This window comes from Staurois parvus, unplaced genomic scaffold (genome assembly GCF_062004578.1).
Source record: "Staurois parvus isolate SC_StPar_1 unplaced genomic scaffold, SC_StPar_1.0 ptg000186l, whole genome shotgun sequence".
In the NCBI taxonomy this organism is placed as follows: Eukaryota; Metazoa; Chordata; class Amphibia; order Anura; family Ranidae; genus Staurois; species Staurois parvus.
The window spans coordinates 2,612,501-2,875,000 of NW_028317982.1; the positions used below are offsets into that span (position 1 = coordinate 2,612,501).

General features: G+C 42.2%; 3 protein-coding genes and 2 pseudogenes across 4 annotated transcripts in view; 4 read left to right on the plus strand and 1 right to left on the minus strand.

The window, feature by feature from the left end:
* LYAR (Ly1 antibody reactive) overlaps positions 1-30,330 on the plus strand; it is a 41,395-nt gene extending 11,065 nt beyond the window's left edge. The window contains exons 2-9 of the mRNA XM_089677402.1: positions 450-604; positions 3,490-3,604; positions 7,782-7,889; positions 12,410-12,493; positions 14,165-14,513; positions 17,165-17,227; positions 21,726-21,811; positions 27,040-30,330. Coding sequence (XP_089533528.1) covers positions 483-604; positions 3,490-3,604; positions 7,782-7,889; positions 12,410-12,493; positions 14,165-14,513; positions 17,165-17,227; positions 21,726-21,811; positions 27,040-27,174 — 1,062 coding nt within the window. The 5' untranslated portion in view covers positions 450-482 and the 3' untranslated portion in view covers positions 27,175-30,330. The remainder of the gene's footprint in view (positions 1-449; positions 605-3,489; positions 3,605-7,781; positions 7,890-12,409; positions 12,494-14,164; positions 14,514-17,164; positions 17,228-21,725; positions 21,812-27,039) is intronic.
* A 38,341-nt stretch (positions 30,331-68,671) lies between these two features.
* On the plus strand, positions 68,672-84,079 carry TMEM128 (transmembrane protein 128). Its single transcript, XM_089677403.1, has 5 exons — positions 68,672-68,823; positions 74,157-74,298; positions 77,341-77,502; positions 80,531-80,641; positions 82,845-84,079. Exons 1-4 carry the CDS (start codon positions 68,724-68,726, stop codon positions 80,628-80,630), a joined length of 504 nt encoding a protein of 167 aa, XP_089533529.1. The 5' UTR covers positions 68,672-68,723; the 3' UTR covers positions 80,631-80,641; positions 82,845-84,079.
* A 10,810-nt stretch (positions 84,080-94,889) lies between these two features.
* OTOP1 (otopetrin 1) lies at positions 94,890-167,057 on the plus strand. The gene is made up of 7 exons (XM_089677405.1): positions 94,890-94,975; positions 96,872-97,222; positions 107,233-107,369; positions 137,620-137,678; positions 151,367-151,497; positions 156,552-157,480; positions 162,597-167,057. Exons 2-7 carry the CDS (start codon positions 96,883-96,885, stop codon positions 162,765-162,767), a joined length of 1,767 nt encoding a protein of 588 aa, XP_089533531.1. The 5' UTR covers positions 94,890-94,975; positions 96,872-96,882; the 3' UTR covers positions 162,768-167,057.
* On the minus strand, positions 120,318-120,433 carry LOC149462082 (U2 spliceosomal RNA; annotated as a pseudogene).
* A 61,038-nt stretch (positions 167,058-228,095) lies between the features above and the next one.
* The window catches only part of LOC149462083 (proton channel OTOP1-like), a 65,418-nt pseudogene continuing 31,013 nt past the window's right edge, over positions 228,096-262,500 (plus strand). Inside the window, exons 1-2 of the transcript XR_016312718.1 lie at positions 228,096-228,519; positions 252,282-252,418. The product of XR_016312718.1 is annotated as a proton channel OTOP1-like (transcript). The remainder of the gene's footprint in view (positions 228,520-252,281; positions 252,419-262,500) is intronic.

Consider the following 262,500-nt stretch of genomic DNA (forward strand, 5'->3'; position numbering starts at 1 on the left):
TCGAACTTGTATTCTTTTGGACATCAGGCACTCCTTCTTTCCTATTATTCCAAGTCTACATAAGGGATCGACCTTAAGGCCATACCAGAAAGGCAGCAGCCCAAGCCCTAAGAGGGTTTACCACCAGTATCCACCATTGAGCTCAACCTACAGAAGGGAAATCTCCTTACTCACCCACACAGTTACCCCACCCACTACCAGTGACTGATCCGGTGAGTCCAGCGCAGTCTTCAGCACAAACAAGATGCAACTACTATAAGGATATTTCTAAATTATCCTTTCAATTTGTAGTCCGTTGGACAGACCTTCTTACTACATAGGTGTTGACAGTCATTACAGACAGTGTAGTTCCATCCAGCACTGACCTCCCCCTTTGCTGCAATGATTTTTAATTGAAAAAGCATTATTGGTATTGTCAGCTCTGAATAATGTTTCTCTATTTGTGATAGGCATTAGAATCCACTGTGTTTGCCGCAGTCACCATGGTGTTTTTCACCTGCAATGCTTGTGGAGAGTCCCTGAAGAAAGGACAAGTGGAGAAGCACGTGGCAGCTTGCAGAAACTGTCGATGCCTCTCTTGTATTGACTGTGGGAAGGACTTCTGGTGAGTTTATAGTTGAGTTCATTGCATCACATTGATATCACTGCATCATCTTTTTTTGGACATGTACTGATGCTGAATAGGTAGTGGTGTAAAAGCCAAAAGCCATGTGTTTATTGTTATTATATCATACTGGAAGACTTGTACATGTTACTGTGGATGAAACCAGTCCCCCTACCCTGTACTTCTTAAAGGAAAACTTCACTTTGATGAAATAGAGCTGTAATTGCTGAGTTGACTTTGTTCTCCAGTGTTGTGGCTGGGCTCTTAGGCTCCTTATCCATCTATCAGTGACTGCAAGAAAAGTCACATTCAGCAAATACCGCTCCTATTTCTATTAATAAAAAATTACAAAAGTAATAAATTAACTTTTCTTTTAAATTTGAATTAAACCTCTGCTTTAAAAAAAAAAAAAAAAAAAAAAAAGAAAAGAACCCAGTAGGGTTTTGCTGTAAAGTACTAGTATGCTAAACAATTCTCTCCAGTGCTGTGTTATTAGTTCTCTTGGCTATTACAGGCACGTCCATCTTCTTTCAGTCTACCTTTCGAGTTTGGACTCTTCATTCCATTGATTGGGCTCCGGAGACACCACTCCTGGACATGCGCATGGAGTTCACATCATGATGGCAGAGTGGTGCCGTACATGTATGCTTAGCTGCACATGTGTGGCTCAGCGTACATAAACACTGCCAAGCTGGGAGAAGAGTTTATGGCATAAGAGACCAATAGGGTGTTTTCTGTCATTAATATCCTACCTGACTGCATGCTTTTTTAAATAATGTTTTTTAGTTGATTACATCTTTAATCTGTTCCTAATGATGATTTGCCACAATGGTTCCATAGTATTATGTGTAACATCAAAGAACTGCTATTCCTATGTTCCATAATGGAAATTATTCATACAGTCGCATGACACAAGTGACACCATGCTGTTTGGGGTGGGGAAGGGAAGTCTTTTAGGCCAAATTCACATTATAGAGTTTTATGAACATTAGTGTCACATGTGTGGTGCTGTTCATTGTTCCTGGCACCCCAAATGTGGCAAGTTGACGTGCATTTTTTGTGTGGTTAAAAGAAAAAAGCTTGAAGCTCAAAAAGATGCGTGAGCTACTTTGCTGTGCATAAGGCAGCTCATTGAAATTAATTGGTTAATCTACAGTCAGGTCCATAAATATTGGGACATCGACACAATTCTAACATTTTTGGCTCTATACACCACCACAATGGATTTGAAATGAAACGAACAAGATGTGCTTTAACTTCAGACTGTCAGCTTTAATTTGAGGGTATTTACATCCAAATCAGGTGAACGGTGTAGGAATTACAACAGTTTGCATATGTGCCTCCCACTTGTCAAGGGACCAAAAGTAATGGGACAGAATAATAATCATAAATCAAACTTTCACTTTTTAATACTTGGTTGCAAATCCTTTGCAGTCAATTACAGCCTGAAGTCTGGAACGCATAGACATCACCAGACGTTGGGTTTCATCCCTGGTAAAGCTCTGCCAGGCCTCTACTGCACCTGTCTTCAGTTCCTGCTTGTTCTTGGGGCATTTTCCCTTCAGTTTTGTCTTCAGCAAGTGAAATGCATGCTCAATCAGATTCAGGTCAGGTGATTGACTTGGCCATTGCATAAAATTCCACTTCTTTCCCTTAAAAAACTCTTTGGTTGCTTTTGCAGTCTGCTTTGGGTCATTGTCCATCTGCACTGTGAAGCGGCGTCCAATGAGTTCTGAAGCATTTGGCTGAATATGAGCAGATAATATTGCCTGAAACACTTCAGAATTCATTCGGCTGCTTTTGTCAGCAGTCAAATCATCAATAAATACAAGAGAACCAGTTCCATTGGCAGCCATACATGCCCACGCCATGACACTACCACCACCATGCTTCACTGATGAGGTGGTATGCTTAGGATCATGAGCAGTTCCTTTCCTTCTCCATACTCTTCTCTTCCCATCACTCTGGTACAAGTTGATCTTGGTCTCATCTGTCCATAGGATGTTGTTCCAGAACTGTGAAGGCTTTTTTAGATGTCGTTTGGCAAACTCTAATCTGGCCTTCTTGTTTTTGAAGCTCACCAATGGTTTACATCTTGTGGTGAACCCTCTGTATTCACTCTGGTGAAGTCTTCTCTTGATTGGTGACTTTGACACACATACACCTACCTCCTGGAGAGTGTTCTTGATCTGGCCAACTGTTGTGAAGGGTGTTTTCTTCACCAGGGAAAGAATTCTTTGGTCATCCACCACAGTGGTCTTCCAGGTCTTTTGGTGTTGCTGAGCTCACCGGTGCGTTCCTTCTTTTTAAGAATGTTCCAAACAGTTGTTTTGGCCAAGCCTAATGTTTTTGCTATCTCTCTGATGGGTTTGTTTTGTTTTTTCAGCCTAATGATGGCTTGCTTCACTGATAGTGACAGCTCTTTGGATCTCATCTTGAGAGTTGACAGCAACAGATTCCAAATGCAAATAGCACACTTGAAATGAACTCTGGACCTTTTATCTGCTCATTGTAATTGGGATAATGAGGGAATAACACACACCTGGCCATGAAACAGCTGAGAAGCCAATTGTCCCATTACTTTTGGTCCCTTAACAAGTGGGAGGCACATATGCAAACTGTTGTAATTCCTACACCGTTCACCTGATTTGGATGTAAATACCCTCAAATTAAAGCTGACAGTCTGCAGTTAAAGCACATCTTGTTTGTTTCATTTCAAATCCATTGTGGTGGTGTATAGAGCCACAAATGTTAGAATTGTGTCGATGTCCCAATATTTATGGACCTGACTGTATGTACATGCTGCCTTAAGGGTGGACTCCTTACCTTTTCTTGCTGGCTATTTATACTCCGTTTTGTGTTTTTTATACTTTTGTTTATTCCAGGGGAGATGATTATAAAAGTCATCTGAAGTGTATAAGTGAAGATCAGAAATACGGGGGGAAGGCTTTTGAAGCAAAGGCCAACAAGGGAGATGTGAAGCAGCAGCAGTGGATTCAGGTATATATCTTTGCCACAGACTGACAATGGTAGCAGGTGTTTAGGTTAATAAAACACTATACTAAAGGGCACTGCATATACTATAGCCTATGAAACAGAGCTTTGTTTGGATAGAGCAGGGATCTCCAAACTTTCTAAACAAAGGGCCAGTTTACTGTACTTCAGACTTTATGGAGGCCGGGCCATGACCATTGGTGGCCAAAAAGTCCTGACCTCAGTTGGAAAAAACAATACCCTATTTTTGGTGTAATTGGAAGGGATTGTGCCTCAACATTGTTGTCACTGGGCCTCATTGTTAGGGTCACTGGGAGAAGGTGAGCCACATTGTCATTGTCAATGGGAGGAATTGTGTCCCATTGTTGGTGTCATTGGCAGGAATTGTGCCCTTTCATTGGTGTCAGTGGGGGGAATTATGCCCCATTGCTGGTATCAGTGGATAAAAGAAAGCAAAGGACGCATCTAGCCCTCAGACCGCAGTTTGGAGACCACTGGGATAGAGCATAAAGGTCACTTGCCACATATACTGACAGCTAAGCCAAATGTTAGTAACACCATAATATGTGAGCCGTGCTGACTTCAAAGCTACAAGAATACAGCATGCTGTTTTGAGATAGATGTGTTTATGATGTTCTCCATAAAGTACTGGAGAAAGAATCTAGAATCTACCAGTAATCAGATCTCTGATTTTCTAGATCAACCTTTTTCATCTAGGATCAATCAGCAGAGCTATTGACATAGACTCTGTAAAGCAGGGATAGGCATCCTAAGACGTACATATCAGAGCAAGCAATGTAATTTTCAGCTTTACCCAGAAGATTGTCATGTGGCCTATGAGCAGCCTCTGACTGGCCCACCACAGGTTCCTCCGATGGGCCTCTGCTCCCTACAAATACGTTCCTTCTGTTGTTGATTATAATTAACAGCTTACTAGGTGGTTAGTTACATAGCCTGGCCTGTCCCTCTGTGCCCATGTGCTCACCTTCACAATGTTTTAGGGAGGCCTGTCTGACAGCATTCCCATGATCAGTGTGGGTCTGTTTGTGGCCTGCCTGTCTATCTTCCTTTTGATGGCAATGCCAGCTGAAGGAATCCGGGCTTATCCGAGATGTAAAGGTACAGTGATTGGATCTGATCTGATGCCTGAAGGTGCAGGTAATTGAGGAGGATCTGAGGTCTGCTGCTGCAGAAATTCAGGCTGATCTGAGATTTGGAGGTGCAGGAATCAGGGCTGCACTGAAGTCTAAAGGTGCAGGAAATGGGGCTGATCTTAAGGTGCACAAATTGGGGCTGATCTGAGGTCTGAAGGTGTGGGAATTGGGGCTGATCTGAGATCTAAAGCTGTAGGAATTGGGGCTGATCTGAGGTCTGAAGGTGTGGGAATTGGGGCTGACCTGAGGTCTGAAGGTGTGGGAATTGGGGCTGCTCTGAGGTCTGAAGGTGTGGGAATTGTGGCTGATCTGAGGTCTGAAGGTGTGGAAATTGGGGCTGATCTGAGGTCTGAAGGTGTGGGAATTGGGGCTGATCTGAGGTCTGAAGGTGTGGGAATTTGGGCTGATCTTAGGTAAAAAGGTGCAGGAGAAGGGGCTGATCTGAGATCTGGAAGTGCAGAAATACAGCACAGTAATACTCACTGGCACTCAGGTTGTCCATTGCTTGTAATTTGGCACTTAATTATTCAATACGGGTTCACTGACCCTGCAGTAAAACCTCTCCCCACATCTTCCAAGTAAATGTCCTTGCCATTCTTACTATTTGTTTTTATTTTATTACCAAAAACAATTTTTTCATAGAGTTGGGATGTTCAAAATGATCTTCTCTAGCTGTCAAGTATGCTAGATTGTCAGAGTTCTTTATTTTATATCTACAACTTGTTGATCAAGCTAATGTATAAGGAGCTGTAAAAATAATTTTATCAGACTTTTTACCTGACACCTAAAAAATGATTTCACGGATTGTTCCAGGTTGGCTGCTAGTGCTGCTCCTCTCCCAGCCTGAGTACTGCTGTGCTGGGTATGACAGGAGATTGATGTCAGGACAAATTGATTTGCTTATACTAGTCGCATTTAGAGGGGGAGTGCTAAATCCGTGCCTTTAACCTTTAACAGATGTTTTTATTCAAAGGAAGTTTTATTTCTGTAGGCAAAGGTCCTCTAACCAAATAACTTACTGAAAAATTGTCAGTGCTACACACAACTTTTTAGATATTGCTTTAATTAATGGTCACCAGAAATCAATGTTTTAAACTTAAATCATATTTAAACCCAGGAACAAAAATGTATAAATATTGCAGCTCACCTGCCCATAGATGTGGTGGCTGCATTAGTTTTTTCCTTTATTTTCTTTTCCCTATTTTACCTGGCAGTCCTGCAGAAAACACATTTTATGGCCTGGGTGACCATGCTTGCATACTGTATTGAACTTCCTTTCCCCCCTCTCCTCCCGTCCATTACATTGTGGGACAGTATTCTGTAGTTCACAAAGAGAAAGTTGGGAACAATGTAAACTGATAACAGGAAAGGCAAGAGTGCACTGGCTACACATTGGATTTCTGGCAGGATCAACAGATACCTTTTGTGTCCTGTGTTCCTCATATATTGTTGAATATTTAAAGGATAAGTTCACCTTTTAGAAAAAAAAATAATAAATGCATATTTTTTTTTTTTTTTGCAGGTACAAAAATGTGCATTTATTATTTTTGTCTGCAGGAGCCTGTAAACCATTGCACCAGCAATCAGCAGATCGCTGGTGCCATGCAGATCTGGCAGTAAATCTGCTTGCTCATATGGGATGTCCGAGCAAGCATATATACTGACAGGAAGAATGAATTAACTACCACAGTGCTGTGATGCTCATTTCACTTTACATTGAGGGCTACAAACTGACAGCTGCTAAGGCTGTTGGGACTTGTAGTCTCTCATTCACAGATGACGGTGAATGAGTGACTCGGCCGTGTGCGCGTAGCCCCATGCTGCCCCTTTTTGGTAGTGGGGGCTGGTCTGATCGTAACATGTTACACCGTGAGTAAGGTGAACTTATCCTTTAAAGTAAACACAGACTCACTTACTATCATTCAAATTTCAAAAGAGAACAGCCTCTATTCCTATAGTATGTCAGCCCCAGTGTATGGTTAAAAAGAAACAGAAAATGGCCATAGGGTAGTAGTTAAATAATGATGGAGGTAATTTCATGACGTCAAAGTCATGTGTTGTCAGAAGCAAGAGTCCAAGTCACATAATTTCCATTCCTATAAATAACTTCTGCTTATAAAATGTTTTTCAGCTTAGTTCTTTGGAAGTGACTATAGGAACAGTCTGTATTTCCTGAGCTATAAGAGTTTCTTGTTTTGTTGGAATGTAAAAGTAGTAAAATTTTTCTATTGGTACACTCCACTCAGAACTAAATATGTAACCCATAACAAAAACATATTTATACATATTCAATAAATGCAAAAAAAAAGTTCTAGGAAAACACATTTACTGTACCTCCTGCCTCTACAGTACCTACCTCTATATTATGGCGAAAAGGAGAGGGGGAGGTGTTGTGTAGACCTAACACCAATGTCTAGATCTAAATACCGTTCTTGGCAAATCCTTTTAGCTTCATAAATCTGATAAATTCACCAAATGTGAGCGTGTATAAATGCAGGCCACGTGTTCCCAATTCTATGCACAACTTTGTGCCCATGGTTTAAATGCGAGTTAGCTGTGCTTTCCCATAAACTTCCATTATGTCCTGCGGCTTGAATGCAGGACTTTTGGTTCACTTTCAGAAACCGCACCACAACCGCAGGATAGGAGCAGTCTGTGAATGAAACTTGATTTCGCAGCTAACATACTGTGTGTTACTACACTGCAATTACTGCAGTTACTGCAATTAAACCATGGCAACATCTAATGTTTGTGTAGTATTATGTTCAGCAGACTGTGTTCTTCTATTGTGACTTAGATGACGTTCAGAGCACATTTTATGCCCAAATCATGCAAAACTCCACGTAATCCCAAGGGGTTCACATACTTTTTCTTGCAATTGTAGATACAAATCTGTTATTATCCATGTCACTGTTCTTACTGCTGTAAACTGGTGATAGTTAAAATAGTTTATTTCTAGTTTACTTCCCACACCTTCCAAGCCAGTAAGTACACATTTGGATTTAGTTTCCTTTTTCTTCCTATTACAGAGAATTCATGAAGTTATGAACAAACCTGGCATAACTCCAAACTTGAAGAACATCTTGAATCAGATAAGCACATATGATAACATCCCAAGAAAAAAATCCAAATTTCAGGTAAGTCTAAAGCTGTCCATACTCTAGTAGACTTTGTTGGAAAAGATTTTGTTTTTGGAATGTTCATTTGATTTTCTAGTGGTTTGTAAGGTCAGATTGATGCTTCTTTTTGTAGTGCTGAGAAAATTCAAAGGAGCGGAATAGGGAAGCTTCTCACAAATTTCTAACAGTGCATGTGGTTTCCATTCAGTAAATTGCATTCACACCGAAATTTGATAGCTGAAAGCAAAGAAAGTTTTAAAGTACTTTAAAACGACTTTCGTCATGTCTTCTTTGTCACATACTGCTGTGATTTTTCTACAATTGAACACAATCTACCAGTGTATGGCCAGCTTAAGTCCAGTTTACTGCCATTCAGATAACACTGCATGCAGTAAAACTCCTCCAGGCTAAACTCTGTTAATAGTGTAATGGGCGCATTCAAAAATAATATTAGCAGCAGTAAACCAAGCATTGAACAGGGACACCCAGGAACAATCCAAGCAGGCTTGTCCTGCTTTTTTATTCAATATAGGAGGGTCTTTTACAGCAAGTCCGAGGAATAAAACAAAATATCTGCACGTCTTCACCACTAACTAAGCTCAGGCCAGTTCCTGATTAATAGGGTGTTCACCAACACAAAAAGGCAGTTCTTACTCCTTCCATAGTGCTCTGTTAGCAGTCAGCCTTTTCACACAGAAGAGCGAGAACCTTGAGGATCAGTAAGCTCACATATAAAAAGGCCTATGGACAGCTGAGAGCAGTCACAAGGTCTTCTTCTAGATAAGGTGTTATTAAGGACTGGAGGCTTTATCCCACCCAAAGCACTACAAAGTCTCTTAGGCTCCAGGATGCAGAACAGGACTTAATATGGTTGTGAAGGCTCAAGGTTTCTTACCCACATGCATTTTATGCATGTAAGTAAAAAACCTTCTCTGTGCAGCAGTTACCTGATCCCCATCACGATCCAGCAATGTACAAGAGAGCCTCGGCACTCCAGTGACTCTCCCTCCTCCTTGGCTGAGACAGCAATTGCTGTCAATCACAGCCAATGAACCAGTTGTAGGGAGAGAGAGGGACTGGGGCCAAGCCACAGCTCCAGTGTGAATAGACATGCAGAGCAGTGTCTCGGGAGTGAGCCTATTTGGGTGTCCCCATAACAAGCTGCTTGCTCTGGAGACACTCAGCAAGAGCACCGGCGGGGGGACCTGAGAAGAGGAGGTACGGGGCTGCTCTGTGCAAAACCATTGTACAGAGCAGGTAAGTATAACATGTTTGTTATTTAACCTCTTCATGCCGGCCGCACACAAATGTGTGGCCTCCCGGCATCTGGGTCTAGGCGCCGAGCGGCCACACATTTGTGTTCTATAAAAAAAAAACATATGCGCTGAGAGCGCGTGCCCTGCTCCGCTACTCACGGAAAGGTCCCGGTCTTCTTTTTCGATCAGGACCTTTCCCGATCATGTGACATGATCCCTAAACCCCGTCCCGCTTCCCGGCTTCTGAAACTCTTAAAGGGGCGGGAGGCGCCAGCGTGAAGGGGTTAAAAAAAATGCTTTTTAATATAAGATTCTGAGAAAAAGTTTTTCTGCACATCAGTCATAAACCCTTGAGCCCCTTGCCATGACAGGTAGCAGGAGGAGAAGATGCTCCGCTAGCTGTCAAAGTGGGGGGAGCAGTCTGTTCGTAACAACATGTTACATGTAACACCCTGAATATGGGTGTAACATGTTATGAAAGGCGAACCTATCCTTTAATCCTTTAAAGAGTGAGATCTTGGTTTCCCCGTTAGCTGTCTATACACTGCTTTGTGCTACTTCAAATCAGGAAATAGAGGCATGTAGGGCTGCAAGTAACTATTTTTCAGAGTCGATTAGTTGGCTGATTATTGTTTCGATTAATCGGATAAAAACCTCAGAAAAAGTCTGGTGTATAATATAGTTAATACAGTATGTAAATTAATTTTTATTCTTGAATATCTATATGGAATGGTAAATATAAATAACCAGCGCTATGGTTAGGGAACAAAATATCTAATCCACTCTGAGAATAGCAGACAGAAGAGATGTACACTGCTTAAAAAAAAATTAAAGGAACACTTTAAAAACACATCAGATCTCAATGGGGAAAAATATGCTGGATATCTATACTGATATGGACTGACTAATGTGTTAGGAACATAAGGATGTCCCATCATTTGATGGAAATGAAAATGATCAACCTACAGAGGACTGAAATCAAAGACACCCTGAAAATCAAAGTGAAAAAATTAAGCAGCAGGCTAGTCCATTTTGCTGAACTTTCATTGCAGCAACTCAAAATGGTCCTCACTAGTTTTGTATGGCCCCTACATGCTTGAATGCATGCCTGACAATGTCAGGGCATGCTCGACAATGTCAGGGCATGCTCCTAATGAGACGACAGATGATGTCCTAGGGATGGTTTCCTCGCATATCTGGACCAGGACATCACTGAGCTCCCTGCCAGTCTGAGGTGCAACGTGGTGACGTTGGATGGACCAAAACATGATATCCCAGAGGTGTTCTATTGGATTTAGGTAAGGCGAGCATGGGGGCCATTCAATGGTATCAATTCCTTCATCCTCCAGCAACTTCCTGCATACCCTCGCCACATGAGGCCGGGCATTCTTGTGCACCAGGAGGAACCCAGGACCCACTGCACCAGCGTAGGGTCTGACAATGGGTCCAAGGATTTCATCCCGATACTTAATGGCAGTCATGGTGCCATTGTCTAGCCTGTAGAGGTTTGTGTGTCCCTCCATGGATATGCCTCCCCAGACCATCACTGACCCACCACCAAATGGTCATGCCGAATGATGTTACAGGCAGCATAACGTTTTCCACGGCTTCTCCAGACCCTTTTAGGTCTGTCACATGTGCTCAGGGTGAACCTGCTCTCATCTGTAAAAAGCACAGGGTTCCAGTTTGGTGGACCTACCAATTCTGGTGTTCAATGGCAATCAAGCTCTATGGTGCCGGGCAGTGAGCACAGGGCCCAGTAGAGGATGTCAGGCCCTCAAACCACCCTCATGAAGTCTGTTTCTGATTGTTTGGTCAGAGACATTCACACCAGTGGCCTGCTGGAGGTCATTTTGTAGGACTCTGGCAGCGCTCATCCTTTTCCTCTTTGCACAAAGGAGCAATTACTGGTCCTGCTTATGGTTTAAGGACCTTCTACGACCCTGCCCAGCTCTCCTAGAGTAACTGCCGGTCTCCTGGAATCTCCTCCATGCTCTTGAGACTGTGCTGGGAGACACAGCAAACCTTCTGGCAATGACACGTATTGATGTGCCATCCTGAAAGAGTTGGACTGCCTGTGCAACCTCTGTAGGGTCCAGTTATCACCTCATGCTACCAGTAGTGACACTGACCCTAGCCAAATGCAAAACTAGTGAAAAACAGAAAGATGAGTAGGGAAAAATGTCAGTGGCCTCCACCTGTAAAACCATTCCTGTTTTGGGGGGCGTCTCATTGTTGCCCATCTACTGCATTTGTTAGTGTCATTAACACCAAAGGAGCTGAAACTGATTAACAACCCCCTCTGCTATTTAACTGACCAGATCAATATCCCAGGAGTTTAATTGACTTGATGCTATACTCTGATTAAAATGTGTTCCTTTAATTTTTTTTTGATCCGTGTATATACTGTTAGGAGGTGGAATTTGGTACATACCATCTGACTTAGAGATCAAATTTGTTATTTAAAGAAAAAAAAAAAATACCTAAAATACATGTTTGCAGATTTACAGACAGGACTTTGATATAATATTATGTATGACAGACTCCCTTGGCATAGGCAGGTAGCTTGATACCTGCCCCTGCTATCACTTATGCTGGCCATACATGAACACATTTTTTGTTTGAAAATCTTTGTTTTAAGAATGCTCGTTCAATTTTCTAATCGTTAGTGGGGTCAAATTGGTGTTCATTTTCGACCACAGTGATGGGAAAATTCAAAGCAGGAGAATAGAAAACTTTCATTGCAATGCCTTATATTACTTCCAGTCTATCAGCTTCTCGGTTCAGATGCTGATCTTCCCTGTACAGAGCACTGTACTGAGATGTATGTGTGCTGCTTTGTATTTTCTGATATGTAAACAAATAATGCATTTTCTATGCATACTAACTAATCGGTTGTGAAAATAGTTGACAGCTATTTTGTTAATCGATTTGATTACATGTTTCAGTCCTAGAGGCATGTCCTGCATAGAATAGCCAGCCCAGGGAGAGCATCGCTGTGGATGGCTTCAGTTCTGCTTTATGTATACCTATTGTCACTAGTAACATGGACCCTAGAAATAGCATTCACCCATGTGTCAACTCAGCTGTCTCCCATACCGTCCCCGAAGCCTTGAAACTCAGTTTACTCTATTATGTAAATACAGACCAAATCTGAAAAAGTCAAACTCTGACCCACCCCTCCCACAATATTGACCAAAAGAGAGGTATAGGACAAGGTGAGTTAGAGCTTTTGTTTTTTTTAAGATTTTGGTTCAGTTTTTACTTTTTTTTTTTCTACAGAACTGGATGAAGAACAGCCTAAAAATTCACAATCAAGCTTTACAAGAACAAGTTTGGGAGATTTTCTCAGAAGCCACCAGCACAGTAAGTATTATTCAGGTACAGTGCCTTGAAAAAGTATTCATACCCTTTGAGATTTTCCACATTTTGTCATGTTACAACCAAAAACATAAATGTATTTTATTGGGATTTTATGTGACGGACCAACACAAAGTGGCACATAATTGTGAAGTGGAAGGAAAATGATAAATGGTTTTCAAAGTTTTTTACACATATCAGAAAAGTGATGTGCATTGGTATTCAGCCCCCCTTTACTCTGATAACCCTAACTAAAATCTAGTGGAACCAATTGCCTTCAGAAGTCACCTAATTAGAAAATAGTCCACCTGTGTGTAATGTAATCTCAGTATAAATACAGCTGTTCTGTGAAGCCCTAAGAGGTTTGTTAGAGAACATTAGTGAACAAACAGCATCATGAAGGCCAAGGAACACACCAGACAGGTCAGGGATAAAGTTGTGGATAAGTTTAAAGCAGGATTAGGTTATAAAAAAAATCCCAACCTTTGAACATCTCACAAAGCACTGTTCAATCCATCATCCGAAAATGGAAATAGTATGGCACAACCGCAAACCTTCCAAGACATGGCCGTCCACCTAAACTGACAGGCCGGGCAAGGAGAGCATTAATCAGAGAAGCAGCCAAGTGGCCCATGGTAACTCTGGAGGGGCTGCAGAGATCCACAGCTCAGGTGGGAGAATCTGTCCATGGGAAAACTATTAGTCGTGCACTCCACAAATCTGGCTTTTATGGAAAAGTGGCAAGAAGAAAGCCATTGTTGAAAGAAAGCCATAAGAAGTCCAGTTTGTGAGAAGCCATGTGGGGTACACAGCAAACATGTGGAAGAAGGTGCTCTGGTCAGATGAGACCAAAATTTAACTTTTTGGCCTAAAAGCAAAACACTAATGTGTGGCGGAAAACTAACACTGCACATCACCCTGAACACACCATCCCCACCGTGAAACATGATGGTGGCAGCATTATGTTGTGGGGATGCTTTTCTTCAGCAGAGACAGGGAAGCTGGTCAGAGATGATGGGAAGATGGATGGAGCCAAATACAAGGCAGTCTTAGAAGAAAACCTGTAAGTGTCTGCAAAAGACTTGAGACTGGGGAGGAGGTTCACCTTCCGCAGGACAACAACACTAAACACAGCCAGAGCTACAATGGAATGGTTTAGATCAAAGCATATTCATGTGTTAGAATGGCCCAGTCAAAGTCCAGACCTAAATCCAATTGAGAATCTGTGGCAAGACATGAAAATTGCTGTTCACAGACGCTCTCCATCCAATCTGACAGAGCTTGAGCTACTTTGCAAAGAAGAATGGGCACAAATGTCACTCTCTAGATGTGCAAAGCTCGTAGAGACATCCCCAAAAAGACTTGCAGCTGTAATTGCAGCGAAAGGTGGTTCTACAAAGTATTGACTCGGGGGTGGAATACAAATGCAGGAGACACTTTTCAGATTCAAATTTTGAAAACCATTTATCATTTTCCTTCCACTTCACAATTATGTGCCACTTTGTGTTGGTCTGTCTCATAAAATCCCAATAAAATATATTTAGGTTTTTCATTGTAACATGATCAAATGTGGAAAATTTCAAGGGGTATGAATACTTTTTCAAGGCAATGTAAATGCTAATGATCGGTACATATCCTACTCTGACATTTACTTACGAGTCCCGAATAATTTCACAGACAAAAGAAGCAGCTAGTAAAGAAACACCAAAAGCAGCTCACACAGCTGCTCCTGAAGAAACATCTCAATCTTCAGAAACCATGGAAGAAATGAAGAAGAAGAGCAAAAGGGAGCGCAAGGAGGAAAGGAAGAAAAAGAATAAAAAAGAAAAAAAGGAGCTGAATTCAGAGGAACACACAGAATATGAAACAAAGAAAAAGAGCAAGAAACGCAAAATGGAAGAGGAGATTCAGGAGAGCGATGATGAGGATAGAGCAGAGAAAAAGAAAAAAAAGAAAAAGAAACATGAAAATGATGAGGAGGTAGAAGAGTCAAGAACACAGAAGAGGAAACCTGAAGAATCACAAGGTATCCATCTGGTGCAGTTAGATATTTTTTGAAAACTGGCCGTAGTGTAGTTCGGTAAGGACCCTGTGGCAGTTGTGCCTCATTCTTCCCTGCCTCAGCCTTACTGCCTTGATGGAAGCTTAAAGTAGTGCAGAGAAGGTCAGTCAGGTTTCTGGATATAGAGCATCACGTGCAGGATCAACTCAGGGCACAGGGTAGCTGCCCTTTTTATCCTATTTGTTGGCTGTGTTATCTGATGTTGCATAACAAAGTATGCCTGTACCAGCTCTGCCTGTACCAGCTCTGCACTATAGTATATCATAGTAAAATTACAGCTGGGGTAGTAAAGGTAGCATAGGAACCAGTTTGCCCACCACCTAGAGTTAGCTCCTTTGCAGCTGTTTTGATTCAGATTCCTACATAATTGAAAAGGGGCATATGTCTGCACTACTGCTTCTCTATGGTGAATGGTGCTGTTTCCCAGTCAATGGTGAGTGGACACTGAACTAAACTTGTAGCCTTAGACTAGGCTATGGCCATTCAATTATTTACGTTCTTAAAAGTCTGTAATTTTAGATTTAACCATATGTCTTACAGATCTGTGTGGGGGGAGTTGCACACATTCATGGTGGCTGCAGTCACCAGGATTGTGTGTAAATCTGACAAGCAGACTCATGCCTGTTGAGTGGAAGCATTCGGGCAGCTACGCCACCCAATTTGCTTTCACACATCCCCAGTAACCCCCCCCCCCCACATGCACGTGTGCCTCTCAGGTCCGCCTCAGTGTCCGTGGCCATCATGGGAAAAAATGTAATGCAATGCGATCTAGATTGCATTGCATTAAGTAGAACAGGGGAGACATCCAGGGTCTCATTAACTGCCTCACGCCCGCCATATAAGGAAATGACGGACGCAAGGCGGTTCTTTCGTTCTGGGAGGACGCAACGGATCACCGATCTGCGGAAAGAGCCGATTTCTTCAGCTCTGTCGTGTGATCAGCTGTGTCCAATCACAGCTGATCACATGTAAATAAGGAAATGCCGGTTATCGGCATTTCTCTCCTCACGAGTTGTCACACTGACAGCTCGTGAGGAGAGGAGAGCCGGTAATCTGCATTCCTTAGAGGGGACATCTATACTGATCATCAGTGCCCTGATGATCAGTGTAGCCCCATCAGTGCCACCTGTCAGTGTCCATCAATGCCACCTGTCAGTGCCATCAGTGAACATCAATGCCACATATCAGTGCCTACCAGTGCTGCCAATCAGTGCCGTCTATCTGTACCACTTAACAGTGCCAGTCAGTGCCACCTAACAGTGCCAGTCAGTGCCATATATGAATACTGCCTTTCAGTGCCCATCCGTGATGTTTATGAATGCCCACCAGAGCCCATTTGTGCAGCCTCATTAGCGCACATCAGTGAAGGAGAAAAATTACTCATTTACAAAATTTTATAACAGAAACTAAGAATTGTTTTTCAAAATTTTTGGTTTATTAAAAAAAACCCAGAGGTGATTAAATACCACCAAAAGAAAGCTCTATCTGTCTCAAAAAAAATTATAAAGATTTAATATGGGTACAGTGTTGCATGACCACGCAATTGCCATTCAAAGTGCTGAAAATTGGCCTGGGCAGGAAGGGGGTGAAAGTGCCTGGTAGGCAAGTGGATAAAGAGAACTAGCCACTAAAAAAATCATCATAGTGTTGAAAAAAATATATTTTTTTAAATTGTAAAAAGCACATTACACCCCCCCCCCAAAATAAAATAAAAATAAAATGTGAAGGCCCCCCCCCCCCACATATATACGCACATAATATAAATACATGCAAAAGTTGATTGCAATACACATGTTACATATTACCATGCACATTGGGAGCAATATTTCTAGCACCAGACCTTCTCCTGTGTTGCCTATGAAAAATATAGGGTACTGAAGTTTGTCGCCATTGCAAGAGCGCACACAAATTTAAGGTTTCACGTGTTTGGTATCTATTTACTTGATACAACTTCATATTTTATATTTTACCAAAAAAATGGGTATTCTTTTTGTGTTTCTGTGCGCTAAAATTAACTATAGTGTGTTTTTTCTACTGAAAATTTTCATTGCATAGACCTTTTGCTGTAATATCGGGTGACATAAAAAAAAATGGAACTACCATTATTTTATTCTCTAGGGTTGCTGCTTTCAGAAAATATGTTATGTTTTGGGGATTTTATGTAATCTTCAGTTCCAAAATGATTTTTTTAAGCATGTGTGCATAAAAAAAATGGGAAACCGGCTCTGGCAGAGAAAGTGTTAAAGCAAGTCCTCACTGACCTCTGTAGCAGCAGATGCTGTGGAGCAATTAATTCACAAATTTTGCAACCTATCGGCCTATAAGTCTACAACTTTTTTTGTCGCAAAGCCTTGCATGCTTGTCTGAAATGAAACCTGCACCTCACCTATTCTGTTCAATCTAAATTAAATAGAACGCTTACTTAGAACTTGCGGTATGTGTTCGTTGAGGTTGAGAATGGTTCACTGAAAGTATTGAAGTCCTTGGTGAGCAGAACAGATAGAAAACTGCTATTTTTCAGAAAGAGGTCAGCAATAGTAGTCGTAATGTACCAGCATTTCAATTTGTTTCTGCATAAACTGTTCACTTTACTCATTTTTGTTTATGCTGTACAGAACAAGAAGATGTAGAAAACGATGAGGAGGAGGAAAATGATGAGGATAACAGCGCTAACAAAGGTAAAATGCATTTATTGCTGGCTAGGTTTGTATTTGTTTTTTTTCTTCGTATCTCTAGGAATAGACTTAAAGCCCAACTCCCAAGAATTGGAACCAATCTACATTGGTAGTGGTCCCACTGCGCTGCAAGGGTAAACGCTTGTTATGTCTAGAGGCTAACCTTGTGAACCAAAAAGAAAGACCTTGAGGCTCCATGCACACTAGCGGTTTTTTTAAGCTCCTAGAAGCTATTATCAACAGTTTTATTTTCTGCCCCTAAAAACTAATGTTATCCTATGTGTTCGTGCACATTTTTTATGCTAGAAGCATTTTCAAGCTTCAGCATTTAGGAGCAGAAAGGAAAAAATGTTTTTGTAGAGTTTTTGGGAGTGTTTTCCTGACAGAAATAAATGCTGAACGCTAGTAAACGCTCTTAACCACTTCCAGACCGGACACTTTTACCCCCTTCCTGACCAGGGCAATTTTCAGCTTTTAGCGCTATCACACTTTGAATGACAATTGCGCGGTCATGCAACACTGTACCCAAATGAATTTTTTGCCATTTTTTTGAGATAGATAAAGCTTTATTTTGGTGGTATTTATTCACCACTGGGATTTGTATTTTTTTTGCTATGTAAATGAAATGTCCAAAAATTTTGAAAAAAAGTGTTTTTTTAATAAAATTTTGCAAATAAATAATATTTCATCATAAATCTTAGCCAAAATTTATTCCGTTATCTTTTTAGTAAAAAAAAAAATCCAAATTAGTTTATAAGCAAAAATTATAATTTTTAAACATTTTTTTTACATTTTTATTTTATTTTTTTATATTATTATTTTTTATTTTTATTTTTTTTTTTACATACTGTTACCCTAGCAGTACAGTGTCACCATGGTGACACTGTACTACTTGTGAGGGGTGATGAAGATTTTTTTTTTTTTTTTTTACACTGATTGCTTTTACACCCATATAGGATGTAAAAGCAATCATTTCTCTTTCTCTCTGTGTGCATTCTTGCACTCATTGAGAAGAACTGAGTGAGCTGTGATTGGTCACAGCTTGTCACATGGTACAAGGCTTTTGTGAATAGCCTTGTACCATGTGACCTCTGTGATCATTTACAGATTTCACACATAGAAAGCATTGATGTCACAAGTGACATCTTGCTTACTACTTTGCATGTGATCACTGATTGGCCAATCAGTGATCACATGATCGGGACCTCGTACAGAGGTCCCGTCCGACGATCGGTGTTTCACTGTGTCCGGAGGACACAGCGGCCACCGGATCGCGGTGCTGCGCGCTCCCAGGGAGCGCGCACAAGCAGGGTGCGGGGTGGCCGTTTATAGACGGCCACCTGACCCTGCAGTGCCACCGTCCGGCCGTTTATATACAACGGCCGGTCGGGAAGTGGTTAACAGCTTTTCCAAGCATTGTTTTTCTCCTGTACTGTAAAAATGCTAATAAAACGCTAACGCTTCTAAAGACTACTAAATGCCAGCACAAAAACGCTATTAGCATTTTTCAAGCTTCTAAATGTGTGTGTATGGAGCCTAAAAATGCAGTATAATAAAAAAAACATGATACTGTTTTAAAGTAATTGTAAGGCTACGTTCACACTAGCCTTGTGTGCAGGCGGCAGAGAGGCGTTTGGGAAGCGTTTTTACCGCTTCCCAAACGCCTCTGCCAATTCTGCACATTACAGCACATGGTGCTGTTCTAACGGGAGCGTTTGCGTCGCGTTGCGTCGCGGCAAAACGGACGCCTCTGGACGAGTCAGGAGGCTTTGAAGCCTCCTATTCTCGTCTATGGTGCCGCTCCGCAAACGCCCGGCCGGCGTTTGCGGTGCGGTTGCGACGCGGTTGCGGGGCGTTTGCGGAGCGGTAACACCACTCAAACTGCATTATAGGCGTTTGTGGGGCGTTATTAACGCTCGGAAAACGCCTAGCAACCGCCGCTAAACCGCGCATGCGGCGTTTGCGGAGCGTTTGCCGAGCTTTAAAAAACGCTCCGCAAACGCCGGACCAACACTTGCCAAACGCTATAGGGGCGTTTGGCAAGCGTTGGCAAAACAGCCTAGTGTGAACGAGCCCTAAAGGTCAAGGTTTTTTACTGCATGAAGGTAAAAAACCTTCCCTGTCCAGCATCTCCCAAAGCCCCTCTAAGAGCTGATTCACACGTGTGCAGTGCGGATTGAAGCTCAGGTTTCACAGCTAATTGATACAGTAATTGTTCACAGGTTTACATCAAGTTTACATCAGGTTCAGGAAAGGATTAGCTCAGGATCTTATCTTTTTCACACATATGCAGTTTAGAAACAGTTCCCTTAGAAGTCAAAAGCCTGTAATCCACATCTGAACCTGACTGCACTGCTCAGAAATTCAACATGACTCTTTTTTTTTTTTTTTTTAAACCGAACTGAATCTGCACCACCAATGCATCGGATGTATGTGAACAGGCTCCATAAGAAGCAATTTTTTATTCACATGTCATGCGGATTGGATGCGGTTCAAACCGCATCCAATCCGCATATGTCTGAACAGGCACTTATACTCGCTTAATCTCCTTCTTCATCCATTGATGTGCACTGCAGTTTCGGCTATCCCAGGATTCCCTCTAATTGGCTGAGACAGTAATGGGAGACATTGGCTCCTGCTGCGATCAATCACAGCCAGTGAGCCAATGAGAAGAGAGAGGGGCGGGACACACGGAGCAGCGGCTTGGGAGTGCGCATGCTTGGGTGCCGCCATAGCAAGCTGCTTTCTGTGGAGGCACCCGACAGGAAGGCGGGGCCAGGAGCGCCCGCAGGGGGACCAAGAAAAGGAGGATACAGGCTGCTCTGTGCAAAACCAATGCACACAGCAGGTAAGTATAGACATGTTTGTTATTTCATAAAAAAAAAAAAAATTCAAGCCTTTAGAATCACTTTAACTTAACACTTGTCAATTTTGCCTTTTTCAGTAATACGTTGCCGCCAATCAGAAGCCAACTCCTAAGCAGTTTGTAGTGGAACTTTAATCAGTCCTGCTAGATCACTTCATGCTGGCCCCTTTTGCTATGTAATACAATAAACATAAGTGTCTATACTGTTTAAAAACCAGAAATACACTGTCTCACCCTGCTCTGCACATGCTCATTTGCTTTCTATATTTTGGCACTGTGTCGAAAATTAGAGCCACTAGAGGCTAATCTGCTGAGCAATTATGGAGGCACTTTTTACAGCACACACTAATTTTGGTATCAATAAATGTGGAATGTATGTTCCTTGCTAAAGAACATAATTTTTTATATAATTTAATGAGTAAAATTCTGCTTTTAACCACCTCCCGTCCGGCCGTTGTATATAAACGGCCGGACGGTGGCACTGCAGGGTCGGGTGGCCGTTTATAAACGGCCTGCCCCTACCCTGCTTGTGCGCACTCCCTGTGTCCTCCGGACACAGTGAAACACCGATCGTCGGATGGGACCTCTGTACGAGGTCCCGATCATGTGATCACTGATTGGCCAATCAGTGATCACATGCAAAGTAGTAAGCAAGATGTCGCTTGTGACATCATTGCTTACTACGTGTGAAATCTGTGAATGGTCACAGAGGTCACATGGTACAAGGCTATTCACAACAGCCTTGTACCATGTGATAAGCTGTGACCAATCACAGCTCACTCAGTAGTTCTCAATGGCTGCAAGAATGCAGACAGAGAGAAAGAGAAATGATTGCTTTTACATCCTATATGGGTGTAAAAGCAATCAGTGTAAAAAAAAAAAAATCTTCATCAACCCCCACAAGTAGTACAGTGTCACCATGGTGACACTGTACTGCTAGGGTGACAGTATGTAAAAAAAAAATAAAAAAAGTTTAAAAATTATAATTTTTGGTTATAAACTAATTTGGCTTATTTTTTATTTTTTTTTTACTAAAGAGATTAAGGATGAAATATTATTTATTTGTAAAATTTTATAAGAAAAACACTTTTTTTCAAAATTTTTGGACTTTCATTTACATAATAAAAAAAAATAAAAATCCCAGCGGTGAATAAATACCACCAAAATAAATCTTTATCTGTCTCAAACAAATGTAAAAAATTCATATGGGTACAGTGTTGCACGACCGTGCAATTGTCATTCAAAGTTTGATAGCGCTGAAAGCTGAAAATTGCCCTGGACAGGAAGGGGGTATAAGTGACCGGACAGGAAGTGGTTAAATTAGGCATGCTAGTAAAGGTTGATTTTTGATGGTTTCCTATTGGTTACTGCACACCACTTCTTTTCTCTTGCCTTCCTTTCTCTGGCAGTTTCTTAGTCATTACTTGACAGTTCTGTTGCATAATCTCCTGGCTATTAACATGGAAACTAGGAAAAACATTAATATGCACATGTAACCCTTAGTTTAGTTGGTATAAAAAAGGTTACAGAACAGATCTTTTCTTTCTTCCTTTGTTGTGTATATCACCAGACCTAGATTGGTAAGATGACAGAGTTGAATCAAGCCTGGATAAACTGTTCACCTATATTTTACAGGTAAATTTAACTGGAAGGGAACTATCACAGCTTTATTAAAGCAGGCTCCTGACAATGAACTTCCCATCAAGAAGCTGAGGAAGAAGGTAATTGTACAAATAAATATCTATTTATGGTCTTCATCTCAAATTTCGAACCTAAAATGCTTTTTCACATTTCCTGCCTAGAGCATATCTGCAATGCTTTCCTCATTTTCAAATGGACATGTATTTCCTATTATTATTACTACACTTTTGAGGATACTTGTTTTAGGCAGCCTGTGCTGAAGGGGGCTTCCTTTGTGTACAGGGGAAAAAAACACTGGTGGAATTACCCTAACCAAAATTAAAACTGAACTCTTTAAACCCAAAATCCCAGTTTGAACTGTGTGATGTGTAAAACCTTCCTCTTTGAAATTCCTCATTCAGACTAGGCCCTAAATTGAATTTGCGAAAGAGATACTAATGCTCTTTCTCATTCCAGTTTAGCTAAGGTCTACTTAGGAAATATGTGTAACATTTTATTGTTTCACAAGCCATTTTATAATTTTATTGTTATGGAAAAATCCTCTGTATTTCATTTTGAGGATGATTTTCTAATATTCATTAGACATTGATGTTTCCCCAGGCATCTTCCAGAACAGCAACTGTAGAGACCAGGCTTCTGCTACCTGAAATGGTTACTACAATCTAGTACCCGTAGCCACCAGGTTGCAGACCTCAATATTTGTTAAAACGGGATAAAACTTAAGCCTGGCCTTCTCTCTAAAATCAACAGCCTGCGAGTGTGCAAGCAGACTGTAACCAGACGTTCAGGGCAGTGACCCTTAAGTTACATATATAGGAGGTTCATTTCTCATTCATCTCCATACCTGATTGTGGCTTTAAATTCCAGTCTACTACTCATAGTAAAGTCAATTTGAAAAACCTTGTGAGCTAGGGTGTAGACAGCTGGGGCAATGGATGTCCTCAAACATACTGCGCATTAGGGAATTGCAAGTTGTCGCACACAGGGGATTCACAGGGCACCCCCACCTTCTCTGAATACCATAAGCTGCAATAAGATGTAATAGTGGCTTACAGCAGGGTGACTATATTAGCCTCTTTTGCAGTGGTACAAATTTTATTAAATAGTATACAAAGAATTTTACCACAGCGCAATAACGTTTTTTCTTGTTCAGATATATTATTAAAGGTAACATAGCAGAATTAGTGATTACAGATCTAGAGATTGCAAGTATATAAACTCAATGGGAGATAACCACAGTTAGAATGCCTAGGAGATGTTTGTATATGTTGGGGATGCAACCCCTAACATTGTGAACAAAAATATCAATATTCTTGAAGAGTACAATGCAGACAAGTTTATACATTGGTTGATATTTTAGAGAGCAACAGCATGTCAGGGTGTGGTTAATGTCATGTGATGAATAGTATAGCAATTTGGTTATGGGAAGGATTTCTGATGTATTTGTTTCCTTAACCGGGGGGATTGAACTGTAGGCATCTCAGTTATCATGGTTAAGGGTATGCCATTAGCGACCAATATGAGAATAACCATTCAGTAAAGAAAAGGGGGGGGGGGGGGGAGAAAAGGAGGGAGGGGTGAAGATAGAGGGGAAATGGGAATGAAGATTGCAGGAGGGGTACATGGGGGAGAAAGGAGGGGTGAGAAGGAGGTGCGGTGGGGGCGATCAGAGATGGCGATTAAAGTTTTTTTTATCGCAGCGAGGTATGTTACTCTTCTGTTTAACATCGTTTCCTTTTGTTAAGAATTCATTAGCGTAGATTTCATAATATCCTTGTAAGAGTATACAGGAAGCATGTTGCAACTAGATGATCATACTACCTCTGGTCTAGATGCAATGCCAAAGAAAAGGAGGTGCAGAATGATCCCAGGCCTATGACCCCTGTATAGTACAGACACAGACTTCAGTTTCTAAATTGCGATTACAAAAATGTTAAATGCTCACTCACCAAATTGGAGCACTCCCTTGATGCATCTGCACACCCTCCTGGCGCCCAGGAAATGTAGATGTTTATCAAGCAGCTGATGATATCACTTAAAATAATTAATTATACAAAAAGTATGGTATTTTTTATTTAAAGTGCAGTAAATGCACTTCAAAACAAATCCTGGCTTGCTTCTGTAGCTTTACACACATTTGTTTTTTCCTAATTGCTTTCTGTTGCTATGGAATCTTAGCAGCCTGTCAGCCCTATAGCATATAACACACAGAGGTATTTCTAAAGCTGGCCATACACTTTGCAAACTGATGGTAGATCCTGAGGAGATTGTACAATCAACCAACTATGTAGTTACAAGTAGATAAATGCAGGAGTTTTGAGGAAAAAATCTGCTTTATCATTGTAATGACATATTCAGTCATGAGTAAGCATTGAGATGCAGTTCTGGGCGCCGGGCAAAACGTTTTCTTTTTTTGTAAACTTTAGTCCTGCTGGGCAAGCAACAGGGCTCATCTGTCAGGTGGAAGCAGTCGCGCTGCAGCGCTGCTGCCAATTACTTCCACACAGTGCCAGCTTCTATTCCCCCCGTCCCCCCGAACCTCCCCCTGCTTGTGTTCTCCCGGGCTCCACTTGCCCACCTGTGGGCCCGGGATCGGCTCACCACAGTCGGCTAGAGGGGAATGAGGAGAGCGGACACATCTGCTCCCCTCCCCTTCTTGTCCTGACCTGGAAGTGACGTTATGATGTCACTTCTGGGTCCCCGTTGAGAGATTCCCGGCGATGGAGGCCGGGGGAGAATGTAATGTGGTGCGATGTGCACTGCATTACATCCAGGGGAGGCATCCTGGGTCTCTCAATAAAGAGAACCTGTCACCAAAAATTATCACATGATGTCCCCTATGTGATCAAAAAAAAAAAAGTTTTTTGTTTTTATTGTAAAAAATGAAAGTTACACCCAAAGAAATAATTTTATATAATAAAAAAAACAGTAGTGATCAAATACCACCAAAAGAAAGCTCTATTTGTGTGAAACAAATTACATAAATTTAATTTGGGTACAACGTTGCATGACCAAGCAATTACCAGTTAAAGTGGCGCAGTGTTAAACAGCAAAAATTTCCTGGTCAGTGGTTAAAGGTAAATCAGACAGATAAAAACAGCTGTAACTATAAAGTGCATACATGCAGGGGCATATTAGTAAAGCATTAAATGACATTCACCAAACATTTACTGAAGGTGAATGTTCCTGATGAATATAATATGCAGTGATTTCTCCACCACCAGTGAATGTGTATGGTTAGTGTCACATGTGCCTGTAGCAGCCTCTAAAACATTGCTGCTATGGTCAAAGTATGTCCTTCAGTTTCAGATTTAATCTCAGTCATGGTGGGGCCTTGGAACCTTCTTACTTCACGAGGGGCTTTTATTGTCCATATGGCACCTTGCTCTCATAAGGCAGCTCTCTGTTTCTGGGCTTTTTACTTTTTTTATTAGGTAATCGTACTATGCCAGTATTAGTCCTTGAACTTTTTTGTTATTGCATTGCACCAGGGCTCCTCGTAACAACCTTCCTTCCAGCCGGTTTCAGGTCTAAGCCTAGGGCTTCACAGGCCATTAAATGTCATTGCTACTTAACAGACTTAACAGCTCCTTGTCAGTAATCTCTTTAGAAAGCCATTGATTTCAGTCTGTTGTAAATGAAGAGATTACCAACCCTTTTTTTTTTTTCCAGAGCTGGGAAAAGTCAGGGTTTTTTTTTAGTGTCATCTATACCCCTTTAACCCTTTTGCTGCCAGGTCCATCATAAGGACCTGCCATTGGGGGGGGTGTAAATCTGACAAGCAGACTCCTGTCTGTCAGATGGAAGCGCAGCCACCTGATTCCACCACTGGTAATGGCGCCTCCACCTTATATTGCAGGCTCCGCTTTCCCATCTGCAGGCCTGGGACCAATCTAGAGGGTGCTGTTAGGTAGAGGGGAGTGAGGAGAGCAGACACACATCTGCTCTCCTCCCCTTCTTGTTGCTGACTCAGAAAGTGCCGTGTATGACATCACTTCTGTGTCACCCTCTCACTTTACTACCCGGGGAGGAATGTGTTGCAGTGTAATCGGCATTGCATTACAGTCAGTGGAGCACAAAGGAGACATGCAGGGTCTAAAAAAAATAAAATTATAAATTGCAAAAAGTTAGTCACACTCAAGCACATAACCCCACCCCTCCAAAAAAAATTAATTGGAGGCCCCCACCCCCATATATACACACGTACGAATGTAAACAAACTCCTCAGGTGCCTACACATGAAAATGTCAATAGTGATACACATGTTACATATCACCACACATGCTGGAGTGAGAGCAATAATTCTAGCACCAGATCCCCTCTATAACGCAAAACTGATGACCTATAGAGGCTTTTGAAGCCTTGCCTATAAAAAATATAGGGTACTGAAGTTTGTCGCCATTTCACAGACACACACAAATGTAAGACTAGGACATCTTTGGTATTCAACCTCATTTTTATATTTTACCAAAAATGTAGGTAAATTGTGTTTGCTTGCCCTCAAATTTACTTTAGTGTGTTTTCTAGACCTTTGCAGTAGTATCGTGTGACATAAAACATTGGAACTACCACTATTTTATTCTTTAGGGTGTCTGTTTTCAGAAGATATATAATGTTTGCTGGTTTTATTTATTTGCAGGCCCAAAATGATTTTTGTAAACGTGCAAAAAAAACGCAAAATCAGCTCTGGCAGCAAAAGGGTTCATGGAGATTTCCCCTCATTACCTGTCCTGGTAACAAGATGATTGAAAACTTGGGAATGTGAAAGTGTAACATCTGCCTTTATTGTTACTTTTTTCTGTCATTGTGACACCCTTTCCCTTGTTTCCTTGTCTTGGTGTCTGAGAGACAGAAAAGTGAGCAGAAAGAGAAGGGGTATAGAAAGACATACAACAAACTGAACAACAACAAAAAAGAATCCTATATTTACACAAACAAGATGGATGAAGAAATCCCTCCTACCAGGGCATTGTATTCTGACATCGGCACCCTCCGCTGTCAGAATACACTGCTCAGCAGCTACAGCCATGTCCCATCGATAGAAGTCAATTGTTTGATCGACTTCTGTTGAGCTGGAACTGCCAAATATTGATCAAAATTTGCTTGGTCCCCTCTAAAACTGCCAAAATTTGATCAGTATATGTCTAGCATTAGAGGAGGTTGTTCTCTTATCAAAACTAGAATTTATCTTAAGGCTTTTTGGGTATGTTGCTACTTGTGAAATATGATAAAAGTATGCCACCATGTAATTGTGTTTAATTGTACATTAACAAATGTAAAAATTTCTTTTTTTTTTATCTCCTCGTAGGTTGTCGCTCAGTATTACATAGTATCCTCTGCCCAGCACAAGTCTGAAGAAGATGTTTTTGCTACCTTCAACAAGAAAATACACCGCAATCCAAAGTTTAGAGTATTGAAAGAGAGAGTAAAACTAATTAAATAGAAAAAATATATTTATTGTTCACTCCACAGGTTAAAGAGAGCCTGTCATCTTACCCATGCAGAGCAAAGTTGCAGTGTCTTTATAAAGGCTTCTTCCCCCAGCCTGCTTTATCAGTGCTCTTTTGCTCCTCCAGCCTTCACCACAGCAGGGGACAATACCTTGTGCTTGCATGTATGGAGGGGGAGCATGTGACCTGCTCGGGTCTAGCAGCCAATCGTTAGGCCTGAGCACTGTCACATGAGGAAGACATCACCACTTCGTATACTCGTCAACATTCGAGATTTTGGTGTCGGGTGCAAGGGAACATTGTGAAAGGTTAGTTTTAGGGGAAAGTGGGGGGCCTCTGAAAAGACGATGCAAATTTTTCCTGCATGGGTAAATGACAGTATTGTATAGCTTTTTCAATGGTATGTCATATTTACACAGCTGGTTCCATCTAAACTTGTGGCTATTGTAATTGTAATATTGTGTTCACATAAAGATACTGAATTGTGGACTGGCATGAAATACTGGCATCTAAATGTCCTTGTATGTTTACAAACCTGGCTGAGTGCTGTAAAAGCCTTGAAACCCCCAGGTGTTCTAATATGCAAATAGTGACTTCAGTCTATACAGTCATACTTGGAGCCTAGTCACTATGTTCATATTAAATCTCAGGGCACTCCATGTGAACATAGGCACTTTTCATGCCTGCTTCTCATTTTTGAGTGGTAAAGTTAGCATAGGTTTACTTATTTTTTTTTTTTTCTTTAACAATGTAGGCTTTCAGGCTTAGTCCTGCTGAAATGTTTCAGCTATGGATGGGTTTTAGTAGGCACACACCATCTTCTTAAACTCTAGTGTACAGATCTTCTCCATAGTGCAGTATAAGAAATCAGAGCAAGTTTTTCTAATAGTAGCTGTTTCAGGTTGTCAGATCTGGAAATTCGGGTGAATAAATTCAGCAGGTCTCCGTTGCAGTAGCCTTATAATTTGCTTACCTGAGCCAATTTCTTCTCAAAAGCCTTTGTGTGCAGAGCCATATTTATGGCATTTAAATAGCACAGTTCTCTGCATTTGCATTCCTGATTAGATGCTCTGTGAAGAGTAATAAGTATGTACAGAATATGTAGGGCTTACATATTGACAAACTTTCTGGGACTATTTCAGTTCAGCTGGAAAAGGTAGCTGTATTGTTAAACGTGGACTGTCACTGAGACAATTGTAAAATCCTAATAAAAAGGACATTTCTTAAGATTTACTATGTACATACTGTAAGTGCAGTGAAGTTATATGTAATATTTACATTGGTCACTGGACTAGATTCATAGTTTATAGTCTACTGATTTGGTGTATGGCTCGAGTGACTGCTTTTCATGTTAAATGTGTACAATAGGACTGCATGTACGCTAGAGAATTGCAGCAAGATAAACTACATGGTGTTTCCCAGGCTTAGTATTTTATCATAATTCTATTTTTTACTAAGGGGGGGGGCTCTTTTAAAGACAGATATTCATTGACAACTTCCAGCACATGCTCCAGTTTATACTCAGACATTTACTAAATACGAACTGACCGATTTTGTTGTTCGCATCTATTGTAAGGTAGAAGATGCAAGTTTCGTGCCATAGTGCTACCATATACAAAGTTTTAGTGGTCTATAAAGACTGCCTAGACTAGTTATCTAATCTGCATCCTCGTTCAATAAAAAGTTTTTATTTTTAAGTGCAATACCCATTAACCAATTAGACTTCACTGCAGAAGAGTGATCAGTACAAAGTGTCTGATAGTTGTTATGGGATATTGCACTGTTTGTTGAATAGGTCCACTTGTGTGTTATGGTGTCCTTCAACATTCTACAAAATCTGAGAGTTTTATAAAGAAAAATAGCTGGGTGTGAGCAAGCTCCAGCACTGACCGTACACAAGAATAAATGATTGTTCTGTGTAACTATCTCAAGAAGGTTGTTCTGGTGGAAAGTCTAAAGTGAATCTGGCCAAATTCTTTTATGTGCTGTGTTGAGCAGCTAAGTAAACTCTTAGTTTTTTTTAATTAGTTGCATTTATTGCCAGCGTTGGGCTTTATAGAATAAGACTAAGCCCCCGGTCACATCGGGTGTGATTTGCATGCCAGGCGACTTGAAAATCATATGCCAAGTCGCGCCTTATTGTCCACTATTAGAGCAGTCATATTGATGCGGTTCCAACTTGGTTGAAGCCGCACCGATTTCTAAAGTAGAACATGCACTACTTTTGTTGTGATTTGCATAGACATCTGTGTCAGATGTCTTGCAAATCGCAATGAAATCGGCAGGTCACCCAATTTTGAAATCGTGCGACTTCAATGTACGTCGCACGATTTCAAAATCAGCTTTGATGTGACCGGGGTGTAAGTAACGTGTAGCTAGTGATGTGCAGAAAACCACATTGGTCAAATATCAGTTTTCAGTTATTGCGCTAGAAAAAACCTAGTTTTGTTGTCATGGATGGATTCATATTGTTGTTTATTAGTAATAAGATAAATTGATAAAATTAGCCTCAAAATGAAAACTCGGTTTTGCTTGTTGAGAAAAAATTAAATTGAGTCCCTGTTTCACTAACATTAATTCCTGTTCACACTAGTGCGATTTAATCTGCATCTGCTGTTGTGCTGCACTGCACAACAATGGAGGTCACCTTAATTCTCTATGGTGTCCATTCAGATCAGTGCAACATCGTGCAGTGTCATTTTTTAAAAAGGTGCTTCTTTTGGTGTAACATAGTGTGATTTTTGTCCCCATAGACCTTAATGCAAACGCATGAAAAGCACATGTATTTGTTTGGCAGGGTTTTGTGTTTTTACAACCAGTCTCCTCCTACAAAAACATGCATGAAGCATAAAAAAGTGGTACAAAACCGCTCTGAAAAAGCAACATTATGCAGTAGCATTAGTTTGAACCTAGGCTTAGGTGAAATTTTTTTTTTTTTTAACTGAAATCACTTAATTTACCTCCATTTATGATGCCAGGAAGTTTACAGTACCAAAAGACGTGTTAGAAGCCTGGATGGTAATTTGAATGTATGTTCCTAGGGCTGTTCGGTGACTCTTGGATGCATTGTTTTCATGTAAAATAAGACAAAATAGTAACATTTTGATTATAAGTGATACTGTTTTTAAATAAAACAAGTTAAAGTTTGGCATCTAGAGTTTTATTTTAAGCTATTGATCAAATAATTTTTGCTTTTTTGTATGTATGCCAAAATCCAAATGACCTTTCCTCATCTGCTTTTCATGTATTTCAAAGCTAGAGACAAGTGAGCTTTTTAAATTCCATTCTAACAATGTCTGAACTGAGCTGGCTGCAGTATTTGTAGAGCAGGAAACCACTTAAACCGCGTTTGGAGGATTTTTAGCCTCTAAAGCAGATGGTTGCCTTTTATTTCTTTCTCGTCCATTGAGTGGTGCCTTAAGTAGCAAACCTTAGGGCAGGAGTAGGCAACCTTAAAGAGGTGGAGATCTAGTTGAATAACATGGGAAAAATCAATGATCACCAGGCACAATGTCACCTCCCCGCACCTGATTTAAACCACTAATTGTTGTTCTACCATATCGCAAGCACTGCAATCATGGGTTTAAATCAGGTGGTGAGGAGGCAACATATCACCTCCTCACCACCTGTCAAACACACTTAGATCGCTTTTCACAAGAGGTTTTTTTTTGCAGATTTTATTATTTTTTGAAAACTTGGGGGCAAAGTTGAGCCCAAATCCATTTCTTCTATGAGTTTGGAAAGTATTGTGTTTAGTGGAGGGCTCCTTTGCCTGGTTGACATTTTATGGGTAATAATAGACCTGGTAGGATGAGAGAGAGACCTTTTTTTTGCATCTCAGATGCTTTGGTGTGGGGGGGTCGTATCCCAGGGCTTCAAGCTGTCAGTTTCTAACTTCCACCCATCTGGTGCCACAGCACAAGTTAGCAGACCTCAATTGAGCACGCTCAATTCTGAGTGTCATCCGTTTTCCAGGGGTGCAAGCCAGATGTTCTCTTCAAATGTTCTTGAAGTTCTATCAAGCTGATGTTGCAGCCTCATGTGATGTCAACTTTGGGCTCAAGGTTCTTCAGGCACCCTTTGAGCTGCAGGCAGTCCACAGTTTTCTTTTGTTCCTTGAGCTTGTTAGTGAATGTTTGCTGTGTTGCTCACCCCTCAGTTGGGCTGCTTTTTGGATGTCACAAAGCCTTAAAATGATATTAGTTATACCTAACTGTTCTGTGCAGTGGTTTTGCACAGCGCAGCCCCGATCCTCTACTCGGGTTTCTCGCCAGCGCTTCTTGACCCTCCTTCCTGCCGAGTGTCCCCAGAGCAAGCGTTTACTATGGGGGCACCCAAGCAGGTTCACTCCTGAGCCACTGCTCTGTGTGTCCATTTGCATACACACAGCCATGGCTTGGGCTCACCCCCCCTCTGTCTCACTGGCTGTAATTGATGTAAAAGACTTTGTATTCGCTGTCTTAACACAACACGTTAATACACAACTTAATTCACTCCATTAAGAGTGTTAAAAAGGTCAGCTCCTTAGGGCTCGTTTACAGTTGCATTGGCCTTCTGAAAAGTTATCTGCATCACTTTTCAGAGAACTCTTGACAGGTGGTGAGGAGGCATTGTCGCTTCCTCATGGCTGTTTTAACCCCTAAAAGCCTGTGCCACACACTGCAACCATATGCATTGCATGCGGTTGTGGCATGGCCCTATTCACATGAAGGGGTCATGTTTAGCAGGCGGCAGAACGAGGATAATGTTTGCTGGTCCACAATGCAAAGTGTTCTGGAGGCGGTATCTGTTCTCGCTTGTACTGCTGCCTTTGCAGCTTGGGAAGTGGTAAAAACATGGCTCAACCATCCCCTTCCCCTTTTCAAATTGCAAGTTTAAACTAAGCCTTTGTAAATCAGCCCAAATGTCTTAAAACAAACATGGCCGTATAAATTGTAAGCTCATACGTGCTTTGGGTCAGGAGTTACTGCATTAATCATGTTTACATTGAACAGAAACACAATTTTGAATTGTGGACCTGGTCATAGTTTACATTACTTTGATGTCTATATTCCATTCGGTTTTATAATCTGTTAGATCTGATGAAGGAACATTGAGAACATGTTATAACCACTGTGCTATGTATCATTGGCAGTAGACAATTACAAATGATGCATCGTAGTTACAAGACTTAATACTTGGCAAACAATGATATAATCAGTGAAAGTAATGGAATCTCTGTACACATTTACTGTAACTGTTGACAGGGATCAGGCTGAGTTTCCAGGAACTTTTTACACAGAAATGTTGTTCTTATGCACCTGAGCACAGGTAGGAAATATTGCGAATAATTATTTACTTGTAACCTGAGAACATTTGGTGTGTTGAATTACCTCTGCAATCATCCTTGTACTAAGCTCAGGGAACAGATTCTGTTTCCATCTATTTTAGGCTGCTACTTGCGAAATTTTTAGTTGCACTTTTGAGTGAATAATAAATCCAGCTTTCAGCTTGGTCCATTTTTCTCTCCAAAGCTTTGCCTGAAAAGTAGGAAGAAGCTATCAGTCCTTCTCAACCCTAGGGTTCCTCCAAAGGTTTCTAGGGGTTCCTTGAGCAATGTTGGATTGATTTCCCAGTTTACGGTTTCTTCATAGTTCTAATACTGATGTCAATTGCCAGTGGTCCAACAATCTGTAGGGGCATTGTCTGACACAAGAGGACACCTTTCCCACTACAAATGTAAAAGGAAACTTCTCCACTGACCACTAATGTAAGAGGACACCTCTCCTACTGACCACCAACATAAAAATAAACTTCTGCACTGATTGCCATTGTAAGAGGACACCTTCTCCTACTGACCACCAATGTAAAAGGAAATGTTTCTGCTGGCCACCAGTGTAAGAGGACACCTCTCCTACTGACCACCAATGTAAAAGGAAATGTTTCTGCTGGCCACCAGTGTAAGAGGACACCTCTCCTACTGACCACCAACATAAAAATAAACTTCTGCACTGATTGCCATTGTAAGAGGACACCTTCTCCTACTGACCACCAATGTAAAGGGAAATGTTTCTGCTGGCCACCAGTGTAAGAGGACACCTCTCCTACTGACCACCAATATAAAGGGAAATGTTTCTGCTGGCCACCAGTGTAAGAGGACACCTCTCCTACTGACCACCAATATAAAGGGAAATGTTTCTGCTGGCCACCAGTGTAAGAGGACACCTCTCCTAGTGAGCACTAGTGTAAAGGGGTCACTTTTTCCACAGACCACCAACATAAATATACGCTTCAATTTTGTGATTATTACCGTATTTTCCGGCGTATAAGACGACTTTTCAACCCCTGAAAATCTTCTGAAAAGTCGGGGGTCGTCTTATACGCCGGTGCGAGCCGGGGTGTCAGGGCGGCACTTTTTCGAGGGGCGGCGTGGCGCCGCCCCCCCTTCCTCCAAAGGACACCAAGTACAGGGGTGGGCAGAGGGGCTGCTGTACCTTACCTGGCTCCGGTCCCACGACGATCCGGTCCAGGAAGCGCGGCTGCTCCTTCTTTCAGTTCGGCCGCTCCATGGTCACGCGGCCGCTCGGCTCCGCCTCCTCACCGGTGATTGGGCGCCAGCACTGGAAAGGCACACAGGCGACCAATCACCGGTGAGGAGGCGGAGCCGAGCGGCGCCGCGAAAATCGAGCGGCCGCACTGGAAGAAGGAGCAGCCGATCCTCTCCCCCACTGTCACTAACGATGGGGCACTGTTCCTCCCCCACTGCCACCAACGATGAGGCACTGTTCTGACACCAACGATGAGGCCTTGTTCCTCCCCCACTGCCACCAACGATGAGGCACTGTTCCTTCCCCACTGACACCAACGATGGGGCACTATTCCTCCTCCCACTGACACCAACGATGGGGCACTATTCTCCCCACTGATACCAACAATGGGGCGCAATTCCTCCCACTGACACCAATGATGGGGCGCAATTCCTCCCACTGACACTAATGATGGGGCGCAATTCCTCCCACTGAAACCAATGATGGGACGCAATTCCTGCCACTGACACCAATGATGGGGCGCTATTCCTCCCACTGACACCAATGATGGGGCGCAATTCCTGCCACTGATACCAATGATGGGGCACTATTCCTCACACTGACACCAATGATGGGGCGCTATTCCTCCCACTGACACCAATGATGGGGCGCTATTCCTCCCACTGACACCAATGATGGGGTGCTATTCCTCCCACTGACACCAATGATGGGCCACTATTCCTCCCACTGACACTAATGATGGCACCATCATTGGTGTCAGTGGGAGAAATAGTGTCCCATCATTGGTGTCAGTGGGAGGAATAGTGCCCCATCATTGGTGTCAGTGGATGAAATAGTGCCCCATCATTGGTGTCAGTGGGAGGAGTAGTGCCTCATCATTGGTGTCAGTGGGAGGAATAGCACCCCATCATTGGAATACCATACTGAAGTAGCATACCATATTGAAATCAAATCTGATGTTTTTTCATTTTTATTTGGTGTGTGTTGGAAGAGGGGTAGTCTTATACGGCGAGTATAGCTCAAACCCTATATTTTAACAGGAAAAGTAGGGGGTCGTCTTATACGCCGGAAAATACGGTACTTAATTTTGGGATACTGAAATATCACACCACTAGATGGTAAAGCCATATTCCGCCTTTTATTAAAAAATGAATGCACCCATATTGAAAAAAGTGTATTTTAAAGGATAAATTCACCTTTTGAGAAAAAATATTAAATGCCCATTTTTTTTTGGTAAAAAAAATATGGATTTATTATTTTTTTAGCGCCGCACCTTTTTGTTTTATATATTTATTATTTTTTGTTGCAGGAGCCTGTAAAGCAGGGGTCCTCAAACTTTTTAAACGGGGCCAGTTCACTGTCCCTCAGACCGTTGGAGGGCCGGACTATAGTTTTAAAAAAAAAAAAAAAAAAACTATGAACAAATGCGGACACAGCACAGGAGATGACCAGAGACTGCGGACATACAACGGCGGCGGGAATACTTGGCCAGCCACTCCATAAGACGCACAGACATTTCCCCCCCAAGTGTGTCTTATGGAGCGAAATAGTGCCCCATCATTGGTGTCAGTGGGAGGTATAGTGCCCCATCATTGGTATCAGTGGGAAAAATTGTGCCCCATCATTAGTGTCAGTGGGAGGAATAGTGCCCCATCGTTGGTCAGAGGGAAGAAATGTGCCCCATCATTGGTGTCAGTGGGAAGAAGCGTGCCCCATCATTGGTGTCAGTGGGAGGAATAGTGCCCCATCATTGGTGTCAGTGGGAAGAAGCGTGCCCCATCATTGGTGTCAGTGGGAGGAATAGTGCCCCATCATTGGTGTTAGTTCAAGGAATAGTGCCACATCAATGGTGTCAGTTCAAGGAATAGTGCCCCATCATTAGTGTCAGTGGGGGGAGGAATAGTGCCCCATTATTGGTGTCAGTGGGGGAGGAATAGTGTCCCATCGTTGGTGTCAGTGTGGGGGAGGGGGAATAGTGCCCCGTCAGTGGGGGAAGGGGATAGTGTCCCAACATTGGTGTCAGTGGGAGGAATAGTGCCCCATCTTTGGTGTCAGTGGGAGGAATAGTATGTCATTGGTGTCAGTGGGGGGGAATAGTGCTCCATCACTGGTGTCAGTGGGAGGAATAGTACGTCATTGGTGTCAGTGGGGGGGAATAGTGCCCCATCATTGGTGTCAGTGGGAGGAATAGTGTACCGTCATTGGTGTCAGTGGGAAGAATAGTGCCCTATCTTTGGTGTCAGTGGGAGGAATAGTATGTCATTGTGTCAGTGGAGGGGAATAGTGCCATCATTAGTGTCAGTGGGGGGGATAGTGTCCCAACATTGGTGTCAGTGGGAGGAATAGTGTTCTATCGTTGGTGTCAGTGGGGGGGATAGTGTCCCATCATTGGAGTCAGTGGGGGGAGGAATAGTGCCCCATCATTGGTGTCAGTGGGAGGAATAATGCCCCATCATTAGTATCAGTGACACCAATGATGGGGCACTATTCCTCCCACTGACACCAATGACACGTAACTTGCTGACCCCTGCTCCAGCCTAGGTGCTACTGCAGCCAGCATACCTGCTAGCAGCAGCACCATCAGCATGGCACACTTACCTGTCAGCTGTCCTTCTTCACTCTGGCCTCTCTCTCACTCGATGTTTGCGGGGCCACTCGGCTCCGCCTCCTCGCAGGTGATTGGCCGCCTGTGTGCCTTTGCGGAGCTACAGTTCTGGCGCCCAATCACTGGTGAGGAGGAGCAGCCGAGCGGCAGGAGTGAGGGAGTGGCCGGAGTGAATGAAGGAGCAGCGCTTCCTGGACTGGATCGTCGTGGGACTGGGACCGGAGCCAGGTAAGGTACAGCAGCCCCCTGCCCGCCCCTGTACTTAGTGTCCCTTCCTGTCCTGCCCCTGCCGGTGGGCCGGATAAATGGCCTCGGCGGGCCGTAGTTTGAGGACCCCTGCTGTAAAGCATTGCACCAGCGATCAGAAGATCGCTGTTACCATGCATGTCTCCTGCAGATATTATATCTGCTTGCCCATACATCCTGTACGAACAAGCAGATACACTGACAGGAAGAATGAATGAACTACAAGGTGCTCTACAGCACCGTGTTAGTTTGAGAACCACAAGGCGACACCCGCAGAAGGATGTTTGTACTTGTAGTACATTTATTCACAGAACTCCTCCCAGGCACGATGATCGGTGGTGAGCTGTGTCCCACATAACATGGTAAAGAGCCAATGACGTTGGATCTTTACCATGTGATCATCTGTGTTTAATCACAGCTGATCACACGTAAACAAATGCCAGTTACGGCATTTCCTTCCCTCAATGCTGTCACAGCGTGAGGAAAGGAAAGCCGATAACTTGCTTTCCTGTGAATGGGCACATTTACATGGATAATCAGGGCACTTATCATCAGTGCCCTCATTATCATTGTAGCTCCATCAGTGAAGCAAGTCAGTGCCACCTCATCAAAGCCCATTAATGCAGCCTATCAGTTCCCACCAGTGCAGCCTCATCAGCGCACATCAGTGAAGAAGAAAATGTGCTTATTTGCACATTTTTATAACAGAAACTAAGAAAATGTTTTTTCATTTGTTTAGCAAACAATAAAAAACCCAGTGGTGATTATATGCCACCAAAAGAAAGCTCTGTTTAAAAAATTCTAAAAATATTAGATGCGTATAATGTTGCGTGATGGCGCAATTGTCATTCAAAGTGCGACAGTGCTGAAAGTTGGCCTGGGCACAAAGGGGGTGAAAGTGCCCGGTATTGAAGAAAAAGCTGCACGTTCCACTATGTCCTTAGAATACTGATTCCTGAATGGGAGTGTTTGTGTTCAAGTTAAGCAGCTGATACACTCTAAGAGCTCTAATGAGAAAAGTTGCAGTGTCTGAATCCCTTTATTGCCGAGGATGTTTAAAATTCTACTTGTGCCCTAGTGCAGACTTTTAGGAAAATCAGTGAGGCAATCACTTAAATAGGAAATTACATTTCGAGGGGGGGGGGGCATTGATTTTACAGTGCTGCAGATTGGAAAGGAAAGGCATTTTAAAAATAATATTCAACTATGATATGGCCTGTGTATCAAATGTATAGTTATATTATATATATATATAATTTTGTGTTTTTAATTTGCTATATTTTTTTCACAAGTGGAGTTACCCTTTAAGTAATTCAAAATATATGCTCATGAAAAATTTCACAATACTACACTGCTCAAAATTAAATCAGATCTCAATGGGGAAAACTATGCTGGATATCTATACTGATATGGACTGGGTAATGTGTTAGGAATTTAAAGATGCCCCATCGTTTGATGGAAATGAAAATTATCAACCTAGACCCCAAGCTCCTAATGAGATGATGGATGGTGTCCTGGGGTATTTCCTGCCAGATCTGGACCAGGGCATCACTGAGCTGGACAGTCTGAGGTGCAACCTGAAGGCGTTGGATGGAATGAAACATGATATCCCTCCATGGATATGTTTCCCCAGACCATCACTGACCCAGCACCAAAAGGGTCATGCTGAATAATGTTACAGGCAGCATAACATTCTCCACGGCTTCTCCAGACCCTTTCCTGTCTGTCACATGTTCTCAGGGTGAACCTGCTCTCATCTGTGAAAAGCACAGGGTGCCAGTGGCAGACCTGCCAATTCTGGTGTTCAGTGGCAAAAGGCTCTATGGCCAATCGAGCTCTATGGTGCCGGGCTGTGAGCACAGAGCCCACTAGAGGATGTCGGGCCTTCAGGCCACCCTCATGAAGTCTGTTTGTGATGGGTTAAGGACCTTCTATGGCCCTGTCCACCTCTCCTAGAGTAACTGCCTCTTTCCTGGTATCTCCTTCATGCTTTTGAGACTGTGCTGGGAGACACAGCAAACCTTCTGGCAATGGCACGTATTGATGTGCCATCCTGGAAGAGTTGGACTGCCTGTGCACCCTCTATAGGGTCCAGGAATCACCTCATGCTACCGGTAGGGACATTGACACTAGCCAAATGCAAAACTAGTGAAAAACAGTCAGAAAGATGAGTAGGGAAAAAAGTCAGTGACCTCCACCTGTAAAACCATTCCTGTTGTGAGGGTTGTCTCATTGTTGCCCATCGAGTGCACCTGTTGTTAATTTCATTAACACCAAAGCAGCTGAAACTGATTAACAACCCCCTCTGCTACTTAATTGACCAGATCAATATCCCAGGAGTTTAATTGACTTGACACTATACTCTGATTAAAAAGTGTTCCTTTAATTTTTTGAGCAGTGTAGGAAATAGTAGAATCTAATAAAATAGGAAATAATAGAATAATTTTTTTGAGTAGTGTACAATATATTCCCTTTTTATGTATACATCTAGAAATGTCACAGAACTCCTAATATCCTTATGGTATACTTATCCATTTTATTATATATATATATATATACACACATACACACACACATTATTGTCTACATCTGCTTGAAAGCATTGACTTATCCCGTTCCTGTAAAACCTTTCCCCTTCTTTCCTTCTCCCTCTCTTCTTCCCAGCACTCATGTGACCCTCCTCAGTTCCCTCTCTCCCCCCTCCAACTTCTTCCCATACAACCATTTCTTGTTCCCGAATTTATTTCCCTTCTGAGAACTCTGTGAAAACGATGTCACACTCTGGCTCTTTGTCCTGCAGGGAAAATGATCCTGTAACCTGTAGTTGTAGTCCCATAGCATCAGGACAATGAGTTTAAACCCCAACATGTCTGGGGGAATGAGATCCCATGACCGGTGAATGGAGGAAGGCAATGCATCATTTCATTCAGACTCTTGTTGAGCTGAAACACTCTCCCCTACAAAGGAAATTAGAGATCAAATATTAAACTTAGTGCAAGATAAGCAAAGAAGGCATATTGTTCCATACGTTGAGCGCTAGCCGCAGGTTACCAGATCTCACAATCAATATATTCAACATTTCTCCCTTGCTTCTCCCAATTAAGCATTCAAGAAATGACAAGAATAAGTCCCCTTAAGTTCTTTTTTCTGCTCGGCCAGTCAAGAAGAGAGTATTGTGTTTCCCATTAGTACTTACATGGAAGTTCACCTTATACGACATTGTAAACTTCTGTGGGTTCCATGACATTGTAGCAAGGAACATTTCCTCTTAGCTGTTTTAAGCTGTTAAAAATGTTATCTTTAATCGCTATCTTTTATCCATTTAAAATCCATGTCAGTTGCGGTCTTATTACACCAGAAAACATGTAGTGGTATTGTTATAAGATGTCTGATACAAAATAATTAAAAATTATGTGGTTGGTAAATAGGTTTATATATTTTTTTACTTTATCTTAGATGTTAGGAATATCACACAAAATATAATTAAAGTAGATGTAAGCCCTTTCTGAATAACATTGAGAGGATTTACTCAAACTGGTGCAGCTGTGCTTAGTAACCAACGTGCAACAAAATCAATTAGTGCAAGGAATATAATAAAATATATTCCTTAGTGTAAAAAAATGTTGCCAGTTAACATAAATTAAGTGAATTCACAACACTCAATAATATATTACCTTTATAGGTAAAGTTGATCCAGGGAATATCCGACTGCCTCTCGGGGGATCAGGAAGGAATTTTTTCCCCTGCAGGAGCAAATTGAATCATGCTTTGCTGGGGTTTTTTTTTGCCTTCCTCTGGATCAACTGTGGGTATAGGATTATAACTTTTTTTTTTATGGTTGAACTGGATGAACTTTTGTCTTTTTCAGCCAGACTATGTATATAAATACCAAACAGTGCAGCACAACAAAACACCTTAAATGCTTACATAAAAGTGACCAAACTATAGATATTTATCAAATATTAATGGGTATATTACAACAATAAACGTGTATAGTCCAAAACATGAGATTATAATCGTCCAATCCGTGATTGAATCACCAACGTGTTACTGCAATCCAAATAACATGCTCCATGTTCTCCGCTACACATATTTGTGAGCCGCTCACCTCAACGCCGTGACACCTACATTACTAGTAAGGTGCAGGCAAGCAGTATTCCTCTCGGAGAAGGACTCAGACCACCACTAGACAGATTCTTACTCCTTCCTCCTCCAGACTATCCACCGGGCCTCATAGATTCAGGCATGCCAAATATATGGGAGGGAGAGGGAAGCACACATCTAATGCTCTCTGTTTAAAAAAGGTTTATTCATAAAAGACATCAGTATTGCACTTACATATTCCATCACTGCCGCTAGTGCTAGCTAAAATGCACGTGTCAAAACAGTTTTTGGTGTCCGAATTAAGATGGCTGCGGGATGACGTCACACCCAAGGCTCTGCCACCCCTGTACACGTTACGTCTAAGGCAGGGACTACTGAAGAAGTAGTCCCTAAGGGGGCTCAGGAGCGAGCCAAGTTTAGGTACCCCCAGATCAAACTGTTTGCCAGGGGCACCGGCAGGGGATCTGAGAAGAAGAGGATCCGGGCTGCTCTGCGCAAAACAGAGCAGGTAAGTATAACATGTATGTTATTTTTTTTATTTAAAAAATGCATTTAATATCACTTTAATCCAGTGTTTCTCAATTCCAGTCCTCATGGACCCCCAACAGGTCATGTTTTCAGGATTTCCATTATTTTGCACAGGTGATTTGATCAGTTTCACTGCCTTAGTAATTACCACAGCTGTTTCATCTGAGGGAAATCCTGAAAACATGACCTGTTGGGGGTCCATGAGGACTGGAGTTGAGAAACACTGCTTTAATCAAATGGGAGTAGGGCTATAGGAGGGATAAACCTGGAGTTAAAATAACACTCAAAAATAAATTAAATGGGAAGTAAAATATATATTTTTTAAAGTGCTTCACAATCTGAATACCCATGTCCAAAAAAAAAGAAAATGGTAGCTCTCATCTATGTATCCTTTTAGTGGTTTCTAAAACCACCTAAAGATTTCTCATATGTGTTTAAAATATGAAATTTATTGAGTGGGGTTGGGTGTGGAGGGGTTGAATACAGAAAAGACTGGCCAGGAAGATCCAGTTTGGCTGATTTGGTTCTTCACCTGAGAATGATCAGCCAAGAAATTCTTATAGAGGTCAGAATGAGGACAGAATCATAGTTTCCAAAAACAGATTTTACTAAATAATTATTTAAAAGTGGAGTTCCACTCATTTGTGCACCCATAGTTTAATGTTTGGATATTTATATGACAAACAATTCAGTACTGTCCGTGATACTTTTTTTTATTTGCACTAACATACAATTTTGAGGACAAGCTTTCGGGGAATGTCTCCTTCTTCAGGTCCAAGCAGTACTGATCACAAAGTTTAGCAGAATGTTGGAAGAGATGTAGGGGATGGAAAAAAAAAGAGAACAGAGATAAGACACAGCAAAAGCAAAGTCTGGGGGGGGAGACAACACTCACAGAGGCAGTCATGCTTGAGGTGATAGTCATAAAACTGTTGGATAATGATTGAGGAATCCCATGTCCAAATTCAGGCCGTTATCTCTTGTGTCAAATAGAATTATCATTCTTAGTTCAAACGTTTTTCTTTCCTGAATGGATTTGAAATTTCCTTTAAGAACTAAAATATTAAGGTCTCCCAAAGTGTGGTCTGGTTGTGCGAAATGGTGTCCCACAGGTGTGCAAAAGTCATCTTCTTTATGTTCCTTGATGGTATGTCTGTGCAGATTCATCCTTGTTTGCAACTTCTGTCCTGTTTCGCCAACATATGATCCTTTGCTACATTTTCAATATTTATATGGAGAGATTTCAAAGAAAGTACCTTTTTCTCAGTAGTCTTCCCCGCAACCACCAGTCACGGCCGTCTAGGCGACCCTGTCATCAGCCCAGCCCATTTACTCCTGGGATATCTGTCATCAATCTCAAATCTTGGGGCATCTAATGCAAGTACATCATGAGATTTCCTGACCAGAAGGGACACAATCGGTGTCATTTTTCAAGAAGACCATCATGGGAGTATCAACAGGTATACAGTGCTGGCATGTTCATCGTGAGACCGGCTGCAAGCAGGTGTGAGATCAGGAGGTGCATGCTGGGTAGCTAGTTGCACAAAATCCAGAAAATGAAGCCAGGCTGGCTTCAGTTGCCTACATCCTGCATAGCTGCAGCCAGAATGAAGGGAGACAAAAGAGAAGTTATCAGTTTGTAAGTAATTATAATGTGCACATGGGCAGCAAAATCCATTGTACTTCTGGTGAATTACAACAATCTCTATAATGTTATTAGTGTAATGTTCGCTAGGAGACTGGAATTCTGCTTTAATCTACAAATTACCTTTTTAATAAATTGGATTTGACCTCCTTTATTTTCTCTATTGTATCAAATTTCCAAACAAAAGATCATTTAAAACGGTCATATCTGTGATTGATTGGTTATCTGCATGACCAGCATTAAGCTGGACATACATGGATTGAAATTCAGCCAGTTCAGCAGAGACCAGCCAGATTTCCATCCATGTATGGGCATCCTGGTTGTACACAAGTTGATCTATCAATTGGCTTGTGTACATCCGGCCTGCTGGGTTTTTCCTGAACAATTAGTACCCTGGCTGTAGCCAGCAACGCTGACATTGTGTTCTGCCAGCAGGGGAGGCTTCAAAAGCTGCTGGATGAATACAATAGCACTGTGGGAGAGATTCCCCCATCAACACTGACTGTGTGTATGTGGGTATCAAGCCTGCCTTGGTTTTTCAAGTTGTCTTCCAGGCATCCATGTGATAAGGGTCCTTTCTTCTTCATCATCGGGTAGTCCTCACTGCTGTACAGACTGGCTCTCACGTTGTGATGTGTGGGGGCCTTTCTGTTCTTAGAACACTGTGAGCCCAGGCTGTCATGAAGCCCCCAGGGTAGTGTGTACAAGATTACCTGGGCTCACAAGAAGTAAGTTGAATGTCATTGGGCGTCATTCAACCTGAAAGAGTAGCAGCAGTGTAGGATATAGTGAAGTGGCTGCGTTGAACATCAACTTGGAGGAAAATTCTTTCGCCTTTGGTCATTTGGCAGGCTCTCTTTTTTTAGTGTTTGTACAGACATTTTTGTGGGTATCTAAAGCTTGAGCTTTTTTCTTTTTTTTTTCAAGTTCTGGAAGGTTTTACCCTCTTTCTGACCAGGCCATTTTTTGCTATTTAGCACTGCACTACTGTAACTGGTAATTGTGCAGTCATGCAACAATGTGTCTAAATTAAATAAGTTCACCTTTTAACAAAAATATTGCACTTTTTTTACAGGTAAAAAAATGTGAATTTATTATTTTCTGTTTCTGGAGCCTCTAAAGCATTGCACCAGCGATCAGCAGATCGCTGGTGCCATGCAGGTCTCCCCCCTGACCTGTACATATACAGTGGGGCAAAAAAGTATTTAGTCAGCCACCAATTGTGCAAGTTCTCCCACTTAAAAAGAAGAGAGAGGCCTGTAATTGGCATCATAGGTAGACCTCAACTATGAGAGACAAAATGAGAAAAAAAATCCAGACAATCACATTGGCTGATTTGGAAAGAATTTATTTGCAAATTATGGTGGAAAATAAGTATTTGGTCAATATCAAAAGTTCATCTCAATACTTTGTTATATATCCTTTGTTGGCAATGACAGAGGTCAAACGTTTCCTGTAAGTCTTCACAAGGTTGGCACACACTGTTGCTGGTATGTTGGCCCATTCCTCCATGCAGATCTCCTCTAGAGCACTGATGTTTTGGGGCTGTCCCTGGGCAAAATGGACTTTCAACTCCCTCCAAAGGTTTTCTATGGGGTTGAGATCTGGAGACTGGCTAGGCCACTCCAGGACCTTGAAATGCTTCTTACGAAGCCACTCCTTCGTTGCCCGGGTGGTATGTTTGGGATCATTGTCATATTGGAAGACCCAGCCACGTTTCATCTTCAATGCCCTTGCTGATGGAAGGAGGTTTGCACTCAAAATCTCACGATACATGGCCCCATTCATTCTGTCCTGTACATGGATCAGTCATCCTGGTCCCTTTTGGCGGAGAAACAGCCCCAAAGCATGATGTTGCCACCCCCATGCTTCACAGTAGGTATGGTGTTTTTTGGATGCAACTCAGCATTCTCTCTCCTCCAAACACGACGAGTTGTGTTTCTACCAAACAGTTCTATTTTCGTTTCATCTGACCATATGACATTCTCCCAATCCTCTTCTGGATTATCCAAATGCTTTCTAGCAAACTTCAGACGGGCCCGGACATGTACTGGCTTAAGCAGGGGGACACGTCTGGGACTGCAGGATCGGAGTCCTTGGCGGCGTAGTGTGTTACTGATGGTAGCCTTTGTTACCTTGGTCCCAGCTCTCTGCAGGTCATTCACTAGGTCCCCCCGTGTGGTCCTGGGATTTTTGCTCACCGTTCTTGTGATCATTTTGACCCCGCGGGGTGAGATCTTGCATGGAGCCCCAGATCGAGGGAGATTATCAGTGGTCTTGTATGTCTTCCATTTTCTAATTATTGCTCCCACAGTTGATTTGTTCACACCAAGCTGCTTGCCTATTGCAGATTCAGTCTTCCCAGCCTGGTGCAGGTCTACAATTTTGTTTCTGGTGTCCTTCAACAGCTCTTTAGTCTTCACCATAGTGGAGTTTGGAGTGTGACTGTTTGAGGTTGTGGACAGGTGTCTTTTATACTGATAACAAGTTCAAACAGGTGCCATTGATACAGGTAATGAGTGCAGGACAGAGGAGCCTCTTAAAGAAGAAGGTACAGGTCTGTGAGAGCCAGAAATCATGCTTGTTCGTAGGTGACCAAATACTTATATTCCACCATAATTTGCAAATACATTCTTTCCAAATCAGCCAATGTGATTGTCTGGATTTTTTTTCTCATTTTGTCTCTCATAGTTGAGGTCTACCTATGATGCCAATTACAGGCCTCTCTCATCTTTTTAAGTGGGAGAACTTGCACAATTGGTGACTGACTAAATACTTTTTTGCCCCACTGTATCTGCTCACTCGTACATCCCATACGAGCAAGCAGATAATACTGACAGGAAGGCTGAATGAACTACCATGGCGCTGTCGAGCACCATGGTAGTTCATTGAAAACTACAAGCCAACAGACGCAAAGGCTTGTAGGTTTCCCATTCACAGAATACTATGAATGAATGATGCAACAGTCACACTTTTTTTAAATTATGACAGTAGGCATTGGGGGGGGGGGGGGACTGGTCAGATCGTAACATTACACCCTGAATATGGTGAAAGATTAACTTTATCCTTTAAATTTCTATAATCTTTTTACACATATAGAGCTTTCTTTTGGTAATAATTGATTACCGCTAGGATTTTTGTTATTATATAAAGGAAAAAAGACCACAATTATGGGAAAAAAGTTTTTTACTTTCTGCTATGAGACATATCCTATAAAAAAAAAAAAAAAATTTCTTCATAAATTTAGGTAAAAATGTATTCTGCTACATGTCTTTGGTAAAAAAAAAACATCCTAAAGTGTATATTGATTGGTTTGTGTGAAAGTTATAGCTGCTGCAAACTATGGTATATATTGGAATTTTTTTTTTAAATACTCGTAATGATGGCGATAGTGCGGTGGGCAATCTGACATTAACAGACGCTGGCTGGGTGGTACACTAACTGACACAGCCGATCAGCAGGTCTCCGCCATGAATCATTGGCTGAAACCTCTTGTCAAAATCCCAGAACCCACTGCCGATGTACAGTTACGTGATTGTGCCTGTATGGGCTGCCCATCTGCAGTAACCACTTGTTGTGGGCAAGTGGTTCATTTTATTTGTAGCCAATAGAAAATTTGTTTTTCAGGTACTGCCATTGAAGTCTTTTGAGGCCAAAAACAGTTTGAGGTCCGTAGTTCTAAAGAAGCTTGTGTACTTTTCCAGCTAAAAGATTCAAGTTACACTACACTCAGGTGTGAACAAGCACAGTTTAACACCATGGGATTTAGGATGTTGAGCCTTTTAAAGATTTGACACTTAGGTGTGAATGAGGCCTTAGACAGTTGTTGCCAAACCAAGCTAATCCTTATTATTCCTATACAAGTGCCAATTCAATATTTTGGGGGTTTACTCACTTTCTACCCTGGTGACAACACTCACCAGGTGAAATATAGAAACAGAATTGGGGCACAGACAACAATAAAAACAAAAAATGGCTTTATATATACAGTATTTAAAAAAAATGTCTTGCCCTTTTTAGAACTATTAGAGAAACAAATACCTTCTTAGGCCAATTACTTAGGTCACAAAGGCAAGATTCTCTAAATAATGTTTTTTTAAGCCATGATCCATTTATATTAATTTTATAATTCCCTTTAAATAAGGAGATTAACATAACAATATAATATGTTTCTATTGCAAAGTTAGATCCCAAAAAGTGAAACATAAGCTTAGCTGCTTTTCCTTTGATAGGAAGATGCTTTCTTTGTTCATGTTAGATTGAATTGGTTTATGGCTAAAGTAAAATTAGAAGATAGTCTAATAATTAGCTATCTCATTTTTTATTAAACTTTAAAGATATGTTCATTGAAGATCCAAGATTATCTTTTCTAAGCTGATTTACGCATATGATGCATTCTTTTCGGCCTGTCAGATTAACCATAGCTTGATGAAGGAAAGGCGATTTGCACATAATGAAATTAAAGGTCATTCAAAATTGGACACAGGCCCATATGTACGCATACTAATAAAATGATTAGTTAAGAATTTCATTTAATTTGTGATAGAATCATGACTATGAGTTAGCAGGTCAAAAAATGTGCACTATGTAGGACTTCCAAAGGACATAGTGATTGTGGCTGCTTTTTTGAGCCTGACATTCTAACGTGATTACTCTGTATGCTATGCCAAAGATGTGTCGTGAGCTAGGAAACAAAACCAAGTTTAGTATAGCAAAGGAACAACATGAACAGCATGAGTTTATAGAAATTAATTAAAGTCAAATGATATACAAACTCAGGAGTAATATATAATATCACTGGCCATAAACTACATAAATTCTTCTATGTGTGTGACCCTGACCCCACCCTCCCGCCTGACATCCTTCAACTGAAAAATCATAGGAGCCAGATGGAAACTGGTTGAAGAGCAGCTGAACCAATCAGATGCAGCTGCTGTATGGGTATTCTTACAGCTGCTGGTACTGACTGTCGGAATACAATAGCCAGGAGATTTTTGTATCCGTGCTGTATAGATTATTTTTGTTCAGCCCATATACAATCTAAAGGGAAAATTGCTGTTGAAATAAATGCAACGGTGACATGGAAAAATTGTCTTTGACTTTATAATTCTTTTTTAACGTTTATGCTTATTTATCTTCAATATTATCTAATTCTGGGAGTGTAGGGCTCTTTCACACTGAGCGGGGTCTGCTTCAATCAGCAGGGAATCTGTGAGCAGATCCTCTGCTGAGTTGGGGCAGAATTGGATAGATGGCAGTTTTTTTTTTTGTTTTTTTTTCATATCTGTGCCCATTCAGTTTGTGTTCAGCAGACACGGGCAGACCCATGGCAGCTCTTTGGTCAGCCAGATGTAAACAGACTTTGGTGTCTGTTTACATCAGGCTGCCTCTGATCTGTAATGTTTAAGTCTTAAAAAATGGAAAAGGATGCAGTCCTTTTATGTTTTTTTTTCTAGACCTCGAAGGACTCGAGGTAGGTGGGTGCAAACAGACACAAGTCCGTTTATATCCTTGTCCATAAAGTTGCCTGGAGCTTCCAATCAGGTCCACCTGAAAAACTGACAAATGTCCCTAAATGGTGTATATTGTGAAGCTTTTTTAACATCCTTTTCTTTTTATGAAGAAGTCACTTCACTTTACTAGAAAACGTTTGGACAAATGTATGGTAGATGACAGAATAAAAAGATGTCCAAAATGTTATTTGCAAATATAAAAATATAATTACAGTAGATAAGTTTAATTTGTGTTCACAATAGAAACGAGATTAATTTTGTAAACAAGACAAGCCCACCTTTACTGCATTTCCTGAGATTTCTTTCATCAGGGTAGAATTAACTTGCGTCTGCCATTCCTCAAATGTGGAGGGCAAGTGTGCAAGTCACTTCAGCAATATACATTTAGGTGCCAAAAACATAAGTGGAGTGATGGCTATTCTGGCCTGAGGTGTATATAATTCTTCATCTAGGGAGAATAGTATGCAGGTCAAAGGATCGTTACTTAAGTTCACTTGAAATATCTGATTAATAGTATTCCAGTAATGCACCAGTATGCAAGAACTACATTTTAATACAGGACAGACAAATAAACATTAAATATATTAAAGTGGAGTTCCACTCACCCTGTCAAAAAATAAAAGTCAGCAGCTACAAAAACTCTAGCTGCTGACTTTCAAAAAACAGCCACTTACCTGTCCCTCGGTCCCGTGGTGTGTCCCCCACAGCCCGTTTCACCGGCCATCTTGTGTTCCAGGCGCTGGCATCTTCAGTGTGGGCACCCGGCTGTGACAGCTTGCGGCTTCACAGCCAGGTACCCACTGCACATATGCGAGTAGCGCTGCGCTTCATGAATGGTCCTGTAGTCTTCTGGGACCTGTCATGTGTCCCAAAAGACTATAGGGAGGGAGGACACCTTCCGCTTTCGGACCTGTCAAATTCGGGTACCCGCTTCCCCCCGCCCCCCAAAGGTGCCAATCCTTAATGGGGAGCGGGGGAGCAGTCCTTAAAGCGGAACTTTCCCTTTTGGGTAGAGCTCCTCTTTAAATGCACTGCAGAAATACGTTGGTGGAAGTTGAAGAAAGCTAATATGCAAAGCCAGTTGATTTCAATTCACTATTTAATTGGACAACTATGTGGCAAATGAGGTTTAATGTTGATATATGTAAAGGTATGCACTTGGGGGCTAAGAATATGCACGCATCATACATACTAAAATGAATACAACTGGGGGAATCAATGGTGGGGAAGGATCTGGGTGTTCTGGTAGATCATATCCTAATAATAAAATGCTGCAGTTAAGAGAGAGAGAGATCAAGAGAGAGAGAGACACACGCACACCCTGTACAAATCATTAGTAAGACCTCATCTAGAATATTCAGTTCTGTTTTGGGCACCAATTCACAAAAAGGATATCAGGATAAAGGATAAGAGGCATGGAGGAGCTCAGCTATGAGGAAAGATTAGAGGAAATTAATGTATTCTCTCTTGCGAAGAGCGGATTAAAGGGGATATGATCAACATGTATACAGTTCCTTGAAAAAGTATTCATATCCCTTGAAATTTTCCATAGTTTGTCATGTTACAACCAAAAAAAGGTAAATGTTTTTTATTGGAATTTTATATGATAAACGAACACAAAGTACCACATAATTGTGAAGTGGAAGGAAAGTAATAAATGGTTTTCAATTTTTTTTACAAATAAATATCTGAAAAGTGTGATGTGCATTTGTATTCAGCCCCATTTACTCTGATACCCCTAACTAAAATCTAGTGGAACCAATTGCCTTTAGAAGTCACCTAATTAGTAAGTAGAGTCCACCTGTGTATAATTTATTCTCAGTATAAATACATCTGTTCTGTAAAGCCCTCAGCGGTTTGTTAGAGAACATTAGTGAACAAACAGCATCATAAAGGTCAAGGAACACACCAGACAGGTCAGGTATAAAGTTGTGGAATCGTTTAAAGCAGGGTTAGGTTATAAAAAAAAGTATCCAAAGCTTTGAACATCTCTCGAAGCACTATTCAATCCATCATCCAAAAATACAAAAGAGTATGGCACAACTGCAAACTTACCAAGACATGGCTGTCCACCTAAACTGACAGGCCAGGCAAGGAGAGCATTAATCAGAGAAGCAGCCAAGAAGCCCATGGTAACTCTAGAGAAGCTGCAGAGATCCACAGCTCAGGTGGGAGAATCTGTCCCCTCTCTGTGGGGGAAAGTCCTGTTTGCAATTTGCTAGAAGCCATGTGGGGGACACAGCAAACGTGGAAAAAGGTGCTCTGGTCAGATGAGACCAAAATTTAACTTTTTTTGGCCTAAAAGCAAAACGTTATGTGTGGTAGAAAACTAACACTGCACATCATCCTGAACACACCATCCCCACCGTGAAACATGGTGGTAGCAGCATGTTGTGGGGATGCTTTTCTTCAGCAGAGACAGGGAAGCAGGTGAGAGTTGATGGGAAGATGGATGGAGCCAAACACAGGGCAATCTTAGAAGAAAATCTGTTAGAGTCTGACTTGAGACTGGGGTGGAGGTTCACCTTCCAGCAGGACAAACACCCTAAACATACAGCCAGAGCTACAATGGAATGGTTTAGATCAAAGCATATTCATGTGTTAGAATGGCCCAGTCAAAGTCCAGACCTAAATCCAATTGAGAATCTGTGGTAAGACTTGAAAATTGCTATTCACAGCTCTCCATCCAATCTGACAGAGCTTGAGCTATTTTTCAAAGAAGAATGGGCAAGAATTCCACTTGCTAGATGTGCAAAGCTGGCAGAGACATCCCCAAAAAGACTTGCAGCTGTAATTGCAGCGAAAGGTGGTTCTACAAAGTATTGACTCCGGGGGGCTGAATACAAATGCACGCCACACATTTCACATATTTATTTGTAAAATATTTTGAAAACCATTTATCATTTTCCTTCCACGTCACAATTATGTGCCACTTTGTGTTGGTCTATCACATAAAATCCCAATAAAATACATTTACGTTTTTGGTTGTAATATGAAAAAATTTGGAAAATTTCAAGGGGAATGAATACTTTTTCAAGACACTGGAAACACATGAGTGATCCATATAGTGAACTTGATGTAGAGTTATTCCCTTTCAGATCATTAGAGGACGAGGGGACACTCTTTACATCTGGAGGAAAAAATATTTAACTTCACAGATGGAAATTCACAAAATACTGTATATCTGTCTATATTTTTCCCAGTTGATCCAGGGAATATCCGATTGCCTCTCAGGGGATCAGGAAGAAATTTTTTCCCCTACTTGAGCAAATAAGATCATGTTTAATTGGGGTTTTTTGCCTTCCTCTGGATCAACTGTGGGTATAGGGGGTGCATATGGGGAGGGGGTCAATATCTTTTTTTTTTCTTTCTCTCTATTGGTTGAATTAGATGGACTAGTGTCTCTTTTCAGCCTCAATATGTAACTATGTAACGTCAACAAGAAAGCTTATCACATAATCCTCACATAATCCATTATAACCTATAACCCTGTAATTGTAGAATCAGGAACGCACATGAGGTCAAAAGGCTTGATTATAGAAAACTGAAGCAATTAGTGATGGTAATTTCTTAAATCCAAAAAAATCTGTTGTCTATCACGAATGTCAACACAGCGCACACATGGTGTTAAACTGGATTGTCATTATGTCACATTAATTTAGGATAAATAGAAAATATCACTAAGGAGAATTGTCAAAACCCATAAATCAAGCAAGAGACTGGTGAGAGCAGACACATTACAATAGCAAGATCTTCACAGAATACCCTGATCTTGGAAACGTCAACAGTCTCAAATTAATGTGATTGTAAATGCTCTGATTTTTTTTTTTTTTTTTTTTATTAAAATAACAAACATGTTATACTTACCTGAGCAGCCTCAATCCTCCTCTTCTGGGGTCCCCTGCCAGTGCTTCTGGCTCCTCCCCTCTGCTGATTCGCTTGCTAGGTGTGCACTTGTGGGTGCTCACTCCCAAGCCTAGCCCCCCACTCCCTCCTCATTGGCGCTGAATGACAGCAGCAGAAGCTATAGTATTCAAAACTGTGGTTGGTTCAGAAGGAGATCTGCTCCAATATCTGGAGGAAATAGCAACTCGTGATTCAGTGCAAAGGATTCAGGAATATGTACAGAACCATGCTCCAGACCAAGTTATGACAGCGTATGCTTCTGTCATCTCCAACACATTCTTGGAGTTTCCTGACTTGACATACCAATAGCCCTCTCGAAATATGTCTGTACTGTCCCATGCTTTTCTCATTAACTCTACAACTGTTCCAGCACCCAGGGTACACGTTCAAGAAAGCAAAGACAATGTTAACCCCAGGGGTGGACTGACAACTCATGGGGCCCCCAGGCAATTGGGGATCATGGGGCCCCTATGTCCTTGCCCAAACTCAAAAAAGCCTATGAAAAAGGTACCAGGGGCATCTCATGGGGCCCCCTACTGGCCCCAGGTCCTCGGGCAGTGCCCGAGTTTCCAATTGGTCAGTCCGCCCCTGGTTAACTCTCAACATTGCAACATGGGTTATTATGTAACCTCCTTTGGAAAAGGCCGTTAGGATCTTCAGGGACAACTGATCAAGCAAAGCACCTAATTCAGCGAGAATGAGTTGGCACCAGGCTACTAACATTTGATGATTGCCCAAAAACTACTGGGCATGGAAGACAGCTTTCCAAGGCATCATCAGAGATCTCAGTCTTACGGCTCCGACTAGAGTCATCTCGACAGGCATTTCCCTCATCTGCAATCCTTAACAGATAGGATCCCTGTAATTGACCCTAATGCCCAAATACTCCTCTTCCTAGGGAGAGATATTCTCAGGGTGCACAAGGTGCGTGAGCCGATTAACGGACCCGGACCCCATAATGCTCCTTATGCACAAGGTTTTGATTTAGGATGGGTCATAGTTGAAGAAGAATGCTTAGGTAGGGCTAACACACCAGCAGACATGAACTCATCTGCCAGCTTGGCCCAAACAGACTATATAAAGTGAAAGGAAACCTGGACTTTAGCTTTAACTTGTTAAGAAGCAATGTTCTCCATGGAGCACCTTTCTGTGAGAAACTTCCAAATAAATGGGGACATGCAATTGAAATAACATACGATTTAAAATGTTTACATAATCTCAGTTATGACTGGTCTTCTATGAAGCACCATATAATGATATGATTACATTAATCATAAATCATCATTAAATACCTTTATCAATAATAAATGTATAAAATGGATAATTAGTAAAAATTGGTCAGTTTACTCAACAAACACTAATGTGCAAAAGTTTTAGGCAGGTGTGAAAAAATGCTGTAAAAGAGAATGCTTACAGAAATTTGAAGTGGTAATAGGTTATTTTTATCAATTAACAAAATGGAACGTTATTGAATAGAAGAGAAATACAAATGTATATGTGGTGTGACCACCCTTCCCTTCAAAGCAGCATCAATTATTCAATTCTTCTAGGTACAAAGGTACATCTTGGAGAACTAACCACAGATCTTCTGTAGATGTAGGCTGCCCAGACATTTTGAGATCAGGGCTCTGTAGGGGCCAAACCATCACTTTCAGGGCCCCTTTTTCTTCTTTACACTGAAGATAGTTCTTAATGATATTGGTTATATGTTTAGGATCCTTCCTGCTGCAGAATAAATTTGGAGCCAATCACGCATCTCCCCGATGGTATGGCATGATGGATAAGTATCTGCCTCTATTACTCAGCATTGAAGACACCATTGATTCTGACTAAATCTCCAACTTCATTTACAGAAATGCAGCCCCAAACTTCCAAGGAACCTCCACCATGCTTCACTGTTTCCTGCAGACACTCATTATTGTATGGATCTCCAGCCCTTCAGCAAACAAACTGCCCACTGCTATAGCCAAATATTTCAAATTTTGGCTCATCAGTCAAGACCACCTGCTGTCACTTTCCGCACCCCAGTTTCTATGTTTTTTTGCATAGTTTATTATTTATTTATTACAGGTACTTATATAGCGCTGTCAATTTATGTAGCGCTTCACATATATATTGTACATTCACATTAGCCCCTGCCCTCAAGAAGCTTACAATCTAAGGTCCCTAACTCACATTCATACATACACATACCAGAGCCAATTTAGAGAGGATCGAATTAACATACCAGCATGTCCTTAGAGTTAGGGAGGAAACCCATGTAGGCACAGGGAGAACACAAAAACTGCAGGCAGGTAGTATCATGGTTGGGATTCAAACCGGCGACCCTAGTGATGCTAGATGGAAGTTCTAACCACTTAACCACTGGCAGCTGTGTCACTGGCTGTGATTGATAGCAGCAGTTGAGCCATTGGCTCCTGCTGCTGTCAATCACAGCCAGTGAGCCAATGAGTAGAGAGCTGGGGGGGGTTTGAGCTACAGTTCTAATAGTGTCTTTTAAAAGCATAGAGCAGTGCCTCGGGGACGAGCATGTGGTGCCCCATTGCCCCCACTGGAGGGGGGAACCCAAAAAGAAGAGGATTGGAGCTGCTCTGTGCAAAAACCAATGCACAGAGCCATTAAGTATAGACATTGTTTTGTTTTTTAACAAAGCTTTAGTGTCACTTTAAGTTGGCTGACCACTGCATCTACAGTCCTCAACATTACCCATTTCTTTGTCCTTCTTCAAAACAGCTTGAACAGCACATCTTGAAGCCCCAGTCTGCTTTGAAATCTGTGAGTGGAAGTGACCTTGCTGATGCAGTATAATTATCTTGTGTCTTGTTGCTTTGCTCAGTCTTGCCATGGTGTATGACCTGTGATGTGACAACCTCACCTTAATAGCTGAGTGTGGCTGTTCCTCACCCAGTTTTAAGCCTCCTACACAGCTGATTCTGTTTTAGTTAATGACTGTGTTTCAACCTACATATGAAATTGTTGATCATTAGGACCTGCTTGATATAATTGGTTAGTCATACACCTGACTCTAATCCTACAAAAGTGTAATTGATGGTGGGTTGAAGACAAAGGGTAGTCACACCAAATATTGATTTGATGTAGATTTTTCTTATATTTTCATTGCTTTGCATTTTGTAAATTGATAAGAATAAACAATTAATATATATATTTTATGAAAGCATTCTTATTTTACACTTCCTGGCTTCCTGCCTTCATTAAAGGGAGATTGTAAACTTGTATTACCTACTGCCAGCCCATTTTTTCAAAGAAGGATTTCATATGGATTTGAGCCTATTATGAGCCTTTTAACCTCCCTAGCGGTATGATTATTTCAGATTTTTGGTGCTGAAAGCGGTACCATTATTTTGCATGGAAATATGTAGTTTTTTTATTGTAGGCTGTAATTTTTAGGAATAACTCACTGAAATCTGTCCGAACAAGAGTCTAGTAAACATTCCGGATATGATAAAATTTTAAACACGAAATCATAAATTATAATTTAATAAATAATCATAAAAATAATAATAATACATTTAATTCAATAATAAAATCAAACCAAAAACACTGAAATTTGAAATAGAGCGCCAAGTTCGCACATTGCTGAGCAAAGTCGCAAAAACGTTTTCAGTGTCTGATGACGAATTTCCCCACGAATCATTATCACTCAATTCTGCAAGTGGTTCTGATTTACTATCGCTGTTCTCTAGCTGATCTAAACCCGCTTTTGACCTAAAGGGACGCTTTTTGGACGCCATGGACTTTTCTAAGTTTCCAGGCAGAAAGAACAGTCAAAATGCAGGCAGGGCACAGGACAAAGCAGTAGGGACAAAATGTATGTGAAATGGGTTGAAACAGCAATGTTTTACTATGTAAAATTTGTTTGGAAAAAAATGACATTTTTTTAAATATTCCGCCGGTGGCGCCCGTACATCCCAATGTCACAGGGACCGGAACACAGAAGCCGGATGCCGGCATCGGCCGGAGGAGATGGCCGGGGACGCTGCAGGGGACACATCACGGGAGTGAAGGACAACGTAAGCTCTGCAGGGACTCCCTATGAAGCGCCACATGGTAAGCCCGAGTGTAGCTCGGGGTTACCGCTTTTGGTACTGACATTTTACCCCGAGCTACACTCGGGAATACCGCTAGGGAGGTTAAGCGTGAATATAATGTTTATCATGTGAGTGCATTAAGGACAGCATTTTTCATTGCCATCTAATCGTGGGAATCGTTTTTGGAGGATATCAAGTGCAGATGTATCTGGGGAGGATATACCCCGTCTTTAAAGCTTGTTTGACTCTTTAGCCATATCTGGTGAGTGGGGATAGGATTATTAATCACGGATGGTGTGAGCACACTTTTTTTTAAAGACTTTGTTGAGCACTATTTCTGGGATTGGAGCACATTCTTATATATTTTTGTGACTTTTGTTTGGACTTTTCACACATTTAATATATTTTTTTTCACTATGGAGTGTTTATATTTATATGTGATTGTTTTTTTCTTTCATGACCAGCAGCATTTAGGTTTGGATTATATTATATATTTTTTCTTTCTTTGGCGCAGGTTTATTTTATTATTTAACAGCATTTCTTCACACCTGCATAAAACTTTTTCACAGTACTGTACATGCAAAAAAAAAAAAAAAAGCACTACAGTAAGTGCGGATGTGCAGAAAACCACAAGTATCAATATTTGGAGGCCAGACCAGTTCAATATGGATTTTACTGGTTCCTGAGGGTTCTTTACTTACTTCTGTACTTAGTCCTTTGCTGATTTTCTGAAAAAAGCCTCATAATGTTTAGAGATAGAGAGTGCTAATTTCCCTGACCAACTTCCATCCTTACAGCACTAACTGAGCTTTCCTGGCCATAAAGCAGGAGGCAGACAGCAATAGATGGGCCAGTCAATGGGTTAATTGCACAGAGCCCTGTGAACAGCAGGCTGCATTCACATTCCTTTCAGAATCCTTAGCCCCTCTGAAACACACTCCTGTATCAAATGGTCGCCTTGAAAGTTATTGTTTCCTTTCTAAAGGTTCAAAGTCAGGTTGCTCTGTGATTTGATATGCACCTGAGACCAGTGACATGAAAAAAGTTCGGGGAGTAGGTTACCTCCAGCACATTCTTTGCTTATTGATAAACTGTTTAATACATGCTGGTTAACTTGCACATATTCTCTGTGTGACATTAGGAACTCAACCAAGCTCACATTAAACCCAGCTGAATTTACAACCTTGAATTAACCATGTTTATATTAAGACAGCTTTGAAAACACATTTCAGAATATAAAAGAAAGAATAAAAGAAAATAATTTGCTCACAGTATGTACATATGTATTTATGCAGTGCTGTACCCTAATAAATAAAGCAGCGAACATTACACCTATTCCCTGGGCTTTTATCCCAGGGAATAGGTGCAGGAACTCCTCCCTTCTGAGTCACCCCTGTCTCCTCCCACTACCCACCTCCGAGCACTGTCCCTTGGTTCCACCTCCTACCCACCTCCCAGTACTACCCCTTTTAGAGAATGCAGAACCAAGTATCATATTGTTGTGCTTAGTAATTTGGAGTTTGTTAATTATAACAAGAAAAGCAGTAAAATAGATCCCCTGCAGCCAGCAACAATAGACCCCCCTGGGAACAATAGATCCTCCCAGTAACAATGGATCCCCAAGCAACAATAGACCCCCTGGCAACAATAGATCCCAGCAGCAACAATACAAACCCCCTGCCAGCAATAGATCCCCCAGCAACAATAGACCCCTGGCAGCAAAAACAGATCTCTAAACCCTCCAGGATCCAGCAATACTAGACCCCCACTCTCAACAGTAGTTCTTTCCCAGCAACAAATGACCCGCCCCAGAAAAATAAGACCCCCCTAGTAACAACAGATGCCCAACCAGCAACACTAGAGCCTTCACTCAAAAACAGATCCACTCCAGCAAAAATAGATCCCAAAGCAGCAAGCATCAATAGACCCTCCAGCACCCCTTGCCATTACATACATCCAGTGCTGGAGGTGCGTTTCTTCATGATCCTGCTGAAAAAAAGCCCTGAGTGTAAGTACAAAAACAAGGGGGAGAAAAGGACCCTGTCTGAATGGTTTTACAATTTAAGAGGTAGGAGAACAGTAGATACAGTGGGTAAGGGATTCAGCAAACTGGTGTTTTCCTGCATTTGAGATCCATACCAAATGCAGGTTAGCAGATCCCCAGTTAATTTTGTGGTCTAGTGTCAGGAATGGACTCAGCACTGGTGGTGGGACTCACCTGCCATGTGGGCTGCAGTACCAGGGCTGACCAGCGGGTGCTCTCAGCAGCCAGAAGCTCACTCCTGCAATCAGCCAACACCTGGGGCTGATTGCAGAAGGTGTATTTAAGGAATGGCCAGACCTGCAGTCAGGGCCTTGGTGTATGTTTCCCATGAGCCCCTGTACCTGCATCCTATCTGCTTCCTGCCTGATTCCTGATTCTGCTTGATCCTGACTCTGAATGAACTCCGCCTGTCCTGACCTCGGCTATTCCTGACTACTCTTCCGCCTGCTCCTTGTACCTTGCCTGCCCATTTGCTACCGACCCGGCCTGCCCGACTACGTTTAGTATTGTTCTTATTGTTATCTGTTGGAGGTTTGGTTGCACTGTGTTTATGTTTAGTCTTGCACTGCATTTATGTATTGTTTAGTCTTTAATAAATTGTATTGTTTATACTATACCTGGAGCCTGTGTTTCCCTGTGTCAGTCCACACATCTCTGGTCTTACCTGGAGCCTGACATCTAGATTGGATGGTAGCTTTGAGGCTACATTTGACCTGCTTTACGTTGATTTTTTTAAACACATTGGGGTTGATTTACTACAGGAAAATAAAAACTGTTTGCTTTGCAAGGGAAGTTGCATTTTGTAAGGGAATTTTCCCCACAGCTTAGCAAATGTGGTGAAATGTCACTTTGTAAAGAATAGCCAATCACATGCAAGGAAAATGTAAACAGCATTTTTGCTTGCATGTGATTGGATGATGGAACTTGACAGAGCTTCATCTCATTCACTAAGCACTGTGGAAAAATTCCCTTGCAAAGTGAACAGTCTATTGGCATTTAGTAAATCAATGCAGAGAGCATAGCATGTATTCAAACAGTGTTGCGTTCAAATGCATAAAAAAAAAATCAATGTTTGACAGCAATGGTGTTGTTTTGCTAAAGGAATTTTTCCTTAGATTAGTGAATAGGATAAAGCATTGCTGACTTCCATCATCCAATCACGTGCAAGTAAAAATACAACTTTTGTAAAAATTTGCAAGCAAATGATTGGGTATTCTTTGCATAGTGATTTTCATCACACTCACTAAAGGAAAATTCTTCTGTAAAGTGGACAGCCTGCTTGCTCATAGTATGTGAACCCCAAATGTCTGCCTAGATTAGCCCCAAGGGGTCGTCCTCACATGTGGCTGGGGGTGGTAAAAGTAGGCAGTTAAGCTGCACCTTCTTTAACATAACACAGCAGCTGGAGGGGGTTGTACACCATGGCAAAACCCCCATTGTGCTTGGTGTGCAGTACTGCCGCTGAACATGACCCATTCAAGTCCTTGCAATCATGGTGGTGCAAGTTTTCAGGGTAAAAACAGGCAGCGGGGAGGTGACAGGTGCTGGCCAGAATTGTAAATGAGCCCTTGGTAGGTGGGGAGGTTGTGGGTGGAGGTAATAGTAGTTGGATACCTGCTTACAAGTGACTTGTATTCAGCATTCATATGGAAAAAGATATTTCAGTATTACAGGGGATTATTCATTTACTCCAAAGTTCTGTTCTTGAAATTCCCAAGTAATTTCAATTTTGCATAATGTAACCGAGGGACTGCTGTACGTGATCCAGCATTTTTGGGTAGGAGGCGCACACACGTCACCCCGATTGTGCTGTCATTTACTATAGCATAAGCTGATCAGCGGCTCCTGGCCAATGATTTATGACCAGGAACCTCAGATTGGTTGAGTGAATGACAGAAGAGAGCCCTGTGTTGGTTAAGAACACAGGGCTCTCTACAGAGTGCAGCGATATGACTGTTTTTTTTCTCCCTGCACAGCAGGGAGATAAAACAGTCATGTTGCTTAGTAAAAGCAGCACAGTTTACAATTGTTAGGCACACAATTAAACCTTTGATTGCCCCTATACGTTAACCCTTCCCAACCAGTGTCATTAGTACAGTGACAATGTATATTATTACTGACCTGGTCCGGCTAGCTTGACTCTTGTGATCACCTTGCTTCACCATCCATTCCGGGGCGGGGACTCAGGTGAGCGGATATTCTATCATGGCCACACATTGGGTTCACCACTGTCATTGGAGGATTATATGCTTCTTTCAATGATTCTTTTTATGGAATAAATGTATACCCCTTTTGAAGTATCTTGTGGGATTATTATTTACCACAAGCCTACGTCACCTCAGTGCTGATCTTTTGGATTTTATTTATCACTTCTTTCAGTGCGGCATTAGCAGCTGAGGATCAATTGGCATCCAACAATCAGGGGTTTCAGTGCTTGGACTTTTTTGTTTATATTATTAGCACTGAGTTAGTGTCACTGGTGATGGCAGTGTCAGATTGCCTGCCGCACTATCACAGTCCCAATATAAGTCACTGATCACTGCCATTACTAGTATAAAAAATAAATAATTAAACATCCCAGTACATAAACCATTGTTTGTAGACGCTATAACTTTCACGTAAACCATTTACTATACGCTTATTAGGATTTTTTTTACCAAAGACATGTAGCAAAATATGTTTGGCCTACATTAAGAAATTCGATTTTTAAAATTTTTTTTATTGGACGTGTTTCATGGAAGTAAAAATTTTTTTATTTTTTTTCCAAATCTTCAGTCGATTTTCGTGTGTGTGTAAAACCAGTGGTGCTCAAATACCATCAAAAGAAAGCTTTATTTATGTAAAAAAATAATATAAATTTATTTTGAGTACAGTGTTGCATGACTGTGCAATTACCAGTTAAAACAGCGTAGTGCTAAATAGTAAAAAATGGCCTGTTCATGAAGGGGATAAAACCTTTCAGAGCTTAAGTGGTTAAACAGTGTTGAAAAATGTAAAAGTTGCATTCCACTAAGCTGATTTATGCGTAACTGATATCTTATATTTGTGAATTATGTGACTTAAAAGGAATACATTCAATACTTATATGTGTAATCAAAATTAAAATACAGCAGTTGATGTTTTCAGCACAGGCTATATAGCGCACGTATTGCGCCCTGTACTTGTTAGGTACTTGCCAGTGATGCCCAATATGGTGAGGGTGACCTTTTGCACAATTCTCATCCAATCACTTCTGGGAGTGGAGACAGGGGCTATCAGGGCAGCAGAAGGGCGCAGACGCCAGGTAGCTGGAACAGCAAACTTGAGCTTGGAATTAGTGATGTTAAGTTAGCAGCAGGGGCGGACTGACAACTCATGGGGCCCCCAGGCAATAGGGGATCATAGGGACCCTGCGTCCTTGCCCAAACTCAAAAAAGCCTATGAAAAAGGTACCAGGGGCATCTCATGGGGCCCTCTACTGACCCTGGGCCCTCGGGCAGTGCCCGAGTTTCCAAATAGTCAGTCCGCCCCTGGTTAGCAGGAACATAGAGTCAGGTCATGAGCTGATTTCCTTAGCAGTCTGGAAAAGAAGCATCAAATCGCTAGCAGGGTTCAGGTCAGAAACAAGCAAGGGTCAGCAATGGGTTGGCAATGAAGTACAGGAAGTGGAAACTTGGTCGAAAGTCTAAGGCTGGCCATACACTATACAATTTTCTGTCCAATTTCCTTTAGAAATACCTTCAACTATATAGTGCAAGGGCCTGCCTGATTGGATACAATTGAAAGTGTTGTGTAGGTTTGACCTCATATTATATGGTTTTTGGTAAATTAAAGCAACAATCTCAAGAAAATTGTATAATGTATGGCCAGCCTAACACAAGGTCGGTAACATGAATAAGCAGCAGACATCAACAGGCAGTAATCCAGGGAAGGGTCTGATGAAGCTGGGCCAAGAATGAAGTCCATCAGGATTCAACATCCCAGGCAACTACCATACTTTATGTGCAGAACTGTACAACACACTTCAAACATATCAGAAAGACTGATGTGCTTTACAGACAATTACAGCCACTAGCCCTACTGCTGCAAATCAGACACAAGCTGCTATGACTGTTGAGTAGGAGATGGGGCAGGAGACGGAATCACATCTACAGAGTAGACATTTGCAATTTTTTTATTACGAATCAAAAGTTGGACAAAATGTATCCAAATTTCCAAATCACAACAGTAACAAATTTCAACAAATTCGAATTGGAAACTTACAGCAATAAATACAGTAAGGTTTAAAGGTGAAATAAGATGATGATTCCTACTTGAGTGCTTTATAGAATAGAAAAGAATAGAGTAGAAAATAAAAGAATAGATTATAAAGGAATAGAATAGAAAATAAAAGAATATAATAGCATCAAATCGAAGAGAATAGAAAATAAAGGAACAGAATGGAAAAGAATGTAATTGCACAGAATAGAATAAAATACAATACAATTGAATAGAAAATAAGGACACTGAAAACACATCAGATCTCAATGGGGAAAAATATCATGTTGGATATCTATACTGATATGGACTGGGTAATGTGTTAGGAACGTAAGGATGCCCCATCGTTTGATGGAAATGAATATTATCAACCTACAGAGGACTGAATTCAAAGACACCTAGAAAATCAAAGTGAAAAAATGATGCAGCAGGCTAGTCCATTTTACTGAAATTTCATTGCAGCAACTCAAACTTGTACTCAGTAGTTTGTATGGCCCCCATGTGCTTGTATGCATGCCTGACAACGTCGGGGGCATGCTCCTAATGAGACAAGTGTCCTGGGGTATTTCCTCCCAGATCTGGACCAGGGCATCACTGAGCTCCTGGACAGTCTGAGGTGCAACCTGGCAGCATTGGATGGAGTGAGACATGATATCCCAGAGGTGTTCTATTGGATTTAGGTCAAGCGAGAGTGGAAGCCATTCAATGGTATCAATTCCTTCATCCTCCTGGAACTGCCTGCATACTTTCGCCACACGAGGCCAGGCATTGTCGTGCACCAGGAGGAACCCAGGACCCACTGCACCAGCATAGAGTCTGACAATGGGTCCAAGGATTTCATCCTGATACCTAATGGCAGTCAGGGTGCCATTGTCTAGCCTGTAGAGGTCTGTGTGTCCCGCCATGGATAAGCCAATAGAGCTCTATGGTGCTGGAAGTGAGCACAGGGCCCACTAGAGGACATCGGACCCTCAGGTCACCCTCATGAAGTCTGTTTCTGATTGTTTGGACAGAGATATTCACACCAGTGGCCTGCTGGAGGTCATTTTGTAGGGCTCTGGCAGTGCTCATCGTGTTCCTCCTTGCACAAAGGAGCAGATACCGGTCCTGCTGATGGGTTGAGGACCTTCTACGGCCCTGTCCAGCTCTCCTAGAGTAACTGCCTGTCTCCTGGAATCTCCTCCATGCTCTTGAGACTGCTGGGAGACACAGCAAACCTTCTGGTTATGACACGTATTGATGTGCCTTCCTGGAGGAGTTGGACTGTCTGTGCAACCTCTGTAGGGTCCAGGTATCGCCTCATGCAACCAGTAGTGACACTGACCCTAGCCAAATGCAAAACTAGTGAAAATCAGTCAGAAAGATGAGTAGGGAAACAAATGTCAGTGGCCTCCACCTGTACACCATTCCTGTTATGGGAGTCATCTCATTGTTACCCATCTAGTTCACCTGTAGTTAATTTCATTAACAACAAAGCAGCTGAAACTGATTAACAACCCCCTCTGCTACTTAACTGATCAGATAAATATCCCAGGAGTTTAATTGACTTGATGCTGTACTCTGATTAAAATGTGTTCCTTTAATTTTTATGAGCAGTGTAGAAAATAATAGAATCTAATAGAATAGGAAATAAAATAATAGAATAGAAAATAAAATAATAGAATAAAGTAGAATAGAAAATAATAGAATAGAAAAGCATTAAACAGAATGAATATAGTCATCTTCTGAAATTCGAAACTGAAATAGATTTGAAAAATAATATATGAAACAAATCTGAACATATGTAGCACCTTCCTAGATTGCTAGGGGGAGCTAGAGTTCTAATTGTTAGTCAGAGGCTGAGTTAGTCTAAGAGGTACAATTTCAGTAAGGATCTGAGAGGCTCTGCAGATCAGCACTTTAGGATTTCTCCCTGCACTAGAGCTTTGGAGAAAGTTCTAGAAGCAGTGGGAGAGAGTGAGGCGTGTCTGGTTTGCACTGTGTAAAAGGATCCTGGCCAATCCCCAACAGAAGGCTTGGCTTGGGGCCAGGACAGCCCTTAAGAGTGACTGAGCATGCTCAGCTAGGGGGAGAAGAAGGGAGAGTTTGGGTGGAAGATAAGAGCAGGAGGCGAATGTGGAGCCTGGGAGGGGGCCCATTGGGAGGGGGCCTGCCTCCAGGTGGGAACTGGACAGGAGGAAAGCTGAACCTCACTGGCTTCCTGGGAGAGGACCATCTGTGGAGTTAGGGAAGGAGCTAGCCCAGCGAAAGGCCTGAAGGAAGCTACTAACCTCGAGCTTGCAGGAAGGGAACAGTGAGTACTTCTACACCCCCTACACCGGAGAGAAGGGAGAGGGCATTTGGGTGGGAAACCTTACTAGCCCTTACTGTGCTCTTGAGGTGGCAGTTAATGGAATCCTTTATCCCAGGAAAGGACTCAGATTGCTGGATAGAGATGGACTATTTGGGGTTTTGGGTGGTACACCAGGAGAGGCTGGATAGCTCTCCAAGAAGAGAAATCCTTCTATGGACTTGTACAAAGTTGCTAAGGAGTTTGTCCTCAATTTTACAGTTCCTTGGGCATCCCATGTATCCCTTAACCCCATCCAAGTTATTATCCCCTAATGAAATCCAAAAAAAAAAAAAAACAAAGTTCAAGGACTGTTTACTGTCTCAAAGGAAATGCGTGTTGGCTGGCTGTGCAGAACTATAGGGGGACCCAAATCTTTAGCGACTCCTAAAGGGGGTAGTGCTACATATACAAAACAAATTCAGAAAATTAATTGATCTAACATAATGAAACAAAATGATTAACTTAACAAAATGAATCTAAAACGAAACAAATGTTTCCGCTGTGCACATCTCTACTACAGAGTCATCATAGCACCACCTCCTGTTTCCTCCTCCTATGGGCACAATTTCCTATATTTTAAGCAGACCATAAATGTACATAGGGATGATTGCATTATTCCTAAATTGCAGAAATAAAATCAGGTAAAATAAGATTTGCCTACAGATTGAAACTTACAAATATTTATGGACTGGGTTCAGCCTTTCAGTCAAATTTTAGCCACAGATTCAAATAAAATAGTTACCATTGCAAATGAATTACCATTAAAATGAATTGGTTTGTTTGGATGTGATCGAATGACTTTTTTTTTGTTAAACCAGAGATATCCATCTAAAATAAATCAAATAGATTACCATGCGTAGTTAGTATTTAGTCACATTACAATAGACTGACTCTGTAATGTTGAAGAAGTGTTATAGCATATCCAAGCTGCTTCTTCAATTCTAATGAATATCAGGAACATATCCCAGCATTAGGCCCCATTCACACTTGAGCGGTTTGTAGGTCAAAGCTCCATAACGCTTGAGTAGAAAAAAAATCAATTATTCTCAATGGAGATGGTTCTCCACTTCAAGTCGCCTGAAGTCAAATGCCTGAAGCGCAAACAGGTTCTGGAGCTTTTGTTGTTGTTCAAATCAGGCACATATGAATGTTTTTGAGCATTCTTAGTTCCATAGAAATGAATGTAAATGCGTGATTTACGCGTATCAGCGTGTTTTTCCGCTCAAATTAAAAAATGTAAAAAAAATAAATTAGTAGTAATATATGAATAAGTACATATAAAATAAATACATAAATTAATAAAAATAATTATAAATAAATAATAAAAATAACATGTAATAAATAAATACATAAATAATAATTAGCTTCTAACCTTAACCCAACCCTATTAAAAAATTAAATAATTATTATTTTATTAATATTATTGTCATACATAAACAACCAAACCTGAATCAAAAAAAAAATAATATTAATTTATTTTGTGTTAGGGTGTTTTTTTTATTATTATTACAAATTATTAAATTATATTATTTATAAATTTTTAAGGGTTAGGGGGTTAAGGTTAGGGGTAAATTTTTATATATTATTCCTTTATTTATGATTATTTTTATTTGTGTATTTATTTTACATTTATTTATTCGCTTATTAGTAGTATTATTAACACCCTAACCCTTACAAAAAATAAATAATCAGTAGACAATAAATTAAATATTAATCCCTAACCTTAACTCTAACCTCCTACCCTAACAAGAAAAGATAATACATGAATAAAAAAAAAAAAAAAATTAAAAGCTGATGGAAAAGCTAAAAAAGCGGACAAACCTAGCAACAAATGATATTTTTCTCTATTGGCTAATAAAAAATGCCACAGCTCAAAAATGCCTAAAAAACACTGCATGAAAATGCATCTAAAAGTACAAAAAGTGTGTAAAAAAAAAAGTGCAAAAATGCTATGCTCAAGTGTGAATCCAGCCTTAAAGGCAGTGTTCTGGCTCGCTTGACTATCCACATCCCAGAAGTGTAATACTGGTGAGTGGACTTCTTGGGTCAATGCCTAGACCAGTGTCAGGTGTCTGTGGTAGTGAGCCCTTGGAGATCCCCAGCGGCTGAGTTTCAGCCCCAGCCTGCTTCTTCATCAGGGCCCCTAATGGTGGGGATGAATTTGCAGCAAGTTGAAATCAGGTTGTGGCCCCCAGGTACACCTAGCTAAGAACTGGGAGATCATGAAATGGCAGAAGAGAGAGGGAAATCCATGAAACAAGCTGAGGCCAGGACAGGCTGCGGATAAGCACAAGCGGTTGACAAAGCCAGGATCGGCGCACAGGCGGTAGACAAAGCCAGGATCGGCGCACAGGCGGTAGACAAAGCCAGGATCGGCGCACAGGCGGTAGACAAAGCCAGGATCGGCGCACAGGCGGTAGACAAAGCCAGGATCGGCGCACAAGAGGTAGACAAAGCCAGGATCGGCGCACAAGAGGTAGACAAAGCCAGGATCGGCGCACAAGAGGTAGACAAAGCCAGGATCGGCGCACAAGAGGTAGACAAAGCCAGGATCGGCGCACAAGAGGTAGACAAAGCCAGGATCGGCACACAGGCAGTAGACAAAGCCAGGATCGGCACACAGGCCGTAGACAAAGCCAGGATCGGCACACAGGCGGTAGACAACGCCAGGATCGGCACACAGGCGGTAGACAACGCCAGGATCGGCACACAGGCGGTAGACAACGCCAGGATCGGCACACAGGCGGTAGACAACGCCAGGATCGGCACACAGGCAGTAGACAACGCCAGGATCGGCACACAGGCGGTAGACAACGCCAGGATCGGCACACAGGCGGTAGACAACGCCAGGATCGGCACACAGGCAGTAGACAACGCCAGGATCGGCACACAGGCGGCAGACAAAGCCAGGATCGACGCACAGGCGGCAGACAAAGCCAGGATGGGCGCGCAGGCGGCAGACAAAGCCAGGATGGGCGCGCAGGCGGCAGACAAAGCCAGGATGGGCGCACAGGCGGCAAAGCCAGGATGGGCGCGCAGGCGGCAGACAAAGCCAGGATGGGCGCGCAGGCGGCAGACAAAGCCAGGATGGGCGCGCAGGCGGCAGACAAAGCCAGGATGGGCGCGCAGGCGGCAGACAAAGCCAGGATGGGCGCACAGGCGGCAGACAAAGCCTGGATGGGCACACAGGCGATAGACAAAGCCAGGATCTGCTCACAAGAGGTAGACAAAGCCAGGATCAGCACACAGGTGGTCAGACGCTGACTACAAATAATAGGTACCCAGGAGAACTGGGAAACACCCATCAGAAAACTGGGAAGATGCTCAGGCAACACAGACTGCGCTGAGCATGTCTTATATAGGGAAGTAAACTGGAGGCAGGCCAGGAAATATGGAAATGCTGGAAGGGCAGGAAATAAAAAGCAGCAGGATAGCAGGCGCCGCACATAGGTGAGCACAGAATCCACGCTGCATGGGGCCCGTGATTTCCAACAGCAGCCATCCAAAGTCTATAGGTGTTGGTTTTATCTCAGCAGTGTTCAGCCATTATGATAACTGTATCCCTGACATGCTCATAGTCAGGAGTCCGATGAATCCACTATAGATGGTTCCATGTGGCGTCAGCTGCCATAGATGTCCTGTAATTGGGACGATCAGTGACTCCCTCGCCTCTGATCACCGTCCCACGCCCTCTGACACCTGTACACAGCACAGAAAGCTCCTCCCACCGCTCCAGCGTCTGGTTTCCATGGGGACCCTCGCCGGGCTCACCCACGCGTCACTTCCGGGGAACTTACGCCCCAAAAGATGGCGGCCTTGTTGGAGGACAGGAATCTTCAGAATGTGCGGCGCCGGTTTGAGCAGCAGGCTGAGTCCTTCCTGAGGGAGGCCGAGGTGGCAGAGGCCGGTGTGTACCCCTTCGGTCGGGGCTGTGACACTGCTGGGGGCACGGCTCAGAGTTAGGAGCATGGCTGACACCCTGCCAGTTCTGTAATTACTGCGATGGGGAGGTTCCTGCAGATATGTGTCTGTTAGAATTAAAGAGAACCTGTTCTCCTCTATATTGCTGCATTACATTGCAGCCTGGGTAAAGTCTCCGTGTAAGGTCTCTTTCACATGGACATTCCTGCCTGTTTGTCAGGTGGACTCGATAGGAACCTCCATTCTCCTCTATGGAGTGGTGGGTGTAAACAGACATGTGTCCGTTTACACCCGGCGTCCGATCCACAAAAAAGGGCCAGATGAGGATCCCAATTCCCCTTCCGTCTGTCTGATCGGGTCGGATGGAAATGGATAGGTGGTCCTGATTGGAACCTCCATTCTCCTCTATGGGCAGCAGGTGTAAACGGATGTCTGTTTACATCCGACATCCAATCCGATCCGAAAAAAGGGACAGATGGGGATCCAATTCACCTTCTGTTCGTCAGATTACGTCGGATGGAAATGGAGAGGTGGTCCTGATCAGAACCTCCATTCTCTATGGAGCAGCGGGTGTAACCAGATGTGTCCGTGTACACCCACCTACATCCAGTGGGATCCGATCTGCAAGAAAGGGCCTGATGGGGATCCAGTTCCCCTTCCGTCAGTCAGATTGGGTCGGATGGAATTGACAGGTGGTCCTGATCAGAACCTATATTCTCCTCTATGGAGTGGCAGGTGTAAACGGACATGTCGTTTACACCTGCCAACATTCAATTCAATCCGACCCGACCTGCAAACAAGGGATGGATGGGGATCAAGTTTCCCTTCCATCTCTAGGACTGGATCGGATGGAAATAGACAGGCAGTCCTGATCAGAACCTCAATTCTCCTCTATGGGGCGGTGGGTGTAAATAAATGTGTGTCTGTTTACACCTGCCGACATCCAATCTGATCCAACTCGCAAAAAAGGGACGAATGAGGATCCAATTCCTCTTCCGTCTGTCAGATCGGGTCAGATGGAAACAGACAGGCGGTCCTGATCGGAAACCTCCATTCTCCTCTACGGAGTGGTGGGTGTAAACAGATGTGTCCGTTTACACCTGCTGTCATCCAATCTGATCCGACCCGCAAAAAATGGACAGAAGGGGATCCAATTTTCCTTCTGGGTCAGATGGAATTCTGCAACCCCAGTACAATAACATACTGCTTACATGTGGTGCCACCAAACAAGCCCACTTACATGTAACCCCACAGGGTTAAAACAAAAAACAAAAACCTGCATTTTTAGTTTGGTTTCTATCAAAACAAATGATGCCAGTAATACAGGATTGATTCATTTGGTGATCCTGTGTTAGTGATGTCATAGCACCTGTCTGCCATCTGGGAGTTGTGGCCTGTTCCTTTCTGCAGAACATCTCCATCCCTGTGATGTCATGTGGGTTATATGGCTCAGGGAGGCAGAGTAGAGGAAAAGTCACTTAAAGTGATACGTTCAATGTGTAATTGCTATCATTCCTTCTAATTATATATAGGGGTCATTCCATTCTATTTAATATAAAACAATCATCTGATTACCTTTAATCATTGCTGTTCAGAGGTCACATGGCATTTCCCAGGTTTTACCTGTGCTCAAAGAAAGTTCTTAGGAGGTTTCTAGTGCAGGGGTTTCCAAACGAAGGGCCAGTTTATGGTCCTTCAGACTTTAGGGGGGCTGGATTGTGGCCAGTCTGGGTACAAAAAGTCTCAGGCCCAGCATCAGTGAGCGTAAACAAGGTCTTAGGTGTGGTGTTCAGTCGCATAGTGCCTGTGGTTAGTAGGAGGAGGAGTAGTGCCCCATCATTGCTGTCAGTGGAAGGAATATTGGCCCATCACTGCTATCGGTGGAATTGATTATTGGCTCATCATCGGTGTCAGTGGGAGGAGTAGTGCTCCATCATTACTATCTGTGGAAAGTATGCTGGCCCATCCTTGGTGTTTGTGGATGGAACAGTGCCCCATCTTTGCTATCAGTGGAAGGAATATTGGCCCAACATTGGTGTCAATGGGAGGAGTAATGCCCCATCAGTGCTATTATTAGAAGGAATATTGGCCCATCATTGGTGTTTGTGGATGGAATAGTGCCCCATCCTTGCTATCAGTGGAAGGAATATTGGCCTATCATTTGTGTCAATGGGAGGAGTAATGCCCCATCAGCGCCATTACTAGAAGGAATATTGGCCCATCATTGGTGTTTGAAGATGAATAATGCCCCATCATTGACATTAAGGGGAGGGACCCTGCCCCATCATTGGTGTCATTTGGGGAACTAAGCCCCACTTTTGGTGTCAGTGTTAGGAATAGTGCCAAAAGGGATGGATAAAGGTTAGCAAACAGCCACAGTTTGGAGAACACTGATCTAGTGCTGTGCCAGTCACATGATATAAAAAAAAGGCTTTCCAAATAGAGATTAAAAATAAATAATAGCAACAAAGTGTTTTAAAACTTGATACAAATATGTATTTCAAAACAAATGTTTATTTGATTAACTTGTGTACAACCACCTAGACCATACATGGATTGAAAGTTGGCTGGTCCCTACTGAACCTGCCAAATTTCAATCCATGTATGGCCTGCTTAATTGTATTGTTACTAAACTTGCGTTTTTAGGAGGCTAGCGATGGCAGCTGACATAAAAGCTCTTAACGCAGATAAAGTCCAAGGAGTTCAGTTTTGGTCTTGGACCAGATCACGTCTGCACATATCTGCTGTGCCAAATGACTTATATCAAATCCACATTTGGAGTTTGTCTAGACTGTTTTTCAGAAGTGGGTTTCTTCTCATCATTCTTCCACAAAAGCTTGGTACGTGCTGTGCTCAGGTTTTACCTGTCCCATGGATGCTTTCTCCCATATTAACTTTGGATATCGGCAACTGCTTCAGCGCTATTGGTAGCCTCTTGGTTGCTCCTCAGACTTGTTTAGTTGGCTTCTGAATATCTCCAGAATGTGGAGGCTGTTTCTTGTATCTGCTCCTGTGTAAACATAATGTTGCATTAGTACAGTCCGGTCCATAAATATTGGGACATCGACACAATTCTAACATTTTTGGCTCTATACACCACCACAATGGATTTGAAATGAAACGAACAAGATGTGCTTTAATTGCAGACTGTCAGCTTTAATTTGAGGGTATTTACATCCAAATCAGGTGAACGGTGTAGGAATTACAACAGTTTGCATATGTGCCTCCCACTTGTTAAGGGACCAAAAGTAATGGGGCAATTGGCTTCTCAGCTGTTCCATGGCCAGGTGTGTGTCATTCCCTTATTATCCCAATTACAATAAGCAGATAAAAGGTCCAGAGTTCATTTCAAGTGTGCTATTTGCATTTGGAATCTGTTGCTGTCAACTCTCAAGATGAGATCCAAAGAGCTGTCACTATCAGTGAAGCAAGCCATCATTAGGCTGAAAAAACAAAACAAACCCATCAGAGAGATAGCAAAAACATTAGGCTTGGCCAAAACAACTGTTTGGAACATTCTTAAAAAGAAGGAACGCACCGGTGAGCTCAGCAACACCAAAAGACCTGGAAGACCACGGAAAACAACTGTGGTGGATGACCAAAGAATTCTTTCCCTGGTGAAGAAAACACCCTTCACAACAGTTGGCCAGATCAAGAACACTCTCCAGGAGGTAGGTGTATGTGTGTCAAAGTCAACAATCAAGAGAAGACTTCACCAGAGTGAATACAGAGGGTTCACCACAAGATGTAAACCATTGGTGAGCCTCAAAAACAGGAAGGCCAGATTAGAGTTTGCCAAACGACATCTTAAAAAGCCTTCACAGTTCTGGAACAACATCCTATGGCCAGATGAGACCAAGATCAACTTGTACCAGAGTGATGGGAAGAGAAGAGTATGGAGGAGGAAAGGAACTGCTCATGATCCTAAGCATACCACCTCATCAGTGAAGCATGGTGGTGGTAGTGTCATGGCGTGGGCATGTATGGCTGCCAATGGAACTGGTTCTCTTGTATTTATTGATGATGTGACTGCTGACAAAAGCAGCAGGATGAATTCTGAAGTGTTTCGGGCAATATTATCTGCTCATATTCAGCCAAATGCTTCAGAACTCATTGGACGCCGCTTCACAGTGCGGATGGACAATGACCCAAAGCAGACTGCAAAAGCAACCAAAGAGTTTTTTAAGGGAAAGAAGTGGAATGTTATGCAATGGCCAAGTCAATCACCTGACCTGAATCCGACTGAGCATGCATTTCACTTGCTGAAGACAAAACTGAAGGGAAAATGCCCCAAGAACAAGCAGAAACTGAAGAGAGTTGCAGTAGAGGCCTGGCAGAGCATCACCAGGGATGAAACCCAGCGTCTGGTGATGTCTATGCGTTCCAGACTTCAGGCTGTAATTGACTGCAAAGAATTTGCAACCAAGTATTAAAAAGTGAAAGTTTGATTTATGATTATTATTCTGTCCCATTACTTTTGATCCCTTAACAAGTGATAAGCACATATGCAAACTGTTGTAATTCCTACACCGTTCACCTGATTTGGATGTAAATACCCTCAAATTAATGCTGACAGTCTGCACTTAAAGCACATCTTGTTCGTTTAATTTCAAATCCATTGTGGTGGTGTATAGAGCCAAAAATGTTAGAATTGTGTTGATGTCCCAATATTTATGGACCTGACTGTATGTGGATTGTTTGTTTTATTTTCAGGGGTAAAGTTCAGGAGAACCATTGATTTGGGCATATTCTGTAATACAGTCACTCACCTGCATTGGCTGCTCATTGCCTTTTATTTAAAGTGGTTGTCAACCCTTATATACAGTAAACCCAGTGAAGTGACTGGCCTCGGGTAATACACAGAGGTGAAAAAAATCCTCCTACAAAAGTTGTACCTGTCTATCTGCAGTCTTCTCTTCTCTATAAAGTTTGTCAGAGTTCAGAAAAAAGGGGGCGGAGTGCTGACGTTACACTCTGCATAGCTCTGTGAGGGGAGCTCTGAAAGTTGAATGATGGGAAGAGACACACACCCTTCACACAGCTCACAGGGACAGAGCTGAGGCTGTCAATCTGCTGGAGGTCCCTCCTCTGTCACCATTTTTCTCTTGGTGTCAGGAAAACCTTCCAGAAGTGATTCATGGTACACACTATAAAGGGATATACTTTGTTAATTTTCCATGTCTGAGGTTTACAACCAATTTAATGAAACTGAGAAGCACAAATTGAAATTTACACTGTAGGGATGCTGTTGGGTTGTACTAAAAATTTTTAGATTTTTTTTAATCAAAAGATTGTGGTTTTTATTTGTTTAATTTATAGATGGTGATGAAGATGAAAGGAAAAAACAAAAGCCTCTTCCTAGAGTAAACATCCATTCAGCGTTTTGGATATTGGCGGCAGTTGCTGTCACACACTACGTTGACTTCCTGCCGGTTGTCCTACTAAACTTACAAGAAGGATGGTGAGTGTGTGCAGCGTGCGCTCTCTCTCATTTATATATATATATATATATATATATATATATATATATATATATATCATGCCTGTCTATTTCTGTTATGTGTTGGTGATAAAAATGAATATTTGGATTAAACAACAAGGAAAGTCATGTACTATGCTATGCGTATTAAAATAATTTAGCCTTTTGCATCTGGCAATACATGCATTTCTGGTACTACAGGGTCTCATATCCCTGATTTACTGCTGTGTTCTTCAGACACAAATACCAGGATCTAAACCCGGACCTTAAAGTGTTACTAAACCCCAGACCCTGCATTCACTATATCTGGTCTCCCACAGTACACACATGGAAATGCAATTATTTTAGTAAATATAAACTGCTAAATACCTTTTCTCATCAGCAGTTAGAGCAGTCTTGTGACTTCTATCAGTGTCCAGCAGAGCATTGATTAAAGCTTTTTGGAGTAGTTTTCATTCTCCTCTGATTGTCCTATGAGGCTACAGGACCCCTGACCCTCTTGTCTGGACAGTGCTGATTGGCCCTGTGCTGATCACATGCACCCTCCCAAGAAAACAAAACCCAACAAAACACTCTAGCGATACACACCAAACTGAGCATGTGCAGCTTACTCCCAAGGCTCTGTTCTATCAGGAGATTAGTTGGGGACAGTGGAAGAAGGGGGGGATCAGAGAAGTTAGGATCAAACCGCATTTTTACACAGTGTAGAGGATTAACCCCTTAATTTCCACCGTCGGTATAGCAAGCATGCTTTACTGTATATACAGAGCGATTTTACTGCTGTGGATTTAGTAACACTTTAGGTTAGGCATAAGGAGAGGCACTGCCTCCTCCTCTCGTAAAGAGTGCAGTCTAGATCTTCTTTTTAGTTTTGCATAGAGTAGGGAAGGGCTACAACCTCTAAAAGTTTTGAACTGAAGATTTCCCCTTACTTCCTCTTCTCTCTGATACCCATTTCTAACTATTCCCGACTCTGGTGGAAAAAATGTACTGACGTCTGACCTCGTCAGGGAGATTTACCCTCCCTTCTGTCTTACATTTTTCAAATAGATAGGGGAAATCTCCCAGACAGGGACACAGAGCACAGTTTTAAAAAAGAAATACATATATGAGAGGCACTAGATCTCCTACCATTAATGTCCATCATAATGAACAGCCATTTCCTTTATTATTCAGCATAATTGATTTGATGAGGCTGCTCCCACCAAGCAAGGAGTATCCCTGAAAAGGAGGGCTTGTGGAAGATTCAGATATGCAGAATGCAGCTAGGGTAGCACATCAGTGGTGACAGAGTCCAGAAAAAGACTTTAGTGAATATTTAGCAATACAAAGCAATGCTTTTCAGGGGCTTGCACCTTCCTCAAGACAGGGTTATGTTGGGTGACAGGTCCGAGCTTGAGCAGACTTAACCACTTCCCGACCGGCCGTTGCATATAAACGGCCGGACGGTGGCAGTGCAGGGTCGGGTGGCCGTCTATAAACGGCCTCCCCGCACCCTGCTTGTGCGCTGTCCCTGGGAGCGCGCAGCACCGCGATCCGGTGCCCGCTGTGTCCTCCGGACACAGTGAAACACCGATCGTCGGACGGGACCTCTATACGAGGTCCCGATCATGTGATCACTGATTGGCCAATCAGTGATCACATGCAAAGTAGTAAGCAAGATGTCACTTGTGACATCATTGCTTACTACGTGTGATATCTGTGAATGATCACAGAGGTCACATGGTACAAGCCTATTCACAACAGGCTTGTACCATGTGACAAGCTGTGATCAATCACAGCTCAGTCAGTACTTCTCAATGAGTGCATGAATGCACACAGAAAGAGAAATGATTGCGTTTACATCCTATATAGGTGTAAAAGCAATGTGTAAACACACTAACAATACTCGCCATTAGCTGGCCGACAGAACGTGGTGACTTCAGAGCCCCTCCCCTGTCCTGTCAGGACAAAAAGTGTTTTTTGCCTATTTATATATTAGGCAAAAATTGGAGGTGAGCGCAATATATATTAATATTCATCTGTGTTTTTTCTCATTTGGTGACACGAGTTTTTGGATTTATCAAGAGGACTGTTCATTTAACACAGAAATTGTTTGCATCAAGGCTATTATATTGTTTTTGTTATTTTAATATGTTTTTGAGTATATAGTTTGATTATGAACTGATAATCACTGTTGCAAGTTTTTTTATATAATTAATTTAGCACGGGAGTGCAGCACTAAATATTATTATTCATTACTAATAGAATTTTTATTTTGTATGCTGTGGCACTATTTATGAGTTGGTGTAAGGAGCTAGCGAACCACATGTGCATGTATTAGTATATTATTTGATTAACTGATCACTTATATTTCACCATATTAGCTCACAAGTATTAATATCACTTGATTTCTGTCATAATGTACCAGTATGCAGTACATACTAGTACATTATGACGTAAACTTACTGGGGGGGGGGGGGGGCCTGTTTTTTTTCTTTTTTTTTTTCCCTTTATTATATAGACTTTATTGCTGTTTTTAAAGTGGACATAAGTCCTAACCTTTCCCCACTCAATTCACAACTAAAAAGAAAATAAGGTTTTGGCTGGAGTTGTGCTCACAGAGCAGAGTGCAGCTGCTTGGCTAGTACGGGGTTTTCTTATTACTTGCAAGGGATACACTAAAGAATGCAGGCAATCTGTAATAAATATTTGTAAAATAAGAATTTTATACAAGCAAAATTATAACACAAAATATATAAAATGTTTCTGTACTTACAATATACTGTAGAAATGACATAAAACCAATTTCAAAGTGTGAAGGATACAACTTTTATGTAAGAAAATCTTTGTGTAATTGAAAGGTTTTAGAGAGGTTTTAGCATCTCACAGTATCCACATAAAGAGCTAATGGCAACTAATGAAGAAGGCCTCACTTGAACATAGAAATGCTGTCTTACTCTGCAGGAAGACATTTGTGAATTAGATCTTTAAAATGTTTTTTACATATCTTCAATTGAATAATAACTGTCCTTTGTCTTGTAGTACATGGCTTCTGGTGGGCACAGTGTCTCTGGCTGTCAGTATGTCCATTGCTCTCTATTGCATCATTTATTTGGAATGGTATCGTGGGATTTGTGATTATGATGCCAAGTATCCGGGGCTTGTACCTGTTGCAATTCTAACTTTCCTAGTAGCTGCAGTATGGTGAGTTTCTATGCATATGTATTACTTAACCACTTGCCCTACAGAGGGTTTAACTCCCACCCCCCTTCCTGACAAGGCCAATTTTTGCAATACGGCGCTGCCGTACTTTAACTGACAATTGCGCAGTCATGCAATGCTGTACATAAATTAAATGTATGTCCTTTTTTTCCCACAAATAGAGCTTTCTTTCGGTGGTATTTGATCACTTGTGCATTTTTATATTTTGCGCTATAAACTAAAAAAATTCTGACAACTTTGGAAAACAAAACCCCAATATTTTTTACTTTTTTTCTATAAAACATTTCCAGTAAAACATTTTAAAAAATCTAATTTCTTCATAAATTTAGGCCAAAATGTATTCTGCTACATGTCTTTGCTAAAAAAAAAATCCCAATACGTGTAAATGAATTGGTTTACATGAAAGTTTTATAGTGTCTACAAATGGCGGTATATATACTGGAATTTTTTTATTTTTATGATTTTTTTTATACTAGTAATGGCTGCGATCAGCGACTTAAAGTGAGACTGCGGCAGGCATTCTGACACTGGGTGGGAGATGACTAACTGCCACTGACATCCTAATGACATTAATACAGTGATCAGTGCTAATAAAAAGCAAAGACACTGTACTAATGACACTGGGCAGAAAGGGGTTAACATCTGGGCGATCAAAGGGTTAACTGTGTGCTGTTTTACATGATGTGCTGTGTGTGTTTTACTAGTGAGACATGCTGCTGTGCATTTCTTTGCAAATCACATGTATATATACGTGATTTTGCGCAGCCCTGCCACCCTGTAGCAGTAGTTTTACTATAGAGCAGCGGGAAAGCGGTTAAAGTGGTTCTAAAGGCTGAAGTGTTTTTACCTTTATGCATTCAAACCTTTTGTGTGCTGCTCCCCCCACAGCCCCCCCAATACTTATTTGAGTCCCCTCTCGATCCAGCAATGTGCAGGGGAGCCCTGGGTCTCCCTCTCCTCATTGGCTTAGACACAGTAACGGGAGCCATTGCTACCACTGCTGTAAATCACAGCCAGTGAGGAAAGAGCGTGCAGCGGGGCCGAGCATGCACCAGCAAGTGGCTTACTGTTAAGGTCACTGGTCAAGGGAGAGGAGCCCGGAGTGCTGGTGGGGGACCTGGAAAGAAGACGATCAGGGCTGCAAAACCACTGTACAGGGCAGGTAAGTATACCATCTTTGTTATTTTTAAAAAGAAAAAAAATGAACCGTTACCATCACTAAGATTAGTTATTGCTACATATAGCAGGTTTTAGAATGCACCCTAGCCTGAAAATAAACTATGAATACATAAATCCTTCTAGCTTACAGCTAGCTAGTTTGCTGATTAGGTCATCCATGTGTACTCTCCTTCTGTACGTAAGCAGAGCAATTAAGCCATAATTGGTTCTAATTCCTGCTGCTGCTGTACATAAAACATAAAAGCAAACACTGGATTAGACCTCTAGCACACAAACAAAATAATTTACTGATGTTTATACGCATGATATGCAGGATCTTGCTGGCAGATAGATCTTGAGTAAAACGTGCAAGTTGTTACAAAACTACCTTGCATGTACATCTATATGGACATGTAAAAATGTGTGTCCATATATACCTGTAAAAAATCCATCTTCATCCTCTGCAAGCTGCCAGTGTTTAAATTGACATGGATATGCTGGTGTGTACTTCCGTGGACGTGTATATTTGTAAATTACTGCATGCAAACTTAAAATTTCATAGGGATGTTGGGGATCTTAGGGATACACAGCTGTGTGCATTGTCCAATATTATTATTATACAGTATTTATATAGCACCAACAGTTTGCTCAGCTCTGTACATTACAATGGGAGCCAGTACACGAGACAGTACAGTAACAATACAATACACGAGGGGTTCGAGGGCCCTGCTCCTTGGAGCTTACAATCTAGGAGGGAGGGGATGGTGGTACAGGAGGAAATAGCTGTGGGGGATGGAGTGGTAGGAAGAGTGGAGGAGATCAGCAATTAGCTGAGGACGGGGTAGGCTTCCCTGAAGAGGTGGGTTTTCAGGATGCGCCTAAAGGTGAGGAGAGTAGGTGATAGTCTGAGGGATTGGGGTAGTGAGTTCCAGAGGATGGGGGAAGCCCTGGAGAAGTCCTGGAGACGGGCATGGGAGGAGGAGACCAGGTAACTAGAGAGTAGGAGGTCTTGTGAGGAGCGGAGTGTACGTTTTGGGTGGTATATGGATATTGGGGCAGTATGGTGGACAGCTTTGTACCTCAGTGTTAGGATTTTGAATTTGATCCATTGCGCAATCGGAAGCCAGTGTTGGGATTGGCAGAGGGGGGTGGCGGAGATGGAGTGGTTGGAAAGGTGAATGAGTCTGGCAGTCGTATTCAGGATCGACTGAAGCGGGGATAGCCAGCGGCGAGGCAGGCCAGTGAGGAGGGAGTTGCAGTAGTCGAGTCGTGATATGATGAGGGAGTGGATGAGCTGTTTAGGGGTTTCCGGGGTTAGGAACGTGCGGATTTTGGCGATGTTGCGGAGGTGGAGTCTGCACGAGTTTGTTAAAGATTGGACTTGGGGCTGGAAGGATAGGTTGGAGTCCAGAATGACACCTAGTACTCTGGCTTGCAGGGTGGGACTGATGGTGGCGTTGTTGGTCGTGATGGAGAAGTCAGGGGGGGGCCCCTGACCACAATGCACCTGTGTTTTATATCTGTGAAAAAAATTAAATAAATAAAAAACACCTGTTTCACGGCTACAATTCAAGAGGCCATAAATAGTGCCTTTTGTTATATCTGGAGGAAGTAGGGTTTTATATTTTCAGAAATACATAAATGTTGAGTTATAAACTGACATATGTAAAAGAATAAACTGTAATAACCTTTACAGCTGAAAAACCTTGTATGTGATCACAATTGGAGCCTAATTACAGTTCACTATAATATCCATCTTTTTGCTTTAGGCAAAGGCTGTTTAGATGAGTAGTTACACTTTTCAGCATTTGTGGCAAATGTCGCGAATAGTTCTTTTTGTTTTTTATTTCAGTTTCAATGTTTCCTTATGGCCGGTGTGGTCCTTTTTTACACCACTGATACTGTTTACACAGTTTATGGGTTTTGTCATGCTGGTCTCACTGCTTGGATGAGTACGCAGAAGGTAAGAAAATAATGTATATATACTGTATATTATAACAGAACTCTAGTTTGCAGCAACCTATATTTTTGTACTCCATTCCCAGCCTTCTGTGCAGCTTTCTGTCCTTATTTTACTGTATCTTAGGCTTTCTGCCTTTTAAAAGGATAAGTTCACCTTTGGGAACATGTTACACCCATTTTTAGGATGGAACACGTAACATGCTCCTGCAGTTCCCAACCCAGATTCTCCCCTCCCTGTGACAGCAGGTCCGGGAACTTCTCCCCGCACCCGCAGTCACAAAAAAAAAAAAAAAAACCTGCTGGCGTGTGGGGCTCCACCCACTGGCTGCATTGGCTGCATCAGTCATTCACAGAGTTCTGTGACTGGGAGAACAATAACTATTGTCAGCCTTTGCGGCTGACGGCTTGTAGTTTTCAATCGGTGCTGGCGAGCTCTCTAGGTAGTTCATTGACTATTACTGTCCTTGTGTAACTGCCTGTTGCCAGTACAAGGTACGAGCAAACCGCTTACACTGACAGTGTGCAGGAGTCCTGCTGGTCGCTGCTGTAATGCTCTGCAGGCCCCTAATAAATAAAAGAATAAATGCACATTTTTTTTTTATCCGCAAAAAGATGTGCATTTTATTTTTTTTAAAGCTGACCTTCTCCTTTAAGGCTAGAGAGACAAAAGGGTGCATGCTTTTTTTTTTTTCTGTGCTTTGGTCTGTAAGAGGATTGAGGTGGAGCCGACATATCACTGCAGTAACACTCACAGGGGTTGGCATTTTGCAGGCATCATGTCTTTCCTGCGTAATACCCACAGCTTTTCCTAATAGTGAATATGAGATAATAAACCAGATGCTGCGTGTCACATGTGTTTGCAGTCCATATCACACTGCACAGCAAAGAAATCACATAGGCTGAGCAAAATACCAAATGATGCAAGAAAATTCCTGGGTCTCCTCACTCATAACTTTCTTGCACTGAAGGATCTGGCCCAGAGGGTATGGGTCTTGTGGTAGGCTTGGCGTCACACATGCAGGAAATGTGCCTGAAATAAAGTGGAACTAAACTGCAAGTTTCATTCAACAATCTGACATCACTCAGCGGCGTAGGCATCTTCTACCTGGCTATTTCTGGGTGCTGGGCTTCAGCCATCTTTATTGCCCGGCATGGGATGACGTCACTTCTGTGCATGTACAGGAGTGCATTCATCCAAGTACACAGGCACTCCACTAGTGCAGCTCCGTGTACAATCCAAAGACAACTGCAAGCAGGCAGGTAGTACATTTCCTTTAAGGTAGAAGAAACTGCACTTCTTTTCTGCTATAAAGATCCTGCCTGCTCACAGTTTTTAAAAGTGGGTTATAGTTCCTTTTAAAGACATTACAGAGGCAATCAATGGGTAGGAAAGGACAATTAAAGAGCAGCTCAGATGCTATACTTTGAAGATGGACAATCACTACCTACTCGCTTAGGATGGGATGTCATCAAAATAGGTTTTTTTGTTGTGTGTGTGTGTGCAAGACACAGAACTGCCAGGAATGAGTGCTGAGGAGAAGAGGAAACCATACATGGTTGCTAGATTTTTTTTTAATATCTCTGTATTGCAAGCATGTGGACCCCACAAACATTAAATGTTTTAGTTGTTTGTCTCTGTATTAAGGCCTAAAAACCATAGTGTCCTTCTTTTTTTTTTTTTTTATATCCTACCTAAAACATACTGACACTGATACTAATTGAAAAAAATGCTTTTTAAAAAAATATCCTGCCCAAAATATACTGACCCTGACCTTTCACCCTTACTTCACTGAAGCACTAACCCTGGCACTGTCCTAAATCAAACCTTCATCTAGCTATTTTTTCTTTCTTTTATTCTTTTTTATTTATTTTTACACTTTTTTGTTTATTTACACCTTTGTCAATACAAGGAAAGAGAGTAGCAATGTGTCTCTCCCTTCCTTCATTCAGAGAGAAAGTGAGTGTGTTGGAAGCACACTATGCGGCATATTTCAGCACGAATACAGATATGCGTATATGTGGCCCCACCTATAAAGGCCCACTTCCGTCGGCGGGAAGGGGTTAAATCTTGTGTTTTTAAAAACTATCCATGGTTTGCTCAGAAAATTCAGTAATAGCTGGATGATCTCATCATTTCATAATCAATTATAACTTGTCACTTACATTTACAGTTTATAATTGTGTTTTTTTTTCTCATTTTGTAGCTGTATCTAGAAGTTAAGGTGGACTTGGAATTTTGATGCTCTGACCTTGCACGTGCAGTAATCCTCTATTTTTCTGATGATGTTTTGGCTGTTGGCATCTGACGTATGAAGCAGATGATTCAGAAAAGCAATCCAAGATATATCTACAATGGTGGGACAAGTCCCTTTAGCATCCAAGGCGTACAAACAAAAATGTGCTTCCAATCGAATGAGCTGTAAACTATTCCAGCAGCCTAGGTTACAGATCCTGTCCTTTGAGTGCCCCACTTCCTGCTAAAAGGCCCAAGGTAGTTGCCGCTTCTGCCTATCCCTTAGCTCAGCCCTGCTCAGATATACTAAAGTACTTATTTAATAGAATATTACAGGTCTTGAATTTGGAGTGGAGATGACGCTTCTAAGGAAAGATTACTAAATTGAACTCCAAAATTAACAGACATGTGAAATATAGGAATGGGAAGCTTACTAAAAATTTCCAATTCTGTTCAACTAGTCTTGTAATCCAAGAAACCTTGCTAGACAGTACATCCAGGTCCTGTACTCTTTGCAGACTAAACTGCAGTTGAGCAAAGCAGCTTGACCAGAACCCAGACCAGCCTGTGACTGAACAATGAGGAATCAACATACTGATGCTCTTACCACCTCTCATGATGTTCTTGCTGGGTGTCATTCAACCTAGAGGACTGAGGGCATCTAGGTGTGGAAAGGAATTACTGTGGGGGATAGTGCCAGAGAAGAGGTGAGTTTTGCAGCCACAGCTGCTTTTTTTTAATTCAACATCCTAAAGGCTAAACCACATGAAGGAATTTAATATTTTCTACTACTGGATTAAACCTCACGATGGCAATTACCCCTTTTATTATCAACAAGGTAATTGCCGCTTAATATTGTAAGATTTGCAGTTGCATTTATAATTTATTCTGAAGCAAGCTGTCACTATGAACAGTCCAACTTGTTAAAATCCATCAGAGATTACCTTTAACTACAACTGCCTGCATCTTGGGTTGATCCAAATTAATAAATACATACTGAAAGCTGAAGCGTTAATGGGCATTTCATGATTTATATTCTGTTTACTTCATTGTGTTTTTACAATAAAATTTTGAAATGTTGGTTATAGTTAATTGTCATTATAAATGCTAGTAATGTTTTTGAAGATAAGAATGTATTTGCTATAAAAGGTTTTCTCAGATTAAATATTTTTATTTCGTTAATAAAAGTTGCAATGTATATGTTAACTGTCAGTTTTAATTATCGTGTTACATTGTTGACAGAACTTGTCTCAAGAGACATGCCAAAAGCATGGTTCAATCACTGTGCGTGCGTGCGTGCGTGTATTATTTTGAAATGCATGTAAAATACATAGGCTTTTGGATAATGGGAGGATTCATAGATTGTGTTCCATTCATAGAACCTATAGTATGGTTTCCTTGAATGGAGGAGCTGAGTGGAAAGGGCGGGCATAGTTGGGCTCTCTTGATGAGGGCCTGTGACTGCCTATTAGTTGTACTAACCCCCGCCCCCTGGGAAGTTTATTGCTGCAGGGTTGGGCGGGACAGGACAGAGTAAAGATTTTTACTAATAATAATACTAATACTGAGAGGAATCGACACAAGGGACACATTCTACTTGACTGTAAGTTATGTCCCTTGTGCTGATTTTTCTGTTTGTAATCTTGGATGCACTTGGGTTTTAAATTTATAAAAAAATTTGTAAAAAATTCACAAAAATCAAAAGGAATGTTCAGACGATATCGACTGAGTTATACTAGAACCAGGAATCTGCAATTTTTATAAAGAAATACACATCAGTTGACTGGATGAAATGATTTACCCCTTTTGAGATTAAAAAAGTATCCTGAATCTGAATGGCTGAGAAACAGCCTGTCTCCTTTTATTTCGGCAGCAGACAGGAATCTGTCCACACTGCAGGAACACAGCAACACTCACTGCTACTACAGTCTATTACCACACACAAACACAGCGATCCCATCCCATTGGAATGGAAATTGTTTGGGCCATCTTGGCTATTATATTATACATAGGAATCCTACAGAGTTTCCTTTGGCTTCCCTATTATTTATTATATGCATTGTGCCCTTGACCGTTTTTTTTTTTTTTTAGCTATATTTTCTTTTTATGTTTGTTTAATGACTATAAATATTGCTCTGGTGATGCCTGGCAAGTGTTATACCTTCTGTCTTTCCTACCTCACAATCATTTAAAAACCAGAGTGACAGAAGTGAGTAGTAAATCATGAACTGCAAAAACCACATTTCAATTCTGGGATGACGGCGGCAGGTTGAATCACGCACCAGCTTCTTATGCCTTCCAAAAACACCAATGGTGAGATTTCCTGCTCTAATTTGTGTCTCTCTCCTATTAAGAAGACCATAATGTAAGTTGCTTTTTTACTTTATTTTATATTTATTTTTCATTTTTGTTTAGTCTGCAAATTCTGATAAAGGAGAATTCATCAGAGAGGTGTGAGAAAGGGGATTCTGCTGAGGATATCCCATTACTGGAATCACTAAAATAGGATTAGACTGCATGTGACGCAAATTGCCAGCCGTGGCACAAAATCAAAATATCACGTGTGGGTGGAGCTGACCTTAAGAATACTAGTATAGTATTCTTAGTATAGTATTAGAATACAATGGTATGGTCTGTTTTAGACTTCTGAATAGCAGCATAGTTGTTATTGGCACAGGCGTATAGACACTTTTCATCACATAGTGTGTGTATGTTTTATATAGGTGAGTCATTCCTTCTGTGCCCAAGTTCAAATCCAATATGTGGAGATTGTATCGATAGTGGGCTCCCAATCATTCACCAATTCAACCTCGAAGTGGTTGGCCACGTAAAATGACAGAGCGGGGTCATCACATGCTAAAGTGCACAGTGTGCAGAAGTCGCCAACTGTCTGCAGAGTCAATAGCTAAAGACCTCCAAACTTTGTGTGGCCTTCAGATTAGCACAACAACTGTGCATAGAGAGCTTCATGGAATGGGTTTTCATAATTAAGCAGCTGCATCCAAGCCTTACATCACCAATTGCAATGTAAAGTGTCGGAGGCAGTGGCGTAAAGCACACTGCCACTGGACTCTAGAGCAGTGAAGACCTGTTCTCTGGAGTGACGAATCATGTTTCTCTGTCTGGCAATCCAATGGATGTATCTGGGTTTGGCGGTTGCCAGGAGCACGGTACTTGCTTGACTACATTGTGCAAAGTGTAAAGTTTGATGGAGGTGGGTTTATGGCGTGGGATTGTTTTTCAGGGTTTTCCAGTGAAAGGAAGTCTTAAGGCATCAGCATACCAAGACATTTTTGACAATTTCATGCTCCCAACTTTGTGGGAACAGTTTGGGGATGGCCCCTTCCTGTTCCAACATGACTGCTCACTAGTGCAGAAAGCAAGGTCCATAAAGACATGGATGAGCGAGTCTGGGGTGGAGGAACTTGACTGGCCTGCACAGAGTCCTGACCTCAACCCAATAGAACACCTTTGGGGTGAATTAGAGCAGCGACTACGAGCCAGGCCTTCTCGTCCAACATCAGTGCCTGACCTCACAAATGTGCTTCTGGAACAATGGTCAAAAATTTCCATAGACACCCTCTTAAACCTTGTGGACAGCATTCCCAGAAGAGTTGAGGCTGTTGTAGTTACAAAAAAAATACACTTTTTTTAATTACTATTTGTTTTATGCTGTCTGACACTGACAGTCATCCCATGCTGACAGGCATCACAATAAAAACTGATTTATCACCTGATCATTTCCAAGTTGCAATCCAGCCTTACCTTCCATCTTGTGCAGTTGTACAAGCTCTTCTTTTGTACTGAAAATGCTTAATCTGATCCTATTGCATACTCTGAGCTTCTCCACCTCCTTTTTTTTTAAATCACAAACCTGTCATGCATACCTGCTCTGTGCAGAGGTTTTGCACGATTCTCCTCTTCTCAGGTCCCCTATCGGTGCTCCTGGATCTTCTCTTCTGCAGAGTGCCTCCAGAGCAAGCAGTTTGCTACAGGGGCACCTAAGCAGGCTTGCTCCTGAGCCACTGCTTTGTGTCCATTCACACACAGCCATGACTTGGCCTCACCCACTCTCTCTCCTCATTGACCCACTGGCTGTGATTGACAGTGATGGGAGCCACTGGCTCCTGTTTTCTCAGTCAATGAGGAGGGAGAGTTCCCGGAGAGCTGAGGTTCTCCTGCACACAGCTGGATCACGACGGGGCTCAGGTTAGTATTAGGGGAGTCTGCTGCACACAGTTTTTTGCCTTCATACATAGAATGCATGAAGGTAAAATATCTTGATCCTTTACAACCGCTTTAACCACAAGGAAAAAGCTTGGCTTGCGGTTGCGATTCTGTCCTGCAATGTAAATTTGCAGTTTGGCAATTAAAAAAAAAAAAAAAATCAGTAGGCGACAGTAGCACCTCCTGAACACCTGCTATACCACCCACTGAAAAGTGATCCACTGTGAACTTCTTTTTAGTGGATGGTAAGCATTTACCACCAGTGTGAAAGAGGCCTAAGTCTTTTGTAATAATGAGGAGCTCTGCACACTGGGGGACATTTATCAAGCAAATTCACTATAAAATTATACACCGTTTGAGCTGCCAGAATTGTTTGCATTCTATCCTCCATCCTTGCTTCCTTTTTGTGAACAGGAAGGCATCCTAGACTAGCTCTTCCTAAGTTGCAACTTCCCATTGATGAAGCTGGCTTAACTCTGCTCAAATTGCATTTCTACTATTTGGCCTTTCTCATAGTTACTCTACACTTGTGGTTCACCCTTCCTGAAGGGAGCCCTGCCCTAGACTTTGAGTCATTCATAATTGGATCTTCATAGCTGTTTTAATACTTAGCCAAAAAGCTGAGAAGCCTTTTCTGTGTACGAAGATCAAGTGTATTTGTTCTTATCAGTTTTTGGGAACAGTGGGAGGGACCCTTTTCCTCTGGGGCTGAAGTTCTAATGCCTTTCTGGTAGAAATGGGGATGCGCTGGTCTGGCCTAGAGCCCTGCTGAGAAAAGGCTGTGATTTATGCGCCTCGGGGGTGACAGTTCAGGGGTCACGTAAATCCTCATGGTAGGGTAACTCATTATGAGTGTTTTGGCACCATGGTCACTGCCTCTAGGGCCGGGCTTTTTGGCAAGGACCTAAGGAAATGTTTCCTCTGGCTGAAAGGTCTACCATGGTCTAGCACTTTGGCAATGAAAGCACTTATCCACTTCCCCTTTCCCTTTTTTTAAATTTGTGTGTGTTTGTCACTGCATTTTTTGCACAGCACTGTATGTACATTATCACTTCTCCAGTTAGTAGGGTGTAGGTCCTCAGGCTGTCCTGAAAGTCTTGGGGAAGGGGGGCGTGTGGCCTTTTGGTCAGGTTCTTCCCCTCCCATGAGGTCTCCCTTCAGAGAAGCCCCACTTAGTACTTGGGATGGCCTTTCTTTGGCAGGCTTACTGGAGAAAGGGTCCACCTGGTCTGAGCGGGATGGACCAGTGAGTGTCCCAGTCAGGAGCCTTGGGCCCAGGAGGATCAGGGTTAGGGCCTTTTCTCTTCAGAGGAGGGCTATACGTATACCCTATGCTTTTTTGTTTTGTGTGCTCACTTTTGCTCTGCACCAGGTGTTAAGTTTTTTTTAATGCGTTTCACTGCACAAAAAAAATCCTTAGTACACAGGGACTCCTGCTCCTCCTTGGCCTGTACCTTACCACTGTAGGGTCTGGACAACCATTCTGAAGTGGTACCCTACTCCTCTACCCTGGTTTCCAAATCCCCCTTTTCTAGCATCCCTGATCTCTTGATTTGGAAAAGAGCAGGTATCCATACTCTTGGTCATATTTTATAGAGTGGAGAACTTCGTTCCTTTGATTTATTAAATACAGAATTTGATCTCCTAACCACTATTTTTTAGGTACCTTCATTTACAGCATTCCAGTAGGGCCTAATTCCCCCAAGCTCCTTATCTTCAGCAGAGCTCTTTGAAATCTGTCTTGAGGACCTCTGATCTTGACAAACCCCTCTCCTAAACCTATGCTTACCTCATAACTTACCATGGTGTTAAGACCTATTTGCTCTTCCTAAAATGGCAATTTGACATCCCTGCTCGCTCTGAGGAGGAGTGGTAAAATGTGGTGGCCCAATACACAAAATTGACGATATCTGCTATGGATAAATTTGCGCAATTGAAATTTTTGCATAGGATTTATTAACCCCCCCGAGCCTGCATGACAGTGATCCCACTCTTTCTCCACTGTCTTACAAGTGTCAGAATCCAAATGGCACTTTCTGCCATATAGTGTGGAGCTGCCCTAAGATTTTTGAATATTGGAAACCGGTAACATCTAGATTTACTAAGGTGCTCAAGGTATCCTTGACCCTGGATCCTTTTGTTCTGTTGTTGGGGCTTTATGACTCCATGTCTAAAACTTCCTAAACTACTGTAGTTTTACACATCCTACTATGCCAGGAGGGAAATCCTACTCAAATGGAAACTTGCTTCCCCACCCTCTTCCATTAGTTGTTGTTCAGCTGTTAGAGCTGCACTTTCTCTATTCCAGTTGACCTATATGTGTAGAGGCTGCCTAGCCAAATATGGTCTACCATGCAAAATCTAGACTGCATGGTTGGATTCCATTTGACCCCCCTCCTTCTCCTACCCTGGTTTTTCTCTCATGAAACTTAAAAACCAGTGTCCTGTAATTGTACCTACTGGGACTTTATTTTCCCTGACATTTTGTTTCTGCCTTAAATTTTTGTAAGATTTATACAGACTGTACACTCTATATCTATAATGTGCTTATCTATGATACTTGAACTGTAGCAGTAGTTTTGACATGTTATGGTACATTATACTTTAAAAAAAAGGTAGTAAAGTTTTCTACTGTTAAAGAGACCTTGGAGATGGATACTCCACCTTTATCTCTAGCACTGCATGTGTTCTGAACTCCACATCAAATGTCCTCTAACTGTGTTACTTGCCACCACCTGCAAAAAAGGCTTCCCCATGAGATGGGATGGACCTCAAATGATAAAAGCCAGATGCGCATTTTCACTAATGTCACCAGATCTCTTATAGGGAAAATAATATCCTGATAGGAATACCCAATTAAATCATAAAGAGTCTCTTTTTCACCATTCCAGCTCCATCTCCATACATTCTCACAATGTTTGAAAAATATAAGCATAAAATACAATCTAATAGTTTAATACAGCTTTATGTAAAAAAAATAATAAGCAACATGGAAATGCAGAAAGGCTGTCACTTACATTGGGTCCCACCCCAAAACAATAGCTCTTGGAACCTTGAGTTTACAGTCTCATCATTACACTCAGTGTAAGGCTGTCCATGACGAATTGTTGGCCGCTAAACGAAAAATCGGTCGTTGCTTTCACCGATGCTGCCACCAATGTCTACAAAAAAACGGACGTTTTTCGTGGATTTTCCAGCATGACCAATAAAAAGAAATGAGAAGATCTGCGAAAAACGGCCGACGGCATTGCCCCACTAACGGCGTGCATATTCGTGCAGACGAAAATTCAGCCTATAAATGACCCGTCTATGGCCTGCATAAGTACCATAACCCAGCACAATGACATCACTTGCTTCAGAAGAATCTCAATTAAGATGCCGCCAATTAAAACATCCAAAGAAAAGCATAACATAATGTCATTGGGACAGAAGGGGAAGGGTATCACCCAACTAAAATGGAGAGCGCAATGAAAACATGACAGGGTTTAACTCTTTCAATTCCTAAAAGCCAAAGGGGAGATTTACTAAAATTGGAGCACTCCGAATCCAGTGCAGCTGTGCATGGTAGCCAATCAGCTTCTACATTCAGCTCGTTCAGTCAAGCTTTGCATAGAAAACAATCAGCTTCCAGGTTTTATTGTCAGAGTTTTAGTAAATCCCCCCCAAAATGTTTTGGCTGAAGTTGAGCCAGCCAAAATGTCATGTATCCATAAGTCAAGTCCAAACATATATATTTTTTTTTTGCCTAGTCTGCAGGGACTATACAAAAATACTTGACTACTGCTAGGTATAGAAAAAAAGAAAATACAAAAAACCCAAATGTTAAAGAGAAGGGGGCTGACTCGATGGATCTCTTTTTGTGCCATCACATTTTTTATGTTTCTGTGCGATAGCAGCATGGATCTGAAAATCAAGGGCACAACAAGTTTCGATTCAACATATAGTTTTCTTTACTAATCTGAATGTAGCATCATTGTATATTATGGGCCCACGTACACAGTTCTTTGTATTCAGTAATCTTGTGCTATGCTCAGCTGCATAAAATCAAAGTAGAAAACTAAATTGTGCACCTGCAGTCAGTATATCCCCATAACTCTTAGATTGTAAGCTCCAAGGAACAGGGCCCTCCTAACCCTCTTGTATTGTTGCTGTATTGTCTCTCGTTATATTGTAAAGCGCGGAGCAAACTGTTGGAGCTATATAAATCCTGTATAATAATAATTTCTGCATGTACTGAGTAAACTTTTGTACGTATACGGATCAAATTCAAAATCCTAACACTGACGTACAAAGCCGTCCACCATACTGCCCCGAACTACATCACTGACCTAATATCCAAGTACCGCCCAGCACGCACACTCCGCTCCTCACAAGATCTCCTTCTCTCTAGTTCCCTGGTCTCCTCCCATGCCCGCCTCCAGGACTTCTCCAGGGTGTCACCCATCCTATGGAACTCCCTACCCCAACCCATCAGATTATCACCTACACTCCTCTCCTTTAGGCGCACCCTGAAAACCCATCTCTTCAGGGAAGCCTACCCCACCCCCTGCTAACTTGCCGACCTCCTCCACTCTTCCTACCACTCCATCCCCCACAGCTATCTCCTCCTGTACCACTATCCCCTCCCTCCTAGATTGTAAACTCGAAAGAGCAGGGCCCTCAATCCCCTCATGTTTTGCACTGTATTGGTATTGTTCTGTCACATGTTCTGTCCCCCTTTGTAATGTACAGCGCTGAGCGAACTATTGGCGCTTTATAAATACTGTATAATAATAATAATAATATATGTGCTAGAATTGAAAACTGAGCAAGAGGAATGGACAAAGAATTTTTCAATGTGTGTGTTGCTTTACATATGTCTACGTCTACAGGTCTAAACGCTTGTGAATAGAAGCACTTTACGGACCATTAGGATATATTTACATGACTGAATAATAGTGGCCAGGAGTGACTATTGACAAGTAGTTGACAAGTAGATGAGTATGTAAACACTGCCTGTACACACTGGGGTTGATTGAAATAGGCTGTTCACTTTTCAAGGGAAGTTGCACTTGGCAAGGGGATGTGTCCCAGAGCTTTGTGAATGAGGTGAAGCTGATTTCTATCATTCAATTATGTGCAAGCAATAATGCAGTTTTTTTTTAATTTTCCTCAAACGTGACTGGGTATTATTTGCATTATATATAATCATAATTGGAGCACTGACACCATATTATTACCCTGAAAGGAATTGGTAAACAAACAACCCCACCAATTGTAGATTTGGAAATGTGCAAACACACACAATCGCATCAAATAATAAGTCCTTGCAAAATCCTCATAAGTCTGCAGGTGCTGGTGCTTGGAAGATGAAGCACAGACAGAAATATCCTCCACTGTCAAACCAATCATACAGCTTCTTACTAAAGGATTTGGCCACCCTGTGGATTATTTATTTATTTCAGGTACTTATATAGCACCGTCAATTTACGCAGTGCTTTACATACATATATTGTACATTCACATCAGTCCCTAACCCTCAAGGGGTGTACAATCTAAGGTCCCTAACTTACATTCATACATACACATACTAGGGCCAATTTAGACAGGAGCCAATTAACCTACCAGCATATCTTTGGAGTGTGGGAGGAAACCGGAGTACCGGGAGGAAACACACACAGGCACAGGGAGAACATTGGTCAAATAGTGCAGTTTTCAAGCCTAAAAGGCGGTAATCAGTCTTCCAAATATGAGTTATCAATCAGTTCTCTCTATGTGCAGCACCCCTCCCAATTACAATCTCAAATAGGCCAGATATCTCTCAAAGCAACAAACATCAAAGAAAACAAGGCTATCACATGCAGTAAAACCACAAAAAGTAATTTATTCAAATTATTACACTTACATTCTTTGATATAAAAGCAAAACAGAGTTTCCAACCAATAAGATGGCTACGGTCTGTGCCGCTGCACAATGATGTCACATGCCAAGACTCCATCCTGGTGTCACGCTGTCACAACGTGTGACGTCATCGTGCATCGGCATGGACCACGGCCACCTCTGTAAGTTCAATCCTATGAATATGTTATTTTTTGCGGTTTTACTACACTATGAGTTGGCCTTGTTCTCTTCTTTAATGTTTGTTGATTTAAGAGAGATCTGGGCTGTTTGAGATTGGAATTGGGAGGAGTGCAGCACATACAGAGAACCGATTGAAGACTCATATTTGGAAGGCTGATTACCTTCTTTTGGGCCTGAAAACTGTGCTATTTGACCAATCCACAGGGTGATCAAATCTTTGGTAAAAGGTTGTGTGATTGATTTGACGGTGGAGGATTTCTCTGTCTATGCTTTATCTTCTAAGCAGCAACACCTGCAGACTTATGAGGATTTTGCATGGATTTATTATTTGATGCATTTGTGTGTTTGCACCTTTCTGAATCCACTATTGGTGGGGTTGTTTGTTTACCAATTCCACCAAAATCATATGGTGTTAGCGCTGCACTTATAATATTCTACATGATGTGTCCTGCCTACTATGTGCTAGCTGCTCTTTTTATTTTTATTTTTCATTTTCTTTTTGCTCATCTGTTGTACTTAAAGCGGAGCTCCATCCAAAAGGGGAAGTTCCACTTTAAGGACTGTTTCCCATTAAGGATTTGCACCTTTGGGGCGGGGGGGAGCGGTTACCCGAATTTGACATGTACCCGCCCCCACTTCTGCGATCGCCAAGTGGAAGGTGTCCTCCCTCCCTGTAGTCTTCTGGGACACATGACAGGTCCCAGAAGACTACAGGACCATTCATGAAGCGCAGCACTACACGCGCATGCGCAGTGGGTACCCAGCTGTGAAGCCACAAGCTATCACAGCCGGGTGCCCACACTGAAGATGCCGGCCTCCTGAAATCCAGGATGGCCGGTGAAACAGGCTGTGGGGGACACACCGCGGGACCAAGGGACAGGTAAGTGGCTGTTTTTTAAAAGTCAGCAGCTACAGTTCTTGTAACTGCCGACTTTTATTTTTCGGCCGGTGAGTGGAACTCCGCTTTAAGCAAAAGTCTTTTGTTTCTATACTTTTTGCAATGTGAAACTTCAACATATTAACTAAGCTCTGGGGCAAATTCTCTTGCAAAGTGCAACTGGACTTGCAAAATGAACAGCCTATTTGCCTTTCGTAAATATTCCCTAATTAGTATAAATCAATGGCTAGCATGGCCGCTGTTTCCATGTAGCTGGTCATTCGAATGGTTACAATCAAATGGAATCTCCTACTAACCTTGGGCTCAGTGTGCATCTAGGGTTGGTATTCCTGCAGAGTTTTAGACGCAGCTAGTCAGCCAGCTTACATGCGGCCATAGCACGGAATATCGCTGCATTCGTCTCTTAATGCAGCAATCTATCTGCATCCAATTGCCCCTGTGAATGTAGCCTTACATGCGTTTATATACAGGATCTTTCTGCCTGCATAGATATCAGTATTTTATTGCCCTCTTGTGCATGAGCCCTAAATGTGAGTCCTACTCTCGGCTCTATGACACTATGATTTTGTCTTACATGTGACAGCATTGCTTTGATGGACGTTTTTCTGTGCACCTCTCCTTATGCTACATCTGTGCCCCGTGTGACAGTGAGAAGGTTTGCACAATGTGACTTTCTGTGGTGTCCAGCTGAGAGGGATAGAGGACTACCTCTGCTGTCTATGCTGCACTAAGGTGTTACAGGTGAAATTCTATCTGCCTGCAGGCTGGATCCCTCTGACGTCTACAGCAAAACCATCCCTATAAGAGGGATCAAAGCTTGAGCCTGGGACAAAATATCCCATCTGAGAAAATTAGACTCAGTCCTTGAGCTTCCTTCTGCGCTGAGAGAAGTCATTGTTGAGGAACTAATAGATGTGGTAAGACGCAGTCACGGCTTTTAACCTGTTTGTATTCTTAATGCCTTCCACTTTTAAACATCTTTAAAAAATGCTTAAGGTATACATCAATTTTTGCAACCTTGATGTCAAAGATTTTAATAGCGTAGCATTTCTTGCGGTGAATAAAAGCTTTGTATGTGAACTAACCAACCCAAAACAATAGATTAGTGATAAATAATAGATGAAATTACAACTCTTGCAGGATTTGATGGATCCCAGGACAGATCGTTTTCAAAACACCAAATGGAACTTTAAGCTTTTGTTTTCTTCTGGCTGTTTTAAGGGGATAGTAGTACAATCGTCAATCTTCAAAATCTATTAACACAATATTACTTGACTAAATTGTAAACTCTTAATATGATCCTTTTCTATGGAATCTTCTTTGTTGTGTTATAATTTTTTTTTTTTTTTTTACAAATTTTGTGAAGTGCGCACTTAGCATCTGTGAAAAGAAATAATTATTACTTGAAAAGGCAAAACTTGAATTTAAATGTCCTTTTTATATAACAGCAATTATCAGTATTCAGTAAGGGGAATATCAGGGTTTTGATGCCTTATATTTAAGTGTCTTAAACTGTGGCATAAAGCTTTGAAAAATAAATATATATATATGTATATATATATACGTTAGAATATGTATAATATATATGTAAAGTGTTGCGTAAATTGATGGCACTATATAAGTAACTGTAATAAATAAAATAAATAGATAAAGCTTAAGCACTATTCTGTGCACAGGCACTGAAGGTAATTTTTCAACATGATGACATGCACTGTAAATCTTGCATTATGTTGTTACATTACATTTTTTAAATGTCTTTAAGGAATTGTGTATCTGGTTGCAACCATTGAGTTTTAAGGTTCATGCAGTCTGGCTTAGAGTTTTGCCTGTAGAATTAACTAATGTTATCTTGTGTGTTCATGCATTTTAAGTAATTTAAAGGCATATTTTATGCTCAGCATTTAGAGGCAGAAAGAAAGAAACCCTTCTGTTTTGCATTTTTGAGAGCTGTTTTGTGACAGAAAAAAATACTAAGCACTCCTAAATGTTATTTAAAAAAAAAACTGCTCAATTAGCGTTTTTTTCTGCCAAGAGCACTGGCATTTTTTTTAAGCCAGTGTCCATGGACCCTTATAAGATACCTTTCCTGGCAGTCTAGTAATTATATTATACTTGATTTATCTTTTGTAGTCTAATAAGTACAAACCCGTAATGTATTGCAGCTTACAGCAACCAATCAAAAAATAGCATTCAATAACTCAACTATAACACTTCTAAAAACTGATCTCCTGTTTGCTTTGCTCTGTACATAAGTTGCCCATCTGCAGTTGAAATTATGAGAAAGTCCCACCTTTTCATTTATTTTTATATAAAATGACGCAGGAGGAGTGAGATTTAGGGCAGGGCAAGGGATTTTAACAAGAGATTTTAATAATAGAAGACTTAAATAGTCTATAAGTGATTGATGGCCACCAGCATCCACCCATAATCAAAACCAAACTTTTTCCTGGAATGGCTCTTTAATAAAAACCTGTTTTAAGAGAAAACACAATTGCTTCCCAAGTGCTGAGCTGTCCTTCTGAAAATACTGTTTGCCTGGCTATTATACTGCCACATTCTTTAATGCTCTAAATGACTAATCTGAAACAAATATACAAATAAGGACTTCTCCAACATTCCTGATTTGCACACTTGTTCCTAGTCAGATACTCAAAAAGCTAGTTAGTCGGGGCAGCCAAGAAATTAGTATTTTTCAGAAGGAGGAAATAAATGTCAGGCTCTGTTTTTACAGTATCTAATGGAAACTTTACTTCACTACTTAATCTTAATAGTCTTCCCTGATTTTTCTAGCTGTCTCCCTTCTTGCATTGCAGAAAAGAAAAGGATGGCCGAAGAGCAGGGATTAGACATATTGTCTTCTCCAGATGAAACCCAGAAGGTGGAGGGGAAGAAATTACACTTTAATTTGATTCGGAACTATCCACAGAAGAACGCAGAGATCCTCAGCAGCCAGTATGGCTTCAATATCTTCCTCGCGGGGCTGTTGCTGATGTTTGCATGGGCTATCCATGCTGTTGGGATAACAGACAGAGATCTCCTCTCCTATCTGATAACACTAATGCTCATTCAGTTGGTATGGATGCTCTGGTACATATTTGGGAGCTATACTCAGAGAAGGACAATTATAGAGAAGGATACGGATGCTGGAGCCAGGTGGCTACGATGTAAGTGAGTGATGTGCCTAATTTTTTCTTTAAGGGATCTAAGGATCATTAAAATTTCCTCTAATTCCACGTAGATGTGTTTACAAAAGGGTGCAGGAGAAAAAAGCAAATATTTAAATTTGGGTAAAATATATAAACCCACAACCCACATTAAAGTCTTGTTGTCCTGTGAGTCCTTGGGGAAAAAAGCACATTGCATTAAGTCTATGATAGTTAATCAATATAGAAGCTAATAGTACTTATTGGAGTTTATTTTCTAAGCAAATTTGTTGGAAACAAGACAAGTCCATTGACTTCAACTAATAACACCTTACATTTTCCAATGTCTAAATCTCCATATGATCCAGAGGAAAGTAAAGAACCCTTGAATCAAGTTTGCTCTAGGAGGTAAACAATTCCTTCCCAATCCCTTAAGGCATTCAGATAACTTCTTTACTCATCCCTCCATGAAGCCATCCCTTGTAAGTATTGTAAGAGAGGTAAAAAAGTGGAGTAGTTTTCCAATGGAACTTGTTCTAGACAATCTTAGATTGTTTCAAAAAGGGACTCTTTCCATATGCTTTTTTTTCTCCGGTCGAAAAAAAATACTCTTGTCTCTTTTGCACATATCAAGCAAAATCATATTGCTTAAAAAGAATTAAGCACTGCAAAAAATTACCTCTACAGCTGCATTTTCAAGCACATTTTTATTGGAGCAGATTGCCATTAATAGAACAAAATAAAAATATGTACCTTTTTTGGTTGCTGAATGATGATTTTATTGGATTCTGGAGCCTTTATCCATGTGGACTGACCGGGATGCTATCACAGAAATGGCTTTCCTATAGGAAAAAGTTTGTTGTTAAATATAGTAAATATACTAGAGAAAACATAGAGACCCCATTCTAAAATTACTAGTTTTTAGCAGTCATGCTGGCACTTTCTTTGTTACTTTGAATAACTGATCTAGAACAAGTATACAATTAAGGACTTCTCCAACTTTCCTGATTTTTACACATTACTGTTTATTTATATAGTTCCCACAATTATACAGCGCGTTTTTTTGTATACTGTACATTCAGATCAGCCCCTGTTCTCAAGGAGCTTACAATCTAAGGTCCCTATTTCACATGTATACATACACATACTAGGGCCAATTAACCCACTAGCAAGTGTTTAGGGTGTGGGAGAAAACAGGAGTACCAGGAGGAAACTTACACAAGCGCAGAGAGACCATGCAAATTCCATGCAGGTGTTCATGGATCCAATCCCAGAAGTAGCTGTGCTATATGAAAGAGTGTTTGTTGCTTATTAAAATATATGTGTGTATATATACACTAGATTGCCAAAAGTATAGGGACACCCTCCAAATCATTAGATTCAGGTGTTTCAATCACCTCAATGGCCACAGGTGTATAACATCAAGCACCTAGGTATGCAGACTGCTTCTACAAACATTTGTGAAAGAATGGGTCACTCTCAGGAGCTCAGTGAATTCAGGCGTTGCCACCTGTGCTTATTGCTTAGGTCCATCCATGAAATTTCCTTGCTACTAAATACTCTATGGTCAACTGTTAGTGGTAATATAACAAAGTGGAAGCAACTGGGAACAACAGCAACTCAGCCACGAAGTGGTAGGCCACATAAAATGACAGAGTGGGGTCAGCACATGCTAAAGCACACAGTGCACAGAGATTGCCAACTGTCTGCAGAGTCAACAGCTAAAGACCTCCAAACTTTGTGTGGCCCTCAGATTAGCACAACAACAGTGCGTAGAGAGCTTCATGGAATGGGTTTCCATGGCCGAGCAACTGCGTCCAAGCCTTCCATCACCAACTGCAATGCAAAGCGTCAGATGCAGTGGTGTAAAGCACGCTGCTACTGGACTCTAGAACAGTTGAGATGTTTTCTCTGGAGTGACCAATCACGCCTCTGTGTGGCAATCCAATGGATGTGTCTGGGATTGGTGATTGCCAGGAGAATAGTACTTGCCTGACTGCATTGAGCTAAGTGTAAAGTTTGGTGGAGGGGAGATTATGGTGTGGGTCTGTTTTTTATGGGTTGGGCTTGGCCCCTTAGTTCCAGTGAAGGGAACTCTTAAGGTGTCAGTTTACCAAGACATTTTGGACAATTTCATGCTCCCAACTTGTGGAAACAGTTTGGAGATGGCCCCTTCCTGTTCCAACATGACTGCGCACTATTACAGAAAGCAAGGTCCATAAAGATGAGCGATTTTTGGGTGGTGGAACTTGTCTGGCCTGCACAACCAACCAATTCCTGACCCCGACCAAATAGAACACCTTTTGGATGAATTAGAGCAGATACTGCGAGCCAGGCCTTCTCATCTGACTGGGATGTCATTAAAGTTCATGTGCGAGTAAAGGCAGGCATCCCAATACTTTTGGCAATATAGTGTGTGTGTATATATATATATATATATATATATATATATATATATATATATACATACATACATACACACAGTGAAGGAAATAAGTATCTGATCCCCTGCTGATTTTGAATGTTTGCCCACTCACAAAGAAATGATCAGTCTAAAAATCGAATGGTAGTTGTATTTGATCCCCTATCATTCAGCACGATTTCTGGCTACCAGGTGTCTTTCATACAGGTAACAAGCTGAGATTAGAAGCAGTCTCTTAAAGGGAGTGCTGCTAATCTCATTATGTTACCTGTATAAAAGACACCTGTCCACAGGAGCAATCATACAATCAGATTCCAAACTCTCCACCATGGCAAAGACAAAAGAGCTGTCCAAGGATATCAGGGACAAGATTGTAGACCTACACAAAGCTGGACTGGGCTACCAAACTATCGCCAAGCAGCTTGATGAGAAGGTGCAATCATTCGCAAATGGAAGAAACACAAAACAACTGTCAGTCTTCCTAGGTCTGGTGCACCATGCAAGATCTCACCTTGTGGCGAGTCAATGGTCATGAGAACAGTGAGGAATCATCCCAGAACTACACATAAGGATCTTGTCAATGATCTCCAGGCAGATGGGACCACAGTCACCAAGAAAACAATTGGTAACACACTACGCCAACAAGGATTGAAATCCTGCAGTGCCCACAAGGTCCCTCTGCTCAAGAAAGCACATATCCAGGCCCGTCTGAAGTTTGCCACTGAACATCTGAATGATGCAGAGGAGGACTGATTGAAAGTGTTGTGGTCAGATGAGACCAAAATCGAGCTTTTTGGCATCAACTCAACTCACCGTGCTTGGAGGAGGAGGAATGCTGCCTATGACCCCAAGAACACCATCCCAACTGTCAAACATGGTGGTGGAAACATTCTGCTTTGGGGGTGTTTTTCTGCTAAGGGGACAGGGCAACTGCACTGCATCAAAAGGACGATGGACGGGGCAATGTACCATCAAATCTTGGGTGAGAACCTTCTTCCCTCAGCCAGGGCATTGAAAATGGGTTGTGGATTGGGTGTTCTGATTGAAACACTGTGGAGGGAGCTGAAAGTTTGAGTTGCCAGATGTCAGCCACCAAACCTTATTGACTTGGAGTGGATCTGCCAAGAGGAGTGGGCCAAAATTCCTCCTGAGATGTGTGCAAACCTGGTGGCCATCTACAGGAAACGTCTGACCTCTGTGATTGCCAACAAGGGATTTGCCACCAAGTACTAAGTCATGTTTTGTGAAGGAGATCAAATACTTATTTCTCTCATGAACATGCAAATCAGTGCATCATTTGTTAGACATGCATATCTTTTGAATTTGTTGTTGCTATTCTGTCTCTCAGTGTTACAATACACCTACCTTTTGATCTTTAGACTGATCATTTCTTTGTGAGTGGGAAAACATTCAAAATCAGCAGGGGATCAAATACTTATTTCCTTCACTGTGTGTATATATATATATATATATATATATATATATATATATACACACACACACACACACACACACACACTCACCAGCCACTTTATTAGGTTCACCTGTTCAATTGCTTGGTAACACAAATTGCTAATCAGCCATTCACATGGCAGCAACTCATTTAGGCATCTAGACGTGGTAAAAACGACTTGAAGTTCAAACTGAGCATCAGAATGGGGAAGAAATGAGAATTTAAATGACTTTGACAGTGGCATGGTTGTTGGTGCCATATGTACTGGTCTGAGTATTTAAAAAACTGCTGATCTACTGGGATTTTTACTTACAACCATCTCTAGGGTTTACAGAGAAAGAGTAAATATCAAGTGAGTGGCAGTTGTGTTGACGAAAATGCCTTGTTGATGTAAGAGGTCAGAGGAGAATGGGCAGTATGGTTGCTGCGACATTAAGATGGTAGGGTCAAAATTTGTCATAAACATCATGCTTGAGGTGATTGTAGCCGTATTAGTGCATTTGCGACAGAAACAATTGAGTACTGTCCATGATACTTTTTTTATTTGCACTAACATACAATTTTGAGGACAAGCTTTCGGGGAGTGTTGAGTTTAGCTCTGAGGAGGGGGGTGCATCCCCCAAACCACATTAGCTTGCCAATATTGTGGTGCAGTGGATTGGGTAACACTTCACCAATGCTGGATTTGTTATCGATGTGATGCAATGCTTAAATTTTCTCCTCTTACGTGAGTATGCATTTGGCTTTTCTGTTTATTTAACAATAAATGCTTTGGTAATACACTAGGGGTTTGCACCCTCCTGTTTGTTTTTTTCTAAAGCTTTTTGCTAGATATCCCTATGTGAGGTGGAGTGCACCAGCTGAGCATGCCAGTTAAAGAATTCCCATTCACTATTTGCATAATTTTGGGTTGTGTAGAAGTCCTCTGAGCGTTGGGGGTGTCTATGGGTTTTTTGCAATTAAGAAATTTTACCTTAACTTTTCATGTACCAAGCTAAAAGCAATATGAAATGATGACATTTTAGGTACATTAGTACACTATTGTAACAACACAGTTGCGTAATTTTCTTGACACTTCTTTTATTTGGATTAATAGTTAAATTTTTTAGGACAAGCTTTTGGAGATTACCTCCTTTTTTCTAAGGTCCAAGCAGTACTAATACTCAAAGGTTTTAGCATATGTTAAGAAGAAGGGGAGATTACAGATTCTCCTTAACATTTTTCTAAACCTGTATCAATCCTGTATAGACCAATGTTTCCCAACCAGGGTTCCATGGATCCCCAGGGTTGCTCTAGAGATTGCTAGGGGTTCCTTGAACAATGACCAATTTATGCCTCTCAGATAACTTCCCACTGACACCATTGATCTGTTTAGCTATCTGTAAGGGGGTCATTCTTCCCTATGGCCACAAGTGTAAGGAGCATTCTTCCCACTGACCATCACATTAATGTATCATGAGTTGTAGATATAGTACATTTTAGCAGGGGTTCCCTGTAACCACAAAGTTATAAAAAGGGTTGCTCAATATTGAAAAGGTTGAGAAAGGCTGGTCTGGACCTCAGAAGGAGACAGGCCTTGAAAGCTTGTCCTGAAAATTGAACTGTTTGTGCAAATAAAAAAATAAGATCATGAACAGTACTTAACCGCTTTCCTGCCACCCTATAGCAGATATAATTCTACATGGCGGTAGGGGTGCGCAAAATCATGTATATATACGTGATTTTGCATTTCTGGCTATTCGCGGCCTCGGCTGTCAATCACTGGGTCCTGGCCGGTGATTACTCGCCGGCACCAGGTGATCGAGGAGCATTACAGACGGAGGGAGAGAACTGTGAGTAAACAATACAGTTATCTGCCTCTCAGCTCCTGCACACTGGTATGCATGGTTTTGCATAGCAGAGCCACGCAAAGCAGTATGCTTACAGTGAAGCACAGACACAGTAAAACAGCAAACAGCACACAGTTAACCCTTTGATCGCCCCACATGTTAACCCTTTCCTGTCCATTCCCATTAGTACAGTGTCAGTGCTTTTTATTAGCACTGATCACTGTATTGGTGTCACTGGGGGTGTCAGTGACACCAAGTCAGTTCCCCCCCAGTGTCAGAATGACCGCCGCAGTCCCGCCATAAGTCGCTGATTGCCACCATTACTAGTAAAAATAAAAAAAAAATCCCAGTATATATACCGTCATTTGTAAACGCTATAACTTTCACATAAACCAATTAATTTACATGTATTGTGATTTTTTTTTAGCAAAGACATGTAGCAGAATACATTTTGAACTAAATTTATGACAAAGTTTAATTTTTTTAAATTTTTTTACTGGACATGTTTACTAGCAAAAAGTCAAAAATATAATTTTTTTTCTCAAAATTGTCTTTTTGTTTCAAAAAATAACAAATGCACAGGTGATCAAATACCAAAGAAAGAAAGCTCTCTTCGTGGGAAACAAAGGACTTAAATTTCATTTGGGTGCAGCATTGCATGACCGTGAAATTTTCAGTTAAATTAACTCAGCACCATAACGCAAAAAATGGCCTGGTCAGGAAGGGGGGTAAATCCCCTGGAGGGCAAGTGGTTACTGGTGTTGTTGAATATGAATAAGCAAATGGACAATGGGCAAAATTCTTTCAGTGTATGCTCTACAGAAAAAGGTGATGCCTGTTTGATGAGGTGGAGCTTATAGTGGTAATAGTTATATATATATATATATATATATATATATTCTGTCTCCTAGATTGTAAGCTCCAAGGAGCAGGGCCCTCCTAACCCTCTTGTATTGAACTGTATTGTTGCTGTATTGTCTCCCGTTATATTGTAAAGCGCTGAGCAAACTGTTGGCGCTATATAAATCCTGTATAAAAATAATTATATATATATATATATATATATATATATATATATATATATACAGCTCTTTGGACTCCTTTCTTAGCTCTCTCCTTTTAATTTCTTAGACAACAAAGCGTTTATGGGTGGCTTACTGCAAGACTATGCCTTCCAAAACAAATGGCGGGCACATGATGCCCAAAAATTTGTGGATGCTCTCAGGCTGTCCTGTCTGTGTGCTCCTAGACAGATCAAGAGAACATTCTTGTTTATTCAAAGTGCAGGGAAAGAGGCAAGCAGCTGCTGGTTGTGGGTTGTATCATTACCAAGTATGGCAGAAAAATGGGTGAATCAGATTTCTCTTACCTCATGTTTATGAGTATTGTAAAGCTGGCTATTCCCAGCCAAATGGTAAATTCTCTTGATCTGACAAACCAACAACTACTGTACTACTGTATGTAATGTGAGGGCCTACCCAATCAGTGCAGATTAGATCCAGTCATGAGATTTTCATTCATACTACACAGTTGTTTTTCAGTTTTGTTGATCTGACAAATCATACCCTAAGTGTTTGTCAGATTTATACCTTAGAATGTACCAATGAAAACTAAAGTTCTGAAGTAAAGTGAATGTAAAGGCAATTTTACCTTTGTTAGTTTTGGATAGAGTAGGGAAGGATTAAGCTGTTTCTTGTCAAGTTTTTTTCTGCTAGTATATTAGTCCTGATGACCATTGTCCCCAAGACAGAAATTGAATGGAAAACAAAAAATGTTGCATTGTCCCTAAGAGCAAGAGGGGAGGGAAGGCCCTTAACTGGGGTTACCTGTTCCTATTACAAAACTATACGGGCAAGGGTTGACAGGTTTTGGCTTGAATTGATTGCGCCAGTTTGACATCAGTATGAGATGCTTCTGATCATTCCGATCATTTGACCTTTTTAGATAGGTTTTGCATTTCTATAGACTTGTATGGGAATAAGAAAAACATCTTTATGTACTTGGTTAGAGGCCGAAGTGAGGGAAAGGGCTTACATTGTGGCTGTGGTCCAGACACCACTGGAGGTGGTGACAGGGAGTGCAAGGCACAAAGTGGCATGGATAACAAAGGTCCAGTTTGCTGGTGGCTGCTCCTGGAAGTGGTCATCAGGGTTACTCGCTAGCAGGGAGATGAGGGTCTCAGAGGGATCACAGAGAAACACTGAAGTAGAGCAGGTCAGGTCCAACAGTCGGTAGGATGTTGACACCCACAGTAGTCAGAGATGATGCAAGATAGGATCTGCAAGGAAGAACTATAGGGTAGCAGTGTCGAGGTCAAGGGTCAAACTGAGTTCACACACAGAAGATAAGTAGGATGTAGATGAGAGAGACAAGTTTGGAAGCCAGGTCAAGGTCATACATGTGTGGTCAGCAGGATTGGAGATAATGAAGTGATCAGGAGGCAACACCAAGTTATACATGGTTAAGCAGTACAGACTAAGTCCTTAGGCGAGCTTAGGACACAACCAAGAATCAGACAGAGGCAGATCCAAGGACAGACTGAGTCAGTAACAGGAAGTCAAGATAAGCTCAAGATCAAGGACCATGGAAGTAGGGTTTGTAGATAAGCTGAAGATCATCCAGCAACTATCTGTCATTACTCCTTCCTATAAAAAGGGTGTTTGACACTAGCTCTAGAATTGGATGTGTGTGCACATGTCCATGCAACACACCAACCTGTGTTTTTGCTCAAGTTAACATGCCCACGCAGGATACTGGTAGAAGTTCCTAGCCTGCGTATTGGCACATGCACATCCAAAGTAGTCACATCCCCAAAGCACCACAAAAGACTTGCATTTCAGCACAACATGATACACTGATGTGAGCCATCTGTACACTGGTGCACTAGAAAAATGTGCAGGTGCATTAAAAGGTCAGTTGTGGTGCAATAGCAACCCATTCATTTGTGACATTGCATGCATCAATGTGCTTGCAGTAATGCACCACAAATATGTGAATCCTACGCAGGAGGGATGGATGACATTCAGTTGTTTCTTCCATAGGGAACTGCGTGCCTAATTTAAGAGATAGGCATAGGATGAATTAGGGACTTTAACTCCCCAATTTAGTTAATTAACTAAATCTGCAATTTATTGAACCACTCTCTAAGTAAGGTGAAACAGTTTGACTCTTTTCTAAAGAATCTCTTTAATGAAATTAACAGTTCTTTATATTACAAGTTACCAACTTCTGAACTCTCTGTCAAAGGATACTGTTTGTGTCAAATGGATTTTACATTTTCATACAGGTCTATGGGAGTGCAAAACCATCTTAAACTTATGTCACATTGATGCCATCAACACAGTATAAAGCCCACATAGGCCCTTATCAAGTTTGGCTCAGGAAATTTCACAAATATGGGAGTAAAAATCTTAAGACTGGTTAGCTGATGAAAACCTCCTTATGGTAAACTACCACTCTTCCAATAGAGTCTAATACTTATCTAGTCAAGGGAGTTATAAGACAGGGAATACATACCTTATTCCTTCTTCCCCCAGCAGACAATGCTCTTCTCCTCTCAGGCCCAGGAATGTGGGAAGGCCCTTGATGTCCTCACAATGCAGGAACACTGTTGTACCAGTGAGAAAATGTATTTTCACTTTCTGTCCCAGAGACATCAAAAGAAGTGAGAGAAAATCTTTCTAAGGTAAGTTTTCACCGAACAAGTGTCCCCATTAGAAGATGTCCCCTTTTATTCATGTTCCATTCACAGCTGTAAATTTTGGATTTCATATCACTTTCTGTCCTGATCACAGCAACAAAAAAAAGAGGGTGAATCTTCCTATTGATGACACAGACAGCAGTTAAAACATCCAAACAAAAGTAAAAATGAGTAGCTGGAAAAGTTTGGAAATTACCACTGGGTACCTTAGGTCCAGTTTCTCCAGGAAAGGAGGAGACCTCATAAAATTCAGTGGAAAATCCAGAGATGAGAATTCAAAAATACAGTCCAATAAATAAAAAATAAAAATAAAAGTTATACTTTACTTCCATATTTGTTTTTATTTATGACTTTTTATCTTTATATGTAGGACTTTTATATCTGCATTTGTTTTGTAGCCCTGATGAAGGGGGAGTCTGTTTGGCCCTTGAAACCTGGTGTCTTTTTTCTGTTATGAAACTATTTTATTATTAAAAACTTTGGAAACTTGATTGTTTGTCTGGTACTCTCATGAGCAAACAAAACCTGACAAGAGTTTTAACACTATCCAAAATCAGAAAAAAAGTTTTGCCTTTAGATAATGTAGTGTACCGTTATATAAAGTCAACTTTTTTTTTTCACTTGCAGGTGGTATCACACTATTTGCAGTTATTACTCTTATTTTGGATTCATTCAAAATTGGCTACTACATTGGGTTCTCTGAATGTTTATCTATAACCGAGGGGATATTTCCAGTGACTCACACCATCCACACACTTTTACAGGTAGGAGGATTCCTATATGATTACCAATTAACACTAAAGTCTGCAAGAGGTATGTGGAGATTTTTGTGTAGGTATCCTTTTTAATCTTCAGAAAGAATCATGTCTGATTGTCTCTACTCCATACAATGAATTGCCAATTGTTCTTGTAATTGAACCTTAATTGTTAGGTAGGCTATATTCCTAAAACGTTGTCCTGTTATTAGGCTATTTTATTTTCACATGTTATTACTGCTCAGTGGTTACTCATACTGTGTAATTATTTCTACTACATTTAGAGTATGAGAAGGGTTATGTCTCTGAGTACTTCTTAAATATTATTATACAAGATTTATATAGCGCCAAAAGTTTGTTCAGTGCTTTACAATATAAAGGGAGACGATACAGCAATGATACAGTTCAATACAAGCGGGTTAGGAGGGCCCTGCTCCTTGGAACTTAATTAGATCTTGTAGCCAAACATACCCACTGACTTTTGATTTGTGGTTTCCAATCTGCAGGTTTGTAGCCCTTGCTGTGTGCCTCTTGTACCTAGCATTGCCATCCTCTTTTGACAAAATAAAGGAAAGAGTGTGGAGTGGCACGTGGAGACCACGGTCATAAATGGTATTATTTAGGCTGAAGGACATCCACACTGGAAGATGATGTCACCCTCTCCTAAGTGCCACGGGGGAGCCCCCTTCACAACAGAAAAAGTATTGGAATGCAAAATATGAATGTATTAATTCACATACTTTAAATGTATGAGTATTAAGTTGTTGTATTTTTGTCTGCCTAGTGCCTGCTATGTATGTCTATTGATCAACCTTGCAGTCATGCAATAATATGCCTGCAAGGTAGATCAACAGACATACATAGGCACTAGGCAGGTGACACACCTGTCTATCCCATGCAGTGCTAGGTGTGCGTTATTCAGTCATATAGGTCTCTTCTACTCACCATGTTGCCGCTGTCTGCCCAGTCTCTGTGCATCTGTAATCTGAGCGATTGCTCTACTGCTGCAGGTGGGGAGTGGACATTGGTGCCTCCTGACAGTCCAAAACCCAGCTTCTGGGACATCGCAAGCATGGAGCCTCCAGCACCAGGGTCACCTCTACTCTCCTTTTTCAACACTGCTTAATCCTGCACCCCCTGCCACCCTCTTCAAACACTGCTCACTTCTGCAACACTCTTTCAACACTGCTCACTTTTACACCCTTGGCCATCTTCTTCCAATGCTGCTCATCTCTGCACCTCATGTCTCCTTCTTCCAACACTGTTTGCTTCTACCCCTATTCACCCTCTTCCAACACTGTTCACCTCTGTACCCCATACCACCCTCTTCCAATGCCGCTCACCTCCGCATCCTCTGCCACTCTGTTCCAACACTGCTCACCTCTGCATCCCCTGCCTCCCTCTGCTAAAACTACATGACTACTATCTACTGACACCCTCTTCCAACACTTCTCATCTCTTCATCCCCTGCCAAAACTGCTCACATCTGCATCCCCTGCCACTCTGTTCCAACACTGCTCACTTCTGCATCCCCTGCCACTCTGTTCCAACACTGCTCACCTCTGCAACCCCTGTCTCCCTCTGACAAAACTACATGACTACTATCTACTGACACCCTCTTCCAACACTTCTCATCTCTGCATCCCCTGCCAAAACTGCTCACCTCTGCATCCCCTGCCACTCTCTTCCAACAGTTCTCACCTCTGCATCCCCTACCTCCAGCTGCCAAAACTCCTCACCTTTGAACCCCCTGCATATTGTTTTGATACAGGACACAGCATTTCTGGATGCTCAGGATGATCTCCTAGATTGTAAGCTCCAAGGAGCAGGGCCCTCAAATCCCTCTTCTATTGAACTGTATTGTTACTGTATTGTCACCCGTTACATTGTACAGCGCTGAGCAAACTGTTGGCGCTATATAAATCCTGTATAATAATAATAATAATCCCTATATATAACTAGAAGGGAAGATGAGTATCTTTAAAAGAAACCTGTCATGAGAAAAGGTTGCCATATCTGACCTCTCCTTTTAAAAATGCTAGTTCTTTGACTAACATACACTTGCTTTGCTTTCAATGCTTTTAAAGTCTCTGGTCCTGAACTAGTATAAAGATAGAGTTTGAACTGTTCTCTGACTTTCATTTTCTTCATGCTTATTCCAAGTCTGTGATGTAGTAGTGCATCAACTAACATTTTCAAAAGGCAGACATTTGCAGCCAATTTACATATATGGAGAGTTCTTTAAAGTTGGCTATACAATCTGATTGTTCAATCTCATTACAATAACGCTTTGATTTACATGTGACAACTAAAGTGATATTGACCTGAGCAATTTGTTTAATTTGTGTACAATCTGACAGGCCCTGCATTGCAAATTTGTAGATAGATGTACAAGAGATGGCACACTCAGATTGTAGAATTGTATTCACATCAGTACTGCATTGAAGAGGGATTGTTTTGGAAGTGTGCCATTCCCGTTGTGGATATAACCATTTCCTGTCTTAACAAGACTCTGGCTTTCCCTTTCAAGGACTCTTTTAAAGATTCTGCGGATAAAAGACTGGAAGCCCCTTTCAAGGCCCTGTTCTTCTTAGCATGTCCTGCCATGCAACCTGTCGCTTCTGTCATGCTGTCATGTCAATCTGGCAGATCCTGGGTGTATGATCCAAGGACATGTCTAGAGATCCCAGATCAATTCTCAGTGATCTTCTGATCTCCAACAGTTGGAACCTACGAGTGTTGCTCTACACTACTGTGTTGATGGACTTGTAGAAATCATACACCAAATATCTAGCATGAGGGAAGTGCACTGTTTGACCCAGCAAAAGAAGGCTAACACTTCAAGTGGGGAAAAATTTTACCTCCGTAGATAGGAAGAGTTCCTTTTTGTTTCTTCCAGTTATCTAGAGCCAAAGCTAAGCCAGGTTCTATCACAGGCCTTGCAATTCAAAACCTTCTATCAAACGAGTAAGTCCTTGCAATGAGGAGATGCCCCCGCTCCTTAATGTGAAGGGTCATATCTTAGCCTTTGTTATCACCTGGACCAAATATATGTTGGACGCATAAGTAAAGGACATAGTGTCCTGGGGTTACAAGCTAGCATTGTAAGCTCTACCACTTTCCAGATTCCTTTTGTGGGACACTATAAGGATAAGGAAACATTCTAATAGCTGCACACATGCCAGAAGGTATAACAGACAAGTAATAGCAACCTCAGCTCGCTCCATCTAAGCCCACACCCTCAACGCATTTGGACCATGCTTAAGCCCCGGGGTGAAACACATTGGGGGTGTGTCTTAGACAGAGGTTACTATTACTTGTCTTGCAGCTATTGAAATATTTCCTTATCCTTACAGTGCGTTAGGACAAACTTCAGACTGCACCCTATAGCGGACTCAGCTAAATAGAACCACGGTAGCCTGAGTGGGGATCTAAAGCTGCAGTCAGGTTCCCTTTTTGGGTGTCATAGCAATGGTCTTGAAATAAAAACAGGGTTTCTATTTGAACTTGGTCCTGAAGCAAAGTGGTGCCTGCTCAGTTTTGCAGCTAAAGGAACTCAATGCCTTAATTTAAGTGCAAACATTCCACATGGAATCTATCTGGTTAGGCATTGATTTCCTCCATTCAGGTGACTTTCTAGCCTATGTGGATATAAAGGCTACCTGCTGGCATATCTCTAGCTTTCAAGTACATCAACCCTACCTGCATTTTACTGAGGGCATGCATCCCTATCAGTTCATTGCCCATCCCTTTGATCTGTCTACTGCACCTTAAGCCTTCACTAAGGTGCTAGTACCTGTACTTGTGCTGCTTTGTTCACATGGCATACCCATAATGAGATACTTTAACACTCTTCTCCTGAGGAAACAGTGAGCACAGGGATTGCCTGCCAATATCGATCAAACTGTTCAGAATATGCAGAGATCCAGTTGGGTCCTGAGATGTGACTGCTGTGGATTGTCTGCTATGTTGACTGAATGTTGTCAAGTGACCCCGGATAGTATGTATATGTCATGTGACTGTAAATGCCATCTTAAAGTAACATTAGCCGAGTTCAGCAATTCTATATGTGTGGACATTCCTGCCTTGGGATATAAAGTAAGCTGTCTGTATCCAGCTCACTGCTCCTTCCAGGTAGTCTCATAAGACAGTATCACTGTTGTCATCTCTGGGGTTCTCCCAGATCCTCCATGGGGATAACCTCACTCCAGGGAACACAATAGGCCTGGCCTTCAAGGCCTATTGCAACTTGCTCTAGCCTCCACCACCATAAGAGACAGGATGGCTACAGCCGGCTCTTCTGGGTGCAGGTCCACCTCTCCCTGTCCTCCAGACCTGTCCAGGGCTTTCACTTAGCTGCAGGGGTGGGCTGACAACTCATGGGGCCCCTGTGTCCTGACCCACACTCAAACGACACCCAAAAAAGCCTATGAAAGGTACCAGGGGCATCTCACGGGGCACCCTACTGACCCCGTCAGTACCCAAGTGCCTGAATGGTCAGTCTGCCCCTGCTTAGCTGACCACATCTGCGTATTGGTTCGGTCTCTGGCTTCCATGCCGTGACTGCACTAGGGCTCCTCCCAACCTGGCTTATATATGGGCACTGACCACGACATCACTACAGGAGGGCTGTAACTAAAATGAACCTAGCACCTGATTACTTTATTCTCGTGGCAAACAAGCAAACTGCAACAGCTTATAAGCCTTCCAAATCAATTTGGCCTCTCTGGAAATTATGTGTTCAATTTCATTGGGATGCATGGAAGTGAGATCTAGATGTATGCAACCATAGTCTGCTAGAAACACTTTATTTACTACCTTATTCTACAAATCTCCAGATTTCCAGAAACCAGATTTTTTTTAGACTTTTTTCAGATTTTTTTATAGGTGTACACAGCAGTTTAGTTGCTTTTTGTAAACCAGTGACCATGGTATTCTGTAAGCACTCAGGAAAATGTTCCCTACCGTCATTTTGTTTTTTTATATCTTGTCCAGAGTATCAGCTGATTAATCACTTGACCCCCAGACCAATTCTGACATTCCTCTCTTACATGTAAAAATTTGAATTTTTTTTTTGCTAGAAAATTACTTAGAACCCCCAAACATATATTTTTTAGGCAGAAGTCCTAGAATATAAAATGGTGGATGTTGCAATATTTTATGTCACACAGTATTTTTCAAATGCAATTTTTTGGAATAAATACACTTTAATGAAATTGAATGCACAATGTAATACCAAATAGTTTGGTAAAATATAAAAGATGATGTTACACTGAATAAATAGATACCTAATGTGTCTGGCTTTAAAATTGTGTACGCTCCTGGAATTGCGACAAACTACGGTACTTATTTTTTTTTTCACCATCTGTGTCCCGTTGCAGAGATTTCCCTTCACTTTCTGTCCCATAGCCAAACAGTAAGCAAGAGGAAATCCCTGCAAATTAAAGGAATTCCTTGGGGACCCCCAGGTCACCAGAACTAGTGTCCCCATTGGAAGATTTCCCCTCTATTACATGTCTGGGGACAACACAAAATTAGGGATTTTCTTTAACTTTCACTTTGATGATGATATGTTGAATGATAATGGTAAACAGGACAAATAGAGAGGGTGAATTGCCCTAACAGGGATACAGACAGCAATAAAACATGAAAGGGGTTCTAATCCTTCTCCACTCTATTCACAAGTAAAAAAAAAAAGGTTTAGTTGTTAGTTATACTCAGAATGAGCAAGTGATCAACATGTGTCTGTGCTCTCCCAGGTTAGTGACATTTTGTTTCTCTGTCTTCAGTTTTGTGTTTGTTCATTTGGAGGGATATTTGAACTGGCCAAACTTTATTCTTAACTATCAAACTATCTAAAACAAAAAAAGTGTTAAATTAATACTATATAAAATGTATCAACAAAATATTCACTTTCAAAATATTGTGCAACTCATGTTGCATCTAAATGACGACATATGTCGAAACATGTTAGGTAGAGCCACGCTCTGAATGAAGTTCCCGCAGCCTGTGTTTGCGACTGGAGCCGGTGGCTTTACTTGTATATGCTCTTGCCTCCTTAGTGTTGGGCATGACACATGGCAATTGAGGTGTATCTCTGATGATTTTTATTAATAAATAATAGATTGTTTTACGCTATGAAGCCGTCCCTTCTGTTTTTTAACATGTTGGCAAATGGTCTGGAACTGTGAGAGTCTTGCAAGTCGGTTAATGAAGAGAGTGGATCTATTAACTCACCGTTGGTTGTTAAAGATTGCATAGTGCTCCAACAAGATCTGAAGTGGATTGCATTGTGTATGATGCCTTTTAAAGGAACAAATTTTACTTTGTATTTTAAGTTGTGTTGAAAGAAGTGAGCCATTTACTTGAAGAGGTGAAGGACACTGGATGCTTTGACATCACACCTTTAAGCAAAGTGTTTTTTGTACAAATATATATATATATATATATATATATATATATATATATGCCGTATTTTCCGGCGTATAAGACGACTGGGCGTATAAGACGACCCCCTACTTTTCCTGTTTAAAATGTAGAGTTTGGGCTATACTCGCCGTATAAGACTACCCCTCTTCCCTTGGTGTCAGTGGGAGGATTAGTGTCCCATTATTGGTATCAGTGGGAAGAATCGTGCCCCATCATTGGTGTCAGTGGGAGGAATAGTGCCCCATCATTGGTATCAGTGGGAGGAATAGTACCCCATCATTGATATCAGTGGGAGGAATAGTGCCCCATCATTGGTGTCAGTTGGAGGATTAGTGCCCCATCATTGGTGTCAGTTGGAGGATTAGTGTCCCATCATTGGTGTCAGTGGGAGGAATAGTGCCCCATTATTGGTATCAGTGGCAGGAATAGTGCCCCATCATTAGTATCATTGGGGGGAATAGCACCCCATCATTGGTGTCAGTGGAATAGTGCCCCATCTTTGGTGTCAGTGGGAGGAATAGTATCCCATCATTGGTGTCAGTGGGGGGGGGAATAGTGCCCCATCGTTAGTGTCAGTGGGGGGGAGGAATAGTATCCCATCATTGGTGTCAGTGGGGGGGGGGGAGGAATAGTGCCCAATCGTTGGTGTCAGTGGGGGGGGGGGGAGGAATAGTGCCCCATCGTTGGTGTCAGTGGGGGGGAGGAAAAGTGCCCCATCGTTGGTGTCAGTGGGAGGAATAGTGCCCCATCATTGGTATCAGTGACAGCAACGATGGGGCACTATTCCTCCCACTGACACTTGCTGACCCCTGTTCCAGTACGGTGCTGCTGCAGCCAGCATATGTGGTTGCAGCAGCACCTAAGCACGGCACACTTACCTGCATCTCCACTCGATTTTCGCGGGGCCGCTCAGCTCCGCCTCCTCGCCGGTGATTGGCCGCCTGTGTGCCTTTCCTGAGCTACAGTTCTGGCGGCCAATCACCGGTGAGGAGGCGGAGCCGAGCAGCCGCGCGAACATCCAGTGGACGAACCGAAGGAAGGAGCAGCCGCGCTTCCTGGACCGGATCGTCGTGGGACCGGAGCCAGGTAAGAGATAGCAGCCCCTGCCCACCCCTGTACTTAGTTTCCCTTCTGTTGGAAGAAGGGGGGGGGGGGCGGCGGCACCGTGCCGCCCCCCCTAAAAAGTGTCAGCATGCCGTTAACGGCGTATAAGACGACCCCCGACATTTGAGAAGATTTTCAAGGGGTAAAAAGTCGTCTTATACGCCGGAAAATACGGTACATATATACACTATATTACCAAAAATATTGGGACGCCTGTCTTTACATTCACATGAACTTTAATGGCATCCCAGTCTTAGTCTTAGTCTGTAGGGTTCAATATTGAGTTGGCCCACCCTTTGCAGCTATAACAGCTTCAACTCTTCTTGGAAGGCTGTCCACAAGGTTTAGGAGGGTGTCTATGGGAATGTTTGACCATTCTTCCAGAAGCGCATTTGTGAGGTCAGGCACTGATGTTGGACGAGAAGGCCTGGCTCGCAGTCTCTGCTCTAATTCATCCCAAAGGTGTTCTGTCGGGGTGAGGTCAGGAATCTGTGCAGGCCAGTCAAGTTCCTTCATCTCAAACTTGCTCATCCACGTCTTTATGCACTGGTGCGCAGTCATGTAGGAATAGGAAGGGGACATCCCAAAACTATTCCCACAAAGTTTAGAGCATGAAATTGTCCGAAATGTCTTGGCATGCTGACACCTTAAGAGTTCCCTTTAGTGGAACTAAGAGGCCAAGCCCAACCCCTGAAAAACAACCTCACACCATAATCCCCCATAATCTTCCACCAAACTTTACACTTGGCACAATGCAGTCAGGCAAGTACCGTTCTCCTGGCAACCGCCAAACCCAGACACGTCCATCAGATTGCTAAACAGAGAAGTGTGATTGGTCTCTCTAGAGAACCTATCTCCACTGCTCTAGAGTCCAGTGGCGTCGTGCTTTACACAACTGCATCTGACACTTTGCATTGCACTAGCCTTAAATGCAGCTTCTCAGTCATGGAAACCCATTCCATGAAGCTCTCTACGCACTGTTGTTGTGCTAATCTGAAGGCCACACGAAGTTTGGAGGTCTTTAGCTATTGACTCTGCAGACAGTTGGTGACTTCTGCGCACTGTGTGCTTCAGCATGCGCTGACCCCGCTCTGTCATTTTATGTGGCCTACCACTTCATGGCTCAGTTGCTGTTGTTCCCAGTTGCTTCCACTTTGTTATAATACCACTAACAGTTGACCATGGAATACTTAGTAGAAATTAAATTTCACGTATGGGCTTATTGCACAGGTGGCAACCTATCACTGTACCACGCTTGAATTCACTGAGCTCCTGAGAGAGACCCATTCTTTCACAAATGTTGTAGACGCAGTCTGCATGCCTAGGTGCTTGATTTTATACACCTGTGGCCATGGAGATGGTTGGAACACCTGAATCCAATGATTTGGAGGTGTGTCCCAATTTTTTAGGCTATATAGCGTGTGTGTGTTTATATATATATATATATATATATATATATATATATATATAATTAAAAAAAAATTTCTACATTTATTACATCTGATGGTGGACATTAGGGACTTTGTTTATTTGGATTTAATAATAATTATTAAGGACACACTGTGAACTGAGTTGCACAATATTTTGAAAGTGAATATTTTGTTGATACATTTTATATAGTATTATTTTAACACTTTTTCTTGTATTGGATAGTTTAGCATGAGATTTTGAGTGCGGCCGTACACATACCTGTATTTGTTTATTTGCACACTCCACAGTGGGATTTATTTACTAAAGCTGGTACACTCAGAATCTGGTGCAGCTTTGCATGGTAGCCAATCAGCTTCTAACCTCAGCTTGTTCAGTTTAAGCTATAGCAATAAACCCTGGAAGCTGATTGGTTTCTATGCATAAGTGCACAAGATTCTGAGTGAACCAGCTTTAGTAAATAAACCCCAATGAGTTTAGTGACTGCAGCTGCATAATTATTTATTAAATCTTTGGCGCAGAGCTTTTCACTTTTATTCTTAACTAGCCAACATATCTCTTCTCAGAGTCCATACAAGCTATGTGTTTCATTAATGTCACATGCTATTGTGCACACTGGGTCAATGCCGACCGTTCATTTTGAATGGGCTGGCAGTGCAACTTAAAACATGAAAAACTGGATGTGGCCCTTTTTTCTGGGGAAATGACACCGTGGAATACCAGCAACATACAAAATTACACTGCATAAAACAATTGCATTATTTTATTGTGCTGGGGCAAAATAACATGATTAAATAGTTCCATATTATTTGAATAATCTTTGGAAGTGAATTCATACAAAACCTAAATTCATATGCAGGGTTTGAATTCACTTCTAAAAATGTTTGGGGGTTGTTTAATGCAGCAGTTTATATTTAGTTTGTATTGACAGGTAATTTTTCACTTACGGTAGTTAGATTAGCCCGGAGTAGGGGTTATTTTTATTATTTGAATAATCTATAAAATATGTCATCCTTGATTTTCAAGTAATGTAACGCTAATAATACTACCAGTTTGATTTATGATCTATTTTTCTGAATATTCTATTGTTTGGTCAATGTTCATATTTCTTGTCTGCATGCTACTACATTGTGTTCATCTCAGAATGTTCCCCTTGGGGATTCCAGCTAGACTAGTGGGCGTGGGATCGCAGTAGATGGCATTTTTATGCACTTTTTATTCTTGGCTTACAACAACATGAGTGATACTGTTTTTCTAGCACATATAGTCCATGTCATTTCTTTTCTGGATTATTTTCTGGAGTGTGGACAGCATTATGATTACATTTTCTATTCAGCTATTTTGCCACTTGACAAAGTGCAAAAAATGACAAAGTACAAAAATGTTCTCAGAAAGGGCACATTTCTCTGCATGCTGTTTTCTGAGAACAAAATGGAGCAGTTCTTCCACACCATTGTTCTTGCTGTTCTTCAATCATGAAAACCTCCATAGCAAAAAGCAAGCAGAAAGGGAAGTGCCCTGAGGACCCATTCACATCACACCCATTCTGCCCACAACCATGCCATTTTTCATAATTTTTTATTTCTCCATAAAACACCTCTGTAGCAAAATGGAAACTTAAATGTAAGATTTGTGTATCAAAGCATACCACGTCCACCTGTTCACAGCCACACTGAGGCATTGTGGTCAACACTTTGTATAACTTTGCATAACCCTTTGGACTCAATGGACACTTTTATGTTAAAATTAATTTTTTGGGATAATTTTAACATTACAAATTCAGGTATTCATAAAAGTTAAAAGATACATTTTAGACAACAAAATCCTAATTAACCTCTTGGCGCTGGCCGCACGCAAATGTGCGGCCTCTCAGCGTCTGGGCCTTGACGCCGAGCAGCCACACATTTGCGTGCAATTAAGAAAAACATAAGTGCTGAGAGCGTGCGCCCTGCACACTCCCAGCACACATGTCCGGTACTCGCGGAAAGATCCCAATCTCCTCTTTCGGTCGGGACTTTTCCCGATCATGTGACTACCGTGCCAGCAAATCATGGCAGTCACATGACCCTAAAACCCCGCCCCGCCTCCCAGCTTCTGAAACCCTTAAAGGGCTGGGAGGCACTGATGCCAAGGGGTTAACAAGAATTCAACTACAGGTGAGTCTAATTATTCATTAAATAGGTGTCCAGCAGACAGTTGATTATAAAAGGCGTTACTTAGCAAAGTAAAGCCCTTCCCATTTCATGCTGTCAGTAATGGCACCACATGGAATAGAAATGTCATAAGTCCTGAGAAACAAAATAATGTCTTTACATAAGAAAGGTGAAGGCTACAAGAAGATCAGCAAAGCTTTACTTATCCGTCAGAAAATTGTAGCACAAGTGATACAAAAATATAACAAAGATGGATCTGCAACCATCTCAAGAGACATCCATGTCATCCAAGAATGTTAACACCTCGACATGAGCCTCTGATGAGAAGGGTTGAAGAAAGTCACCATGCAAGTTCACTGCAGTTAGCTAAAGAAGTAGAAAGCTAAACTGGGGTGATTGTTTCCCATGACACAATACCCATGACACTGCAGAGGAATGGCATGCATGGGTGTCATCCACGAAGGAAGCCTCTTCTAAAGCCCATGCTCAAAAATGCCCACCTAGAATTTGGTAGGGCCCATGCTGAAAAAGAAGAAGACTCCTGGGACTCTGTACTCTGGAGTTATGAGACCAAGATAAATGTTTTTGGAACTGATGGCTTCAAAATTGTATGGTGTTGCAAAGGTGAGGAGTACAAAAAAAAAATGCATGATGCCTACAGTCAAACATGGTGGTGGCAGTGTCCTCCTGTGGGCCTGCATGAGTGCTGCTGGTGTTGAGGAGCTGTATTTCATTGATGGTATCATAAATTCACAGATGTACTGCTCTATATTGCAAAAGAAGATGCTACCGTCACTCTGTGCCCTTGGTCGCCGTACACTTTTCCAACATGACAGTGATCCAAGACACACATCTAAGGCCACTGTTGCATTTCTGAAGAACAGGGTGAAAGTGATTCAGTGGCCAAGTATGTCTCCTGATTTGAACACCTATGTGGACTTCTGAAAAGACAAGTTGAGCATCACTCTCCATCCAGCATTCAGGCTCTAGAAAGAGATCTTTTTTTTTTTTAGTCCGCAAACGTGCAACTATAACGAAAAAACCCGTAAGTGTTCACAAAAAAAGTGCAAGTGCAAAACACCACACGAAAAAGTGCACTTAGGGGTGTGCTTTTGTCCTACCCCTAAAGGGGCTGGACTGCTACCCTGATCCCCCGGGGCACGAAGCTCCTGACAGGGACAAGGTTCCCATTTGGTCCTCCTGGCCAAAAGGCCTGGTGGACCACCGTTCCTTGTGTCCAGCCGAAGCCGGACACCCAGTACTTGGTCAGGGGGCTCTCCCGAAGAGAAAACCCCCTAGGGATCAGGGGAGGAAGGAACCAAAAGGCCACACATCCTCCCCCTAGACTTCAGGGCAGGCCCGAGGACCCACACCCTCCATCCTGTGGAAAACACACACAAAAGTAAGAAAAAGTGACAAAACGTGGGAGTGATAATAAATTAAATAAATAGAAAATAAAAAGGTGGACCATGCCAAATTGTGCACAGACCAGGCCCTGAGGCCTGTAGCAAAAATTGCCCTGGTCCTAGCCAAAAGGCCTGGTCCTAAGGGCGCTTGTGCAAAAAGAGTGAAAGACAGTGACCTTGTGCCATCTTCACACTGTGGGGTCCAACACCCAGGTGTTACTAGTGGCACCCCTGAGGGCGTCTACTCAGGGGGCACTGAGTTTGAGGACTTTCTGCCTTCCCAGCCCCTGGCCAGACAAGGTAGATCTGTCCAAATCAGGAGGTACTGGGTCCTTCAGGTCTTCTCGGGGGAATTACTCACGGGCCCCAGCTTCTACTCGTGGGCACCACGCTTTCTGTCCCCCCGGTACTAGCCTTCCAGACCCCCATCATACCAGTGAGGGTACTATACAACAGCCATCCCCGCAAAGCTAGAATGGCCGGGAGCACCTCCACTGGACACTGATAAGAACAGATACTACACTTGATCTTAGCCAAAAGGCCGAGAAGCGAGGCTCTAGAAAGAGATAGTTCTTGAAGAATGGAAAAAGATAAATGTTGCCATGTGTCGCCAACTTGTTCATTCCATGCCTATAAGACTTGGTGCTGTCCTTACAAATTATGGAGATCATACAAAATACTAAATGTAGCAGTTTTTGTTGTGGCGTGTATCAGGGGCGGACTGACAACTCATGGGGCCCCAAACTCAAAAAAGCATATGAAAAAGGTACCAGGGGCATCTCATGGGGCCCCCTACTGACCCCGGGCCCTCAGGCAGTGCCCCAGTTTCCAAATGGTCAGTCTGCCCCTGGGGTGTATTCAATTATGCATCAACTAATTTGAGTAAAACGGAAGATTTTGTAATCTAAGTTATATTATTAACCTTACTTTCATGTAATGAGCTAAGCAAATGTTCTATTAAACTCAGTTTTGTCAAAATTTTGGAAATTGTTCTTGTGTTCATTGAGATATTGATTAAAATCGTACTTTTCAAAAGGGGTGTACTAATTTATACTGAGCACTGTATATAATTGATCATAGACCAACCATTAAGGTCTGTACTTGCATATAGGTGTATCCAATACTCACTCAGATTGTAGGACAGATAGATAAACTGTGATCACTCAGTTAGACCCAGATATGGTAAAAGAAGGGAAGAGCAAACACATTCCCAATAGGAACATATATCTGTGAATTAAAGAGAGGATAAACAATAAGATCCAAAGAAAGCAAACTACAAGCTATCCAGCTTAATGGGAGAGAGCAAAGGCTATACACCAAAAGGTAGTACCAAAATACTTACATTGGCTAGTAAATGGGTGGCCAGACAATATAATGGATCCAGTGAAAATAACAGTACCCTTAAATTACCCGAACAAGAGAACAACCAACAGCCACAAAAAAACAAGGGATCAAACCATCTGCATAAATAAACATAGCAAAAAATAGTATGTCCCCTTATGAGTAATATCAGAATTATACTGGTAAAAATTACATAGGATACCACTGCCAAAATGGTAACATAAGTTACTCACAAAGCATATTCTATACGTATCACCATGTATGACACAAAAAAGCCATATTCTCAAAGAGAGAGCTCACCAGATTGCTCTATGAATCACCACACCGTCCACCATAATGCACACCCCACGAAGGAGGACAAACCCTAATATACCCCCACTGTGCGCCTTGGCCACACACAAGTGCATGATAACGGGCACTGCGAAGATAACACCGTACAATGTGCACCCTACAAATGCATGTGCGCACAAACTTGGTTATCGTGATGGTGTTCCGTCCTTGTTGCAGATTTCTACATTTTGTTATTCTGAAGAAATTCCTGTTTGTCTGTGTCCATGTGCAAACTGAATCTGTATGGGAGTGGTTTTATAATTATCAATCAGCTGCTGCACGTGCAGGACTCTAATGAGGAAAATTGCAAGGCCTGCATCCCTTTAGATGTGATTTCCCTTTTAGAGTATTTCACCAAAAAGGATATTTTTGTTGCAGGGGATGCCTAAAATATGACTTGTATTTTAGTGTAAAATTCTGGGACAATCAGTGAGCCAATCACACAAGCAGGAAATTGCTGGGGGGTGTTCTGTGTTCTTAAATGACAGCTCAGTTTGGTTTTAATTTTACAAGGTGAACTAGCAGGGAACAGTTTCTGCAGCAAGGGGTAGCACAGTCTGTTTGCTTGGTGCAAGAAGGAGCAGGGAAGTGCCTTGTCTTCTTAGTGGCTGTGTATTTGTATAGATACACACAGTATATGGAGTCACAACTCTCGTTCTGGCTAGGAATGTGCATGCAAGGGTTGCCCCAATACACCCTTCTAGGGAGTACAGCTACCCTAACACAGGAAAGGTTATGAAGCAATCAGCTAAAACAGAAACAAAGGGAAGGCTTAAAACTAATGAGGCTGCATAATAAGCAAATCTTTAAATCAGCTGCTGAAATTGTTTAGAAATATTAAAGGTTTAAACCACTTTAAGGCAAGTCTGGAAGTAAACATAGGAGTAAATTTACTAAAACCGACACACTCGGGATCTGGTGCAGCTGTGTATTGTAGCCAATCAGCTTCTAACTTCAGCTTGTTCAATTAAAGGATAAGTTCACCTCTAAACAAAAAATAAGAAATGCACATTTTTTTGCAGGTTATTATTTGTTTCTGGAGCCTCTAAAGCAGCAGTCGCCAACCGATGGTCCATGGACCACTGATGGTCCGCAAGAAAATTTTGGTGGTCCTCAGAAAAATCTGGACATTATTTGCACTTTTAATGTTTTATTAATAATAAAACTAAAATAATATTCAAAGAAATTCATATATTCTGAATGACAATTTTCGCCTTTATATTACGATATATTCACAAACTGTACTAGAGAGGGGGAAACAAGAGAGGCGCAGCGGGACGTCAGGGTAGTCTTAAGTTGTATGAGGCCACCGTTGCCAAGCCGTACGCTGCAGTATTGTTGGTACCAGTCTTGGCTTGAAATAAAAACGGCTCTCTGTCTTGCAGTAACGTTATTGGTGCCAAAAATAAATAAATCTATTTCAAACAAGCAGGAACAAATATCACATTAAAAATGTGTAATACTTAAATAAGCTTCAATTATTTTGTAATAATTAAACTAACTTTAATAATTTTGTTACAATTAAACAACCTTTTAGAGATTTTGTTATGATTAAATAAGCATTTACGATGTCGTTATAATTAAATAAGCATTTATAATTTTGTTATATTAAATAGGTGCATTTCATATTAATAAAATTGAAGTTTTCTGATCATTATTTTACAAATGTATTTATCTTTTTAAAAAATTCACATTAGTGGTCCACGGGATTTCAAATTATGAATTTAATGGTCCGTGAGGTCCGAAAGGTTGACGACCGCTGCTCTAAAGCATTGCACTAGCGATTAGCAGATCGTTGGTCCCATGCAGGTCTCCCTCTGACCTGTCAGTATATCTGCTTGCTTGTACATCCTCTACAGGAAAGCAGATACTTTTGACAGGACCACAGTGCTGTGGAGCGCCGTGGTAGTTCATTGAGAACTACAAGAAACTATGGAACTTGTAATTTTCCCATTCACAGAATGCTGTGAATTTTTTTAAAAATTGTGACAGCTAGAAGAAGATCCCCCACTAGCTGTCACAATGGGGATTGGGGGGGGTGCGAGGGCAGGTCTGTTTGTAACATGTTACACCATGAATATGAAAGGTGGACTTATCCTTTAAGCTGTGACAAAGCCGGGAAGCTGATTGGTTTCTATGTAGGGTTGCACCAGAGTTTGCACTCTTCAGTTTTAGTGAATAACCCCATAGTGTGTAGACAGGTGCCTACTTTGGGGTACACACTTTGCCAGGTTCTACCTCCTATTATATTTCTGCTTAGTTTTATTGAATATAATATGTTCTAGTGGGTTATTGTCTACTAGACCCCATGCACACCAGGGTGTTTTGAATCTGCTTGCAATTTCAAAACGCTCTGCTAAAATGACAAATCATGGAACTGTGTGTTCAGGTGCTATTCATTTTAATGGTACCTGAAAATGTGGTGTGGTTCTGCCGTGGTTGTCATGTGATAAAACACGATGCAATTGCAGCAAACCACATTGCATGACATATGTCACCCAAGAGAAATTGAGGAAGTTCTTTTGGGTGACACACATCGTGCAATGCAGTCTACTGCATTTGCAGTTAGATTTGTCATGCACGAATTGCGGCAGAACCGCACTGCTTTTTCAGGTGCCATGCACTGTTCCCGCAATTGTCATTTTAGCAGAGCGTTTTGAAATCGCGGGCAGAATTCCTGACAATTCTGTCTGTGATTCAAAATGCTATAGTGTGAATGGAGCCTTAGGCTACTTGGACATTAGGAAGGGCTTAAAGCTGTGAGCTCCCTGGTGTTCATTGCTCTGCCACCTTGAGGTAAGCTATAAGTGCAAAGGGAGGCAACATAGCGGGTCTTAGGTCCTTGGATGGGAAAGTGCAAGGAGGACTGCAGCCACATGTAATGGGACTCTATTCCTTGAGGGCTTCCTCTTGGTGGGTATCCAGTCAGGGTATCGAAGATGGCTTATGGACTTTATTGACATGACTTTATGTTATTTCTGAGGTATGAACTGGGCAGCCTGAAATTAGGATTCACTAGGATTGTGAATGGAAGAATGTTTCATATTGCTCTGTATTTATAAGAGTTTAAGGTAAAAGTACTAAGAAAGTGTCTGGTCTGAAGTTCCTTGGAAAGGGGTGCATTCATGGTGTACCAAAAGAACAGGGCTTAGTATGGGGATGAAGAGAAGTGATGAAGGAACATTACAAAGGTTTAATCTACAGTGGAGTTGGAGAAAAAGAGGTGATATTGCCGTTTTTAAGGGTAACCAGTGTGATGTTGGGTGCTAAAGCAAATAGCCAGTGGGAAACTGTGGTGAATTGGCATGGATGATGGTGGACCCTGATGCTGAGGGGGTTTGCGAGCTTATCCCCCTTCGTAGTGATTGGTGCCCCACATACTTTGGGACCAAAATTACGGCATGGGATAGCCTATGTTTAAAGCCTGTAGGTCAGGAAGAAGCCTGTAGGTAGGAAGAAGAAGAGAAAAGCAAGGGAGAGAGTATCCTCAGAATTGCAAACGCTTGGAAATATGTAAAGAGTGTGCCGCTAAGTGTCAGTGAGAAATCTCATATTGTGATGGGAGACTGGTGACATGGTGTGCTTTGCTGGTGGAGTGGGATACAGACTCCACAGTATCTCTTCGGAAATGCTGAGTCTAGTTAGAGAAGTCGGAGTACAGTTAACAGAGGTGGAAATCACTGAGAAGTGCATTGTGCACAAAGAGTTAACTGCAAAATTATTGTTGCTTACTCCTAAGTCAGAAGTGTTGCCTTATTGCAGAATTCACATCACTGCAACTTCCACTTGCCATTGCAGGCATCAGTGAGCGCTTCTTCACAGTATCCCTGATCAGGTGCTTTAATCCCTACCCACAACTTGGCATAATCGGCAGGATACACCCCCTGCATGCACCTGAAGCCCTGTATGCAAAGAGACCATAGCTGATAGAGAGACTTGTCTGGACATGTCAAGCTTGATCAGCTCATGATCGCTGACATCAGAGCGCATGTTGTTCCATTGTTGGCTGCTGCAACATTGAGGGGGAGATAAATTAGGTCCCTGGGCTGACTGCTGTATCACTGCATGGGGCGTTGTTGTCAAAAGTGCTGTCAGCATGGATCCTTACATTGGAGCCTCCTACCTTGAACCTGCGGTTTTAACCCTGCCTGGGACTGACTCATTGTCATACTGGGAAGAAGGACACCCTTCAAGCCATCTGCCCTAACTGCTCCAAACATTCTGCTGATTTCACCCCTTGGGCTCACTGCTTGACATGTTGTGCATCGCTCTTCTGCATGTTATCAACTGTCGAAGAGATTATGGAGATCGAACCCGATGGCCTACCAAGGCCTTTGAAGTTGGATTTCGGCTGAGAGACTGAGCACGAAGGACATGTGAATATCGCTTCCCATGGCCCCAACCAGGATGGGTCAACACAGCCGTGCCTGGATTCCCTTATATTACCAGGGGCTGAGTCCACTCCTGGGAATACCAACACCTGAAAGGTCCCTGCTCTAGAAAAGGGTGATGAAGCAGCACCCCCTATTGCAGATGGGGCCGGTCCTACTCCGAAAGTGTCTGGACTCTCACCAAGACTGTTTCTTTTATCTTCTGCACCTTTTGCTGTGGAGTCAGTGCTTCCACCTGTTGCCTAACTCATTGACTCCACCACCCCTATTGCACAGGAACCCATGCTGTGTCGGGATGCCGGTACCTCTCTGGAAGATGCCACCGCCACCACCCCTGTGGAAGAATCATCGTCTGGTGACCAGCTCCCGTTAATGGAGAGCAGCAACAATGAGACGCTTCAGTCACTCTCTTCACAATATACCCCAGAACATTTGGCTGCTTAGACTGGAGTCTTTGTGGAGCAGAACCACTATTACAGTGACTAGTGTTTGACAACATCAGCCGTTCCCGTGTTTGCCGAACACATGAATGGTAAGGGTATTTGCCCTCTGAGAGCCCCACGATGCACTGCACTCTCACCGTGCATTGTGAGAGCCATGATTGGCCAAAACAATGCACCTGAGCACAGTTCAGGTACAATGCTTTGGCCAATCACAGCACAATGCACTTTGACTAATCATGGCTCATGGTTAAATCATGCCCCACACTATATAAGGCTACTTACACAGCAACCTTGTGTAGTGCCTGCTGGAGTTTAGTGGAGTGTTAGTGTAGTGTAGTGTAGTGTAGTGTGGAACTGTGAAGAGCAGTGCAGTGGTGTCAGTGAAGTGTCAGTGTGTTTTACAGCACTTCTGCATCACCGCTGTTCCCATTTTTTTTTCTTTGTTACATTTTTTTTTGTGTTTTGCTTTCTTAGTTTTTTTTAAATGGTATTATATATTTTTTTTTTGCTGCAGCAGCAAAAATATTTAGGGTATGTTTGTTGTTCCCCCTTCTGTGTAGCGGATATTCCTCTTTCTGCATCAGCAGTGGTTCCCTTTTTTATATATATTTTTTTCCAGCAGCAGCAGCAGCAAAACAATTTTCTCCATATTTGCTGTTCCTCCCTTTGAGTCACATGTGTTCTTCCTTCTGTGGCACAGGTGTTTTTTTGGGGGGGGTTTGGCTTTCTTAATTTTTTTACATTTATTTTATTTTCATTTTATTTGCAGCAATTGTAAAAAAAAATCTCCATAATTGCTCTACCCCCTATTTTCTTCATTAAAAAAAAAACAATAATAAAATGGTTTATATTGTACGAAGCACCCAAGCACCAAATCCCATCCCACACTCTAAAATAAAAAGCTATAAAAATACTGAACAAATCTCCATCTTGTCCGAAAAGCCAGCAAGGAAAAGCAGATGCTCACAGGCAGCTAAAAGAGGGCAAGCAGGCTCTGTGCCCACAGTGAAAAGTGGTGGTCATGGACATGGTGTATCCTCTGCAGGCCAGGCACGCTTGTTTTTTTTTCTGGTGCTGGCCATGTTATTGAGCCACAACATGCAGAAGAGGTGGTGGAGTGGATAACTAAGCCATCCTCATCCTCCTCATCCTCTGTCAGGCTCATACTAGTTCCACCGCAGCTGCCAAAGTGGTCTATTCCACAGGCTCCTTGTCCACAGCTACTCCTTCTGTAGCCCCACCATTATGCACGGAGGAGTCAGCTGAATTATTTGAACATAGTGTCAGTCCCATGCTGCTGGAGGATGCGCAGCAATTTTAATGCTTCAATGTTGGTTCTTAGGTTGAGGAAGGGAGTGATGTGAGCCTAGAGAGAGGGGGTGCTAATGATGGACAAGAAATTGGCAGTCATGTTCCCCCAGCCACAGCATACTGCCAAGTTGGCTCCAGTGACGAGGAGGGAGGGGATGATGAGGTCATTGACTGTACTTGGGTGCCTGAGAGAACAGAGGAGGAAAGTGAGGAGGAGGCACAACTTCAATGAAGTAGGATGTCCTCCAGGGCAGGTGTAAGGGCAGCCACCCTATTGCATCACACAACAGTACTCCACAGGTGCAGGGTGCTGCTAACTCCCTACTGATTTCCAAAAGTTCATTGGTGTGGGCTTTTTTCAACACATACAGCAGACCGCAGCATTGCTGTTTGCAGTCTCTGTGTGAAGAGGATCAAATGTGGCCAAAACACCAGCTGCTTGGGCACCTCATGCTTGACAAGACATATAACATCCTGCCATGAAGCCCGTTGGCAACAGCGCCTGAAAGACCCACATCATAAAAACCATATACAAAAATTACTGTCCCACCCATCCACATGCTCAGCGTCTAAATGCTAGCTTGACCAAAATGTTACAACTCCTGCCTTTCCATCTGGTGGACTTTGCCCCCTTCCGTGAATTTGGGGAATGTGCTTTGCCACAGTAGCAGGTTACGAAAAGAAATTTCTTTTCAAGTAAGGCCATTCCAGCTCTGTGGAAGGCATGTCATCATGTGGAAGGTAATGTTTTGGCCTTGTTGGACAGGGAGGTCAGCAGCAAGGTCCACATTACTGCTGCTACGTGATCCAGCAGGCATGGTCAGGGGTATTACATTTCCTTCATGGCGCACTGGGCAACTCTGCTAACAGCTGGGAAGGAAGTAGGACAGGGTTCGGTGCTGGAGTTTGTTCCGCCACCATGCCTTCAAAAACTGGTGATGATTCTGCCACATCTGTCTGCTCCACCCCCTCCTTTTCCTCTTCCTTTTTGGCCTATTTTGAATTGTACTCTGAACCAGCAGTGCTCCCTAGGCTAAAAGATGCCGTACCATACGGTGCTTCAGCTGGTCTGTCTAGGGGACAGGAGCCACACCAGGACAGAGATTCTGTCAGCTCTGCAAGGGTAGGCTCAGAGGTGGTTGATGCCATGGCAGCTTGAGCCAAGAATGGTTGTATGTGACAATGGCACCAACCTTCTCACCGCCCTCCAACAGGGACACTTGACACATATTCCATCCTTGGCACACGTCCTGAATTTGGTGGTGCAACGTTTCTTGAACAGGTACCCAGGCTTACAAGATCTTCTGAGGCAGGCTAAAAAAGTCCGTTGCCATTTCTGGTGATCATACATAGCCAGTGTTTGGCTGGCTGACATTCAATAAGAATTCAACCTGCCTACCAACCACCTCATTTTTCACATGCCCACCAGGTGGAACTCAAGATTGGCAATGCTGCACCGGCTGCACATGCAGCAGAGGGCCATCAATGAGTACCTGTGTGAGTATGGCACAAGGACAGGCTCAAGGGAGGTTGGCTTCTTTTTGCCACGCCAGTGGTTGCTGATAAAGGATGCATGCACTGTCCTGTCACCATTTGAGAAGGCCACAAGGATGGTGAGCCACAACAATGCATGCATCAGGGACGCTATCCCTTTAGTCTTGCTGTTGGAGCACACACTGCATGAAATCATGGACAGAGTACTTGAGGCAGAACAGCAGGAGAAAGAGGAGGACTTCCTTTTCTTTCAAGGCCCCCTTTATGCAGATACCATTCCTGCGGGGTCGCAGAACACACAGGAGGAGGAGCAAGAGGAGGATTATGACAGCATGGAAGTAGAGGATAATATATGGCAGTTTTCAAGGGATGGTTTTCAGTCCCCAGAAACCCAGCCAAGAGTAGTACATGGCTGGGAGGAGGTAGTTTCTGACAGTGTCATCCTCAGTGACCCAGAGGACTCAGAATCTCATGCTTCCTCAATCTCACGCTGCATGGGCTCCCTGATTCTGCAAAGCGTGTGAAAGGACCCGAGGATTCATGGTATCAAGGAGAGGTATCATTACTGTTGGCAACCCTTCTTGATCCATGCTACAAGGGTAAAGTTGCAGAGCTCATCCTGCCTTCGCAGAGGGCGCAGAGGATGAAACATCTTCAGGACGCCTTAAAGAAAAATTTGTGTAACACCTTTCCAGACACTGGGAGGTTGCCATTTCCTGGACCATGTGTTTCTGAGGCTTTGTTTGGTCAAAGGAAGAGTGGTGGAGAAGGCGGCTGGCTGACCGATGCCTTTAAACAATTTTTTAGTACTCAGCGCCCAGGGCCCATCGGCAGCATCTACATTATATGTGCAGGATTATCTAGGGGCAAGAGCAGACTTGGAGATCTTTCCAACTGTGGATCCACTGGGTTACTGGGTCTTGAAGATTGATCACTGGCCAGAACTTGCTCAATATGGCCTGTCCTGCATCCAATGTGCTTTCTGAATGGACATTCGGTGCTGCTGGAGGTTTTGTGACGGATAAAAGAGTGTGCCTGTCCACAGACTCCATTGACCTGCTGACATTTATCAAAATGAATCAGTCCTGGATCAACAGCAGCTATCAAGCCCCTGATGCTCATGTAACTGATTACATTTGTAAGTGATCTGGGATCCCTTGAAGACTGCCTATGCTACCTATCCTACTCCTGAATATGCTAGCTTCCAACAATGTTTTTGGTTCAGGGCTTCACCAACACCCAAGGTCCAGATTTTTCTGCACCTATTTGACAGATGCATGTAATTTCAGTTTTGTACAATTATTTTCTAATTTTTCCAACTTTTAACAGCAGGGCCCATTCTTGCGCTCAGCAAGAGTAACTGTGAGAAGTTAAAGTGTTCAGACACCACCAACACCCAAGGCCATTTTTTACGCACCTGTGGGACAGGTACATATAATTTAAAATTTTTAGAGCAGTGCCAATTCCTGCACTCATGAAGAGTAACTGTAAGGGGTTACAGTGCAGAGCACCAACACCCATGGCCCATATTTTCAACACAGGTGCATATAATTTGAATTTTTAGAGCAAAATCCAATCCTGCACTCGTCAAGAATAATGAAGAATTACGGTGTGAAGGCACCACCAACTGTTTGCCTGCCAAACACCCCACAATTCACTGCATTCTCACAGTGCACAGTCCCCACCACACACTATATAATGCTGCTTACACTGCAGCCTTACGCAGTGTGTTGCTGGACACTGCCCGAAAACCCCCCAAAAATTAAACAAAAAATACATTAAAAAAAAGAAAGCGTGGATTCCCCCCGTAATCCCTACCAGGCCCTTTAGGTCTGGTAGGAAGGTTAGGAGGGACACCACAGTAAAAAAAAAGTATGTGGGGTTCCCCCTAAAAGCCATACCAAGCACTTTAGGCCTGGTAGGACTTTTAAGGGGAACCCAACCTCCAAAAAATGGGGGGAGGAAGGGCCATACTAGGCCCTTTTAAGGGGACCCTACCCCAAAAAATGGGGGGGAAAAACGTGGGGTCCCCCCTAAATTCCTACCAGACCCTTGATCCGAGCACAGGCCTGGCAGGGCAGGAAAGGGGTGGGGAGTCGATCGAGCACCCCCCCCCCCGTGGCTTAACAGGCCACATGCTAATGGGGACAAGGGCATTTTTCCCACAACCCTGCCTGGTGGTTGTAGGGGGTCTGCAGGCAGGGGAGCTCATTAGCATCAGGCTCCCCCTTTAATCAGGATACCCTGATGCTAATGAGCCTCTCTGCCTGCAGACCCCCACAACCACCTGGCCAGGGTTGTGGGGAAGAGGCCCTTGTCCCCATCGGGATGGGGACACCGTCTCCATGCATGCTGAGGGCACGTGGGTGAGGGCAAGGCGGGGGGGTGCGCTTGATTGCCCCTTCCTTTCATGCCCTGCCAGTCCTGTGCGTGGATTAAGGGTCTGGTAGGAATTTAGGGGGACCCCCCATTTTTGGGGATTGGGATTCCTCTTAAAAGTCCTACTAGGCCTGAAGGGCCTGGTAGGGCTTTTAGGGAGAGCCCCACACACTTAAAAAAAAAAAATATTGTGGGGTCCCTCCTATCCTTCCTACCAGACCTAAAGGGTCTGGTATGGATTGGGGGCACACTGTTTTATTTATTTATTTATTTAATGTAATAAAAATGTCAGCCCTGCTGCAGCAGGTTCTATACAGATGTACAACTTTGCAGGTAGCATAAAGGGACCCCAGGCATGATAGATAGGAATTTTTTTTTTTTCTTGAAGCAATGAAAAATTACTGCCCCTTTAAAAAGGGTACTTTTTGAAATTTTTTTTCACTGATTTAAGTCTCTCTGGACAGTACCCAAGTCCCCATACCCCTTTTATGGCCAATAACGTGCATATAAGGCTTAAAATAGGCACTTTTGAATGTACAAGTTCAAGTCCCATAGACTTGTATTGAGTTCGAAGTTCACGGTCGAACGTTCATTAGGTTCGAACATTCGACTGTGAACCGAACACAGGGGTGTTCGTTCCATCATTAACAGTGACTATATATATATATATATATTTATATATATATATATATATAAATTTTTAAGAATGAGTTAAAACATAGACAAACCCTTGTCTATGGACCTGTCAACTTAGGTACAAGTACATAGTTTTCACACATTTTAATCTAGTCACTACAGATGTAAGTCTAGTCAAAAGCTCAGCTTCAAATGTAAATTTTCTCAATTATGAAATAATACACACGTTTCTAAAGTCTAACAACTATTGCTTAATATTGAATTAATAATAATAATAATAATAATAATAATGATGATCCTAATAATATTAATAATAATAATAATCATATCAATAATAATAGTAACAGTATATTATTAACACCACATGCAAATTAATATGAATAATATGAAATACTGTACATGGGTTTATATGAAATCCTACTACAGTACCCTGTTGGGGTACTGAAGGACTTTATTGAAAGGACTTTACATTATTTATGAGGTATGAACTGGGCAGCCTGAAGATAGGACTAATTTAGGACTAACTAGAGTTGTATGGATGATGGAGGACCCTGGTAGTGAGGTGGTGCGCCAGTTTAACCCCCTCCATAGCGATTAGTATTCCACATACTTTGGGACCGAAATCGTGGCACGGGTATCCTATGTATCAAGCCTGTGGGTCATGGGGAAGAAGAAGAGCAGAGAGAGGGAGAGAGATTCCTCGGAAGTGCAGAAGTGCAGAAGCTCAGAAATATGTAAAGAGCTTGTCGCTAAATGTCAATCGGTGTCCCCTGCATTTACTAAGTCAAAGTACAGTTAAGAGAAGTGGGAGTCACTGAGAAGTGCATTGAAACACAAAGAGCTAAAGCATAGCATAGCAGATACAAGCAAAAGTGGGTGATTTTTTTTATCTTTATCTTTTTAAAAAAAAAAAAGATAAATGCAACCATATTTTACATATTTTACATATGTTAAAACCTTGCCTCTTATGTGTTTTCTTCCTGTAAAATGAAGGTCACAAGATCGCTCTATGTTCCCGAGTGATTCACAAACCTGCTGGTGGGTGTCTATGCTTTGGGGCAGCTACATCACATGAGGAAATGAGGTTGGCTGCCGGGTGCCTGTATTTCTAAGTCAATGAAACCGAAGCATACTCGGCAGTTACACAATAGGGGAGAAGCAGTCAGGATATATAGGTAGGGGGATGCGGCTTCCAACTGACCACACAAGGTACAAACAGTAAGATGACACAAGACATAAACTGACCACACTAGCATGGACCGACAGTCATCCAAGCGTAGTCAGTTTACGTACAGGAGGGACACAGGTGGGATCAACCAGAAATTATTCAACACAGGCAGCACTGAATTAAATAGGAACATTACAAAGCATATAATTTTGCCTCAAAAAGGCAGTAATAAATATATATATTTTTTTATTTAGGTTTACAAACGCTTCAACTGTGAAGGTGTTTGTTGCTCACTTCTTAGTAATGAGTGCAGGTGCTGCAGGCATTGGTGAGTGCTGTTCCACAGTGTCCCCAATGGGGTGTGTTAAGCCCCACCCACATGTGCCTTTGCTGCCAAGCCAACATTTCTATTCTCAGATTTGTTCCTAGTTAGAGATGTCATCTACCTTTAAAAACAAATTTCTAGTAAACAAAGTCTAATGCTGAATAGAATGAGCTGATATAAGTCAGGATTTCCAAATAGAAAAGGAACACCACAGCTTAGAGCAATGTGTAACAAAAAAGTTCCATTAAACCTACAATAAGCAGACATTTTTATTGCACACAGGGTACTAGTTGGCTGCCTTTTGTAGAGCATTTTTTTTTTTTGCTTTTAGCTGCTATGCTAAGAACAATCCCACTCACATCTTTTATTGTAAATTGAAGCCTATAGGCAGGGAGGATCTTAGTATTTTTGCATCTAAGGCAGACTCAAAGCAACATGCCCACCACCCTACAAAAAGTGAGGTGTGCTTACATTGCCCATTCTGCTTTTCTGGGTGTAGTCTATACAGTATATATAACATGTAAAGCATAACATAAAGCTGGCTAGAGATGGAACAAAATTTGCTAAGATCAGCAGGGACTGGCTGGATTTCTGTGTTAAAGGGTAATTCCACTGTTTGGGAAAAAAAATATAGTAAATAAAAATAATATAGCATATACAATTGCTTCACAAGCCGCATTGTAATTTAATGTAATTTAAAATGACCTTTCAATATGCAGCTGCTGTAATATGTAAAATTCAATACAGTATGGCAAACTGGAGGCATTCTGTGAACATTTAGCACACAGACTGCCTCTGAAACTATCATTTCCTGCTTGTGTGATTGGTACACTGATTTTTCTAGAAGTCTGCACTAAGATACAAGTTAATTTTTATGATTCCCCTGCAATATGGATTTCAGTTTTGGTGAGATACTCCCCAAGGGTTAAATACATTTAAGGCAGCTTTTACACTTATCGGTTTTTCTATCATTTTTGTGTTAACAAAGCAGAAGAAAAATGCATGATCATTAAATCCTATGAAACTCTTCACATCTACACACCTCCTGATTGAAATGAATGGAAAAAGGATCAAAAATGCAGAAAAATGCATCGCGGTTGCATTTTTGGTGAGTTTTTTTAGTCACATGTCCTTTTTTGCAAAACACACAGCAAACATGGTTAAAATGCAGCAGTGTTTTTAGCGTGTTTTTGCAACAAATCAGCGGGAAAGTAGCCTAAAGGGATGCAGACCCTGCAGCTTTACTCATTAAAACACCAGGTGATTAAAATGAACCCTATCATTCAGAATCAATCTCCAAAGGACATGATGAAACAAAAAGCTATTTTTTAAGATAATTAAAATGTAGGAATCTGCTAAAATGTATGCCAAAGATCTCTGCACTGAACATTGATCACTGATGGGATGGGAATTTTTTTTCTCAACAATTGTGAAGTCACTCTTTAAAGTGGAACTGCACTGCATCTGAGCACCACAAACCAAAAATGCTATTTAATTCATTTTTAATATTCAAAGCAAACTCCCCCATTCATCCACGTCTACATGCTTTACTTTGCTGAGAAATTATTTTGAAAAACACCCCTTGGCATTTCTGGCAGTGGCCATCTTGAGTAAGGGCAGATAATTTATGTAGCATTTACAGTTGGGCAAAAAAGTATTTAGTCAGTCACCAATTGTGCAAGTTCTCCCACTTAAAAAGATGAGAGAGGCCTGTAATTGGCATCATAGGTAGACCTCAACTATGAGAGACAAAATGAGAAAACAAATCCAGACAATCACATTGGCTGATTTGGAAAGAATTTATTTGCAAATTATGGTGGAAAATAAGTATTTGGTCACCTACAAACAAGCAAGATTTCTGGCTCTCACAGACCTGTACCTTCTTCTTTAAGAGGCTCCTCTGTCCTGCACTCATTACCTGTATCAATGGCACCTGTTTGAACTTGTTATCAGTATAAAAGACACCTGTCCACAACCTCAAACAGTCACACTCCAAACTCCACTATGGTGAAGACTAAAGAGCTGTCGAAGGACACCAGAATGCAATAGGCAAGCAGCTTGGTGTGAACAAATCAACTGTGGGAGCAATAATTAGAAAATGGAAGACATACAAGACCACTGATAATCTCCCTCAATCTGGGGCTCCACGCAAGATCTCATTCCGTGGGGTCAAAATGATCACAAGAACGGTGAGCAAAAATCCCAGGACCACACGGGGGGACCTAGTGAATGACCTCAAGAGAGCTGGGACCAATGTAACAAAGGCTACCATCAGTAACACACTACGCCACCAGAGACTCAGATCCTGCAGCACCAGACGTGTTCCCCTGCTTAAGCCAGTACATGTCCGGGCCCGTCTGAAGTTTGCTAGAGAGCATTTGGATGATCCAGAAGAGGATTGGGAGAATGTCATATGGTCAGATGAAACCAAAATAGAACTGTTTGGTAGAAACACAACGCGTCGTGTTTGGAGGAGAGAGAATGCTGAGTTGCATCCAAAGAACACCATACCTACTGTGAAGCATGTGGGTGGCAACATCATGCTTTGGGGCTGTTTCTCCGCAAAGGGACCAGGATGACTGATCCATGTACAGGACAGAATGAATGGGGCCACGTATCTTGAGATTTTGAGTGCAAACCGCCTTCCATCAGCAAGGGCATTGAAGATGAAACGTGGCTGGGTCTTCCAACATGACAATGATCCCAAACATACCGCCCGGGCAATGAAGGAGTGGCTTCGTAAGAAGCATTTCAAGGTCCTGGAGTGACCTAGCCAGTCTCCAGATCTCAACCCCATAGAAAACCTTTGGAGGGAGTTGAAAGTCTGTGTTGCCCAGCGACAGCCCCAAAACATCACTGCTCTAGAGGTAATCTGCATGGAGGAATGGGCCAACATACCAGCAACAGTGTGTGCCAACCTTGTGAAGACTTACAGGAAACGTTTGACCTCTGTCATTGCCAACAAAGGATATATAATAAAGTATTGAGATGAACTTTTGATATTGAGCAAATATTTATTTTCCACCATAATTTGCAAATAAACTCTTTCCAAATCAGCCAATGTGATTGTCTGGATTTGTTTTCTCATTTTGTCTCTCATAGTTGAGGTCAACCTATGATGACAATTACAGGCCTCTCTCATCTTTTTAAGTGGGAGAACTTGCCCAATTGGTGGCTGACTAAATACTTTTTTGCCCCACTGTACTTCCTCAAATCCATCTGCCCTTAGCGCAGCAATAGGCTGATCTGAGAACCCTCCCTCCCCTCCTGAAGACTCCTGGGATAATTGCCTAGGCATGGTAATGAAGAAGTGTAAAAAAAAGTTTAAAACAAGTAACCATGATATACTTTCCTATTTATTTACTAATATTTGATAGGAACAATTTCTGTCCGTAGCCTAAACTTGTCCTTGATAATTTTTGACCACAAGGCCCGGGAAAAATAAAGCTCCAGACACCGAAGTGTAAAAGCGAAATCTCTGAAAGGTTAATACGTGCAAGCAGTATTATACAAGAATTCTACAGATGTTACTAGACCAGAATAACCAATGAAATATTATGCTCTTATCAAAGAAGATAGAAACTACAAATGGCTGATGAGTACCATATAAGGTGATTCTGTTTACGGAGAAAAAGAAATAAGACTCAGGAAACGAGAGAGAAGTTACAAACTGAAACTAACTGTTTACACTAGAAATGAAGGCATTATGCAAAATGAATGCCAGTTAAAAAGACATATTTCCTTACAATGCTAGCCAGCATAAGAATTAAAAATAGTCCATGTCGATTGAGAGAGTGAAGTTCCACTTTAAGTAAACATTGTTGTTTGAGGTGTTTACTGAAATCTAGATTTCTTTGATCTTTTAACTGCTTTTAAAGTTGTAATTGTAAATATGAAAGACTGTGCTCTGCTTTCTCCTAGGTATACTTTTTATGGTTCCATGCAAAAGATATCATACAGTCCTTTAAAACTCTTGAAAGGTAATGATCATTTGGCTGTATTTGTGTTCTAAAGTCTCGTAAAGTTTGTATGGTCTTCTGCACATGAACGTAACAATTTATTGATGTTAATACGGAGGATCTTGCTGGCAGAATGATCTTGAGCAAAAAACGCAAGTACTGTCCCTTAAGAACCTCGTATATACATGTATGTACGCATATACATGGGCAGAGTTCTTCTTCATCCTCTTCTAGCTTGCCAGTGTTTCAATGTATTTGTATATGCTCATATGTACTTGTCTATACATGCATACAGTACTGCATTCTAATGTAAAATCTTCTATTTTTTTATGGCTGTGAATGCATCGCTACATTATGCATCTTTACACAGCTGTGTGCATTATTCCATAGACATCAATACACCTGTGTTCAGATCTGCAAAAAAAGTCAAACTACTACATTGCTACAAACTTGTTTTGTACACGAGGCCTAATGGTTTTTGATAAGTGTTTTGATAATCTTTGACTGAAACTTTGTGCAGAGCTGTCTATAGAGAAGGAGGGGGGAGTAGTCATTACTCTGGCTCATTTAGCCCCCCGTTCATACCAATTCGATTTGTCAGTTCAGAATCTGGTGACAAGTCACACCCTATTTGTGCCTATGGAACCATACATATTAGTGCGACTTAGTGTAAACCAGGGCTTATATGTACTGTATGTAATTTTCAGCTTGAGCTCTATTTAGTTGAAAATACAAAATACTTACCATATACTTATAATATTTCATATTTATTTATACATGTTTTTGTCTTGACCATAATAAACAAAATAAGAAAATATATGTAGTGCAGCGCACCCGCCAGAGGAGCCACTAAGGTTTAACTAGTTCTTTTCCAAAGGTTGATGCAGAGGCAGCCAGACATGCAGCATTTTCCTCACTGTAAAGCTCAATGAACAGTCTAGGGGATGTAATTTATGTATTTTTTGGATGTAGGAGGAGGAAGCATGGACACCCCAAGAACATTAAAACGAGTACACCCTATCCTTTTTTTTAAACAGTCTCTGTTCATTAGGGCAAGAGTTGTAACTGAAACAAGTCGTCGTGAAAGGCCTCTTAAACTGACCAATACAAGGGTCCTGTGAAAGAAAAGAGATCTGCACACAATCACTAGTACTCTGAGTCTGGTCAGTACTTACAATACCACAGGATCATAGGCTGCCTCCTTCATTTTTCCACAGGGCACTTTTCAGTGAGGAAGAACCAGCTCATAAGTCTACAGGACAGCTGGGTATCCTCCTCCAACTTCCACCAGGTACTCTTCAGTGAGCTCTCCAGACCAAAATCCCAGGCAAAAAGCTCTGCTGTAGCCCCCCAGCTATACTGCAGGTAGGACCTGGATGAACTTCTAGCAGTGCTTCAGCAAATAGCCCTTAGGGGCAGAGCCCACCCAGGCTGGGGACACCTCCTGCAGGACTGGACTCAGGACCAGCTCACTCCTGCTCCAGGCCATTTATGGGTTCTCCAGCCACCTACTGGGCATATCTCCCCAGGGATTGGCTGGGTCTCTGTGAATATTCAGACTGCCCTTCTGCATTTCCTCCCACTGTGATTACAGAACCCTCTAGAATGCAGGGGGGAATAAGCACACCAGCAGGCTAAAGCGTTCCAACAGTTGCTCCACTGACTACAGAGGAGCCAAACTAAATTTACCTTGCAGCCTATACTATACCTAGGAGGGTGCTACATAACACTACTGTATAGTACATTCCTTTTAATTTCTATATTTCTTTCATAAGTGCAAAGATCTCATATGATCCTGGCACTTTTCATATTAGCAATGCCCAGTAATACTTGGCAGCATTCATTCACACATTGCATTGACACACATTCTTATGCATTTTCCCATATGTATTTGCGTTTGTTTCTTTTAAAGCATTTTGTATTTTCAAGCATTTTTTTGCAAAATTACTACCCATCGGCGCATGTAACAAGCATGACCATGAATAGGAACCCCCAGTACAATTATTTGATCTGAATAGCTCCTATTAAAACAATATGCTTTTTTCATGTTTCTTATTTCTTCACATCTATGTGAGAGCTGCAAAGACATTTCTACTTGCATCTGATTGGGTTTTTTTTTTACAAAGTGAAGCTTTATCACATATACATTTACCAAGGAAAATGAGTGCAACTGCTCTTACAAAGTGCATAGTCTATTTGCCTTTAAAAAATGTACCCCAAAGTATATATGATACATGTAGTGTCTGTAGGTCTGTGTGTAGGCAGGTGGATGTTAAATGTTTTTGTTTTCTTAAAATGCAAAGCAACTCCCTACAATATAATTGGTGAGACAAATACCAGTATGATAAGACAAGATGGAATAGTCTCAGATGGTTAGTTTTGCTAGCTTAGTTGGGGCCCTTTTCAGCAGGTTGACTTGCCATAGGTGATGGATGGCCCTGGTAGTAAAGGAGCTTCTATGCTTAAGCTCTTTCCCTAGCGATTGGAACCCCAATACTGGGTCTGACTCGCAGCACGGGACGTTCTACGGACCCAGGCTGAGATTCACAGAAGATGGGAGTGAGGCCTCGGGAAAGAATAAGTATGGTTTATGTGTAAGAGTTCAGATTCCTAGTATTAAAGTGAAACATACAAATCAATTTCACTGGGAGTGAGGTGATTAGTTACTGAGCTGGTGGAGTCTGGTACAGGATTCATGGTACTGGTTCTGAAATGCTGCACAATACAGAAAGAAGAGTTATGAAGCCTATTGAAGAACTGTTATCCCTGTCATCATTGTGTATAGAGTGTAATGAGGAACTGATGTCCAGAGTGAACAAGGTGAAGTGCTACACAATTTGAGCCTTAGAATACAAGGAGTTAATTGTGTTCTTCTGGAAAAGCATCACTTTTAAGTTGGAGTGCTGCCTTAACTCCCACCTTGCTTTAAATGGCAGCCTTTACTAGTGAGCGATTTCTCTTGGTCCCTACTTGGGTGCAGTAAGCTCCGCCCACATATAATTAAAGAATAAAGGATTATTTGGTCATACACAAACTGACCCCACAATGAAACTGATCTTGCTTGGAGGTGTGCTTTTCTGATGTCTTTATCCCGGGACCTTTCTGAATATTTATGTTTTGATTTAACAATACTTGTTTCTCAGTAAAAAGATGGTATGAAACATTCTGATTTTATTAAAAATATATTGCACTTACTTAAGGTAAGTGCAATATATTTTTAATAAAAATCGGAATGTTGTAGCCTCCCTGGCGGTATTCCCGAGTGTAGCTCGGGGTAAAGTTTCAGTACCACAAGCGGTAACCCCGAGCTACACTCACGCTTACCATGCGGCGCTGCTCCGTGATCCCTCTTGCACTTACCTTGTCCTGCGCTCCCGCGATGTCCCTCCTGCAGTGTCCCCAGCAATGTAATCTGGCGGATGCCGGCATCTCTCATCTGGGTTCCGTCCCGTGCGAGCATCGGGACATACGGGGACGGAACGGCGGGAAATTTGAAAATAACAAAAAGTGACATTCACTAAAATCACTAAAATCACATAGTAAAACATTACTGTATCAAACCATTTCACATACATTTTGTCCTGAGTGCTTTGTCCTGTGCCCTGCCTGCATTTTTACTGTTCTTTCTGCCTGGAAACTAAGAAACGTCCATGGCGTCCAAAAAGCGTCCCTTTAGGTCAAAAGCAGTTTTAGACCAGCTAGAGAACAGTGATAGTAAATCAGAACCACTTGCAAAATTGAGTGATAATGATTCGTGGGGAAATTCATCATCAGACACTGAAAACGATTTTGCAACTTTGCTCAGTGATGTGCGAACTTGGCGCTATATTTCAAATTTCAGTGTTTTTGGTTTGATTATATTATTGAATTAAATGTATTATTATTATATTATTATTTTTATGATTATTTATTAAATTATAATTTATGATTTCGTGTTTCAAGTTTTATCCTACCTGGGATGTTTACTAGACTCTTGTTCGGAGAGATTTCAGTGAGTTATTCCTAAAAATTACAGGCCTACAATATAAAACGCCAAATTTCCATGCAAAATAATGGTACCGCTTTCAGCACCAAAAATCTGAAATAATCATACCACCAGGGAGGTTAACATACTACACCATAAGAGGTGCAATTCTATCCCCACATACGGGTAAGCTGACAATGACTTTTGGAGTCCATGAGGGACTTAAAGGCACCATACCATCCTCTCATTGGCTCCAAGTAAGAAGAGCCGCTGGTGGGCTAGAGGAGAAGGAGGCATAAAGAATTGGTGGAATCTGGATGGAATATCATATACATGCAATACGATATATCTGAAGGTGAGAGTTCTGTGAGCACAGAGGTGACACTCTATGTGCAAAGTAAATAAGGAGCACATGTACTACATTGGTGTTGGGAAATCACGCACATTTATGTGGACTTCATGAACTGCCATAATTATTAAGTCTGCATATGTTTGAAATGCACTAGATTTTATGTGATTGTTTATTTAAGTATGTTAATTTAATTATTTGTTTCATAAGGATTACATGTGTAATTTTATATCACGTTCATTCACTAATATTCACAGCAGCGAAGCATCACCTATCACAGTATTGCATCTCATTTAATTTGGGAACACGTTTGGATGCTATCAGCAGCAATAGATATTTAAAGGGCAACTCCCCTGATTCACTAGTATTTACATCACCAGTTGAAGGTAGCGCAGGAGTATCCACTATACGGTAATAAGAACATGGCAGAGGTCCCACTCTATCCAAAGCTAAAATAAAAAGTTTTGGCTATTCATAAACTTTAACTTTGGCAGATTTTGGTGCCAATGCTAGATATCTGACCATTTTGGTAAGGCTTAGGAGGACCTGTTCACACTTTTGAATTACTGTTACCAAAAATATTACAACAGCCCATAAGTGTTCGGCCCCTTTGACACGGGGAAGACCCCATTGAGGTCAGTAGGGAATCTGTTTGTTGATCCCCTGCTGATCAGAGCAGAGTGGATAACAGGTCTGTGTCTGCTCAGTTTATGCAGAGTGAACATGGACAGAGCCTCTGGTCTATGAGTGGCTTTGGTGTAAATGGACTTCGCTGCCTATTTACACCCGACTGCCCTCTGATCTGATCCACCTAGATGGAGGAAGACGGGTTCCCTTCCGTTTTTTTTAGCGGTCTGGATTGGATTGTAGGTAGGCCGGTGTAAACGGACACAAGTCCGTTTACATTTGCCGGTCCATGGGGTGACCGCCTGATCAGATCTGTCTGAAAAACTGACTGGTGGACCTGATCGGACCCTTCATGTGAAAGGGGCCTTATACACAGCACGAAAAGGTTTCTTCACAGTAATAGCTGTGTAAATGTGGAGTAGACTCCCTCAAAAGTTGGTTCTGGCCAGCTCAGTGGATTGCTTTAAAAAAAGGCCTGGATCCTTTCTTGGATACACAGACTATAACTGGATACTAACATTTATAGGTAAAGTTGACCAGTGAATATCCAATTGCCTCTTGGGGGATCAGGAAGGAATTTTTTTCCCTGCAGGAGCAAATTGGATCATGCTTTGCTGGGTTTTTATGCCTTCCTCTGGATTAATTGTGGGTGTAGCATTACAACATTTTTTTTTTTAATGGTTGAACTGGATGGACTTTTGTCTTTTTTCAGCCAGACTAACTATGTAACTATGTAACAGCATGTATGTAGAGAAAAAACAAAACAAATTATTGTCATATCTACCAACACGTACAGTTAGGATCCACAGCTATATCAGTAAAAAATATTTTTTTTTTATAATCCTCTATGACTCACTGATTGCAAAGACTTTATAATATAGCAATTATTATAAACAATGTATATTTATCTTTCTCTGTGACATGACATATGCACTAATACTTACAGATTAGATGATAATCCTGAAAACTGGTTTGGTTACAAAGCTATTCCACAAACAAACCAAGATTATAACAGACATTGTAGAGAAGTTGATCATAATAACCTATGTGCTCATTACATGCAGTAAAGGATTTTGGGTAACAGCTGCCTTTAGCTACAGGTTGTAACAGAACTGGACCCCGACTGCACTTGGATTTTTCCGTTAGACTCCCGCTTCCCCGTCCGAACACCATCCACGGACACCACCGCTGACCATACGAGACTAGACAAGACCAGTCTTGAAATAAATCATGAAATAGACTGCTTTATTTTAATACAGACACAAGATATATACATTCAAGGGAACAATTCCCCCCTCCCAGCATAAGGACACAGGGCGGGGCAAACCAAATCTAGCAACAAGAGACACATCAGCAGACACCCCCCACCAAGCCAATACACAAACACATACATCCCATAATAGTTTGCTGCCAAGCAAGACACACAATAGAATAATGGGATACAACCACATGGCATTAAACAATGAACAACCCCCCACCCCACCTATACATGTCTACACAATATTATGACATATCACCCTGCACCCCTAACAGGCACAGGGTGACATACACATAAGAGGGATATGGGGAGCTGAGACAGGGGTTTCTTCACCTCTCCAAAGTGAGCTGTGTTCCATGGGCCCCCCACCCAAAGTGACTCCCGTCACACAGGTTTTCCTTTTTTTCTTGGAATTCAGCAGGATGGATGCCAGAAAGACAGAGAGATGTCACCTATAACTGCAATTTCACCTTTGGGCAGACTGAAGACTAGGGATGAACTTTGGGTTCAAGTAGACCATAAATTTGATCTGAGCCCGAGTTGTCCTCAGTTAAATAATCCAGTTACCAATAACGCAATTCCTGGCTTTTGAACTGTGGTCAGGTGGCTTGGAAGGGGCAATAATGTATTTTTTTTTTAATGTGCCCCTTCCCTATAAAAGTTAGTGTTTTCAGTAGCCTATACACAGTTGTTCAGAGATCTAAAATAGGTAAGGAGAGCTGGGAGATGGTATGCGGGGAGATATAGGTGCTGCCATACTATTCAGTGTCGTTGACTGCTATATACAGTGTATGTTGGAGACTTGGAGTAAAAACAATAGAGTACTGTCCGTGATACTTTTTTTATTTGCATTAATATACAATTTTGAGGACAAGCTTTCAGGGTATGCCCCTTCTTCATGGTCCAAGCAGTACTTGAAGAAGGGGACATACCCCGAAAGCTTGTCCTCAAAATTGTATGTTAGTGTAAATGAAAAAAGTATCACGTCAGTACTCAATTGTTTCTGTCGCAAATGCACTAATACGGCTACAATCACATCAAGCAGACTTGGAGTAGAAAGGGAGAGCTGACAGAATGTTTGCAGGATAATATAGCTGCTGCTGTACTGAACATGGCTATACCTAGTACTGTATTGCACCACATTATAGTGTATTGCAGTGTGGTGGGCCTTCTCTGTCCAATAGCTGCAGGATTTCCTTTGAGAGGGTGGAAAGGCCAGCTGCTTGCAGATAGTTTGCATGTTGTAGACTTGTCAAGAGATTCCTATGGAGATCTTACTTGATATAGAGGGCTGTAGCAGTCTTGAAAAGCCATAGCAATTTCAGTGGTGGAATGCACCCTCATACCTTTTCTGTCTTTAAAGTGTTACTAAACCCAGGACCCTGCATTCACTATATCCGGTCTCCCACAGTACACAGAACATGGAAATGCAATTATTTTAGTAAATATAAACTGCTAAATACCTTTTCTCATCAACAGTTAGAGCAGTCTTGTGACTTCTATTAGTGTCCAGCACATGTTAAAGCTTGTAGGAGGAGTTTTCATTTTGCTCTAGAAGGATGCAGAACCCCTGACCTCTGTCTGGTCAGTGCTGATTGGCCCTGTGCTGATCACATGCAGTCTCCCAAGAAAAAAAAAACCTCTCTATCAATATACACCAAATTGAGCATGTGCAGAGTGACTCCACACCAGGGGCGGACTGACCATTTGGAAACTCGGGCACTGCCCGAGGGCCCGGGGTCAGTAGGGGGCCCCATGAGATGCCCCTGGTACCTTTTTCATAGGCTTTTTTGAGTTTGGGCAAGGGCACAGGGGCCCCATGATCCCCTATTGCCCGGGGGCCCCATGAGTTGTCAGTCCGCCCCTGCTCCACACATTATGTCTTATCAGGAGATAAGAGGGGGACACTGGAAGAAGTGGAGGATCAGAGAAGACAGGATCAAACAGCCTTTTTATACAATGCAGAGGATTAACCCCTTAGGTTCCACAGTGAGTATAACAAGCATGCTTTACTGCATATACAGACTGATTTTACTGTTCTGGGTTTAGAAACACTTTAATTTTAGCAATGTAATTAGCTGACTTTTGACCTGCAGTGCCCTTGCCAAGATTTATCCTAGTTATTGCTCCATTGGTAGTCATTTCTGGCCACCATGTTGAAGGAAAGGGTTGCCTCTTGCTCTAAAAGTGATTCAATTCATCTCATTTGAAAACTAAAGCTTTGAATGTTTAGGAATCCGCTGTGAGTTTTTGAGATTATTCTAGGTCATGCATAGTATATCGTAGAGTAACAAGTGGATTCGTGCTGTGCGTTCTTTTTTTAATTAAATCCAATGGCTAATAATATGTCTCTGATATAGACTCCCAAACAGTGTTGGGAAAGTGTGGGGGTGTAATTTTGGTCAAGAAGGTAGTAGCGTGATTTTGTCAGGAGCGTGTAGCACTCCTGATCCTTGATAGCTGCCAATTCCAGCATCCTGGTTTTGGTTGGGATACATTCCCCCTGTGGATTCCCTCATTGATGACCTCGGATATCGACTACTGTCTGAACTCTGACTGCCTTTTGACTATGGATTTGACCCCGACTATACTGAACCTTGCTTGCCTTGTACCTGGACTGCCATTGAACCTCTCTGCCTGTCTGCCAAGTACATGTTTGCTATGCTCAATTCGTGCCTGCCTTGGTATGGTAGCCAGACACTATAGCATTGTGTATTGGTCCTTGGGGCAACCGAGTACTGGTAGGCCTACTTGCCTTATGGGAAAGGGGGCTGTTATAGGTGAAGAACACAAAAACCAGCTATGGTGTCTGACCACCTGTGTTAGGGGTAAGCGTGACATATTTTTGATAGGTATACAATAATGGCTATTGGGGCATGATCCAAAAGCATGATCTTTTTTGATAAATGTAGAGGTAAGGGGTTCTAGTAGCTTATGTTGTAACAATGTAACATTTGAGAAAAATAGTAGTAATCTTTCGTTTTCAGATGTTGTACAGGCTATACGTCTACTAGTTGGGCCTGATGTTATAATTGTTTGATAGAGGTTTGGAGTTAGGTGTTTAGGGAGATTTTTGAAGTTGTGTCAAATTCAGGATCTAAATAAAAATTTAAACCTCTCGCTACAATCAATTTGCTTTCCTTAAACTCCAGAATTTTCTTTAGAACCTTTTTTTTAGGAAGGAAGATCTACCATAAACTATGTAGTGCAAGGGCCTACCTGATTGGATACAGAGTGATTGGATAGATAGGAGTGTCCTCTTATTATATAGTTTTGGGAAATCTAAAGGAAATTGTACAAAGATTGTACCCCATACAGTATGCAATCTGATTGTACATTCTCTATACAATTTCCTTTAGATTTACCAAAACTATGTAATAGGAGGACCCACCTGAACAATCCATTCAATTTCTATCAAATCAGACTTGCCCATACATTATATAGTTAATTGTAGATCTAAAGGAGATTGTAAAATTTAGATTGTGCAATGCATGGACACCTTATATGTAGGAAAGTGTGTGGAAACAAAAAAAAAAGTTGGTATAGTAATGAGGGAGGTGTGATTCAGAGAAGTAAAACACTCCCTATTCTGTGATGCGGTAAGTCAATGCATGATGTTTCCTGGAATGCCACATGATACTACAAGAAATCAGAGCTCAGAATCAATTTTTTTACATGCAGAAGAGAGGTGAAGATTCAAAACTGCCATGGTAAGTAAGAAATAAGTACACTCGGATGGGTTGGCAGAAAAGACATTAGAAAAGGCTTTGATTTATTTTGAAAAGTGAAATTCTGCCTGAAAAGGTGAACTTAGCCTTTAAATAATAGCCCTTTGAATTACAGGAAATATCTATCTCAGTCACCTGTGCTTTTAAAGTAAATACCTCTATCCACGTGGCCTTTCTTTTACAATCCCTTGGCTATTAGCCCTAAATCTTCAATGGTGTTTCTCAATTTTTGGACTTTACTATGGGTTTGACAGGTGGCTCACAAACCAAACCCAGAGTAAATAATTCATTCCCACAGATGAGTGGTCCTCCAAATCTTCTATGTGGCTACCTTCTATAGACTCCTTTCGTCTCTGGCCCCTATGTTGCACAGCAGCATGTCCTAGACGTCTAGCTTTTGGGTTTCCATTATTATTATTATTATACAGTGTTTATATTGCGCCAAAGGGTTTGCTCAGCGCTGTACATTAGCGAGGGGGACAGAACATGAGACAATACAGTACAATACAATACACGAGGGGTTCGAGGGCCCTGCTCTTTCGAGCTTACAATCTAGGAGGGAGGGGATAGTGGTACAGGAGGAAGTGGCTGTGGGGGATGGAGTGGTAGGAGGAGTGGAGGAGATCGGTTGTTAGGTGAGGGTGGTGTAGGCTTCCCTGAAGAGATGGGTTTTCAGGGTGCGCCTGAAGGTGAGGAGGGTAGGTGACAGTCTGATGGATTGGGGTAGGGAGTTCCAGAGGATGGGGGAAGTCCCGGAGAAGTCCTGCAGTCGGGCGTGGGAGGAGGAGACCAGGGAGCTAGAGAGTAGGAGGTCTTGTGAGGAGTGAAGGGCACGGGTAGGGTGGTATTTGGGTATCAGGTCAGTGAGGTAGTTTGGGGCAGCGTTGTGAATGGCTTTGTATGTCAGAGTTAGTAATTTGAATTTAATGCATTGGACAATCGGGAGCCAGTGAAGGGATTGGCAGAGGGGGCTGGCAGATGTGGAGCGGTTGGTAAGGTGGATGAGTCTAGCCGCTGAGTTCAGGATAGACTGGAGTGGGGATAGCATTTGTTTGGGTTTGGGTAGGCCAGTGAGAAGGGAGCTGCAGTAGTCCGGGCGTGAGATAATGAGGGAGTGTACGAGTTGTTTAGTAGTGTCTGGGGTGAGGAACGTACGTATCTTGGAGATGTTGCGGAGGTGGAGCCTGCATGACTTTGATAGTGATTGGACATGGGGTTGGAAGGAAAGGTTTAAGTCCAGGGTGACACCGAGGACTTTGGCGTGTAGGGTGGGATTGATGGTGGCGTTGCTGGAGAGGATGGGGGGGGGGGGGCGCGGGCTGGGGGGAAAACTAGGAGCTTGGTTTTGGACAGGTTTAACTTGAGGAAATGGAGCGACATCCAGTCTGATATGTCGTTCAGGAAGTGGGTGATGCGGGCGGAGAGAGAGGGGGTGAGGTGAGGGGTTTGTGTGTCGTCGGCATAGAGGTGATAGTTGAAGCCGTGGGAGTGTATCAGTTTGCCAAGGGAGGAGGTGTAGATGGAGAAGAGGAGGGGTCCGAGGACAGAGCCTTGGGGGACTCCAACAGGGAGGGGGAGAGAAAGGGAGGTGGCAGAGTTATAGGTAAATTGTGTTTGATTTTTTTATTCTATTGTTAGTATATTAAAAACTTCAATCTTATAAAACTGCTTTGCAAAGAAAATATTTATTTTTTTAATATAATAGTGCTACAGATCTTCAATAAACACTACTGTTGTCCTTATGTCAGGACTGGGCTCTGAACCCACAACCTGTGCTGTGTCCAGCAGTTACTCTTCTAGCTGAGCCACCTGAGATGCTGGACAGCATCCTGTCTGATCCCTCGGGCAATCTTGCTCTATATCTTGTTTCTGGTGAACTTTGAACTCTTTGAACTTCCTATTTAAGGCATGACTTGGCACTTCCTATTTGCCAGATCATTGTGCTCTCTCTAGCCATTATCTTGCTCCTTTGCGTACTTTCAGCTGTCCTTATCTCCACTTTTGCTTGTTCCTCAGCTACGCTTCAACTTGATCCCAACCTGCAACCATTTGTTATCAACCTTTGGCTGATTCCTCGACTATGCTTCTGCATGATTCCAACCTGCAACCACTTGTTACCGACCTTTGGCTTGCTTACTGACTATGTATCTACTTGATCATTACCTGCTTTTTCTGCTACTGGACCCAGGCTTGCTCATTTCCTGGTGAGGCTATCCTGAGGACCATGACCTTGTACTAACACAGCAAAACCCATCTCCACAATCAGGAGCTCTGGCGAATACCAGTTAGTGCTTAGATCCTGCACCTCGGGTGAGCTTGCGAGTAGGTGGGAGGAGGCCAGGTGACACTGCCCTTACTAAAGATGACCATGGGGGTCACTTGGGGCAGCCTTGTCCAATCGGACAGCAGCTTACTCGATGACATGTATGGAGGCCTAGGAGGAATGTGTATTCCTCCTGTCCTCCATTCTTCCTGCATGACTGTTGTGACAGCTCCACCTGTGGAGGGAGGTCAACTTACACTTGCCTACATGCGTCATCCGGCAGGGTGATCTGCTTGTGTACTTATCCTGCTGGTTGGTGGTAGCCTCTCTACTGCTATAGGTACTAGTCTCCAAGCCTGACCCCTGACCATGACACCTTGGTAATATTGAAGTGCTGTTGAAAATGTGTTATTGTGCACATGCTTAAAGGCTGGGTATAGAAAGGCAGAGCTTTTATTTATAACATACTAAACATGATGGCTTACTTAGCACTATGGTTTTGAATTCTCATCCATAACTCTATTTGCATTGAGATTCTATATTTCTGTATGGATTTTCTCCAGCTACTCCAGTTTTATCCCAAAACTTTGACAGTAGCTTCACTACTTTCAGAGTAAAATTGTGCTTCATCTGCAGTGCATCAGTGACTACAATGATCTCTTTTTTATCCTTTTATTATTCTGTATTGTTTACAATGTATGGAGGCATAATGTAATCAATACAACAAAATGCTTGGATTAATTATAAAACATGGTTGTATTGGAATGCTTTCCAGTTTCCTCTGAACTACCGCTCTTACCTTGCTCAGTGACCTCATATTTCACACTGAATGGTGGTCTGGTCTGGGGGATTTCTTCTTCAGTGATTTTGTTTGCGTGAGGGAAAGGGTGACTGCTTTTAACCTTGCCTTTACCCTTCCTTTTCTCCCGTTCCCTCTCTTTTTTCCACTGTCTCCTCCATGCCCTGCTTTTTTTTTTCTTCTTCTTTCCCTCTTTTAGTTGCAAGCAGATTTGTTCTACACATACACAAAAAATACTGTCTTTTTACATAATCAAACTTCAGGTTGCTTAGATGTGTACTATGTCCCTGAATTTTACAGGGTACTTTTCTGTATCCCTTAGGTACTGTGTGTTGCTACACAATGGGGATATACTGTTGATTCTTTTTGTTTTTTCATGTTACTGGCGATGATTTGATTCTTGATATCTGATTTTATGTCTGTACATAGTACAATGCTGTGGAAGGACCCAATAAAAACTTAAAGGTAAAAAAATAATAACACCATATTAATATAAGTTGGCATTCAATTGTAAGTTTTCTGGATCAGGGTCAGATTTAAAGATCTCTACATATATTATTTAAGGTGCTTCTTAACACATCCGCGTTACATAAATACACATATAAACAATGTCCTGAAAAAAAAGTATAAATTCTTCTTTATGGTCAGGGAAGGAATGCGCTTACTGATTATTTGGGTGTGGGTTTCTAAGTTGTTTTATTGGTTTTTTTTTTCCTTTTAGGTTTGGTTTGATCCATGCTGTGTTTACTAACCTTCTTCTCTGGGCTAATGGCATACTAACGGAATCAAAGCACCAACTGAATGAGCACAAGGAAAGGCTCATTACTCTTGGCTTTTCCAACATTACAATGGGTAAGAATAGTGCTTTTTAAAAAAAATCACCTTTACAGTAAAGCTATTTATAGTCTAATTATTATTCTTAATATATGTAGTGTGGGAACTCGCTTCCAGTGGTAGAGCTTTTCCTTTCAAAAGCACAGAGCAACTCGCTTCTTTTTAAGGGCCTTTTTGCCCAATTTATTTAAAAGAACGTCCCGTAACATAAAGCTTCCCACGCAGGGGTATCCACCATCAAGCAAAAACAACAAAGATTCAGCCTCCTGGCTTGTACTCAGTTTGATGTCTGTCTCCTGCAGACTCTTCCCAAATTATGGCTCTCGCACACAGCTGGCCACTAGCACACAGCTAGTCTGGCTTCCGCCTCTCCTTGGTGGAGCCCTCCTGACTCCTGTCTTCTGGGGTGGAGCCCTCCTGACTCCGTCTGCTGGGGTGGAGCCCAGAACCCTGGTCCTGACCCTAGAAGATTGCCCTGCACACCTGAGCAATCAGTATCCTGGCCATTTCCGAAACCTGGTCCCAGGATTGGAGATTTCATCCCTCCCAAATCGCTTTGAAATCTTCAGGCTCCAGGTCCCAAAATGGACCTTACAAACAAAGGAGGAAAGTGAAAAGCCACTTTCCTCCATATCAAACACTTACCCTGGAGCCCCTCAACCTGCCTTGTTGAGAATTCTGGGTGACAGATCGCCACACTGTCACAGTAGTTGCTGCTTCCTCTATTTGAAAAGTCAGTTTGGTATTATATTTGGATGCTGTTTGGTGGGCTTCTACTGAAGACATAGCCAGCTAGGAGTAAACTCTGGGGTAGACTCAGAATACACTATTATTAGCCAAATAGCCTAAAAGGACTAATAATTCAGCAAAAAGAGCTTGAGTCCATTGTCAAGTAATGGGAAGTCTAAGTTTACCCTGCATCCCAACACACTTGAATGACCAGAAATGTAATCCTACACTTGAAAACTCAGCTGATCTATTCAATGTTTTGTTTAGTAATAGAGTGTTGTACCATTTTAAGCAGCAATTATTTTGAAGTTTAGGTAATACCCTTTGTTGGCTTATCCTAAGTTGTTAAAGATGTGAGCTTTTTGGGATAACTTCATGATTCTTCATCCTGAAGGCATGGGGTATCTCAGATCTGGTATATTTTTTAAGTTGGACCCCGTGCAAAAAAACCCAAAAAAACAACTAAAACAAAACCCCCCTTCCCCAGAAGGCATCATGGTGATGAGGACAAGGGCCTCTTCTCCACAAGTCCTAAATTATTGGAATATTTAAGCCCCCTTTAACAATAAAGGATGACAGTGAATATATACAAAGGTGCAGGGTCTCCCACATGATGCCACTGACTATATATGGACATGACCATGTATGGTCAATGACGTCACTGGAATCCATAGTACCCTTACTCTTTCACAAAAAAAAGTTACGTTTAAATAAATACACAGACAGTTTTTGACAAGTTCTTTATTAAATAAAAAAAGAAAAATGTAAAAAGTCCCATGAGATAGATCCACATGAGTCACGATGCTCAATGTCCACAGAAAGAAAATACCCGACAACCAAAAGGGGCTAGTTCCCGAGCTGTCATCAGCAATATAAAGGACAGGACGAGGTAACATCATTGCCCAAATATAGCTATGTGATCATATTTAGGCAATGATGTCACCCCCTAACTCCGCCCCTTTGTTATGGAGTCTCAGATTCTAGGCCATATAAATGAATAGGCTGGGTGACATTAGTGGTTTGTAAGGCTGCGACGGATGCAGGCACCCGCTGCTTCCTTAGCAACCATTGATAGCAGGAAGTTGTTATGTTTGTTTTAGGCTGAATGCCCTAAATGTTCACTCTGAATACTCAGCTCATCTCTACTGGGGTCCACCAATTCCAGAACTGACCAGCTATTACACTCTTTTGATTCCCAGGACTAAAATGCTCCTGCTGAGGTAGAATTAATTATTCTGACCACTCACATATTGTTAATGACCTTTATCCCCCAGACCTTTATCCCCAGAGTCTAGTCCCTCCAGAGAAAGAACCAAACTTCTATGTTGGGCCCACGACTCCAAGTTCTCTGGCCTTTCGGTTGTCTAAAGAACTCCTACATATATTTCCCACTTGTACTGGTTGCCTAATAGGCAAAAGAATGTAGGGGACTACATTAAGGCTTGTGAGATTTGTGCCTAGACCAAGTCACCTGAAGGACATCTTCTACTCCTACCTTTTCCCACAGAACCATGGCACCACCTGTCTATGGACAATATTACTAACCTCCCTCCTTCTGAGGGTAGTACAGTTATTTGGATAGCGGTGCCCCTCTTTTCCAAGATGGCAGCAGCTTTGGTGCCTGTCTTCATCTGGGAAATCTTGGCATGCCATCCCACCTTGTCTCCAACTGCAGGGTTCAACTTATCTTTAGATTTAGCTTTTGGAAAAAACCTCTGCAAGGCTCTGCATATTTCTTAGCAGTTTTGGCCTATCAATGACAGACAATATCTTCATTCCCTAGTGTATGTCCTTCATAATGATTGGGTTGTCATCCTGCCTTGGGCAAAATTTGTTCACAATAATCATCTTATGTCATCACTAAGGAGTCCCCATTCTTCATTATCTATATCAAGCATCCATGTCTTAATTTGCTTATAGTGTGTTCTCCAGAGATCCCTGTGCTGTGTGCTACATGGAAAGACCTTACCCAAATTTTGTCCCAAATCCAAAACTGGCTCCAGCACTTTGTCCTCAGATTCAAGAAATTTGCAGATCTGCACTGTCAAGCTCCACTTCTCCAACCTGTGGACAAAGCCTAGCTTGCAATCATAAACATTCCTCTCCAGGTTCCCTCCAAGAAATTTGCCCCACATTTTAAACCAGACTGTTTTTAATCACTGCAAAGATTAATCCAGTCTACTACAAACATTGTCTTCCTCTGGATCTTAAGTTGGATCTCTCATGTTTCCCTGCTTAAAACTTCGGCCCTGAATATGTTCTAGCGCCCTTCATTCATCTCAGCCAATTCATCCCAAAAATATTAGATTCACCAAATCCTGGACTCTAAGATTTCATGTGGAAAACTTTTGCAAACAAATGATTGAAAGAGCTTGAACCTTGAAGAAGATCATGGGTCCCCTGATCTCATGGGCAAGGGATAGACTTCCTGATTGCCCCTGGTGTGAATAGTAAGGGGAGATGCAGTGTATGAGCTTACAATCCTTTGGTCCCTCCCTGCCTTCTAAGTCCTAATGTCCTGCAGTATCCCTGTCCCTCAAGTGTCTTCCGTGCCTCCTGAGTCTCTGTCTCTTCCATACCTCTTGAGTACCGGTGTTCTTCTTGACTCCTGAGTTTTAATCTCCTACATGCCTGCTAAGTCCCAGTGTTTCCCATGCCTCATCAGTTGTCTGATGATTCCAGATGCCTCTAGTGCACCTGTATGCCACTGTGTGCATCTGTGTCTCCAACTGCTTCCTTTGTGCCCCCGTATCTCCAGTGCACCCTTGTGTGCCTCTGTGTCAAATGCATCCTGATGTCTCCAGTGTGCATCAATGGCTCCATGTGCTCCCTTGTGTATCCAGGCCTCTTCTGTGCTTTTCTGTGCCTCAATAATGCCTGTCAACCTATGCAGCCTCCATGGCTCCAAGTGCACCCATCTGCACCCTGGTTTCTCATGTACCTTACTGTGTACCCCTGTGCTTCCAGAAGGCTCTTGTGCACCCCCATGACACTTTTGTGCGCACTCAGTCTCCATTATGCTCCACAATTTCCTGACCTGTTATACCTCACCACTTGCTGCCTTTCTAACCTCAGGTACAGTTTTGTACCTTGCATCTTCTGGACTGGGGATCAGATGAGTGGATTGTGGTTGTAACACTCACCTCACCTCAAGATCCAGCACCAGGGCTCCTTTCCACTGCATGTCCACCAGCACTTCTGAGTTCCACCTTGAGGCCAAGGAACTCACAGAGATAGCTCTCCTTATTGCCAATGGTGTAAATGAAGAGGCATGGCACAGAGTTCAAGCAACACATCGCTACATTTAAGTTGAGCCCCTGTGCTTCCAAGTGTTCTCCAGAATCCTTGTATTCTTGTAGCTTTGGTCTCCTCCCTGCCTTCCCAGTGTTCTGAAATATCTTGTCCCTCCAGTGTCCTCCGTGCCTTCTGAGTTCCATTCTCCTACCTGGGGTCTGAGTTTTAGTGTTCTCAGTGCCTCTTCAGCTGCCTGTACCTCTAGTGTACTTGCAAGCCCCTGTGTACCTCTGTGCTTCCCACTGTGCTATGTGTGCCTCTCATGTCTTCAAGTGCATGGTGTTGTGTCCTAGTGTCTCCAGTGCACATCTGTGTGCCTTCATATGTCCAAGTGTTCCCTCAGGTACCATTGTGCCTATAGCACACTCCTGTGTGCATCCATGATTCCAAGTTCTCCCTTGGGCACCCTCCATTGTATCCCTGAGCACCCCTGTGCCTCCAGCACTCTTCTGTGTGCCTCAGTGACTGCTGTGGTCCCATTTAGCCTCTATGACTCCAAGTGCACCCTTCAACACCCTGGTTCCTCCTATATGCCCCAGTGCACCTGCTAATTTAATTTGTAAAAATACTCTACGTTCTTGCCAGTGATTTATTAATTTAAACCTGTACTAAGAAATAATGATGCTGCCATTGCTCACTTTACCTTCTAAAATGCTAACTGCCTGACTTACATGTTGATCCAGTGGCTTCATTACTTTTTGTGTCATTGGTCTGACCAAAGAGTGTATGTTGTTTTGGTAACTTAAACAAGAACAATCTGGATATTTATTGTAGAAGTCAGAGATGCCTTGCTGCTTATTTATTTATGTTACACAAAATTTTGCTGCATGCTAGTTATTGGCCATAGCTCAGTTGTACCTAACAATGGAACTAAAGTTGTTTTATATCCATTGGCCTTCTTTATCAACACATCTCAGCATGGCTAACTTGATGATTCTGAATCTGATTAGCAGCCCTAGTACAGCCTGTTCTGAATAAGTGAATATTGATAAATTCAAACAGAAGTTCACTTTTGAAGCTTAGATTTAATTTTTTTATCTGCTTTACAGATCACCATACACCAGAATGCAACTGCACATCAAATGTGTGTTCCATGTTTTCACAAGGAATATACTACTTATATCCATTCACTATTGAGTATCATATATTAGCCTCTACAATGCTTTATGTCCTATGGAAAAATATTGGGCGCCATGTAAAACACCAACAACAGCAGAAGATTCACTTCAAGTTCCATGGTATAACAGCCGGTACCATACTGGGGCTGATAGTTCTTACAACCACTATCGCTGTCCTGGTTGTGTATCTCATCCAGATTGGACGTTCAAAGAGCAAAAGTGAACTTGCCCTAACCATGTTTTATTTATTTGCCATCACAGTGTTGACACTCATGTGTACATCTGGGATTATTGGACTTATCATATACAGAATGGAGAATAAGTCATTGGATGATGCTGAAAGCCCAGCCAAGAAGTTGGACTCTGATCTTCTGGTTGGTTCATCGTGTGGGTCATGGTTAATCTCATGGGGATCTATCTTGGCTATTATTTGTGCAGAGAACCGTCCTGAATACTCATGGTACAACTTGCCCTATTCCATCCTGGTAATTATTGAAAAATACATACAGAACCTTTTCATCATTGAGTGTATACACCGAAAAGAAGAAGAGCCGATAGATGGTCGAACTCTTGAAAGAATCTTCTCCATGTCCAGCAGGAGTACTTTGTCCCTGACACCTTCATATGAAGTTTGCAATGAGTCAGTCACCATCTGCAACAAGGAATTTCCTTACATGTCCAATTCAGAACTATCATTAGGAGAAGCTTCAACAGAAGATAAAAAGTGTCCTGAAAACAATAATTCCATTAGACTTTCTCCTTCAGCTATTGCTATGCAGGCAGCAAGATCAGAGAAACTTAACAAAAAAAGAAGAATCCTCAAGAACATTGCAGCCTTTCTCTTCCTTTGTAATATTTCGGTAAGATAGTTTTATGTATATTTATTTAACTTGCTTGCAGTGCATGTTTAGTATTTAGTACAGTATGCCTACCTACAGTCATTACACAGTATATGTAGGCAGCAAATGGAGGTTGAACATTAGAAAATCAGAGAGTGAGGAAATTACCTTAGTGAACTTTATTTGGTCCATAAAACAATCACTTGTCCATGAGCAAAAAGGTCTCTGAGCACTGCAAAAAACCTGCAGCACACTGAGAGTAACCACATGCTATCATCAGTAGATTTACTGCCATGGAAAGTCTGTAAAGAGTTTGTAGTCAGGTATGCGGTAGTATTAACCACTTGAGAACTGCCCTATAGCAGTTTTTTAGCAGATAGTTTCTGCTGTGAACTGTCACAGAAGAAGCCGATCTGCGATTCCCGCAGATCGTCAGGCAGGGAAGAACAACAGAGCTCTGCCTATGTTTACAAAGGCAGAGCTCTGTTGTGACTGGGGGAGTGATTGACCGTGTGTCAGAACAGAGCTGGGAACACGATCCATGACTTTCCCTTGCACCAGCACCACCTAGTGTACACCAAGTACATAGCTAGGCACACACTTAGCCCTTTGATCACCCTAGATCGGATGTCGGCAACCCGCGGCTCTTTTTCACCTTGGCTGTGGCTCCGGAGCACACTGCCCACCAGGTGACAGGCAATAGGGCAGCAATGGGCAAACTACGGCCCGGCGGACCTTTTAATCCGGCCCGCGGAGCTAGGCTCCCGCTAGGCTCCTCTCACAGTCCGCCCTGAAGACCGGTGTAGCATGAAAATCTGTCTCCTATGAAGATCTGTCCCCCTCGACGTATCTGCGCATGTGCCGGAGATCGCCGATCGGCTGCTAATGCCTGAAACTGGCACATGCGCAGATACGTCGAGGGGGACAGATCCTCATAGGAGACAGATTTTCATGCTACACCGGAACGGCGCGGGAACATGGCGAGAGGAACGCGCGGAGCAAAGGTAAGTGAATTGACACAGGGGGGACTTGGGGACTTAATATGGGGGATGAATGAATATGGGGGATGAATGAATATGGGGGATGAATTACTATATGGGGGATGAATTACTATGGGGGATGAATTACTATGGGGGATGAATTACTATGGGGGATTAATTACTATATGGGGGATTAATTACTATATGGGGGATGAATTACTATATGGGGGATGAATTACTATGGGGGATGAATTACTATATGGGGGATGAATTACTATGGGGGATGAATTACTATATGGGGGATGAATTACTATGGGGGATGAATTACTATATGGGGGATGAATTACTATATGGGGGATGAATTACTATGGGGGATGAAGTACTATATGGGGGATGAATTACTATGGGGGATGAAGTACTATATGGGGGATGAATTACTATGGGGGATTAATTACTATATGGGGGATGAATTACTATATGGGGGATGAATTACTATGGGGGATGAATTACTATATGGGGGATGAATTACTATGGGGGATGAATTACTATGGGGGATGAATTACTATATGGGGGATGTATTTTCAGTTTTAAAAATGTGGCTCTCAAAATAAATTTCAATCGTGGTTTTGGCGAGATTTGGCTCAGTTGAAAAAAAAGGTTGCCCACCACTTGATTGTGATTATGATGATACACTGTGGCCCTGATTAACCCTTTGCTTACTGGGCCCTTAAACCCCCTTCATGACAAGAGCGCTTTTTGCAATATATGCAGTGTCGGATTTGTTTTAAATGTTGCAATGGTTTTGCGGCTCCCAGTCTTTTTTTCCCTCTCGGAAACGGGTCCAAGTGGCTCTTTATGTCTTAAAGGTTGCAGACCCCTGCCCTAGATGTTAACCCCTTCCCAACCAGTGTCATCAGTACAGTGATCAGTGTATATTTTTAGCAGTGATCAGTGTATATATTTAGCACTGATCACTGTATTAGTGTCACTGGTTCCCACAAAGTGTTAGTGTAAAAAAAAAGTGCAAACTAATCAAAATACGCTTATTGGGATTTTCTTTACCAAAAATATGTAGCAGAATACATTTTGGCCCAAATTTATGAAGAAATTAGATTTTTTAAATTTTTTTTACTGGTATACGTTTTTTTGTTTATAATGCAGAAAATAAAAACCGCAGAGGTGATAAAATATCATCAAACAAAATCTCTATATGTGGGGGGAAAGAGGACATAAATTTAATTTGGGTACAGCTTTTCATGACTGCGCAATTGTCAGTTAAAGTAATGCAGTGCTGTATCGCAAAAAATGGACTGGGCAGGAAGGGGGGTAAGTCTCCTGGAGCTGAAGTGGTTGAAATGTGGTGAATAAACTTTGCCGTAGACCATTTCTTAGTTTTCTTGTTACAAAATCACTCTACCTAGCATTTTTGTTGTTAGGAAAAAAATAACTTTAGTCAATGAAATGTCAATAAGCATGTTGTAGCTCATTCACTAAGCAATTGACTTTCTGTATCATTTGAAGCTAGCCACACAATCAATTGTTTCAGTAGCTACTTATGTTATCCAATGCAGCCACCAATGTCCATGGCACACCACCAGTTTTTAACTTTATAGTTAAGCATTGTAGTCCGTTACAGCCGTAACTCTGTAGCTAGGTACATATTACCTGAGAATGAAAGAAAGCTGCTACAAATCTCTGCTACAAATTTGTTAGTATGGCATCATGGTCCTTATCTAGGAAAACAACTGTCTTATTGACTTGACAACTTGCTGCTGCTTCCTATGGTTTGGAACCTTTACATTATTAGGCATTTAATACTTTGTTCTGTATTGCTTCTCACCTTTCCAATCAATACTTTTCTTTCATTTTATTTGTAGCAATTGTTCTGACTGTTGTTTTTTTTGTTTACACTATACAAAATAAAATCCCAATAACTGCTGTTTCTTCAAACCTCTCCTTCTTCTTCTCAGATGTAATTTTTTAAATTCCGACAAAGACCTTGGGATTTGAACATTTGAAATTCTCGGGTGTGGACCCCTAGGAGTGTATTTATTAATGTTTTCATACAAGATTTGCACAGTTTCTAACTGAAACCTATTTACAAAACCTTTGAAAACTCTTGGGTAAAATTTAAATGAAACACGGATTAAAACTTAATAAAAAGACACCTTAATGACCATTATGTGCAATAAATATCACACTTAGCCCAGTAGGCTTTGGCAGAAGCTAAGCTTATAATGTCCACAGCCATGATACCAGAAAGCTTCAAAGACCCCATTACTTTTTCAATCTTGTGAGAAGCAAGTTGTTGATTGTGTTCAGCCAACACACTATACAGCCATTAGTTTGAAACAGTGTCTCATGCTGTGTGCATTTAATGGCATTTTGACCAGTGTGATAATCCCTAACAGATTCAATTGCAGAGGCGATATATCATTAAGGTGCTTCTAAAGCCTAAACATTTTTCACCTTAATGTATTACCTGCAATGAGATAAAAAGCATTTTACAGCTTGCTCCCCCCCAAGTATTTACCATAGTCATCAATGGATCCAGTGTTGTGCATGGCTGGATTTCTTCTCTGCTCTCTTCTTCTTTACACTCGGGCAGCAGCAGGAGACATTGGCTCCTGCTGTTGTCAATCAAATGCAGTGTGGAGGAAGTGGGGGACAGGGCCAAGCCGCGGTGAGTGTGTCTATGGAGCATGGCTCCATAGACAAACACAGCTCAGGAGGGAGCAATGTGTGCCCCCATAGCAAGCGAGAAGAGGAGGTACCAAAATCGTCAGCGAGGGACCCCAGTAGAGGAAGTTCAGGGCCACTCTATGCAATAATATGTTTATTATATATATTTAAAAAAAGATGTATTTAGTAACACTTTAATTAAGGCCTGTTCACCTATTGGTTAGCAGGAATGCAAGTTCCTGCAAGAGATTTGAAAAGCGTGATTCACACACGTTTCAACATGTCAGGCATAGGGCAGCCCAGTCATTTGAATGGGCTGCCATGTGCACATTTGTTATGTCAAATAAGCTCAGGGACCAAATTCTAGTCCTGAAACAAGCTTGATTTTACACACGTTCTGCCACTGGCATTTTTGGCAAAATCGCACTGGCACCCAAATATGTATTGCGTGTTTGGGCGTGACTTGAAATCAAAGGCAGAATTGCACAGATTCTGGCCTCGATTCCTTATCATCCAAGTGTCCATGTGCCTTCACTGGCAAAGCACAGGTTACAGCACAGTGTACACAGCAGTATGGTTTGTCAAAACTATAAGGGTCCATTTATCCATATCTGCAGTTTGGACTGTGGTTGTTTTTTTTGTGACTTTTCTGTACCTCAAAAATTTGGAGATAAGAAAGAGGGATACCCTCTAGTACAGTAGTGTTGATTTACTAACGGCAAATAGTCTGTACACTTTGTAAAGTGCGGTTGCAGTCTGCAATTGCATTTGCGCCAGTAAATAAGGTAAAGCTTCACTTTGCGAATAATATAAGATCACATGCAAGGAAAATAAACAGCATTTTTGATTGCACATTATTGGATGATGTAAGTCAGCAGAGCGTCTGATTATTTACTAATCTCTAGAGCAAATGCTCTTGCAGAGTGCAGCTGCGCTTTGCAAAGTGCACAGTCTATTTGCCTTTAGTAAGTCAACCCCAATGTATTTAGGTAATGGACACACCCATGCCATGACCTCAGTTATGCAGACCATTAAGAATGTATATGCCAAAAATACCTAGAATAGTTTTTTTGCCCCCATTACGTTTCTTTTATACTGGCTTTTCAAAATTGCAAACAAGATAATGAAGAGGTAAGATGAAGGCTTGGTGCACAATAACAATTGGTAGTTGAATAGTACATTTTCATAGACATCTACATCAGACCAAAAAGAGGGACCATTGAAGAGGAAAGAGGAATTGGTGTGCAGTTTAAGAGATGGAATAGGCCAATTTCTGTCATACATCTATTGCACAGGTATTTGGATACAAGAAAAGGATTCCTTTTGGTATACTGATTATATTTAACTATACAAGAGTCTACATTCTAATTGTATTAGTACTGATTATATCTGTTTGCATAGCCTCATGAGTTCACTTAGAATTTGGAAATCTGTAAAGAAACATTATTTAATTCACTTTGCTTTTTGCGTTATAGCTTTGGATCCCACCCGCCTTTGGCTGCCGTCCTCAGTATGACAATGGCTTGGAGGAAATCGTGTTTGGTTTTGAACCTTGGATAACAGTGGTTAACCTCGCCATGCCATTCTCCATTTTTTATCGGATGCATTCAGCCTCTTCATTATTTGAAGTCTATTGTAAGACATAAGACATGCAACACATGGAAAGGACAATCTGTGTCACATTGTTGCCAGGAAGTGGCCCACTCCTTGTGGGTGGTGCCCTTCTATGCTTGGGACTTTTAAATGGGACTGATGACTTTGATTTTTCCTGGAAACATAAAGCCACATGAAAATCAATTATTTTGCACAACATTTTTAAACCATCATTTTGTTATATATAATGTGTAGAAAATAGTGGTGCTTCTAAAATTTTCTTATTGTTACTGTCTACTTGCTTTTATGGAGAAACAACAAGGGCATGCCAACTGGAGTGTGCAGACTTTAAAGTATATTTGTCACACAGTTCTAGGGAAAGTAGCCATTTTGTGACAGAATCCAATGTTTCAGAGCTTGCATATTCATTAGTGTCTATCGATATTCTGTTGACCTGAGGTGCAGTGGATCTCACATACTACCAATTCAGTACTTTAGAGCAAACCTTACACCTAAAAAGCAATATCCGCTGTTTACATTTGCCTTCTCGTTCTCATTCTTCTCATCCTTGTGTAAAAAAATACTTATTCCCCCCAACACCTGGTGTACCTAGGCAGGGGTGATGTTATCCTAGAGTACTTCAGATCTTACTTAGAAGACGCTCCCAGCAATATGCTGAAGATTTGGAGAATTCCCCAGGACCTGGTTGAAACAAGACAATGTCACCTCATTCACAGCAGCAGCAGCAGCCAGAGGGAAGGTAAATATAATATATTATTCCTCCCACAGGTCTTGATTATACCTTTATTTCAAGCATTTAGGAAAGTGTAAGAGGGGCCAAATGTAAACAGTGTAAGGTCCACTTTAAGATGTTTTTAGTGGTCCACAAACATCAATCATATGCCAAATGTTATTTTTCAGGGCTGATGTTAATCTAATTTGTGGTTGTAGAACAACACTAACAATTCTGGTTAACACAAACAACTAAGTTCACCATACCGCAGTACTGTCCATAGTGAATTTTTCTTCTGAGCTAGTACAAGTATGTCTGTTGATTTTTGTAAAGATATAAGGAAAACAAAATGTACTTGCGTGTGGGAAATGCCCCTGCTCTCCATCCCTGGATCAGCAACAAACTCTATATAAAAGCCTTTTTTGTCCCCATCCAGTGCCAGGACAAGGTCATCCTGTGCCCAGGGCAAAAATGCCAAGCTCCCCCTTTCCCCCACATTTATTATGAATTAAAACATAAATAAATTTGGTTTAATAATTTCAAACAGTATTTTCTTACATATTTTACCAATATTCATTTTAGTTGTTACAGAATTCTCATGGTTTTCTTTTAAGCCTTTTCTTCTTGTGGATTAATAATATGCTGTAAAATGTTGGCTCTGCTGTATTTCTTACTGCATGACACACTTAAGAAAAAGTAGGAGTAAAATAAGCCCCAGTGTTGCAGTAATAGTGACCCCCAGCCATTGCTAGTTTCCACAATAATAACCTGCAGCACTGGTGCAGGTTTCTGCAGTAATAACCCCCAGCCTTGGTGCCAGTTTCTACAATAATAACCCACAAACTTTGTGCCAGTTTCTGCAATAATAACCCCCAGCCTTGGTGCCAGTTTCTGCAATAATAACCCCCAGCCTTGGTGCCAGTTTCTGCAATAATAACCCTCACCCTTGGTGCCAGTTTCTGCAATAATAACCCCCAGCCTTGGTGCCAGTTTCTGCAATAATAACCCCCAGCCTTGGTGCCAGTTTCTGCAATAATAACCCACAACCTTGGTGCCAGTTTCTGCAATAATAACCCCCAGCCTTGGTGCCAGTTTCTGCAATAATAACCCTCACCCTTGGTGCCAGTTTCTGCAATAATAACGCACAACCTTGGTGCCAGTTTCTGCAATAATAACCCTCACCCTTGGTGCCAGTTTCTGCAGTAATAACCCCCAGCCTTGGTGCCAGTTTCTGCAATAATAACCCTCACCCTTGGTGCCAGTTTCTGCAATAATAACCCCCAGCCTTGGTGCCAGTTTCTGCAATAATAACCCCCAGCCTTGGTGCCAGTTTCTGCAATAATAACCCCCAGCCTTGGTGCCAGTTCCTGCAATAATAACCCCCAGCCTTGGTGCCAGTTTCTGCAATAATAACCCCCAGCCTTGGTGCCAGTTTCTGCAATAATAACCCCCAGCCTTGGTGCCAGTTTCTGCAATAATAACCCTTACCCTTGGTGCCAGTTTCTGCAATAATAACCCCCAGCCTTGGTGCCAGTTTCTGCAATAATAACCCCCAGCCTTGGTGCCAGTTTCTGCAATAATAACCCACAGCCTTGGTGCCAGTTTCTGCAATAATAACCCCCAGCCTTGGTGCCAGTTTCTGCAATAATAGCCCACAAACTTGGTGCCAGTTTCTGCAATAATAACCCTCACCCTTGGTGCCAGTTTCTGCAATAATAACCCCCAGTCTTGGTGCCAGTTTCTGCAATAATAACCCCCAGCCTTGGTGCCAGTTTTTGCAATAATAACCCACAACCTTGGTGCCAGTTTCTGCAATAATAACCCCCAGCCTTGGTGCCAGTTTCTGCAATAATAACCCACAATCTTGGTGCCAGTTTCTGCAATAATAACCCTCACCCTTGGTGCCAGTTCCTGCAATAATAACCCCCAGCCTTGGTGCCAGTTTCTGCAATAATAACCCCCAGCCTTGGTGCCAGTTTCTGCAATAATAACCCCCAGCCTTGGTGCCAGTTTTTGCAATAATAACCCTCACCCTTGGTGCCAGTTTCTGCAATAATAACCCTCACCCTTGGTGCCAGTTTTTGCAATAATAACCTTCAGTGTTGGTGCCATTTTCTGCAATAATAATCCGCAGCATTGGTGCCAGTTTTCGCAGTAATAACCCCCAGCAGTGGTACCAGTTTCTGCAATAACAACATCTACATTGGTGGTCGGTGGTGTTATGCTATTTAAACCCCCTTCACTAGTAGCCTTTTAACCTTCTTCCTACATTGATGGTCAGTGAAAGTACTATTTGAAACATATCTCCCCATTGGTGGTCAGTAGCAGTGTTTATTAACCCCTTCATAATGCTGCATGAAGGGGATAATTACCACTGCCACTGGCCACTAATTCAGCATTGTCTAGTGTCTGTGTTAATGAACCTGTCTTCATGCAACTCTAGTGTTAGAGTTTATTAACCCCTTCATAGAGTGCTACTGACCATTGGCAGTATTGATTAACTCCTTCACTCCTCCAAGGAGTTATTCAGTTCACTGTAAAAAGCTGCATATCAGTAAATGATGCTCTGAGTCTGACTACATTGATTTAAATGCTATCTCCAGTCTGCTGCTATAACAGACATGTAAGAGTTGAGTGGAAATATGGTATCTTAGCCATAGCAGGTTAAGTAGATTAAATTAACTCAGGCCCTTTTATTGCAAAGGTGTGTGCAGGAACAGTCTGGTAATTAAGGATGTATATTGAGCCCTTGGGCAGTAGGTAAATGAATAGATGGTACAAACAATTGATCTGGGATACAGATGTGTACATATACACACTTACTCAATAGGCCTTGCAGACTCAATCAATTAGCATTAATTAGTCTAAAGCCAGGTTCCTGGATGTGACACCTTTTGTGTCTCAATCAGGTTATCACCTTCTGGGAAAACAAATGACAGAAGACAGACCATCTGCCTTATGTGGAAAGCTCTATAGGTAATATTCACATAAAAGCAGTATGTTTAATCTCTTATAAAAGCCAAAATATTAGTTGCAGAGATATGAACATGCTTCCTTCTTGTAGGCCATTCTATACACTGCATTTACATATGAAAATCATATTTGTGGCTTGGGGAGAAAGCCAGGAAAATGCATGGAATGATTAGATGACGCGGGGGTGCGACAGTCTGATGGTGTTTGGTACTGTTACGATCGGGCTGACGCCCTGGTGTCAGAAATCCAATCCCCGACTTGGTGTTCAGGCCAGTCTTGGCCCAATTGAACTTGGGCAGGTCTACTCACAGTACCTCTTGTGGGCAGGTCAGGACCACCTCCCCCAGGGTCAATTGGTCGAAGACTAACGTCCCGCCCATGTCCTAATCCCAATAAATTGGGTACACAGACATTTGTGATCTGTACGGAGCTGGTTTGATTAACCAATGGATTGCTAAGTTTCTGGCTTGCTCCAACTGCAGGGTAAAGTGTTATTCTGTCTTTTTATTCCCTTTTTATTTCATAGTAATTAGTCATTTGTGTGTCTTCTTATATCTTTTGTATTTTCTGTAACTTTTTATATTTTGTACATATTTTATGCACTGCCCACTTCGGGGAAATTAAATCTTAAAATTAATTAGTGAACTTCTGTGTATTTAAGCACGTGCTCATATCTTTGGAAAGATTAGATTGGAGAGATTAGATTGTATTGTATTTTAGTGCCTTTAAAACGCTCGGTTAAGCTCATTGCCAATCTGTATGCAACTGCACTGTGAGTGGGCAGATTGCAAAGGTAACAGATCTGCCAGACGGAGATCTGTGTGTGTGTGGTGTCTCAACAGACCGTTCTGCGGATAAACTGTTGGGTGGGGGCAGGCTACCATTGTGGTGTGTCTGGTGTGGGGGTGTGTGGACAGTGAAAGGGTTATCAACACTGGGGTTCAAGCTAGGATAGCTGAAGTGACCTTAGAAGGGTGTGTGATTACTAAGCTGGTACTCAACTCTAATCAGGGCACCAGGTTGTATGTAAGATCGTATCTGCCAGTGTGTGGTCGACCAGCTGGATTGGAGTGGAGTCTCCATCCGGTGGTGGCCAGAGGTAGTGCGGGCTGTGAAAAGGTATCACGGCTGATCTTATATACGGGTTGAGATATTCAAGTGTAAATCCCCTTTATTCCCCCTCTTTACCACCCTGTCACGGCCGCACGTGCGCGTCTCGGTTAGCTATTCGCTGTGGGCGCTGCGTGTGGTGGACACGGGACAGGGTGATCGTTCACAGATCCTTGACAGTTGCCCTCAAATATGTGTTTAATTACCTACCGTACATGCATCCTGCTCTTGTGCAGTGTGGCCCTCTCTTCCTGGCCTGAAAATTATATCATGATGTCAGAGGAGCAGGCTGGGACTATCCTTCACCTGTTGGGAGATCATACTTTTCCACTTCTTGTAATAGTGTGACAACGCTGTCTGTGAAAATTGCAAAGTGGTCTTGTCATCCTGTCGAACACATTAGTCTTAGATGGACATAATTTTGAACAGACTTTAAAGTTAAATTTAAGGAAAAAACATTTTTTGGAAAGCCCGCAAATAAAATAACTTATCCCTATTAAAGGGTATGCTAGGACCACAGTGCTGATTGTTACTGTAGAAATAAGTTTCATTCATATCTTTTAGGAAAAAATGTCTAAGCCACATGAAGGACAACTGACCATTGTTTGCACTCCTGTCAACATTCAATCATTTTTTGACCTTTTCTTTTAAATTAGACTGTGCAACTTCCTCCCTACACACTGAAGTTCATACCAGGAACACTGTAGACATGTGCTGTCTGAAGGAGAAATAAAGAAAATGGAAGCTGAACTTTAGCTAAAAAAAAAAATTCCTTACTGCTTAGTCACATCGCTTACCTGTAATGAAGTATGTCCCATGCTATTCAGACAGCTGGATCCTGTAGAACTCTTCACTGCAGGGATGCTCTGTCCTCTTCCAGTTCCTGAACATCTGGCAGTTAACAGCTTCAAGTCTACAGGCGGAACAGTGGTACAGATGGTCTGATTGGGACATGCCCATCATTCTTTCTCCTCCAAGTACTTTCACTAATTACTGTACACTGCCTGTAACATGATCTGTGAATGGGGGAGAGATTCCTGTGGTTAATCAGACCCTCCACATTCACAAACTGTGTTACAAGCCAGTATAAGAAGTGAAAGAACTTTTCTCAATGAAGGAGGAGCAAGGAGGGGGCTTGTCCTCATCAGACTATCTGTACTGCTGTTTTTCCTAAAGTTATAATCTTAACATCTATAATAATGCACCACAACCCCAACAATATGATATATATTCTTTTCTTCTAAATCATACCATAGGATCTTGTATTGTGAAAATTATTACAGCTGTTTGGGTTAAACAGTAAAGCTCTTGCAATAGATACTGGGGGGAATTTATAGACACCCCTTAGAATTAATTGAACCTCCAAATGGAAGTTGTCGGTGTTTGCTGCAGATTCATGTACCTGTCATAAAAATTGTCAGGTGCGGGCAGGAATTATCACGTACTAGAGAGTCTTTTCCCAGTGCTCTCCTTCCCTTGCCATTGCACCCATCACACAGAAAGATGCATGGCAGAAGAGTTTTCCAGTGGGGTGGATGGAACCTAATGGAGAACTGAGAGACTAGTTACCCAACAAATTCACCTTGCCTGTATTTGACATAGCACTTGGCAGTGGGTGGACCCATTGCCGATATACATTTCAATAATGGCTTTCAAATCCATCCACTGCTATCTGCTGGCAATCAAAAGCAAGGCAGACCTGCTGAAAAACTAGGCTTTCAGTTTCCCATCAGGCTCCACTCACCCATCAGGTGCTGCGGCCATGGGGACTGGTTCCTCATCAGGTCCCCCAGCGGAGAAATTATATCAGCACTATCCCTGGGCTCGTTTATTTTCCTAATAGCTTTCGGCCAGGATATAAGAGCTAAGGATAGAGACCTGTGCAAAAGTTGTCACATTCATGAAAGCTTCCTAGCAGCACAGATATGCCTCCCTTTGAGTACTAAATAAATACAAAATGAATGTGCTGTGCCAAAATATTAATAATTAAATAATTGGCAGCTACCTCATAAATAATAAACATGCAATGTCAAATCACGTTGCAAAGGTGCACTTATTTAAACTCGTGCAAATATAAATATATGAATATCCTATCAAAAAATATACAAAATATCTATCATAAATAAAATATAGTCCATAAAAGATCTATAAGTTGATTAGACCCCCAAGATGCCAATGAAGATCTTCCTGCCACCGTTGTGCTGATAAAGTGGAATCAAAGCACCCTTTGATTAATCCCATAAAGCAGCAGCTCACCGCCACATTGACTCCCAAGATTAATGGAAGGTCTGAAGTGCTTTTGTATAATCTACTCTGGAATGCTGTCCTCATATATGAATGTGGATTACAGATGGATACATCAAGTACCGCTTAAAAAAAAATAATTAAAAACTAAAAGGTTACACTCACATAGACAGAAATAGTGTCAGCATGTCATAAATCCCACAAAACAGCTACAGACTCACTCTCTGGCACCACAAACAAGACACTCCCATAGTTTAAAAGTATTTAAGCGTGATGACACCCTCCCGGTGGTGTCACTGGTAACTTATCTGAAAGGCAGAAGTTGCCCATCCTTCAAGGAATGCCCAGCACACACTGGAGGAATCTTAGGGTTCCACAGAACTCTGGCTGTCTTTGATAATAGCACTTGAATAAATGTATTTCATGGCATGATACAATTCATAAATTTGATTCAAGAAAAATACTGCTATTATTTCTCAGCTTCCAGAGATTTCTCAAATCTTAATAGGCTTAATGAATTATACCATACATTATGCTATTGTAAATCTAACCCTCCAGATTATTTATTTGTAAACATCCATTTAAATATTAGATTCATCAAAAATCACAAGGAGGCTTTCATTTCTTAGATCATTAAATACTGCTTAGCAGCCCACTTATGCCACCTAAATTCATGCTCTGTGCTTCACTATCCTAACTGATGGTCAGAAATAGAAGGTCTTGCCTCTATCTATACTAACTCTTTAATATGGTCCCCTAATCCCAGTATTAACCCACCTGCTAACCTCTATGATTCACACTAAAAACATATGGTTTTATTGTAAATCAAAATATCAGTAGTCAGATCATGCATCCCTAATGACGTCTTTCCTATACAACCCATCTCTCCCATCCAGTCTCCAACATCAGGCTGCCTGCCCATGGTTGGACATCTCCTTTTTCCAACTTTTTTCTTTTCCTCCCTTCCATGCCTGCTGCCTCCCACTCTATTCAAATACACTTGTCATAGCTAAGCTTTGCATTGGTCTTTGAATGTTGTGCCCTGAAGGTGGTTACATTGGACCTCCATCTAAGGTCCATAGCTGTGTTTAGGGTGTAATTCCAGTAACATGGCTCTGTTGGGTACATTGAGGTATGCTTAGTAAAGACTGGAGACAGGATATAATCTGTACATAAATCTAAACCTTTTTTATTTTTAATTGTGGAGAGATTATGGGAGGGATATAACCCTTGACAGTTCTCTTGTATCTTATTAAGAAGATTTTTCTTCCACTTCCTGTCTCAAAGCCACAACAGGAACAGAGAGAAAATCTTTTTAGATCTGTAGAAGGGTAAAGATAAGTCTCCTATGTTTTTCAGTTTATGTATATTTTATCTTATGTAGATCCATGTATAAAAGAAGTTATAAGTACATATTATATTTTTGTCAGTTTATACATTATGTTACTTTTTTTTACAATTATTTTCAAGAAACAAAACTGACATTTTTTCCTATTGCAGTCAGGGCCAGATCAACCCTGTCTGATGTGGGGATGCAGTAAAAAACGTTAGGGGGCAGAGGATGTGAGGTCAGCAGGGAAGTGTATAGAAGTCACTAGGAAAGTGTACAGGAGGGCCAGCAGGGCAGAGAGATAGGGTCAGTAGTTTGTAGGGCAGAGTACAGAGGCCATTAGTTTGTAGGACAGATTACAACGGGTTATTAAGGCAGTGTAAGGGGGTTAGCAGGGCAGTATACAGGGGGTCAGCAGGACAGTAGATGAGAGGTCAGCATGGGGAGTGTATAAGAGTCAGTAGGGCAGTTGACAGATGGTCGGTAGGGCACAAAATAGGGGTCAGCAGAGCAGAGGATGGGAGGTCAGCAGGTAAGTATACAAGTGTTAGTAGGGCAGTATACAGGGGTTCAGTAGGGCAGAAGATTGGGGTCAACAGGACAAAGGACAGGGTCAACTGGGGAGATGAAGATGAAAGAAAGAGCGCACAAACCTTGCGCATTACCTCAATAAATAGTGACTAATTTTATTATTAAGGAAATATACTCACAGTTATGGTATAACAGGCATAAATAACCATAATCCAAGCAGGATTCTAGGTAAATCCAAAAGGGGGGGGAATGAAGGCTAACACGTTTCGAGGGGTGCTCCCTTCTTCATCAGAGCTGGGTTGAGCAGATAGAGACTTCAGTATGGCAGAGTTCCCATGGCAAGGAGATATTCAGCCACTGAGTGTCAGTATTACAGCAGTTCAGCCTGTACTGACACTCAGTGGCTGAATATCTCCTTGCCATGGGAACTCTGCCATACTGAAGTCTCTATCTGCTCAATCCAGCTCTGATGAAGAAGGCAGCACCCTTCGAAATGCGTTGGCCTTCATCCCCCCCCCTTTGGATTTACCTGGAACCCTGCTTGGATTATGGTTACTTATGCCTGTTATACCATCACTTTGTGAGTATATTTCCTTATTAATAAAATTAGTCACTATTTATTGAGGTAATGCACAAGGTTTGTGCGCTCTTTCTTTCATCTTCTACAGTTTTATCAAGCTTCCCCAGCTTCATGATAGAGCTGCACAACCTCTGATCACCAACGGATGAACACACAACACGCTGCTTGTTACTAACGCCCATTTGATCTGAGTCTTTGAGCGCAGGAGATAATGGATCTTTGGTGATTGCTTTCAACTGGGGAGATGACAGGGGTCAGCAGGGTGGAGAACAGGGGTCATAGCACAGTAGGGCAGAAGAAAGGGGGTCAGTAGGGCAGAGGGCAGTGTACAGGGGTCAGCAGGACAGGGTACAGAGGGTCAACAGGGTAGAGGAGAGGGGTCAGCAGAGAAGAGGACAGGGTCAGAACTGCAACACAGCAGCCAGCTATACACTGCAGATTGAAGCTGTGTCTGTAAGGGAATCTGATCTCAGCTATGTGCTGTGTGGGGAGGAGGAGATCTATTGACTGCCCTGTGTGTGGTGTGGGCAATGCCAGAACAAGGTCATCTATCTCCCAGGGCGAAACAGGACAAACTAATCCCTCCCATGTGTGATCACCCTGTCTCAGCATAAATCCCTCCCCCTCCAAAATCAAACCCCCCAAAAAACATCACTAATCAGCAGCCCCCCAGCATAAATTCTGTGTGCAAGCTGAAATTCTCCCCAAACATTTCAAAAATCCCCCCTCCTTCCAGTATAAACCTGCCTCCCAGCACAAATCTTTGCCCCCCTAATCCTGCCTCCAATGCTCCTAATTCTACCCCCCTAGCATAAATGTCCCTCACCAAACAACAATCACCCCTCCATGCACACATCTCCTTTCCCCTCCTAGCACTAATTCCTCCCCAGTCCCCCCTCTTAGCCCAACTTACCTCACCCCCTCCTAGCACAAATTCCCCCATCCCCTCTCTTAGCACAAATCCCCCCAATCCCTCCTAGCACAAATCCCCCCAATCCCTCCTAGCACAAATTGCCCCACTAATCCTCCCTCCAAGCACAAATACCCCTGCTAATTCCCCCTCCTAGCACAAATTCCCCCTTCTAGCACAAATTCCCTGGTAATCCCCCCTCTTAGCACACATCGGCCCCAATTTCTTCTTCAAGCACAAATACCCTGCTAATCCCAACCTTCTAGCACAAATCCCCCCCCCCCAAATTCCTCATCCTCCAATCCCCTTCCTACGACAAATTCCCCTAAATTCCTCCTCCTAGCACAACCCCCTCCAAATCACTTTTCCCAGCACAGATCCTATTCGTTTCAAAATCCCTCGCCCCCTCTCAGTCCAAATCCCCTGCCCCCTCTTAGCACAAATAGGCACAAAAATTCCCCCCAAGCCCCCTCCTGGCTCAAATCCCCCTATTCCTCCTCCCAGCAGAAATCGTCCCCACCCCCATTACCCTTTCCAGCACAAATAGCCCCTTCTTATCCCAAGCACAAATTACTATCCCCCCCACATCTCCCCCTTCATCACCTGTAAGATCCCCCGACCCCATCCTCCCAATTTACAGTCCCGAGGTTCCTGCTGTGCTGTGCTCTGCCCCCTCCTCCTGGTCAGAACAGTGCTGCTCCATATAGCTGATGACACAGGATCACTCCAACCATCGGGCTGTACACAGTTTCATTACCCACATTTCCTGCTGCCAGGAGATGGACAGTCCTTGGAGGAGATAGGGTTGGGTAAAGGAACTGTGTACAGTCTGATGGTTGGAGTGATCCTGTGTCATCAGCTATTTACAACAGCAATGTTCTGACAGGAGGAGGGGCAAAGTACAGCACCACTTCTCTGGGCTCTCCCTTCTTTATCACTTTCTGGACTTTACTGCTCCAGGCTCCCTTTTCCTTGACCCACTCTGAGTGTTGGGATGGCGGGGAAGGAGCTCAGTGGCCTGGGGGGTGGGGGATCAACTGAAATCTGGGGGGCTTAGCCAAACCCAGCATCCCTCTAGATCTGGCCATGATTGGAGTTCAAAGACCACTTTTACATAACACTTAAATAAACAGATTTCCCTTGGTATCGCTAAAGTCTTGGGTATTTTGCAGAAGTGTTCACTGTTAAAATATATGTGATTTAAAGTATATCTCACATTTTTTTCTACTTTAAATAAAGTTAAAAATGGTTGAAGTGGAACTTTGGTCAGAAAATGAAGTCCTGATAGATAACTTCAGACTGGCCCCTTTTGCAGGTATAGCTATTGTGATATTCTGGGGGATTACACTCACACTGGCGCCATGTGAAATCAAGGTCAGTCTTTATTGGGCAGCACAGTGGCTAAACGGTTAGCACTTCCACCTGGCAGTACTAGGGTTGTTGGTTCAAATCCCAGCCACAGCATCACCTGCCTGGAGTTTGCATGTTCTCTCTGTGCTTGCATGGGTTTCCTGCGGGTACTCCAGTTTCCTCCCACACTCCAAAAACATGCTGGTAGGTTAATTGGATCCTGTCTAAATTGGCCCAAGTATGTGTATGTATGAATGTAAATTAGGCACCTTAGATTGTATGCCCCTTGAGGGTTAGGGACTGATGGGAATGTACAATATATATGTGTAAAGCGCTGCGTAAATTGACGGCGCTATATAAGTACCTGAAATAAATATTCTTCAAATAATGATAACAAAAACAGTTTTCTGGCAGCAAAAAGAAATAAAATTGTTCCAGCAGCGGGATAATAGTCCTTCACACAAAATATAACCTTTGTGGCTTTCTGCCATGCACAGAGTAGGTCATTCCACAGCATTGTCACTCCAGGGCTGTGTGCTCACCTTCCTCTGAGGGTCAAACACAGCGATTAGCCACTCCAGCAAAAATGGCTCAGCAGACGCTTTTCCTCAGCCATGTGTGTCTTCCTACATACAGGCCCCCCCCCCTGAGGGCTAGACTCTTAACATACCTCTCCTCCCAGATGAGGCCATTAACCCTTTGTCTCCCAGAGTGAGAGGTTGGAGAGTCATCCCTCTCATTAACTCTTCAAGTCTCCAGACTCCAGGGACCCACAACAAACTAAAAACACTGCTAACCAACTTCCATTCTTGTTGGCATTTCCCTGAATTCTCACAGCTAGGGCTGAGAACCTCTCAAAAGGGACAAAAATAATGCCCCACCACGACGTATCCTTGGCGCCTTCTACGCCATGTAAACCATTAAAAATAACTGTCTATACTGTTTAACCACTTCAAGTCCGGACACTTTTACCCCCTTCCTGTCCAGACCAATTTTGACAATTACACGGTCGTGCAACACTGTACCCATATGAATTTTTTAGCATTTTTTGAAACAGATAAAACTTTATTTTGGTGGTATTTATTCACCACTGGGATTTTTATTTTTTTTGCTGTATAAATCAAAAAGTCCAAAAATTTCAATTGACTCTGTTGCAAGTGCACTAATACAGCTACAATCACCTCAAGCATTTATTGGAGAAAAAAATGCCCATACTGGTCCTTTAAATTTTCTTGTCCCTACAGTCAAAAACCAACATTGATTTGGGACTCCACTAACCATTAGAAAACTGTACTAATATTCCAAAAACAAAACTTTTAAAATGAAATTCTGCTGGAGTATGGTCAATTTAAGATAAGCCAGTACCAGAGGAATGTGGTAGAAGAATTGTGCTCCCTCCTCACAAGGCATAAACATTTGTAAACTAATGCTGGCCAATGCTGGACAGATATCTCCTCAAGAATTATGGTTGGAGACCTTCTCTATTCTATTTAATGCACCAGCTACTGCTTCCTGTACAACTTGGCCAAAATAAAGAAGCATGCCATTCTCCTCATTGAACACAAAGAAGGATTGTCTCAATCATGACAGATTAATCAAGAAAAAGCACTTTGTTACTTCATTATTGTCCAAAGATTTGAATCCATAAAAACATCTAAAGCCTCACCCTGCCACAACAATGACTCCTAAACACATCACTTGGCATGAAAGCTATTATAGAGCAAAACTGGTGTAAACACAAAAATCAATCAGTAAAAACAAGTGCAGAATCTACAAGCAATCACTCTTGCTAGGCGACCCTGGTCTTCAATGTAACATCCATCATTATTAGCAATTTAACCCTTAAAAAAAATGAAAAGAAGCTCTCTAGAATTAAAAATTAGCGACTATGTAATTCATTTTCTTTCTGCTGCTTCATTTTGTTGTTTTGAATCTAGAGTTTCGTGTTTCTGTGTGCACAAAAACAACATTCTTATAGAACCATGTAATAGGTTCTTTTTAATATAAGCTATATGTAGGGATGATTTAATGCTTCTTGGAGGCTACCGCTTCTATTCTAATGTTGTATTGGATGTACTGTATATTTTTACAACTTTTGAGAGGATGCACTAATATTTTGACACCACTAGATGTCACTCTTGCATAGGAAATGATGTGTTTGGGTGTTTGGTTGTTGGCTACTCCATGCCATATGAAAAGGGTTTAGGTACAGAACTCCATATTTGACTTGTTTATTTTTGAAGCTGAAATACAGTTTTGCACAGCTAAACAGGCTCCTCTTTTGTATTGAAAATGCTTAGTCTGGTTTTATCATCTAGCTCCTTCCTCTCCAACTGGACTGTCCGTGCTTTAATTAGTTTGATTTCAGTTGTTTCAATGATGGAGGCTCAGCATCATATGTTGGCCAAGGTATCCTGTGAGCAAATGTTGTTAGTGTCATTTGTTTTTGTTTTTTTTTGTTTTTTTGCTTTGTGCAAAGTCTTTCCATATCTACTTTATTCTAAATACTAAGGCAGTATACTCAGGCTGGATACTGTGATGCTTTCTTGATGCTATGTAAAATAGTGTCCCATCACCTGTGATCTGCCTGCAGTGCATAGAGAAGTACAGAGACCCAGTAATAAGGTTTGTAATAAAACAAAAACATTTTATTTAACTATTTCATTAGCATGAAGGGAAAGGGAGTGGGGGGAGGCATAGAAAGCAAAACACAGGCAGAATAAACTTCAGCTTTAAAGCACCACAGAGTTTCTTTGTATCATGACTGAATGTTAATTATTCAATAGATAACATAATACTTTATACACAACAGACAGGTACAAAATGATAGTGATAATCCTTACATGCTAATCCCTAATACAAATAAAGGATGTGGTGAAAGCTTTCTAATGTGAAATAGAAGATAGGAGATTGAACCAGCATACCAAAGCTGAGAGGAAGAAAGGTATTGCTTTATGTATATACTGTATCACGGGAGTCAGCCAATTATGTAGGAGATTGTCCTACCAAACAAAAATCAACAGTCCGGGGGCAGCCCTAGATAGCTCAAGTGTTTCATTGAACAGTTAAATGGGGGTGTGAATGGTTCCCATGGCCTACAACATTTCTTTGTTTATGCTCCAGATCTGCCTTTCTCATCCTTCTTACCCCAAAGAAGCCCCTAAAATAATTTTCAGGTCTCGGGGAACCATTCTTTATCGGAGATCATTGGCAAAATTGCTCCTTACATTGGTCAGTAGGAAGAATGTGACCCTTGGATTCACACATGGGAGCTTCTCCATTTTCACAGCTAATTGACAAAGTAGTTGCTGAGCAATTCAGGTCAGGTTTACGTCAGGATCAGGTCAGGATTTTCACAACTAATGACATATATGTTACAGAAGAGCTCCCATAGAAGTCAATGAGCCTGAATTTGCACTGACTGGACTCTTTTTCAAGAGGAACTGGCACAATAGATGGCAATGTTCTTTCACATGTCACGTGAATTGGATTCAATTCAAATTCATCCAATTTGCATATATGTGATCCAGCTTTAGTGGTGGTCAGATTTCCACCCTTGTAAACAGATACAGGTACTGTCTAATGGGAGGTCAATCAGCTACATCTCAAGGAACCCCTAGCAACCTCTGGAGGAACCTTAGATCTCTGATTGAGAATGGCTGCCCTAGATTGTTAAAAAAGAGCTCTCCCAACAGTTCAATCATGCCTGCACATTTGGCTGTAGTCTTAAAGTGTTACTAAACTCAAGTCTGTATATGCAGCAAAGCATGCTTGTTATACTCACTGTGGAACCTAAAGGGTTAATCCTCTGCATTGTGTAAAAACGCTGTTTGATCCTGACTTTCCTGATCCTCCCCTTCTGTCAGTGTCCCTCTCTTATCTCCTGATAGGACGTACCATGTGGAGTCACTCTGCACATGCTCAGTTTGGTGTGTATAGCTAGAGAGGTTTTTTTTTTGGGGGGGGGGGGAGAGTACATGTGATCAGCACAGGGCCAATCAGAACTGTCCAGACAGTGGTCAGGGGTCCTGTAGTTGGGATGTCTACTTCAGTGATTGCCACCTTCTAGAGCAGTGGTTCTCAACCTTCCTAATGACGCGACCCTTTAATACAGTTCCTCAAGTTGTGGTGACCCCCCAACCATAAAATTATTTTCGTTGCTACTTCATAACTGTAGTTTTGCTACAATTATGAATCGTAATGTAAATATCTGATATGCAGGATATATTTTCATTGTTACAAATTGAACATATTTTTTTTTTGCAGCAGTTGATGATTTTACAGCACATGATTTTACATTTACCCAGTAATTATAATTCATGAAGTGTTGTTTTACCTCCAATACTGCTGCTTTCAACACAGCAGTTGCTTTCTACACAGTAGCTGCTCTTTACACATGTGGGACTGGTCCACATAAGTACATTATGGCGCCATCCATGTCACATACACCTGTATTTGTACGGGGTGTATGTGATGGGGTTGGTGTGATGATGTCATCACGCCGGGTACTCGTATGTGAGCGTATCTGCATGTGGGCGGACCTGCCTGGAGACGGATAGAGGAGCGGTGTCTCGGTTCCTAAGACCATCAGAAATATGTGTTTTCCGATGGTCTTAGGCGACCCCTGTGAAAGGGTTGTTTGACCCCCAAAGGGGTCATGACCCACAGGTTGAGAACTGCTGTTCTAGAGGGATCCCACAGGTATGATATATTTATAGTTACATTGGTCTAAGTGGGACCAATGTAACTATGTAAAATATATCATACCTGAAACAGTTCTTTATGATAGCCATTAGCATTGGCATATCATCCAAGGGTGCAAGGTGTTCACTGTACACGGGCACCAAGGGGGGGCCCACTGTGCTCTGACCCACATTGCACCCATGGATGAAACAAGTCTTAGGCACTGAAGCACAGACATCACTGCCTGCATACTGGCTCCTTTCACTGCCTGCCAAATGTCATACTCCAGGCCACCCACTGTCACTCTCCAAGGCCCGCCTGCTGATACCTCCAGGAGCCTTCTCCTGTCAAAAAAGATCTGTGAAGTGTATGGAGCCCCTACAACCAGTGGTCTGCACTCAGAATTCTGGGAACACCCCTTGAACACGGAAATAACGGCAGCTTATGTTCAGAGATGTTCAAAGTTTATTAGACATTACTAAGATTATATAGGATACAGAAATAATAAGGTAGGGAACCATGACCAAACCTTATTGCCTGTAGAGAATAGATCTATCTTTTCTTGTTTGGTTTCCCTTCTCTGTCTCAGAGTTAGTTGGTGTTTTGGGTATGTACTGGCTTTTACCTGGTGTTCCTTTTGGTCTATAGCTGCCATGATTGGCAATAATTGGGCTACATAGCACCAGCCCTGGACATTACTCAGTATCCAAGGGTAACAGATCTTACCACAACAGATACAGGTATTGTTTCCCAAGGAAAATGGCAATTTTTGTATTGCAGAATGAAATTCAGGGGTGACAACAAGTGTAAAATAAAAAAGAAGTTTTCCAAACATAGTTTTCCCCACATTATCTTGTATCCCTTCTAAACTTTCATTCAGGGTTTTACCATTTACTTGCCAGAGTTTCACAGAAGAAGTTCCATCCCTCCTTCCAGAATCAGATACATTTAATATGGACTGAGAGCACATTCCCTTTCCCTTGTGGCAGACCTCAGAGTGTGATCATAGACTGAACAATCAGGTATCCATTGGCAGCAGTATCCAATCATACCAAGAAAAGTTAGCATGTCCTTTTTTGTTTGTGGGTGGGGCAGACCCACGAGAGCCGCAGCTCTTTTGTGACTGACATTCCTCTCACCATGACTTAGAATAAAACCAAGGTACTCAACCTGTTTTTGGCACCATTGCAATTTCTTTTTAGATGCTTTGTGACCATTCCCTGACAACCATTCTAACAGAGACCAACTATCCTCCTGACTGGCCGCCTGACTTGAACTACAAATCAATAGGTCATCCACATATATAATGAGGACCGAACCATTGGGAGGGGTCCAGGACCTCAGTGTGGTCTGGAGGGCAAGTGAGTAGACTGCATGCGAATCTACATAGCCCTGGGGCATTCTACACCAGGTCATCTGGCGATTGCGGAACGTAAATGCAAATAGCGCCCTCGTCTGGTGGTCCACAGGAACCGAAAAAAATACATTTGTTAAATCAATCACTGTAAAATATTCTGCATCGGACGGAATGGAGGTGAGGAGTGATGGCACATCAGGCACTATTGGGGCTATTGGAACCACCAAATTATTTATGGCCCTCAAATCTTGTACAAACCTGTAAGAGCCATCCGGCTTCTTAACAGGATTGATAGGTGTGTTGTAAGGAGAAACAGTTTCTTCTAAAATACCTGTTTCTAAAAATCTTTCCACTAGAGGAGCAATCCCTTCCTCCTTTTCTGGCATCAATTTGTATTGCCTCTGTTTGTAGGGCAATGCCCCTTCCTTGAGTGTGACTGTGTATGGTGTACATGAAATTAATCCTACATCCATAGAATTTGTGGCCCAAACTGGATGTGTATCAGGAGGGGGTGTAATGTGTGAGGGATGACTCTCATCATTGAAATAGGTGGGTATAATGGGTACTTTGGAGGATCTGGCAACAATACCTCCTTCTGATGTTACTCTCAGAGAAATCCCTAAAATTCCCATAAGATCTCTTCCCAACAAATTTACAGGGCAATTTGGAATGATTCTGAAACTGTGACAAGTGATGGCCTCATCCCATGTGAATGTGTGAGGGCTGAAACGGGCAAGGGGGGAGTCTTGAGGGTTTTTGTTCGTATCCCATTTATTCCCATAGAAGGTTCAGCATTTGTAGTTTCTCCATGATACATTTCCTCACTCAGGCTGCTGCATGTCGCGCCTGAGTCAATTAAAAATGGAACTTCAGCGCCCCCTACTTGTAAAGAAATGAGGGGCTGCTGCCTGTATGATGAAGAAACCAAGGGAAATGCCAGGACCCCATCTTCTGGGCATCCCTATTGTCTCTGGTTCTGCTGTGGCCCCCACTAAATTGGATATTTAATATCTTGGGGTTGTGCCTGTGCCTGTGGTGTTTGGGGGGTGGTGGTGGCATTAGGTGGTTGGTATCTCTGTTTGCGCTGTTGTGGCTGTCCCTGGGAGGAGGAAGGTTCATACGGACAGTTATATCTCCAGTGATCCTGTCCTCCACAGTTGAAACATCCAGTTCTTCCAGGGATTTGGCGGGGTTCAGAGTTACTTCTTCCCCTGCCAAATCCTCCTTTACCTCTGCCTCTATACCACGCTCTTCCCCTTTGTCCTTGCCCTTGATTTCCCTGTTGTGAGTCACTTTGGAAATTACTACTATTAACCTTCTCTTTTCTTACAATATTTAAACATCCCGCTGCCTCCTTCTCGTGAAGGGAGGTCTGAAACTCAACAACAGTTTTAGTTGCCCAGTCAGAGACCTGCTGCTTCACGGCTAATCCTGCTTCTGGCTTAAGGCCTGTTATGAATGTCTGAATCATCAATGGACTTAACTCTCCAGTTAGAGCCAGTCCTGCTTCTTGTGTCCAGACATCCTTCAACCTTTTCCAGAATTCTAATACAGTTTCTCCTACCTTCTGTTTACATGCTGTAGCAATAGGGAGGGAAGCCTTATTCTTGAAAACCCTTTTTAATTCTGTGTCAAGCTCCTCCCACATAGTTTCTCTCCCTTCTGTGGTATTTAGTTTATAGGCAGTAGCCTGTGTATTACTTGGTTCTATATGACTAATGCTTTTTACATTTATCCAATCCCAAACTGGATTATTTCCCAGAATACCATCAATGATCAATCTCATATCTTCCTGCGTGTAATTTCTTCCCAAACATGCCTTTTTTAAATAAGCAAGTGTACCTCCAGGAGATACTGTAGGCTTGGGACAATGTTTAACAATCTTCTTAATATCTTCTAATTCTATGGGTTTTTTTAGAATTAGTTCTCCTGCTGTGAGAAAAGGTAGTGTCAATATAGCCAACTCCTTTCCTCCTACGGCCCCCTCATCTTTTCTTTTTCCCTCTTGTTTCTTATCCATGGATCTAAGCTGCATTCTAAATTCCTCCACATCTCTGCCCTTTCTATGACTGGTGTCACTTCTTCTCCATTGACCATCCTTTTTCTGTAATTTTATTACATTTACCTGTCCCTGTTCTTCGTATTCCAACTCTCCTTCGTCGTCATTATTTTCCGTAAGGATGCCTTGAACTTGGCTACCCTCTTTGCCTGGTGATTTTATACTAATGATCTGTTTGGGTCTAGTGGAGGGGCCTGGCTGTATTGGTTGTAGATCCGGGACGGGAAGTGGCGCAGGGACAGGGACAGGGGCTGGAGGGGCATTAGGCTGGGGAGTAGTCATCCCCAAACTGATCAAAAAATCATCATCATCAGCATTTTTAAAACCGCTTAATGAAGGATATATATTATACGGAGGGGGTGGGGTTGGGGTCTGAACTGTTTTCAGTCCAATCTTGGGTCTGCATGTCTTTTCAGATTGATGCTTTTCCTGGCATATTTTTAATGTATCCAATTTCAACTTCCTCTTTTGTTTTAAAGAGAAGATCAAATTGAACTTTCCCTTGCTATTATCGGTGACCATTTTAACCAGTTTTCTCCCCCTTTCTTCATATAAACTTGGTCCCATTGTGGGTCCCCCTCATACCAAGGAAAGGCTTGTTTGTCCCCCAAACATAATCCCATAACCATGTCTGTATGAAAAGGATCATTTGCCCCCTTTCTTGGGAATGGGTCTATACTTCCCATAGCTTCTGTCCAGCCTGCCATACAATCCACCCAGGGATTTATTAAATAATAGTCCGTTCCACAAACTCTAGCAACATAATCCTTACAATTTTCTCCCTTTTCTGGGGGACCTGGTGAGTAACTGCCTCCTTGACCCATATTTAGACAGTGGATAAGACAATTTTACATTAAAATCTTATTTTGTTCCACACAACAAATTATCTTATACTTCTACGCAACAGAAAGAAAAAGCAAAAGACAGATAAACCAGAATCTGCTCCACAGACTTATTAACCTTTTGATAACTTCCCAAAAGTTATCTCTTCACTGTTCTACCAAAAAAACAGTGTGTTCTACCAAAGAACAAACTTATTTATGTTCTGCCAAAGAACATACTGTGTTTTACCAAAAAACACTCTTTTTTTATAGTGCACTATTTTGTAACTCTACCAAAGAGTTAAGTCTGCTTACCAAAAGCAGCTACAGGTTATCACGGGTCTATATAGACAATACAGAATGATTCAAGACCTTCCCTCAACACAGGGCAAGAAAGAGCTTTTAGTCATAAAAAGACAAAAGGTTTACTTGCCAAGTGAGGTGGGTGGTCATCCCGGACGAGCCCCCAGCTGAAAGGATGATTTTCTTTATCCCCTCAGAGACCACCGGTCTGTGGAGAGATTCCTGGTTTATCATCAGAATTCTGGGAACACCCCTTGAACACGGAAATAACGGCAGCTTATGTTCAGAGATGTTCAAAGTTTATTAGACATTACTAAGATTATATAGGATACAGAAATAATAAGGGAGGGGGGGAGCGAGTTTCAAAACTGTAACTTGTAAATTTCCATCATGAGCTAACTACATGAAACATGACATATACATTTCTTGGTACAAATTGTTTTGACTAGCTTTCTGAGAAACAACCAGACAAAGACATTGTCAGGGTCATGTTAGCTTCTGTTGATACATCCTTGAACAACTAAAACAGTTTCATTAAGCTTCTAATATATCTGCAAAAAGCTAACTTAATACTTAAAATGGCGTACATCAACAAAATGGAGGTTATCTAGATCCTTTTACCAATCATCAGCATTGTCCAGGGTGCCTGCACTGACATCTAACAGTCAAGCACTGAAAAGCTACACAGGTGGAGTTGGCTCCATTTTTAAATCTGTGGCCGTGTGCCTATTGGCAGCAGTAAGTCCCGGGTGTTGTGAAAACTGGGGGTCCCTCTTTGACACAGGTTACATTACCAGCAGGCAACAGCTTACACACCCGACCTTCCCATCCCATCATGAGCCCATCATGAGCCCACAGTGTACTGTGGAGTATTATGGAGTCCACAAAGTAAAAGTCCCCAACCCCCATGAGGAGTGAAGGGGTGAGGAGTAGGTTGGTGAAGAACACAGATCACAATGGTGTACGGGAGAAGGAACAGAACATGACAGGAAATGATTCAGGAAACTACCATTTCACCTCTATCCAGAAATACTTCAATTCCTACACTAAATGGCGGGAGAAATTGTGTGCTAGCCACATATGGAGCAATAGCTGTCATTGTCCTTTACCTTCACAGCTCTCAGTTTACCTTCACAGCTCTCAAATGCTGAGCTCAGAGCTACAGTGTCTGCAGAGAGAAAGACCATGTGAGGGGGTTGAAATCAGAGAAAGAGTTCGCTCCTGTGATGGTGAAGGTGAGAAGTAAAAGCTTCTCTGAGCAACGTTCTGGGATTTTTCCAGTCATGCTTCATTGTGGGCAGCGCAATGGGGCTTTGTGTAGGTGTGGATTGAATGTGCCCCATGATCCCCTAAGCACTGACTAACCTGGGGGTGGGGGGTATTGTACTGGGGATGAGCACAGGCTGACCTGAGGATGGGTACAGACTGACCTGGGGATGGGGGGGGGGCTATTTTACTGGGGGTGAGCACAGACTGACCTGTGGATGGGGGGTATTGTACTGGGGATGAGCGCAGACTGACTTGAGGGGAAAGTATTGTACTGGGCACACACTGACCTGGGGGATATTGTACTGGGAATGAGCACAGAGAGGTACATGGATGAATAGGATAGTATATAAGAGAGGTACACGGATTAATAGGATGGTATAAAAGAGAGGTACACGGATTAATAGGATGGTATAAAAGAGAGGAACATGGATGAATAGGATGGTATATAAGTGAGGTACACGGACGAATAGGATGGTATATAAGAGAGGAACATGGATGAATAGGATGGTATATAAGAGAGGAACATGGACGAATAGGATGGTATATAAGAGAGGTACACGGATGAATTGGATGGTATATAAGAGAGGTATATGGATGAATAGGATGGTAGAGAGGTACACGGATGAATAGGATGGTATATAAGAGAGGTTTATGGATGAATAGGATGGTATATAAGAGGTACACAGATGAATAGGATGGTATATAAGAGAGGAACATGGATGAATAGGATGGTATATAAGAGAGGAACATGGATGAATAGGATGGTATATAAGAGAGGTACACGGATGAATAGGATGGTATATAAAAGAGGTATATGGATGAATAGGATGGTATATAAGAGAAGAACATGGATGAATAGGATGGTATATAAAAGAGGTATATGTATGAATAGGATGGTATATAAGAGGTACATGGATGAATAGGATGGTATCTAAGAGAGGTATATGGATGAATAGGATGGTAGAGAGGTACATAGATATATAGGATGGTATATAAGAGAGGTTTATGGATGAATAGGATGGTATATAAGAGAGGTATGTGGATGAATAGGATGGTATATAAGAGAGGTATATGGATGAATAGGATGGTAGAGAGGTACACGGACGAATAGGATGGTATATAAGAGAGGTTTATGGATGAATAGGATGGTATATAAGAGAGGTACATGTATAATAGGATGGTATATAAGAGAGGTATATGGATGAATAGGATGGTATATAAGAGAGGTATATGGATGAATAGGATGGTATATAAGAGAGGTATATGGATGAATAGGATGCTATATAAGAGAGGTATATGGATGAATAGGATGCTATATAAGAGAGGTATATGGATGAATAGGATGCTATATAAGAGAGGTATATGGATGAATAGGATGCTATATAAGAGAGGTATATGGATGAATAGGATGCTATATAAGAGAGGTATATGGATGAATAGGATGCTATATAAGAGAGGTATATGGATGAATAGGATGCTATATAAGAGAGGTATATGGATGAATAGAATGGTAGAGAGGTACATAAATAAATAGGATGGTATATAAGAGAGGACTATGGATATAGCTCCTTAACACCATAAATCTGAAAGTATACTGTATATATAATTGTAGTCACATTTCAGAATTACATCTGTACAATTGAGTTATAAGCTACCTTGTTTCCCAGATAGAAATTTTGAAGACTGATTCTGTTTTATCATTCTTATGACTACGTTGCATAAGTGAAACACCCCTCCTTATCCTGTTCATTTTTCAATGGTGGTAATATCTTACGGCTCTCACTTTGGTCCACTATGCCAACCCAGCCACTCTATGCACTCTTCATCTTTTTTGGTATGAGAGGAAGGTTCATACTTGGCATCTTTGCCCCCTCGTTCTGCACTGTACATTTCCTATTAAACACTACCACATTCTGCATGTAAATCACCACACCCGCTTTTCGCTTTGCGTTCCACATTTTAATTTTTCTCAATGCCTAGGGCCCACTTTTGATCTTGCACACGGGCCCATTGATTTCATGATACACTCATGGCCATTAGGAAATATTTTCATGGGTGTTGCTGGATGCTTACAAATCAGAGCAAACACTCTCTCCTATTCCTAATATTGAAATGATTTTAACATTTTTTTTTTTTTAAATAACAAACAAGTCATACGTGCCTGCTCTGTACAATGGTTTTGTACAGAGCAGCCTCAAACCTCTTCTTCTGGGGTCCCCTGCCGACACTCTGGACTCCTCCGCTTCTCCTTGTGCCACCATAGGTAGCCTCTTCTTATGGTCATACAAGTGTGGGCTCGATCCTGAGCCGGGCTCTGTGTGTCCATTGACAAACATAGTGAAGCTCGGCTCTGCCCCCCATCCCCCCCCCTGTTCCCTCGTCACTGAATTTGATTGAGAGTAGCAGGAGCCAATGACGACCACTGCTCTCACTGAGTCCAGAGAGTAGGGAGAGAGAGAGCAACGCTGCCTCTCTCTGGCACAGCGCTGGATCAAGATCAGGCTCAGGTATATGGGGGAGGATGGGAGCTGACAATAGAAGGTTAATGCAGAGAATGCCTTTACAACCACTTTAGCTGTTATCCTGGTCTATTTTAGTAGCCTGTTGACAGACTTTATTCCTGCTTAGTGCTGCTGTTTGTTAGCTGTATATTTGCATGACTATGGTAACTGGAGGCTGTAGTTTACATGGTGTTCCCTTAATTCTGGCATAAGGTTTTATCATGCACAGTTATTGGTTACGTATTCGTTTACAATAAACAAATTAATTGCGACGGCTTTTGGAAACAATGATAATATTGTGTATTGTATGTGTTTGAAACCGTGGAAAGAGAAGGTGCTGCACACACCACTTGGTGGCAATGTATGCCTTGAAATGAAGGCTTTTTCTTTCTTACTGAAGTCTTTTACATCCAACGACCTTCAGGAACATTCTCCTCCATGAGCAATATCAAGAACTATAGAGTTCAAAGTTTTCTTTTACTAATGTACTCAAAGGCCAACTCCAAGCACATGAAAGTAAAGCGTTGTAATATTAAAGCCCCCTGCGTCATGGTGTTTATTATTATTCACAGCATGTGCTAAATGCTTTATTCTGAACTAAAACCCCCATAATATCTGCTAATGGCATCCTAGTAGTTAATTATACCCATAAACAATGGTTGCCGAGTGACATCCATACATCTTATTCTCCTTCAATACATTATTTTTGTATATTTCAGTTCTGTTTAGCGCTAAAATTGAAAAAAAAAAAAATCATGCAAATTATCATGAAAAAAGTACAAATTACTTCACATTCACCCATCATGAAATGTTTATGGTCAAAAAATCTTCGGGTGTCCATGTTGCTGCTTGTTGACATGGCCACTTTCTAATGGTCGAAATGTCTAGGTCCTCACAGGGTCCTAAAGACTCCAGTAATGGTATGGTGATATCAGCACCAACGGCAGTGACAAGATTTTACTGCAGTGGTGGATCACCAGTCTTCAGTCCAGGAAGAGGCAACACATCAATGAGAGAGTCTGGCATTTTTACTGCTTTATGTATTCAACACACAACATTTCATTATAAATGTCCGAGGGTGCCAGGGGTCTTTTATGACTGATACTGCTGTTTGCCTTTTAACCACAAGTCCGGACCAGGGGCAGACTGACAACTCATGGGGCCCCTGGGACAATAGGGGATCATGGGGCCCCTGTGTCCTTGCCCAAACACAAAAAAGCCTATGAAAAAGGTACCAGGGGCATCTCATGGGGCCCCCTACTGACCCCGGGCCCGAGTTTCCAAATGGTCAGTCCGGACACTTTCACCCCCTTCCTGTCCAGGCCAATTTTCAGCTTTCAGTGCTATCACATTTGAATGACAATTGCGCGGTCATGCAACACTGTAATCATATGAATTTTTTAGCTTTTTCTTTTTAGACAAATAAAGCTTTATTTTGGTGGTATTTATTCAGCACTGGGATTTTTTTTTTTTTGCTATGTAAATGAAAATGTCCAAAAATTTTGAAAAAAGTGTTTTTCTTATAAAACTTTGCAAATAAATAGTATTTCATAAGTCTTGGCCAACATTTATTCCGTTATCTTTTTAGTAAAAAAAAAAAAAATAAGCCAAATTAGTTTATAACCAAAAATTATAATTTTGAAACTTTTTTTTTACATTTTAATTTTTTTTTAGATTATTATGTGTTTTCTTTTACATACTGTCACCCTAGCAGTACAGTGTCACCATGGTGACACTGTACTACTTGTGGGGGGTGATGAATATTTTTAATTTTTTTTACATACTGTCACCCTAGCAGTACAGTGTCACCATGGTGACACTGTACTACTTGTGGGGGTGATGAATATTTTTATTTTTTTTTACACTGATTGCTTTTACACCCATAAAGGCTGTAAAAGCAATAATTTCTCCTTCTCTCTGGCTGCATTCTTGCAGCCATTGAGAAATACTGTGTGAGCTGTGATTGGTCACAGCTCGTCACATGGTACAAGGCTGTTGTGAATAGTCTTGTACCATGTGATCTCTGTGATCAGTCACAGATTTTACACGTAGTACTCTACTCTGCATGTGATCACTGATTGGCCAATCAGTGATCACATGATCGGGACCTCGCACAGATCGGTGTCGCAGTGCTGCGCGCTCCCAGGGAACGCGCACAAGCAGGGTGCGAGGAGGCCGTTTATAAACGGCCACCTGACCCTGCACTGCCACCGTCTGGCCGTTTATATACAACGGCTGGACGGGAAGTGGTTAAAGAACTTTTTCCCTTTTAAGACTGCATGTTGTCAGAAAGGGTTTGGTTGGCTCATCTCTCAGCAGTACTGGAGTGTTAGTGGGAGTTGCAGTTCATCACAGAGGCAGACAATGTAACTTGATATTGCACAGGACTACAGGACCAGGATGCTTTACAAGGAGGAGGTGGAGGAGAGCCACGTGTGCAGGGGACATGTGGGATCTAGTCTGCAGCCCTTACTGTTGAAGTACACTGACACTGTTACCAGATCAGCAACCGTTGCTAAGGACAACGGTTATCTACAGAACCTGAAGTCAGCATCAACTGTGATCATTGGTACCAGTCACCCGCGACGACAGTTACCGACAGCAACGACATCTCCCACCGCAGAGAGAGAGGTCAGAGTGTTGGAAATCGCAGAGGAGGCGTGTGGCCATCCCAGGTGAGGCACCTGACAACAGGAACAATAGTCAGAGAGAGAGAGAGCCCCATCCATCATCTCCTGGAGACTGTTCTTAGATGTGCAGAGCAACTGCTAACCAGTGACATGTCCGCGCTTAAGTGCTCTCCACCGATTCACTGACACGGGCCTGTGCAACACATAGACTCACACAGTGTTACAACCCCACAGTATACAAGTCAATTGGGGACTGAGCCTAAAGAGATGTCAGTTTAGCTGGGGACTTATAACTATAGTTGCAGGGGGTTAATTCTGATCTATACCGATATAGACATATACATGAATATTGTGTTTACTGATGTTATTGTGCCGATTCTAGAAGGTATGTGTATTCAGTGTATTTAACTGCTATTTTCCAAGTTATGAGAACAAGTGCAGACCTGCCAAAAAGTGGTTTATAATAAATCAAATGCCTGAGTAATAATCACTAAATTAGTGAATGCAAAATTGTATTTGTTAGATCACATAGATCATGAAAAAAGGTAGACATTTTATCATGGTGAACAGTGTGCAATGATAAAAATAAAATCAAAAGAATAATAAAAACAAAAAACAAAAAAATGTTCTGCGTCTTCCACTTAGCTGCATGTGTAATAGTGAATCAGATAAAAGAGACAAAGACTTATTCTGTATTCAACAGATGAAGAGTTCACATAAAGAATCCAGATATAGGTACAATTTCTTCTTTATCAGTTCCTTATTTTGAGTAGTCAAAGAATGTATAATGAACTTCCTGGAAATTAAATGATTAAATTCACAATGAATACATGAAGATTTGAAGTAGGCAATGTCACTGTTATTGAACCTTTTACTATATGGCTGCTAGAGTAGAGATCAGTAAACAAACCAAACAGCATCTTATTACCTTCTTCGTGGATGTTCAACATCATATGAGTGATTAGCTGTGGTCCCCCACTATGTGGCCAAGACCAGTGAGCCAGTATCCAAAAAAGTGTTCTCATAAGCTTTTTGGTTTAAAATCCACACTCTATATATGAAGTGAGACGGGGATATTGAAGAATCAGGTGATTGCACCTAAGTATGATGGCAACTTCTTTTCTTTATATTATTTTCCAAGTTAATTTGCAGTCTATTTGCAGAGTTTTACCTGTCTTATTAAACCTGTTATAAAACTTCCCACAAAGTGTACTGGTGTGCTGTGGATCCAATATATACAGTATATGGTTCATCACTGAAGCAAGGACAGAAGTGCCGTTAATTTCTGCGGCTCCTTCGGGGGTGAGCGCTACACAAAATTTTTCATTTTTTGTTAAAAAAAGCCCCACAATGTAAATCCATCATCAGTCATGTTGCCAAGCGATACAAATCACTGTCTTGAAAAACAAAAATAATCTGGGTCTGGGTCCCTGAGCGCAGGAGACGTTGTATTTGTTTCCACATATCACTGCCTATCATGGTGAACAACGCCACTGAAAGAAGAAAATCCAGTCAACCGATGGTCACATCCAACCACACCACTGACTGATGCTGAATGATATCTCCCGGGCTCCACCACTAAGAGTAAAGAAAGGGGTGGGTCTCTGAGGTGATGGTATTGACCAAATATGGTGGCCACAGACATAGGACACTGTTTGTCAGGCTAAGCTAAAGTAATTCTTTGTGTACTGTACTGTTTATTAGAGTAGTGATTTTTATTTTTGGTCTTTGTTACTATAGAGAAGCAATTTTCAACCAGGATTCATCCAGAGGTTGGTGGGAGTTTCTTGAACTGTGGCTAATTGACTTCCCATTGGCTGGGTCCTGCATGATTAGATCAACACCACTTGGCAACAGTGTTAATTTTGACTTCAGATTTCAATTTAGTTTTAGTCTTTTGACTAAAATGAAAACACAACAAACTCTGTACTCCTGCGCTTTGGAATGGACTTGACTAGGGTTATGGTAACATCACAAATATCCTGAAAATGCACTCAATGGATCTGGGCAGCCCAATGTCACTGGATACAAAGAAAAACAAAGTGCATCATTGGAAAAAATTTATTGGAAGGATAAAGAGTAAGTATTGTACTCGCAATAGGCAAACAGGTCAAAGAGCTCTGAGGAAGAGGTTGAGACCTCAAAATGGGTTCCATTTTTTGGACTTGTATGCAATGTGGATTGGACACCGCTGTTTTTAATGTGATGTGCCTTTGACCTGTTTGCCTATTGTGAGTACGATACTTACTTTATATCCTTCCAATACATTTTTATGATAATGCATCTTTTGACTAAAATTCCATTTTAGTTTTAGTCATATTTTAGTCATCTGAATTGTTTTAGTTGTATTCGTATTTTAGTAGGCTAAAATCTCCAGTACATTTTAGTCAGCAAAAATGGAATGGGTTTAGTTAAATTTGAATTCATTATTTAAAGTAGAAGTACAGCCAAAACTCATTTGGGTGTACTTCTCCTGTGGATCACAAGGGTGTAGTTCTATCTGTACTCCTGTGACCTGTTTTCATCCGACACCAAGCTGAAGTCTGCTGTCGGCTAGGTAAAGATCCCAACCATGGGATCCACCCAGGAGCCTGGACTGACACCCAGCTCAGCCTCTCAACGAGCTGCTGAAAGCCTGAGCCAGCTGCTCTCGCCCCCTCAACAGCCCAGCACCCTAGTGAGCTCTGGATAGGCTGAGCAGAGAGCAGAATGCTTTCTGCTCAGAGTGGCAGGGAGAACTGAATGATCAGCAGTGCCTGATCAGTCAGTTCTCACCCCTAATGCCAGCGGGGGACAGATGCAGCATCAGGTCAATGCTGCATCCATCTAGGTAGGTATTATTAAAAAAAAAATCTTACTTCTCTTAAGCATTTCTTTCGAATTTCCAAACTCATTATATACTCCTGAACATGTTATTATTTATGGTATTAAGGTTTGAACATACACTACAGACACAGGCTGCAAGTGGGGATGGGGAAGTAAATGGGTGTGAAGGAGTGCACAGGGCAGAGAACTGGACGGTCTGGGGAGGCTGTTATTTTACACAGTGCTAAGCACTATTCTTTAGGGATGTTGGCACCCTGTGTATCATATCCCTTTCCCCTTTCAGTGCTAAGCACTACTACCTTTCTGAGAGGGGAAATACTCACCACATCACATCCAGACGGACACAAACAAATCTGATGGAGGAATTCCTCTTCTTTGGTTTGCAGGGCATTGTTACAGAACTCCCAGGCAGCAGGCAGACAGAGGGAGCCTGCATCCAGGGCTACTGTTAGAAACAATGGGGCCCCTTCTAATTTCAAGATAGTGGGCTAAGGCTAGCCATAGATTATACAATTTTCTTTCCTTCCACCACCTCCTGCGTTTCTAATGTGTTCTGCTCGGCAGGGAGCCTACCCTGCCTGCAGAACACAATGATCAGTATTGCTAGCTTTAGACGGAGGAGGAGTGGAGGTACACCATCTGTATGACTAGAGCGCAGTAGTTCTGTGGTTCTGGTGAGTTAAGGCTGTCCAAAGGGTCTTCTGAGGTTCCTTCTCTTTTGGAGCACTATTGAACTTTTCATTTGGAGTGGAGCACTTGAATGGACTATTGGAATTTTTATTAATAACACATTATTTGAACTTTGTTTCGAGAATGGTGAAATGGACACTATTTTTGGGTGCTTTTATGTCATTATTTGAATTAGCTCATGTGATTTATTTCTCCTATTTATATTTTTTACTCTCACTTTTACTACTAGTGGTTTTTAGTGCTGCTTTGTTTATATTATATATTTTTTTGCACATCTTAACCCTTTTCACTGATTACTCATGCATACTTACATGTTACTTGGCAGGGATCTTTTCCTGATGGGTGTAGGCAGGTGCAGGCTGTAGTAGTACCTCCAACCTGAAGGTGGCACCATTCCATTTCTTTACATTTGCAGGAGTCCAATGGGGATGAAATTTCTTCTATTTTGGGCTTCAGGCTGCTAATCTTGGGTATGGCGGGGATCCTGTTGAATACCGAAGTTATGTGAGATTTGTGTGGCCATCTGGACGAAGAAACCTATAAATAAAAGGGCTGGTATCGTTTGGTGTGCCCGCAGTGAGGAAGTAAGGTAGGAAGAGACCTTTGCTGGGTAGAAAAAGTACAGGAGCAGAAATAAGAAGTCCCGGATGAGCAGGGACATGTAGGTTCCTTTTAAAAGTGTCTCCATTGTACCGGTCTTAGAAAGATTGCCTCTGTAAAAAAATCTTTTGTGTACTGATCCCCCCCTGCCCCCAACCACTCACCCTTAATACTTACCTGAGCCTGATTCCAACCCAGCAATGTGCTCTCTACTTCCTCATTGGCTCAGACACAGCAGTCGGAGCCATAAGCTCCAGTTGCTGTCAATCAAAGACAGTAAGGAGGGAGCGAGGGGTGGGACACACAAAGCAGGGCTCTGGAGCGAGCACGCATGAGTGCCCCCATAGCAAGAGGCTTTCTATGGGGGCACTTGGCAAGGGGGGAGGAGCCCAGAACATCATCAGGGGATCCAAAAAGAGGAGGATCAGAGCTGCTGTTTGCAAAACCATTACACAGAGCAGGTAACTATGACATGTTTGTTGTTTTTTTTTTTTTTACATAAAATGTTTTCCTTTGCCATTACTTTAAGAAAGCCTTGGGTAATCATTAATGCAGTTTTCCTGTTTTTGTGGCTGCTGATTATCAAATGTGACACTGGAAGCAGATGAGGTGGTTGTGGTCCATTCATTAATCCATACTCATATTCGGTTGACCTCTAGGCTTTGAGGTCCAAACTTCTAGTAAGCCTTGGATATAAATGTGGCTGTGGATTATTTTGATATTCATGGAAGTCTCACTAATACTGTAGAAATTTTGGTAAATTAAGTGACACATTGCACCTTGGGATCCCTTTTGGAGGATCCTATTAGGTTGTGGAAAAGTTTCATTAACATCGCTGCATTTCTCATATATATGTTATGTAACACCCTCCAGGTTAGCTAGAGTTTGTTGTTTCCCAGGCTGAGTAGCAGCCTGGGAGTGAGGCAGGAGTTCACTTCAGGACAGGCTTGGAGGCTCTACATGTCAGGGCTTCTGGAGCCCTCCAACCTTTCCAGAAAGTTGAGAACTTTCTGGAATGGGAGGAGGAGGGGAGGAAACTCAGATCTGCATGCTTTGGCCAATCCCCCAGCAGGAGGCTGAGCACGGTGACCAGGGCAACCCTCAAATATGACAGAGCTTGGGGAGTGAGGAGAGTCTGGGGGAAGATGGATTGAGAGAAGGCTGCAGTGTGGAGTCTGGGAGGGGGCCCTAGGGAGGGGAGCCTACCTACAGGCTGGTTGCTGGACAGGAGAATCCCACAGTGCTGACAGGACAGGACAGTGTAAGTACTCCTACACCCTTTGGGTTAGACAAAGGAGAGGGCAGTCAGGTACAATACCCAACTAGTGTTCATCTGGGACTGATTACACTGTTCAACAAATTTTTATTTTTTGCCAGTTTTGGAAACAAAAGGATCCATTTCTTAATGAATTTCACATTCTGAGTTCAAATATAACAATGAAATTTGTCAATTGGCTCTAGTTTTTCTGTAAACGGAAAGTTTTCTACTATAGGCGTAATGACTACATAATGCACAATAATTATATAGATAGATGTCTTTCCACAAATATAAAGCAAGTGATATTGACTACATAACAAAGCCTAAATGGCATAATATATTGCATAGGATTACCAAGAAAAATTATAGCCATAAGCTAAGTTGAATCATTTTAATACTTAGGATTCTCACTAGTTTTGTCTTCAGTTTGTGTCGGTTTTGCTTCTCTTGGCTTTTCTCTTGTATTCGAGGAAAGGGCTATCTCTTACAACTGCACGTGACTACACGCTTCAGGTTCTTCCTCACTTGACTCAACCACGAAGGATTCTGGTGCTTTAGGAATTGGTAGCCCCTCTCCATGAGGAACTGGACGTATTGCCGATGGAATATTTGGATAGTGCACAGATAACTTTTTCTTCTTATTTAGCCCTTTTACAATTGGAGGCACCATACAAAAGTAACAATTACTAACATGATCTGTTGGCTCTCTCCAAATCATTGGCACAGCGAAAGGCATAGATGCCTTTTTTCCATTCAACCATTGCTCCAGTGCCGTCCCACAAGAATTGCAGCATATATGTGGTGCCCAGCTCTTGTCCTGGTCTCCTATCTTGCAGCCAAAATACAAGTTGTAGGCTTTCTTAATCATTCCTGTTATCCTCCTTTTTTGTGAGATAAAAGTTATTTCACCGCAGATATAGCAGAAATTATCTGCTTTATTCACACAAGTTTGAGGCATTACTGAGTAGCCTATATAAGCATAAAACGAAATGTAAAGACGCTGTCGAACTACAATCAGCTACAGATACTGCAGCTTTTATGCAGTGAAGTGATGCAATTAAAGGCTAATATTGCATCATCTCAGTATACATGCAATTTTCTACTGGTCACCAGTATCAATTGCGCAATATGCAGCTGAAGTTGCATCATAATTTTGAATGGCTTACGTCATTAGATGGGTGAATATATCATGGAAACTAGAGCCAATCAACATTTTTTAGGGTCATTTTCGTTTTCAGCACCCCAAAATTATGTAAGATTAGCTAATTTTATGCCCAAAACTTTTTACCTGTTGAACAGTGTTACCTGCAAGCTCTTTGGACTCCCTTGCTCAGGTATACCTTCAGTACAGCTTGGTGAAGAGGATTTATCCGGGGTCTGTAGAGGTATGCAGAAAAGGGGACAATGCTCTACTTTTGCCAGTATACCCTTTTTGTACATAGTTGCTGAGACGTTTGTCCTTACGTTCTACAGTTCCTTGGGCATCCCATATACCCTTAGACCCCATCCAAGTTATTAACCCCTAATAAAAACAACTCAAAACCAGCTCAAGGACTGTTTACTGACTCTGAAGGTGCAAGTGTAGAAAATGCATGTTGCCTTAAGAGGGTAGTGCTACAGTTATATCTAAAGACTTTTATGTTGTGGAAGAGTCTGACTACCGTCACTGAGATTCTTAAATATGTTAGACTTCCATTATTAGCGCTGCAGTTTTGTATATTATACTGTGCATACAGGCATATTATGGCTAACAACTCCTGGTGCCCAAGTTAAACTTTTTTTTTTTCGTGGAGGTTTATTCCTGCTTTATGTCAGAAAATGGCTTCTGAAATACATAAGTGCAGCAGGAGCAAGATCCTCATTCTAACAGGAGCCTTATTCTAGCACCCCTCCATCCCCCGTATCAGTACTGAGTGCGATGAGCTCTGCTGTGAGTGCGCCTGTGAACCCCATTTTTTTTCTCTCTCTCACTCCACAATAGCTGACATGTCCCTCTCCCTGCATACATCCATGCATCATGGTGACTACTTCCTCAGGTAAGCCCTTGATATCGAAGTCAAGAGCTGTTATCCTTGACTAATTAACTGCTTCCCGACCGGCTGTCAATCACCGGCTCCCGGTTGGTGATTACTCACCGGTGCCCGGTGATTGCCGAGCATCTCCAATGGGGAGGAGAACTGTTTGTAAACAAAACAGTTCTCCTCCTTGTCAGCTTGTGCACACTGCTTTGGATGGCACAGCACAGCACAGCCATCCAAAGCAGTGTGCTTACAGTGATGCACACGGACACAGCTTATAGTAAAACAGCACACATTTAACCCTTTGATCGCCCCTCATGTTAACCCCTTCCTGCCCAGTGCCATTAGTGCAGTGTCAGTGCTCTTTTTTTCTAGCACTGAGCACTGTATTGGTGTCACTGGGGATGTCAGTGACACCAAATCAGTTCCCCCCCCAGTGTCAGAATGCCCGCTGCAGTCCCGCTATAAGTCACTGATCGCCGCCATTACTAGTAAAAATAAACGAAAAAAAACCCAGTATATATACCGCCATTTGTAAACGCTATAACTTTCACAAAACCCAATTAATTTACACATATTGGGATTTTTTGTAGCAAAGACATGTAGCAGAATACATGTTGGCCTAAATTTATAACAAAATTAGATTTTTTAAATTTTTGTACTGGACATGTTTAATAGCAAAAAGTAAAAAATATAGTTTTTTTTCTCAAAATTGTTGGTCTTTTTTTTTAATAGCGCAAAAAATAAAAAATGCACAGGCAATCAAATACCACTGAACGAAAGCTCAATTCATGGGAAAAAAGGATGTAAATTTCATTTGGGTGCAGCATTGCATGAAAACGCAATTGTCAGTTAAAGTAACACAGTGCCATAACGCAAAAAATGGCCTGGTCAGGAAGAAGGGGGGAATAAATCCTCTGGAGGGCAAGTAATTCAATATTAACCATAGTTTCTGCTTATCTGGTGGTGGGGATTAGATTTGGGGGAAGGATGCACTGCTGACCACACTATATCAGAAACAAGATCACCTAGGATGATGGGACATGCACTTTGTCACCTAAGGGACAGAAGCAAGAAGCAAAAACTTTGGTGAGTTTTCTTTAATTCGTATATGTTCATGCTGGGGTTCAGTTAGACCCTGGTTCTAGGGCAGACTGACCATTTGGAAACTCAGGCACTGCCCGAGGGCCCGGGGTCAGTAAGGGGCCCCATGAGATGCCCCTGGTACCTTTTTCATAGGCTTTTTTGAGTTTGGGCAAGGACACAGGGGCCCCATAATCCCCTATTGACCGGGGGCCCCATGAGTTGTCAGTCCGCCCCTGCCCTGGTTGCGTTCTAGCTGGATACAAATTGCATACATCATTCATCCATTCAATTACACTTTTACTAAGAAAAACAAATTCAGTTTACATCAATTTTTACACCAGTCTTCAGTTCAGTTTATTATTATTATTAATATTATACAGTATTTATAAAGCGCCAATAGTTCGCTCAGCGCTGTACATTACAAAGGGGGACAGAACATGTGACAGAACAATACCAATACAATGCAAAACATGAGGGGATTTAGGGCCCTGCTCTTTCGAGCTTACAATCTAGGAGGGAGGGGATAGTGGTACAAGAGGAGATAGCTGTGGGGGATGGAGTGGTAGGAAGAGTGGAGGAGGTCGGCAAGTTAGCAGGGGGTGGGGTAGGCTTCCCTGAAGAGATGGGTTTTCAGGGTGTGCCTAAAGGAGAGGAGAGTAGGTGATAATCTGATGGGTTGGGGCAAGGAGTTCCAGAGGATGGGTGACACCCTGGAGGCGGGCATGGGAGGAGGAGACCAGGGAACTAGAGAGGAGGAGGTCTTGTGAGGAGCGGAGTGTGCGTGCTGGGCGGTACTTGGATATTAGGTCAGTGATGTAGTTCGGGGCAGTATGGTGGACAGCTTTGTACGTCAGTGTTAGGATTTTGAATTTGATCCGCTGCGCAATCGGAAGCCAGTGGAGGGATTGGCAGAGGGCAGTGGCGGAAACGGAGCGGTTGGAAAGGTGAATGAGTCTGGCGGCCGTATTCAGGATCGACTGAAGCAGGGATAGCCAGCGGCGAGGCAGGCCAGTGAGGAGGGAGTAGCAGTAGTCAAGTCGTGATATGATGAGGGAGTGGATGAGCTGTTTAGTGGTTTCTGGGGTTAGGAACGTGCGTATTTTGGCAATGTTGCGGAGGTGGAGTCTGCATGAGTTAGCTAAAGATTGGACTTGGGGCTGGAAGGATAGGTTGGAGTCCAGAATGACACCAAGTACTCTGGCCTGCGGGGCGGGTTTGATGGTGGCGTTGTTGGATGTGATGGAGAAGTCAATGGGGGGTGGTGTCCAGGCTGGGGGGAAGACAAGAAACTCGGTTTTGGAGAGGTTCGGTTTAAGGAAGTGGAGCGACATCCAGTCTGATATGTCGCTCAGTAGGTGTGTGATTCGGGCGGAGACTGAGGGGGTGAGGTGGGGGGTTGAGAGATAGATTTGTGTTTCGTCGGCATAGAGGTGGTAGTTGAAGCCGTGAGAGTGTATGAGTTGGCCAAGGGAGGAGGTGTAGATGGAGAAGAGAAGGGGCCCAAGGACAGAGCCTTGAGGGACCCCAACAGAGAAGGGGAGTGAGGGGGAGGTGGTAGCATTATAGGTAACGCTGAAGGAGCGTTGTGACAGGTAGGATGAGAGCCAGGAGAGAACAGAATCTCTGAGGCCGAGGGAGTGTAGTTTTTTGAGGAGGAGGGGGTGGTCGACTGTGTCAAAGGCCGCAGAGAGGTCAAGGAGTAGGAGCACTGAATGGTGGCCATTAGCTTTGGCGGTTAGCAGGTCGTTGGAGAGTTTGAGTAAGGCGGTTTCGGTGGAGTGTAGGGGACGGAAGCCGGACTGTAGGGGATCGAGGAGGTGGTTGTCGTTGAGGTGAGAGCATAGGCGGGTGTAGACGAGGCGCTCGAGGAGTTTAGATGTAAATGGGAGCAGGGAGATGGGTCTGAGGTTGTTCGGGTCATTGGGGTCCAGGGAGGGCTTTTTAAGTATGAGGGTGATGTGTGCATGTTTCAGAGGGGAGAGGAAAATGCCCGAGGAGAGGGAGAGATTGAAGATGTGGGTGAGGGAGCGTAGGATGGAGGAGGAGGGAGGTCGTAGGAGTTGTGAGGGGATAGGGTCGAGGGGGCAGGTGGTGAGGCGGGCATCAGAGAGGATCTTGGAGACTTCCTTGATGGTAGTAAGGTCAAAGGTGCGGAGTGTTGGGGGAGCTTCAGTATGAGGAATGTAGGGTGGGGTGGAAGTGGAGGTCAGAGCAGTGGTGGGGCTGACGGAGAGGGGTGATGAGGGAGTAGCTGAGTGAGGGGGAATGGAGTTGGAGGGAGTTTGAGCAGCGACGAAGTCCCTGCGGGTTATGTCGAGGGAGAGGGGGGATGAGGGGGTAGCTGTGTGAGAGGGGACGGGTTGAGAGGGCATGTGAGTTGCGGCGATGTCCTTACGAATTTTGTCAATCTTGTTTTTGAAGTGATTGGCAATCTCAAGGGCGGTGAGTGAGGTGCTGGGTGGAGAGAGTAGATAGTTGAAGGTGGAGAAGAGTCGGCGAGGATTGGAAGAGAGGGTCTTGATGAGAGTCAGGAAGTAGGCTTGTTTGGCTGTGTGGAGGGAGGAGGTGTAGGTGTGGAAGGCAGATTTGTAACGGGTGAAGTCTTGTTGGGATTTGGTTTTGCGCCATAGTTGCTCCAGGGCACGACTGCGTCATTTGAGGGTTTTGGTGTGATCAGTCTGCCAGGGCTGGAGTGGTCGGGGTCTGATGTTGCGTGTGGTTAAAGGCGCTAGTGAGTCAAGGGCTGTTGAGAGCGTGTTGTTGTAGGCCGTCATAGCCAAGTCAGGGCAGGACAGGGGGAGGACGCTGTCATGGAGTTGATCAGCTGCAGAGTGGAGGGGGGCAGGGTTAAGGTTGCGGAGGTTACGGCTGGTAGTAGTGTGACATTTGGAGGGGTAGGCGTTGGAGGATGAGGAGATAGAGAAGGTAATCAGGTTGTGGTCAGAGAGAGGGAAGGGGGTGTTAGTGAGGTTGTGGGGAGCGCAGCGGTTGGAGAAGACAAGATCAAGGATATTACCGTCGGAGTGGGTGGTGGATTGTATGCACTGTGCAAGTGCAAAGGAGGAGGTTAAGTGGAGGAGATGGGATGTGTCCGGGTTGTCGAGGTTGACAGGGATGTTGAAATCCCTAATGATGATGGTGGGTAGCTCAGAGGAGAGGAAGAAGGGTAGCCAGGAGGAAAAGTCATCCAGGAAGCGGGGTATGGATCCAGGAGGCCGGTATATCACAGCAATCTTCAGGGGGGTTGGGGAGAATAGTCGGACATAGTGGGCCTCGGAGGAGAAGGATAGGGAGGGAGGGTTTGGGAGGACTCGGAAGGTGCTCTGCGGTGACAGGAGCAGACCAACCCCACCACCTTTACGACCGTTAGGCCTGGGTGAGTGGGTCCAGGTGAGACCTCCATAGGAGAGTGCAGCAGGGGAGGTAGAGTCAGTGGGCTGGATCCAGGTTTCCATGATCGCTAGGAGGTTGAGGGAGCGGGAAACAAAGAGGTCGTGGATGGCGGTAAGCTTGTTGCACACCGATCGGGTGTTCAGGAGTGCACATGAAAATGGGGGGGGGGGAATTTTAGGGAGCAGGGGGACAGATACTAAGTTGCGGGGGTTGCGGCAGGATGTGGAGGCGGGAGGGTGTTGTGCGGGTGAGGGAGGTGGTGGAGCGCCAGGATTCGGAGAGATGTCCCCCGCGGTTAGGAGGAGGAGAAGGGTGAGAAAGGTGGCATGGGAGTGGGATGTGCAGGAGCGTGAGAAACTACTAGTGGAGGTGTTTGGGTCAGTGGGAGAGTGGAGTAATAGGAGGAGGTGGTGGGTGCCGTAGAGGGGCGAAGAAAGCAGTGAGGACACAATATACAAATGTTTGGGAGGAGCAGAGGGATATAGTGAATGGATATTGGGAACGGAGGAGAGGAAAATGAGAAGGAGTGGAAGAGGCATTTTGGGGAGGTGATGAGAGCAATAGTAGGGAGATGATAGCAATGAGGGGGAGATGCACAAGTTTTGGGGTGCAGCAGAGGGGTAAAGAAATGAGATTTGGGAACAGAGGATAGTAATATGATAAGGAGAAGAGGGGATGTATTATATAAAAGGTACATGGAGTGGGACTCAGGTACTGTATGTAAGAGATGTTTCCCAGGGTGTTTGCGTGCAGTCTGTCCAGCATGCAGTAGAGTTTCTTGCTGTTGTTGTGTCTTCCTGCTGCGTTTAACTGCTTTGTACTCGATCAGAAGCAGCACCCCCATCAGAAACTGTGCCCCCCCATCAATGATGATCTCCCCCCCTGTGAGCTGATCTAAATTTATAGGGAGATGCTCAAATGAGCATTCAACTCCACCCCAATTAGAAGCTGATAAGGATCACATGAATAGTGGGGGATGTTTCAGTGGGAACAGGCTAGTCGTAAACTGGGTGAAGCTGGAGGTGAGGACTGGTCAACATGTACACAAATATAAATACACCATTTGTTCTGAATTTAACAGGAGTCAATTAATTTTTCCAGTTAAGAGCGGAGGTAGGAGAAAGATGCATTTACCCAGAGAAAGCAGCAGGAGTCAGTGCGTTTTTCTAGTTAACAGTTTACATCTGTTTTTTTAAGATTGTAAGCTCGAAAGAGCAGGGCCCTCAATCCCCTCATGTTTTGCATTGTATTGGTATTGTTCTGTCACATGTTCTGTCCCCCTTTGTAATGTACAGCGCTGAGCGAACTATTGGCGCTTTATAAATACTGTATAATTATAATAATAAGTTGTTGAAGAAACGAATCATAGGACACAAAAGTATAACAAAAAAAAGTTTCTTGCCAAAGCTTGGTTCACACCAGGAATTGCACGCGTGTTCCTGCGTGATTCACACTCAGTGCATTGCAGTATGAGCCTATTCCTTTTGAATGGGCTGAATCGCACTGGACCGCACCAAAACAAATGCATGCACTACTTAGTCCGCATGCACACTGGATGTTTTTACAGCGGCTGGTTTTGGCTTTTGACATTTGACATTTTTTTTCTACAGCCAATAAACCCCCCAGCATGTTATCCTATGTATCCATGCACACATAGTCTGTATTCAATGTTTTTTGGCTGGAAACTAGTGGGTTTCTAGAGGAGTTTTTAGCTGTAAAAACGCTCTAACGTTGAAAAATGCCACAAAATGCAGTAAACCACTACAAACCAGCATTTTTGGACTTTTTAAGTCGAAAAAAAAATTTTTTTTTCAGTAAAAAAAAAAATGCAAAAAAACGCAAACACGGGAAAAACGCCACTAAACGCTAATGCAAAAATACTAAAAAAAAGCAGAAAAACTCACTTTTTAAAATGACTTTACACAGCTAATGTTACCAGTGTTATCAAAACGTTCCGTGTGCATGGAGCCATAAGATAACATGCTGGGGAGTTTTTTGACTGTAGAAAAAAACCGTCAGAGGCCAAAAACAGCAGCTGTAAAAATGTCAAGTGTGCATGATGACTAACATACACAATGCAACGGTCGCATAGTACTTCTGTATCCAGTGCAGGCAAACATAGTGCATTGTGAACTGTGTTTGGGGTGTCGTTAACTTAACATTGACACCCTCTGCAGATAACAAGTGCAGTGCGTTCTGAACATGATTCTGGAAATGCGCAAGGAATGTGGGTTTCCCGCACCGCGTTCTAGCACCCAAAACAGACATAAATGGAACATATGTAAATGGACAGAATCTGTTTACTTTGTTCAGATCCATCTTAATAGAAAAGGATGCAGGCTTGTTCTGTTTAATAAAATGGACCTGAATGGACATGGATGTAGGCAGATGCAAATGGATGATCATCTTTTTACAACTCATTATTATTATACAGGATTTATATTGCACCAACAGTCTGCACAACACTTTAGAACATAAGGGCAAACATTACATTTACAATGCAATTTAATACAGGAGGAATCAGAGGGCCCTGCTCGTTAGAGCTTACAATCTAAGAGGGAGGGTCAAGAGATACAAAATGTAACAGCTGTGGGGGTTGAGCTGACGTAGAATATAAAAGTATAGTTGTTAGGTAGAGGCAGAATAGGCTTCTCTCTTTGGAGAGAAGATATTTTCTAAAAGCAGAGTAGGTGATAGTCAAACAGATTGGGGTAGGGAGTTCCATAGGATGGGAGAGGCTTGGGAAAAGTCCTGGGGCATGGGAGGAGGTGACAAGGAAGCTAGAGAGCAGGAAGTCTTGGGAGGAACAAAGAGAACGATTTGGTTGGTACTTTAAGACTAGGTTAGTGATGTAGCCGGGAGGCCAAGTTGTCGACGGCTTTGTACGGTATTAGTATTTAGAATGTAATTAGTTGGGAGAGTGGAAGCCAGTGGAGGGATTGGCAGTGGGGGGGGGGGGGGGGGTAGCAGACACTGAGCCGTTGGTAAGGTGGATGAGTTTGGCAGCAATATGCATGATGGACTGAAGGGGTGATAGCCTATGTAAGGGTAAGCCAATGAGGAGGGAGCTACAGTAGTCAAAGTGAGAGATGACTGTACCATGTACTTGTATGAATATGTAAACTGTTCTCTTTGTATTGCTTCCTTTATGTAAAATCCCTGCCAGTCCCTCTGCTTTCCTATTAAAAGCTGACCACATTAGGCATGAGAACACAGTGTGGTCAGTTCTCTATCTATGCTGGGAACGCAGCCTGCTCTCCTCTAGTGATCAGATTTCTGCTCCCCCACCCTTTACAGCCTTTCACTAGGAAGATCAGTGTTCTGCTGTTTTTCCTCCCCCCGATCTCTGTTCTCAACTACCTAAGAAGCTTAGATAGAATGTGAATGTGAAAAAAGATGTTTTGTAATGTTTTTTTTCTATATCTATACACCAACGTTTCACCTTTTATTATTTTAAACTGAAGGGTTGTTTTACAATGTGAGAATTTACAAACACTTTAAACTCCAGGCATACGGCTGCAATGGAATATTTGTATCTGTCAAAAGGATAGCATTTCTGTTTATGCAGTCCTGAGATTTATACCACCCTGCCAGACAACACAGCTAAATTGGTGACGCCATTTTCAACTGCTGCTGCTTTGTTTGAAGGAGTTTGTATGGAGCAGGAATTGCTGTGACTGGCGGTGCAACAGATTGACAAATGATTTGCTTACTATGTTGCATTAATATACAATGAGGTACAATGCCATCATTTTTTTATAAAATAGTTTTAGGCCTGGTTCACACTACATGCGTTTCATTTGCGTTTTTTCTGCATCCAAAACGCCCAGAAAGTAGGTTATATGGTTTTCAATGTCATAGTTCACATCAGTGCTTGCAGTTCCAGTGCGTTCCAGGTGCAGAAAAAAAAGTAGAACAGGCTGCATTTTTTCTGCACAAAACTGTACTGGAATGCGGTAAAACGCGTCAAAAACGCACTGGAATGCACCAAAAATGCACTGGAACACACATGTCCCTATTTCAATTGAACAAAAATAAGAGAGGAAAAAATGAACTGGAATGCACCACAAATGCACTGGAACACACATGTCCTTATTTCAATTGTAGAAAAAGAGAGAGGAAAAAATGAACTGGAATGCATCAAAAACGCACTGGAACGCATCAAAAATGCATCAAAAACACGCGTACAAAAATGCATCCAGAACGCATCTAGACTGCGTTTCTATAGTGTGAACTGACCCTTAAGGTTTAAAAAAACTTTAAAGGGATTACCTAATTTAAAGCTGAAGTTATTGCGATTAATTATGTGCATTGGTGTGCATCCCATTACCTGCTTTTAAGAAAATCATTCCTACTTTGCCTGCTTTATAGCCACCAGACACTGCCCTGAGCCACTATCTTCGGGTGCTTGCCCTCCCCCTTCCGCCTTCTCTGCCATTCTCAAGACTCATATTACTACACTCCCACAATGCATCACATTCTCTGAATAGGGGGTGGAGATCCTTTCATGGAACTGATCCTCTTGCATTGTGGGAGTATAATAATGTTCTGTGAATGGCAGAGGGCCGAAGGGCGCGGGTGAGTGTCACAACTGCTGTTCACTAGTTTAGCTCTTTGGAAGTATATAGTACATCCAGAGAGTGAAGCGCAGAGCACAAGATGTAGTAGTCATCAGCTTGTGCTTGCTTTCCGCAATCAGCTCCCAGCTGCAAAGTAAAGTGATCCAGCTGAATAGCTCAGTTTTACAGTGCAGGTGACAATGTCCATGCCTCAGACTACTTATGTGCTCTCCCTCCACCTTCTGGGCACACCTCCCCAGGGATTGTCTGGAGTCCCATAAATATTCAGACTGCCTGTTCTGCTCTTCCTCCTACTATGCTACCTCTAGAAGACAGGGAAAGCCTCTAGAACAGTGGTTCTCAACCTTCCTAATGCCGCGACCCTTTAATACAGTTCCTCCTGTTGTGGTGACCCCCAACCATAAAATTATTTACTCAGTAATTATAATTCATGAAGTGTCGTTTTACCTCCAATACTGCTGCTTTTAACAGAGTAGCTGCTTTTAACAGAGTAGCTGCTTTTAACAGAGTAGCTGCTTTTAACAGAGTAGCTGCTTTCAACACAGTAGCTGCTTTCAACACAGTAGCTGCTTTCAACACAGTAGCTGCTTTCAACACAGTAGCTGCTTTCAACACAGTAGCTGCTTTCAACACAGTAGCTGCTTTCAACACAGTAGTTATCTAGCACCAGGGGGTGCTAGATAATTCTAGCACCATAGCTCACAGTTAAAGTGGTTGTAAACCCCAGACATGAAAAATGAGCAAAGCACATCCCTCTATAGAGTGTTCTTGTCTCCATTAAGAGCACTAAGTGTCATTTCTGTCTGCTGCCTCATTCCTCAGTTATTAGCATGAATCCCTTCTGACAAGTTTTCCTGACACCAAGAGAAAAATGGTGACAGGGGAGGGACCTCCAGCAGATTGACAGCCTCAGCCTCTGTTCATATGAGCTGTGTAGAGGGGGGTGTGTCTCTTCCCTCTCAGAGCTCTCTTCACTTAGCTCTGCAGTGTGTAATTCCAGCTCTCCTCCCCCTGTCTTCTGGAAACTCAGACAAGCTGTATAAATTCTGTACTTTAGCTATAGAAAAGAGAATGCTACAGATAAACATGTACAACATATTTAGGAGGATTTGTTTCATCTCTGTGTATAACCTGAGACCTATCACTTCACTGGTTATATGAATGGAGTTTGCAATCACTTAAGCATTACTTGTGGAGATTTTGGTTACCATCGATTTTTGTGATGTCACAGATGCACACAATTTTAAGACTTTTCATGTTGGGTATCTATAAGCTCACCTTTTATATTTTACACTAAAAATGGATCTTATATTGTGTGTTTGCTGAAAATATGCATTTGATAAACAGTTCTGCAAATATTGTGCCACTTAAAAACAACTACCTTTTTATTCTACAGGTCCTCTGCTTTCAGAAAATATTTTCTGGGCATTTTAAGTAACTTTTACAAATATTTACATATGCAAAAAAATGAGAAACTGCTCCTCAGACAAAATGGTTACCCTTTGTAATGCTGGGAGACATCTGCTCAGGGCAAAATTGAGCGACTATGACGAAGGCTGTGAACGGAAGATTTTTAACAGAAACAACTGCCTGCAGGCAATGGGATACATGCCATTATACATACCTTATGTATTTGGTACTTCTCCCCATCCTCCCCACAACTAAAATTCATCTTAACCACTTCAATACCAGGCACTTATACCCCCTTCTTGCACAGGCCAATTTTCAGCTCACAGCGCTCTCGCACTTTGAATGACAATTGCGCGGTGATGCAACACTGTACCCATATGACATTTTTAGCATTTTTTTCACACAAACAGATCTTTCTTTTGGTGGTATTTAATCACCTCAAAGGTTTTTATTTTTTACTGAATAAAGCAAAAAACATCTGAAACTTTGAAAAAAAACACACTTTTCTTTGTTTCTGTTATAAAATTTTGCAAATAAATAACATTTCTTCATACATTTAGGTCAATGTATTCTGCTACATTTCTTTGGTGAAAATAATAACAATGATTGAATTTATATATTTTTTTCAAATGTTTCTATTAAATTTGTATTACATTTTTTCTTATTTTTTTACCATTTTTTATTTTTTTATTTTTCACTGTGACCAAAGCAATACAATGTTACCATAGTAACATTGAACTACTCTGGGCAAGTGATCAAGATTTTTTTTTTTTAACACATTGATTGCTAATACCAATGTATTTCATTGATATTTGAAATTATTGTTATTGAATGACACTGATTCATTCAGTCTTTTGTTGTGATTAGCTGTGATTAGGCAGAGCTGATCACATGGTACAGATGGGCTGTGATTGGCCCTGTCTCTATCATGTGACTGCCTTGACCAGTCACAGCTAACATCATAATTGTATGTAATGGATGGCATGACAGGAAGCCATCTATTGTATACAATGAACATGTGATCTGCTGTGATTGGTCACAGCGGTCACATGACACTGGCAACGGGCTGGTGTAGTGATATGTCATCAGCTGTGACTCAGCGGCTCCTTTTGACAGGACATCATATGACACCCAGTCACAATGGAGAGTGTCCCGCCCGGCCGTCACTCTATAGGCCTGGCGGGTAGGTGTTAAAAAAAGGCCTTAAAGTGACATTAAACACTGGTTGAAAAAAAAATTCTATTCATGTGAGACTAAGAAAAGTAATGTCTATTGCTCTAAGCCTCCTACGAATTTCTTTTGTTGCTGCTGTGCTATGATGAGGGTGGCCATGTTCATTCTCCATGGTCCCACTGTATGTAGGAATGTAGCCATCCTCCTCGGAACAGCATGGGATATCTGTCATATTTATTTATTATAATGACTCTAAATATTTGTGTATCTGTTCTTTGTGATTGTGTTTTGTGATTGTTGGTGGGTCCTGTTTCATGTCCTGCAGCCATGTTTTTATTGCAGTATATGAACCCATTAAATTTTATTAAATCCTGTATGGTCTTTTTATTTAAATGGTTAGTTAACCGCTTCAGCCCCAGCCACTGCATTAAAACGGTTGCAGGGCGGCACGGCTGGGCAAAACCACATTTTAAAATGTAGTTTTGCAAAACAGGTAGGTGGCGCACGCCCGCCCTACCTGTCCCACGGGTGTCAGCAGCGGGTCTCAGCCGCTGGGTCACGGCCGGTCATTACCGGCCATTTCCCCGCGATTAGCAGTGATCGCTGACTGAGAGCAGGGCTGCATTGTTTACACACAGCCCTGCTATCTGTCAGTTGCCTGTCAGCTCCTGACAAGCTGAAGAGGGAGAGAAGAGTTTCTCTCTCCCGATCAGCCTGCCCCCGTCCAGCAGACACCCACGCCCCCTAGTAAAACACTCCCCTCACACAGTTAACCCTAAAAAATGTTAACCCCTTCCTCCCCAGTGCCATTAGTACAGTGTCAGTGTTTTTTTTTTTTCTTTTCACTGATCACTGTATTGGTGTCACTGGGGATGTCAAAATGTCTCCCGCAGTCCTGCCATATGTCGCTGATCGCCGCCATTATTAGTATAAAAAAAATTAAAAATCCCAGTATCTTTCCTGCCATTTGTAAACGCTATAACTTTTATGTAAACCAATTCATTTATACGTATTGGGATTTTTTTTTTTTAGCAAAGACATGTCGCAGAATGCATTTTGGATGAAATTTGTGACAAAATTTGATTTTTTAAAAAAATTTTTTACTGGACATGTTTTATAGCAAAAAGTCCAAAATATTGTTTTTTGTTCTCAAAATTATCAGCCTTTTTTTTTTTATAGCACAAAAAATTAAAAACGCACAGGCGATCAAATACCACCAAAAGAAAGCTCAATTTGTGGGAAAAAAGGATGTAAATTTAATTTGGGTGCAGTGTTGCATGACCGCGCAATTGTCAGTTAAAGTAACGCAGCGCCGTAACACAAACTACTTCTGTAACCGCTTCCTGACCACCCTACAGCAGAAATACTGCTACAGGGCAGCAAAATCACATATATATATTACTGTACGTGATTTTCACACCCCTCCCAGATAGCATCAGATTGCCCGTCAGTACACCAGTCATCACATTTAACCCCTTGATTGCCAGGAGCACGCTCATGTACAATAAACCTCCATTGCTAGTATAGTGTCTGAACGGGTGAATATCTTTGATCAGGTCAGCTCTATACCAGCGTTCACATTAGTGTAGCGTCCCCAAAAACGCAGCGTTAGCGGGATCAGCCCCTGCACCTGCCAACACCTGCGTTTAGCCCCTACGCTTACCCCCCCCCTCTCCCACAGCAAGTGCAGTGTCAGTAGGTCACTGTCACTTGATACATTGCACACAAAACCGCAGTGTTCACAGAATCAGGCCTGATCTCTGTTAGCACTTGCTGGTAAATTTTGATGACTCTCATTTGCAGCAGAGTGCCAGTACTAGTGCCGCTCTACCTTTCGGTGAACTGGCAAGTACCAGCGGTCTAGTACATCTTGGCCTTTCACATACCTCCTTGATTTTTGGAGCTGTTTTTCACGGAATATCTGTATGCGTTGATTGTGGATCAAAGCATTTTATATGCACAACAATTTATCGCCGCCAACCCAAATTCAAACCTTGCCAGACCATTCGCATGAAAACTCACTATGGTTTTCAAATTTACATTTTTTTTTTTTTGGGCCTAACCCTCAACATGGGCATTACTAAAAGAAATGAATTGCGGTTGTATTGGTCCATAGACACCATTCATCATATGCCGTGTTCTCTGCTGCCACGGCCAGGCATAGATATGAGAGTATAATGTGTTTTATACATTTCAGCGACAATACACTCTGTCATCCTCGGGGTGACCCTGAATTTGACCGGCTCCACAAATTCAGCCCCTCGCAAATCCCCTTAACCTAAAATTTGCAGATTTCTATACTCCCCAGCAAAACATCTGCGTTTATGAGTCCCTTATTAATTTTTCTGGCCACCTTGCATTCAAACAATTTCTCCCCAGCAAGCGTGCCAGATATGGGGTCAAGATGTAGACGACCTGTGAGAGGACAACAGGCTATACTTATAAGTTTCGGATTTACGAGGGAAAAGATAGTCACGTGGAGCTCCCCGGATGCCCAGACTACATGGGGAGCAGTGGCAAGATAATTTGGGACTTGGTGTCATCATTTCTCCATATGGGGTACCACTTATACGTGGACAATTTTTATTCAAGCATGCCACTATTTACACATTTATTCAATCTTGGAACTGGCACTTGTGGCAAAGTGTGACCTAATGTGTGCCCACCATTAGAAGTGGCTGGATGCAGGGCGGTATATTCTAATGGTGGGCATACCACACACATTTTCTGGCAGAGAGTTCTCATTTTTTCATTCAGTACACAGGCTGCATACAAAAAAAAAAAAGAACATAGCATATATAACCAACAAGGACCAGCGATGTACTGGTACATCATTGGATTTGAATGGTTATACCAGGATGATTCCTACAGCTGCAGGCATCATCCTGGTATCGTTTTTTTTCAGCCGGCGATCGGCTTTCATGTAAGTGCAATCCTAGTGGCTAATTAGCTGCAAGATTGCTTTTACAAGCAGTGGGAGATGATGTCCCCCCTCCCCCGCTGCCTTCCACGGCCTCCTCGGGCAGTCCCGTGCCATCAAGGGAACCTGAGAATGCAGCCGGTGTTTCTGCCAGCTGACCATAGAGCTGATTGGAGACCAGAATGGTGCCAATCATCTCTATAGTCTAAGAATTCGGAAGCTACACGCATTTCATCACTTCAGTTTCGCAGGATATAAACAGTGCCATTTGTAAATTGGGAAAGCATCTGATCACACCGATTTTGGTTTGATTAGATAATGTAAGGGCAGAGGAGATATCCAGAGTCTGATAGACCCCAGATTTCTCAAAAAAGAATATGACAATGCCCATTGAAGTTATAGGGGTTATTTGCATTCCTTGTTATAGCATTAAAAGTGATAAAAAAAAAAATGAAAGGTACAATGTAAAAATAATAAAAAAAAAAATCAAAATAACTAAAAAAAAAATTGCCCCTCCCATGCGCGCACACCTGTGTGCACAAGCCTTGACAATGTGCCATTATGTAAACAGTGGTTGCACCATACATGTGAGGTATCACCGTGAATGTGAGATCAAGGGCAGTAATTCTAACACTAGACCTCCTCTTTAAATCTAAAATGGTAGCTTTTAAAGGCTTTTAAAGCGCTGCCTATGGATATTAAAAATGTTTGCAGTTTGTCGCCATTGCACGGGGCATGTGCAGTTTTAAAGCATGTCATGTTTGGTATCTATTTACTCGGCATACCATTATGTTTTATATTTTACCAAACAATTGGCCAATATATTGTGTTTTTGTGCATTAAAAGTTTTTTTGTTTTTAAAAAATTGCCTTGAAAAATCGCTGCACGAGTACTATGTGCCATAAAAAATTGTAGTACCCACCATTTTATTCACTAGGGTGTCCGCTTTAAAAAAATATATAATGTTTGGGGGTTTAAATTAATTTCCTAGCAAAAAATACAGATTTTTTTCATGTGAACAAAAAGGCTTGGTCTTCAGGTGGTTAGAAGAGTGAATAATGTGGGCATAAACTTCTAATGCTGGGCATAAAATGCCCCCACCCCCCAAAACGACCCATTTTTGGAAAGTAGTCACCCCAAACTATTTGCTGAGAGGAATGTTGAATCAATAGAAGAATTTATTTTTTTACCACAAGTTTTTGGAAAATGACAAAAATAAATATTTTTTTTTTTTTTACACAAAATTGTCACTTAAATGATTTACTGCTCACATGCCATGGGTATATGTGGAATTACTCCCCAAAATACTTTGCTACTTCTCCCGAGTATGGGGGTACCACATGTGAGAGACTTTTTTGCAGTCTAGCCAAGTACAGGACCCCAAAATCCAATAAGCACCTTCAGGCTTTTAAAGGGCTTTATTTCCTCATTACACTTCCAGACTACCTATCACAGTTTCGGAGGCCCTGAAATGCCAGGATAGCACCTAACCCCCCCAAGGTAACCCTTTTTGGAAAGTAGACGCCCCAAGGAATTTGATAAAAAGCACGGTAAGTATTTTGCAGATCTCATTTGTTGCCACAAGTTTTTGGAATATGAAGAAAAAAACAAACATATTTTTTCTATTTTTTATATATTTCAAAACCTTGTGAGAAAAAATGAGATCTGCAAAATACTCACCATGCCTCCTGTTTAAATTCCTTGGGGTGTCTACTTTCCAAAAGGGGTCATTTGGGGGGGGGGGGTTTGGGGCTATCCTGACATGTCAGGGCCTTCGAAACTGTGATAGGTAGTGAGGAAGTGTAATGAGGAAGTTACGCACCTTCAGGCTTTCAAAGTGGTCATTGGATTTCAAGCTCCTGTATGTGGCTAGGCTCCCAAAAAGTCTCACACATGTGGTATCCCCATGCTCAGTAGAAGTAGCAGAATGTATTTTGGGGTGTAATTCCACATATACCCATGGCTTGTGCGAGAAATAAATCATTTAAATGACAACTTTGTGTAAAAAAAAAAAATAAACAGTTTTTGTCATTTTCCAGAAACTTGTGGAAAAAAAAAAAAATCTTCCATGGACTCAATATGCCTCTCAGCAGATAGCTTTGGGTGTCTAATTTCCGAAAAGGGGTCATTTGAGGGTGTTTGTACTATCCTGGTATTTTAGCACCTCAAGAAATGTGATGGGCAGTCAGAAAGTAAAAGCTGTGTAAATTCCATTATCTATACTATAGTTTGTAGACGCTATAACTTTCACACAAAGCAATCAATATACACTTATTGGGATTTTTTTTAACCAAAAACATGTAGCAGAATACATTTTGGCCTCAATTTATAACTAACTTTGAGTTTACTATATATTTTTTATAGCTGAAAGTAAAAAAATATTGTTTTTCGTCAAAATATTTGGTCTTTTTTTGTTTATAGCGTGAAAAATAAAAAGCGCACAGGTGATCAAATACCACCGAAAGAAAGCTCTATTTGTGTTAAAAAAAGGACGTAAATTTCGTTTAGGTGCAGATTGCATGACCGCACAATTATCAGTTGAATTAGTGCAGTGCCGAGTAGCAAAAAGAGGCCTGGTCATTAAGGGGGGAAAATCCTCAGGAGCTCAAGTGGTTAATAGAATGGGTGAAAACTCTATTTTCTATTACTATTATTCATCTGCCCCCACACATTAGAGAGTATGGAATATCCGTAAACAATATGATGACACACCTTTCTTATTGTCAAGTTTTTTTTCCTAACACACTTGCTTTTATTAGACAGGTCACATTTCAAGGCCTCCAGCCATGTTTTTTACTGCTTGTTTCCTTAATACAATACAGGCTGACATCATCATTCACAGCAGATATTGTTTTCATTGGATTTGTACATGAATTAAGACTGTGGACCTAATTTTTAAAAACTAAAGGAAAGTAAGAGTGTTTAAGCAGGTACTTAGATTTATAACCCACATATTTAATGCTTTGCCATGCTATGTAACTAAATGTAATGCCCTCTAGCTTAGCTAGATAGGTTTTGTTGTTTTATTTTTCTAGGCAGAGGCAGCCTGGGATGAGTCAGCTTGTGAATGAGGCAGGAGTTCATCTCAGTGTAGGCTAGGGAGGCTCTAAGATCAGAACTTCTGGAGCCCTCCCACTTCTCCAGAAACCTAAGAGCTTTCTGGAGGAGGGCTGGAGCAGGAAGCTCAGATCTACACACTTGATTGACCTTGGTCAATCCCCTGGCAGGACCAAGGCAACCCCTTAAGTAGTACAGAGCCTTGGAGGAGTTTGTCAGTTTTGGGTGGAAGATGGAGTAAGAGGCTGGAGTGTTGAGCCTGGAAGGGGGCCCAGGGAAGGGGCCTACCTACAGGTAGGTGCTCGAGAAGAGTATCTCCGCTGTACCACTGTCTTCAAGGGAGGACATCCTGAGCAACAGCGAAGGAGCCAGCCTTGAAAGACCTGAAGGCAGCCGTCAACCATTAAGTTATCAGGAAGGACAGTGTGAGTACTCTTATACCCTCTGGGCCATATAAGTGGAGAGGGCAGTCAGGTGGAAAACCCAACTATCTTCTCATCTGAGGCTGCTGTGCTAAACTGGCAGTTTCTGGGCCCTCTTGCTCAGAGAATACCCTCAGTACAGCTGGGTGAAGAAGAGGATTCATTTGGGGTCTGAGGAGCTACACCAGAAAGCTGGAATGCTCTTAAAGGAGAGACTATTTTTGTCCACATCTGTACATGGTTGCTAAAGAGCTTGTCCTCAAGTTTGCAGTGTCCTTGGCATCCCATACACCACTCAACTCCATCCAAGTTATTAACCCCTTAATAAAATCACATCAAGCTCAAGGACTGCAATCTAAATGCAAAATGTGGAAGAGAATGCGTGTTGCCTGGCTGTGCAGAGCTGTAGGGGGACTCAGCGACTCCTAAGGGGGTACGTAACAGCCAAAATAGGTGACAACACTTTTTTCATTTCATTGCCCTAACTCTTGTCAGCTCTTTGGAATGTTTGCAAACGCCATCATACTGATGACCCAGAACCCTTACCATCCTGCAATCCCACCTAAGTATCCTACATTGGCCTAAAGCGCAGATACTCTCACCACAAGCTTCATATCAACTACTTCCCTGGCATATGACAACTCAGACAGATTGAGGTAATTATACAAAAGAAATTATAAAATGGCTCTGTAAAAGACTGTTGAAGAAACACATGAGTGAACTTAATAGTGTTTTTATATGTTGGTCTAGGGTTTACCTACTTGAAGACCTTGGACATAGTGTATATGCCCTGGGGGATTTAAAGCCTTACTCCAACCAACCACTTTTTAAAGTTTTGGATGGAGCAGAGAAGACTTTTTCAAGTTTTTTGTTTTCTCTTTAACCCCGTTGCTGAGATTTTTCTCCACTTAGAGCCCCTGTGATGTCAGGAAAAGGAACATTGAAGAGGGGTGCCAGAAAAAAGCCAAGTGGTCCATTGAGTCTGCCACTTTTTTATTTTTTTTGTCTGGATATAGATATGTTTGTCCCAAGCATGTTTAAATTCACTTACTGCTTCTACCTCTGATGGAAGTCTATTTCAAGTGTCAACTACTCCTAAATAATGTTTTTTGAAAACTGCCCTTCTGAACTTTATTTACCCCGTTGATGTATTTATAGGTTTCAGTAATGTCTCACCATTCCTTTCTTTCCTCCAGACTGTACATACACTATATTGCCAAAAGGAAGGGTTGAATATTAAGTTGGCCCACCCTTTGCAGCTATAACATCTTCAACTCTTCTGGGAAGGCTGTCCACAAGGTTTAGGTGTGTGTCTATGGAAATGTTTAACCATTCTTCCAGAAGTGCATTTGTGAGGTCAGGCACTGATGTCGGATGAGAAGGCCTGGCTCGCAGTCTCCACTGTAATTCATCCTAAAGGTGTTCTATCAGGTTGAAATCAGGACTCTGTGCAGGCCAGTCATGTTCCTCCACCCAAAACTTGCTCATCCACGTCTTTATGGACCCTGCTTTGTGCACTGCTGCGCAGTCATGTTGGAACAGGAAGGGGCCATCCCCAAACTGTTCCCACAAAGTTGGGCCAAGCCCACCCTCTGAAAAACGACCCCACACTTGGCACAATGCAGTCAGGAAAGTTCTCCTGGCAACCGTCAAACCCGTCCATCGGATTGCAAGACAGAGAAGTGCGATTCGTCACTCCAGAGAACATGTCTCCATTGCTCCAACGCTTTGTAGTGCACTAGGTTATATAAGGCTTGGATGCAGCTGCTCGGCCATGAAAACCTATTCCATGAAGCTCTCTACACACTGTTGTTGTGCTAATCTGAAGGCCTCATGAAGTTTGGAGGTCTTTAGCTTTTGACTCTGCAGACAGTTGGCAACTTCTGAGCACTGTGCGCTTGAGCATGCAGTGACCCCACTCTGCCATTTTACGTGGCCTACCACTTCATGGCTGAGTTGCTCTTGGTACCAGTTTCTTCCATTTTGTTATAATACCACTAACACCTGACAGTGGAATATTTAGTAGCAAGGACATTTCACAGATGGATTTATTGCACAGGTGGCAACCTATCATGGTGCCATGTTTGAATTCACTGAGCTCCTGAGAGTGACCCATTCTTTCACAAATGTTTGTAGAAGCAGTCTGCATGCCTAGGTGCTTGATTTTATGCACCTGTGACCATGGAGGTGATTGGAACACCTGAATCCAATGATTTAGAGTGGTGTCCAAATACTTTTGGCACTATAGTGTATTTAAGGCAGATACACACAGGTCAAATATCAGCTTGTGTCGGCCAGTTCAACAGAAACTAGATGACATTCAGCCCATGTGTACAGCAATCTGTCCTACACAAACCAGCCGAACATCCGGCTTTGGTTGAAGGGGCATACTAGAAAAACAGCAGCTGATTGGCATCTGGCAGGGGGGCGGTCCCCATGACAGAACATAATAGCTCAGTGGGGAGATTGCTGTAATAACATTGCATAATTAGTACAGAGATTTTTGCGAGCTCCTCAATTTTTTCTTGTTCAGTCCATTGGGTTGAATGAAAAAAACTGCCTTTGTGTACCAGGCTTAGATTTTTGAAGTCTCTATTATTCCTCAGATCTTTCACCATTTTTGTTTCCCATCTCTGGACTTGTTCTATCTTATCAATATCTTATTGTAATTGTAATCTCCAGAACTGGAAGCTATTCTAATGCTGGGTATACACTATCAGTTTCTTTATCGTTCAACCCAGTGGGCTGAATTAAATAAGAAAAACTGAAGAGCTCAGGAGGAGCCTGCTGTACTAACTATTCAATGTTAGTACAGCAATCCCCCCTGCTGAGCTACTGTGTTCTGAAAGGGAGACTGCTCCCCCAGCAGAACACACCAGTCAGCGCACGCAGTCATTGGCTGCCAACACTGATTGTGATCAGATTCTGGTTTTCCAGCATGCCCATTCGACAGAAGCCGGATGTTTGGGTGGCTTCTGTCAGACAGGCTGGTGTACACATGGCCGAAAGTCGCCTGGTTTCTGTTGAACTGGCCAATACCAGCTGATGTCACTTCCACTGTTTGGAGTGCACAGCCATCTATGATAGGGCTGGTGGCGCTGTGTGTGTTTACAAGGCTAAAACTTTGTTAAAAATAAGAGCACAATTGGGATTGTTGCTTTTATATTAATAAAACAGTGTTTGTCCAGATCTTTCCTATGTTCTGTTCATGGCAGCATGGAGGTTGTTGAAGGCTGCTTTTAAGCACTTCCTGACAAGGCCATTTTTTGCAATACGGCGCTGCATTACTTTAACTGACATTTGCAACGCTGCACCCAAATGAAATTTATGTCCATTTTTCCCACAAATTATATCACCTCTGTGGGAATCATCTCTGTTTTTATTTTTTGCACTATAAACAAAAAAAGACTGACAATTTTGGAAAAAAAACAATATTTTTGACTTTTTGCTATAAAACCTATACAGTAAAAAAAATGAAGAAATCAAATTTCTTCATAAATTTAGGCCAAAATGTATTCTGCTACATCTCTTTGCTAAAAAAAAAAATCCAATATTTGTAAATTGGTTTACGTGAAAGTTCTAGCATCTACAAATGGCGGCATATGTACTGGATTTTTTTTTTTTATACTAGTAATGGCTGCAATCAGCGATTTTATAGTGGGACCTCAGGACTGCGATGGACATTCTGACACTGGGGGGGGGGGGGGACTGACTGACATCCCCAGTGACACTAATACAGTGATCCGTGGTAATAAAAAGCACTGACACTGTACTAATGGTACTGGGCAGGAAGGGGTTAACATCTGGGGTGATCAAAGGGTTGACTGTGTGTTGTGTGTGCTGTGTTTTACTAGGGAGGCATGCTGTTTTGTATTGCTCTGCATAGCATAGCAGAGCAATACAAAGTAGCATGCTGGAGCTGACGGGAGAGATCTGCATTGTTTACATACAGACCTTTCCCCCGTCATTGTTCCTCTGTGATCACTGAGTGCGAGCGGGGAATCTCCGTCTGGGACCAGGTGATCGACAGCTGCACGCGTGAATATACGTGGATTAAGAAAAACTTTAACCAATCTGCATGAGAGGACTTGTTGTTTTTAGAATATGAACAGTGGAATATACAGATTCTTTATTGGGAGCGCTTTATGAATTTATAATTTGCATTGATAAGATTTTGCCCAAAGAATGAATCGTAGAGTGTTTTTGTATGCTTCTAATAATGAGATTTTAATTTCTTATTTATTTACTATTTGTATAGATCCTAAAGCACTAAACCTTTTTTAGAACAAGCGGATATTCATTCAAAAAAAGCAGGGCTTCCTGTGAATGAGTCTCTACACATGTGTTGGATGTAAAAATTTGTTTTGTTTTTTCACCAATTTTTTGCTATTTAGCAATGCACTAATTTAACTGGTAAATGCGTGGTCATGCAACACTGCACCCAAATAAAACACAATTTTTTCACACAAATAGAGCTCTCTTTTTGTGGGATTTGATCACCACTGGTTTTTTTTTTTTTTTTATATAAATGAAAAAAAGACCAAACATTTTGAAGAAACTAACACCAATATTTTTTACTTTCTACTATAAAACATATCCAATAAAGTTTCTTCATAAATTTGGGCCAAAATGTATTATGCTACATGTCTTTTGTAAAAAAAATCCCACTAAGTATATATTGATTGGTTATAGTGTCTATAAACTATGGTGTATATATATGTGTATATATATATATATATATATATATATATATATATATATATATTGATTGGAATTTTTTTTTTTTATACTAGTAATGGTGGTGATTAGTAACTTATAGTGGGACTTTGATAGTGTGGCAGGCAATCCGATACTGGGTGGGACCTGCCACTGACATCATCAGTGACACTAATACAGCAATCAGTGATAATACTGTATTTATTATTAGTACTGTCACTGTACTAGTAACACTGGCCTGGAAAAGGTTTACATCTCATGGTAATAAAGGGATTAGGCGTGTACTTAACAAGTATTAACGTGTGTATTACAGGTGAAACTCGAAAAGTAAGAATATCGTGCAAAAGTTCATTTATTTCAGTAATGCAACTTAAAAGGTGAAACTAATATATGAGATAGACTCATTACATGCAAAGCAAGATAGTTCATTGTCATAATTCTGATAGTTGATTTGTCATAATTGTGATGATTATGGCTTACAGCTCATGAAAACCCCAAATCCACAATCTCAGAAAATTAGAATATTACATGCAATCAATAAAACAAGGATTGTACATAGAACAATATCGGACCTCTGAAAAGTATAAACATGCATATTTACTCAGTACTTGGTTTGGGCCTCTTTTGCAGCAATTACTGCCTCAATGCGGCGTTGCATGGAAGCTATCAGCCTGTGGCACTGCTGAGGTGTTATGGAAGACCAGGATGCTTCAATAGCAGCCTTCAGCTCTTCTGCATTGTTCGGTCTCATGTCTCTCATCTTTCTCTTGGCAATGCCCCAAAAATTCTCTATGGGGTTCAGGTCAGGAGAGTTTGCTGGCCAATCAAGCACTGTAATCCCACGGTCATTGAACCAGGTTTTGGTGCTTTTGGCAGTGTGGGCAGGTGCCAAGTCCTGCTGGAAAATGAAGTCAGCATCCCCATAAAGCTCGTCTGCGGAAGGAAGCATGAAGTGCTCCAAAATCTCCTGGTAGACGGCTGTGTTGACCCTGGACTTAATGAAGCACAGTGGACCAACACCAACAGACGACATGGCTCCCCAAATCAACACAGACTGTGGAAACTTCACACTGGACTTCAAGCATCTTGCAGTGTGTGCCTTCTACACTACAGGTGGCCATTCACAAAGCACAGGGCATCTCGCGCATGCGCAGTAAGCACCTGGCTGTGAAGGCTGTCACAGCCGGGTGCCCACACTGAAGATGCCGATGCCGGGGAGAGAAGACGGCGGGTGAAAGCAAGACACCGCTGGACCGAGGAACAGGTAGGAATGAGGAGCAGGTTCTTCTGCACAGTAGAGCCGAGCAGCCGGCCCGCTATTCTAACACGGCGACGGCGGGCATACCGGGCCGGCCACTGTATATTCGCTCCATAAGATGCTCAGACATTTTCTCCCATTTTTTTGGGGAAAAAAGTGCGTCTTATGGAGCGAGAAATGCGGTAATCCCAATCTTTTCCCCATTCCTAATTGACTTTGTTTCTTGGGTCATGCACATACATATTAACCACTTCTGCTCCAGAAGAATTACCCCCCTTCAGGAAAAGGCCGTTTTTTGCTATAGGGCGCTGTGTTACTTTAACTGACAATTGCGCGGTCTTGCAAAGCTGTACATAAATGAAATGTACATAATTTATTCCCACAATAATAAAGCTTTCTTGTGGTGATATTTGATCATCACTGTTTTTTTTTTATTTTTTGCATTATAAACAAAAAAAGAGCGACATGTAAAAAAAAGAAATATGTTTTACTTTCTGCTTTAAAACATATCCAATAAAAAAAAAAATCTAATTTCTTCATAAGCTTAGGCCAAAATGTATTCTGCTACATATTTTTGGTAAAAAGAATCCCAATATTGATTAGTTTGCGCAAAAGTTATAGCATCTGCAAACTATGATATATATACTGGAATTTTTTTTTTTATACTAGCATTGGCAGTGATCAGCAACCTATAGCAGGACTGCAGTGGACGGTCTGACACTAACGGACACTCTGTGGGAACCAGTGACACGAAAAAACAGTGATCAGTGTTAAAAATATACACTATCACGTTATTAATGACACTGGCTGGGTGGGGTTAAACATCTAGGGTGATGACAGGGTTAACTGTGTGCCTAGCTATTTGTTTTGCCTACACTGGGTGCTGTTTTTACTAAGCAGTCTGCTAGATTTTATTGCCTGCTTTGCAGGGAAAGAAAACCTAGCAGATCGCTGCCGACAGGACACAGCTCTGCCTTGTTTACATAGGCAGAGCTGTGTCCTGTCACTCTCCTTGATGATCAATCGGTGCTGGCGCTCATCCATTGGCTATCACCTGTTGATCGGCTTCTGCTGTGTCCAATCACAGCAGAAGCAGAACTCTGGCATTCTGTGTGCCCCCTGTAGCGGAAGTGCAAAATCACCTTTATATAAGTGGGTAAATGAATGATCTCCCAACTCCAATACAAAAAGAATCTTATTAGAATATTCACTCTACACTCACTAGAAAAAAAAAACAAATGGATCCGAATGTCGCATTATTTTGGTTGCTTGATATATTAAAAAAGTCCCAAACTATTGCATTATGTAATCCAAATGAAACAAATTAATTTGATGTTTTTACTATAATTTATTTCGGATTAGCTGAAATGTGTTGCTATTGTGATTTTGAGATTCGGATACATCCGAATCATGCAATTTTCTTCTGAATTTCAATTTGTAACAAAATGAGTCGTACCTGTCTCCATTTTATCCCGGCATCAGACAGTATGCTGATGCTACCTACAGTTTATACAGCGCTGATAGCAACTGCATTTTTTATTAATGGAAATAGTTTATTGAAATGAATGATCTAAAGTCTGGAGTTAGGCTTGAAGACCAGCAAGAAAGGTACTTCAATTCTTCAAAGCACACTTCCAGATGATGAGCAATATTTATAAAGGTTACAAGCCCTCCTTTAAATAAATGTCTGTTATATAGCTACACGATGTTTCACATAAATATATTCAGTAAATGCTGCGTTTAATACTGCAAGAGTCTCAATTATGTAATACATCCAAATACAAGTTTTTCATGCAAGATTGTTCAACATCAAACAAACAAGTCGTGGATCCTGCCGTATTATCCAGCAGTCAGTTACTAATTATCTCATGGTAAAAAAAAATTATATATACAGTATTTATATATATATATACTTATTTAAAGGATTTCCTTACATTTACATGGAAAAGGTGGAGCCAATTGTACTTTTATGAGAGGCGTGCAATTTTATGTCTGTGCAATTCTATCCTACTATAGATGCAGTCACATTGCTGACGTCCCCAGGAAGCCTATTTAAAAGGGATCAAAACCGGTAATTACTCAGAACACATAAAGCAGCTCTACTCCTCCAGAGGAATCACTGGGAATGGTACATGATATCTAATCGGTAAGTAAGATGCTTCATCCTGAATTTCTTCTGTACAGTCTTTTTATGAATATTCTCTGAAAACTTTTTGGTATCTTTCATCAGCTTACTATTTATAGGAGAACAATAAACACAATCACAAGTTAGTCTACAAAAATATTTTTTAATAATACTCTTTGACGGATATATAAAAGTTTATGGAACATGTCAGAACTGAAGCCATATGAAATGACGGTGACCTATAATATTTTTTTTCTTAGTATAGCAGCATTTCTACATTCTCTTGGAGGAATTAAACTAACTATAACCTCTACAGATAAAACGATGGCAGCTGCCATTACTATTTTGCTTTTAAAGGTGCAAGTTTTTGGGCTGCCATCCTGACTTCACCTCCCGATTAGTAGGTGAACTGGAACCAGCATGCAGGATGGAAGCTCACACACTTTGGACTTTTCTGGCTCTATGCTTGTTCCAAGTTCAAGATTAAAATAGTGAAGCCAGGATCTGGATGACAACCCTGCAGACTGGACCTTTAAAGTGGGGTACACACTGTAAGAAACATTCTGTACAAGCAACTATCGTGCAATTTTTGTATAGTGTGTACACAACTTTCAACATCTGATTCAGACTTTCGAAACAAAAATTTCCAAAAGGAAAAACTCCAATATTTTTATCATACGTAAATCTGTACAAGGAAAAATTGTTCGATTTTCGTATAGTGTGTACTTTCCGCATCCAATTTTGACTTTCCAAATGAAAATTTCAAAAGGGAAAAACTCCAATATTTTTATTGTACATGAACAGAACTAATGATTTTAATTAAATGTGTACTGTTTTCTTACAAGAAAAATCAGATACGAAACAATGCACATGATCAGAAACAATAAACAACAATCTACATTCCAATGTTTCTACATAAAAATAAAAGCCTTTGTTGTTTGAGAATTTTTGTACAATTAGCACCATCCTCGTGTTCGACTTGATTTTCCTATACTGGGTACCCAGCATTGTAAGGTTGAATTAGCGAAGGAACATCCTGTGTTGCTGGCAGGTTCTCTTTAACCTCTTCCCAATCGCGCTATAGCCGAAAGACGGCTACAGCGCCGTTGTCTAGTTCTGTGCATGGACATCCTCCCAGAACACACCCCCTGCACACCCCCAGCGGCAGGCAACCGGCACCGCCGGTGATCGCTGTGTCCAACGGACACACCTGATCATGTGATGTGATAAAAGGCCAATCACAGCGGTCTTTTACCATGTAATCAGCTGTGTCCAATGACACTGCAGATCACCGGGTAAATACAGTTGCCGGTTATCGGCTGTACTTTCCTCACACTGTCATAGCATGAGGAAAGTACTGCTGATAACCGGCAATTGTCAGAAAAGAGATTGGCACTGATGATCAGGGCACTGATGATCAGTGCCCTGATGATCAGTACCCAGCAGTGCCGCCAACCTGTGCCCAGCAGTGCCGCCAACCTGTGCCCAGCAGTGCCGCCAACCTGTGCCCAGCAGTGCCGCCAACCTGTGCCCAGCAGTGCCGCCAACCTGTGCCCAGCAGTGCCACCAACCTGTGCCCAGCAGTGTCACCCACCTGTGCAAAGCAGTGCCCCCCATCAGTGCCACCCATCAGTGCCCATCAGTGCTGCGAGTCAGTGCCACCCATCAGTGCTACCCATCAGTGCCACCTATCAGTGCAGCATCATCAGTGCCAGCTCATCAGTGCCGCCTATCAATGCTGCCTATCAGTGCTGCCTATCTGTGCCACCTCATCAGTGCCCATCAGTGCAGCCTCATCTACGCACATCAGTGAAGGTGAAAAATTAACCTGAATTCCTCATTAGTTGCTGGAGGTCCAGTTGGAATTAAAAAAAAATAAGTCAACAGCTACAAAAACTGTAGCTGCTGACTTTTAAAAAATGGACACTTACCTGTCCCTCGATCCTGCGGTGTCCTCACACTGGCCGGGTTGACCAACCGTCCTCTCTGCAAGATGCCAGCATCTTCAGTGTGGGCACCCGGCTGTGACAGCCAGGTGCAGATTGCGCATGCGCAAGAAGCGCTGCACTTTGTGAATGGTCCCGTCGTCTTCTGGGACCTGTCACGTGTCCCAGAAGACTACAGGGAGGGAGGGGAGGAGGACAACGTCCGCTTCCTATCGCCTAGGCAATCACAACGGAAGTGGGAGTGTGTACCTTTCAAATTTGGGTACCCCTCCCCAAAGGTGCCAATCCTTAACGGAGCTGGAGCCAAAGCCTCAAGGTGGAAATTTCTATTTTGGGTGGAGCTCTGTTTTAAACTTCACTACATTCTGAGTTCCTGACCTGAAGCAAGTACCCTGTGAAGTTGGTACTAAACCTGCATACTAGAGCAATGACCAACTAGGCAGTAAAGTCACACAGAATCATAGGCAGGCAGGAAGCAGGCGGTTAGGAATGACATTCCAGGTATTTTATCATTCCGTACGATGGATTCATATATCAGCTATTTTCTGCTGGGGTTGACGAATGCCATTTTCAAAAGTGTATGTAGGCATTAGCTACAAAAATCTTTAACAATAAAGTAGAATTTACTCATTCATACATAAAGTTCAAAGATTTATTCATAGCAAAAGTGTTTTTGAATTATGGGCAATCGGTGCATATTATATATGCTGCCCCTTGTGACCTGCTCCCATGCTTGCCTCCAGATCTTCTCCAAAGCCACTCCCATATTCTGAAACTTCCTATCTGTCCAACGGTCTTCCACTCTGTCCGCCCTTAGGTGACCCCTGAAAATCTGTCTCTTCAAGCCTATCCTATGTCCACCGCGCTTTTTCTTTCTCCATCAGCTCATACCTCACATTTATTACCTATAGTATCACTTGACTCTCCTTTTTAGATTGTGATTCCTCTTGTGTTAAATTATATTGTAATTGTACTGTCTCCCTCTATTTTTAAAGCACTGTATTATAATTATAATAATAATAATAATAATATATGAAGAGCTTGAGTGGTGTAACCACAAGTTAAAGTGATATTAAAGGTTTGGGTTTAAAAAAAATAACAAACACGTTATACTCACCTGCTCTGTGAAAGAGCAGCCCTGATCCTCCTCTTCTTGGGTCCCACTGCTGGCCTCTCCCCCCTGCTGAGTGCCCCCAGAGCAAGCTTCTTGCTTTTGGGGGCACTTGTGCATGCTCACTCCCGAGCCCTGCGCTGTGTGTCTATAAGACACTCAGAGTGCAGCTCAGCCCCGCCTCTGCTCTGTCCTCGCTGGCTGTGATTGACAACAGTGGGAGCCAATGACTCCTGCTGCTGTATCTCAGCCAATGAAGGGAGAGAGACCCAGGAGAGCTGGATCGAGATCAGGCTCAGGTAAGTATTAGGGGGTTGTGAGGGGAGTAGCACACACAGGGTTTTTTACCTTCATACATAGAATGAATAAAGGTAAAAAAGACCTTCAGCCTTTACAACCGCTTTATTGCCTAATATTCTCAATGAACTTCCTAAACCCTTACACAGGTCTAACAAATGTTTCCATGAAATAGGAAGCATTGGTTTGCATATATTGCAATACATGTTCAAGTGGGCCAACTGCAACTAAGTGTGGACACATCTGATCACATGACATGGTAAAGGGCCAATCACAGTGGCCTTTTACAATGTGATCAGCTGTGTCCAATTACAGTTGATCACCATGTAAATACCAGGCAGTACTTTCCTCACGCTGTCACAGCATGAGGAAAGTACTGCTGATAATCAGCAAGTTTGAAAGGAGACATCTACACTGATAATCAGGGCACTGATTATCAGTGCAGCCTCAAAAGTGCCCATCAGCACCCAGCAGTGTTGCCAATCTGTGCCCGTCAGTGCTGCCAATCTGTGTCCATCAGTGCCGCCAGTCAGTGCCACCTATCAGTGTCACCAGCTAATACCACCTATCAGTGCTGCCTATTAGTGCCCATCAGTGCCACCTAACAGTGCTCATCATTGCCGCCTATCAATGCCACATATCAGTACAACATCATCAGTACCTCCTCATCAATGCCCACCAGTGCCGCCTCATCAGGGCAGCCTATCAGTGTCCATCAGTGCTACCTATAAGAGCCTCCTCATCAGTGCCTATCAGTGCAGTCTACCAGTGCTCATCGGTGCAGCATCACTCATCAGCGAAGGAGAAAAATTACCTGTTTGCAAAAATTTAGAATAGAAACTAAGAAAAACTTTTTTTGTGCTAAAAACCACTAACATGGAAAAACCCAGCTAAACGCTAGTACAAACATGCTAAAAAAACACAGAAAAACTTGCGTTTTAACACGACTTTATATAGCTAAAGCTACTGGCATTTTTAAAAGTGTGCATGAGGGTTTAAGGATCTGTTGGGCTTAATAAGTCACTGCTAATAGTGGGAAATGTTTGTTTGACCATTATATTGTATATGACCTTTGCAGGAATTGTGCTAACCCTATGCGGACATTATCATCATGCCTGTGGATGTGATTAATAACCGTCATCATGAGCCAGTCAACACAGCAATGAATAACAAGCCACATGATATAATGGAGGTGACATGTCATGGTTCTACCTATGCACTGGAAGACATACTACCCCCTCCTCTGATCAATGACCTCATTGAAGAGGTGAATAAAGATGCCCATGGCCAGCTACATAAAAATAGTGAGGTTGCCAGCAGTCAGTATGGAGTTAATATTTTCATTGTTGGACTCTTCTTGATGCTTGCTGTTCATCTAAAAATCCTCAGACTGACTGAGAGCGATCGTCTCATCTTCCTGGTCATCCTGATGCTGATCCAGGTGGTATGGATGACATTTTATATCTGTGTCAGTGACAGGAAGAAATGGGCCTCCACAGAGAAGGATGGACATGCTGGGGCCAGGTGGCTGAGATGTAAGTTAAAAATAATTATTACAAAGTCTGAATATTGCTGTCATATTATAACCCTAACCAGGTCCAATTCTACTGACACCAACATTAAAGGGCTTTACTGATTTACTAGAGATGTACTCCATCCCTACTTGAACCTCTTGATAGTTAAAAGGTAAAGGCAGCAATTGTAACAGGATTCATGTTTTCATGTTATTGCTCACCCTAACTAGACACTGTTCTTTCTCTTTTCTCACTAGTGCTGCTTGGGTAGATTGAACCCAAAACATCACAGATATGTCTACTAAAGCTCAACTTCAGCCAAACCAATTTAAGATGGGAAAAGATTAAATATATATATTTCTTATAATTTATTATTAGGCATTTTCATTAATAATAAAAAGTACAGTAGAACAAAGGGAAAGCAGTTATGAGAGGATTGTTGACATAGCTCAGCGAATGTCTTTTCACTTTCAAAGAGAAAATACTCAATAGTCAAGGTACAAGGTAAGCTGCCATACAGGAAGAAGGAGTCTACAACTGGTGGAGCCTATCGAGTATTAGCAGATAAAGCGCAATGGCAAAATAGGATGTAATTATCTCAAATGGAGTTTTAAGCCTACTGCACACGATCAGAAAATTGTATGAAAAATACCGCTTTCAAAAGCAATCGTACGATAATCTAATTCAGTATTTCTCAACCTTTTTGCAGTCAAGGCACCCTTTAAAATTCTGAACAGTCCCGAGGCACCCTTTAAATTCTGAACAGTCCCGAGGCACCCTTTAAATTCTGAACAGTCCCGAGGCACCCTTTAAATTCTGAACAGTCCCGATGCACCCTTTAAATTCTGAACAGTCCCGAGGCACCCTTTAAATTCTGAACAGTCCCGAGGCACCCTTTAAATTCTGAACAGTCCCGAGGCACCCTTTAAATTCTGAACAGTCCCGAGGCACCCTTTAAATTCTGAACAGTCCCGAGGCACCCTTTAAATTCTGAACAGTCCCGAGGCACCCTTTAAATTCTGAACAGTCCCGAGGCACCCTTTAAATTCTGAACAGTCCCGAGGCACCCTTTAAATTCTGAACAGTCCCGAGGCACCCTTTAAATTCTGAACAGTCCCGAGGCACCCTTTAAATTCTGAACAGTCCCGAGGCACCCTTTAAATTCTGAACAGTCCCGAGGCACCCTTTAAATTCTGAACAGTCCCGAGGCACCCTTTAAATTCTGAACAGTCCCGAGGCACCCTTTAAAATTATGGACAGTCTTGAGGCACACCATTCTAAAATGTGAAAAACTATTCTAATAGTTTATATAACGCAGCAACATCCACACATGTAGGACACTTTAGAGGTGATTCATTCTTCCAAAGCAAATACACTTTTGCACACTGGTACTGACTAGTATTCCAATGTTTTTCTTCTCCCTCAGTTTTTCTCCATCACTGAGCTAATGTGACCCCAGCACTGATGGAAAGGGGCAGGGGAGGGGCAAACTAGGATGCTGTGCAGGCTACTGACATCCTCCTTATCAACTGATAGCCGGCGCTAGAAGGTTGTAATGGTGCACAATGAAAACTTGTGGCTTTGTGTAACTAGAAGACAGGCTTGTTCCACCTGCTGACCTGTATACAAGTTTTGGACAATTTTTAGACATTTTGCTAAGGCACCCCTGAAGAAACCTCAAGGCACCCCAGGGTTCCTGGGCACCCTGGTTGATAAAGGCTGATCTAATTGTTAGTACACAGCCTTTGTTTGAAATTATTTGAAGGGACAAAGAAACTACATCTGAAAATACATTACATCACTTCTGAATTTATATTCTGTTGTATAAGAATTTTCAGAACTTTAGTAACTTCTTTGATATGGAACTAGCATGCAGAAACAAAAATGGACTATCCGACCGCGCATAGGAAATGCGCATATGTATATCAAATCCCACAGATGTCGTTATCCTCCAGGAAGAGGTGTCATCAGTCGATCTGCTGGGCTAACAGGGCCTCCTTAGATTTGGATCAGCCAAGGTATATGTTCCTTCCAGGTGCAGGATTCCCTCCTCTGGATGGGATATGTAGCTGTGTCTGCCAGCCCCTCAGTGAGGGGTAAAAATAGGGAGAGTACCCATAGTGTAGTATGTAGAATGTTTTATTGGTACATGAAATCTTTAAAAATCAGGTCAGTGAAAAAAAAATGCTGGCACATTGCCAGAAGAACACACAGTGAGGAGTTAATAAAAGAAAGTAAAATACTGACCCTAGTAATGGTTGGCCGCCAGACCTCCACGTGGTCCTGACAGCCTGTGACGCCTGATCTCGCCGTCCAGACCACGTGGAGGTCTGGCGACCAACCATTACTAGGGTCAGTATTTTACTTTCTTTTATTAACTCCTCACTGTGTGTTCTTCTGGCAATGTGCCAGCATTTTTTTTTCACTGACCTGATTTTTAAAGATTTCATGTACCAATAAAACATTCTACATACTACACTATGGGTACTCTCCCTATTTTTACCCCTCACTGAGGGGCTGGCAGACACAGCTACATATCCCATCCAGAGGAGGGAATCCTGCACCTGGAAGGAACATATACCTTGGCTGATCCAAATCTAAGGAGGCCCTGTTAGCCCAGCAGATGGACTGATGACACCTCTTCCTGGAGGATAACGACATCTGTGGGATTTGATATACATTTGCGCATTTCCTATGCGCGGTCGGTGAGTGCGCATTTCTTCCATTTTCCGGATCTGATACAAGCTGTGTTCACCTAATTTATGAATCGATCGCAGGATTTTATGAACATTTATCTTTGATCGAACTATTTAGATCGAATTTCATAGAATTTTATATCGTGTTATTTAGCGCTGCACTTTACTTATTTTTCTTTATCAGAGGTGGTTGTGATCATCTTTAGTGCTTTTAGCTGCTTATGTGACAATTTATCAGTAGCGCTCACTTTGTTCTATATCAAAAATGGACAATCATTTGTCTGAAATTCATATCGTGTGTACAAGGCTTAATGCCATCAGGACCTGCCAAATGCAACTTCAGACATCAATCTAGCAGCAAAGGTCAAACAACTGGCATTTTAGGCAGGCTGATCGCCTCCATGCCACACCGCATTGATGCAATAATTCATGCAAAAGGAGCCCAGGCCAAGAATTGAGTGCACACTATACTGTACATCACAGGTGTCAAATTGGCTGCCCTCCAGCTGTTGCCAAAATACAGGCCTCATGAGCATTGCAAGGCTGGCAGTTACAAGCATGACTCCAAAAGGCTGAGGCATGATGAGACTTGTAGTTTTGCAACAGCTGGAGGGCCGCCAGTTTGACACCCCTGCTGTACATGGACATACTTTTCAGTAAGCCAACTTTTCTGTATTAAAAATCCTTTTTTTTGTTGGTCTTATGTTATATTCAAATTTTCTGAGATACTGAATTTTGGGTTTTCACTAGCTATAAGCTAGTAAATCATCAAAATCATCAAAATTAAAAGAAATAAATTCTTGAAATATATTACTCTGTGTGTAATGAATCTATATAATATAGGAGTTTCACTTTTTGAATTTAATTACTTAAATTAACTTTTTGATGATATTCTAATTTATTGAGATGCACCTGTAAATCACAAAAGTGGCTGGACGGAATTACAAATCCTTTGGTAAACAAGGCAAGCCACTAAATCAGAAGTGCTGAACCTTTTGAAGAACGAGAGCCACTTAAGTGATTTGGTAACCGGACGCGGGCCACAATGAAATTAAATGGTTCAGAACTTTGAATTTTTTTTATTTTGAATAACATAATGAACATTTTCCTCCTGCTGCTTTTAGCTGTTGCAGGAGGAAAATGGGAGAGGATCAGTTCCTGTATACTGTATGCTGCCGCCCCTTCTGTCCAAGTGTAAAACAGAATTTGACAGGAAGGTCGCACGGGCCCCTGAAGCATGGGGCGGGGTCGCCATTGTGACCCCTGACACTACACCACTGGTTGAGGAGTGTGGTAAAAACATGTCTCAACTATGGGGTTTTAACCTTCCCACTCAAACTGCAAACTGCAAATGTAAACGAGCCTTTACTGTCCTGAGCCCTGTGTAAGGCTGCTTTCACAATGATGCGTTGCGGTATTCTCCCATACGGCAGCTGAATAGGTCCGGGGCAGGGGCAGACTGACAACTCATGGGGCCCCCAGGCAATAGGGGATCATGGGGCCCCTGTGTCCTTGCCCAAACTCAAAAAAGCCTATGAAAAAGGTACCAGGGGCATCTCATGGGGCCCCCTACTGGCCCTCAGGCAGTGCCCAAGTTTCCAAATGGTCAGTCTGCCCCTGATATGAGTAATTGTTTGGTAGGAAGCTGGTGGCTGCCAGCATCTTAGCAACCATGAGCCTCATGACAGCTTTCAAACACAAAATGCCCCGTGCTGAGCACTAGCTTCTCTTAATTATTGCCAGTTTCCAAATCTGTGAACTCATGGTAATTATTTACTGCAATAGGCTTGCTTGAATGAGGTAGTTTTAAAAGAACTATCAAAAAGTGTTTACAGGTTTATTGGATTCCCCAGACAGTGTACAGTGAATCCAGAAAGTATTCACAGCGCTTAACTTTTGCCACATTTTGTTATGTTAGTCTTTTTCCAAAATGGATAAAATTATTTTTTTTCCTCAACATTCTACAAACAATACCCCATAATGACAACATGAAAGAAGATCGTTTTGAAATCTTTGCAATTTATGAAAAATGAAAAAAAAAACCACGTACCTAAGTATTCACAGCCTTTGCTCAATACTTTGTTGAAGCACCTTTAGCACCAATTACAGCCTCAAGTCGTGTTGAGTATGATGCTACAAGCTTGGCACACCTATTTTTGGGCAATTTCTCCCATTCTTCTTTGCAGTGCCTCTCAAGCTCCATCAGGTTGGATGGGGAGCGTTGGTGCACAGCTATTTTCAGATCTCTCCAGAGATGTTCAAGTCTGGGCCCTGGTTGGGCCACTCTAGGACATTCATAGAGTTGGCTGTAGCCACTCTTTTGTTATGTGGGCTGTGTGCTTAGAGTCATTGTCCTGTTGAAAGATGAACTGTCGCCCCAGTCTAAGGTCCAGAATGCTCTGGAACAGGTTCTCATCAAGGATGTGTCTGTACATTGCTGCATTCATCTTTCCTTAGATCCTGACTAATCTCCCAGTTCCTGCCGCTGAAAAACATCCCCACAGTATGATGCTACCACCTCCATGCTTCACTGAAGGGATGGTATTGGCCAGGTGGTGAGCGGTGCTTGGTCTCCTCCAGACATGACGCTTGGCATTCAGGCTAAAGAGTTCAATCTTTGTTTCATCAGACCAGAGAGTTTTGTGTCTCATGGTCTGAGAGTCCCTCAGATGCCTTTTGGCAAACTCCAGGCGGGCTTCTATTTGCATTTTACTGAGGAGTGGCTTCCGTCTGGCCACTTTCCCATATTGGTGGGAGTGCTGCAGAGATGGTTGCTCTTCTGGAAGGTTATACTCTCTCCACAGAGAAACACTGGAACTCTTTTAGAGTGACCATCAGGTGCTTGGTTACCTCCCTGGCTAAGGCCCTTCTCCCTGGATTGCTCATTTTGGCTGGGCGGCCCGCTCTAGGAAGATTCCTGGTGGTTCCAAACTTCCTCCATTTACAGATGGTGGAGGCCACTGTGCTCATTGGGACCTTCAATGCTGCAGACATTTTTCTGTATCCTTCCCCAGATCTGTGCCTTGATAAAATCCTCTCTCGGGGGTCTACGGACAATTCCTTGGACTTCATGGCTTGGTTTGTGCTCTGACATGCACTGTTAACTGTGGGGCCTTATATAGACAGGTTTATGCCTTTCCTAATCACATCCAATCAACTGAATTTCCCAAAGGTGGCCTCCAATCAATTTGTGGAAACATCTCAAGGATGATCAGTCGATACAGGATGCAGCAGAGCTCAGTTTTGAGTGTCATGGCAAAGGCTGTGAATACTTATGTACACATGTTTTTTTTTTTTATTTTTAATAAATTGCAAAGATTTCAAAACAAACTTCTTGTCATTATGGGGTATTGTTTGTAGAATGTTGTTGCTGTACATTGAAGGATTACAGTGATCTTCAGTAACTAATTATACAACCTATAAAACAATCATATGCAAAGATTTCTAAACAATAAATCTTTTTGATTTTATCAGATGCAATACATCACAGGAATGCTTTCTTTTGAATCCGACATATGTGTTCAGGAAGGTCAAATGTACAATATGTATTTATTAACCTATTGTACACTCTGTAGCCTTGATCGCAAAGTCTGAGAGTAGCTGTAAACAATCTTATCCTTGGGGACCTCATCAAAAATCCATAGCCTGCAGGATTGAGATCTAACAAAGGACCTGAATGGATAGTTCAGGGACATTCAATGTAAAGATGAAGGTTAGATGGTGCATTGCGTACAAGGAATATGAGAATGTATTTTAATTGTTTAATATATAATGTATTTGTATTTAATGGATTGTATTATACTTTAAAAATATGCTTTCGTATTTCTGTATTTGTCCATTAGTGCCTTTGGTTGCTATGACTTGCTCATTAATGTACTTACTGTACTTACTGCATGTTGATATATTTCCTAATCATTAGTTAATATACAGAAAATGGCCACTCAACCTCCTCAAAAGAATTAATTCCATTCACACTTTTGTTTGGACACAAGTGATGAGGAGTTGGGGAGATTGGTTTGATCCCACATCCATTGAAGGACTTACATCATTGTGTGGTGTTGGGTTACACACTCTGTTTTTCTACTCTGCACAAATTTGTATTCATGTATTTTTGATGTATTATCAGGAATTTAGCAAGCGCCTATTTTTATTTAGCATATTTTATCACTGTTACTGTACTAATGACACTGGCTGGGAAGGGATTAACATCTAGGGGCAATCAAAGGGTTAACTCTGTGCCTAACAATGTGTGATATGTGCTGCTTTTATTAATAGAGGTGGCTGTTTTTTCTCCCTGCTTTACAGGGAGAAAAGACAGCCAAGTCACTGCTCCCTGTACAGAGCCCTGTGTTGTTAGTAAACACAGGGCTCTGTGCTGTGACTTGCTAAGCCTATCGGCAATGATTTATGGCTGGGACTTGCTGATCAATTTGTGCTATACTGAATGATGGCACAAATCGTGCAGGGGACGACTGCGCGGTCCTGCAACGTTGTACATAAATTAAATTTATGTTATTTTTTCCACACAAATAGAGCTTTCTTTTGGTGGTATTTGATCACCTCTGCGTTTTTTTTTAATTTTTGTGTTATAAACAAAAAAAGATTGACAATTTAAAAACAAAAAACATTTTTTATTTTCTGCTTTAAACCATATCCAATAAATCAAATGTTTTGATAAATTTAGCCCAAAATGTATTCTACTACATTTTTGTTAAAAAATATCCCAATAAGCATATATTGATTAGTTTGTGCAAGAGTTAGAGTGTCTACAAACTATGGGACATATACTGGAGTTTTTAAATTAATTTTTTTTTTTAATACTAGTAATGACAGTGATCAGCGACTTATAGTGGGACTTCGATATTGCGGCGGACATTTTTACACTAACTGACATTTTTTGGGAACCAGTGACACTAATACAGTGATCAGTGCTAAAAATATACACTGACCCTGGCTGGGAAGGGGCTAAACATCTAGGGTGATCAAAGGGTTAACGGTATGCCTAGTCATGTGCTTGGTGTACATTAGATGGTGCTTTTACTAGGGGAAGTGAAGGATTGTGTTTCCAGCTTTGCAGGGTCACATGATCCTTCACTCCCCCCCCCCCCCCCCCCCCCGTCAGAACAGAACTATGCCTTGCTTACTTAAGCAGAGCTCTGTTCTGTGTCCTGCTGACGTTCGGTGGGTGCCGGCGGATATCTGTTCACCGGCACTTGCAGATCAGCTTCTGCTTTGAGCGTTCACAGCAGAAGCAATCAGCGATCCGCCGGTGGCGCGTTCACCCCCTATAGTGAAAGTGCAAAATCACACACACATATACAGTATATGATTTTGCATGGGGGGGGGCGCCCTGTAGCAGTAAAACTGCTATAGGGCGGACCTTAAGTGCATATACTGTCGGCGGTAACCACTAGCCTACAGGGCACTTAAACCCCCTTCCTGCCCAGGCCAATTTCCAGCTTTCAGCGCTGTTGAACTTTGAATGACAATTGCACGGTCATGCGATACTGTACCCATATGACATTTTTATCATTTTTTTGAGACAGATAGAGCTTTATTTTGGTGGTATTTAATCACCTCTGGCTTTTTTTATTTTTTCTTAAAACCAAAAATTACTGAAAATTTTGAAAAAAAAACGTTTTTTTCTTAGTTTTTGTTATAAAATTTTGTAAATAAGTGATTTTTCTCCTTCACTGATGTGCGCTAATGAGGCTGCACTGATGGGCACTGATAGGCTGCACTAATGGACACTGATAGGTGGCACTGATGGGCACTGATGAGGAGGCACTGGTAGGTGGCACTAATGGGCATTGACATGCATCACTGATGGGCACTGAAAGGCAGCACTCATATGTGGCACTAATAGGCAGCACTGACTGGCACTGATAGGTGGCACTGACTGGCACTGTTAGGTGGCACTGATAGGCAGCACTGACAGGCACTGATAGGCTGCACTGAGTACACTGATAGGTGGCACTCACTGGCACTGATAGGCAGCACTCACTGGCACTGATAAGTGGCACTGACTGGCATTGATAGGTGGCACTGACTGGCACTGATGGGTGACACTGAAAGGCAGCTCAGATGGGCACTGATATGTGGCATTGATGTGGCACTGATGGGCACTGGAATGTGGCATGGATGAGTACTGAGAGCTGGCACTGATGGACATTGACAGGTGGTGCAGCTGGGGCTACACAGATCATCAGGGCACACTGATCATCAGTGTTCTGATGATCTGTGTACATGTCCCCTCTGAGGAATGCTGATTACCAGCTCTCCTCTCCTCTCGAGCTGTCAGCTTGACAGCTCGTGGGGAGATGAAATCCGATAACCAGCATTTCCCTGTTTACTTGTGATCAGCTGTGATTGGATACAGCTGATCACATGACCGAGCCGAAATCTTTGGCTCTTTCCGTTGATCGGTTATCTGCTGTGTCCGAGGGACACAGCGCACCGCCAATCGCCACGCTGCTCTCTCTTGGAGTGAGCCGCGCATGCGTGGCGAGAATGGGAGGACGTCATATGACGTCCTCCCTGAATGAGAAAACCGCCTTGCGTCCGTCATTTTACTATATGGTGGGTGGGAGGCGGTTAAACATTAAATAAGTATATACAATGTACATGCCCCAGGACTCACTTCAGTGGTAATTCTTCTCTGTATATGTATGTTAGTTATACACTCACCGGCCACTTTATTAGGTACACGGCTAGTACTGGGTTGGGACCCCCTTTTGCCTTTATAACTTATTTCAGTCTTAATTCTGTGGCATAGATTCAACAAGGTATTCAAAACATTCCTCAGAGATTTAGGTCCATGTTGACATCAGTTACCGTTGCCATTCTATCATCTCGAACCAGTCTGCCCATTCTCCTCTGACATGAACAAGGTATTTTCGTCCACACAACTGCCACTCACTGGATATTTTCTCTTTTTCAGACCTCTGTAAACCCTAGAGATGGTTGTGCCTGAAACTCCCATTAGATCAGCAGTTTTTTAAAATGCTCAAACCAGCCTGTCTGGCACCAAAAACCATGCCATGTTCAAAGTCACTTAAATCCCCTTTCTTCTCCATTCTGAGGCTCAGTTTAAACTTCAGCAAGTTGTCTTCACCACATATAGATGTCTATATGCATTGAGTTGCTGCCATGTGATTGGCTGATTAGCAATTTGTGTTACCAAGCAATTGAACAGGTGTACCTAATAACGTGGCCGATGAGTGTAATGTCTAGACATATGTAACGCTACTCCTGCAGGAACCGCTTGGTAATTTGAGTTCTCTGTTCTGTGCCTCAACTCTAAGAACAACCTCAGTCCCTCTGAAACACCTGGTTGAAAGTTGTACAGTAGATACCTTTAACTTGGCTATGAATTAGCACCAGGAAATAGACACAAGACTGTTTAGTGGTAAATGAACTCAATGTATTGGTCTGGGCTGGGAACGAACAGTAGTTTGAGTAAATGTGAGCACACAAAAGGTAGGCTCAGACACAGTCCACTTGACAATATTATCACTATGCCAAGGTAACGTAGAACAAAGTTCTGCATCACTAGATTGGAATCAACACTCTAGTTCACTCTAGTAGGATGGCTAGGATATGGTGTAATGTCCTCTAAACGTCACTGTTAAGGCCTCTTTTGTATGGACGATCCGATTCGGTCCGCCTGCCCACTTTTCAGGCAGACCTGATCGGAACCTCCATTCTCCTTTATAGAGTGGCGGGTGTAAAGGAACGTGTCTGTTTACACCCACCAACATCCAATCCAAACTGACCCGCACAAAAGGGACGGATGCAGATCCAATTCCCCTTCAGTCCATTTGAGTGGGTCAAATGGAAACAAACAGGTGGTCCTTTTTCATTCGACCACCCATTGTGGAGAGCGAGCGGCTCTGTGTCCGCTCTGCAGCGGAGAGATCCCCCGCTGAGCAAGCAGATCCGCTAAACGGGTCCACCCATGTAAAAGGACCCTAAAACTATTTATTTAAGAATTGTAGCACTAGAAAAATGTCTGTTACAATAATGCTATTTTCATGTCACCTCAATATTAAGTACTAATTTATTTGACCGCTAATAGGGTCCAGGGGCGGACTGACCATTTGGAAACTCGGGCACTGCCCGAGGGCCCGGGGTCAGTAGGGGGCCCCATGAAATGCCCCTGGTACCTTTTTTCATAGGCATTTTTGAGTTTGGGCAAGGACACAGGGGCCCCATGATCCCCTATTATTATTATTATTATTATTATTATACAGTATTTATAAAGCGCCAATAGTTCACTCAGCGCTGTACATTACAAAGGGGGACAGAACATGTGACAGAACAATACCAATACAATGCAAAACATGAGGGGATCGAGGGCCCTGCTCTTTCGAGCTTACAATCTAGAAGGGATGGGGCGGTGGTACAGGAGGAGATAGCTGTGGGGGATGGAGTGGTAGGAAGAGTGGAGGAGGTCAGCAAGTTAGCAGGGGGTGAGGTAGGCTTCCCTGAAGAGATGGGTTTTCAGGGTGCGCCTAAAGGAGAGGAGAGTAGGTGATAATCTGATGGGTTGGGGCAGGGAGTTCCAGAGGATGGGTGACACCCTGGAGGAGTCCTGGAGGCGGGCATGGGAGGAGGAGACCAGGGAACTAGAGAGGAGGAGTTCTTGTGAGGAGCGGAGTGTGCGTGCTGGGCGGTACTTGGATATTAGGTCAGTGATGTAGTTCGGGGCAGTATGGTGGACAGCTTTGTACGTCAGTGTTAGGATTTTAAATTTGATCCGTTGCGCAATCGGAAGCCAGTGGAGGGATTGGCAGAGGGGGGTGGCGGAAATGGAGCGGTTGGAAAGGTGAATGAGTCTGGCAGCCGTATTCAGGATCGACTGAAGCGGGGATAGCCAGCGGCGAGGCAGGCCAGTGAGGAGGGAGTTGCAGTAGTCGAGTCGTGATATGATGAGGGAGTGGATGAGCTGTTTAGTGGTTTCTGGGGTTAGGAACGTGCGGATTTTGGCGATGTTGCGGAGGTGGAGTCTGCACGAGTTTGTTAAAGATTGGACTTGGGGCTGGAAGGATAGGTTGGAGTCCAGAATGACACCAAGTACTCTGGCCTGCAGAGCGGGTTTGATATTGGCGTTGTTGGATGTGATGTAGAAGTCAATGGGGGGTGGGGTTCGGGCTGGGGGGAAGACAAGGAGCTCGGTTTTGGAGAGATTCAGTTTAAGGAAGTGGAGCGACATCCAATCTGATATGTCGCTCAGTAGGTGTGTGATTTGGGCAGAGACCGAGGGGGTGAGGTGGGGGGTTGAGAGATAGATTTGTGTGTCGTCGGCATAGAGGTGGTAGTTGAAGCCGTGAGAGTGTATGAGTTGGCCAAGGGAGGAGGTGTAGATGGAGAAGAGAAGGGGCCCAAGGACAGAGCCTTGAGGGACCCCAACAGAGAGGGGGAGTGAGGGGGAGGTGGTAGCATTATAGGTAACGCTGAAAGAGCGTTGTGACAGGTAGGATGAGAGCCAGGAGAGAGCAGAATCTCTGAGGCCGAGGGAGTGTAGTATTTTGAGGAGGAGGGGGTGGTCAACTGTGTCGAAGGCCGCAGAGAGGTCAAGGAGTAGGAGCACTGAATAGTGGCCATTAGCTTTAGCGGTTAGAAGGTCGTTGGAGAGTTTGAGTAAGGCGGTTTCGGTGGAGTGTAGGGGGCGGAAGCCAGACTGTAGGGGATCGAGGAGGTTGTTGTCGTTGAGGTGAGAGCATAGGCGGGTGTAGACGAGACGCTCGAGGAGTTTAGATGTAAGTGGGAGCAGGGAGATGGGTCTGAGGTTGTTCGGGTCATTGGGGTCCAGGGAGGGCTTTTTAAGTATGGGGGTGATGTGTGCATGCTTCAGTGGGGAGGGGAAAGTGCCAGAGGAGAGGGAGAGATTAAAGATGTGGGTGAGGGAGCGTAGGATGGAGGGGGAGGGAGGTCGTAGGAATTGTGAGGGGATAGGGTCGAGGGGGCAGGTGGTGAGGCGGGCATCAGAGAGGATCTTGGAGACTTCCTTGATGGTAGTAAGGTCAAAGGTGTGGAGTGTTGGGGGAGCTTCAGTATGAGGAATGTAGGGTGGGGTGGGAGTGGAGGTCAGAGCAGTGGTGGGGCCGTGGGAGAGGGGTGATGAGGGGGTAGCTGAGTGAGGGGGAACGGGGTTGGAGGGAGTTTGAGCAGTGACGAAGTCCCTGCGGGTAATGTCGAGGGGGAGGGGGGATGAGGGGGTAGCTGTGTGAGAGGGGACGGGTTGAGAGGGCGTGTGAGTTGCGGCAATGTCCTTGCGAATTGTGTCAATCTTGTTTTTGAAGTGATTGGCAATCTCAAGGGCGGTGAGTGAGGTGCTGGGTGGAGGTGGGGGTGGAGAGAGTAGAGAGTTGAAGGTGGAGAAGAGTCGGCGAGGATTGGAGGAGAGGGCCTTGATGAGGGTCAGGAAGTAGGCTTGTTTGGCTGCGTGGAGGGAGGAGGTGTAGGTGCGGAAGGCAGATTTGTAGCAGGTGAAAGCTTGTTGGGATTTTGTTTTGCGCCATAGTCGCTCCAGGGCACGACTGCGTCGTTTGAGGGTTTTGGTGTGATCAGTCTGCCAGGGCTGGAGCGGTCGGAGTCTGATGTTGCGTGTGGTTAAAGGCGCTAGTGAGTCAAGGGCTGCTGTCAGCGCGTTGTTGTAGGCAGTCATAGCCAAGTCGGGGCAGGACAGGGGGAGGATGCGGTCGTGGAGTTGATCAGCTGCAGAGTGGAGGGGGGCAGGGTTAAGGTTGCGGAGGTTACGGCTGGTAGTAGTGTGGCATTTGGAGGGGTAGGCGTTGGAGGACGAGGAGATAGAGAAGGTGATCAGGTTGTGGTCAGAGAGAGGGAAGGGGGTGTTAGTGAGGTTGTGGGGAGCGCAGCGGTTGGAGAAGACAAGATCAAGGATATTCCCGTCGGAGTGGGTGGTGGATTGTATGCACTGTGCAAGTGCAAAGGAGGAGGTTAAGTGGAGGAGACGGGCTGTGTCTGGGTTGTCAAGGTTGACAGGGATGTTGAAATCCCCAAGAATGATGGTGGGTAGCTCAGAGGAGAGGAAGAAGGGTAGCCAGGAGGAGAAGTCTTCCAGGAAGCGGGGTATGGATCCAGGAGGCCGGTATATCACAGCAATCTTCAGGGGGGTTGGGGAGAATAGTCGGACACAGTGGGCCCCGAAGGAGGAGAAGGATAGGGAGGGGGGGTTTGGGAGGACTCGGAAGGTGCTCTGCGGTGACAGGAGCAGACCAACCCCACCACCTTTACGACCGTTAGGTCTGGGTGAGTGGGTCCAGGTGAGACCTCCATAGGAGAGTGCAGCAGGGGAGGTAGAGTCAGTGGGCTGGATCCAGGTTTCCGTGATCGCCAGGAGGTTGAGGGAGTGGGAAACAAAGAGGTCGTGGATGGCGGTAAGCTTGTTACACACCGATCGGGCGTTCAGGAGTGCACATGAAAACGGGGGGGAGATTTTAGGGAGCAGGGGGACAGATACTAGGTTGCGGTAGAACATGGAGGCGAGAGGGTGTTGTGCGGGTGAGGGAGGTGGTGGAGGGCCAGGATTCGGGGAGATGTCTCCCGCGGCTAGGAGGAGGAGAAGGGTGAGAAAGGTGGCATGGGAGCGGGATGTGCAGGAGTGTGAAAAACTCCTAGTGGAGGTGTTCGGGTCAGTGGGAGAGTGGAATAATAGGAGGAGGTGGTGGGTGCCATAGAGGGGCGAAGGAAGCAGTGAGGACACAATATACAAATGTTTAGGAGGAGCAGAGGGATATAGTGAATGGATTTTGGGAATGGAGGAGAGGAAAATGAGAAGGAGTAGAAGAGGCATTGTGGGGGGTGATGAGAGCAGTAGTAGGGAGATGATAGCAATGAGGGGGAGATGTGCAAGTTTTGGGGTGGAGCAGAGGGGTAAAGAAATTAGATTTGGGAACAGAGGATAGTAGTATGAAGAGGAGGAATGTATTCTATAAAGGTACACAGAGTGGGAGTCAGGCATGTAAGAGATGTTTCCCAGGGTGTTTGCTTGCAGTCTGTCCAGCATACAGTAGAGTTTCTTGCTGTTGTGTCTTTCTCCTGCTTTAGTTCAACTGCTGTGTTTAACTGCTTCGCACTCCGTCAGAAGCCGCACCCCCATCAGAGACTGTGCCCCCCATCAGAGATCTCCCCCCATGAGCTGATCTGAATTTATAGGGAGATGCTCAAATGAGCATTCAACTCCACCCCAATTAGAAGCTGATAAGGCTCACATGAATGTTGGGGGATGTCTCATAGGAACCAGGCTACAGTCGTAAACTGGGTGCAACTGAAGGTGAGGACTGCTCAGCATACACACAAATATAAATACACCATTTGTTCTGAATATAACAGGAGTGAAAGCGATTTTGAGTTAGGAGTGGAGGTAGGAGAGGTGCATTTACCCAGGGGGAAAACAGCAGGAGTCCCTATTGCCCGGGGGCCCCATGAGTTGTCAGTCCTCCCCTGATAGGGTCATTAAGGATTTATCTGCAATATAGTCATCCTATCTATGTTGGTTTAAGGATGTTTGGAATTTTTAGTTTTTTTTTGTAATACTATTGATTTATCCCACTGCATCAGGAGTGTTGCTATAAGTACAGTTACATATGTCTAAACATTGTATCAACCATTAGTGTGCTATATGTTGAGTAGCTGTGTTTATATATTATCAAGGACCTGTATCCAGGGGCATATTTACCACAAGGCAAACAAGGGATTTGCCTAGGGCGGCATTTTTCAGGGGGGCAGCACCTCCCCCAGAAGAAGGGATGGATAAAGGGACACACACGCAATGGGAACCAGGTGGGATCCGAGAGAGTCTGCGGGCTGATTTATGGTATATGTAGAACCTGACCCTCATTCCCAGGGATGTCCAGAATGTCCAGAACCGTGAAGATGAGTGTCTTTCTCTCTATTGCTGGGGGGGGGGGGGGGGGGGGGTTAGTGGATGGATCTCCCAGGTGGGGGGCAGGGGTGTTGTTGGTCAATGTCAGGCTCTTTCCGCGGGAGGGGGATGGTGTTGGTTCGTGTCTGTGGAGGCAGACGATCTTTGTGTTGCCTAGGGCAGCACAAAACCTAAATACACCACTGCCTGTATCACTATACCTTATTGTTCTCCATTGAGGATTTTAATGGGGTATAGTTTTGAAATAGACACTGATCATGACTGCTGCCAGCAACATATAATTAACATACATACAGTATATTAAAAAAGAGTCCTGGCAGGCATATATATACTTAATAATAGTATGTTGGTCTTCTTGCAGCAGACAGGCATATCGCAGATATTCTTTTAACTACTTGCCGACCGCAGATAGCCGAATGACGGCTGCACTGCGGCCAGCCAGTTCTGGATGGACGTCATATGACGTCCTCCCAGAACGCGCACTCCAGCGTGCCCCCCAGTTGTCAGAGCGGGGATCGGCACCGATCATCAGGGTCACTGATCATCAGTGCCCTGATGATCGGTGCCCAGCGGTGCCACACACAAATTCTGCCCACCTGTGCCCAGCAGTGCGCCCACCTGTGCCCATCAATGCACCCACCAGTGCCACCCACCTGTGCCACCCACCAGTGCCACCCACCTGTGCCCACCAGTGCCACCCACCTGTGCCCATCAGTGCAGCCCAGCGGTTGTGCCAGTCAGTTCCCAGCCGTGCCACCAGTCAGTGCCCAGCAGTGATGTCAGTCAGTGCCATCTATCAGTGCTGTCTATCAGTACCCATTATCAGTGTCACCTATCAGTGCCACCTATCAGTGCCGCATATCAGTGCCACCTATCCGTGACACCTCATTAGTGCTGCCTATCAGTGCCGCCTATCAGTGCCCTTCAGTGCCGCCTATCAGTGCCCATCAGTGCCGCCTATCAGTGCCCATCAGTGCTGCCTCATCAACGCACATCAGTGAAGGAGAAAAATTACCCGTTAAAAAATTTTATAATAGAAACAAAGAAACTTTTTTTTTTTTTTTTCAAATTTTTTTGCACTTTTTTTGCTTATAGCTCAAAAAGTAAAGTGCCCAGCAGTGATTAAATACCACCAAAAGAAAGCTCTATTTGTGAGAAATGATAAAAATTTCATATGGGTACAATCTTGCATGACCGCGCAATTGTCAATCAAAGTGCGACAGCGCTGAAAGCTGAAAATTGGCCTGGTAAAGAAGAGGTATAAGTGCCCAGTAGGCAAGTGGTTAATATACCATGGTAGTTGGTTTAAATTGTTGTATCAGTAAAGAGGTTTTCAAAAAGAGAAAAGCTGGAAAGGTTTATATTGACTGATATATAGTTTGATTGGTAATTTTGGGTAATGGTGAATTTTCAGTCCTTGATAGTCTATAAATCCGGATTTCTTTTGATAGTGTGATGTATATTACCACTTGAAGTGCCAGCCTGTAATACTGTAAAGCTCCTTTATTACCAGTCCCTTTTTCTGTTTTCAGTGCTGTTTGGCTAACAATTATTAGGATATGCAGCACTGTAACCAAATGAATTTGATATCATTTTTGAGATGTAGCGTTCTGTTGCTGGTATTTAATAACCACTGTTCTTTTATTATATATAGGAGAAACAGACAAGCTAGAAGGGTGTGAATCAGCAGTTGACACCCACTTCCCATGCTGCATTCTTTCATTCCACTGTAGTGTAGGCAAGTACAGCCAAAGTGAGTGGCAACTCTGCTCTGAATTCAGAAGCAGTGAAGCATCATTGCCACACCATCACAGGAATCTGCATTTGATGGACTTCATGGGCAGGATCAACAGGTGGAACTGTTCAGGGAAACTAACAGAAAACTGTAAGCCCCAGTTCACATATATGCGACCGCGTGGACCGCGTTTTGCACGGGCACGAGAGCCCATTCATTTGAATTCCCTGCACTTCTTCCAAAAACGCAGCCCGCACGGGAACCTCGGTTCCCAGTACGGTTGCGTTTTCCAAGAACTATTGGCACCTGCCTGCGGGTCCGCATTTCTCTATGCGGGTGGTGCGGCTGCACGGATTTTCATGCGGATCCGCAGCGGCACAGATGTGAACTTCGCCTAAGTGCCGATTCACTTATAATAAAATGCTGCAGCACAAATCTTATAATACATAGGAGGCCATAGTTATACTTTGTTCCACTTTTTATAGGTGTGAGCTGGTGTATAGTAATTATTGGGATATTGTGCTGCTAGCTTCTTTTTACGTGTCACTGGCCCCTTCCGAAAAGAAGCCCTGAAAATAGACTTCCTAATTGTATGTTTTTTCTACAGTCCTTTATATCCGAGGCAATTTATTGGGTGTGCGACACAATTTGCCTTTGGAAGCGGTACGGAGATGGGTAAAATGCTGGCACTTCATGTGGAAATTGCAGTATATGCTTGACTTTAATATAAAAAGACTTTTATGAATTGGATATTAGTTAAATACAATTGAGAGCAATATAGGAGCTTCCACCAGTATTCATAAGTTGTTGTATATACAGATTGTAGTGTCACCTGCGTGTAGATAATACTTAAACACTTTAATATCGGGCACCTTCACCCCCTTCCTGCCCAGGGCAATTTTTAGCTTTCAGGGCTTTCACACTTTGATAATTGCGCGGTCAAGCTACACTGTACCCATAATACATTTTTTATCATGTTTTTCAAATGGAATAGAAAAATAGAGTTTTCTTTTGGTGGTATCACCACTGGATTTTTTATCTTTTGCTAAAGTAACGAAAAAAGACCAAAAAATTTGAAAAAAACACGCTTTTCTTTGTTTCTGTTAATAAATTTTGCAATTAAATAATCTTCCTTCACAAATTTAGGCCAATCTATGTTCTGCTACATTTCTTTGGTGAAAATAACCCAATCTGTGTATATTATGTAGTCTGTAGGAAAGTTACCACAAACTATGGTATATATAAAGGCGTACTTCGGATTACGAACACCTAAGTTAACGTAATTTTTGGTTTACGAATGAAAATCCATTGAAAATAATGGCTTGGTTTACAAATTTGTTTCGCAATACGAACGGATTAATTGGTTTTCAATGCATTTACAAATTTTTTTTAACCATGTCCCTGCACAGTACTATGCCTTTAAAGTGCACTTTATAAAGAGTTTTGAACAGATAAGACTTTTTTTGACTTTTTTCTGACCTCCGGGAATGGATTAATTGGTTTTCAATGCATTTACAAATTTTTTTTAACCATGTCCCTGCACAGTACTATGCCTTTAAAGTGCACTTTATAAAGAGTTTTGAACAGATAAGACTTTTTTTGACTTTTTTCTGACCTCCGGGAATGGATTAATTGGTTTTCAATGCATTTACAAATTTTTTTTTAATCATGTCCCTACACAGTATTTATGCCTTTTAAAGTGCACTTTAGAAAGAGTTTTGAACAGATAAAAGACTTTTTTTTTAAATTTTTTCTGACCTCCAGAACGGATTAATTGGTTTTTAATGCATACCTATGGGAAACCGCGTTTCAGTTTACACATTGTTTTGCAATACAAAAAGTCCCGCAGAATGCATTAAATTTGTAAACCGAGGTATGTCTCTATCTGAAAATCAATCCTGATGTACTGACTGCTTCTCTCTTGAGGCCTGAAAATGCCAGGACCGTACAAATATTACCCAAATGACCCATTTTTGGAAAGTGGACAGTCTGAGGTATTTAGTAAGAGGCATGACGAGTTTTTTGAAGTTCCCATTTTTAGGCACAATATTTTGGAAAATGAAGATTTTTTGGGGGGGTAACACACAATTTTTTTGGGGGGGTAACACACTGTCACCAGTGCAGTACAGTGTCATTGTATAACTGCTGTGGTACTGATCAGGGACACTGACTGGTGACAGTATTTTAAAAAAAAAATACTTTTTTTTTCAATTTTTCTTTTTTTTATTATATTTTCTTTTTTTTTAACACACTGTGACCAGAGAAATGTAATGTTACCATAGTAGCATTGTATTACTCCATGGAAGTGATCAGGATTTTTTTTTATCACATTATGATTGCTTATACCAGTGAATTTCACTGTTACAAGCACATTGATTCATTCAGTTTTTACTATTGTGGTTAGCTGTGATTTGCCACAGCTAATCGCATGGTACAGATGGGCTGTGATTGGCCCTGACTGTACCATGGGATCACTGTGACCAATCACAGAGTTCAACACAATAGTACACAATGGATAGCACGAAAGCCATCCAATGTGTACAGTTGTCATGTGATCTGCTGTCATTGGTACACTGATCAGTTATCCTCTATTCAGTGGACAGAGTGGGTGGGTGATGGATCATGCTGCAGCAAGGCCCGTTGGGTGCGCGAGAGGCGCATTCTGGGGGACGTCCACCAGGAACGGTGAATATCCCGCCTAACCGTCATTTGACTATAGGCCAGGTGGGAACTGGTTAAGTATATTAACTGCTTTCCCACCGCCCTATAGCACATATACTGCTACAGCGCGGCAGGGGTGTGCAAAATCACGTATATATAAGTGATTTTGCATATCTGCTATTGGCGGCCTCAGCTGTCAATCACCGGGTCCCGGCCGGTGATTACTAGCCGGCACCCGGTGATCGCTGAGTATTACTGACGGGGGGAGAGAACTGTATGTAGACAATACAGTTCTCTCCCCTGTCAGCTCCTGCACACTGCTTTGTATGGCTCTGCATAGCAGAGCCATACAAAGCAGTGTGCTTACAGTTGAAAGCACACACATAGCTTACAGTAAAACAGCACACAGTTAACTCTTTGATCACCCCACATATTAACCCCTTCCTGCCCAGTGCCATTAGAGCAGTGTCAGTGTTTTTATTAGCACTGATCACTGTATTGGTGTCACTGGGGTTGTCAGTGACACCAAGTCAGTTATACCCGTCGCAATCCCGCTGATTGCCACCATTACTAGTAAATAAAAAAAATAACTCCGTATATATACTGCCATTTGTAAATGCTATAACTTTCACGTAAACCAATTAATTTACACGTATTGGGATTTTTGTTCGATGCTTGACTATCGAGACAGAATTATAGGTTAAGATGATTGATAAAACTGTAGACAGCAATTCATTTCTTAAGAAGGTTCTTATTTATTAAAGCCGCAAGAGAAACCTTTATTTATTCACGCCATTCTCAATTCTAAGCAAATGTGACAGCACCAGTATTTATCTGTCACAACTTCTTTACATTAGTTTTGAAGAAATCCACCATTTAACCTTCGTCTTTGCATATTCCTGAACTATTTTTTTAGTCTGTTTCCAGTAGACTTTAGTAGACTTTCCAATCTAGGTCAGCTATAAAATATATAAAACTACAAAATGTAAGACCAATATATATGGTGTGTTAGACTATTAAGCCAATTTCCGATAAATTTATAAGTACCAGCAGACACCCCACCCTACATTGTCAAAGTGTTTGTCCGATCTACTTTTTCAAACTACGATATGTTCCTTCCCAGGCCTTTATGATGTTCTCCTACTGCTATACTCCATCTACATTAAAGTGTACGCATAGCCAACATTTATTTAGTTACTTTTTTCTATTTACGTCAAGCTACCGTATATACTCGAGTATAAGCCGAGTTTTTCAGCACATTTTTTGTGCTGAAAAACGGCCCCCTCGGCTTATACTCGAGTCAACGTCTGCAGGGGGCTGCTGTCTCTTACCTGGCTCCGGTCCCACGACGATCCGGTCCAGGAAGCGCAGCTGCTCCTTCATTCGGTTCGTCCACTGGATGTTTGCGCGGCTGCTCGGCTCCGCCTTCTCACCGGTGATTGGCCGCCAGAACTGTAGCTCAGGAAAGGCACACAGGCGGCCAATCACCGGCGAGGAGGCGGAGCTGAGCGGCCCCGCGAAAATCGAGTGAAGGAGATGCAGGTAAGTGTGCCGTGCTTAGGTGCTGCTGCAACCACATATGCTGGCTGCAGCAGCACCATACTGGAACAGGGGTCAGCAAGTGTCAGTGGGAGGAATAGTGCCCCATCATTTGTGTCACTGATTCCAATGATGGGGCATTATTCCTCCCACTGACACCAACGATGGGGCACTTTTCCTCCCCCCCACTGACACCAATGATGGGGCACTATTCCACCCCCCACTGACACCAATCATGGGATACTATTCCTCCCCCCCACTGACACCAACGATGGGGCACTATTCCTCCACCCCCCCACTGACACCAATGATGGGATACTGTTCCTCCCACTGACACCAATGTTGGGACACTATTCCTCCCACTGACACCAAAGATGGGGCACTATTCCACTGACACCAATAATGGGGTGCTATTCCCCCCACTGATACTAATGATGGGGCACTATTCCTGCCACTGATACTAATGATGGGGCACTATTCCTGCCACTGATACCAATGATGGGGCACTATTCCTCCCACTGACACCAATGATGGGGCGCTATTCCTCCCACTGACACCAATGATGGGGCGCTATTCCTCCCACTGACACCAATGATGGGGCACTATTCCTCCCACTGATACCAATGATGGGGCACTATTCCTCCCACTGACACCAATGATGGGGCGCTATTCCTCCCACTGACACCAATGATGGGGCACTATTCCTCCCACTGATACCAATGATGGGGCACTATTCCTCCCACTGACACCAATGATGGGGCGCTATTCCTCCCACTGACACCAATGATGGGGCGCTATTCCTCCCACTGACACCAATGATGGGGCACTATTCCTCCCACTGATACCAATGATGGGGCACTATTCCTCCCACTGACACCAATGATGGGACACTATTCCTCCCACTGACACCAATGATGGGGCACTATTCCTCCCACTGATACCAATGATGGGGCACTATTCCTCCCACTGACACCAATGATGGGGCACTATTCCTCCCACTGACACCAATGATGGGGCACGATTCTTCCCACTGGTGTTCCCACCCTCGGCTTATACTCGAGTCAATAGTTTTCCCAGTTTTTTGTGGTAAAATTAGGTACCTCGGCTTATATTCGGGTCGGCTTATACTCGAGTATATACGGTAGTTTGAATCTCCCCAACAGGGACATCAATATGAACTGCAATAAGAACTTGATAGAAGAGTTTTATCTTTACATACACTTTAACATAAGTATTCAGATGATACAAGACAGTATGTTTATACAGTATTGATACTTGTATAAAGATCATTTCAATTCTCTTTTTTATTATGGTCAGGACAAAAATGTTTATGTATATATATAATGTAATTTTTAGCCAAATATAAATGAAATGATACATATATTGTGTATTTAAATTTTCAGGCAGCTGGTGGAACTCTTGCCTTTTTTTTAAACGTTTATCTCTATTTTTTGAGCTGTTTTTTTAAAATAACCTATTGTTTACAGAGCACAGTAACTTAAATTTACACACAACCAGATGAGTTAAATGCCCCCTTCCCCTTTTCTGTGTGCAATATTACAACAGGGTTGCAAGGAGTTTCAATCATAGAGTGAGAGTCTGAAAGCAAACTTCTTCTGTGCATTCTCTTTAGAAAACTCATAAAGCTCTGAGAATCCTTGTGTGATGGGTGCAAGCTATATTAAACATTTCTTTTTAAAACAAAGATTTTATATTAAAAAGGATATTAAATGTAGATTTATAAAATAAAAAATTAACAAAATTATTCAAAAAGTAATTTTCTATTACAACTTTCACCATACTGGAAAATGATCTATCGTCATTGATCCTATGACACATACCCTAGTCTATATCAATTTCAATGACTCACGTACAAATTCTCTTAGGCAGAATGAGATTGAAAAGACTCAATCTCAAGAGGCAAAGGATTATATTTCTGTGTCATTTATTTTGCCGGGAAGTAATATTCTAGTCACCAATTAAAATAGCAAGTTACACTTTAAATACATTTTAAAAACTGCTTGTTATAGCTAGTTCAACCCATTACTATTCTTCTTCATTTACAAACACTTGACTGTCTCTAAGTTTGGGTTCCAATTGCCTGTAATCCTACCTGAACTGGTTAATGTGTACATTGCAATGTAGTAACCTAGTTTGCAGGGATTAAATAAAGGCCAAAATTAAGTGAGTTCAACCCATCATACTAAAAAATGTAAAATATGTTTTCTTGTTGTCTTCCTAGGTGGCATAGTCCTGTTTGCAGCGACCACACTAGTCATGCAAGCTCTGAAGTTAGGCTACTTTGTTGGATATTCAGAATGTTTGCCCATAATTGAGGGGATATACCCGGTCACCCATATCATTCACACCTTTTTCCAGGTATGCAATAAGATTCTTAGCTGAATTCTCCTAATTATGGTACACAGATAATGTTAGAAATGTGAAGATCTAATATGTTCAAAATGTATAGAAACCCAAAAAACAAAAATGTAACTTATTGCATAGTCCTTTTGTGTGGTGGCTACATAGTTACATAGTTAGTCTGGCTGAAAAAAGACAAAAGTCCATCTAGTTCAACCGTTAAAAAAAAAAAAAGAAGTTTTAATCCTATACCCACAGTTGATCCAGAGGAAGGCAAAAAAACCCAGCAAAGTAAGATTCAATTTGCTCCTGCGACGGAAAACAATTCCTTACTGATCCCTCGAGAGGCGATCGGATATTCCCTGGATCAACTTTACCTATAAATGTTAGTATCCAGTTATATTCTGTGTATCTAAGAAACAATCCAGGCCTTTTTTGAAGCAATCCACTGAGCTGCCCAGAACCAACTCTTGAGGGAGTCTTTTCCACATTTTCACATCTCACTGGCTGTATTAGTTTTCTTTTTTAAGACTAAGAGTATTTTCAGCAGTTACAGAAAATACCTGTCTGTTGCGTAGGAGAGCCACAAGTCTGCTGTCAGAGCGCTGGAAGTATAGCAAAAGCTGTACTTTCAGCAATCAGTTAAAACCTCCAGAGAATTAACTATTTGTAACCCAACATGTTTAGAAAACAATTTTAGATTTATTTATATTTGCTGATCAACTAAACACATTTTATTTTGCAGTCTATCCAGGCCTTCACACCACACACTACTCTAGGCAAAAACGTCATCTGCCTGTTATTAGAAATAATCGCATTTTTAGGCATAAGAGAAAGCAGCAATCCTAGCATGTCACTGTACAGCAGTGCAGCACACCACACTGCTGTACAGTGACAAGAATGAAGTGTCACTTTGTCCACTTCAAATAAAGCTGAATTATAAAAAAAGTAACTGAGTGATGCACTGAAAAAGGCATCACACCTCCCCCTACCGCCAGTTCACTGCAGCTGGAACAGACAACTGCCGCGCACTGCTGTGGTTTAATGTGCTGAAGCTGTCTGTTCAGTGTGAAGGGCCCCTAAGTGAATGGTGCCACGCCGCAACTACAAACAGAACGCATGGCTCGATGTTGTGCAATGCAAAACTGGCATTCACCAGTAATAGCTGCAAATCGCTTTACAGGGGGGCTGTAAACACTACTGCTAGTGTGAAAGGATCTTTAAACCAGTATTAAATCCTAAACCAAAATGTACTATATTTCAACTTACCAATCATTAGATGTGGTGGCTGCATTAGGTTTCTTTTTTAGAGGAGATGAGTGTTAGATGTACTAGAAGATTTAGATACACGAACACATTGAAGCCAAACTCCAGCTAATACTTTATAAGCTGTTACAGCAAACAGGTTTTCTTTTTGGAATAACGATTTTATATAAAAAAATAAACGCTGATCATTGTAAGCACCCTTGTCAGTGGTAAATGGTTTGTCTCAAGCTACATATTGAGGGCAACTGTTACATCTGCAGGACACTTTGTTCTGTTGAAAAATAAGATCACTGGCAAGATCACAAGATGAAAATAAGAAGTGCTAAGCTGCAATCTAATAAATGTTTGCTTTTGGGTTTAATACTACTTTAAACATTTCAATTTAGGTCAGCTTTAAAATGTACAAAATATAAGACCAATATGTATTTTGTATGCAGAAAAGTGTCCTGACCTGCTGCAGGGTTACAATCCCCCTCTACTCCTCCAACAATTGGTGCAAGATTCTGATGGTCACTGGCTGCTCCATACGATTCACTTTCAAACACAAAAAAAAGAAGCCGCTCTCCACTAAAAACCTTGTGTAGTTTTATTGAAGAATTTCAAGCACTTGGCAATCCACCTGTCTCACAGGCTCTAACGCATTTCACTCCATCCGGAACTATACCAATAATCCTTAGAGCCTGTGGGATAGGTGGATAAACTTGTGTTTTGAAATCCTTTAATAAATCTACACAACATTTTTAATGGTGAGTGCTAATTTTTTTGCATATGAAAGTGGACAACGTGTATTGTGTGTTGGACATTTAAACCACTTTCTGACATTTCAATAGCTACCAGCAGACACTGCACCTTTTTGCCAGAGTGGATTTTTCTTGCCCTACCTACTATTTCACCTAAAAGGGATGCGTAGATATGGCAAAGAAACAGTATAGTCCTATAAAACTTTGCATACAATGTATTTAAAGTTACCCACATGGAAAAAAATCTGAAGAATATATTTAAAAACTTATATTTTTAAAAATATATTTTTTAAAATTATATTCTTCAGATTTTTTTTAACATACAAAAAAGTAATTTTAATAAATATTTTTACATATATTTGTAAATGCATTCCAAAAATGTAGATTTGAAATTTTAAAGACATACAGTATATTTGAAATGTATTGTTAAAAATATGTTTCATATATTTTGTAATAAACGCATTTCAACATACAGTGTATATATATATATATATATATATATATATATATATATATATATATATATTAGTTAAGAATATAGCGAGCGCTCAAAAAAACCAGCTGCTGAAACACTCCAAGGAATCACTGGACCTCATAACAGAAACATTAAATATATAGTGCAGCGCTGTAATGTAATTAAAAAGATAAAAATAGTTCATAAAGTCCTTTCACAATAAAATCAAACATGTGCAGGCCTCCTTTTCATTAGGTGACTGGAATCAAACAGAAAAAATGCGCACTCACCGACCGCACATTTTATATGCGCCTGTGTGTGATTTTATCCAGATGACCAGCCAGGCATGCAGCTCCAGAAAGCACATGGATCATCCCTCTTAAACACTGACATCAGCCTTGGGTGTAGTAATACCTCCAGGTCCAGAGAGCCCTCTTGCCCCAAATGATAGGTAGACAGGGGTCCCCCTCCTGGTTCCAGGTACCCCAAAAGTGGTAGGTGTAGATCTGAAGCCCTCCGACAGGAGAGTCAAAGAAAAGAGGGAATGCCAATAGTGTAGGAGGTTCAAAAACTTTATTTAGATCAACAATAATAAAACCAGGGTCACATATGCATACAGATACCATCGGCCATTAAACGGGCTGGTAAGTGTGAAAAAAGTAAACCATGTACTAACCCGGCTGAAGTAAAGATCAGAGACCACTGGACCTCCTCATGGTCTCAGTGGTCAGGAAGTCACACTTGCTACTGGCTCCTCCTGAGGCCTTTCGTGCTACGGCACTTCATCAGAGGGTGGACGCCACTAGCAGTGTGACAGTAAGACTTCCCTTTTTAAATGCGGTTCGCGCATGCGCGAAAATCCCGCTCTATCGTCCGGAGTTCGAAAAGCGGAACTGCGCATGCGCGGATAGCTGCCATTTTGCCGTGGATCGCGGCTGTGCAGAATTAAACTGCGCATGCGCCGCCCGATCGCCGCCATATTGCCATGGATCATCAACAGTAAGCTGTGAAAATCAACAGCTGCTGTCAGAAGAATACAAATCAAACACATAGTCAAGTGTTTGTTACCCATGGCTAGTGATAGAAGGGTGAATAATCCTATCCACCCCAGACAAATGGTCCAGGCTATAAGCCACTGTTAGGATACAAAACAGATGTATGGGAATGCACAAATATGGTGCTGCAGAAGCTGGAACCCCTCTTTATACTAGTTATATCCAAGGCATAGGAGCTGAATCGGTTACTCGTAAATAAAAACCATAAATAAAAACCATAAGAGCATATAACAAAACACAAAAAAACATAATTTAAAAATCCCAAAAAAACGCACACAAGCATCTTAAAAAGGATGCACCTATATTGAGATGAGGTATATTCTGTTAACGTTATGAATAACCCTCAGTCATGAATCATATTACCCTAATATTATGAGATTATATAATAATCACAGAGAGGGTGGAATTATTCCGTGAGAACAGAAAAGAACCAAGAACCGGATGGGTATTACTAATCCACCATCCTAGGGGCTGATATAGAATGGGATGTTGATTACACCAACCCTATGGTCCTATAATATAAAGTGCAAAAAAATATCCCATTTCCCCATTTATTACCCCTAATACTCTCTAGGTCATCCATGGCTAAAGGTGCCCATCTAGGTGCTGCGTACAAAAATGCACTAATAGAACCAAAAAACAAATGGTCAGTAAAATCAAAGGTGCACTATATCTACACTACATTACATCTTGAAATATGATGAGCACAGTGGGAGATGTATCAATGTCCTAACTGTTGGCAATGAAGCAGTTAATATCCACCTCAACATTGTGTCCATGAGGGTAAAGGGTACGTAATTCATAGACCCAACGGGTCTCTGCCTGAGAAACTGTCCTGGTCTTATGAAGTCCCCTCCAATGCGGTGATATCATCTCTATACCCATAAACTTTAAAGAAGTAGGGTCGCTATTGTGGAAAAGCCTAAAGTGGTTGGATAACGAGTGGTCCTTATAGCCTTTTTTGATGTTCGCTACATATATTTTTAAATGCATTCCAAAAATGTAGATTTGAAATTTTAAAGACATACAGTATATTTGAAATGTATTGTTAAAAATATGTTTCATATATTTAGTAATAAACGCATTTCAACATACAGTATATATATATATATATATATATATATATATATATATATATATATATATATATATATATATGTATATAAATATACAGGTGAAACTCGAAAAATTAGAATATCGTGCAAAAGTTCATTTATTTCAGTAATGCAACTTGAAAGGTGAAACTAATATATGAGATAGACTCATTACATGCAAAGCAAGATAGTTCAAGCCGTGATTTGTCATAATTGTGATGATTATGGCTTACAGCTCATGAAAACCCCAAATCCACAATCTCAGAAAATTAGAATATTAAATGCAATCAATAAAACAAGGATTGTACATAGAACAATATCGGACCTCTGAAAAGTATAAGCATGCATATGTACTCAGTACTTGGTTTGGGCCCCTTTTGCAAAAATTACTGCCTCAATGCGGCGTGGCATGGAAGCTATCAGCCTGTGGCACTGCTGAGGTGTTATGGAAGACCAGGATGCTTCAATGGCCAAAATTGTAGTATTTCAAATATATGTCAATATATTTGGGAAGAATATTTTAAAAATATATTTCAAATATATTTTTCTTCCATATGGGTAATTTGCCACATTTTGTAATAGAAAGCACATTAAAAGAGAAGTTTCGGAATCGAAAAAAAACCCCAAACAATCATACTGACCTGATGGCTGCAGCACTGATCCCAGCTGCAGCTGTCCCATGCCAGCTCTACACCTACAACTGAGCAGTCAAAGACTGCAGACTGCTTAGTTCTCGGTCTTCAGTGAGCAAAGAGTCAGTGGCTGCCAGTCACTGGCTCTCTGCTCTGTTCTTCAGCGCTCACTGAAGCACCGGGATGTGGAGGGGGTGGGAGATGCTGACTCAGGCTCTCAGCCGCTTATTGAAAATCTGAGCCACCAGAGATCTATGCATAAAGTCAGGATCTCTCCAGAGCATAACTCAAAACATAACCTCCTGCAGTGAAGAACCTGAACTGGCTCAGTGACATCAGCAGAACTAAGTACACTCCTGTGACCCATAGGAGAAGTAGTATAGCCAATAGAGTTTTGGTCATACTTCTTCTTTAAAGCACCTCAATAATCCTTTATTTGTGAAATCACTCCTGTATTTACCTGGAGCTTCCAAACCCTTGTATATATCTGTGATTCATGTAGATTTTCACTGGAAAACTAGAACTTTGTACATTTAGGATTACCGAACACTGGGATGGCAACACATTTTCTTTTTTATATAGATCCGGCAGAATACAGTTCTGACATGTTTTGCACCAGAACCATTATCATATATGAGATGACTGTTGCCCATTTCAGTCATTTTTCTTATTATTGGATGACATTTTCATGTGTGACAGCACAAGACACCATTGGACATCCTTCAAAAATGTTGTACTTTCACTATTGCTTCTTTTGATAAGCCAGTTGAGACAGGTCTCATTTGTGCTCCTCTACCTCTATAACATAAACACTCATTGTTACCAGAGTGGCCTTCAGCTGAGGTCTATGTATCACTGTAGGGCTGATTGTAGCATATTTACTTGTCAAGGCTGTATATGTTTATCATGGCAGCCTAAGTATGTACTATCATTGCAATACTATAAATAAAAACTTGTGAAGACAAACTCTTATGCATGTAAACACTTGACCCTTGTACGTAGGCCTTTAATGTGATCCTTGCTACATGATACACTCTCTGAAAAAACTTCCTGAAGTGGTCAAAGGCAACCTTGGGGAAATAATAGTTTTACCATGTTCCCAAAACAGGAAAGCCACAATTGTTGAATACCTTTCAGCAAATTGTATGGCTCTTTCCCCAGAGACTTTGACAAAGAGAAGTGTTTTGTTAGTGTAATCCTTTGTAATCCCTTATCCTTAGGCCACCCAATTCTTATTGGCTTCTTTGTACAAAAGATACAGAATTATACAAACACTGATAGGTATATTTAATAAAGTACAGAGCAGTGGACAAGGTAGTAACCTTAGTCAACCAATCAAAAATGTTTTTTTTTCACAAAACCTATTATGGTAAAGTCTATTTATTTGCTATGTGGATCAAAGGGCTACAGTATATTTAGTAATTTTCTGAAACTGGAAAGAGGACAAAAATATTGGCAATCCCACATTAATACTTTCATTATGCACCTGGACATACTTCCTAAACACTCCTGGCCATACACACCTCTGTGTATACCACAGGACTTATCTCCTATACACCTTCATTCATACTTTCTACTCCTCTTGTTCATTCTTCCTATGTATACATGGTCTTAATTCATATGCACCCCAGTGATACTTCCTACACCCCATACATTTATACTTTCTTTATACCCATAGTCATTTGTCTCACACACTCCACTCATTCTTCCTACACACTACTATTTATACTTCCTATACTCCCCGGTAATACTTCCTATACATCCCTAGTCATATACCCTCATTCTGGCTTCTTATACCCCCCCCCAGACATATTTTCTACATGCCTGCCACCAGAAATACTTAGTACGTACCCCTGACCATAATTCCTACATGCCAGATATCATACTTCCTGCACCCCTGGTCATACCTTCTATATCCCCTAACATTGTTCCTACACACCACTGGTTATACCTCCTAATCCCCCAATTCATGCTTCTTATACACCCTGGTTTTCCTATCAATACTGCTCGCCATATCTCCTACATTTATACTTCCTATACACCCCCCGCTAATACTTCCTATACAACCCTGGTCATACAACCTCATTCTTGCTTCTTACACCCTCCAAACATACTTTCTATATGCCCCTCAACCAGTTATATTTCCGATATACCCCTGGCCATAATTCCTATATACCAACAATCGTACTTCTTGCCCCTCTGGTCACGCTTTCTGCACCCCCTAACATACTTCCTACACACTCCTGGTTATACTTCATAATCCCCCAATTCATACACCCTGGTTGTCCTATCAATACATTCCTGGTTGTACCTTTTACACACCTTAATTCATATTTCCCATACCCTCCCATTCATATTTCCTATACACACTCAGTTATATTTCCTACACACCCATGGCCATACTTCCTATACCTCACAATGTAAGGGTTCCACCTCCATGGGTATATATCAGAGAGACTCATCCATTCCTTAGGGCTCAGTCCAAGGTTCCAATTAGAAAGAAAACCAAGCAGTGGTATTAAGCCCCAAACACAAATAATAATATATTGCAGCTCACAAATCCTTAGATGTGGTGGCTGCATTCATTTTCTATTTAAGTCTATTTTCCCTTTGTCTTCAAATAGTGATCCGGTGAGGAACACCCTTCCTGCCTTAGGCCCCTTTAGCACGGGGCGTACTCCTATGATCCATTTGCTCAGCTGCTGATACACGATGAGCAGGTCTGTGTCCACTTTGCTTATGCAGAGGGGACACAGCATGCTCTCTATGGGTGGTTGGATGCAAACAGACCAACCTGTCCATTTACACCCAACTGCCATCTGATCTAATCAAGCCAGATGGAGATCCATATCCATTTGTTGTTTTTAGCCCTTTGGATGTAGGTGGCATGGATGTCTATTTACACCCGCAGCTTCATAGAGGAGAATGAAGGTTTCGATCAGGTCTGCCTGAAAAACGGACAGGTGGACCCGAACAGAAGATTCATGTGAAAGGGGCCATGGAGTGCCTACACTCTGCATGAAGGAGCAACAGGGACACCTTTGCATAGCCGCGTTGCTAATCGGATGAGAGGGAAATGTTAGATGCACTAGCAGATCTATGCAGTAAAAAATTGAAGCCAAACTTCAGCTAATACTTTTTAAAGGAAAAGTTCACCTTTGGAAGCATGTTACATGTTCCCGATCCTGTAGCCTCCCTGATCCCCGCACTCCCTGTGACTGCAGTATGGGGAGAAGTGCCCCGTACTAGCTGTAACTTTTTAAAAAAAACAGCTTCGCCCACACAACTGCATCATTCATTCACAGAGTTCCTTTGTGGGCTGTCAGCCTGTAGTTCTCAATGAACTACCCCAGTACTGTGGAGCGCTGTGGTAGTTCAGTGAGGCTTCCTGGCAGACTGTATCTGCTTGCCTGTATGGGATGTATGGGCTCACAGATACACTGACAGGTTTACAGGAGTCCTGCATGGAACCAACAGGCAATTCAGGCTGATCACTGATGCAATGCTTTCCAGACTCCAAAAAAAAAAAAAATGTAGTAAATGCACATATTTTTTTCTTTTTCACTCTTTTTATTGATGTTTAGAAAAGCATTTAACAAAATCCCAAAAGATTATAGAAGACCAACAAAAAGAAAAACCTTTTTTTATTATTAATTACAGGTACTTATATAGCACCGTCAATTTACACAGCACTTTACACACACATATATATATATATATATATATATATATTGTACATTCACATCAGTCCCTAACCTTCAAGGGGCTTTCAATCTAAAGTCCCTAACTTACATTCAAACATACCCATACTAGGGACAATTTAGACAGGATCCAATTAACCTACTAGCATGTCTTTGGAGTGTGGAAAGAAACCGGAGTACCCGGAGGAAATCCACGCAGGCATAGGGAGAACATGCAAACTCCAGGCAGGTGGTGCCGTGGCTGGGATTTGAACCAACGACCCTAGTACTGCCAAGCAGACGTGCTAACCATTTAGCCACTGTGCTGCCTTTTTTTTTTAAGCAACCTTATATTGATACTACAAGGTGATGTGAGGTGAAGTAATCCAGGGTTTAATTTATTAAAATTTTTAGTAAGGTTAAGCGTGGTAGTGGGGGAGTTTGAAAAAAAGAAAAACATTATTTAATATTATTGAACGTTTTATGTGAAGTCAGGCTTTCCTACCCTTAAACCCTGAGTGTTTTTTAGTTTAACACAGTGGTCTCCAAACTGCGGCCCGGAGGCCAGATGAGGCCCTTTGCTTGCTTTTATTCATTATTCCCTCCCACTGTCAGCAGCAGTGGGGCATAGTTCCTGCCACTGTTAGTGACAATGAGGTATTATTCCTCTCACTGACACCAATGATGAGGCACTATTCCTCCCACTGACACCAATGATCAGGCGCTATTCCTCTCACTGACACAAACCATGTGGCATTATTCCTCCCCCTGACACCAACATTGGAACACTAGTCCTCCTCCTAATACCAAAGAGGGGACACACCCACTTACACCAGGACATTCTCTTCTCCTGCTGACCACATTCCAACCCCCCTAAAGTTGGGGGGGGGGGGGGAGTAAACTGTCCCTTTGTTAAGAAAGTTTGGAGACTCCTGGTTTAACACATTGGGAATATTAAAATACAGATTCCCCAGTGAACTGTTTGTTAACATTATCACTCCACTCAAAAGGCACTTAGATCATTTTTTAAATTAAAATAATTAGTATTATAAATAATAAATAAATAGCCATCATCCATATACATAAAGAGAATGGATAATAGTGTGTGTTTAGTGTCACTTTACCAAGAAGTTTGCTGAATAGAAAATCTTTTCTAAACTTTAGAAATCAGTACGCTTA

Excerpts from the sequence above, each read along its gene's own strand:
- TMEM128 (XM_089677403.1), top strand. The coding sequence starts at position 68,724 with ATGGCGGCCTTGTTGGAGGACAGGAATCTTCAGAATGTGCGGCGCCGG. Across the intron at positions 68,824-74,156 it reads GGCCGAGGTGGCAGAGGCCG|ATGGTGATGAAGATGAAAGG; the intron begins GTGTGTACCCCT and ends TTTAATTTATAG. Across the intron at positions 74,299-77,340 it reads CTAAACTTACAAGAAGGATG|TACATGGCTTCTGGTGGGCA; the intron begins GTGAGTGTGTGC and ends TTTGTCTTGTAG.
- OTOP1 (XM_089677405.1), top strand. The coding sequence starts at position 96,883 with ATGGCCGAAGAGCAGGGATTAGACATATTGTCTTCTCCAGATGAAACC. Across the intron at positions 137,679-151,366 it reads TCCTTTAAAACTCTTGAAAG|GTTTGGTTTGATCCATGCTG; the intron begins GTAATGATCATT and ends TTTTCCTTTTAG. Across the intron at positions 151,498-156,551 it reads CTTTTCCAACATTACAATGG|ATCACCATACACCAGAATGC; the intron begins GTAAGAATAGTG and ends TCTGCTTTACAG.